The sequence below is a fragment of the Bubalus bubalis genome, chromosome 14 (genome assembly GCF_019923935.1).
Source record: "Bubalus bubalis isolate 160015118507 breed Murrah chromosome 14, NDDB_SH_1, whole genome shotgun sequence".
NCBI lineage: Eukaryota > Metazoa > Chordata > Mammalia > Artiodactyla > Bovidae > Bubalus > Bubalus bubalis.
The window spans coordinates 30180828-30462801 of record NC_059170.1 but is presented as its reverse complement, the minus strand read 5'-3'; the positions used below and the strand labels follow the sequence as shown (position 1 = coordinate 30462801).

The window sequence follows — 281974 nt, the reverse complement described above, 5'->3', positions numbered from 1 at the left end:
AATTCTCTTATGTGAACACAATTCTTATCCCCATTTCACAGATGGGGAAACTGAGGCTCAGAGAGTTTAAGGGGCTTGTGCAAGAACACACAGCCTGTGAGTTGCAGAGTTAGGCTTTGGATCCAGGAGTTATCATCCCCCAACCTCTGTTCCTCATCTCTGCACATTCTGCCTTCTACTTTGCTGTGAGCTTGGAGGCCCCAGAGTGCCCTCTCAGGGTCTCCATCACACCAAGGGGCTTGCTGACTTCTAGGCCCTGGTGCTGAGCACCAGGCCTGCTGATGTGTCGTAGGAATGAAAGTATCTGGTAATGAAATAAAGAATCAGCAGATAAGTCTGACTTTCCAGTTGTGATGGGACAATACTGATCAGTGGCTGAGAGGCATACTTTCAACTCAGGCTCTGCCCCTCGCTAGCTGTGTGATCTTGGGTGGATCTCAGCCTCCATTTCCTCTTCTGGAAACAGGTTGAGGTCAGGATTAATGGGTAAAAGGGAATGAGGGAGGGAAAGAGGAATAAACCGCAAAGGCCCCTCATGATCTCACCCACTGCCCCCTCTCTGATCTCACCTACCACCTCACCCCCAGCTCACTCTAGTCCAGCCATATTCATCTTCTCTAAATTTGAGGAATCCACCCAGCAGGTGCCCACCTCAGGGCTTTTGCACTTGCTGCTCCCTGTGCCTAGAACCTACTCTTTCCAGCCAGCCACCAGCCTCACTCTGCCTCTGCTCAGGTGTCCCCTCCTGAGAGAAGCCTGTCCTAACCACTCTTTTTAAAAGTCTCCTATTGTTTCTTATTTTTCCTGGTAGCATGTAAATATGACACCCTCTTCGGTTGCTGGAGATTTGCCTACCTGACTCGAGTTCCACCCAGACTCTGTGTTTGCTCTCTAGCACCTGGAGCTGTGCTGCACAGAGTGGCTGCCCACAGAGTGAAGGGAGCCAGGCAGGGAGCAGCTCTGTCCACAAGGTGCTGCCGGCTCCACCGGGTGGCACAGGTTCCTCTGCCCCTGCCCCTGCTTGGCCTGGGTGTCCCCAAGAAACAGATGTCTTCCTTGAACCTGGGTTTCCTTCCTTGGCTGGGAGGCCAGGACTCCAGTTGGCCTCATTCCTGTTCCCAGGAGGAAGTATTTGTCCCCAGGCAGGAACAGGCCTGGCTCTCAGGGGAAGCCAAAGCAACCCATACCACTCTCTGCTCCCAGCTTCTGAGGAGTTGGCACTGTGGCTTCAGGTGGCAGGTGGCCATACTGGTGCCATGCTACTGGAGCAAGGAGGGTGGTGGGCTGGAGGACCCCCAGAGCTCATTTCCAGAGCTCCTCAGCCTCTTACCTCATGGGAGCCTCACAGTCACGCTGTACAAAGACTGGGCTTGGATGTCAGCCTCACCTGGCTGGAATTTGTTCCACTTACGTCTACCCATTTGTACAAATGAACAAACTGAGACTTCAGGAGAGGCAGAGACTGCTGGGCCGGTGGATGTAAGATGGTGAACCCTGATCTTCTGATACCAAATCCTTTACTCCTCATCTTTATCCCCAGTCCACTCTCTTCCCTGACCAGGAGGAAAGTAGTAACAGTCCCCGTGGAATGCATAAGAGGACTGAGGGGCAAAGAGAGAAATGGGGTGGCCCAAAGTCTCCCCCTAGATGCCTGGCTGGCCAAACTGGATGATATTGGTCTGTGTTGTTCTCCTAGTGTTTCTGCTCCCCAGTTTCAAGCAAATATTGGGATTTAGTAAACAGGAGTTGTAGGGATTTTGCAGAAGGGTACCCAGAGTAAGGCCTTGGTTTTTGTAAAGTCTGAAACTGAAGAAATTGCCAGAGAAGAGTGGGAGAGGCTGGAGGGAGACAGATGTACTGGACGTGGCTGCTGGCAGGTCCCAGACAGGAAAGGATGCTGCCCTACGCCCAGCAGGATGGCAGGGGCAGGGCAAGACCTCAGGGCAGGCTTCCTGGTGGCCCCAGGAAGGCTGACCAAGGCCTCCGGTCTCCTCACAGATCCTGCAGCCCCACAGAACAGCTGAGCCAGTGGGGCCATTGGGGTGGGATCTATTCAGTATCTCTCTTTGCCCCTCAGTCCTCTTATGCATTCCACGGGGACTGTTACTACTTTCCTCCTGGTCAGGGAAGAGAATGGACTGGGGATAAAGATGAGGAGTAAAGGATTTGGTATCAGAAGATCAGGGTTCACCATCTTACATCCACCAGCCCAGCAGTCTCTGCCTCTCCTGAAGTCTCAGTTTGTTCATTTGTACAAATGGGTAGACGTAATATCTATTGAATAGATATTCAATATCTATTGAATGAATGCACGGCCTGCATGCATTCAATAGATATTTATGGAGCACCTACTATGGCTGGGGTATGTTAGGTGCTGGAGGCATACACATTCTAGTGCAAGAGGTGGAAAAATGAATGTGTGAGTTTTGAAATACACTGCTTGTCATGTGAACAGTGATAGCTGCCGAGACACTGCTTGTCATGTGAACAGTGATAGCTGCCGAGAAAAAGGAAGCAGGGTGAGGGACACAGACTGATGGTGGGAGGGGGTGCTGCTCTCTGTGCAGGATGGCAGTGAAGGTCTTGCTCAGATAATGGAGTTTCCTGGTGGATATTAGAGGGAAAGCCACACAATGAAAGGAGCAGCCAGTGCAAAGGCCCTGGGGTGGCAAGGTCAAGGATATGGGCAGCCAGGACACTATAGCAGAGGAAGTGGTGGGGAGGCAAGCTTGGACAGGAAGTAGGGCTCACAGTCTCACAGGCAAGGCAAAGCCCTCGGTTTTTACTTGGAACTAGAGGGAAAGCAGTGTAGACAGATTCCTGGAAGCCACCCCTCTAATACTCTGGAACTAAGCAAACTCTTGAGAGAAGGAAGCCCCTAGAGCGACCAAGGGTAAACTTGTTTCTCCTCATTCCAGTGGACGGAATCACAGACCAGGGGAGTTTAATGTCACCAAGGCTTCCCAGATTTTAACCCAGTTAAATGTAGATTCTGACTCAGTAGGTCCCAACGGGACTTGCGATCCTGTATTTCTCACTAGCTCCCGAGTGAAGCTGTAGTTGTTTGTCCACAGACCACACTATGAGTAGCAGGTGCCCAGCCGTGCCCGTGGCCTGAGAATCCTACCTGTTGTTCAGTTTTAAGCCTAAATCATTACGTTGCCCTTTGAACCTGTGGGCCCATTGTCCACAAGAACCAATGGGTCTTTCCCTTCTGTGCAAGCCCCACCCCTTGCCTGCATGATGTGGGAGGAGTGGACTCCGGAGCCAGCATGCTGGGGTCCACATTCAAGCCTTGCCAGCTGCAGGTCACGTGCCTTCAAGAAAGGGACTTTGCCTCTCATGTTCAGTTTCTCATCTGTAAAAAGGAAAAAATACTGCCCCCTTTTAGAGGGCTATTTTGAAGATTTAAAGAAATAATATGTATAAAAAGTCTGGCACACAGGAGGTACTCAATAAATGTTACATCACCCCCTCCATTTCTGCCTGTCCTTTAAGGTGCATAATCAGAAGTATTTTCACCTTATTAGTTCAAGTTTTTCTATTTTCGTGTCTGTTCTATGAAGCACATATTAGTCTAAAAGTATATAGCACATTTATAAAATAAACAAATGTACATTAGGGTGCATATTTAAAATGTTTTTACTGATGGGAATATGATTAAAACATTTTAAAACATGACTGATTTTTAAGCCTGGTGAAATTGGGAGAGAATATTAGATCTGGAAGGAATTTCAAAGGCCTTCATTTCCCCCATCATTCCCTCTCTCATTTGATGTGCAAATCTCTCTGTTACATTAGATTGCCTCCGGCAGTGGGGAGCTCACTACCGTTCTGGGCAATCCCATTGCAGTTCTGAGAACAGTTTCTTAAACTCAGTGCCTACTTGTGTTTCAGCCACTCTGAGCTCCCACAGTCTAACTGAACTGCTCCCTCCCACTTCACGCATCATAGCTCTGCAGTCTCCCAAGGGCCCTAAGCCAGGCTGTGTGCATAGGATGCCTTCGATAATGTCCCATGAATGAGAGCGAGACGGGAGGGATGAGAAGGGGATGGGAAGGGTGACTTTCCTGTCATTCCTCATTTGGAGAGTTCACTAACAACTCGGTACTGTGTCCTCCTGGTCGTGTATCCACCTATATAGTATGCTTCTATCTGTTTGCACTTGTTTTCACATGCTTGTCTGTACACAGGTGTTCGTGTGAGTGCCCCTGTGTTTTGCTACTGTGGCCATGTCCCTATGGATGTGTGTGTGTGTGCGCATGTGTGTGTTGTACTGCAAATATCCCTGTGTGCCGTACCTGTCTTTCGCTGAAGCTTTGCATGTCTGTGTATTCAGGAATGTGTCACTTGTAGGGTTGTGTGCCTTCCTTTGGTTTGTTTGCGTGTGTGTGCTGCACGTGTATGTGCTGTCTGCAGATGTCCACGTGTGGTGTGCATGTCTCTGTCTCTGTGTGTCTGTGTATCTGGGGCCTTTCTTGGTGTGTTTTGCTCTTTGGTGTGTGTCTGCGCAAGTGTGTCTCTCCTCCCCAGCTCAGCCGTTTTCAGGGAGCTGAGTGACTCCCTGTAGCCTGGTCGACTTCAGGCCGCCTGACTGGCAGGCAGCAAGGGTTTCACACCCCTCCTCTCCTGCTAGGCTGCGCTAATCACTGGGTTATATGCAGATGGCAAATGTGTGGCTGCCAGGCTTGGAGGAGGGACTGTGGTGGGGGTATGCAGATGAGCAGACACCGAGGAGGAGTGAGAAGACAATTTAAAGGCAGAAAGGGGGAAAACAAGCCTCCTTGGCTTCAGTGTTAGTTTGAGGTTCTCTCCAGATGCATAATTTTTATTAAGAGGCTATGATGGCTGATTTTTTCCTTTCCCTAATCAAGCTAGCAGCTTAGAATCACAGGATCCTAGAATCCTAGAATTTTCCATCTGCAGAATTCTAGAACCTCAGCCTTATGCAACTCTAGACTCTCAGAAGTGTATTCAAGAACTCTAATCCTCTTGGATTAGCATCTTCAAAGGTCATTCTTCTCTCGCCTTTCTTTGTACAGAATCATGGCCAGGGAATGACTTTGAAGGTTCATCTCGTCCACCTAGACCTCCACTTCACCCTGATCAGGGCAGGGCAGTGGAGAGAGAGGCCCAGTCAACTGGGACATTCTTGGGGATGTTGAACTGGAATCTTCCTTTGGCAAGGAGTTGTCTCCTGAATGGTCTGGGCTCATATTACCCCTTCACCTTCTGCAGGGACTGAGACAAAGGCGCCTATGTTCTCAGGCTATGTTTTCAGCCCTTCAGGGACTGGTGTAACAGGCTGCAGGTGTGAGGAGAGCCAAGGGGCAGGGCTCCTCTGAAGGCTGGGCAGTGGAAACTGGAGTGGTCACCAACAAGGCAGCTACTTCCCACCCCAGGATATCCACTGAGGTGTCTCCTTCCACTCCACTCTTCTCAAGACGACAGCTTCAAAGGTCAGATTATGCCCTATCCCAGTGATCCTGGGAGCCACGGATGGTCCCAAGGGAGCTCACTTCACTTACTTTGAACTCCAGGACTCAAATTCTTTGGCATGGTGGCTTTTCAGGCCCCAAGTACTAACCATCTCATCTCTCCCTCCCACATGCAACCAGCTGCGCTGAACTCCCTACTCGCCTTGAATCTATGTTACATCTTCATGCCTCCAAATCTTTGCATAGGCTTGTTCCCCTCTGCCTCTTCTTCATGGCGCACACTCATTTATCCGTGGAATGCAAGCTCCCACTCAATTGTAAGTGCCATGAAGGAAAGAGTTTGACTTATTTAATACTTGATTTCCCAGAATCTACAACAATGTTTGGCACACAGTAGGTATTCAACAAATGCTTGAAAGCATCCTACACCATTTGGAAAAATAGTTCTCTGTTCTTCAACCCTTACCACCTGAGGCTGTGGGTCTTTGCTTACATTGTCTCCTTACTAGACCCCTTGAAGCTGAGATCATGTCTGGTTAACCTTTACCTGCAGCATCCAATTCAGAGCCTGACACCCAGCAGGTGCCCAGAAAACACAGGGCAGTTGCCAGCAGCCAAGCTTGGTGACTTGCAATCCCCTGTTGGTCCAAACTGTGAGCGCGGGTCCAAGCCATTGGCAACATCTGCTTCAAAGTCTTATTTGCAATTATACGTTCCTAGGCACTTGCCACTTAATATTTAATAACTAGGCGGCTGGCCTTCTCTGGCAGCTACTTAAGCCCCTGATTGCCTCTTGTCTGAACTTGGCCCTGAGTGAGGCAGGGACTGCTCTGGGGTTAAGTGTAAAGCCCGTATCCTGAGTTTGGAGCCAACATAAGGCAGTAGCCTCAGAGACAGGAGAAAGGACTGCCCACTGGGTTGAAGCTCCTGAATGACCTTACCAGGCAAGGCAGGTTGAGCACTGACTCCAGCTGGCTCCACCTCCCTTCCCTGCCATGTAGGGCTGTGCCTGCTCATGTCCTCGTGAGCTGGGGAGGAGGGGAGAGGAAAAATGTCAATGGGACCTTATCTGACTCATATTCTAGCTGGGCAAGAACGAAGAAAGGGGGATTCTGCCTGGGCTGCGTCCCAGCAGGAAAGGTGGGTCTATCCTGTGTAGCTCCACCCCCACAGTCCAGGGCCAGTCCACGTGGGGGCTGGTGGCGCCACGGAGTGGGTGTTAGCAGCTGTGCTGGCCTCTCCTGGCATAGGGCTGGGGAGTCCTTCCAAGTGGGCTGTGGAAGAGGATGAGGCAATGGTAATGACCCGACTTTTGGGTTTGCCCAAGCAGCTGCCTAGTCCTGGGAAATCCTGCAGGCTGTGAGGCCAGCTCCCTCCACAGGCAGACCTCTGCAAGGTTGCTGGGGCGAGAGAGAGGAGTAGTCATGGGAAGGTTCGGGAGGAGGGAGCAGCAAGTGCAAAGTCTCTGAGACTGGGCTGCTAGAACCACTGTGGTCCAGAGAAGAGTCAGGAAACAGACTTCAGAGCCAGTGTCTCAGCGGATGCTGGGGGAAGGTGCTGCTGGGAATTCATGCCTGGGCGTCATTGACTTTCCAGATTCCAGAGGGGATTTCCAGGGTCAGGAGACTTGCTTTCCAGGGCTTTCTCTGCCTCTGTCAAGCCCAGTGACCCGGGGAAGCCCCTGCCTGGTGTTCACACATGCACTGCACTTACTACTTAGCATGAGTGCCTGACCCCTGCCAGCGAGGGGAGTCTTCCTTTTCTTAGAGGTTATCTGACCCAGCCCAGGAAACCAAGCAGAGACTCCACCTGCAGAGTTGGCAGAGCCGGTTTGGGTGGCAGGCTAGGCTTGGTGCAGAACGTTTGGCTCATGATGGGCAGTATTTACTGAGCACTTACTGTGTATAAGGTGCCATGCTAAATAAACCCTTTACCCACATCCATAATCTCATTTCATCCCTGTCATCCCTGTCCCCTCTTTGCCTCACCCCCTTGTCCATTTACAAGTCCTGTTGACCTTTAAAACCCAGTTCTGGTCCATTTGCCTCTTTCCACCTCCCCAGGATGACTCTTACTGCCCGCCATCTGCTCACACCCAGACACTGCACCATCCTCCTCTCAGCTATTCTGTTCCTGAAGCTTTGGTCCCTGCAATCCATCTCCAACTAGCCTCCAGGAGGCCTTTGAATAATCTAAATAGGATTATGTCTCTTCCCTGCTTTTGAACCTCCAGGGCCTGCCATGGTGCTTAAAATCAAACCCAAGTCCTACAACTGACCCTGCTCAATGTACCTTGTCCCTCCATCCTCTCCATCATGAGGTGGGACCACTCACTGCCCACCGTGCTACAGCCACACTGGCCTGTTCCTATCCTTGAACATATTGGTCCAGTCCAGCCTAGGGCTCTGTACTTGCTCTTCCCTTTCCCTGAGACCTGCCCCTGACGGCTGGTGCAGTGGTACCAAGGATGTGCTTCTCGACTTTGCCTCCAGCGGGATCTCCAGCCTTGAAGCAGTCTTGAGGGTCTAGGATGAAGCCCAGCTCTGCCCGTACCTTTCTGTCCAAAGGCCACCTGCTGCAGCTTTTGTTGAGGCTGCTCAGCCCCCTGGAAGCCCCCAGTCTGATTGCTGATCAGCGATCTCAGCTCCTGCCCACCCTGTGTATTTCCAACACTCCCTTCTCTCTGCCACAGTCGTTGCTACACAAGTTAATGGAATAACAAGACACTTTACCCATTATCTGATGCAAATACCTTTTGTTGCCAGTGCCAGCTCCCCGCAGCTCATCTCTCTTTGCTACCTAGTCCACGGGCCTCCCGCTCCAGTCTCCAGCTGAGACCAGGTTGGGGGAATCCCCCCAGCAGAAGTCCCTACAGTGCTTGGGTTCAGAAAGACAGGCACCAACCCTTCTTCTAGCTACCATACGATGAGCCCACTCCATGCTGGTCTTTTGCATTTTCAACTTTCAGATGATTGTGTGCAATTCCGACCTGCATTGTGCAGACGTGGGAGACAGAAGTCTGTGTTGCCCTCAAACAGGTGTCCAGTTAAAGTCTGTCTGGACACACACTCCACAGTTTGATTCCACCTCCCATTCATTTCTGGGAAGGGCTTCATCTGTGTGATCTCTTTAGACCCTGTTTCTCTATTTGGTGCTTCATCTGTGTATAGATGAAGATGAGGAGGCAACTTGCTCACTGATGCTAAGTGAGACTCTGCCCTTGCTGGGGAGCCCAGGAGGGTAGACATATGAGTGTGGGGGTGCAGTGGGGGTAGGAGAGCCCCCAGAGTTTGCTCCCTTGGAAACTTCCATCCCATGACCCCACACCACCAGAATCAGCTGTTCTATTTCATGTTTAGTGCCTCAAGCATGTGCAAGACACCTGGAACTTCACCAGAGAGAAGACGACAGATCTCCTCCAAATGACGGTGTGAGTCTCAGAGGACAGACAGCAGGACAAGTGATATCTCCCCCTCCTATCCATCTCCCCCACCCTTCTCCAGTCAAGAATGTAGGGAGAGAAAGGGTGTGAGACTATGCAGGGAGAGGTCTAGTCTGGGTGGGACACCCCGTGTGGGTGAAGTCTCCCCCTACTTCACTTCATCTCTCAGTATGTGACCTCACCCATTATCAGCCTTGAAGCTCTGCCCACCCTGACAACTCCCACTCAAGTATCCCCACCTTCTTCCTGAATGCCCCTCCTGGTGCCCCTCAGACTCAAAGTGCCTGTAAAGGACCTCACCATCTCCCCTTCCTGCTTTTCTCCTGTGTCTTTGAACTCCCAGTTTCCAGAACATTCACACACACTTTGTTTGACCTCCTTTCCTCTCCATAGCCACCCCCCACTTGGTCTGTCTCAGAGGTGTTTCTCCAGTCAGTCCATCTGCCCCATTCTCACTGTGGCTGCTCCAGCTCAGCCCCACCTGCTCCCTGAGCCAAGGGTCTTCCTGCCTGCAGACTCTTCGACCTCAGTCCAGCCTCTCCATGCCATAGGCCAGGCTTTCTGAATGTGTGCTCATCCTCCACCCTTCAGGAACACTTGAGGTGTCCTTGGGGTGCAGTCCAACTCCATAATCAGGACTTGAAGGCCTAAGTCATCAAGTGCTGCCCAGGACCATGTGTCTGTCATGGTACTTCTCTGAATATGCCTCCCTGTCTTTGTGTAAGAGCACCTTTCTGCCTGGCAAACTCCTGCTCATCGGTCAGATCTTCAAAGGAGGCTTTTCCAACAAGCTCCCCGTCTTGGGTTGGAGTCCCATTCGTGTGCTTCCCCAGCCCATGTATCCCCCTCCATTAGTGAACATCCCCTTGACTTCAGCAACTTGTTCCTGCTTCTTCCTTTTCCAGCAGACCTGGACTTCAGGACAAGGCTGGGGTTGGGGGTGGGGTGGCAGTTGACGATAAAAGCCTGACTTAAGCTTAGCAGTAAGAGGACAGGCTCTGGAGCCCCCTCCTGCATGGATCTGGGTTCAGATCCTATCTCTGCCACTTTCTAGCAGTGCAACATTGTAAAACAGAACTTACATTCCCTGGGCCTCACCTTTTTCATCTGTAAAATGGGTAAAATAATCATATTACCTCCTCAGTGGGGTTGTTTTGAGAGTGAAATGAACATAAAGCACTTAGAAAATTACCTGGCACATAGTAAATGCTCAATAAATAGTAACTCTTATTATGACCTCTACATTCCACATAAACTACATTTTTAAAGGTCTATTCATCTAAGAAATAAGAGGCTAGTTCTGTCTAGGTCAGAATTATTTCTAAGTCACTGGTTCCCAAACTCAGATGAGCATCAGAATTAATTGTGTAAGAAAGACAGATTAGTCAGCCCAGCAGGTTTGGGGTAGGCCTGGGAATAAGCTTCTTAGCAAGTTCCCTGCATTCTGTTCTGATATAGGTGGTCTGAGGCCAAACACAAACCCACTGCTCCACAGGGGCATAAAGGAGAGCTTTGCCATGGAAACACTCCCGTAACCAGCCTCTCTTCACCCCACTCCACTGCACCAGCAGGGAAGTTTGGGAAGTGGAAGAGAAGTCAAAGCCCTCCTCTGAGACAGGAGGCCTGGGTTCTAATCCTGGCTTCCTTCTTCTGGGCCAGTGGCCTCTGCTGTCTGTGCCCCAGTCTCTTCTCTGGAAGATGCTGGATCTCACCTGCCTGTTGAGATGGTTGGAGGCTTCTCTCCATCCAGAGGCCCCCTGAGAGAGACACAGTGAGGGCTCAGCAAGCCAGGGCGGGTGCTAACTTCGCCCGGCTGCCGTTTGTCTTCTGAGGCCTGCTCTCCGAGTGTTTTATTTTCTGGTGATGGATTCCAGCTCATGTACAGGACCAGCACCTGCATACAAATGCCAAGAGGCCAGCGGGCCCCGGAATCTGTCCTCGCCTGCTCTCTGCGGCACCAGGCTGTGAGTTCCCAGCAGGCCCGGAAGTCCCAGGATCTCCCGCAAGGCTGGGACCACCATGCCCCTTCTGTGGCCGGAAGCAGCCAGGAGGCCGGCCCCTTTCAGAGCAAGTGTCCCTGTGAGAGAGTGGCCACTGGGAGGTCTTCAGGGGACTTGGGAGCTGCTGGGACAATCAGTTGCTGTTTGGGGAGTGAGGCTGGCAGGTCCTTGCCCCTCGGCACTGAGCCCTGGCCAATCCCCTGCCAAGCCTGGGCCTGGTTTTCCACTGCCTGCTGGTTCCAGGGCACTCAGGGAGGGGGCCCCGGGGGATGCACTGCTCCTGTCCCCAGAGCCTTAGCTGTGGTTGAGGAGGCCTGAGCAGGTTTGCAGAGCAGCGGACATGCTCTGCCTGGGCCTTACTGTCTGCCAGGCTAAAGTTGGAGCGCTGGGCTCTCAGGGTTTGTGCAGGCCATGGGGATGCCTGAGGCTGTGTAACTTGGATGGCACTGGTCAAGCGTTTTGGTTGGGGAAACAGCAGTGAACAAGACAGTGTCTCCGCCTCTGTGCAGCCTATTTTCTTGTGCAGGGAGATGTAAAAGCTGGAGACAGCCTAAGGGAGAAAAATAAAGTGGCATGGGGGGACACAGGTAATGGCGCAGGGGCTATTTTTACTGGAAGGATGAGCGAGTGTCTCTGAAAAGATGACACTTAAGCAGAGACCCAGTGGGTGCCGTGGAGTGAGCGAGACGTGGATATCTAGAGGAAGAGTGTTCAGGTGAAGGGAATACCATGTGCAAAGCTTCTGAGCAAGGAGAGGGCCTGGCATGTCTGACAAGAGCCTGGAGGTTAGAGCAGCTGGAGTGGAGGGATAGAGAGAGAGAGGGAGGGTGATGGAGCCAGAGGACTGAGGCTCCTTACAACCATCCTGCAGGCAGCCCCGCCATCATCATCTCCATCTTACAGATGGGGTAATTGAGCTCAGGGAAGTTAGGCAACGTGCCTGGGGCCACAAAGCTGGTAAACAGAGGCAGCTGATCAAATACTCACTTGTCCTGATGCCGGAGCCTCTTATCACCGTGTTACACAAATACTTGATTGTGAAGTACAGGTAGCGCCTTGTAATCAGTTATCTGGGCCTCACTGGGGGGTGGTTGTTTTCTCTTTCACATTCAGCAGGGCTGTGTGCTGGGCATCTAGGAGCAGGCCCATCTCTGAGGAGCCTTCTGGAGATCTAGGGTCTGACAGGCCTGGGTTGTTATCCTTGCTCTGCACTCACTAGTCACTGGGTTTTTCTGGGTCTCAACTTTTCTGTAAACTGAGGCTATTCTCTCTATCTCAGAGGCCTAGCAAGAGACAGATGAGCTCAGGACATGCTGGGTGATTAGAAAACATGTACCCACCTCCCCCACTCCATCCAGGCCCCTTAAGCTGTGGTCCTCACACCTCAGAGCAGCCTTCCCTGGGTGCATGTTCAGGAGGTAGCATCTCTCCCCGGGGATGCTGGTCTGCAGGCCTGGGGGACTGAAACAGGCTTCCCAGAGGTGTGGATGCAAGGGGCTGGAGGACCACGCCTGGGGTAAAACCTTCTACAAATGGGAGACGTCCGTGGCCCCTCCTGGTCCCCTCTCAGAGCTCTGCCTGCTTTTCCTTTGTGGCATCCATCACACTTGTAATTACTTGCTTAGCATCTGTCTGCTTCTCTGAGCTGCACGCTTTCTCTACTGGCCTTGTTCGTGGCTGGGTCCCCAGCACCGAGCAGCCTGCCTGGGGCGTAATAAATGTTTGCTGGGAAAACAAACAAACAGACGCCTGGCTGGCTGAGTGAATGCATGCATGCTCTTTGGAGCAGCTGGACTCGGTGTCCCCCCGAGGTCTGGGATTTGACACAGGCTCTTGAGTCACATGCTTCTTGTGTGATCTTGGGCAAGTCACAGTGTCCTCTGGAAGACTAGGTAGGTCAGTGAGGAAGGGTGGCATGCAGAGGATCCCAGAGAGTTCTGGAGGAATGTGTGCTAAGGCAAGGAGGCTTGTTCAGGGGATGGCCAGACATCCGTGGGACTGGGGCTGGCCCTGCACTGGGTTGTGTATGAGGAAGTTAAGGCATAGACAGGGGAAGCCCTGGCCTCATGCCTCTCAGTGGGGGAAGGGCAGACAGTTCCCACCTCTCTGTGAACCAAGTTCAGGGTGTGATGCCGTGGAGCAGGGGGACAGGGCAACCTCTCAGGCTGGTGCTTGGGGCCTCAGGCTGATGCTCTCAGGCTTAGGGCTGGAGGCCTGAGGAGCCCGGGGTGCTGGGGAGGAAGGAGAAGGGGCCACACACCCTTAGATAGGGGCTGGGCACTGTGGCAGCAGCGGCAAGCACTGTGGCTGCAAATGGAGTCACTTCTTCCCTTCCTCTCAACTGGGGTCACAGGATGTTTGGGCAGCTTAGCTCGGTGGCTGGTTTGTGTGCGTGTGTGTTCGTGGGTGACTCAGAGTGGACCTGCGCCTCTGTGAGACGAAATTCTATCATGGAAATCGTTTGGGTAGCCCTCGGGTGGCACAAGGTCGCACAGCAAGCTGGCACTAGAATATTTCGAGCTCACAGTAATGAAAGAAAACGGCAATTTGACGTGTCTTTAGGCTTGAAAGCCGCAGCGGCGTTCAGTCATTGCGGCCGTTATCACCCATCGCTAATGGGGGCTGCTGCTCCCCAGGCTGGTGCAGGAGAAAGGGCTCAGAGAGGTTAAGTGACTTGCCCAGCATCATAGGGCGGGTAATGGGGAGGGCAGAGTCCAAGGTGCAGTTTGGCCTCTCCCCCTCCCCCAAGGCCGGGCTGCTCCCGGAATGGATCTGCTCTGAGCGGTTCCTAAGCACTGGTTTCCATAGCAGCAGGGCCATTCCTGCACAATGGCTCCCCCCATCTTCCCTGGGCTTTGCTGCCGCCTCTGTGGGGGCTGCAGGGGCGGGAGATGCTCTGTTTTGGGGACAGCCAGAGTGCCAGGCAAGGAGGAACTGACAGGCCATTTGGATGGTCTTGGGGCCTTCAGCCCCTACAGAACGGTCACTCTTTTTTTATTTTTCCACTTTGGCTCTGGAGTCGGGTTCACTTTCAGGCAGAGGGTGGGGAGAGAGGAGAGAGAAAGGTATATGTAAACACCAGAAACAGAGGATGGGAAAGACGAGACAAAAGAAATCCTACAAAAGCTATGACAGAAGAAAATGAAGGTGCATGCCTTCTCTTCCAGACAAATCACTTCATCTTTACAGCCTTGGGAGGTGGGTTCTGTTGACTACCATTTTACAGATGAAGCTGTAGAAACTGGGGGCAGCTGCTGTGCTGCTCACAGTGTAGCCCAGGAGCCACCCTATCTCATGCGGAAGGTGGCAGCAGAAGGTGCTGTTTAATATGAGGGTTCCCTGGCTCACCCTGGACTTATGGAGTCAGAATCTCTGAAATGGGGCAGGAACCTGCATTTAGTGAATGCCCCAGGAGAATTTTCTAGAGAGCAAAGTTTGAGGTGTCCCCTGTCAGGATGGCTGCTCTGCCCTCTGCTTAAATTTATGCAGCAGCCCATAGAGAGCCAGGATTTAGGACCCAGAAGGGAGTGAGAAAGAGAGGAGAGTGACAAAGAGAAGCTTTTCAAAGCAAGACAGATATGCCTCATAGGAAGAGAAGGCAGAGAGCAAGAGAGGAATAAGGCAAGAGGAGACACGTGGCAGGGAGTCTGCAGACTAAGCGAAGGGGGCGATCCAGTGGGACCGAGATCTAACCATGGACTGTCCATTACTCTAAACACAGCCCTTGCTCGACCCTCACAACAGTCCAATGAGACAGGTCTTCCCATTGTAGACGAATAAACTGAGGCCTGAGAACAGAGGGCAGAGCCAGGCTTTGCACCCTGGTGCCTGGCTTTGGAAGAGGTCATGGCTCTAACTGTTAGACCGGGTTGCTCCCAGCAGAAAGCTTCTGTGGTGGGGGAGGAACCAGATGGAGGGTCAGGTTTCTGCTCCTAGGGGCAGCGGAGTCCGCCGTCCCAAGGCCACTGCGATGCAGGGAGCCGCAGGCTGGTGGCCTGCGTGCTTTCAGTTCCCCCCCAGGTGGACAGAGTAGGGGTCAGCCATGGGCCCAAAATCAGCTCCAGCAATGACTACCTGTGTGGCCCTGGAGATGCTAGTAAGACTGAGCTCAAAGTGCTATGCGAGGCCTCATGTGAGATGTGCCCAGAGCAGACCTTCTGCCAATATGTGCTCAGTAACTGTCCCCTGCAGTCAGTAAGTTAGCTGCTAGGAATTATCTAGGAGCCTGGGGTCCATACAGAAAGTCCTCACTAACAGGGTATTTCTTGGGGCTTTTGCCCTAAACTGGTTCAATGGAGGGAGAGAGGATCCCAGTGAGTCTTGCTCTTCTCTGATCCCAGAGAAAACCTACCAAACCCAGAATCCTTGATAGAGCAGGAACAAGGACTCGCTCACACCCCCACCTGTTGCTGCAGCCCCCCAACTCCAGTGAGCCTCACCAGGTCTTATCTGGAGCCCCACCTGTGACTCCTGAGAGCTCACACCATCTTCTCTGCCTGGATGCTGCCCTGGCTCTGGCGGATCACCGGGTCCACTGGGCCCCTGCCAGAGATCCTCTGGGTACCTTGGTGAAGTGCACAACTGAGGCACATGAGCCCTGGAGGTGCCCCACTCACTCCACTGGGAGGAGCGAGTCCTCCCATTTTACAGAGGAGGAAGTGGAAGCTCAGAGTTTTGCCCCAAGCCAAACACCCACCTCTAGCTGTGCCCTTGTTTCCTCCAAGGAGCATTTACTGAGTTCTTGCTGTATACCAGGCATTGGTGATACACGTGGTCATTACCTGCATTTCTCTCACAGGTTGGAATCAAGCTGAGGAGGAAGGAGGGCCTTCCCATGAGGTGTGACACGCAGCTGACACTCACCAAACGTGCCAGGCCCACCCCCAAGGATGTGTCACATATGGACCCATTACCCGCCTCCACAGGTGGTGAGCATAATTTGACTGGTGAGGAGCAGCCTGCCTTGGTCTAGCACCTGTTCTGAAATGTGGACAGTCCTGAGTTGAGTGGGAGGCAAGTGGGAAGGTTAGGAAATGAACCCTGGTGGGTGGTGGGCAGTGTGAGTTCCATGTCTTACTCTTATGGCAGCACAGACCAGCTAAAGCTCTGATGTTCACTAACTCTATGGCTTCCCTGTGCTTCATGTCATGCGCGTGAACCTTTGGGATTCCTCCAAGATGAGGATGAATCTGTTATATTACCTCCGTTTTCTAGATGAACAGCACTGGGGCATAGGAATTTTAAGTAGGGAGGATTTGAACCTTGTGTTTCAATGCCCAGACCTGTCCCTGATCCTTCTTGTTGTTTATCTGGGAAGGGAGGGATGAAGGCAGGTTAGGGCTCTGGGCTGGGTTCCCAGAGGAGGTGGGTATGGCCTACTCCAGAAGACAAACAAAAATCAAGATGGAGAAGTAGGAGAGGGGAGTGTGGCCAGAGTCCCAGGCCAAGGGCGTGGGGAGCGAGCACGGGCTTGCTGATGGGGCTCAAGAGGGCTGGAGGGCAGAGTGGGCAGAGCATCTGGTCCGGTGGACAGGGCTTGGGGTTCTTCTGTGGAGGGGAGATGGTGGCTGCAATCTCATCTGGTCACATGGGTTCAGCTCTGTTAGCAGATGACAGTGAGGTCACGCCCACCTCTGCTCAGGATGCCCAGTGGCTCCCAGGGCAGGTGGAGAAGAGCCATAGTCCCTGTGGTGGCTGCAAGGCCCTGTCCCACTGACCCCTGCCTCTGACCTTGCCTCCTGCAAACCTCATCCCTGAGACACGGACGTGGCCTCCTTGCCTTGCCAAATTCCTTTCCGCAAGGCCATCCCTGGACATCCTATTTAAAATGGCACTGCCCCTTCACCTCACTCTCTGTTCCCCTTCTTGGCTTAATTATTACTTTTTCACAACAATTATCACCATCTGATATGCTACGTAATTTTGTGCATTTGTTTAGCGTCTGGTGGCCCCTGTGATGATGTCAGTTTCATCAGGACTGGGCTCTTGTCTGTTTTGTTTACTGCTCTATCCCTGGAGCCTGGAACAATGCCCGGCACATAGTGAGTGCTCAACAAGCACAATTGTCGAATCAATACGAATGGCAACAATGATCTCACATTATCCTCATCACCCCTCCAAAGTCATTTTCCCTATTTTGCTGATGAGGAAATTGAGGCTTAGAGAAAGCAGGTCACAGAGCAAGTAGAGGAATGCGGTGGGTGTCCAGCTGCCCCCCAGGAAAGGAGGATTTACTGCCTGGCTTTTGGTAGTAAGGAGGTATAGCCATAAAGATCCAAACATGTAATCGCAGAGATTCACAGTGAAGCATAGGGCAATCACAGGGTTAATAAAATCAGAGCTTTTAATTGGTTTGCGCTGTCATAAGAATAAAGACATGAAATTCACACCGCCCACCACCACCACCACCAGAGGAAGCCCCAGTGGTTATAAGGTGTCATGCACCTGCCATGTATCAGCTCATTTAATTTTCCCAACAACCTTCTAGTGTGTTTACTATTACTGTCATCTCACTTCTTAGATGAGAAAACTGAGACTCATATAATCTAAATAGTCCAAAATCTCACAGCTAATAAGTAGCCAGAGGTGGGATTGGAACCCAGGAGTTCTGGTCCAGAGTTTGTTAATGCACCATTAATGCTACATTCTGCTGCTTGGACGCCCGCCTTCATCCCCGCCCTGTCGTGCAGTTTGGGTGTTATTCCAGGAGTCTTCTTCTAGATCCCCAGAGCCTGTCTCTGGTAAGGAGGACTGAGTACAAGGAGTTAACCTTTCCTGAGATGAGATTTCAAGCTGTGAAAGGGAAGCTTTACCCCAGAATCGTATCAGGCATCCCACACCCACCTCTACACCAAGGCAAGGGTGAGAAGTCTGCTCGCACAGCAAAAGCCTTTGGAATATGATTTTCTGAAGTGTCACCTCACCCTATCAAAGTGCAAACCCTCTGGGACTGGGGCTCCCTCAGAGAAGCAGGGGGTCCCCTCTCCTGCCCTGCTGTGTGTACAGAGTCTGGGGCCAGCCAGGGACCAAAGAGCACTGACTCTGGAGTGTGTGGGGTGGGATGAGTCCCAGCCTTCCCTCTGAAGCCTTCGCCAGAACACATGTGTCTTTATTTAGCTCGTTTCTGCTCTGGGGCTGTTTGCTGAGGACCTACTGAGTGTTGTATAGCATTGCCATCAGAACCTCACTTGAGCCTCACATCAATTTTGGGCAGCTGGTCATTTTGCAAAGCCAATCAATCAATATCTATCAAGCCTGGCACTAAACTAGGTCCTTGGGACCCAGAATAGAGGAAGAGGGCAGAGGAGGACCTGGCTCTTGGGGAGCTTATGGTTCAGGTGGAGAGGACAGATGAGGAAGGAGGCAATTGTGGGTCGAATAAAGAGAAACACAGGGGCTACTCAAGCACAGAAATAGGAGCTGAATATACATTTGTAGTTGAAAAGCTTTGAGTCTCTCGAAGCATCATAGCTCTCAGATACGATCTCCAAGTGCCACCAAGTGCCACCATGCCGTATTGATCAGGACAGGGAAGCTGCCGTAACAGCAGCCACCAGATCTTAGTGACTTAACACTATAGTGCTTATCCTCACTCGTGTCAGTCCAACATGGGTCAAGCCTTCACAGTTACTCAGGGGTCCAGGCCCTTCCCTCTGGTGCCTCTATCCTCCTCTGAGGTCTAGGATTCTTTTCTGAGTCATCCCAGCAGAGGAGAGGAAAGGGCAGAGTGTGGAGGGCCATGCAGGAGGGCAGGCCTGTAAGGGACTTATGACCAACTCACCCGCTGTATTTGGAGATCGAGGTAGAGAGATCTAGGAGTGAAGGAGGTGTGGTGTCAGCATCTAGACATTCCTCTATAGTTTTCAATGTTGGAGAGACCATTTTCCTAAACCATGAGGATGGTTAGGAAGGGAGTGAGGGTTTGGAGGGTGGTCACAAGCTTCTAATCAATAGATGTCCACCCCATGATGCTAATCAAGATTCTTTAGGAGTCAATTGATATTAATAAAAGCCCAATTTGAACTCACACATACACACACAAAAGAATGTTTTGGCTCTGGTTGAGAAAGGTGTTTTCAGGAATGGCTGGACAGAGAGACTCAACACATTCATCTCTTCGGCTTGGCCTTACCCTACAAGTAGGCTCTCAGAGTGTGGTAGGGAGGATGGCCACTCACAGCGGGGCCCAGGCCCATGTGCCCCAATGTCAGTAGCCTGGCAGAAGAGAGGGTTCCTTTCCTCACATGTTGTATATTCATATGTATGTCTGTATATCAAGCCCAGAAAATCACGTAGGTCCTGCCTGGGACCTGGGACCACCCTTGTTTGGTTGATCTTGATGGAAGCCCACATGGTACAGGGGAGGTCTCATTTTCTCAAAAGGGACCCAGACAGATAATACCAACAAGTCCACTAAATAGGACCTTACTAGAACTTTCCAAGAGCACTGAGCCTATCACAGTGTCCTAGATGCAAAAAGTGGACAGGATATTTGAGAAAAATCAGTAACTAATTAATATCCTTATTAGAAAGCAATTTCTAGGAGCCAGGTGATTTTGCGGTGTCGACATGACTTTTATTTTTCCCTCGCTTAAGTTCGGGATCAATAGAAGGAGACACATTAGGCGAGAGATAAGCAGATGTGAACTGGGCCTGCAGGCAGATGGAGGTGTCAGCGCCCACCCTCAGCACTGGACACCTTGCCTCACCTGTCACAGGTAGACAGACAAGCACAGACCTCTGTCCTCAGACCCTGAGGGCAGGAGGATGGGGAGTTGAACTCCCGCTCTCCACTCACTGATACAGGCTTGTGGCTCTCGTGGTGGCCCCCAGCCCATTCCCATCAGTGCACCAAAGTGGAGGGAAGGCCAGGCCCTGGGACCCTGGGAAGTACCACCAAGTGCCCCCTAATGGGGGGAGCTCCTACTTCCCTTAGAAGCAGATGAAATTTGTGAGGGACAGGGAGTCAGAGAAAGAAGCATATTTGTTTTCGTTTCTTTTCAGAAAATGACTATTCAGATAATACAACCCACTGTGAAATTTTAAAAGACAAAAACCAGAAAAGAATTGTAAAAATGCAAGCCACTTTCAATTCCACCATCTAGTGTTAACTGTCGTTACTAGCGTATATCCCTCGGGCCTTTGTGAGTGTGTGTGTTTAAACAAAATTAGACTCATGCTTTATGCATAATTTCCTATCCTGCTTTCTTTAACATTCTATATAAAGCATTTCAGCACGTCCATGAGGCCGTAGGCAGCATGAGAGTGGGGTAGGAACTGTGTCTCTTGGATAAACGCCGTGCCCCCAGGGCCTCGCATGTGTACCATGCTCAAAAAATACTGTCGAAAAAAACAATAATAACAGGTAATATTTATTAGGGGACTTCTAGGCATCACAGCACATCACCTAATTGCATCCTCATGACAAGCCTATGCAGCAGGTGCTTCTGGGAACCACATCTTATTACAGACAAGGAAAATGAAGCCAGGAGAGGAGATGTCCCTCCCCCGAGGTCACACATCCCTGATAGGTCTCTGCAGAAACACATCCTTGAACACGCAAAATGCCAAACTCTCACTCGATACATTTTCTTGCCACATTCCACATTTAATCAGGGACTGAGGGGACATCTCTGCTTGGCTGAGACAGGACTCTCTGTTTGGAAATGTTTGGCCCATGCTTTAAGGGTCCTGAGGGTTGCATCAGGCCTGCTTCCCAAAACTGGTCAGTTTCCCCATGACCAGCCCGAGTCAGCCCCATCCACCATGGCCCTGGGTCCATCCTTCCTTGGGCATATTGCCTTATCCCTGTACCTGGCTGTATGTGCCCCTGCGCCTGCCCACCCTTCCAGACACTGGGCTTGTTCACCGTGCACACTCACTGGGGCAGAAGCTGGGGAGGCCTCACCCTTAGCCCCTGGGCCTTTCTTCCTGTTTTACGGCACACTGGCCTTTGTCCAGCTGCTAGCACTGGAATCTGCAGGCACTTTCTCTGGCCCCGGAGCCTTCTCTCCTCTCCAACCTGCATGGCAGGTCAGAAGCGCCAGGGAATTAATGTCTCCTGGGAGCAGCCCTCAACCAATTAATGTAGTAATGGGCATTTAAATACTCTAGCTCCTTCGCCCTCAGGGGGCATGACTCTGAGGCGCCCTGGGCACTGGCTCCCTGAACTCCCCGGCAGGGCTCAGCCCCAGCTGGCCAGGTGGAAACTGGCTTAGCAATAACCACTCATTGGCTTCCTTCCCTCCTCTGTCTCACTGCCCCAGCCCCCATCAGCGCTTCCTGGGATCTCCTCCCACGTCAACTCAAATCCTTGGCTCAGGGTCTGCTTCTCCTGGAGCCCAAACTAAGACATCTACCCTCCTCTTCTTCCCTGTAGCACCACCCATTCTGGCCATTTGCATTCCCCAAGGTCTGTCTCTATCCTCTCCAATCCATTTTCCATGTGTGCGTGCGTGCTAAATCGCTTGTCCTGCCCGACTCTTTGTGACCCCATGAACTATAACCTGCCAGGCTCCTCTGTCCATGGGATTCTCCAGGCAAGAATACTGGAGTGGGTTGCCGTGCCCTTCTTTAGGGGATCTTCCTGACCCAGGAATTGAACCTGAGTCTTCTGCATTGGCAGGCAGGTTCTTTACTGCTAGCACCACCTGGGAAGTCCATACTTGTCCCCAAAGACACCTTTTAAAGATATGTTTTGTCCGTCCCACTACTTCGCTGATTTCCCCTTGCTTCTAAGCAAAGTCCTCAGCACAACATCCCAGCCTCTCTGTGTTCCTGCTCCATCAGTCCCTCCCGCATCCCTTCCAGGCACCACGCTCACCTTGTGCCTGGGCTCGGTGCATCTGTCTCTCGCGTCTTTGCCTTTGCACTGGTGGTTCCATCTTCCTGGCATGCCCTTTTCTATTTTTGTCACTCAGAAAACTTCTGCTCATCCAGCAAGACATATCTCAGCTGTCACCTCCTCTCTGAAGCCTTCTAGACCATCCTAGCTATCGATAACTCTCCCTTCTTTTGTGCTCCTTTGTACACTATTCACCTCTTTTAACCAAGACTTGTCTTAGCTTTTTATAATCATCTGCTTAAATGTCTGTCTCCCCTTGGAAGTGGGCTCAGTCCCTCCTCAGCTGTCTCTCCTCTATGTCCAGCATTGTCCCTGAAACAAATTAGGTTTCCTGTGGATACAGGTATCCCTTGCTAACCAAACTCTTGCTCCTATTTACTCAAAATTTATTAACCAAATGGATGAAAAATAGCATTCTGGTCCTTGAGATCCTGATTTTTTGTCCAGCATCCTGCCCCTTGAACTGAGGAGTGTAATGGGTGTGGGTGGCTAGAGATACCTGTATGTGAATAAATTAATGACTTAATGATTGAGAGAGTTCAAAGTTGAGAGCATTCATCAACTCTGGGCACAGACCTGCGTGAAGTTGGTAGAGAGGAGGGAAGGAGGGAACACAGAGATGCCGAGCCAGAGCCAAGAAAGTTGTTTTGCTTTGGAATATATTATTTTTGCAGGTTGCTATAGTTACCGCTGTGAAATTAAAAATTAAAACCTTGTGAAAGAGAGAGGGTTGACTGAGATGAGGCAGTTCCTTGACAGGCAGAGTTATTTATCTTTTCCCCATGTAACATCTGGTTGTGTGCTTGCAAATTTATTTTTAATTCAGAGCTCCAAAAAAGATTTCGCGGTGGTGCAAGGTGCCCGGATGAACGGCTCGGAGGGGAAGGTGAAGTGAATGGTATCCCGGGGCAACTGGTGACCCTCCGCCTGTCCCCTGGCCCTTGTTCCTGCCTCTGACACAACATCTAGGAACTGAGGGGTGGCTCGAAGGCGTTCCAGACCCCCTGCCAATCAAAAGGCAGCTGTAACCATGGTTCCCAGATGCAGAGCCAGGATGAGGGCTCATCTCTCTTGGTTCCCCGCGGTTCTCTGAGCAGGAGGACAAGCACCACTGGGGGTGAGGCAGGCTGAGTTTATCTTTATCCTGTCTGTCTCTGAAATTCTGTGACCCCCTATGTCTCCTGAGATCTTACCAGAACCCCTAATTTAACAGCCAGAAAGAAAACGAGAGGTTTTGTGGAAGCAACACTGGCTGGAGTTAGGACATATGAAACCTGGGTCCAACCAGCCGTTGCTGGCTGTGTGACCTTGGGAAACTCCTTCCCTCTCTGGTTCCCGTTCTCCCAATTCATCAGGGAGGGTTTGGAGTCTGGGATCCTCAGGTCCCCATTCCAAGACTCACTAATCAGTGAGTCTAAAGGGTTGCCAGGCATCACTGGCGCCTAGTTTTGTGCTTCTGCCTGACCATGCACTGCGGCAGCATGGAGACCCAGGGCAGCTGCCAATAGGCTCCCTGTCCTTGCCAACCTTCTGTCTGCCTTAGACCTTGACACCTCCTGTTCCCTCTGCCTGGAGCTCTCTTTCCCCGGGAGTGCACAGGCCGCCTTCTCCACCCCACCCAGGTCTACCCTCAGATATTACCTTCTCATCCAGACCTTCACTCACCATCAAGCCGAAAGGACCCGTCCACTCCCCTCTCTTCTGCGCCTTGGGATGTAGTGTGCTTTCTGTCTGTGTGCCGTCTGTCTTCCCTTAGAGGATGTAAACTCCAGGAGAGCAGCGACTCCATCTGTCTTGATCATGGCAGGGTCTGGCACACTGTAGGACTTAATCAACGTTTGTCAAATGAATGAATGAATGAATGAGTGAGTGAAGAAAACATTTTTTGTTCCCTGCTAAATGTCAGGTTAGGTTAGGACAAGTTAGACTAGGTTAGGACTTACGGGAAATGAATGGAGCAAAAAACTCACAGGCTAGGAGAAATGAATGTCAGAGGCAACTGTGAAAGATGAAATAAATTCCTTCAAAATGGGTGGTGTGTGTGTTGTGGGGTGTGTGTGGATGTATGTGTGCTTGTGGCATAAGGGGGATTCTTTTCTGTTGTGGTAAAAATGACAATACAGGATAAATTAGAGAAAATAATTGTAGACATTAAATCTGTATTTTCTATAATAGTAAAAGTAGTCACAAAGACCATGCATTGAGTCCTTATTATGTATGGGACATAATGCTTTAGACATATGAACTGTGACCTTTACAAAAGGCCCACTCTGAGGTCAGGGACTGTCACCCTCACTGCTGTATCCCCAGTGCCTGGCACATATTGTGTCTGCTAAGTTGCTTCAGTTGTGTCCGGTTCTTTGCAACCCTATGGCCTGTAGCCTGCCAGGCTCCTCTGTCCATGGGGATTCTCCAGGCATGAGTACTGGAGTGGGGTGCCATGGCTTCCTCCAGGGGATCTTCCCAACCCAGGGATCAAACCCACGTCTCTTATGTCTCCTGCATCAGCAGGTGGACTCTTTACCACTAGCGCCACCTGGGAAGTCCCTGGGACATATTAGGGGTCCAATACTTGCTTATGACATGAGTGACTTTCCATTTTATATTCAAGGTGCCTGTGATCATGATGGTGTGATCACTGACCTAGAGCCAGACATCCTGGAATGTGAAGTCAAGTGGGCCTTAGAAAGCTTCACTACAAACAAAGCTAGTGGAGGTGATGGAATTCCAGTTGAGCTATTTCAAATCCTGAAAGATGATGCTGTGAAAGTGCTGCCCGCAATATGCCAGCAAATTTGGAAAACTCAGCAGAGGCCACAGGACTGGAAAAGGTCAGTTTTCATTCCAATCCCAAAGAAGGGCAATGCCAAAGAATGCTCAAACTATCACACAATTGCACTCATCTCACACACTAGTAAAGTAATGCTCAAAATTCTCCAAGCCAGGCTTCAGCAATACATGAACCGTGAACTTTCTGATGTTCAATCTGGTTTTAGAAAAGGCAGAGGAACCAGAGATCAAATTGCCAATATCCGCTGGATCATGGAAAAAGCAAGAGAGTTCCAGAAAAACATCTATTTCTGCTTTATTGACTATGCCAAAGCCTTTGACTGTGTGGATTACAATAAACTGTGGAAAATTCTGAAAGAGATGGGAATACCAGACCACCTGACCTGCCTCTTGAGAAACCTGTATGCAGACTAGAAAGCAACAGTTAGAACTGGACGTGGAACAACAGACTTGTTCCAAATAGGAAAAGGAGTACGTCAAGGCTGTATATTGTCACCCTGCTTATTTAACTTATATGCAGAGTACATCATGAGAAATGCTGGACTGGAAGAAACACAAGCTGGAATCAAGATTTCCATGAGAAATATCAATAACCTCAGCTATACAGATGACACCACCCTTATGGCAGAAAATAAAGAGGAACTAAAAAGCCTCTTGATGAAAGTGAAAGAGGAGAGTGAAAAAGTTGGCTTAAAGCTCAACATTCAGAAAAGGAAGATCATGGCATCCGGTCCCATCACTTCATGGGAAATAGACAGGGAAACAGTGGAAACAGTGTCAGACTTTATTGTTTTGGGCTCCAAAATCACTGCAGATGGTGACTGCAGCCATGAAATTAAAAGGCGCTTACTCCTTGGAAGGAAAGTTATGACCAACCTAGATAGCATATTGAAAAGCAGAGACATTACTTTGCCAAAAAAGGTCTGTCTAGTCAAGGCCATGGTTTTTCCTGTGGTCATGTATGGATGTGAGAGTTGGACTGTGAAGAAAGCTGAGCGCTGAAGAATTGATGCTTTTGACCTGTGGTGTTGGAGAAGACTCTTGAGAGTCCCTTGGATTGCAAGGAGATCCAACCAGTCCATTCTGAAGATCAGCCCTGGGATTTCTTTGGAAGGTATGATGATAAAGCTGAAGCTCCAGTACTTTGGCCACCTCATGCAAAGAGTTGACTCATTGGAAAAGACTCTGATGCTGGGAGGGATTGGGGGCAGGAGGAGAAGGGGATGACAGAGGATGAGATGGCTGGATGGCATCACTGACTCGATAGACGTGAGTCTGAGTGAACTCCGGGAGTTGGTGATGGACAGGGAGGACTGGCGTGCTGCGATTCATGGGGTCGCAAAGAGTCGGACACGACTGAATGACTGAACTGAACTGAACTGATCAGAAAGGATGAGTGACTCATCCAAGGACACACAGCTAGCAAGTAACAGAGCCAACATTTAAGCCAACATTATTTGGCTCTGTCCATGCTGAAAAAGGAGATCTCCCTGCCTGATGCTTCTTTGAGTCACTGTATCCCACCCATTCCCCTGAAGAAATGACATTCCCACCCTGTCCCCTCACCAACCCTCTCAACTTGCCTGACAGTCTGCTTAGTCAAAGTCTGAAGGACCTTGCCCTGGAAGGAATGGAAATCAGGCCATCAAAACTGCAGCCCACCCCGGGCCCTGGTGTCTTTGAAGCGCCCTGGTTTTTTGTCACCCTGCACCGTGCCTGACGGGGCTGCTGTGGGAGGACCAGGGAACATTCTGTGGGCAGACAGATTCCAAACTTCCTGACAGGCCTGGACTCATTACCCAGCTGCCCCACGTGCGAGCTCTGAAAAGTGTGGCTGAAGCGCCGAGCCTGCGCATTCAGCAGGGATGAATGGGATGAATAATTAAAGCACCATCAGGCACCAACAGCTTGGCCAGGGGGTTGCTATGTAGCTGGCAACACTGCATCCCAGCCTGACTTCATTTCGGGTCAGCACAGGGACCTGTTTGTTCTGGTGGACAGAGGGCACAGCTTGGGGAGGGCAGTTGCAGCCAGACAGAGCTGGGCTCAAATCCTGCTGCCTCTCAGACATGCTGGGTGCTCTTTGGGAAGTCTCTTCTTAGTTCCCATTTGGTGCCTTTGTTTCATCTGTAAAATGGTCCCTATTTTGCAGGGTTGTTGAGGGGATGAAGTTAGATAATGTAAACTGTAAAGTGCCTTGTGGAGGTGAGGGTGGCATTCAGGAGAACCTGCCATTCACTTGCTTACTGTCTGCCTCTGACGTCAGATCTGATGGTGGGGACTTAACTGGTATGTTCACCCTGGAGCATCAGGAACTCAGCCTGCCTTCCATACATATTTGTTTAACAGTGGAATGCATGTGAGTGCAGGTGGTCACTGTGGGCCGAGTCAAATGTGCTGCTTGGAAATTCAATTTGCTGGGTATTTGGGACCCTGTAATTTTCAGGCAGGACCCCCAGTCTGTTCCTCATAATTCCCAACTAGGTTTACATTAGTGGCCTGGTGGCTGGTGACAATGTGGCCTGAGAGGCGGTTGCTCAGTTTTCTGAGCCCAGCATTTGGTGAAACAGGGAGGAAGAGTATCGCCTGGAGGCAGTGTGAACCCAAGGCGAGAGTGTGGTCTGGGGTCATCCATCTCATTTCCATCATTAGGAAAGGTAGAAATATACTCAGCCACATATAACAGAAACCCTACTATTAGGTATAACCCAATGGGTGCTTGTTGCCCTCTATGGCAAGAAGTCCATGGAAGGTCACTGGGACCAGCGTGGCTCTCGCTGCTGTCGGCCAGGTTCTGCCATCTTTAATGTGTAGCCCTTTGTCCTCATTTCCGGTATCTCATGGTTCCAGGATGACTGCCACGACTCAGACATTGCCTCTTTGTGCCATGTAGGATGAAGGCGAAGTGATAAGTTCAAAGGAAAGGACTTTCTAATTGTGGAGGAATGCTGTCTCTGGGCTTTTCCTAAAGCAATTGGCCAGATCATTGTCACATGCTGCTGCTGGCCAAAAAGGAAGCAGGGAAAACTAGTTTTCTGGGTTTCTATTTTTCTTTCTTTTTTGTTTTTTTTGTAGCCAGTGTGAGAGGAGCTGTTGTCTGTGTGGAAAGGAGCTGGCCATGCCCATAAATGATTTCAACAGCTCTAGAATGGTTCCCCAAACCCTGAAGTTCCCTGTACACATGTGCACCAATGCTTGAACTTCTAGAAAGATCCTCTCCCACGAACACAGTGTTGATCAAGATGTGGGTTGTGTAATTACTGCTCCACTGAGTACCAACTGTGTGGTTTCAGGCAGATTCTGTTATCTTGATGTACCTCATGGGGATCATGGTCCTTCCCCATGGGTTTGTTTCATCAGGACTTAGAATTGCACCTGCCCTATATAGTAGGCATTCAAAAAAATGTGGCCCTTAAATTGTTGTTGTTATTATTATGACTATGGTTCCTAGGATAAGGCTTGGATGCCAGTGAAAACAATGAGGACCCAATGTCTGTGGGGTGGTCCTAGCTCTGCCTCCACTTGCTGTGTAACTTTGGGTAAGCCGCTGCCCCTCTCTGGGCTGGAGTCCCCTCTGTATAAAGAGGGTCTGGAACCTGAGGGTTGCTGCAGGCTTCCCCTGATGGGACTCAGACACCACACGTCAGGCCACCTGTGATCGTCCCTTCCTTGAGACTGGGTCTTGTTGTGAAGAGCTGCAGGGTCCCGGGAGGGGAAATCTTGGTGAGTGTAGGGGCTCTGCGAGGTGTGCTGACCCCAGGTCCCTCCCCACCAGCTCAGTGTCTGGCACTGGTGGAGGCCCCCCTGCCTCTGGGAGGCCTGAACTGCCCCACCCTCGGCTCCTCACCCTCCCTCTCTCAGGCTCCTGCCACCCTTCCTTCCTTCTCCAAAACTTACTTCCTCTTGCTGACATCCCAGCCAGCACTGACCGTCAGCCAGCCAGCTTCCTACAGTGGGAGGCCCCACACTGGGGAGAGCATGCTGAAGAGGCTCCCCAGCGTCCCTCTGTGACCTGGTGTTTGCTTTTGCTGACAAGGGGGCTGGAAAGCCCCTGTGCCTTCCCGTGGTAATACATACTTGTATGTAATACATACCTGTGACCTCAGCAAGTTCCCATTCCTCTCTGAGACTCTGTTACCTCATCTGTGAATTATGGCAGTTGAATGCAATGGTTTTTGAGAGGCAGGGAACTTTTCTGAGCCTATGGGGTGGAGGACCTGCTGTGGCACAGGTTGTGGTTGTCGCCTGTCCCCTTGGCCCTGCAGACCCTTGATGTAGGGCTGATACTATTGTGGGAAGGCGGGGCGTGGTTTCAACAGGGCTCCTGTGCCACCAGCCCCCATCTCCTCAGGCAGGCAGCTTTCTTTGATCTATTTCTTGTGTTGGCATCCACTGAAGTTTTGACTGGAAGAGCGCTCCAAAGTTAAAATTAAAAGTTTGAAAGTAAGAGCTGACGCTTTATAGGTTTACCATGTGTTAGCCTCTCTGCTAGATGCTTCAGACACGTTAATTTGTGTAATCTTACAGCAATGCAGTGAAGCAGGGCCTATTTACTAGTTCCGTTTTAAAGCTAAGGATATTGAGCAAAGAGAAGTTTGGTAACTTGCCCAAGGTCACACAGCAAAGAAAGTAGGATCTGAACCCAGGCAGCTTGCTCTTCACTACTGTTTTCTCCCAGAATGCTATTGATTTAGCTCATCCTCTCTGTGTCCCATCTGATATGGGAATCCCTGCTGCAGCTTCTCCCAAATTCATTGCCTGTTCTCAGCTTGTACACTCGCAGGGATGGGGAACTCGTTCCTTCTCTGGGGATCTGTAGTCAACTGTACCAGTTTGAAATCTCATCCCCAAACTCATGGGCTCCTTAATAAGTCCTAGGGGCTCAAAATGGTTTCCTGGGAAACAGAGCAGCTTGCTCAGCCCCAGGGACCTGGTGTGGTCTGGACCATAGATGGAGGGATTTAGAGGGGCCAACAAACCTGTGGCTTTGGGGTGATGGGAGAGGAGGACATTAGGGTTGTGGGTCAGAGCTTCTGAGCTCTGGAATATTTTCCCATTCTCAGCCTTAACCTCATCTTCTCTGAAATGGCACTTATAATACCACTTTATTCATAGAGCTGGCATGAGGATTAAATAAGATAATCCACGTTAAGTGCCTGATACACAGGTAGCATCAAAACAATGTTAGTGCTTGGTGTCATCATCAGTATCACCACCGCATACGAAGTCTATCTTCTCACTCCAGAGTTTAGTAATGATTTGGTTAGTGGCTTAATTGTACAATTCATGAGGTCAGAAACTTCATTCTTGGGTCTAAGCCCAAGAATTCTCTTTGGCATAGAGAAGAAATTGAGTACCAGAGAAGACTGGTCTTGCTTAAAGCTTGAGCCTAGTCAGTGGCTGGAGAGAATAGAGTTCTGCAGTGCACAGTGAGAGGTTATTGGCCAGTCTCACCTGACGCTCTTGGTAACATGGGGTCAAAGGTCAGAAGCAGACCCCATGAGAGGGTATAGCTGGTTAGGGTTAGGTCATATTGTTTCTGGGAGGATCAGGGAATTATCTCCAGGAACATAGCATAGATGGCATGGCCAGGTGTTCAAATCCAAACACCTAGATGTGTTGTCTGACTAAGGGTTTCTATACTGTATCTGGTGTGAGACACAGTTTGGGTGAGTATAGCCTGGACTGGGCAAAGACAGACTTTCTGAAATATTTTTAGGGGATGAGGGACAAAAGAGCAGGGTGCCTGAGTGGTCTGGTGGAGAAAGCAAGGGCTCAGGAAGCACAGGTGGTCTTGGATCCCAGGCTCTCCACGAACTTGGTGGTGAGCCATGAGCATCACTTTTATCAGAGAGAAGATGGAGATGGGGTTATTGAAAGGATTAAGTCTGACATTGGCAGCTGAGTAGCTAGAAAAGTTGCCTACCCAGAATTTGTCCAATTTGATTAAAAATTGGGAGATTTGACACATCTAAATTCAGTTTGCCTCTCTCTCTCAGAAAGATCTCGGCACCTTGATCTTGGCTGTCTCAAGAGGCCAAGCTGGGCATCTCTGCCCCCTAGAACTGGGTGGAGGAGCATATGCTCTCAGTTCATCCAACCACCCCAGGCCTGCAGGTGAGTCAGAGGTCAGATGGTCCATCCTCCTGCCCCAGCAAGCCTGCCCCAAACCCTAGAAGCAGCTCCCTGCTCCCGGAAGAGAGATCCTGGGAGAGGAAAGTTCCCCACCCCTGGAGGTGTTTGCTCAGGGCTGCTACAGGATGAATGTTTCCTTTCATAACGTGGCTAATCATTTTCCCCTCCAGGCAGGAGTGGAGTTTCTCCCAAGCTCCTCACAGATGCAGTGCCCTGTGGGCTCTTAATCAATGTTACATGGCAATTAATAATAGATCCTCCTGCTCCAACTCGGAGCACTCCTGGCCCCCTGTTCCTTCTGACAAGCTGGCATCTTCTCAACCAGATGAGGCCGAAATCAAAGGCCTGAAATTAGAGCCGAAAACTTTTCCTCCAGTTGTGTGTGGGAAGGAATCAGGAGAGCTTGAAGCCCTGCCAGATCCAGGGCTGGGTGAGGTTTTCGTTTTAGCCTCACAATGACTCCACTGGATGATGAGCCCTGCTTTAGGGATAGGGCAATTTGTTGCAGGCTCTTACTCATTTATCCCTGTGGTTCTCACACTCCAGTGTACACTGGTGTGATTCAGGAGTCTGCAGTGGAACCCTGCAGCAAATTTGGAAAATTCAGCAGTGGCCACAGGACTGGAAAAGGTCAGTTTTCATTCCAATCCCAAAGAAAGGCAATGCCAAAGAATGTTTAAACTACCACACAATTGCACTCATCTCACACGCTAGCAAAGTAATGCTCAAAATTCTCCAAGCCAGGCTTCAACAGTATGTGAATGGAGAACTTCCAGATGTTCAGGTTGGATTTAGAAAAAGCAGAGGAACCAGAGATCAAATTGCCAACATCTGTTGGATCATCGAAAAAGCAAGAGAATTCCAGAAAAACATCTACTTCTGCTTTATTGACTATGCCAAAGCCTTTGGCTATGTGGATCACAACAAACTGTGGAAAATTCTGAAAGAGATGGGCATACCAGTCCACCTTCCCTGCCTCCTGAGAAATCTGTATGCAGGTCAAGAAGCAAGCAACACTTAGAACTGGACATGGAACAACAGACTGGTTCCAAATTGGGAAAGGAGTATGTTAAGGCTGTATATTGCTTATTTAAATTCTTTGCAGAGTACATCATGCGAAAAGCCAGGCTGGAAGAAGCACAAGCTGGAATCAAGATTGCTGGGAGAGATATGCAGATGACACCACCCTTATGGCAGAAAGTGAAGAGGAACTAAAGGAGCCTCTTGATGAAAGTGAAAGAGGAGAGTGAAAACCTGGCTTAAAACTCAACATTCAGAAAACAAAGATCATGGCATCTGGTCCCATCACTTCATGGCAAATAGATGGGGAAACGATGGAAACAGTGACAGACTTCATTTTCTTGGGCTCCAAAATCTCTGTACATGGTGACTGCAGTCATGAAATTAAAAGATGCTTTCTCCTTGGAAGAAAAGCTATGACCAACCTAGACAGCATATTAGAGAGCAGAGACATTACTTTGCTGACAAAGGTCTGTCTAGTCAAAGCTATGGTTTTTCCAGTAGTCATGTATGGATGTGAGAGTTGGACCATAAAGAAAGCTGAGAGCTGAAGAATTGATGGTTTTGAACTGTGGTGTTGGAGAAGACTCTTCAGAGTCCCTTGGACTGCAAGGAGATCAAAGCTGTCAATCCTAAAGGAAATCAGTCCTGAATATTCATTAAAAGAACTGATGCTGAAGCTGAAACTCCAATACTTTGGCCACCTGATGAGAAGAACTGACTCATTGAAAAAGACCCTGATGCTGGGAAAGATTGAAGGCAGGAGAGGGGACAACAGAGGATGAGATGGTTGGATGGCATCACCGACTCAATGGACATGAGTTTGAGCAAGCTCTGGGAGTTGGTGATGGACAGGGAAACCTGGTGTTCTGCAGTCCATGGGGTGGCAAAGAGTCGGACATGACTGAACAACTGAACTGTGTGGGACCCGAGAACTAATGTTTCCAACAGGTTCCCACTCTAGTACTCTTGCCTAGAGAATTCCATGGACAGAGGAGCTTAGTGGTTACAGTCCATAGAGTCACTCAGAGTTGGACATGACTGAAGTTACTAAGCAGCAGCAATAGCATCCAGGGCAAATTACTGCATGCCAGGCATGAGGAATACAGTGATGAATAACACAACAGTAGCACCTCTCACTGGGTGGCGTCCACCTGGAGCACCATGTGGTGCATAGAGAAGCATGTTCTAGAATAAGACAGGCTTGATTCAAGACCTGGCTCTGCTGGTTACTCTCTCTGATTCTGGGCAGTTTTCCTGACCTTTTGGAGCCTCAGTCTCTGCAGCTGTCTAATGGGAATAATTATATTTCCTGCCTTGGATCATTGATGTGGGGATTCAATGAGGAAAGGAATGTAGAAATATGTGCTTAGAAATGGTAGTTACAATAATAATGTACCATTAATAACAAGGTTATTATTATTGTTTGGGTCATTGTCTGAAGTTGTGCAGCTTGCTCATAGGGCAACTGAGATTTGTTCATTCATTCATTATTTGTTCATTAATTTATTGGACACATACGCCTTGAACATCACATATGTACCAGGTGTTAGAAACACAGAGGTGAACCCAAAAGCTGAACTTACTCTCATGAAGCACACCTTCCTGCCATAACAAATATATAAGTCAGAGAGGTGTAAGTGCTATGAGGAGACTCCAAGCAGGGCAGGGTGTAGGTTTTGTGGGTGGCAGAGACAGGTAGGTGATGCTCTTTTAGGTAGAGTAGTCAGTGGAGGCCCCTCTAATAAGGTGATCTAGGAGTGGAAGGAGAAGGCAATGGCACCCTACTCCAGTACTCTTGCCTGGAAAATCCCATGGACGGAGGAGCCTGGTGGGCTGCAGTCCATGGGGTCGCTAAGAGTTGGATGTGACTGAGCAACTTCACTTTCACTTTCCACTTGCATGCATTGGAGAAGGAAATGGCACCCCATTCCAGTATTCTTGCCTGGAGAATCTCAGGGACGGGGGAGCCCGGTAGGCTGCCGTCTATGGGGTCTCACAGAATCGGACACAACTGAAGCGTGGCAGCAGCAACAGGAGTGGAAAGCTGACTGAGGAGGTGTACCAAGGGAGGGTGTTCCAGGCAGAGGGCGCAGAGAGCACCAAGGTCAGGTGAGGAGCAAGGTCAGGGCATGCATGGCACCTGCAAGTCTAATGGCATCGCATCCAGGGGTTCTGGACCTTTGTAGTCCTTGGGCCCCCAGCAGCCTGCATCTCTCTTCTCCCTTCCTCTCTTCCCCATTAAGGACTGACCCCCTCGGAGCTGTCTTTTTCCCCCAGGGCTGCCTAGCCTGGTCACAGACACCACAGCTTTGGAGTTGGCTGATCCCTCTGTGACCTCCATTTGATACACCTGCAAAGTAGAGGTGCTCCTCTTACCTAAACCACAGGTGTGGTGAGGGTCAGAAGGGTTCCAGGCTGTGACAATGCTAAGCAAGCTGGGCCTTTAGTAGGTGCTCAGTGAATGATTGTTATCACCATTCCCTCCTCTCTGTCTTCTCTTCCTGCTCAGCTCAGTGAGACCCAAGATTCCAGGTGGAAACTCAGACCCGGAATTCTGTTAGCCAGGGAGTGTGTCTCATTTGCATAGCTTTGCATAAGGCCTGGAATGGTGTGTACCTCTTCTTGCCTCTAGTTCCTGTGAACTCACGTCACCATTTAAAAATAGGGTGTTGATCTTCCCCTTTTCCCACCACTCCCTTTGCCTATTGAAAAAATTTCAGGCTATTAATCAGATCTGCCAGGTTTGGAAGCTGTTTTTATTTTGGCCCAGTGCAGTAGGGTGTCACCCATTCTAGAAAGTGCTTGATTATCTGCGTTACTGGAGGGGGGATGACAACAGCGATCTCACACAGAAGAGGGTCCTGGAAGCTCTGAAAAGAAAAGTCAATTTTATTCTTTCTGCTTACAAAAGTAGAACATATAGGCAAAATGGGAAAATATAGAACAGCAGGAAAAATTCCCCTAAAACATATCCATAATACTCCAACCAGGCACAATCACAGTTAACACATCAGTGTATTTTTTCCTGGTTTATTTTTGCCAATGCAATTTTTATATAATTGAGATCATACCATATACATATAAAATGTTGAAGCTGGCTTTCTCAATAACAAATATCATATTCCCCTATTCTCTTGCAAACTTTGTAAGCTTCATTTTCATGTCCATGTAATATTCCATTCTTAATCATTCCTAGTTTAGGACCTTTAAATTTATCTAGTTTTTTTTTCCTGCTATTGTATATGTGGCTGTGATGGCAAGTTCTTAGCTTTTTCTGCTTTTATTCTGGGTTATTTTCTCAAGGGAGATTCTAGAAGTAAGATGACTGGGATGGAAAGGGGAGATAAGTTTGAGGCTATGGATAGATTTTGCTGAACACCAACTGGGTATCTGGGTTCAAGAATGTGCTTTTGTGTCGGCATAACTGAAACCCTCTGAAATAAGCCCTAAAGCAACATTGGGATACCCTGTAATGGCAGTTTATAAGATAGTGGCCCCCTTCTACAGCCTACTGTTTCGTGGCTCCTGACACTCAACTCTCTGCTAGAGTGGAAGGCTGCTTTCTCACAAATATCCCTCGAGAAAAATGTGTTTAAGAAAGTATCTGGGATTCAGTGAAACTTGAGCTATGTCTCCAAGGCTATGTCTTTATGCTCTCACAAGTCCTAGTTTGCAAAAAGTGACTTGGCTTTGTGTCAGTTAGGAATGCCTTTGGCTTAAACAAATATGAATTTCTATTTTTTTACTTAAGATAGCAGTCCAGGGTATGTGCAACTGCGCAATGATGCTGTGTAGGCCTCAGGCACAATCTTTCTGTTCTGCTATCTCTGGTATAGTGGCATTTGTTTTTGCAATTCTTGCTTCATGGTCCCATGCCACACCTCCAAGTATCAAATCCTCATTCTCGATTTGAAAAAAAAGGAATGGTAATGGGGCAAAAGGACATGCCAGCCGGGTTTGTTCTTCACATCAAAAAGGCAAAAGCTTTCCTAGCAGCCCCATCTAGCAGATTTTTGCCTGCATCTCATGAGCCAGAACTAAGTCATACAGCCATTCCAGAATCAATTGCTGGTGAAGAAGAATAAGGTTGTGTCCTTTGGAACAATCAGAATTCACTCTCAGGGCTCAAGTACGGATCTACCATCCTTGAGATCAGTGGATTGCGAGGCTCCATAGGAAAAAGCAAATTTTTCTTTTCAGGAAAAAATGGGGTGTGGGTGGGTGGGATGAATATTAACAGGGAGGGGACATTGCCATGGGCTTTGTGGAAGATATTATGATTGCATCCTTAGGGAGGCCTCTCACTGGCTGATTCCCATTCCTCTTGCCTGGTAATTGGCTCAGGGATGAACACTGGGCCAAATTAGGATAAAGACATCCAATCCATAGTGAGGAGAAGGGAAGGCTCCTCCCCTGTGTTGTGGGGTACTCAGATGTGATACCCAGAATTGCTGCAGCCATTTTGTTGCTATGAGAGAAGCCAAACTGAAGATGAAGCTGACAAATGCACAGGGGAGGGAAGAGCGATCCAAAGGGATCTTGGAAATTCCCTTTCAAAGGGAAATCCTTTGGAAGGGAATTCCCAAGAAATGGTGCTGAAATCTTGATTTAATTATACCTGAGGCCCTCATTACTTCTAGACTTTCCAGTCACCAAAGCCAACATACTCCCCTTGTTAAAACAAACTCAGCTGAGGTTTCTGATGCAACTCAAAGAATTGTAACCAATAGAGATGCAAACAGGAACTAAAAAAAAAAAAGTTGTGTGGTTAAATAAGTTTGAAGAACAAGATTAAGCAAGTTTGACATCTTTTTTTTTTTTTTTTTGCTTGAGTTAGATTCTTTTGCATATATGAAAGTGAAGTCGCTCAGTTGTGTCCGACTCTTTGCGACCCCATGGACTGTAGCCTACCAGGCTCCTCCCTCCATGGGATTCTCCAGGCATGAGTACTGGAGTGGGTTGCCATTTCCTTCTCCGGGGGATCTTCCCGACCCAGGGATCAAACCCGGGTCTCCTGCTTTCCAGGCAGACGTTTTAACCTCTGAGCCACCAGGGAAGCCTTACATGTATGCTAATATGTAATATGACGCTGCACAAAAGGGAAGATCTCGCATAGCATTTCCAAGACATTTTGTCCCCAGAATGCTTTTATCATCAGACATGAGTCATCCCTGGGACCTGTTGAGGCTAACCCCTACGGTATAGACCTTGGCTTCCAACAAGAGATGGAAATTAACAGTTATTGTAGACAGAGTTAGGAAGAGAATCGAGAAAGGGTAAAGGTTTCGGTTCCCCAAAATTGCCCCGCGTGGTCTGTAAGTTTCCTCTGAGGGAGCCCAACATCAAACAGATTAGACACAAATGTTAACTGGAATTTGGAAGAAAGAAAATTCCAGGAAGCTCAGTGTAATGCAAAGAGTGTCAGCTCTGCAGGAGAGGTGGAGGTAGAAGTGATTGGAGTTCTAGTCCTGGATGGAGCAGCTTGTCTTTCTGGGTGGCTATGGGTGGATGCTTTCTCTCTGGACTTTACTTGTCTCAACTGGAATGTATGGAGAAGGTCAATTTGCCTGTGATGTTCCTCTCAGACATCCCAGGGCGTGGTTAGGGCTGGTGTAGGATGAGCCTTTGTAGACACCTTCTCAGTACCAGGCCTCAGTGGTGTCCTAGAGAGAGGGTGGGTGGGGGGATGGGGCGGGGATGAATAAGACACTTAACCCTACCCTCCAGGAAGCAATTGTCTAAAGGTGCTGGTGTGTGCATGTGTGAATGTGTGTGTGTATGTGGTGCATATAATTAACAACTGGAGATGAAATAAAAGGTTTTAACCTATCTGTTCACCTCCTTCTAGCACTGTTAATCCTAGAATGCTGTGATCCTGAGGCCATACTCATGCTCTGTGGGGAAGAGAGGCCTGATGGTTCAGTGGTGTCTGCTGTGGACGGTGGGCAGGGGTGTGCCTGCCTATTTGTCTAGTCCTTGTAACATGGTGTGAATGAGATAAGGAGGAGTGATCAAAGGTGCTGTGGGAGCCAGAGGAGAACCTGGCCTGGGGGTAGTCGAAGCAGACCTTCTGGAAAAGAGGGCATTAATGAACCAATGGGAGTTTGCTGAGCATAGAGAAGTGGAAAGAGAATTCCATGCTGTTGACCAAAGGCCTCTCTCCTGCCTTTAGTGGGGTGGGTGGAAGAGGGTGGGATAAATGCAGAGGTGCCAGGAAGAGGCCCTGGACAGCCAGGCAGCCAGGTGGGGGCAGGGGCTGGACTGAGCAGTGCTGTGGAGAAGGAGGGGGAGGGGCCCAGGAATTGAGCATATCGGGGTATCTTGAAGTGGTGGTCCCCTTCCTCTTTCCATGAGGGTTTAGGGGGCTAAAGGGGCCTCCTGGCACTGTGGGGCCAGCTTCTTCAGATGAATCTGTGGTTGACCTTTGCCTATTCTGAGCAAACAACTCAGCCCTGAAGCTGTGGAGCTGAGGCTGTGAGGAGTAGACCTGAGCCAGCCTCCAGCCTGGGGCTGCCTGGAAGGCTAGGAGCCCCACTGCGGGATTGCTCTTGACTACTGGCCACCCAGCAAGATCAATGAGGTTCTCCTGCAGAAGGGACCAGGTGGATTCCTTTGCTCCTGCCTGTCTGAGGGCGGGTCAGGGGATGCCCAGAGAAGGCTTGTGAGGGGCCCTAATAACAGCAACAATAACAATTATGACTCTCCTGACATCGGCCCAGCACCCCACATCTAAAGCCTGCCATTGTCTCTTTTGCCATAACCTTCATTCCTGGTGTTATAATCTCACCTGGATAGTTCCTAGAGACCTCCCACTGGCCTCCCTGCTTCCACCTGGCCCTCTCCAATCTGTTCCACATAGAAGGATCCTGGCACTCTTCCAATCAAAATCCTCCAACAGGTCCCATCTTACTCAGAGTTGAAGTAAAAATCCCAACACTCTCATCTGCTCCCCTACAGGTAGCCCCCCCTGCCCACTTCCTCTCTTACCTTATTTCTCATCATTCCCAATTATGCACTCTGGCCACCCCAGCCTTCTGGTTTTTCCACTAAATTACTATAAGCATTCATGCCCCAGGACCTTTGTGCCAGCCATTCGTTCTGCCTGGAATGCTATTTCAGATAATCACATGATTCCCTCCATTATCTCTTTTAGACCTCTGCTCAAATGTTGTCTTCTTATTAAGGCTTCCCTGACCACCCTATCTAAAATTGCATCTCCCTCTACAATTTCTGAACCTTCCCGTGTTTTTATCCACAGGGCATATACCATGTAACAGACTATATGCTTTACTTATTTATTAATCTGACTGTCTCCTTAGGTGTGAGTTCCATCACTGCAGGGACCTTTGTGCTCTTGATCACTATTGAGATCCCAGGCAGAAAATACTGTCTGATGCATATTAGGAGCTCAGTAGATAGCATCATCAACTCAATGGACATGAATTCTAGCAAAGTGTTGGAGATAGTGGAGGACAGAGAAGCCTGGTGGGCTACAGTCCATGGGATTACAATGAGTCAGACATGACTTAGCAACTGAACAACAGCAACGTATTTGTTAAATGACTGAAGAAATGATAACACTGAGCATCGTGTGTCTGCCTCTGAACTGCACTATCTTAAACAAATCTAGGAAAACCGCACTATGAATTTTTATTTTCAGTTTGGAGAATTTCTCTTGACCCATTATCCATTTTTCTTTCCTGGGCATAGTCTGCTGACAATCTCATCAAAAGGATTCTTCATCTCTGATATCATAGTTTTGTTTTCTAGCATAATTCTAGCTTGCTAGAAAAGAAAACTCCTTTTTAAAAAGTGTATTCTCTTCCTAAATTCCCCATCTGTTTATATGTATTGTTTACCTTTTCCACTAGATCCTTTAAGCAGCTTATTATAGTTATTTTAAAGTTCTTGCCTAATAGTAAATGATCATTTATTGAGTGTATTCATTGTGTCAGGCATTGGGTTAATGCCCTTTATCTCTTCAACAGGTTGGTTGAGATGAGAAACTTAAAGCTAACTAACAGGTAGGTGACTTGTTCCAAGGTCCCCTGGCCAGCAAGCAAGAGCCCCAGGATTCCAGCCCCAGACTGACAGCAGGACTTTTGTTCTAACCAACTCTGTTGTTATTCCACCTTCAGCCATGAGCTCTCCCAGAGGCCTGGATTCAGCTCACCAATTTATCCACAAAGAAGGATCCAGGTGGCCTGTCCCCTTGGCACTTCACTGTGGCCAGGTCTCTGAATAGTGGAGCCAGCTCAGATTCAAGCCCCTCTGCTCAGCCTTCCAGACCCCTACCATCTGGCCCCATCTACCTTCCCCTCCCCTCCCAGGGCTTGGCAGCAGGGTGCCAAGCTGGTCCCCTCCTCTGCCAGAATCACTATCCACCTTTTTCTCAGCCACTTCTTTCCACCCCAGACCTTATTCTTTTGTTTTTAGTTCATTGACTTACTCATTTAATATATGCTTATTTAATCAATTTAATTCAGTATATGTAACTCAGTAAAAAGCCTGTGTGCTCAGTCATGTCCAACTTTTTGCAACCCTATGGACTGTATAAAACCAGGCTCCTCTGTCCATGGGATTCTCCAGGCAAGAATACTGGAGTGGATTGCCACTGTCTCCTCCAGGGGATCTTCCTGACCCAGGGATCGAACTCGTGTCTCCTGTGTCTCCTGCATTGACGGGTGGATTCTTCACCACTGAGCCACCTGGGAAGCCCAACTCAGTAAAAGAAATGTGATAAAAGATTGCAGCTTCTGAAGCCAGACAGCTTGGTTTGTGTAACTTTAATAGCAATTCATCTCTTTGTGCCTAGACTTCCCCATCTGTAAAGTGGGAATAATGGAGCCCTATCTCAATACACTAATGTGAGGAGAATTAGGCCATGTGTGAGTATAGGGCCTGACACTCAGCCAGCTCTAAGTGTCAGCTGTCACTAAGAGTGAATCCTGTGATGTGGGGACACAGAGGTGGCTCAGACATGACTCTGTCCTCCGAGATGCCCCGATCCCGAGGGGCATCAGGTATATAAGCCCAGGCCCTGTGGTCAGGTCTAGAGTTGGCTCCAGCACAGGCCCAGGGCAACCCAGAAGAGGAGCCCCTCCTTTGCTCGCCCATCTAGTGGCTTGGCCGCTCAGAGGAAGAGAGCCACTGGGCTGTGAAAAGTCCAGCTGGCTAGGCCATGGCGGGAGCCCCCTCCTGCCAGTCCTTCCCCCGGCCCCCACATTCACTCTCGTTGGCCAGAGAGAAGAGTCTGCACTGTGAACACAGGGAGGAGACTGAGGCTGTGCCACAGACAGACACACAGACAGGGCCTGCACTGGGAGGCACCTGTGCAGACAGAGCCCTGGCGTAATAACAGCTCACACATTGCTCTCAGCATCCGCCAGGTGCTGTTCCAAGTATTCCACGTGTATTAATTTATTTGATCCTCACAGCCACCTTATGGGGTATGTCTTATTAATGTCTCCATTTTACTGACAGGGAAAGTGAAGTGAAGAGGGGTTAGGTGATTTGCCAAGGTTGTACCTTGGCAAAGTGGTAAGTGGCAGAATATAGATTCCAGCCCAGGGAGCCATGTTCCAGAGACAGAACCACTGCAGCACAGATACGTGCCCCCTGATGGACCTGGAGCCCTTCCAGGATGCACGAACACAGCCACGCAAGGATGCCCACTGCATCACACTCACCCGGACACAGAGGGCTAAGCACACTGCCATGTAACTCGAGACCCGTGCTCAGCCAGAGCACGTGGGCTCAGGCAGACACATACTTGGAGGTAGGCACATGAATGCCGTGTGCACACGTGCCCACCTCAGCACACACAGAAATGGAAATGACAATCACACAATTCTGTAGAAACTGGCCCGACTCTCTGCTGACCCCTCACAGGCTCCTCTCAACCCTCCATGGGAGCAGCAGCACCAGGAGGAGGGGCTTTACCAGTGTGATTCCCCAGCACACCCAGTGCAGCGCCTGGCACCTAAGACCTGCTCAACCTGTGAGGTTTCACGCCCTAGGGCTTGTGTCAGGCCTTCGGCAGTTCAGAGCCCTAACTTTGCAGTCAGACAAGCTGCCCTCCTCCTTGTGAGGCAAGGGACTCCATGTTTCTGAGCCTCCCTCCCCAGGAGCCTGCCCCAGCCCCGGTGCCTCCTGGCGAGCGCTCCAGCACACAGGGAACTGGGGTGCTTCTGCTTCTGGGCCTTTGCCCTCACGGATCCACATGGTTCCCTCCTTGGCCCCTTCAGGTCTTTGCTCCAATGTCACCTTTCCAGCGAGGACTTGCCTGATCTCTTTCCTTCAACTGCAACCCCTCTTCCACTGCCTTCCCTGCTCTCCTACTCTCAGCTGTCACCACTTTGCCTAATCCATAGCATCCTTGTCCCATAGACACACTTTACTTATGTGTTATTGCTTGCCCCACTAAAGCTCCATGAAGATGGGGCTGTGTCTTCACTCTGGTGTCTCTGAGCCCAGAATGGTGCCTGGTGTGTGGCAGGAGCACAAGGACCCTCTGGGGGTAGAGAATGAGAGTCAATGTGAGATGAGGTAATAGTAGCAGCCTGAGGGCTTGCTAGGAGGTGAGGTGAGAATATCACACATGGATACTTACTACATGGGACAGAGATCGCTATCTCAGAGCTCTTTAAAAATTATTACAGAGGTACCATGTGACCAAGAAAGGCAATGCCAAAGAATGCTCAAACTACCGCACAATTGCACTCATCTCACGCGCTACTAAAGTAATGCTCAAAATTCTCCAAGCCAGGCTTCAGCAATACGTGAACCATGAACTTCCAGATGTTCAAGCTGGTTTTAGAAAAGGCAGAGGAACCAGAGATCAAATTGCCAACATCTGCTGGATCATTGAAAAAGCAGGACAGTTCCAGAAAAACATCTATTTCTGCTTTATTGACTATGCCAAAGCCTTTGACTGTGTGGATTACAATAAACTGTGGAAAATTCTGAAAGAGATGGGAATACCAGACCACCTGACCTGCCTCTTGAGAAACCTATATGCAGGTCAGGAAGCAACAGTTAGAACTGGACATGGAACAACAGACTTGTTCCAAATAGGAAAAGGAGTACGTCAAGGCTGTATATTGTCACCCTGCTTATTTAACTTCTATGCAGAGTACATCATGAGAAATGCTGGGCTGGAAGAAGCACAAGCTGGAATCAAGATTGCTGGGAGAAATATCAATAACCAAAATGAAGAGAAACTAAAAAGCCTCTTGATGAAAGTGAAAGAGGAGAGTGAAAAAGTTGGCTTAAAGCTCAACATTCAGAAAACTAAGATCATGACATCTGGTCCCATCACTTCATGGGAATTAGATGGGGAAACAGTGGAAACAGTGTCAGACTTTATTTTTTTGGGCTCCAAAATCACTGCAGATGGTGATTGCAGCCATGAAATTAAAAGGCGCTTACTCCTTGGAAGGAAAGTTATGACCAACCTAGATAGCATATTGAAAAGCAGAGACATTACTTTGCCAACAAAGGTCCGTCTAGTCAAGGCCATGGTTTTTCCAGTGGTCATGTATGGATGTGAGAGTTGGACTGTGAAGAAAGCTGAGCGCCAAAGAATTGATGCTTTTGAACTGCAGTGTTGGAGAAGACTCTTGCAAGTCCCTTGGACTGCAAGGAGATCCAACCAGTCCATTCTAAAAGAGATCAGTCCTAGGTGTTCTTTGGAAGGACTGATGCTAAAGCTGAAACTCCAATACTTTGGCCACCTCATGCAAAGGGTTGACTCATTGGAAAAGACCCTGATGCTGGAAGGGATTGGGGGCAGGAGGAGAAGGGGACGACAGATGATGAGATGGCTGGATGGCATCACCAACTCAATGGACATGAGTTTGGGTGAACTCTGGGAGTTGGTGATGGACAGGGAGGCCTGGCGTGCTGCGATTCATGGGGTTGCAAAGAGTTGGACATGACTGAGCAACTGAACTGAATTGAACCATGTGACCACATGCTCCACTGTAAGTCTCAGGCAATACCTGGGTGCATTGAGTAAACCGTGAAAAGTTCTTTGCCGAGCACGGCCCACAGCCCCTTCTGCCCACTCTCCTTCTTGATTCACTGCTGTAGGCCTGTGGGCATCCTGCCAGGCCTTTCCTGCATGTTTACACCTGCACTGACATAGAAAAGTGTAAACAAATATTGTACATCTATGGGATCATCCTCCATTCATGCAACAACTGTTTATTGAGCACCTACTACTATGTGTCAAGTATTGTTCTAGGGCTACTCACGTGAGATTCCTGCCCTCTGGCCTTGACATTCTAAACAAGTAGAGAGCAGATAAGCACAAAGTGTGATTTCATGTGGTGATCGACACTGTAAAGAGACATAAATTCAGATAAAGGGATAAAGAATGAAAGGAGTGGGACTGGGGGGCTGTTAGTTCAGGTGGTTGGGGGGGGTACTTCTAAGGGGGTGACATATGACATGGGATCTGGAGGGTGAGGTGGGACAGGCCTTGTAGATTTCTGGGGCAGAGCCTTCCTGGCAGAAGGGACAGTGGGTGCCAAGGCCCTAAGGCTGGAAATTAGTGGGTTGGAAAAAGAACAAGTTCAGTCGGGCCAGAGTGGATGAACCAGGGGAGGAGTAGGAGGCTGGGCAGAGAGGTTGGGGATGCAGATCATGGGGTGGGGGGTGCTGTGGGATGTGTGATGGGAACCACGGAAAGATATTGAGCAGAGGCTTGATCTGGGAGGGGGGGCAGTGGTGGTGGCCGCGGTGTGTGTGTGTGTGATGTACATGCAACTTTTTTATAGTGGTAAAATATGTATAACAAAAAATTTCCCATTTTAAGTGTTCAGTTCAGTGGCATTAAGTGCATTCATGAGTTGTGCAGCCATCACAGCCATCCATGTCCACTTTTCATCTTGAAAACCTGAAACTAGGTGCCTATTAACAATAACTCTGCATATTCCCCACCCCCTGCCCTGGCAACCAATGTTCTACTTTCTGTCACTAGGGACCTGACTACTCTAGATACCTTATGTAAGTGGAATCAAAGAGTGTTTGTCTTTTTGTGACTGGCTTTATTCACTCAGCATAATGCCTTTAAGGTTCATCCACATTGTAGCAAGTGTCAGAACTTCCTTCCTTTTTAAGGCTAAATAGTATTCCATTGTATGTATAGACCACATATTGTTTACCTGTTTATCCGTCAATGGACACTTGGGTGGCTTCCATCTCTTGGCTGTCGTGAACAATTCTGCTGTGAACAGGGTGTACAAGTATCTGTTCAAGTCCCTGCTTTCAGTTCTTTTGGATTTATACCCAGAAGTGAAATTGCTGGATCCTATGTGTTTTACAGAACAGAATCCCTGGACCGCTGGGGGAGAGGCCCCATGGAAGGGAAGAAGCAGGGGGTTTCGGAAGCAGCAGGCACAGGTCTCTTCTCCTCACTCACCACAGATCCCTCTGGGTGGCACGCAGAGGCTCCCTGACTCTCTAACGATTCAGGCTCTTTCACTTCCATCCTTTAATTCACCTCGCTCCAGCTCTGGGAGGCAGGTGAACGAGGCTCATGGTCCCCTCTGGACAGACAGGATGAGGCTCAGGGAGGGAGGACTTCTCAGCCAGCTGCCTTGAAGTGGGGCCCGCATGGGGCTGACTTGAGGGGTGGACCATGGCACCGTGAGTCCCCCTCGAGCCTCCCTGCTCCCCTCAAGCAGGGCTGGGCAGCCGAGAACTCGAAACCAGAAAGGTGTTTGTGTCAAGCCTCTAACAAGCCTGAAATCCAGCCCAGGGCATCTAGGCCCTAGAGAGCCCTGGGAGCAGTGCCCAGATTAACCTCCTGCTGCACAGGAAATCCATTCCACTCACCTGCAGCTTAGGGGTTCACCCCGGGAACCCCCTGCTGCACTGTCAAGGCTGGGGTATCTCTGGGCAGGGTTAGGAGCCCCAAGACCAATTACTAAAGGTCATGACCCCCTTTCTGCACTTTCTGAGGCCCCATCAGACCCCCAGCCCCAGTGCATCTTAAGATACCTGCTCAGTTTCCTGAATGTGGATGACCAGCATCCTTTGATGTCCTGGGACAGATCCTATCTGTACATGTTCCTACTCCATCTTGATATCCCAGGAGGTAGGGTCAGGCCAGCAGCAAATGTGCAGGGGCAGTGACTTGTTCTAGGCTCCACCCAAAGTCATCCTGATTCTGAAGTTGTGGCTGCCACCACCTCTCTCTTTGTCTCTTGAGGGCAGCAGGAGCTCTGACAGAGCCACTAGGAGAAATTTGTTCTGACCTGGTCAGGAATCTGTCCTGGATGAGCGTACCCTCTGACTAATTTCCTTTCATGGGAACGTCTTTTCCCTCATCCCCCTACTTTTTTACTTTTTGGCTGATGAAGGTTTAGGGGTGAATGGTGGAGATTCTGCTTCCTTGCCCCAGACTGACCTGGAGCTCTCACCCTCCCCATTGTAGGCATCCAGGTCCCGTGATCTGTCCCAGACACTCAGCCCCGCCCTCTCTTTCTTCTCTCTCTCCTTCCTCTCCTCCCTGCAGTGATCTGCCTGCATCCCACATCGGACTTCACCACAGTCCACAGTCACGTGGACCTCCTGCTTTCCTCAGACCCACTGGGATGATCCTGCCTCAGGGTCTTTGCATTTGCTGACCCTTCTGACTGGAATTCTCTGCTCCCACCAACCCCCAATTTCACTCCTGTAACTTGATCGTTCCTCAAATGTCACCTTTTCAGTGAAACTTTTCCCAAAATTCAGGTTTAAAACTACAAACTGTCTCATCCCTCCCTGGCCTCCCCACGCTCTCCCTTCTCTGCTTTGTTTTTCTTCACAGCGCTCAGCACCACCATCACCCACTGATGTAGTCTGTTAAAATTATTTACTGATTAACCATTCTCTTCCCTCTAGACCCTACACTCCAAGAGGGCAGGCATTTCTGTTTTGTTTGCTGCTGTGTCTCCAGTGCCTGCAACAATGTAGAAACCCAATAAAAACGCACTGAATGTGTGAATTCATGGACCACCTCTCCTGCCATTGCCATTACTGGTCCAGCCTGTGGTCATCCCTCTCCTGGATGCTGCCACAGCCTCGCCTTATTCTCCCCACATCCAGTCTTGCCTCATCCAGGCTGTCTCCTCCCAGCAGCCCAAGTAGCCCATTAAAATGCAGTTCTGACCAGGTCATTGCCTGATGGAAACCCTTCAGTGGGTCCCGCCTCGTACATAATGAAACTCACAGTCCATAACTCAGCCTTCAAGGCCCTGCCTGACCTGGCCCCCAGTTTCCCTCAGACTCATTGCCTGCCCCACTCCCTCTGCTGCATTTGCCCTGGCGTCTTTGGTGTTCTTGGACCCATGGAGCCCTGCCTTTGGACCTCAGGGACTTTGTACTTGATGTTTCTGCTGACTGAACTTGTCTTCTCTACACTGTTGCATGACCAGCTCCATCACATCCATCTCAGACTAATATTGTCTCCTCAGAGAAGCCTTCCCTGACTACTCTAACTCATTTCTATCCCAAGTCACTCCTATTTTTATTGTCCCCATGGCAAGTCTCACAATTTTAAATTGTTTTGCTTGTGCATTTGTTTATTCTCTTCCTGACTCACCTGTGAATTTCCTAAGCTGGTCCTTGTTAGCTCTCTTGCAGCTCAGAGGAGATACCTGGCACATAGCAGAAGCTCCGTCCATACTGTGGATGAATGAAGGTGTCTAAGCACTTGTAGGCATTCCACCCATTACTCCTCCCCTATCCTCCTAAGCTGGGGCTTATGGTACCCATTTGACAATTTACCAGACTGAGTCTTGGAGAGGTTGGTCAGTGTGCCTGGCTCACATAGCTGTCGAGGTGTGTATGTCTATATATCCCTTGTGTGTCTGTGTGTATCTGCGTGTGTCTCTGGGTGTCTGTGTGTCTGGGTGCCAGAGTATCCCTCTGGATTTCTGCATATGCGTGTCTTTCCCTGTGACTGCTGTGTGCGTATCTCTGTTTCTTTGTGTGTGTCTGAGTCTGTGTGTGTCCACATATACCATTGTAAGAACATTTGTGTTGTCTTTGTATCTGAGTCCCTGAGCATGTGTATCCACCCCGCTAGCTCTGTTAGCTTTCCATGACCCTACTCGGTGCCCCTTCTCATTTCCTAGCCAGCTCCAACCCCTCCAGGGCTCCAACAGCCCCACAATCTCCCAGGTGTGGAGTCCCTGAGCTTTGTGGCACATGGGAACTGGTGCAGAGCAGAGGGGCAGGCAGGCACCATGCATCCTTGGGGTCCCATAGCCCCCAACCCTTGGAAGCCCCCCCATCCCTTCTCAGGATTGGTTTCTGACTTAAAATTGCCAATCTCAGATTGCGCTGCCAGGAGCCTGCACCAGGCTGGTTCCCATGGCAACGTGGAAGCCGCCAGGCCGGGCTCATAAAACAGGTCATAAAGCCGAGGGATGGGAGGAGGGGGGTGAGTCGCAGGGCTGAAGGAGGGGCTCACTGCCCAAGTGGGTGCTGGGGCCTCTTTCCTTGGAGACCATGGAGCACTGCATCCATTGCACCCTGCCCCCACAGAGCCAGTGAAGGTGGGAGAGGGCAGCACATGCTGAGCCGGCTCAGCCCAGGGGCTTCCCTGGTGTGGGCCACACAGAGGGCTCCATCAGCCCAGACTTCAGGTGTGTTTCTTCAGAAGGACATGGGGAGGAAGCTGCAAGGACTATGGAGACCAGCTCCTGCAACACCTCCTACTCCCATGGCTCAGATGGAGTCGTGGAAGCCCAGAGAGGACTAGTGACTTGTTCAAAGTCATGTAGCAAGATGGCAGCTGCTAGGATTCAAATCCAGGCCCCTTTTCCTGAAGTCAGCTATACTCCTGGTAAACCTTCCCACTGCCCAGATACCTCAGGCCATTGGGTACTGGTAGAAGAAAGCAGAAGAATAGTGATTTCTATGTATTTGAGTGCTTAATTGGTACCAGGTGTAATGCTGCACCCTTCACATGGCCCTTTTGTAGTTCTTGCAGCAGCCCTATAACTTAGACATCATTAACATAATTTTAGAGGTGAGAAAATTGAGCATCAGAGAGGTGATGTGCTTTGCCCAGGTTACAGGGCTAGACAGTGGGAGAACTGAGATGTGAACCCAGGCCTGTTGATTCCAGAGTAGTACTCAAGAGCCCTAGTCCTTAATTCTGGGGTCTTTCTGAAGTGTAACTCTTGGGAGTGCTCATGGGGCAGCCTCACACTGGGTCCAGTCAGGGCCCTGGATCAAGTCATTGACAGTAGGAGCAGGAGGGGAAATAGCAGTTACTTGTTTGTTGTTGTTGTTTAAAAAATTCATTTACTTTTTCATTCATTCACTTGACAAATATTTATTAAGGGCCTATTCTGTGCGGGCAGTATTCCAGGCACTGAGGATACAGCAGTGAACAAAACAGGCAGTCCCTGGCCTCATGGACCTCCCTCTGAGTGGGGAGAGACAGTAAATAGAGAAACAGTAAAGATGTGTGTCAGGTGCTGATAAGTGCTATGGAGAGAAACAGAGCAGGGGATGGGGACAGTGCATGATGGCAGGGTCAGAGAAGGCTTCTCTAAGGTGGTGACATTTGAATGGTGATCCAAAGAAGGTGAGGGCGTGAGCCATATGGGGATATCCAGAAAAGGGTCTGTGACAGAGGAAATAGCTGGAGCCGAGGTCCTGAGGTGGGACCGTGTCTGGCATGTTGGAGGAGCAGAGGGCAGGTCCCTGTGGCTGGAGCAGAGCAAGAGAGGGGAGTGTGTTGGTGGGGAGGTCAGTAGGTGTCAGACCTAGCAGGGTCCTAAAGGATTTTCTTCGGAGTGAGTTGGAATCATTGGAGGTTCTGAGCGGAGGAGTGGAATAATCTGATTTCGTATTTAAGAGGATGCTTCTGGCGGCTGGGGTGAGGAGGTGCTGCAGGGAGCGAGGGCAGGAAGGTGGATTGAAAAGTTATTGCGGTAGGTGAGTGTCAGATGATGGAGGCTGGGGCGGCTAGAGGGGAGGAGGCGGTGACCAGCGGGCACCTTTGGTTACATTTTAAAGGTTCAGCCGCAGGCTTGGGGTAGGAGAACCCTGATCCAGGATGACTGCAGGCTTTTTGGCTTAAGCCAGAATGGAGTTGTCACGTACGGAGGTGGGAAAGCTGCAGGGAGAGCGGCTTCGTGCCTGGGCTTTGCACATCTCAATTCATTTAAGCCTCACTTTCTACCAGCGGCTCTCACACTTGAGCGAGCACCGGAGTCACCTGAGAGGCTTGTTAAAACCCAGAATGCTGGGCCCCACAGCTAGAGTTTCCCTTCAGTGAAGGTGGGGCGGGGCCTGGACTTTGATTTCTAATCAGTTCCCTGGTGATGCTGAGCCTGCTGGTCCCAGGAGCTCACCTTGAGACCCACATGGTGACGTGATTGTTACAGCTGAGAGAATGCAGGCTCGGAGAGGGGTAGTGACCGGCCCAGTCCACACAGCTGAAAGGCGTCTAGTGATGAAGCCGGCGATCGAGACAAGATCTCTTGGGTTTTTGGCCAGCTTCTGCTCCCTGATAGGGAGAGAAGGGAGCCCCTAGGAGTCTAAGCCCAAGACTGCCCCTATCCCTCCATCCATACACATATATTCAAGGCTGGGTTCTAAGGAAAGGACCCAGGGCCCATCTGGTCTCAAGGGTGTTTCTGTAGATAATATAATAAAGCCAGGGAGCAAGGCTGGGGTGCCTTGTATGTTTCTCTAGTTTCTCCACCCCCAGTCTTGACCCTGCCTGGCTTGCTGAGCCTTGTGCAGAAAGTCTGGTGAGTTTTGCTGTAACACATGGCATCTCATTTCTTTATTTTACACCCATTCACTGTGTTCAGAGGCTGCGGTTGTCAGGGGTGTTGTCTGCGATCTATTTCTGGTTCTCCTCGTATGGGAACTTGGTGGGATTGTGCTCTCTGCCTCCCTTGAAGTTAAACATGGCCGTGGGACTTGATTTAGTGAAAGATCTGTGCACAGAAGTGAGGCACGCTTCTTCCTGGTGGAACCTCAGAGTTGGGAAGTGTTTGCTTCCTCTACATGCCGCCAGGGAGACTGGTGGGCTTTGGATGGGAGGGCGGCCAGCTTGAGTGTCTGACTAGGATGATAGATATGGAGCAGAGGCCCCACCAACTGCAGATGGACATGTAACATGAGTAAGAAACAAACCTTTTTTTTTTTTTTTAAGCCAGAGGTTGGCAAACTTTCTTGGCCAGAAAGTGAATATTTTAGGCTTGTTGCAGCCGCTCAACTCTTCTGTTGTAGCAAGGAAGCAGCTGTGCACAAGACGTCGATGAGTGCTCATGGCTATGTTCCGAAGAGACTCAATTTACCAAAGAAAGTGGCCAGCTCTCAGGCCATAAACTTTCCACGCCTGAAGCCTTGAGAATTGCAGGTTGTTTGTTTCTGTGTCGTGAGCCAGCCATACTGACTATGCATTAGTGGCCATGCTTGTACAGGCAACAGAGCCTGCTGTGCCCATGCGAGGGCAGGGCAGTAACTACAGAAGGCACACTTGATTTTGGCCAGAGATTTTGTGGTTTCCCTCCTAGGTCCTCTTCCCACCCTGCTCCCTGCTCTTTGTCCTGGGAGGTTACTCTTCAGGGATCATGTCAATGACTTCCCTTGTCCTCTGGCCTTCAGCTGGACCTGGCCCATAGGGAGCAGTGGCAGGCCGTGGGAGGGAGGAGACAAGGTTGGGGTGTCCATTCCCCAGCTCTCTCCCTGCAGGGTCATCTCAGATGGGCTATGTCCCCCAACTGAAAGCACAACTGCTCTCAGGGAGCTTTCTGTCTCTGGATGACAGTAGCTTCTCTCTCCTCTCACCCTTTAGGCTGATAATCCATTTGCATCAGTTCTGGGGTACTGCTTTATCCTTTGGGGCTTCCTATTCCCTGCCCATTCCCTTGTAAATCATCTCTTTATGAAACTGGGATCAAACGACTTACCTGACCAGTGCCGTCTGCTCTTGCCAGGACCTGCCATGACCCTGACTGGGACCTCTTTGAGGTACACATGTCTGGGTTCCAATTCTGATCTGGTTGCTACCTTGGGTGAATCACTTCATCTTTTTGACCCCCTGGGTTTTATCTTCTGCACAATTGAGTAAAAATAACCTCCAGAAGTGGAGGAGGGGTTTCATAAACCTGTGATGTCTGTACAGTGTCAGGAGGCATCATAATTAGCTTTAGGAAAGAAAGGAGGGAGGGAGGAAGGAATCTCACAACATCTTGAAGAGAAAAGAACCATTAGTATATTTGCCATCTGGGAACCGAGGCTAAGGCTAGATGGGATGGTGTGTTCAGGGGCTCTGAAAGGGTCTGAACCCTGAACAGACATCGGTGTAGCCATGTCTGGTTTAGTCCCTTCTGGACATACTGCTGGAAAAGAGTCCCTAAAAGCAGAGGATGAGGCCTCAGCCAGAGCTGGCTCAAATGTGGGCTTTGCCACTCCTTGCGGTGTGACCGTGGGCAAGTGATACCCCTTCTCTGTGTCTCATCTAAAAACGGGGATAAGTGTACCTTCAACATGTGAAGATTGGAACAGAAGCTCTAGGAAAGCAGGCATCCTGATTCTTTTTGACAACTGTATGCTGGTGTCTGACATATGCTGATGCCCAGTGTTTATTGGGTGAATGAATGTATTTATGTAGAGCACTTAGTACAGCACCTCCCTTTATAAGTGCCAGTGAATGGTGGCTTCAAGTAAACAATCATTATTAGTACCTGAGTTTTGTCTTCACCTGTTCAACAAGAGGCAGGCATCTTGCAGTTAACTGCCCGGACCCTGGAGCCTCCCTGCCTGGGCTCAAGTCCTGGTTCTACCAGTTTTCAGACTGTGGCCTTTGGCACCTCATCTAAACTTCCTCATATAGCAGATGGGATTTAGAGTAATGCCTGCCTCATAGAATTGCCAAGGGCTGCAGGAAGTTTAACATGTACCTGGCACAGAGTTAGTGCTAATGAGCAGTAAGCATCACTTTTCCTGCTCATGCCAGGGTTGGGGTGGGCAGGCTCTTTGAGCACCTCGGGCTTGCTGGCATTACTCCAGGGCCAGGGATAACCCTGGGCAACTCGTCAGGTGACAGTGGCCTATCACTATCCTCCAGGAGCCTCAGCTCTCCTATCTGCAAAGTGAAAGGTAGAAGTTGAAGCCAGGGACCTCTGAGGTCCCCAGTTGCTCTCACCTGTACACGGGCCACTCCTCTGGCCAGGGCCATGCTAACTATGTCCCTTCATGCCCAGGAGATGGGGTTTCCGGATGTGAACAGCCCCCGGGCCGGGCGGGGGTCAGAGCTCTCCCCAACTCCACCAGGGCCAGTGGCAAGAGTGATGACTTCACAACCTCTACTGCCAGTGGTTTTGTGTCCTTTTTTATCATTTTAAAGCTGTGAGGTGGGAGGAGGAAGGCCTCCTGGGAGTGGGGGTGGGGGGGTCCTTGCTTTTTCCAGGACCCTCCTCCTCTGTGCCCATTGCCCTGGCCCCAGTGGTAGAACCCAACCGCTGGTGCAGGGGGAGGCAGCAGCCCCTTGGCACCCGAAGCTGAGATGTGTTCCTCACAAGTGCCATGAGGCTTCTTTTTTTAGCCACCACGAGCTGACTAATGTCTGAGAGTATCAGTCCCTCCCCGTCCGGTGGTGGCACAGGTGCCCCAGAGAGCAGGGTGTAAGCAGCTTGTAACTCTTAGGGGGCTTTGTGAAGCTCTTGTCCCCATTCAGGGCTCACTTTCCCCATGAAGATTGGACTCTATGAGTGAAGAAGTCCCTTTCTGCTCTGAGCAGTGAAGTTTCTCTAGAAACGCCAAGCCCCTTCTGATTGAGTGGGACCCAAGCACCCTAGCAGCCTTTCCTCCGTGGTGGGGTGAGCCCTCCCAGAGTTCATTTCCCCTGAGCAGCAAGGGCTCGCAGCAGCTGTCTCCTTGGTATATTTTTGGATTCTCCTTACTGTTGCAAGAGTAGTTCCAACTTCCCCTTCCTGAAGACAGCAGTGTCTGGTCCAAATGGGCCCTGCTTCGGTCTGCTTCTCATCATATTTTCCACTTTGCATAATTGAAAACTTGTCCAGGGTGTGTTCTTGACATTGGCCAAGTACCCTCCCCGAAGTTCCACTAGCCAGTGAACTTAGCACGCTGAGGGTGCAGCACGCTGTGCTAAGTTGTTCTGATGGGTTGGCATGGGATTTGGAGACTCTGGTGCTAGGCCAAGTCTGGTTTCTGTGGGAGCCGTGAAAACGCACCACTCAGGTCTGCTGCTGCAGGGAGCGGGTTTGACCAACAGCTGCAGCTGCTGCCCCTTGGGACATGCCTCTTTGTTTCTGTTGAGCCCTACTTCCTGTGGGCTGCTCTCAGCCACTGACAGAGCAAGGCAGGAGTACTGAAGCAGGACACCCTGCAGAGATGCAGAGCCTCTCTGATTATGCCTTTGCTCAAGGATGCCCCACCAACATAGTGGAACCTTTCTTGGAGTTGTGCTGTAGTCTAAGATTCTTGACTATGCAACCTGCCTTCTCTCCATTCCCCCTTCCCAAGTGTCAGACCTGCATCATTCCAGTCTGAAGACTCTCCCCATCTTGTCTATCTCAAAGTCTCTAGCCTATCTCATCCAGTCTTGACATCTCATACGCAGACCCCGCTCACACAGTCATCTGCTGGTTGAAGGTACTCACAGCAAGTGATAAGAACAATTTATCTAATCCCTACTGCCGCCTCATGGAGGAAGAAGCTCAGAGAAGGAAGTAACTTACTATAACCCGCAATAAGAAAATAGCTGTAGAGTCTCCAAAATTTTTTGTTCATATCTGCCTCACCCTCTATACTATGGGAGCCAGCGAGTACAGGCACTAAGTCACTTTTTGTTTACGGTTGTGACCTTCTCATCAGAGCCTCACAGAATCCTTGGCAATCAAATATTTGCTGAAAGTGCAAACGAATAAAAGAGCAGCCAAAGAGCTGTGAACAGCGGTCAAGGGGCTTATCAACATTGCAAAAACGATGTACTTTCGGCTGTAAAATGAAGGAGTTTTTGTTTGAAAGTCCGCAGCCCCAGCTAAATATGAGGTGTGACTTTGAGTTTCTATATTTATTAAAACATATTTAGCTTCCCTTTCTTTTTCACTCCTGTTCTCTCCATACTTATGAAGCAACAACAAAGAAATTAGTCAAATTTAGTTTCAAATTCCTTGTTCTGCCACCTACCACCTTCTGGGCCTCAGTTCCCTTATCAATAAAATGGGGGTAGAAATGTCTACTTCACCAAAAGAGGGGATGGGGTGGTCACACAGCAGGTTGTGTTCTCCTGCCGGCCCACAGAGGTTGGGCTCAGTCCCAGTACCAAGCCTGGGCCGGGTGGAAAGCTACGGTGGCCGCAGTGGTTGGAGCATCAGTCCTCAGAGGAAGCCTGGTGCTGGCAGCCTGCTTCTTCCCCCAGCTGTGTAGTGGCATCCTGCCAGCCTTTCCAGGCCTGCAGGCAAGTCTCAGGCCCCTGGCTGTCCCAGTTTCTGCTGACAGCAGAGGCACCAAGCGTGAGTCACTGCATCAACACCAGGTTTCCGCAGCTGCCCTTGGGCCAACGAGGCCTGACTGGATTAGTAACTGGATCACAGTCCCCGCCTCTGAGAGCGTCAGGGGCTCAGGAACCCCTAGGCCGGCTGTCCCTGCTGCAAGAGACCTTGGCCTCTGTTTTTCCAGCCTCCTTGGACCTTACTTCCTAGATGGGGAAACTGAGGCTTGGGAGAAGGCTTGGCCCGGGTCACACTGGAATTCAGTGGCAGAATAGGAAGTAGAACCTACATTTCCCAGCCCCCACTCTAAAAGTATGCCTCCGTTTTCTCCACTCTCCCCTCACTGCCGTCATCCTCGTGAGCCCAGCCACGATAGTTGTCCCCTGATGGCCGCAGCAGGCTCTATCCGATCAGTTCTTACACAGCACAGGGGTGGTGGGGGAGAACATAAAAATAAGGATTAGCTCATGTTACCCTCTGGCAAACCCATCTCACCCAGAATAAAAATCCAAGGGTGTAACTAGGAACCTCCCAGTCTCGTGGTCTGTCCTGCCCCTGGATTCTTCCTTACCACTCTCCTCCCAGGCAGGTGATTCCAATCATGCTGGCCTTCTCTGTGCATCTGGAAGATAACAGGTCAGTCCACCTCAGAGCCTCCATGTGTGCTGTTCCCTCTGACTTGTCCCCCAGCCTCCCCATGGCTGGTTCTTTCCATCATCCAACCACAGGCAAACGTACCCTCCTCAGGGAGCCTGGGCCAAAGCGGCTCTTCCCCCGTGCTAGCCACTCTCTAGCCACCCTGTCTTATTCCTCACAGCTCATAGCTCCAGCTCAATGATTCTGTTATCACATTAATGCATTTGCTTACTTGTCGGTCCAGTAGCCCCCCCAGAGTGGGTGCCTCCTGAAGACAGGGGTCTCATCCTCCACTATGGTTCCAGGGCCTGAAAGAGTCTCTGGCACAGAGTAGAGGCTCAACAAGTTTCTTGAATGAAAGAATGACTGAGTGAATGAAAAGACTGAACAATAGAATTGGTAGATGTGGAGGGAGAGGACTGATTTCAGGGGAAAACTACCAAAGAAAAAGTCTACTTATATTTCTTCACTCACTTAATCCCCTTCTATCTGAGTAGTACCCTCCTCCTTCCTTCTGGGTTCCTAGTCATCCCCCTTCTACTGCTTCTTCTCTCTTACTACTGACTCACCTTTATTCTCAGGAAAAATAATTCACATTCAGATGTGATAACAGAGCAGTCTCATTGAAATGAAGTTTTTATTTTCTTTTTTTAGCTACTTTCAAAGGTTGAAGCCAAATAAATGAATTGCTAATAGTGGAATCACTGCACTAGTGAGATTGGGGGACTGTCCTGACAGCACATTCAGTGTGCAGCTCTCCCCCTGTCTCACACCCCTCTGGGTGTCCACCCTCAATTCAGGTTGGATTATATGGCCTTCTGGATTGCGCTGGTCTCTATCACCTCACTCCCCTCCCTCATCCACCACTTTCCCAAGATAAATCAACCAGGTCAGTCAACACGTTTTGATGAAAAAGAAACAAGTTAGTCTTTTGACTCGACAAAGTGGGCCTTTCTCGAGGCAGAGGGGCTGGGGCAGTCGGGAGCATGTGGAATAAGCACTGCCGGGCCAAGACAAGGCCTCTTTTGTACCCCAAGACAAAGATAGAGTGTCCCGGCAAGATGGGGCCAGCGCCTTTCCAACACCAGCTCCGGTAGTTCGGATTGGCTGGCAGTCAGACAAGCCCACCCCGTGACTGGGCAGCCCCGGCTCCTAGCCACCAGCCACCCCCTACCCCCCACTCCTTCTTTTGGCAAACAATTGGATGGGAGTGAAACAAATCATGAAACCAGACTGTCTGCTCTGTCCTGACCACCTGGTACTCATGGAGTTGGAAATTCTCAAATCTTAGAGACCTGGTACTTGTGAGGTCAAAAGACTCTGAGGCTTCCATGGCCTTTGGAGATGAACAGATATTTTGGGTTTTGGTTCCAGGTTGGATGGCCTTGGATAAGTCTCACACTTTTCAGAGTTTTGGTTTCCCCATCTGCGAAATGGCACGACGGTTCACCTACAGCTGTTGAATAGATTCAGTGAGGTGGCATTTCTGAAAAACAAGGCCCATGCCTGGCACAGAGAGGGTTCTCAGTCATTATGATGCAGTCCTTTACATTGAGATAACATCTGTTATCTCAATACATGCTCAGAATACCACCACCACTCTTTCAGACTAGGAGGCTATGGGGATAATCATCCCCATTGACTGAAGAAGACACTGAGGCTTGGAGAAGCAGAACTCCTAGGGAAGCTTTCTGGAAGGGCACCCACAAGGTCATGAGTTGCACAGGCCAACAGATCCTGAGAGGGTAAAAGAATCTCCAAGGCAGAAATGTTGAGACACTCAGAGACGAATGCTCAGGGCCTTTGCACATGCTGTGCCTTCTGTAGGGAATGCACTTCCCTTTCCTTTTTGGGTGGAATAGGGACAGGTTAATGCTGCCATACCTTTTGAGACTCAACTTAGTCTAGGGAAGGAGAATATTCACTTTTCCCTGGGAAACTTTTTGGTACTATTTAAATTTATTTTCTTCTGTGGAAAAGATTTAAAACGGAAGTATTTTGTTGAATGTGTTTATTTACTTAACAGATACTTACTGAGCACCTACTATTCATCAGATACTGTTGATAAGGATGAGGTCCTTGCCACCAGGAGCTGACATTCTAACTTGGGCTCTCAGGCTTGGCTGCCCATTGAAATCATCTGGGGAGCTTTAAAAAAATCCTTGATGCCTGGGCCTCACGCCAGTGATCTGGTTTCAACTGGTCTGCAGTGGGTGATCAGGGTTTTAAAGAGCTCCCAGGTGACTCCAGTGTACATTGATGTTTAAAGAACCACAGGTTTGGTCGAGGAGATGAATGAAGAAATCACCAGAAATACATCAGGCAGGGATAGGTACTGAAGGAGAAATCTTCAAGGAAGAGGGCCCAGCAAGAGGGGCTCGCTGTTTAGACTCTTGGTCATAGAGGGCTGTTCAGGGAGGTGACACTGGAGGAGGAGGGACCCAAAGAAAGTGAGGGAATGAAACATGGGAAATCTGAGGGTGGGGAGCAGCCAGGGTACAATTCTAGGTGAACAGTTGGATCCTTGGCCAGAAAAAGTTCTGAAACTCTTGCTCTCACCGATCCTTAAGCTCCAACATTCTGGTTTCCTCAGACTCAAAGAAGATACTGCTGTTCTGAGGTCTTGATTCTCCTCTTCCTTCCTGGCTATTCCTTCCAGGCACATCCTCCTATTGTAGCCCTAGTAACCCAAGTAGAAAAATAAGGAAAACCTGATCCAAATAGTGGGATTGTCTTCACCTCTCCCTGCTGCTGCTGCTGCTAAGTCACTTCAGTCATGTCCCACTCTGTGTGACCCCATAGATGGCAGCCCACCAGGCTCCCCTGTCCCTGGGATTCTCCAGGCAAGAACACTGGAGTGGGTTGCCATTTCCTTCTCCAATGCATGAAAGTGAAAAGTGAAAGTGAAGTCGCTCAGTCGTGTCCAACCCTCAGTGACCCCATGGACTGCAGCCTTCCAGGCTCCTCTATCCATGGGATTTTCCAGGCAGGCATGCTGGAGTGGGGTGCCATTGCCTTCACTTCTCCCAGGGTGCTCCAATTGAGATCTCCAAATGAGTCTCTTTCTCCTTCTCCCTCACTGAGTCCTCACTCTATCCCAGCCCATAGAAACATGGGGCTCAGAGGAGTGAGGGGAGAGGTGGCTACCAGAGGTCAAGGAGTCCCACATTGTGCCTTGGGGAAGGTGGGCCCTCTATGAGGGGGCCATCTGGGTCCATTTGACCTGGATTCTGGGGTCCCCAGAGCTAAGGGGTGCTCTGGCTTCACAGATCAGAAGCAGACTGGGCATGGCCAGATGTGCAATAAGTAGCCTGGTCTGTTTCAAAGTCATGAGCATGTCAGCCTAACTGAGCTTTCTGTGTCACCTTGTCCAGTGAAATTCAGAGGCTTAGGCTTTCAGAGTCCTCAGTATTAATTACTTAGAAAGTTACTTTAGAGTGTTGCCTTAGAATTGTATTCAAATAATACAGAAATATCATATCCTTAGGTTAGAATATTGTCCTATAATATCATAGCAGGACATTCGGAGAAGGCAATGGCACCCCACTCCAGCACTCTTGCCTGGAAAATCCTGTGGATGGAGGAGCCTGGTAGACTGCGGTCCATGGGGTCGCTAAAAGTCAGACACGACTGAGCGACTTCACTCTCACTTCTCACTTTCATGCATTGGAGAAGGAAATGGCAACCCACTCCAGTGCTCTTTCCTGGAGAATCCCAGGGACAGGGGAGCCTGGTGGGCTGCCATCTATGGGGTCACACGGAGTCAGACACGACTGAAGTGACTTAGCAGCAGCAGCAGGACATTACGTAATGTTGTGTGTTATAACAGTATGTGCTTCAGAGTGTTAGATTAGAATGTGGGTTAGAACTGTGCTAAAATGTTGAAGTAGAATATTAAGCTGTGTCAGAATGTAGTATTTGAATGTTATGTTATTGTAGTATATTAGAGTGTTACACAAAATATTGTTGAAATGTTCTGTTAGTGTGTTTTCTAAGGATGGCAAGTGGCATCTTTAGCCAAAAGCCAGCACAGGGAATTTCAGGGTGCTTGGATAGGGTGCAGAGCAAGAGGGGGCCTGGCCATTTCAGGAGGGCTGGACTTGGGTTCAGCTTTGCCGCTGACTCTTTCCCCAACTCTCCCTTTCTCTGGACCTCGGTTTCCCCACTTTGGAGACAGGGGCTGTTGAACAGTGTTTTGTATAGCGTCTCTCACACTGACTGTCTATGGGGCTCCAAGTGCTGGAATTTTGCCTTTTGCCTCCTCCCGGACAGGAAGTGAAAATTCTCTCTAACAATGAGGTTGATCTTATCAGGGGATAAATGACTTTCTGGGAGTAAACAGCTTCCTCATTGACAGGAAAAGTAAGAGGATCGAGCAACTGCAGCCAGAACATGGGACCTCCAGCCAATTGCCTCCCTAAAGGTAAAACAATCCCCCCCCCAAACTGGGGAAGAACCAGGGTCCCCTGCCTTCTCCCAGGAACACTCTCTATCCCACCTTCAACACCGCTTGGTCCTCTCCTGACTGTAGTCCTGGAATTCCCACCACTGATGAAAGGAAGGAATTGCTGAGTTCTGAGATACCCCCATCCCCACCCCCAGGCCTCGGCCAGACACCCAGCATCTCATGTCTGTCCCTTTCTTCATGTGGGTCAGGCCCCTTCAGAAGTAGGTTTTGAACAGAGTTTGAGCAAAAATACCCTGGGATTCCTCAGCCCCAGCCCTCAATGCTCCTTACTCCTGAGAAGAAAAAAATGAGTGATGCCAAGGTGACCTGGGAGAAGCCACATGCTCACACATACTGTTCTGTACATTTTCAGGGTTTTTATCCACTGCCACCCACCCACAGACCTCAGGGGTCTATGATCTAAGACATTAAAAGCATGTCTGGCCAGCCAGCTAATGACCATGAGTGTGCTTGTGCAAGCGACTTCTCTTCTGTGTCCTCAGCAGCAAAATGGGGTGGAGGTTTTGATCTTGTTGGGCATGGTGGGCATGAACTTGATATAATACCTGCAAAGCATTTAGCTCAGCACCTATCAAGTGGCAGGTGCACTGAGCTAGTTGAGGTTGAGGATGTCCAGATCTGGGAGACCCCACATCCACACTATGCCTCCAATCTGGAGTCTGGGCCCCAACTTCTCTGCATGCTTCTGTTTGGAGAGTACTTGGTCATCCAAGGTCATCCTGAGATGAAAGGAGATATCCATAGGAGAACGGGAGCCAGGAATCTTTGTGGTTGGAAGAAGCTTAGCAAGTTGACAATGAGTGTGATGGGTTTTGCTGAAACAAATTCTTGATATGTGCAAGGATCTAATAAAGCAGACCAGACCTTGAAACCTAGAGTCAAAAACCGGGCAAGTTTCTAGCCCCCTATTTCTTCACTGGCTGACCTCTTCCTATTTTAGCTATTCAGTTATATTATCTGTAAAATGGGACTTAAAAAGGCTCTTTCACAAGGCCATTGTGAGAGTCAAATAAGAAGCTTGTGTGGTATGAGGATGGAGAGCAAATAGTGTCATGCAGAAATGGAGCAGGCAGGGAGGAGTGAAAGTGAAGGACTTAAGGAAGTGCAAGCTATGGCCAGTGCCTTGGGCAGTCCCCTGGGCAACTTTATAGAAGTAGCATGGGGTGGGCAGTCAGCTGAATTGAGTCTGAGTGCCAGCTCTGCCATTAGCTTCCTGTGTGAACTTTAGCTGGTCCCCTGACATCTCTAAGCCTCAGTATCCTCATAGGTAACAGCCAATCAGACTGGATGCCCTCCAATGATTCACCCTCCCTTGGTTCCTCACATTTCCTATTATGCAGCTTGGCTGAGGATCCTCAAATTACCCACAATTCTTAAACACCTTCATTCTCATCTTCATGATTTGCCCAAGGATGGCAAAGAAAAGATCTCAAACTTTTGGAGAGGGTAGTTGGGACAGTTGAGGACAACCAGTGGCCAGTGCTCCCTGACTGAAGCTTGGTGGCAGTCCCCAGATTCTGTCTGCCTGCTTCCCTGTAGTCACTTGCTGGAAATAGTGGGAAGTGAGCTAGACACAGTACCTAACACTGGAGCAAAGCAGTGAGTAATACAGATCCAGTTCTTGCTCTCATGGAACTAACATTCAGGAAGTAGGATGGATAATACATTAGAGCACTGATATTTGGTACATATATGTTTATTATTGCTATTAATTTTTTGTTCAATTGACACTGACTAATATATAATGTCCTTCTTTGTCTCTTATATGTTTGGCTTAAAGTCTATTTTGTCTGATATTAGTATAGACAAATGGCAACCCACTCCAGTGTTCTTGCCTGTAGAATCACAGGGACGGGGGAGCCTGATGGGCTGCCGTCTATGGGGTCACACAGAGTTGGACACGACTGAGGTGACTTAGCAGCAGTAGCAGAAGTAGTATAGACACAAGAGAATGCACTGGGGATATAAAACACCCTCTTCCAACAACACAAGAGATAACTCTACACATGGACATCACCAGATGGTCAATACCGAAATCAAATTGATTATATTCTTTGCAGCTGAAGATGGAGACGCTTTCTACAGTCAGCAAAAACAAGACTGGGAGCTGACTGTGGCTCAGATCATGAACTCCTTATTGTCAAATTCAGACTTAAATTGAAGAAAGTAAGGAAAACCACTAGACCATTTAGGTATGACCTAAATCAAATCCCTCATGATTAAACAGTGGCAGTGACAAATAGATTCAAGGGATTAGATCTGATAGAGTGCCTAAGAACTATGGACAGAGGCTTGTGCCATTACACAGGAGGTGGTGATCAAAATTATCTCCAAGAAAAAGAAATGCAAAAAGGCAAAATGGTTGCCTGTGTAGGCCTTAAAAATAGCTGGGAAATGAAGGGAAGAGAAAGGCAAAGGAGAAAAGGAAAGATATATCCATCTAAATGCAGAGTTCCAAAGAATAGCAAGGAGAGATAAGAAAGCCTTTCTAAGGGATCAATGCAAAGAAATAGAGGAAAACAATAGAATGGAAAAGACTGGAGATCTCTTCAAGAAAATTAGAGATACCAATGGGAACATTTCATGCAAAGATGGGCACAATAAAGGACAGAAACTGTATGGACCTAACAGAAGCAGAAGATATTAAGAAGAGGTGGCAAGAATACACAGAAGAACCATACAAAAAAGATATTAGTGACCCAGATAACCATGATGGTGTGATCACTCACCTAGAGCCAGGCATCCTGGAATGCAAACTCAAGTAGGTCTTAGGAAGCATCACTCCAAACAAAGCTAGTGGAGGTGATGGAATTCTAGCTGGGCTATTTCAAATCCTAAAAGATGATGCTATAAAGCACTGCACTCAATATGCCAGCAAATTTGGAAAACTCAACAGTGACCATAGGACTGGAAAAGGCCAGTTTTCATTCCAATCCCAGAGAAAGGCAATGCCAAAGAATGTTAGAACTACTACACAATTGCAGTCATCTCACATGCTAGTAAAGTGATGCTCAAAATTCTCCAAGCTAGGCATCAACGGTACATGAACCATGAAATTCCAGATGTTCAAGCTGGATTTAGAAAAGGCAGAGGAACCAGAGATCAAATTGCCGACATCTGTTGGATCATAGAACAAGCAAGAGAATTCCAGAAAAAGCATCTGCTTTACTGACTACGCCAAAGCCTTTGACTGTGTGGATCACAACAAACTGTGGAAAATTCTTCAAGAGATGGGAATACCAGATCACCTGATCTGCCTCCTGTAAAACCTGTATGCAGGTCAAGAAGCAACAATTAGAACCAGACATGGAACAACAGACTGGTTTCAAATAGGAAAGAGTATGACAAGGCTGTATCCTGTCAGCCTGCTTATTTAACTTATATGCAGAGTACATCATGCGAAATGCCAGGCTGGATGCAGCACTAGCTGGAATCAAGATTGCTGGGAGAAATATCAATAACCTCAGATATGCAGATGACACCACCCTTATGGCAGAAGGCAAAGAGGAACTAAAGAGCCTCTTGATGAAACTGAAAGAGGAGAGTGAAAAAGCTGACTTAAAACTCAACATGCAAAAAACAAAGATCATGGCATCTGGTCTCATCACTTCATGGCAAGTAGACGGGGAAACAATGGAAACAGTGGCAGATTTTATTTTCTTAGGCTTCAAAATCACCGTGGATGGTGATTTCAGCCATGATATGAAAAGACACTCCTTGGAAGAAAAGCCATGGCAAACCTAGACAGCATATTAAAAAGCAGAGACATTACTTTTCCAAAAAAGATCCATATATTCAAAGCTATGGCTTTTCCTTTAGTCATGTATGGATGTTAGAGTTGGACCATGAAGAAAGCTGAGCACGGAAGAATTCATGCTTTTGAACTGTGGTGCCAGAGAAGACTTTTGAGAGTCCCTTGGACTGCAAGGAGACCCAACCAGTCCATCCTAAAGGAAATCAGTCCTGGGTATTGATTGGAAGGACTGACGTTGAAGCTGAAACTCCAGTACTTTGGCCACCTGATGCAAAGAGCTGACTCATTTGAAAAGACCCTGATGTTGGGAAAGATTGAGGGCAGGAGGAGAAGGGGACGACAGAAGATGAGATGGTTGGATGGCATCACCGACTCAATGGAAATGAGTTTGAACTAGCTCCAGGAGATAGTGAAAGACAGGGAAGACTGGGGTGCTGCAGTCCATGGGGTTGCAAAGAGCTGGACAAGACTGAGCAACTGAACAACAACAACATGAGGATTACATATACCATCCAAAAGTTATAAAAATTTAATTTGAATGGATACCAACTTAATTTCAATTGCATACAAAAATTCCAATCTTTTATTGTTCTGTTCATTCTCCCATTTTAGTTACTGATGTCACAAATTATATCTTTAAACACTGAGTACCTACTAACATAGAATTATAATTAATTTTTATTCTTTTGCCTTTTAAATCTTATAAAAAATAAAAGGTAGAGTTGCAAACCAAAATTACAATAATATTTGCTTTTACATTTGCCCAAGTACTTACTTTTATCAGATATTCTTATTTCTTCATACAGCTTTGAGTTACTATCTGCTGCTGCTGCTGCTAAGTTGCTTCAGTCATGTCTGACTCTGTGAGACCCAACAGATTGCAGCCCACCAGGCTCCACCGTCACTGGGACTCTCCAGGCAAGAACACTGGAGTGGGTTGCCATTTCCTTCTCCAATGCATGAAAGTGAAAAGTGAAAGTGAAGTCGCTTAGTCATGTCCGACTCTTAGCGACCCCATGGGCTGCAGCCTACCAGGCTCCTCCATCCATGGGATTTTCCAGGCAAGAGTACTGGAGTGGGGTGCCATTGCCTTCTCCGGAGTTACTATCTAATATCTTTTTATTTTAACCTGAAGGATTCCCTTAGAATTTCTCATAGGTTAGGTCTAGTGGTAATGAATTACCTCAGTTTTTGTTTATCTTGATGTGTTTTAATTCTTCCCTCATTTTTTGGAAGGATATAGTTTTTCTATATCCTTTTTTCTTTGGTTGAAATCTTTTTTTTTCGACACAAATATATTCTCCCACTTCCTTCTAGTCTTCAAGGTTTCTGCTGCGAAGTAGGCTAATAATCACATTAAAACTCCATTGTCCATAATGAGTCACCTCTCTCTTGCTGTTTTTCAAGTTTTTTCTTTGGCTTGGGCATTTTACAATTTGATTATAATGCAGCTCAGAGTGGGTTGGTTAGAGTGCAACCAATTTCCTACTTGGAAATTATTCAGCTTCTTGGATTTGTAGATACATGTACTTCATCAAGTTTGGGAATTTTAAGCCATTTTCTTCTTCAAATAGTTTCTCTGCCTCTTTTTATCCTCTTCTTTGGGGACTCCCATGATACATATATAGGTCCTTTGTTGCTGTCCTACAAGTCCCCTAGATTTTATTCACTTTTCTTCTTTCTTTTTTTTTCGCCCTGCTCTCCAGGCTCAAACATTTCAGTTGTTCTTTCTTCAGGTTTACCGCATCTTTCTTTGGCCTGTTCAGTATTGCCCATCATAGGCAGCAGACTAGAAGACTAGGAAGCTCCAAACTCTCATCCCTCCCATGAAAGCATCAAGAACAAACTCAAAAACTAGAAACTGCACTGACCTAATATAGGAGCCCTGGAAAACAGTACAAGATTTATAGCAACCAAGTGAATATCCAATCAAGATGTCTGAGGCAAGTGATTATGGGTGGACACTTACAACAAAACATCTATGGACCCAGGCGTCTTGGTTCTATCTTCTCCCTGACGCTTTCACGCGTGGTGCCTGCTGCTTCTCCCTACCTGAGATCCAAATTAGATGAAACAAGGACCAGTTCTTCAGGGAGTTCTCATCAGGTCAGAACGTTGCAAACAAGATCTGCCTTGCAACTTCTGGTTTGAGCGAGGGAACTAGGAACTGGGCTGCTGTCTCCCCCAGACCAAGATCACTGTTACGCCTGGGAGAGGATGGAATAAGAGCTAATAAAATCACCACAAAACATTTCCTACTGTTTTGAAGGTGGATTTTTCTTGATTGTGTGTTCATTTAGTTGCTATAAATTTCTGATTGTTTTTCAGAGCTCCTATATTAGTTCGGCCCAGTTTCTGGGTCTTTATTTTTGTTTTTGGTGCTTCCGTGGGAGGAATGAGAGTTTGGAGTATCCTCATCTGCCATTTTGCTGCCTCTGATGGACAATATGTTAGAAACACTGAAATATTTAACTGCATGATAAGAGAAAGGAGCAGCATCACTGGTGTGAACATATATACAGCAGAAGCTACTATAAATGATTGGGATCAGGCTTTGGGGAAAAGATGATTTTTGAACTGAGGGAGAAGAAAGAAGAGACTAGGAAAAGAACTGAGGAAAGAGAAAAAGAACAAAGTTCCCAAGATGGGAAAGAAGCTGGTTTATCCTGAGCCCGTTGAAAGGTTGATTCTGAAGCTCAGGGAGTCTGGGGGCCAAAGCACACAGGACCTGAGAGCCAGGAGGAACAGTCTGGGCTTTATTCTATCTAACATGGAGGGTTTCAAGAATTAAAGAGGCCTCGTGATTTTTGTTTAAGGTCACTGCGTAGGTAAGGCCTAGGATGGAAGCAGGGAGACCACTGAGGAGGGTGATAAAGATGCCCTGGCCAGAGGTGGAGCCAGAGTCTGATAATTAGGGGCCAGCCTTTGGCAGGAGTCACAGTGAGGCTGAGTTTTGTGGAAAAGGGCTGGCAGCATCCCTGAGGGCTTTCAGAGGTAGACCAGGGAATAATCTCGGCCAAGTCTGGTACTGGGGCAAGAGGGGAAATGGACCACTTTTGCTCCTGTGGATGTCTTTTGAAGTTCGATGCTCTGCCTCTCCCATCTGTGCCTTTCTCATTGGGGAGGTGGGGGGAAAGAAGACAAGCTGTGCTCCTGGGGTTTGCAGAATCAGTACCTAAAAGGTCCATGCTTTTGACAGGAACTGGCTTATTGAAGAGATGGGGAAGCTGGGCCCAAGGGAGGGGCTGTGGCTGTGGGCTCACAGCCTGTGGGCCCCCTTCAGTGGGAATGAGTCAGGGACCTCATCACTCAGTTCCTGCTAATACTGAGGTGTCAGCATTTTCAGTGTGTCTGAGGTTAAACGCAAGGATTCCAAAGTTGATCTGGCCTGGCCAGAATCCTGAACCTCTGACTCACAGTGTGATGTTGTGCCAGCTGCTGGGCCTCAGTTTCGTCCCCTGTACCACTGAGGTGATAACAGTTCCCACAATACTGATTTATGGTGAACTACATGAGATAATGTGGACAAAGCCCATAGCAGGGGCCTGGCTTATAGTAGGTGCTCAATATTTGATCTTTGCAATGATATTGCTAATTACTTTGATAACTGTAATTATTAGCCAAGTATCCTGCCAACAATTTCAGGCACTCATCAGAACCATAGAATCCAGCTTGGTCTGGTTTGGGAGCATGTCAGAAGGACAGATTCCTTCTTCTTGTTCCCTCTGTCTTAGCCACAGAGCTTGCCTGCTCACAGGCCCTGCCACCTATTTCATGTTCAAAGTGAAATGTCAAAGAGAGGGAAAGAGGACCTGAAGAAAGAAGAACAATGAGCCATTACATCCGTTCCTCATAGATGGTGGGTGGCATTTGAGATGGGCCTTGAGTTTGGGTTGGAGATACACAAGCCAAGATGGTAGGCTGGCATTCCAAGAGAAGCGAGGAGCCTCTGCCAAGGTTTGGATATACAAAGTGTTTCTCATTGCTTTTGGGTAGACAGAGAAAAGACTGGCTCATTTTAGCCATATGAAGAGTTTGTGATAAGAGGGTGAGTATAAAGAAATAAAGTTGTTAGATTGTGGCTATTTGTGGATGCCAGGGTAGAGGAATTTGGTGTCCACCATGCAAGCGACAGATGTGATTGTTTCTGAAGAAGGGAAGATCATTCTTAGAGCTGGGCTCTGGAGAGCTCCATACACAGACCAGAGGCCCTGATCCCTGTTCAGAGCCTTTACAGTGGTCTAGGCCAGGGATGCTGAGGTCCATCTTTAGGAGTGTGGATGGAGGGATTTTCCAGGGGAGGTGTATAGTCAACAAGGCTTGACAACTAATTAGAAGTGACAGAGGAGAGGGAGGACCCAAGACAGACTCACATGGCTGGATGGTTGAGATGAAGGCCAAGGACAGAAGAGGTCTAGGGAGGAAGATGGTGATGGCAGCTCTGGATGCTTCTTGCTTGAGGAGCCTGTGAGCCCTTCACAGGGCCAGTTGGCTCTGCAGCTCTGGACTTAGAGGTCTCAGGATTGGAGATGGGTATTTGGTGATGGTTATGCCTGAGTTTGTCTGATCTGTTGAGGGACGTGGGCAGTGGGGAGGGTCTGGCAGGGCTGTTGGCTGTGCTGCCCCTTGGCCCATGTGTGGCCTCAGAGTCTGTTTCTTCTCTCTGCCACCTTCCCTTCCTTCTCATCTTACACTTCCTTTCCGGCCCTCACTCAGCTGCGTCATTTTAGGGAACTTGGAAACCAGGCCTCATGTCTTTAACTTACAAAATTATATACTCCAATGAGCCGGAAAGGGGCTTTCTGGAATAATTCTATTGAAAATATGTGGGTTTTCGCCTTGAAATGATCTTCCTGAAATTATCCCCTTTCTCTCTTTATAAATATTAAAAAGAAGGAATCAGAGCTTAGTGCTTTAAATCCCTATTCAGGGATTTCTCGTCTGCCTCCCAGGAAAGCAACCAGTCATTGCTGAGGAAGAAAAGGAAGAGGCTGGCTTGGGTCCATCTAATGCGAGCACCCCAACCCCAGCTTTTGGAGTGTCCCTGACCCATCCCTCCTTGTGTCCCTACAGCTAAGCTGGGTTGTGTCGGAATGTGGGGGTGTGAGGGGGAAGGAGCAGGCTGGGAGGGGTGGGGGGAGAGGGAAGGTGAGTAAGGCTGCGGAGACAGAAGTAAGAGAGATGGAGAGCTGGAGTGAGAATGAGAGAGACAGAGACAGAGAGAGACATCAGGAAGAGAGAGAAGAGAGCTGGAGTGAGAGAGAAAAGTGGCTTTAGAGAGAAAGAGACATAAAAAGCAGAGACGGGGGGCTGGGTAAGAGAAGTAGTAACACAGAACCAGAGCCCGAGGATTAAAGGAGACACAGAATACAGAGAGAGAACAGCACAAGATGCCGAGAGAGAAAGAGAAGATACGGGGATGGGGGACTGGGAGCATGTGACAGGGAGCCAGAGGCAGACAAAGATGCAGAGAAAGGCCCACAGAAGGGAGGCAACACAGGCTGACAAGCAGGGTAGGGAAGAGCCATGGGACAGAGACACCGTGAGACAGTGACAGAGGAGGGATGACAAGGAGGCTGGAAGGGCTGGTGCCACGCCCAGGCTGGGGGCTGGCTCAGGCTGGGAATGAATGTGTGACTTCTGTGCAGGGTGGCATCAGATGGAGGGAAACTCCTCATTCCTAGCCTGACCCCTCGGGGCCTTCCTCAGTTTCGTGACTTGGGTGAAACACTGTTGATTTTAATACGCAAGGGAGGGGTTGGGGAACAGGAAGCTGGCTTAGGAGATGGTGGGTCCGAGTGTCAGGTCTGCCAAACCATTGCTGTGTCACCTTAGGCACTTTTTCCAGTTTTTGGAGCCTTGGTTTTCTCATCTGAAAAGCGGGGATAATGGAGCCTATATCAGGACTGTTTGCCACCCACATGGGGCACCACCTGTAAGGGGCTTGTCACAGAACCTGGTGGTATGTGCCCACCTTACAAGAATGTCTGGGACTCAACTACAATTCTTCTGTGATCTCAGAACTAACCAGTGCGCATGCTGAAGACCTAGAGGGCAGAACTTGTACCCTACAGGCCCCTCGAAAAAAGAAGTCTGTGGGAGGAAGAGAACAGGAAACTTCATGGTTGGGAGAGTTCCTGAGAAGGCTTTCCAAGGCAGTCATGATGGGTACAAGAGGTAAAGGGGGAGATAGGAACATTTAACTAGTCTCCATCCTCCTGAAATGGGCCCTGGTGAGGAGAGAAGTGCCCTGGCCCATGGCTCCCTCTGTGACCATGAGCCCTCCAGGGCTTCTGCCTGCCTGTCTGACCAAGAGGGTATCAGCCTTCAGGCTGTGTAGGGCTTTGAGGCCCTAACATTCAGGGGTTCTCCAGGTCTATGATTGTAGCAGCCTGATCTGGAGTGGGGGTGGGGGTGTCCACAGGGCAAGGATGTCCCCTGTGCCTTCCCGCCACCCCCAGAGCTGCAGCAGGAACAGAGCCCTCTGCCTTCTAAAGGATCTGTCACAAAGCACGGTGGTGGGTTACTGGTTACCACATAAGCCAAGCCCTTGATCTGCCGTGTTTGAGGAAACCCTTTGTTCCTTTCAAGTCTCTATTCTCTCAGCCAGGGTTGGCGCAGAGACCGAAGCACTGTTTTCTCTTTCTTCCTTTTCTTTTTGGATTTTTAAAAATAACTGGCTTGTGCATTCAGGCAGTGTTCCAGAATTAGGTTCCCAGGCTTGGGTTCAGGGCCAGGGACTTCAGCTGCCCCTTACTCCTGGGAGCACCTGGGAGGAGTGAACCCTGGAAGACTGGGGGGATGGGGAGGGCATTAAAACCATGCCCTCGAGATAGACTCAAGCTGAGGCAGCAGCCCTGTGAGGTGAGGCTAGAGTACAGACAGAATGATGGGGGGGTTCCAATCCTGGCTGCAGTAGCCACAAGCTGGCTGACTCTAGTGTACTTCCATTCTCTTCTGGACCTCAGTTTTGTTAAGTTAGAGGTCAGAGCAGAGATGGCACCTCTCTCCATTGCTGGGTCCATGCCAGACATTTCTAATCAATCTCCCCCTCCCCCAACCCTCAAGCTTGGATGAGACCTGAGAATTCTTTTCAACACAGTGCCCTGTGTATTTACCACCAATTGAATCTGAGCAGTGCAAAATGAGACCTACTTCCCATTCTGGGACATCTCACGCGGCCAACATGAAGTGGGTACTCAAAAAATATTTATTAGATGAACAGAAAAAAAATTTTTTTTAGTCCCTACTACATCTCATGCGAAGAGTTGACTCATTGGAAAAGACCCTGATGCTGGGAGGGATTGGGGACAGGAGGAGAAGGGGACGACAGAGGATGAGATGGCTGGATGGCATCACCAACTCGATGGACGTGAGTTTGAGTGAACTCCGGGAGTTGGTGATGGACAGGGAGGCCTGGTGTGCTGAGATCCATGGGGTCGCAAAGAGTCAGACACAACTGAGCAACTGAACTGAACTGAACATGCCAGATAGTGTTGTAAGTACTTCTAAGCAGTGAACAAAACAGAGTTCCTGACCTCAATTCAACGTGTGGGGGAGACAGGCAATAAGCAAATAAACAGAGAAATAAATATCAAACATCAGGTAGTAATCAGTGCTGCGAAGAAAAATGAACCAGAATAAAACAATGGAGAGTGACAGAGGATGGGTGTGGTGGCGGGGTTTAGGGGTGCATATTGTAGATAAGATCATTAAAGAAGGTCTTCTGAGGAGTTGATAGCACAGTAGAGAACGCAACAGAGTGAGAAATCTCTTAAGATTCCATCACTCTAAGACTATGAGTGGATTTGACACTAAGATTCTAATTTTTGTTGTATAAGATTCTAGAATCCCAGGAACTTAGGAACCTGTAACTAAAATTGCAGATTTTTACTGCTTTTACATTCTCTGACAATAATTCTAGAATTTTGTGACTCTGAAATGCTAGGATTCACTGAAACATCTTTTTTGCTTGAATAGACCAGGATTCATTGCCTACCCTCTCCTGCTACCCTTAGGAAACGAAGCTGAAAATAGAAACATCAAAACAACAAGCCATTCCAGCTCTAAGTGCCATAGTAAACAAATGGTCCAATGTTGCTCCGATGGTTTAATTGCAGCAGCGCCAGACAAGCTCATTCATGAAGCATCTTCAGTTGATGAAGAGGAGGAGTGAGGCTTTGGGGGAAGGGGTGGCTTGTGGCTATCTCTGAGGAGGGATCTGAACTGCCATCCCAGGTGAGGGTGATGCTCTGGGAAGCTGGCTGGGTTTTAGCAGTCAAAGCCCACTTTGGCTGGATCAGACACCCTTTGCTTTGGGGATCAAGATGGTGGATATTTCCTAGGAGATTAAGAAAGGCCGCTCTGAGGAGGTGGCATTAGAGCTGGATCTGAAGGACTAGACAATGCCAGGTTGACAGACTGCCAGGGGAAGTGAATTACAGGTGGAGGGAATAGCAGATGCAAAGGTTCTGAGGTGAGAGGGAGCTTGGCTGGTTCCCAAAGCTGTTGGAACACATAAAAACAAGGAGATAAGATTAGAAGGGTAGGAAGGGTCTGGATCCTATATGGGTTTGTAGGCCAGGACTAGGAATGTGGAAGCTCCTGAAAGGTTTTAAACAGAGGAGTGACATAATGTTAATTCTGTAATTAAAATATTCCTAAGCACTCTGAGTAGAATGAACTACTGTGGGGAAAAGTAGATACTAGAAGATCAGTAAGAAACTGGTGTTCGTCCCACTGAGAAATAATGGTGGCTTAGACTTAAATGGTGGCAGTAAATCCAGCTGTTCATCTCTCCCTTCTTCCTTCTCTCTTCCTTCCATCCTTCCCTCTATCCATCCATTTGTTAACCAAACACATATTAAGTGTCCGTGGGGAGTTAGGCATAATGCTGGAATCACAAAGATGAATTCAACATGGTTCCTAACCACGAGGAGCTCATAGACCGGCAGGGTGAATGACGTTGCCGTACAAGGGTATGAATGCTCCAGGTAAGAAATTCACCAAGTATGGCGCAAGCTCACGGGAGGAAATGTGTTCAGCCTGGGAAGCCGGAAAAGGCCTCATGCAGGAGGAGTTGATGTTTGACTTGGACCTTTTGGAAGACACAGGGGAAGTGGGCAGCCAGGAGAGTGTCCCTGGCAGGGGGGCAGCATGAGTAAAGGCAAGGGGGTAGCCTGAGAGAGCATGGTGTGTATTGAAATGTGGAGATGTCCAGGTTGGTGGAATCAACAGGTGTGTGGCGGCACACTCTGGGAGAGGTGGAAGGCACGCTTGTGATGGGCCTGCCCCTTGCTGCTCAGTTCTGCCTGCCCCAACCAGAGCTGAGTAATTTAATTAAGTGCCAACTCTCAAATAAGATGCAGCTGTTAAGCAGATGTCGCCTTTCACCCCAGATGGAGGTGCATCTTGGCGACAGGCACAGCATTTCTAGGGCATCTAATTTGTGAAGCTGCAGAGAGGAAGGAAATTCAAGACACTGCCATTATTATCTAACGACCATCACTCGCTTGGCCCCCACCCCCAGTACCACTGCCACCTGTCAGACATTCCTGTTGGTTTCAGACTAGAGACAGGGAGGTAGGCTTGCAGGTGGACTAGGAACTTGACTTGCTGGTTCTCGCTCAGTAAAGGAGAAGAAAAGTAAATGAAAAAGCTGTCAATCCACAGAGAATCCCCAAGAACTTTTATGATAGTGGAAAGTGACCTATTGCCCCAGTTTTCATGAAAGGGGCACAGACAATAACCGCTATCTACTGAACTGCTACTTAGAGTCACACGCTGTGTGCAGTTCTTCATGCACCTGGTCCCTGGTTCTCTAGGCCCCCCCATCTCCATGCACCCTTGTACCCCACGCACGGTGCTGCCTCAAGGCCTCTGCCCTTGCTTCCTCCCCTGGGAATGCTCTTCCTCCCCTGGGAATGCTCTTCCTCCCCTGGGAATGCTCTGTCCATGTGGCTCATTCCCTCCTGTTTTTCAATGTCACCTCCTCACAGAGGCCTTCCCTGACCCCCCTACTTACAATAGCAGCCTCTCCATCATTCTCTATCCCCTTACCTTGCTTTATTTTCCTTCATCACCCGATACGTGTATGTTTACTCGGTGTCTGTTTCTCTCCTCTAGAGCTTAAACTCCTAAGCACAAAGATTTCTGTCTCTTTTATTCATTGTGGTCCCTCCAGCACTCAAAAGAATGCTTGACGCAAGGCAGAACTCTAAATATTTGTTCAGTGGGTGGATGAATGATCAATGGATCTCATTGAACTTCAGGGAGATAAAATCACTTTCCCAGGAGTAACATAGCTTCGAGGGGCAAGCTTGGATTTGAATTTGGGTCTGTCTATTCCAAAACTCTTTCCTTAAGGGTCTCTCCTCTACTCTTTCTCCATAGCACTTAAAACCACTTACTTGTTAACGATCTGTTCTTGTGTTTGGTATCTGTCTCCCCACTAGCATGGCAACTCCACTGTAATAACAGAGTTCACCTGTTTTATTCACAACTGACTCCTCTCACACACATACTTCTTTAATCCTGGAAGCAAGCCATTTTACAGATGGGAAAATTGAGACTCAGACAGAGGAACAGTTTGCCTTGCCCAGGGTCCTCCACCTAGTGAGTGGAGAGCAGGTTTTCATTTGTCATATGAAAGGGTCCCCCATTTAACACTTGCTGGTTCAGTCCACCCAAGGGACTGCCCAGCCTGGCCAGAAGCTCCACTCGCAGCCTGCACTTTCCCCTCAAGGTCAGCAGTGTCAGGGCCAACGTCAAGCTAACCCTTAATTCATAACTCCCCAGTTTTGTCCATTCAAGTAAAAACTTTGATGTTATTTTAACTCAAATCCCCCATTGACTTCAATGGAAGCTTTGAATCCATGAGGAAGTTCTGACAGCGATTTTGGAGGTAGCACAAGCACCCAGTGGAAATCACATTAGCATACTCATTATCTCAGGATTCTTTGAATGTGTTTTTCAGCTGTTCCCTTAAAGTGACTGGCAACAATGGATCCTTTCTATTCGCAAATTCCCGGGCCTGTATTGGGGCTGTGGTGGGCTCCTAGGTGCTTCTCTGCGCTTTCCAAATGGTGACAATCATGTGAACCCCTGAGGTATAAGGTAAGGTAAAGAATGCCGTCCAGGCAGACACTCTGCGGTGAAAGAAGCACGTGGTCTGGATTTGGAAGAAACAACTCCTCAAGTCACTTAGGGCGGGTGTGGTGGGACCCCCAGGAGTGAGAGTGGGGGCTCAGGTATCAAAAACTGTTGCTAATGGGCCGGATGGCTCTGGGTTGTCAAGATGGCTGCTCAACTCCGGAAAGTGCCAGAACCAGCTGGGGAGCATCTGCCAACCCTCAGCATCCAGAACCTCCACAGAAGACCATTTAGCTCTGAATCTTGGGACTTGGGGGGGACAAATGGGCCTCAAAGGCTTTTGAGTGTTCCCGGATGACTCCAGTACACGAACAGGCAGCTAGTGAGTGGGGCTGAACTGCTCTCTCGGTCAAACCAGAGGGGAGGGGAAGCCGGAAATTATGCCGTGGGTGATGGTGGCAGAGAGGGGCAATAGGAAGTCCTCTGAGGATGTGTGGGGAAGAAGGCACATCAGAGAAAACATCCCCCTTTTTTTTCTTTTTAAGAAAAATTTCAAGTACAGAAAAGTAGAGAGACTAGTACAATGACCCCCTTATCTGTTACCAGTCTCATCAATTACCAACGTGATGCCCCCCGTTGCGGGGGGAGGCTGAGGTGTATGTGGGAGGCAAAGCACCCCAGCTTCCCTGGGAGCTTCCTGGAAAGCCAGCGCTGTTCACCAGTGGTTCTGTGACAGTGGATCCCTGGTGGGAATGCAAAGTGCCAGCACCAAGCTCTCAGGCTAGGACAAGTTTTGGCAGGAGAGCCAACAACTGGGACACAAAGACTTCTGTAGTAAGGAAAAAAAGTTATACTTAAGAAATTCCCAACTATTTGAAATAATTCCTCCTTGACTAGTTCCTTGGTCCTCGTGTTTTGGGACAGGGCTGTAAGCATCCCCTTTTAGTGGGACCTCTCTGGCTGCTGAGTACAGACACCTGCAGAAGGCGAGCACAGAGCAGAAGGTGCTGCAGTCTCCCCAGACCCACTGACAGTTTAGCCACTTGCAAATCATTCAGCTGCCAGTGCTCCAGGGACTGAGTTAGTTCAGGGCCCCCTTCTTGTCTTCACTTATGTGCCTTCACATAAGAGTCTCTGTGTCTTCACACTGTCTTTGTAATATCTGATCCTATGGGGTCTTTCGGTTTTTATGCATTTCTGCAACTCTGAGATCCGGATTCAAACACAGTACCAATACTAGACCAATTGGTACTGATCGGTTTAGCTAACTGCGCTCAGCCCTGCTGGGTGGAGATTTTGCACCAGGCCAAACCAGTGGCTGCCGGCTGGCCTATATTTTGGCAGCCTTTGGCTCAGGTGACACCTCCTGCTCCAATCAGGGGCTGTGGTGGCTATGGAGGCACTATTGGGTATGAATATAAAGTCCACATGGAATAGTGCATGGATTAAGGTGGACTCTGGGGCAGACTGCCTGTGCTCAGGTTCAAACCCAGCCTTTGCCACTTATTGTGACCTTGGGTTGGGTATTCAACCTTACACTGGTGAAGAGTATGTAAGCTGATCAATGAAACACATAGTACAGTATTTAATTAGAGCTCAAAAAGTGTTCATCGCCGTTGCTCCTACTATCAGGGGACAGTTTATCTGCACTAAGTTAGATGCTTTAAAGGCAAGTTCTCATTCAGTTCTTTAAAAACCTGCAGTTGAGATAGGCTGTCTTTTCTATCCCATCACATAGGTGTGAATATAGAGGGACAGGGAAGTTACCTTCTGGTTCTAGGGTCCCTCAGCTAGTAAGGATGGAGCTGGGATTCAAACACAGGTTTGTCTGGATCCAAAACCATTGCTCTGATTCACTGTGCCCCTGACAGGGCACCTATGTATAAACGCCCACCATTGGCCACTTCTGCAAGGCTTAGGCAGGAGCCCTCCCACGCCCCAGAAGGTTCAGCACTGCCCCTGACCCCACCCCACCTCAGCTGGCCCTGCCCTCCAAGGATGTAATCTGCTAAAGTGGAGACTGCATCCTGTCTGGCTCTGGTCTACAAAAGCCGTTCCTATCCCTCGTCCTACGTGGTCCTCAACAAGTGCCAACAAGTTAGTAGACTGGGAATTATCCCTCCCATTTGAGAGATGCAGAAACTGAGGGTCACCAAAAAGACAGAATCAGAATTTGAACCCAGGTCTGTCCCTTTCCCCTTCTCCGTCCCCTTTGCAGGGCAAAGATGAATCCAAGGGGATCGGGAGCCACTGTAGATTCTCGAACAGGGTAAATTAAAGGCAAGAAGAACTTGGGGTCAGAACGGAGAACCTCAGAGCTGGAAGGTACCTCATGTAATTGGGCTCAGAGAAGCCAGAGGGTTGCTGGATTTGTGCCCTGATCACTGCTTAACAATTAAACAGTTGTGTAAACTTTCCTACTCATGACCTGGGGTTCTTTCAGGGTGTAGAGGAAATGGAGTGAAATGAATTCCAGGTGCCAGTTTAATTCCATGAAGTTCAGTATGCCTGCCAAACACGGGGATTTGATGCAGGTTCCCTGACTGAAGGACTGCAGGGAGGAAGGGGTATCCGCAGGCTCTTGGCTCAGGTTTTCCTCTTCTGACACTCACACACAAAGCAGGGCCTTGCTTATCCTCCAGGGTGATTATCGCTCAGCAGTCCCTGGGCTTCATATATGTAGGCTTTTCAGCACACCCATGGAATCAAACAGACAAGGATTTGAATTCTTATCTTGCACCTACTCACTGTGTGACCTGGGGCAAGTCGCTTAACCTCTCTGGGATTCCATTTCCTCATGTATCAATACAGTCCTCTCCTATTTGGTTACCATGAGGATCGAGTAAGATATGTTCATGCAGTGCTTGCTGTAGTGCCTGGTGTGTGGTGAAAGCTGTTATTGTTATTTTAGGCATTAAAATCCCATGGCCCCCACACAAAAAACTTCAGACACTTGCTGTTGGCATGCGGATGATTAAGAGATTTACCTTTTAGAAACATAAAAGAATGATTAAAAAGGAAGGGTTATTTTGGTGACAGGGTGGAGGATGCATTAGGAGGAACAAGACTGAAAATGAAATATGTCCATTAGGAATGTGTTTGGCTGTTGGTAGCAAAAAAATCCAACAACGAAACAGATTTCCAGTCTTTTCTCAATCTTCACTCTCCCTCTCTTCCTTAGTCAATAGAATTCCTAATTTTATCTGGGCACGTGGCAGCCTGGCATGAAGATTACAGTTCCTAGCTTCTTTTTCATATTTTAGGTATGGCCATGAATTTCTCTTGCCAATGGGAAATGTTTTATGTGATTTCTAGAGAATGTCTTAAAAGAGAGAGTATACACATTACTCCTGTCTTCCTCCTTGCTGGCTGGAATTTGAGATGTGAGGACTGGATCTTAAGCAGCTATTTTGTAAATTAAAGATGGTTGATAATTCTTTGACCCTCTTTCCTTCGAGAGGAAGAGTCAATTTGAGACAATTTTTCACTTCACTAAATCTAGGCTGTCCTGTGACTTCTTGGACCAAAAGACTAGAGTGGAAATGATGTTCTGCAAATTCTAGGTGTTGCCCTTAAGAGAACTGACAGCTTCTGCCATGGCTTTTTGGATCCAGAAGCTGCTATTGGCAAGGTCAAACCACTCTGCTGGAGAGATCACCTGGAAAGGCCCTAGGACTACATAGAAAAAGAGAGGGACCCAGCTGAGCTTAACACTGTAGTCATCCCAGGAAAGCACCAGCATCCCAGTAAAATCTTCAGCTGATGAAAAGTGACTAGTTGATGCTTACAGATGAGAAGGATCACCCAATTATTGTTGTTCAGTTGCTGAGTCACTTCTCACTTTGCAACCTCAGGGACTGCAGCACGCCAGGTTTCCCTGTCCGTCACTGTCTCCTGCAGTTTTCTCAGGCTCATGTCCGTTGAGTTGGTGATGATATCTAAGCATCTCATCCTCTGTTGCCCTCTTCTCATTTCCCTTCAGTCTTTCTCAGCATCAGGGTCTCTTCCAATGAGTCAGCTCTTTACATCACGTAGCCAAAGGATTAGAGCTTCAGCTTCAGCATCAGTCCTCCAATGAATATTTAGGGTTGATTTCCTTTAGGATTGACTGGTCTGATCTCCTTGCAGTCCAAGGGATTCTCAAGAGTCTTTACCAACACCACAGTTCAAGAACATCAATTGTTTGGTGCTCAGCCTTCTTTACGGTCCAACTCACATCTGTACATGACTACTGGAAAAATCATAGCTTTGACTATATGAACCTTTGTTGGCAAAGTGATATCTTTGTTTTTTAATATGCTGTCTAGGTTTGTCATAACTTTCCTTCCAGGGAGCAAGTATCTTTTTATTTCATGGCTGCAGTCACTGCCCCCAGTGATTTTGGAGCCCAAGAAAATAAAATCTGTTACTGCTTCCACTTTTTCCCCTTCTATTTGCTATGAAATGATGGGACTGGATGCCATGATCTTTGTTTTTTGAATGTTGAGTTTTAAGCCAGCTTTTTCACTCTCCGCTTTCACCCTCATCAAGAGACTCTTTAGTTCCTCTTCACTTTCTGCCATTATAGGGAAATCATCTGCATATCTGAGGTTGTTGATATTTCTCACCCAATAGAGCACTGCCCAAATTTTTGACCCACAAAGCTGTAGAAAAATAATAGAATGGTTACTGTTTGGGAGTTGTTTATTATAAAACCAGAAATAACCAGAACAGAGGATGAGATGGAAGCCGTTTGCTGAGGATGGTGCACCAATTACATTAGCCCTGGTCTGGCGACCTCCCGATTGCTTGTTACACAAGAAAAGTCAACTCTGTTTGTTAAAGCCTTGATGATACCTTGGGTTATTGCTCAAGGTCTCAGTTTCCCCAAAACTGTTCAATTGGACTTTAGCTCCTGCCTTTACCTCCCAAGTGCCTGAAAGGATAAAGCAATAATCAAGAGGAGGGGGTCCTTTTTCATGTATATAAACAGTACTTCTATCCAACAAGATCAATAGGTGTTCATGATGGGTGTGAACTCATCATGAACCAATTACAAAGGATTTTGGAATCAGACATACTAGGGCTTGAGGCTCAACTCTTCTCTTTTCTAATGTGATGGATTGGGGCAGTCACTAAATCTCTCCAAGCCTAGTTTCCTCATCAATAAAACACAGATGATGCTATTTCCCTTGTAGAGTCTGTGTGAGGATTAAATGAGATTAATCCATCTACTTGATAAATAGTGAATTTCTCTTATATTCTAGGCCAGACCCACTCCTGATATTGGTGGGGCCTGGGGCCCACTCACTCCAAAAATTTAAATATTTAAATATTATATATTAAGCTAATACATTGTTTTGAAAATGTTCTATCCTTCTCCTCAAGAAATATAACTTCATAACTACCTGGAAGGCTAGGTTCAATTTGGAAACTTTGGACTCCTCAGACTGAGATGTTGAGTGGTGGTGGGCATAGCTGGGCCCTAGCCCCTAGCTCCCCAGATGCCTTCTCCCTTCTCTCTTCTCATTCCTGGCTCCATGCCACTCTGTGCAGACCCACATGCACTCCAGGCTGCCTGTCCAAGCTCCCTTCACCCATGCTCCTTCCTGTTGGTTGATTGACCTATTGGTTACATCCTGGGCCTAGTGTTTTGCTTGCAGACAACAAATCAGAAGAGGCCTGCAGAGGCCCTGGAATCAGCTTGGACCCTTGGGAAGGGAGCTTAAGAATCCTGGGACCCCAGAGTGTATCTAGAAAGGGAGTAGAGTCTTGGGCGGGCATGTCCCCTTGGCCCTGTGGGGACATATGCAGCTGGAGGAGCCAGAGAGAGGCTCATTAAAGTATGAGAACCAGGGACAAGGGCAGGGTCCCCTGCCTGGATCTGAGGCCTGCTAGTAGCTGTGCAACAGTGTATGAAACAGATACTGCCCCTGCCCTGGTCCTTCCATTTGGGCCTCAGTCTCACCTCTACTTGTAAAATGAGGGTTTAGCTGATCTGACATCTCCAAGTTTGTGTTGGAGACCAAGGGCTAGGGAATTGGTGAATGCCAACACGAATCTCCTAGACACCAGGAGATCAGATGCAAGAAGTGTGTGTTTAAGACCTGAGTGATCAACCTCCTCCTCCAGCCCGAGCCTGGCAGAGCAGGAGGGGCCTCCACTGGCTAGTCCAACCCATTATCCACACAAAACTTTAGCAGCCATAATAGCAATGTGACTTCCTGTCAAACCTGGAATAAAATCCCGGCTCTTTGCCAAGACCTGCAAAGTTTCTTCCACTTGGCCTCTGGCTACCTGCAGTCTGCTCACCCACCACTCTTGCCCTTCCTCACTGAGCTGTAGCCCCCTTGACCTTCCTTATATTTATGAAATGTAAAGAGTCCACTCCTCCCACCCCCAGGCCTTGGCCCTGGCTGTTCCCTCTGCCTGGACCACCCAGCTCTTTGCACAGCTGTATCCACTCCTTCAGGCCTCAGCTTAGTTGCCCTGGGATATAGAGAGGTTCACTGACACCTTTCCAAGAATAGCTCTCCTTTAGCCCAGTGCTCTCTTTATAATTTTGCATCTTCCTTAGCATGACCAGAAGTGGCAGATGGAGTGATTAAAAGGTCACCCTTGAAGCAGGACTGAGTCTCCACCATCTACTGGACTCTTGAGTACATTTTTCAGCCTATTTTGCTATGAATATATTATTCAACCTCTCATTTTCCTTGAATAGTTGATTCAACCTCCATTTTCCCATCCGTGAAAGGGGGTAATAATCTGTCTCTTAGGTCTGTTGTGAGATTGGAGGAGCAAATACACATATTTATAGCATTTAGAACAGAAGTCTGGCACTCGCACTTTATTTGTTTTTGCCATTTTATTAGCACTTGTTATTTGAAATTATCTTGTCTGTTTATTTCTTTACTTATTGCCTCGCTTCTCTTTCTGAAAGGCAAACGCCTCCTTGTGCCTGGATAAAAGGATTCCAGCAAGGAGCAGGCACTTTGCCCAGCCCTTCTGAACATCCCCCGGTGCAGATGGGGAAGCTGAGGCCGGGATAGAGCGTCGGGAGCGAGGGCCTGCGAGGGAGAGCCCACCAAGCTGCTGGGCTCTCTCGGCGGCCCCTCTTGCAGGCTGGCACTGAGACGCCCCCAGCGCGGCGCGGCGCGGAGTTCGGCGGCGCCGGCGCTTTGGTTTCCAGCGCTTAGGTCTTTCAAGGCCCCACAGAAGGGAATGCGGGAAAGCCGCCTACAGCCCGCATCAGCTGCGGGCCCATCCTCTTGCTCCTGGTGCACGAACGCAGGCATTTGCATGAGATCTAGCGCTCTGTTTGCTGAGACGGCCTGTTTGCGCTCCCGCGCCCAGAGGACACCCCTCCTCAGACCTCGCGGGACAGGCTCCTGTCAACTCGTTTGTACTCTGCGGAGGCGTGGGAACCCTGGGGCACACGAACTGCCCCTGGGGTATTTACCCCAGGGTCTCCCTTCTGGTCTTGGCCTCCGCTGGCTCCTTCTTGCGAAGGAGCACAAGCGTGAACAAGGCCTAACCACAGGAGAACACAGTCTACCCGAAGGATGCGCTCAGTGAATATGGGCTCGGATGTCCCTCCCCACGCTGTTTCTCACCCAGCTCTTTGCAAATCCCACCCAGCCGCTGCTCTCCGAGGCAAGTCATTAAGAGCAGGGGCTCGGGAACCAGGGAAACCTGGCTTCAAATCTTACTCCGGCCCACACTGCCATCTGTGTAGTCAGAAGCAAGTTATTTTGTCTTTTGAGGCCACAACTTCCTCATCTGTAAAATGGGGATGGAATAGTCTGGAGGGTGCTTAGTTCAGTCACTGTCATAAATTAAGTGCTTAACTCATTCTTACCGTCACCACTTCCAGTTTACAGGAAGTCAGTGGCAAACCCTCCAGATCTCCTTAGAGTCAGTTTTTAGCAACCTAAAGGTCCAGATCCCCGCAGGGTTTTACAGAGCCAGTAAAGATGCGCTCTTCCCTCGTGCTCCCTCCCCACCCCCAAACCCCAGAAGATGAACAGGCTTTCTGTGAACTGAAGAGTAATGGCTGGCTGGTCCGGTGCCTGGGGTGAGGTTCTCGGACGCTTTTTGCCTAGTTGAAACTCATTATTATTGTTATAATTCTTTAATTTAATACAGAAAGCCTCCTTTGGAGACAGCGCGCTATTCAGAGCAGCCCATGATCCCGCCACGGTTCCCTGCCAGGAAGGAAGCCTCAGGCTGCCCTCTAGTGGCAGGAAGGGTTGTGCAGACCCAGTGAAACGCAAACAAGGGACCCAGAGAAGCAAGCTTCACTTAGCACGTGGTGGAGGCTCTCTGGAAGACGGAGGGAGAAAATACAGCCTGGTTCTCTCTCTGCTGTTTGTAGTCCTGCTGGATCTCTCAGAAATCTTGGGAAAAGAGAATAAAAGACTGAATTTGAAAGGCACGGGAGTTTTTTTCATTCTGCTTTTATTTATTTTTGAATAGAAAACACATTTACATGATTCCAAAGATAAATAAAGACTGTAGAGTGAAAAGGAATTCTTACCTTCCACTCTTGTTCCCCTGCCGTCCAGTTCCTCTTCCTAAAGGGAGCTGTTGTCATGTTTCTTGTGTAACTTCCAGCAGAAAGTCTATGCAAATACAAATATTTTACAGGATCAGTAGCTACTTTCATATATTCTTTTGTATGTTGCTGTTTCATGTAAAAATGTATCATGGGATTTGTTCTGTATTGATTCATGTAGAACTGCCTGATTCTTTTGAACAGCTGCATAATATTCCATTGTCTGATCTTATTATTTGATCAGTCTTCTATTGACAAGCCTTTAAATTGTTCCCAATCTTTAGTAATCATGTTACAACAATAATCTTGTATAAACACTGTTGTGCATGAGTGAATCACTCAGCTATTGATGCATAACAAACAGCTTTAAACAAAAAGCTTTTGTTATTGGTCATATGGATCACTGGTGGCTAGGTCAGGCTGGGCTAATTTTGTGTTGGCTCTTCTGTCTGGATCAGAGGGTGGGTCTTGCTGGGGGCTGGCTAATCTAGGAAGAATGAGCCTAGTCACATGTCTGGTAGTTGGCTGGTTATCAGCTGGGGTAAAAGGGCGCCTGGGACATGTCTCTCATCATTCAGCAGCATGTAAGTCCTCTGGAAACTCCGTGACTGGCATTACGTTCCATCATATGCTATTGGTCCAAGCAAGTCACAGGCCAGATTTAAGAAGTGGGGAAATTAAAAACACTTCTCCAAGGGAGGAGCAGCAAAGTCACATTGTAAAGAGTATGATGCAGGGACATGAACTATTGCGGTTATTAAAAATTATTTTTTAATTTTAAATTAGTATTTTTATTTTATAATGGTTAGATTTACAGAGAGTTGTAAAGATAGTAGAGAGTTCCTATATACTCCTACACACAGCTTCCCCTATTGTTAACATCTTGTATTACTGTGATACATTTGTCACAGCTAATACTGATACCAATATTGACACATTATTATTAGCTCAACTCCATGCTTTATTCAGATCTCATTAGTTTTTCCTTAGTACTTTTTTCTGTTCCAGGATCCCATCCAGAATGTCATATTACAATTAATCATCATGCCGTCTTAGGTTCCTCTTGGCTACGACTGTTTCTCAAATTTTCTTTGTTTTTGATGAGTTTTATGGTTTTGAGAAGCGCTGGTCAGGCTCTCTGTAGATTATCCCTCAGTTTAGGTGTTAGGTATTTTCCCCATGATTAGAATGGAGCTATGAGGTGTCAAGAAGAGGACCTCAGAGGTGGAGCATCATTCTAAGCACAGTATATCAAGAGAACATGCCATCAGCATCGCTAATCATTAATGATGTTAATTTTAGTCACCTGTCTGAGATAGCGTTTGCCAGCTTTCTCCACTGGGACATCACTCTTTTTCCCTTTCCATGTTATTCTCTGTGAGAAGTCACTACGCACAGCCCACACTTAAGAGAGGGAGAGCTATTTTCTATCTCTTTGAGGGGGCAGAATCTACATAAGTCATTTGGAATTCTTCTGCTATTTGTTTATTCCATTGTATATTATATCCGTGTAGTTTCTCCAAGGAATCCAGTTCCTTTTATTAAGAATGGTATTAGAAGCTAAGATCTGAGTGCTGAGCATTCTTGTTGCTACCTGTGGCCACTCTCAGTGGACAGAGCAGGTGGTGGGAGCCTGTACGTGCCCATAACTATAGTTATTTCTACATCTATCCATTAGCATTGTGTTAAGCTAAACATTCATGCTAATGTTCATGAGTTCATGCTAATGTCTCCAACATGAATTCATTCATACAGTTCATTCTATTCTTCCCTCCTTGCTTATCTGTAAGCTCCCCATCCCCACTTCAGCAGTAAGAAACCTGGCTCTCACCATCTGCCATCTATTTATTTCATTGTTCAATTCTAGTGCACATGAACAGGAGTTTAAGAATTGCCAACCCACGCTCTCATGAAGTGTAACTTTACCAATAAAAGTACAATGCTGTGGACAGTTCTTTTGGTCTTTAGTGTTCTTGTTTTCAGTTATTCCTAGAGTTATTTATGTCGGTACGTCTGTTCCCCACACCCTTCAGTGAGTCATGCATTTGTAATGTAGTTAGATTCTTTTATAAAATTTGCATACATTCAGATTCACTCTTTGTGCTGTGAACTCCTATGAGTTTTGACAAATAGATGGTCATGTACCTATCACTACAATGTCATGCAGAATAGTTTCACAGCTCTAAAATATCCACGTACTTCACCTGGTCAATCATCTCCCACTCTCCAGTCCCTGGAAGCCACTGATCTGTTTTTCATCTCTATAGTTTTGCCCTTTTCTTAACCATATAAATGGAATCAAACATTAGGTAATGTTTTGAGTCTGACTTCTTTCACTTAGCAACATGCATTTAAGATTCATCCATACTGCTGTGTGGATTAACAGCTTGTTCCTTTTCTTTTTAATTGAAGTATTGTTGATTTACAATGTTGTGTTAATTTCTGCTTTACATGAAAGTACAGCAAAGAGATTCATTTATACATATATTTTTTTTAAATATTCTTTTCCATTATGCTTTACCTCAGGATATTGAATATAGTTCCCAGTGCTATACAGTAGGACTTTGCTGTTTATCCATTCTATAAGTAACAGTTTGCATCTACTAACCTCCAATTCCCAGTCTATCCCTCCCCCAACTCTCTTCCCCCTTGGCCACCACAGGTCTATTCTCTGTCTAATAGCTTGTTCCTTTAGATTGCTAAGGAGGGTTCCAAAGTGTGGATGTACCACTGTTTATCCATCCACTTATTAAAGAACTTCTTAGTTGCTTCCAGCTTTTTTAGGAATATAAATTTGCTATATAAATATTTGTATGAAGGCTTTTGTGTGGACATAACATTTCTAATCAGTTGGGTAAATATTTAGGAGTGCAATTGCTGCATCATATGGTACATATGTGATTAGATTTACAAGAAATTGCCAAACTGTCTTCTGAAGTGCTTGTACCATTTTTCATTCCCACCAGTGTGGGTAAGGGTCCCTGCTCTTCTGCATGTTCCTCAGCACATCAGCACAAAAATGATACTGCCAGATTTTTTTTTGGAATGTGATCATTTTAGTAGGTATGTAATAGTTGTTTCAATTTACCTTTTATTTTAGCTGGCATTTCCTTAATGACAAGTGATGCTAAGAATCTTTTTATACATTTATTTGCCACTTGTATATCTTCCTTGGTGAGGTATTTGTTCATATCTGTTTCCCATTTTTAAGTCAGGTTGCTGTTTTCTTATTGTTGAGTTCTAGAAGTTCTTTGCATTTTGTGGACATGATTCTTTTATCAGATATGTGATTAGCCAATATTTACTCTCAGTCTGTGGCCTGTCTTTTCATCTTCTTCACTTTGTCTTTTATAGAAAAAAAAGTTAATAAAGTCCATCTTGTCAATTTTTTTCTTTTGTGGATTGCATTTTTGGTATTGTGTCTAAAAACTTATCATCAAACTCAAAGTAAATCAGATTTTCTCCTATCTTTTCTTTCAGAGTTTTGTTGTTTTGTGCTCTACATTTAGATCTATGATCTATTTTGAGTTCATTTTAGTTTTCATGTAAGGTATAAGATATATGTTGGGAATCTTTTTCTTTTTTGCATATGGACATCTAATTGTTCCAGCAGGAGTTTTAAAGAACCATATTTTCTCCAAATAAGTTCAATCTTTTAAAATGTGTTGACTTCTTTTGTGGTCTAATACATGGTATCTTGGGCTTCCCCAGTGGCTCAGATGGTAAGGAATCCACCTGTAATGCATGAGACTGGGTTTGATCCCTGGGTCAAGAAGATACCCTGGAGAAGGGAATGGTTACCCACTTCAATATTCTTGTCTGGAGAATCCTCAGGATGGAGGAGCCTGGCAGGCTACAGTCCATGGGGCTGCAAAGAGTCTGACGCAACCAAGCAACTAAGCACATATGATATATTGGAAAAGGTCTTTCCATTAGAATCTTTAACATATTAGTTGTAGTTGTTTTAAATTCCTTGCCTGATAATTTCAACGTGGGTTAATCTGAGTCTGCTTCTAGTGATTGTTTTGTCTCTTCAACCTATAATTTTTTCTTGCCTTTTGGCATATGTGATAGGCTAAATAATGGATCTTGAGGTGCAAAGATTATTCTGGATTATCCAGGTGGACTTTAAGTGCAACCACATGTATCCTTTTCAGACAGGCAGAGGAAAATCTGATACAGAGAGAGAAGAAGAGGAGAGGGTGATGTGACCATGCAGAAAGTGATTAGAGCCATTCAGCCACAAGCCAAGGAATCCTGGAAACTGCTGGAAGCTGAGAAAGGCAAAGAAGGAAGCTCAGTCCTGTGACATTTTTATTTCAGCCCTGTAATGCTGATTTTGAGTCTCTGGCTTCCAGAAGAGTAAGAGAATACATTTCTGTTGTTTTAAGCCACCAAGCTTGTGGTAATTTGTTATAGCAATCCTGTCTTGTACATTTTTGTTGACAGTTGCACATATTGTCAGATCAGATCAGATCAGTCGCTCAGTCGTGTCTGACTCTTTGCGACCCCATGAATCGCAGCACGCCAGGCCTCCCTGTCCATCACCAACTCCAGGAGTTCACTCAGACTCACGTCCATCAAGTCAGTGATGCCATCCAGCCATCTCATCCTCTGTCGTCTCCTTCTCCTCCTGCCCCCAATCCCTCCCAGCATCAGAGTCTTTTCCAATGAGTCAACTCTTCGCATGAGGTGGCCAAAGAACTGGAGTTTCAGCTTCAGCATCATTCCTTCCAAAGAAATCCCAGGGCTGATGTCCTTCAGAATGGACTGGTTGGATCTCCTTGCAGTCCAAAGGACTCTCAAGAGTCTTCTCCAACACCACAGTTCAAAAGCATCAATTCTTCGGTGCTCAGCCTTCTTCACAGTCCAACTCTCACATCTATACATGACCACAGGAAAAACCATGGCCTTGACTAGATGAACCTTTGTTGGCAAAGTAATGTCTCTGCTTTTGAATATGCTATCTAGGTTGGTCATAACTTTCCTTCCACGGAGTAAGCGTCTTTTAATTTCATGGCTGCAGTCACCATCTGCAGTGATTTTGGAGCCCAGAAAAATAAAGTCTGACACTGTTTCCACTGTTTCCCCATCTATTTCCCATGAAGTGGTGGGACCGGATGCCATGATCTTCGTTTTCTGAATGTTGAGCTTTAAGCCAACTTTTTCACTCTCCACTTTCACTTTCATCAAGAGGCTTTGAGTTCCTCTTCACTTTCTGCCATAAGGGTGGTGTCATCTGCATATCTGAAGTTATTGATATTTCTCCAGGCAATCTTGATTCCAGATTGTGCTTCTTCCAGTCCAGCGTTTCTCATGATGTACTCTGCATATAAGTTAAATAAACAGGGTGACAATATACAGCCTTGACGAACTCCTTTTCCTATTTGGAACCAGTCTGTTGTTCCATGTCCAGTTCTAACTGTTGCTTCCTGACCTGCATACAAATTTCTCAAGAGGCAGATCTGTAGAGGATAATAAATACAGACCTTTAGTGTGAGGATTGATGTTAATTATTGCTAGGACTTGGGCCACATTTAATGCTGATTGTAGCTCTATGTACCTGGGGCTTCACGGTCCTCTGTGTCCTTGTTTTCTCCTCCCTTTTGGCTCTGGAGCATCTCTTTGAATGTCTCCTCAGAGAATCTGTGTTTTGCAGCTCTTTGTAGCACTCTTTAAGCTGTAATCCGCTGTGCTTATTTATACTGGGGCCTTACTGGTGTGGTGGTAGTAGAGCAGGGTGGAGGGAAGGCATTCCCTAATCTTCCAAGTAAGCCTCAGTCTTTTTGTGGGCTTACATCTCATCTCAGGGGTGCAGTCTTTATAAGTGTTGCTGTTCCTCTTCTAGAGGTAAAGCTCCTGCCATCCTGCTGCTTCTGGTCCCTTCCCCACCCAGGTGCAACATCCCAGCCTACCGCCTATGTTGTGTATACACACATACATTTTCTCCCTTAGGTGAAACAGGAAGGCTGGAGAGGGCTAAAGCGCTGCAGAGTTCCTTTTGCCTGAGCAGGGGTGAAATCTCAGAATTGTTCTCTGGCATAATCCTCTACTCTGGAGATTAGGGAGAAGGATCCAGAAGGGCATCACCATGACTGCTCTTTGCATTCTCCTACCAGAGTTACTTGGGAAATTCTCTCGGATCCTTTCCATTAGAGCCTGGAGATGTTCCTGGAGGAAAAATCTACAAAAATACTAGGTCTTCCCCACTCCCATGACTGGAGTCTTCAGAAGCTTCTCACTCTTATGTTAGCCCTCACTCAGCCTTCAGCAGTTCATCACAATTACTCCTTAAGTGTTCCACCAACTTGTAATGTGGCTTGGGTAAGCCAGTCTTGGGTGCCATATCTCATTGAGTACACTTGACTCCCCATATTTTTGGGTGGTGTTTGCTCTGCAGGCTCATGTCTGTGATGGATTCAAGAAAAGCCATTGATTTTCAGCCTCTCTCTTTCTTGTTGTAAAGACAGAAGTAATGACTCTCAAGTTCTTTACATGTTGGCATTGAAACCAGAAGTCCTTATTGTGACCATTTTTTTATATTAATCTACCACAGCAAGTGAAATATATTAAGGGTCACAAAATTCAGAGGACTATAATCTTGGAATCATAAAGACTTTGGCATAGACTCAGAGTTTTGCAACTAGGGAAGCATAAATTCTAAGAATAAAAATTCCCCAGATTGAAAATCTCCACGGGCTCTCAACTGCTTACAGGATGACATGACATAAAACACTTTTCGTTACCTGGCCCTTTCCACACCTCCAGCCCCATTTCTCACCCCTATCACACCTCCCATCCAGATCTTATTCCTCCTCCCACTCCCCGCAGAAAACAAACTCTGGGTCCAGCCATGTGGTAAACTAATTGAGATTCCCTGGTACACTTTGAGCATTGCCTGAAACATGGCAGCACTTCAACAATCATTTGTTAATCTAATTAATGAATAAAATTATAAAGGTCTTAGCACATGTGTAGCATATGGGAGTGTTAACAGTAGCCAGTTCCTACCATGCACCTGGTTTGTGCCTGATACTCTTCTAAGCACTTCACATGTATTGATTTATTTTCATAAACTTATGTGGTATTAGTCCCGTTTTAAGGATGAAGGAACTGGGTTATGAAGGGGTTAGCAACTTGACCAGGGTAACCCAGAGGGTAAGTGCAGGGCTAGGTTTCAAACTCTAGGAAATTTCATCAATGGGTTGTAATCAACACAAAGCTCCTGTTGTGCTAATGCTTAGACGCATCATGTCTGTTCACGCTAAGTCGCTCTGTCGTGTCCAACTTTTTGCGACCCTATGGACTGTACCCCGTCGGGCTCCTCTGTCCATGAGATTCTCCAGGCAAGAATACTGGAGTGGGTTGCCATGCCCTCCTCCTGGGGATTTTCCCAACCCAGGGATCGAACCTGCATCTCCTACACTGCAGGCGGCTTCTTTACCACTGAGCCAGTGGGAAGCCCAGATGCATCAGGTACATGATAACCTTGATTTAGAAGAAATGAGGCCAGAGAGGTTAAGTGACTTGCCTAGTGTCACACAGCTAGCAAACACTGTAATGAAAATTCAAACTCAGTGTGCCTGCTCTAAATCCCACACTCTTCCCTGTTCTCAGCATGGTTTCTGGGCTGTCTCTTGAGAAAATGAATGCACTTTTTCTCACCTCATTAAGCTATCAAACTCCTATTCTTCCTTCAAAACATAACTTGAGTGTCTCCTGTGCTATGGCACTTGTCCTGGCCTCTCCCTCATGCCACCCCAGCTGCTCCAGTCCCTTCCTCCCTGAGCCTTCACACCCCCACTCCTGCCCTCTCCACTACCGACCAGTGGTTAAAAATACAGCTCTGCACACAAGGGGTCTTGAGTTCAAATTATGGCTCTGTTGGGGGACCTTGATGAGCTTTTCATATAACCATCTGACCTTGACTTTTTCCTTATCTGCAAAATGGTGCTGAGAAAAGCACCTCCCTCATAGGACTGGGTGAAATATGTATGTACCAACCTTAGCTAAGTGCTTGCCGAGACACTTACCATGCTGCATTATAAGTATCTGTTTAAATGTCTCCATCACTTGACTTGAGGGCAGAAGCTGATTATAATCTATCTCTTTCTCCCTAGCACCCAGCATGGCGTAGAAGAGGTATTAAATAAATGTGAAGTAAATGGATGAAAAAGAAATAAATGAATCTTAGAATCCTAGTCTCATAATTTCATCCATAAAATCTAAAAACCTTTCCTTACATAACTACAAAGTAGAAAGGATCTTAGAGATCAACTTCCTGAGGCTTTCAATCTTTTTGACGACCACCCACAGTTAGTAATACTGCCATCCAGAGCTCATGTGTGTGCGCGCGCACACACACACACTCTAAATTTTAAGAAAGAATACTTTCCCTAACTATGTAGGATAAACCCCGATATTTATTTCTTCTCCCTTCCCATCCACTCCCCATCATCTTCTTCCTTCTTCTCTTCCATTAAAAAATGCTGGATTATGTTCACAACATTAATTTCATGACCTATGAATTCTTTATGGTTGATGGTTTGAAAATCCTTCAACTTTGGTTTCAACAGTACATGAACTGAGAACTTCCAGATGTACAAGCTGGATTTAGAAAAAGCAGAGGAACCAGAGATCAAATTGCCAACATCCATTGGATCATAGCAAAAGCAAGAAAATTCCAGAAAAACATGTACTTCTTCTTCATTGACTACACTAAAGCTTCTGACTGTGTGGATCACAACAATATGTGGAAAATTCTTCAAGAGATGTGAATACCAGACCACCTTACCTGCCTCCTGAGAAACCTGTACGCAAGTCAAGAAGCAACAGGTAGAACCAGACATGGAAGAACAGACTGGTTCCAAATTGGGAAAGGAGTACATCAAGGCTATATATTGCCACCCTGCTTATTTAACTTACATGCAAAATACATCATGGGAAATGCCAGGCTGGATGAAGCACAAGCTGGAATCAAGATTGCTGGGAGAAGTATCAATAAAAGATATGCAGATGACACCATCCTTATGGCAGAAAGTGAAGAAAAACTAAAGGACCTCTTGTTGAAGGTGAAAGAGGAGAGTGAAAGCTGGCTTAAAACTCAACATTCAGATAACTAAGATCATGGCATCTGGTCCCATCACTTCATGGCAAATAGATGGGGAAATGATGGAAACAGTGAGAGACCTTATCTTCTTGGGCTCCAAAATCACTGCAGATGGTGACTGCAGCCATGAAATTAAAAGACGCTTGCTCCTTGGGAGAAAAGCTGTGATCAACCTAGACAGCATATTAAAAAGCAGAGGCATTACTTTGCCTACAAATATCCCTATAGTCCAAGCTATGGTTTTTCCAGTAGTCATGTGCAGATGTGAGAGGTGGGCCATAAAGAAGGCAAAGGGCCAAAGAATTGATGCTTTTGAACTGTGGTGTTGGTGAAGACTCCTGAGATTCCCTTGGAAAGCAAGGAGATCAAACTAGTCAATCCTAGAGGAAATCAACCCTGAATATTCATTGGAAGGGCTGATGCTGAAGCTGAAGCTCCAATACTTTGGCCACCTGATGGGAAGACCTGGCTCATTTGAAAAGACCCTGATGCTGGGAAAGATTGAAGGCAGGAGGAGAAGGGGACAACAGAGGACGAGATGGTTGGGTGGCATCACAGACTCAATGGACTTGAGTTTGCACAAGCTCTGGGAAATGGTGATGGACAGGGAAACCTGGCTGCAGTCCACGTGGTCACAAAGAGTCGATTGAACAACTGAACAACATTGTTTGAAAAACATTTCTCCAATCGAGCTGCTCAACCGGAATCTTCATCCCTGACGTGAGTTCTATACTTAAACCTCTGGGAAGGGAAGTGGCCACCTGAAGTTGAGGCTTCATTGCTGAACAGCATTATTGTTAGAAAGTCCTTCTTTTTCTCAAGTGAAATGAGCCCCAATCACTTCCTCTTTGGTTCCCTTCCGCTTGCTGGTATCAAGCAGTCACCTCACATCACTGGGTTTCACTTACTTCCCCTGCTCCCACACATGTGCCCTGACTAAGTGCATGAAGCCTAAAAGTCTATCATCAAAGCCACTTTTGGGGGTTAAGGCCTTGGTCTTCACCTATCATCTCCCATTATTGTGTTTGTTTGCTTTCATAGGGCTGGGGGTCACTAGAGTCAATCCATCTGAGTGGCTGAATTCTTCAGTTCCTGGAACAGAGAAGTTGTTGGGATTTGTGGGATGTCAATGAGCCTGGAGAGGTGGTGGGAAGATGGCGGTAGTGATGTCAGGGACTGGATGATACAGAGGGGCCCGGGGGGGCCCTCAGTTGGTCCTGATACACAGCAACTTGAGACGCCTGCTACCCTCTGCATCATGCCTGAAACCTCTGGGATGTGTGCCTCTCCTCACCCCAGGAGGCCAAGGGCATGTGGCTGCACAGGCCACATAATCAGCAGAGCCCTGTGCAAACTGAGAATGCAGGGCCCCATGTTCCGAAAGTATTAAGTGTTTCAAGACGGCAACAGCAGAGCAGTAAATCAAGTATGAGCCCTGTGAGCACAGGCCCTGGGCAATTGCAGAGTTTGGACACCCACCATTACCAGCCCTGGCCCTTTGCCTGGGAGGCAGTCTCAGCAGATGCGGTATGAATGAGGCCTGGGCCTGGGCTGGGACTTCAGAGTGCAGGAAGTGAAACCAGGCCCATGGTTTCACGGAACCTGAAACCTATTCAAGGAACAAGGTCCTTAGAGATCACTTGGCCCAAACCCATCCATGCCCAGCTATAGAATCTGAGAGCGCAGAGAGCTGGCCCAAGGTCACCCTGGGAATTGGTGGCAGAGCCAGATCACAACCTCAGCCCTGCGACCCTCTCCCACTTTCCTCTCAGTCCTTTCTGAAGTTGCTCTCATCCTATGCAATGTTGGTGACTATTTATTTACAACTTGCCAGTTTCTATCCCCCGTCCCCACATCCTTCTTTCTCCCCCAGGCTCCAGACTCCTGTGTCTGACTGTCCCCAACTGCAGTGGCCTCTTGCTTCCTGTCCCCCTCTTGCCTCCTCCCTGACCCTCTCCTCTCCATCCTCACCATGGCCACCAGAGTGTGCTTTTAATTTACAAATTGGATCCTCCCACACCTCTGCTCTCAGCCCACCAGTGTGCTGCACACGGATTGCAATCCCACCTCTTTACCGTGACTTACAAGGTCAGGCCCTGTGGTTTCTCTCATGATTGCCTGCCCCTCCCTCTGCCAGTGACCTTATTGTTGATCAGAAGCACCACTCACGCCTGCCATGCAGCATGCATCCTTCTATTCCCCCAGGTCCCCTCAAGGCCCCTCCTCCCTATGACCAGGTCTCAGCATACATGCCCCTTCCCCTGGATCCTAGTCTTCCTCTGCACTGTCCCAAACACACGCCCTCACTCTCTCTCCCCACCACCGTCTTTACTTTGCTTCATAGTGCTGAGGGCTCCCCTGATAGCTCAGTTTGTAAAGAATCCGCCTGCAATGGGGGAAACCTGGGTTCCATCCCTGGGTTGGGAAGATCCCCTAGAGAAGGAAAAGGCTATGCTGTCCAGCATTCTGGCCTGGAGAATTCCATGGACTGTAGAGTCCATGGAGTCGCAAAGAGTTGGACATGACTTAGCAACTTTCACTCACATAGTGCTAACTTTCCTGACATCACACTGCACATTGTCTCCTTTGTTTTCAGCCTTCCTTCTAGAATGTAGCTTCCTTGAAGGTGGAGACCTGACCTGCTCAGTTGCTTGGTGCCTTGCAGGGCACTTGGCACAGTTGGCACTCTGCTGAGTTATGGGAATGAACAAACTGCTAAGGGAATGAATTGATTCAGCCAACACGTGTTCTCATAGGCCATTCTGTATCAGGTGCTGTGCTGGACACTGAACACTCAGACAGGGCATCAGTGGACAAGAAAGTGTCCCTGCTCTCAAGGAGTCAGGTGACTGTCTTCAGGAGAGACAGAGCAGTGTCCGGAGAGGTGGCAGTGTGACATGAGTGGCTGTTTACACTCTGAGCCCCTCCTACCTGTGTTGAGAGCGAAAGATTGTGGGTCCTTGAAGCAAGAGGTTGGATTTTATGAACCACACATTCCCCTTTTGGAGGAGCTAGGGCATCTCTGTCTCTGGTCCCCCAGCCCATTAGGCCAGGACTGGGACCCACACTCACAACGAGACCCCTAGGAGGACCCCCTAGGTAGTGGAGCTTGCAGCCTGGGGGACAGCCATGTCCTGGGCACTGGAATCAGGAAGAAGACTGACTTGGCTCCACTCAGAGGAAACTGAGCCTCCCCCAGTGGGCATGTGGTCCAGCCAGGGTGAGCCCTGTGGGTACCTTGGCACTCCTCAGACCATCTCCCAGAGGACTCCAACCTCCCCACTTCTCTTTAAGCCTCACAAAGCAGGAGACCCATGCTACCCAGACCCTGAAGCCCAGCCCTGGTGTCCCCAGTCTCCTCCTGCCATGCAGATGGCGTGACTAAAGCTGAAGGGCAGATGCAGGGGCCCTTGAAAGCAAAGTCACTTCCTCCAGGAAGCCGTCTCTGCTTTCTCTGTGGTGGTGCTTCTGCCTTTTCCTTATCCCCATGGTTCACATTCCCTCTTTGTTTATTTATTCAAACATCCACTCATCCCTCCATCCATCCTTTGATGCAACCAACATTCATTGAGCACCTACTATGCTCTTGTCACTTACAGTAGTGAACAAGAACAAGGCCCCTGCCCTTGCAGAGCTTACTGTCTAATGGGGAAATTATGTAACTGGTTGCCAATTAAAAATTGAATCAGAGCTGATAAATGCTATGCCAGAGAAGTACCTCAGCTTCATGGTAGGAGGGCTTTCCAGAGGAAAGAACATTTCACCCAAGACTATGCTGTCCAATGTGGCAACTGAGCCCAGCCAATGCCAGGAGAAACTGAAGTTTTAATTGTATTTACTGTTAATTATTTTAAGTGTAAAAACAGTATAATACATACGGCTTTTGTTAATCACAACTTTATTGTTTAGGAAGGACTTGGGTGTGTGTGTGTGTGTGTGTGTGTGTGTGTGTTAGTTGCTCAATGGTGTTTGACTCCGCGATCCTATGGACTATAGACTGCCAGACTCTTTTATCCATGGAATTCTCCAGGCAAGAATTCTGGAGTGGGTTGTCATTCCCTTTACCAGGGAATCCTCCCAACCCAGGAATTGAACCCAGGTCTCCTGAATTGCAGACAGATTCTTTACTGTCTCAGCTACTAGGGAAGCTTAGACTACTGTAACTAACAAAAATTTCAAAGACTAAAGGAAAAAACAAGGTAATAATACCACAGTATTTTTATATTATTACATGTTGAAATGGTACAATTATAGATGTTGAGTTAAATTAAATGTATTTGTTAAAATTAATTTCACCAGTTTCTTTTTACTTTTTGAATGTGAAGACTAGAAAGTCTAAAGCTCCCTACCTGGATCACACAGTGTGTCTGGGGACAGAACTGAGCTGAGAGCAGAAAGGCATGTGGAGGTGTAAAGAGCAGAACAAGCGTGAAGAGTGTGGAGATGAGGGGATCATATTTCTTAGGATGGAAATTCACATTTAGCTTCTATTACATGACCAGCATTTTAGACCTTATATGCATTAGACTCAGTGCCAGGTAGACTGAGTGCCTCCTGCTATAGATGAGGAAACGGAGGCCCAGGTTTGACTGAGGTCCAGGGGCTGGTGTGACCACTCCACCGAACTGTCTGAACTGTGCATGCGTGTCACCCTGAACTGGTTTTGTTTAAGTCTGAGTGCTGCTCTCACATCGGCTCGGTCACATTTCTTCTGCCTGTCTCCCTCTGTCTCTTTGGCAGAGCCTGCTGTTTTTGGGCACTTGCTCTGTAATTGTTGAATGAATGGGTGATGAGGGATGAATAACTTCATGATGCTTTTAAGAAAAAATTATTGTGTCAGACCCTGTAGAAAGCCCAGTTCAAACTAGGCTGCTTCCAAATGCCAGCCCTCCAACCAGTGTACTCTCAATACCACACTCACCATGGATGGTGCTGCCCCCTAGTCCCTGCCGAGCCATCTGGAAGGGGTGCAGTGAAGAGTTCTTTTCTTCCTCCTCCTAGCTCCGAATGGGGTCCCAGGTGGCTCCTTTCGTGGGTCCTGTGTGCATGCATAAGACAGTCAGCGCCCAGGCCAGAGATAGCACACGCCTCCCACTGGAAACCTCAGGCTTCCCTGAGGCTTTGGGGTTTGGAAGGGGATATGGGCCACAGTGACCACTTCTCTCACTGTGGCTTAAACCACTGCTCCAGGCCTGGGGGTGGGTGGGTGGTCAGGAACTGTGAGGCCCACCCCAGGCTGTCAGGAGACCAGGCAGTGGCTCATCCAGGGCTCGGAGCCACATCCAGCACTTGGAGCCAGCACATTCTAGGGACGCTGGGTACCTCCTGCCATGACTGCTACCCCTGGGCATGTGGTGAGTGCCCTCCTGCTCACGCTCCTGCTGGGACTCACAGGTGAGCCTGAGCACTGTCCACAGAGACCCTCAGAGTGGGCGGGGATTACCCAACCCAGCCACTCTGCTGCAGGGGAGGTGTAGCTGAGCTGTTTGCCTGCCTGCCAGGGTGCTCTTCCTATCTTTTCCTTAGTGTGGACCTTGTGGGTAATGGCGGTGAGGGGAGCTTTGCAGGGGGCAGGAGGAGAAAGATGTAAAGGGAGGTGAAGGGCCTGGGGTCAGGTCAGGGGATGAAAGAGAAGCCCCGCACTACCCAATATCCCTGATGTCAACTCTGGTCTGAGTGGCTATCGGATCTAGCTTAGAGAGGGTGTGGGGGTGCAAAGATGGACGGACAGAGAGCCCCCGAATGATGGAGCCTCTGGTATCATGAAGAGAGTGCTGGACCCGCAGTCAGATGGACATGCTTATATCCCTCCTTAGTCATTCAGAGGCATTGTGACCTTGTGCAATTCACTAGACCTCTCTGAATCTCAGTTTCTTCTTCTGGAAAGTGGGGGTGATAATACCAGCCTCCCACAGCTGGGATGCAGTTGAAAATGAGCACACAGCCCTGGAAATGTTTTATAATCCACAGGGTGCAGTGTGCAGGAGGGAAGATGATTATCAGTAGGATCTACTCAAAGGAGAGCACGATGCAGAGCTGAGTGCCAAGGGGACAGGCTCCCACAGCCTCCTGAGCTGCCCTCCACCCCCTGTGCTGTCACTGCTGGTTTATTTGCCCTGCCCTCCAACACATACCTGCCCATTTGTTCCTCCAGGGCAGGAGTCCTGTCTGACACATCTCTGTGTCCCCTCAGCATCCAAGTCACATCCTCACTCAAAGTAGAGGCTCGGGGAATGTAGCAAAGACTCCAAGAGGTCCCTGTGCTCAGATCTCTGTAGGCTGTCCTGATGGGGAAGGAAGAGTCTAGTCCTGCAGTTGTCAGGATGACTCCAGGAGATAGATCCTGGGTGAGGAGCAGGAGTACTCTGCCATCCTCCTAGCTTGTGAGGATGGATGAAGCTGCCTCCAGTGGAGAGAGTCCCCCTGTCCCTGGAGGTGAACAAGCAGAAGATGGAGGCTTAGGGGGTGTTAACAGGAAGGATCTGAGGAGGAGAGCCAGCCATGCCTTGCAGTGATTCTTGGCTTCTCGGTTATGTCCAAAGTGGAAATCTTGATTCCTCACCAAACCTCTCAGTTTCAACTTAAAATGTCACCTCCTCCAGGAATCCTTTTCTGACCGCCTTTCCAGAAGAAGTCCTCCAGGCATTTTCTATGTCAGCATTCTTTGGGTTTCCCTGAAATCACTTAAGTGAGAAATAGATTTAAGTGACTAGATCTGATAGACAGAGTGCCTGATGAACTATGGACAGAGGTTCGTGACATGGTACAGGAGACAGGGATCAAGACCATCCTCAAGAAAAAGAAATGCAAAAAAGCAAAATGGTTGTCTGAGGAAGCCTTACAAATAGCTGTGAAAAGAAGAGAGGTGAAAGGCAAAGGAGAAAAAGAAAGATATACCCATTTGAATGCAGAGTTCTAAAGAATAGCAAGGAGTCATAAGAAAGCCTTCCTCAATGATCAATGCAAAGAAATAGAGGAAAACAATAGAGTGGGAAAGACTAGAGATCTCTTCAAGAAAATTAGAGATACCAAGGGAGCATTTCATGCTAATATAGGTACAATAAAGTACAGAAATGGTATGGACCTAACAGAAGCAGAAGATATTAAGAAGAGGTGGCAAGAATACACAGAAGAACTGTACAAAAAAGATATTCACGACCCAGATAATCACGAAGGTGTGATCACTCACACTCACCTAGAGCCGGACATCCTGGAATGTGAAGTCCATTCACATGGTGGGCTTTAGGAAGCATCATTACGAACAAAGCTAGTGGAGGTGATGAAATTTCAGTGGAGCTATTTCAAATCCTAAAAGATGATGCTGTGAAAGTGCTGCACTCAATATGCCAGCAAATTTGGAAAACTCAGCAGTGGCCAAAGGACTGGAAAAGGTAAGTTTTCATTCCAATCCCACAGAAGGGCAATGCCAAAGAATGCTCAAACTACCACACAATTGCACTCATCTCACACACTAGTAAAGTAATTCTCAAAATTCTCCAAACCAGGCTTCAGCAGTACATGAACCGTGAACTTCCAGATGTTCAAGCTGGTTTTAGAAAAGGCAGAGGAACCAGAGATCAAATTGCCAACATCTGCTGGATCACTGAAAAAGCAAGAGAGTTCCAGAAAAACATCTATTTCTGCTTTATTGACTATGCCAAACCTTTGACTGTGTGGATCACAAGAAACTGTGGAAAATCCCGAAAGAGATGGGAATACCAGACCACCTGACCTGCCTCTTGAGAAACCTGTATGCAGGTCAGGAAGCAACAGTTACTACTGGACATGGAACAACAGACTGGTTCCAAATAGGAAAAGGAGTACGTCAAGGCTGTATATAGTCACCCTGCTTTTTTAACTTCTATGCAGAGTACATCATGAGAAACGCTGGGCTGGAAGAAGCACAAGCTGGAATCAAGATTGCTGGAAGAATTATCAATAACCTCAGATATGCAGATGTCATCACCCTTATGGCAAAAAGTAAAGAAGAACTAAAGAACCTCTTGATGAAAGTGAAAGAGGAGAGTGAAAAAGTTGGCTTAAAGCTCAACATCCAGAAAACTAAGATCATGGCATCTGGTCCCATCACTTGATGGCAAATAAATGGGGAAACAGTGGAAACAGTGTCAAACTTTATTTTTTGGGCTCCAAAATTACTGCAGATGGTGACTGCAGCCATGAAATTAAGACGCTTACTCCTTGGAAGGAAAGCTATGACCAACCTAGACAGCATATTAAAAAGCAGAGACATTACTTTGCCAATAAAGGTCCATCTAGTCAAGGCTATGGTTTTTCCTGTGGTCATGTATGGATGTGCGAGTTGGACTATAAAGAAAGCTGAGCACCGAAGAATTAATGCTTTTGAACTGTGGTGTTGGAGAAGACTCTTGAGAGTCCCTTGGACTGCAAGGAGTTCCAACCAGTCCATCCTAAAGGAGATCAGTCTCGGGTGTTTATTAGAGGGACTGATGTTGGAGCAGAAACTCCAATACTTTGGCCACCTGATGCGGAGAGCTGACTCATTGGAAAAGACCCTGATGCTGGGAAAGAATGAAGGCAGGAGGAGAAGGGGACAACAGAGGATGAGATGGTTGGATGGCATCACTGACACAATGGACATGGGTTTGGGTGGACTCCGGTAGTTGGTGATGGACAGGGAAGCCTGGCGTGCTGCAGTTCATGGGGTCGCAAAGACTTAGACATGACTGAGCGACTGAACTGAACTGAAATCACTGAGGCCCGGTTGTAATTCTATATTTGTTTGTTTACTTTTTAGCATCTGTTGGTTCCCTGAGCTGGAACCAGACAGGATACATCGTTAGTCCCCACGGCCACACACACCACAGCGGCAGTGGGATGTGCTGGCTCTCTGCATGCAGTCACGGCCATCTCTTTCCTAGGTGGGCAGCCCTCCATCTCTCTGGTGGGCCCAACTCGCAGGACAACCCCTGAGAATTCAGTGCCTTTCAACTGCACCGCTGGTCCCTTCAGCTCCTCAGACTTCAATGTTACCTGGATGAAGGACAGAGATGAGCATCCAGCCTCGGCTCAGCGCCTAGTGACCGACAACAAAGGCAATTACTCCGTCACCAGTAAGGTGTGGGTGACCCTGTCCGGCCAAGATATCTTGTCGGTGATGACCTGCGAAGTCACGCACCGGGCCCTGGCCGAGCCCCTGCGGAGGAGCATGAACCTCTCCTGGGTGCTCCAAGGTGCGAGGGCGGGAGGCTGGGTAGGGGCATGGCTTTCCTGGCAGCACTGGGTCTCTCAGTGTTTTACGCAAAGCCCCATTTCACAGTTGGGAAATTGGATTTCTGCCTCACAATGTCTGATCCCAGGGTCAGTTCAGTTCAGTTCAGTTCAGTCACTCAGTCATGTCCGACTCTTTGCGACCCCATGAATTGCAGCACGCCAGGCTTCCCTGTCCATCACCAACTCCCGGAGTTCACTCAAACTCATGTCCATTGAGCCGGTGATGCCATCCAGCCATCTCATCCTCTGTCGTCCCCTTGTCCTCCAGCCCCCAATCCCTCCCAGCATCAGAGTCTTTTCCAATGAGTCAACTCTTCACATGAGGTAGCATTATTAAAGACACAGGTTTCAGGGGCCAGCTGTCTGGGTTTAGTCCTGTGTGTACCACTTCATGATCTGTGTGCTCCTCTGGAAGTTACTGAGCCTCCTTGTGCCTCAGTTTCCCCTTAGAATGAGAATAAATTGTCATCTACCTTGTAGGTTTCATGTGAGGATTAAATGAACAATTTCTTGTGAAGCACCTAGAACACTGCTTGTCACAAGGAAAATTGTTTATATATATTTGATTTTATTATTACTGTCTGGACTAAGCTTCCATCCCAAATATCTTTTTTCTATTAATACCATTACTATTTTTTAACTTTAAATATGTATTATTTATTCAACACGAATTAATTCATCCATGAATATCTACTGTGTGGCAGGCACTGTTCTGGGTGGTCTGGATACAGAAATGAATAAAATTAAGTCCTGGTTCTCATGAAAATCATAGTTTATAATTCTTAAAATATTGCATGATATGAAATGTTTCAAATGCACAGGGAGTAACATAGCAAACGCCCACGTACTATTAGCCATATTTAGTGAATGTTAGCACTTAGCTCTATTTGCCTTACATTGAGCATACAAGAAAAATTTCTTTTTTAAAAAAAAAGGTAAGGGATTTAAGAATGAGAGTTCTAGGGTTGGTTCCTGGGAGAGAAAGACATAAGAGGGCAGGGGGCAGGGATAATTTCAGAAGGTGTTCCTTTCTGTTTCTGTGTTTAGTTGTCCCCACCCTGAAGATCACCACCAAGCCCTCTGCGATGCAAATCCGTGTGCATCAGAGAGTGAATCTCACGTGTCATGTGAGCCACTTCTATCCTTCCCACCTGCACCTCACCTGGATGGAGAATAGGCACAAGGTGCAGACCGTGGAGTCCCCCCAGGTCACCAGAAACCCAGATGGGACCTACTCTCTGCAGCACACCTGGCAAGTAGAGGCTACGTTGGATGGGAGAGAGTTTGCCTGCTGGGTGGTCCAGGATGAGCAGCCCCCAGTCCAGGCCAACATCACCCTGCGGGCTCAGGCATCCAGACGGGGGAAAGGTGGGTGCAGCCTCTTGCCAGCCCCTCTGAGCAGCCAGGCTGGGAAAGTCAGGTACGAAAACACTTGCCGTCTGCCTGGAATGCAGACAGCAGTAGGTCAGGGACTCAAGGCAGCAAGGGATGAAGGTGAAGGAAGAGAAGATGCCCTGGGATTGTGATAAAACTCTCGAGAATTCATCCCCAAACTCCACTCCTCCTTCCTCTATTAGTCTCTCAGTCATGCCCGACTCTTTGTGACCCTATGGACTATAGTCTACCAGGCTCCTCTGTCCATAGGATTTCCCAGGCAAGAAAACTGAAGTGGGTTGCCATTTCCTTCTCCAGGGGATCTTCCTGACCCAGGGAGTGAACCCCGGGTCTCCTGCATTGCAGGCAGATTCTTTATCATCTGAGCCACCAGGGAAGCCCTCCAACCCCTACATCCTTTTTAAGAAGGAGGAGTGGGACTTCCTTCTTCAATTCCATGCACTCTTCAGGTTGAATGTTCTCTGTTTTAACGCTTAGGTACAGGAAACAGTAGATACTAAGGACAGCTAGAAATCAAAATCCCTTCCAGAAAGGTGATAATCAAGACTGGTTCATCTGACAGTTTCTAGGAGTTGATTTTAAAGAGCGGCCAGAATTCTTGACAGGATTACCTGGGAAGTTGGAGGGTGCAGGGGCAGGATTCTCATGCTCTCTTTTTTTGCTATCTCTTTTGCTCATTTGTTTGCTCTCTATCACTTCTGTTTCAGGCTATTTTTTCTCTCTTCTTCCCTCCTCTGTCCCTCATTTTTCTTCTCCTTCCCTTTTCCCTTTCTCTCCCTTGTTGTTGTTTTAGTTGCTAAGTCATGTCTGACACTTTTTTGACCACGTGGACTATAGCCTTGCAGGCTCCTCTGTCCATGGGATTTCCCAGGCAGGAATACCGGAGTGGGTTGTCATCTCCTTCTCCAAAGAATCTTCCCCACCAGGGATTGAACCCACATCTCCTGCATTGGTAGGTGAATTCTTTATTACTGGGGCACAAGGGAAGCCCCTTTCTCTCTGTGTATGCTTGCTAAGTCACTTCAGTTGTGTCTGACTCTTTGCGACCCTGTAGACTTTGCCCACCAGGCTCCTCAGTCCATGGGAATTCTCCAAGCAAGAATACTGGAGTTGGTTGCCATGTCCTTCTCCAGGGGATCTTCCCAACCCAAGAACTGAATCCATATCTCTAATGTCTACCTGCACTGGCAGGCGGGCTCTTTAACACTAGGTCCACTTGTGACTCTTCTCTTCTAAATCTAAATCTATCTTCTCCTCTGTACCTTTTGTGTGCTAGATGACATTCTCCACTAGAGGGAGCTGCCCACCAGCCCTTCAAACTCTGGGGCCAGATCTGCTTTCCCAGGTCCTGGTGAATCAGCTTGGGAGAATGAGTGACTGGGCCAGAGGGGCTGTGTTGGGGACGAGAGGAGAGACAGGAATATTGGAAATGGCCAGACCTGGACCGGCCAAGGGTGAACCAGAATCCACCGACTGCTCTCCAGAACAACAGGAAGTGGGATAAGATAACTCCCTACAGGCAGTGTGAGCTACTTGGTCTCTAGCACCAGCAAAAGGGCAGACAGGTTGCTGGGCTGCAAAACCACACATCTTCACAACAGGAGCACTGACCCTGCATTCGATCTCTCCCTGAAAGAACTGGCCTTTTCTGCTAACTCCAAGAATTCTCAGGGGCAGCGCACCTATTACCTTTCGACTTCTCCATGGCCTTTTTTTTCTTGTCTAGAGGAAATAAGAAAAATGTCCACCCAGCGGGATATACAGATCTATGTGAAAAACTCTAAACTGCTCCTTTCTGACCAGAAGCAAGTTACATTATTTTGTTTTTTACTCATGCTGAGGTTTTTCCCTCTGTCTTATTTTTCTCCTTCACCAGCACACATGTATCTGACTCACTACTGCAAGGTTAGCACCCTGAGAACATCACTTTGATTCTACCACCCCTCTGTGCAGCTGTTTGATGTGCCCTCTGGTCTGCAGTGGGGAAAGGGCAGCTTCCTGTTCTGGCATCAGGCCCTCTTCTGTTTGGTCTTCAGGTGCTTTTGCTGCACCACCTCCTCAGCCTGACCCCTAAACCCCTTCTTCAGCTCCCACCCCTTACACACTCCCAGTCCGTGCATCTGGTCATGTTCACTGACTCCTGTAGAGCACTTACTGTGTGCCAGTAAGTGCCTCTCACATATGTTGTCTGACATAATACAGTTGGGACAGGCAGGAGAGGAGCAGGTCTCAGGGGTCTCAAATAGTAGAACTTGGATTCAAAGGCAGGGCTGTCTGCTCACCAGTTCAATGTGTCAGAAAATTTTTTCCCCTCCATCCTGCCTAGGCATACAAATATTAGTGTATCTCAAGTCTTTTGTAAATTTCCCTCTTAAATACTCTGTATCATATTTATTTCCTTCTGAACTGTCATATCTGCCCACATCATTCCATTCTCACAGTTGGCCCTGAAACTATGGGACCTCTTCCAAGTTCTGACCAGGGTTCTGTCCATTTAGGCCTCTCCTCCGTGCTGAGACTCTCTCAGCCCTGAAGCAGACACAGGCTCTTATTTTCGGAGTGGCCAGATTTCGGAGTCAAATGGATCGGTATCATCTGGCAGGGTTGCCACGGGCATTCTGCGACCTCAGGCAAAGCACTGCCCTTCCTGAGCTCTGTTTCCTCCTCTGAGAGAGAACAGTTATGCCCTCCAGGTGGGAACCAGCTAGGGCTCCTTCCTTTGACCCATGCTTGGCATCTAGATATTGGGGTGCACAGAGAGTGCTCTATGATGATCGTGATGGCAGTCTCTCTGATACCCAGACCATGCTGCGTTGAAAGCAGGAAAATGCTGAAGTTCACTATTATTATGGGGAAGCTATGGAGAAACAGAGGCACTTCAGTGTAACAGAAAGAGCCCTTGATTTGGAGTCTGTGACGGGAATGTGAGTTCTGTTTGCTGTGAGGCCCTTGGGTGAGTTACTAACCTTCTCAGCCTTTTTCCCTTTAACATTAGGAATACAATTAAAAATAATTCTTTAGGTGACTGTCGTGAGTATTTGATGATAATAATTATTATCTGGGGCTTCCCTGGTGTCTCAAATGGTAAAAAAATCTGCCTGCAATGTGGGAGACCCAGGTTCGATCCCTGGGTTGGGAAGATACCCTGGAGAAGGAAATGGCAACCCACTCCAGTATTCTTGCCTGGAAAATCCCATGGACAGAGGAGCCTGGCGAGCTCCACAGGGTCGCAAAGAGTCGGACATGACTGAGCAGCTAACACTCACATTCACACAATTGTGTTTATAGAGTGATTATAAATGATAATTATTTATAATTATCTCATATGCTTTACTAGTTATTGTATATTATTTTTAAACTAACACTGGGCATTAAGAATCATCCCCATGTCACAGATGAGGAAACTGAGTTAAGTAGTCATGCAGTGGAAGGACTGGGAATGCAAACTTGGGCTGAGTGTGACCCCAAAGCCTATTCTCCTACCCCTTCTCTGTGCTGTTGTTGTTATTGTTGTTCAGTCACCAAGTTGTGTCCAACTCTTGCAACCCCATGAACTGCAGCCACCAGGCCTCCCTGTCCCTCACCATTCCCCGGAATTTGCCCAAGTTCATGTCCATTAAATTTTCCGTGCTGCCTGCCTTCATATGACCTATCCTGAGAAAAGTGATACACCCTTCCCTGTCCCAGGACTGAGAGAAGAGCTGAGTCTGGCCACTGAGCACAGACCCTGAGTCCTTACTTTCTGGCTAAGAACCCTGGCTCTACTGGCCAGTTTTGGAACTTAGACAAGGTACTTAGGCTCTGGACCTCAGTGTCTTCATCAGCAAAATGAGAATAGGAGCAGCTCCCTCCTCCTAGGTTTGCAGTGAGAACTAGGGTTAGGTCTCAGAGTCAGCAAGCAGAGTTGTGAGGTATGGGTGGGAGTCAGATCTCTTTGCAAACTGCTGTTGTCCCTGTAACTTCATTTTGTCTGGCCTCTGATATCAGCTTCATAGTTGAACTCCTGTCAGAATGCAACCTACAAACACTGTGGAAGACGAGACGGTGAGGCTTGTCAGTGGAGATGCTGAGGGTTTGTTTGTACTGGGTTTGGGCTCCTCTGTATCTTCTCACAGGCTGGGTCTCCTCTACAGGCATGAGCAGCTACTCTTCTGCCCTGCAAGGCCCCTTTCAGCGCTCTGAGCCAGGCACAAACATCCAACTGACCTTCACGTCCTCTGGATTCTCCACGGATCAGGTTACTGTGACCTGGCTTAAAAATTCCCACCAGCTGTTAAAGTCCCAGACCAGCGTCCACCCTCGTGGAGACACCTACAATGTGACCAGCAGTGTGGTCATCCTTCTGCAGGCTGACGATGTGCATTCCCTTGTCCACTGCCAAGTCAAGCACATGTCCATACTGGTTTCCCAGAAAACCATCAGACTGGAGCAGTACCTCCGTGGTAAGGATGTTCTCTTTGTCCAGATGGCTTAGTGCCAAGTCGGGCTGGAAGTTTTCTGAGTCTTGGTTTCCTTGACTGATACATGGGACATCCCCTCACTTTGTTGTGGCAAGAATTCAGCATAATGAAACGGGTAAAGTAATTAACACATCTCTTGCTCGTATCAATCACAGAGAAGTGGCAATTGTTATTATTCACATCTACTATTCATATCACCTCTCAGAACTCAGTTTATTCAGCTGTAAAATGGAGACAAAATATCTTCTGGGAATTGAATTTTATTATATTAATTAATATATATTAATTTTATTTATATATAAATTTATAATTTTTATATGAAGAGAATTTAAAGGCCTTTGTGAACTTCTAAATTTTAGGTAGAATGATGACTGTTTTTATCTTTACTCATATGTAGGGAAGTGCCTAATTTTCTTTGTTTTTTTAGACCATTCACATTTTTTGATATAAATTTATGTATTTTAATTGAAGGCTAATTACTTTACACTATTGTATTGGTTTTGCCATACATCAACATGAATCTGTGACGGGTATACACATGTTCCCCATCCTGAACCCCCCTCCCACGTCCCTCCCCATACCACCCCTCTGGGTCATCCCAGTGCACCAGCCCCAAACAACCAGTATCATGTGTTGAACCTGGACTGGCGATTCATTTCATATATGATATTATACATGTTTCAATGCCATTCGCCCTAATCATCTCACCCTTGCCCTCTCCCACAGAGTCCAAAAGACTGTTCTATACATCTGTGTCTCTTTGGCTGTCTTGCATACAGGATTATCATTACCATCTTTCTAAATTCCATATATAGGCATTAGTATACTGTGTTGGTATTTTTCTTTCTGGCTTACTGCACTCTGTATAATAGGCTCCAGTTTCATCCACCTCATTAGAACTGATTCAAATGTATTCTTTTTAATGGCTGAGTAATACTCCATTGTGTATATGTACCACTGCTTTCTTATCCATTCATCTGCTGATGGACCTCTAGGTTGCTTCCATGTCTTGGCTATTATAAACAGTGCTGCGATAAACATTGGGGTACACGTGTCTCTTTCAATTCTGGTTTCCTCAGTGTGTATGCCTAGCAGTGGGATTGCTAGGTCATATGGCAGTTCTATTCCAGTTTTTTAAGGAATCTCCACACTGTTCTCCATAGTGGCTGTACTAGTTTGCATTCCCACCAACAGTGTAAGTGGGTTCCCTTTTCCACACACCCTCTCCAGCATTTATTGCTTGTAGACTTTTGGATAGCATCCATTCTGACTGGCATGAAATGGTACCTCATTGTGGTTTTGATTTACATTTCTCTGATAATGAATAATGTTGAGCATCTTTTCATGTGTTTGTTAGCCATCTGTAAGTCTTCTTTGGAGAAGTGTCTGTTTAGTTCTTTGGCCCATTTTTTGATTGGGTCATTTATTTTTCTGGAATTGAGCTGCAGGAGTTGCTTGTATATTTTTGAGATTAATTCTTTGTCAGTTGCTTCATTTGCTATTATTTTCTCCCATTCTGAAGGCTGTCTTTTCACCTTGCTTATAGTTTCCTTTGTTGTGCAGAAGCTTTTAACTTTAATTAGGTCCCATTTGTTTATCTTTGCTTTTATTTCCAATATTCTGGGAGGTGGGTCATAGAGGATCCTGCTGTGATTTATGTCGGGGAGTGTTTTGCCTATGTTCTCCTCTAGGAGTTTTATAGTTTTTGGTCTTATGCTTAGATCTTTAATCCATTTTATTTTTGTGTATGGTGTTAGAAAGTGTTCTAGTTTCATTCTTTTACAAGTGGTTGGCCAGTTTCTCCAGCACCATTTGTTAAAGAGATTGTCTTTTCTCCATTGTATATTCTTGCCTCCTTTGTCAAAGATAAGGTGTCCATAGGTGCGTGGACTTATCTCTGGGCTTTCAATTTGTTCCATTGATCTATATTTCTGTCTTTGTGCCAGTACCATACTGTCTTGATGACTGTGGCTTTGTAGTAGAGCCTGAAGTCAGGCAGGTTGATTCCTCCAGTTCCATTCTTCTTTCTCAAGATTGCTTTGGCTATTCAAGGTTTTTTTATATTTCCATACAAATTGTGAAATTATTTGTTCTATCTCTGTGAAAAATACCATTGGTAGCTTGATAGGGATTGCTTTGGGTTGTATACTCATTTTCACTATATTGATTCTTCTGATCCATGAACACAGTATATTTCTCCATCTATTAGTGTCCTCTGATTTCTTTCACCAGTGTTTTACAGTTTTCTATATATAGGTCTTTTGTTTCTTTAGATAGACATATTCCTAAGTATTTTATTCTTTTCATTGCAATGGTGAATGAAATTGTTTCCTTAATTTCTCTTTCTGTTTTCTCATTATTAGTGTATAGGAATGCAAGGGATTTCTGTGTGTTGATTTTATATCCTGCAACTTTACTATATTCATTGATTAGCTCTAGTAATTTTCTGGTGGAGTCTTTAGGGTTTTCTATGTAGAGGATGATGTCATCTGCAAACAGTGAAAGTTTTACTTCTTCTTTTCCAATTTGGATACCTTTTATTTCTTTTTCTGCTATGATTGCTGTGGCCAAAACTTCCAATTTTCATCTGTATTTTTTAGAGAAGGTTAATTTTGATTTTCTTGGCCTGGATCAAGCCTCACTGCTGCTGCTGCTGCTGCTGCTGTTGCTAAGTCACTTCAGTCGTGTCCGACTCTGTGCGACCCCATATACAGCAGCCCACAAGGCTCCCCGTCCCTGGGATTCTCCAGGCAAGAACACTGGAGTGGGTTGCCATTTCCTTCTCCAATGCATGAAAGTGAAAAGTTAAAGTGAAGTCGCTCAGTCGTGTCCGACTCTTAGTGACCCCATGGACTGCAGCCTCCCTCCATGGGATTTTCCAGAAAAGAATACTGGAGTGGGTTGCCATTGCCTTCTCTGTGATCAGGCCTTGACTGGTCTGCAAATAACATGATTTGAAATTCTTCATATCATGCCTAATAGGAGCTTAGTGATCATCTCATTATTTGCAACAATTCTAAAGCCCAGAGGAGGTAAGTGAGATGTCTAAGTTTGCATGCACAACAGTAAAATTAATTTCTTAAATATTTATAGGACTTTAAAGTTTACAAAATATTTTCCTCATTTTATGCTATTCTTGTGGAATAAAATACATCATTTTACATGGATAAAATATTGATATTAATGACATTGTCAATATACACACTTGTGTGGATTGACTTATTTAATGTGTACAACCACCCTGTACTGCTTATCCCATTCATGGTTTTATAGAAGGAAACTGAGTTTGTAACAAGTAAAGGTTGCCTGAGGATATGAAGCTGCTGAGTGAGAGAACTTGGATGTGAATTCAGGCTTTTCGGACTCCACTATTCACCAGCTGTGGGACCTCCTGCTGGTTGTTTAAGTTCTCTGAGTGTTGGGATCGCTGACTGTAAAATAGGAAAATGATACTGCAGGGACTCCCCCTTATCTGAAAATTTTTATATAATTCCCTGGAGTTAGAACAATTGTATAGAGAAGCAAATAGATAATAAGAATATTCACCATAAATTGATTATTTATAAATTATATTAATCAAACTAACAAAAATTAAACACAGAAAAAAATATTAAAAGCGGCAAGGAAAAAGCAACAAGAAGCATACAGGAGAATCCCCATAAAGTTAACAGCTGATCTTTCTGCAGAAACTCTGCAGGCCAGAAGGAAGTGGCAGGATATATTTAAAGTAATGACAGAGAAAAACCTACAGCCAAGATTACTCTACACAGCAAGGGTCTCATTCAGCTTCAGTGGAGAAATCAAAAGCTTTTCAGACAAGCAAAAGTTAAGAGAGTGCAGCACCACCAAACCAGATTTACAACAAATGCTAAAGGAACTTCTCTAGCCAGGAACACAAGAGAAGAAAAAGACCTATAAAAACAAACCTAAAACAATTAAGAAAATGCTAATAGGAACATATATATTAATAATTACTTTAAATGTAAATGGATTAAATGCTCCAACTAAAAGACACAGACTGACTGAATGGATAAAAAAGAAGATCCATATATATGCTGTATGCAAGAGACCCACTTCAGACCTTGGGACACACGCAGACTGAAAGTGAGGAGATAGAAATATAGATTAACCTCCTCTTTAAATCCTCACTGCTCATCACTGCCTGCATCAGGTTGGGCTTGCAACTACAGAAATAATTTTGTGTTGTTGTCTGGATTTCCTTGGAGGCAAAGCCTGAAATGAGGTGTTAGGTACAGGTGGTTAGGAGATGATTCAGTGAGACTGGGATAAGAGATGGAGTGAGTGACACAAGGAAGAAGGGACACCCCAGAAAAGGTGAGTTATTGACCTGGGGGCCCCTGTGGATGACTGAGGCTCACTGCCACTGGGATCCCTCTGAGAAACTCTATAGACTATTCCTCAGGAGTGTCCATAGAGGAGGGAGGCTGGAATGTGCCTTCAGGGGCTGCTGGATGGCATTTCATGGTTGTGGAGAAATTCAGATGCAGAGCATTGAGGAAGAGCTTCAGGAATCTGAAATAGAATGTGGCACCACCCAGCACCACTGGGCTGAGGTCAGGTGGCTACAAGAGGTGGTGTGGAGCCCAGAAACCCTCTGCTTTAGGAGGAGGGTCTTTCCTTGACTGAAGTATGGCAAGCATCAGACCACACCATGCAATTAGAACCCTAATTCACTGTTGCTAAGTGAAATCAGAGATTTGGCAAAGTGTATTTCAAGTAATTGATGTAAATGATGTGTTAGAACTGCTGGGGTCTCAGGTGAATTTTCTGGCCTTAAAAGATGAAAGAAGAAGGAAAATTTCTATGATCCTAATGATTCTGTGGGCACTTTGAAAGATAACATTTTGATTTAAAAATGCGTGCCCCTTAAAATTGACAGAATAGTCAAATGATTTCAAATAATTTTTAAAAATTAACTTTTAGGCCGTGAGTGTGAAATTTGAAATGTAGGGTTTGATGGTATTGGCATACGTTTTTTAGGAAAACATTACGCCAACTTCCTTACACTCCCAACACTTGTTTCTTCTAAAAGTTGGTGCATAGTTGTCATTATATGCTGCTGTGCTCAGTCGCTTCCATTGTGTCCAACTCTTTGTGACTCCACGGACTGCAACTTGCCGGGCTCCTCTGTCCATAGAATTCTCCAGGCAAGAATACTGGAGTGGGTTGCCATGCCCTCCTCCAGGGGATCTTCCCAACCCAGGGACTGAACCTCTGTCTCCTGCATTGCAGGCAGATTCTTTATCATTGAGCCACTGGGGAAGCCCAGTTGTCATTATATTCTATGTTTAATTAAAAGGTAAATTAAATAAAATTACTTGTATAATTGAAATGTTGTTCATGTTCAAGTTTGAATCAATTCCTTTTTGACAATTTCATTGAAATGGAGGCCTGAGTTGTGTAGGGTCCTTCTATTGGCTTTTTGTTGTCTTCTCTGATACCAAGTAGCACTTTGTGTTTATACCATTTGGTTGTGAAGAATAAACAGCATATGCACAGTGACTCAAGCTCTGTTCTCAGCACATGGGAGCAAATATCATCAGCTGGGTTTTGGTCTCTGTCCTCCTGACATTGTCCTGAATATCTTGCAGCCCAGAGAACTCACTGGTGGCTAGAATGGTCTATCTGAGACCCTCCATGCTCTTATTGGTCCTTGTCAGACCCATGACACTTGCTTGGTGGTACCTTGTTCTGGCCTGTCCTCCACAGGCACTGCCTAGTTACCAAGCCATCACAATCCCTTCTCTGGATTTTGTTCTTTGCTTGGTAGGAATCCCTGCCCATGGGCTGAAGGGGAAAGATTGACAAGAGATAGGGACATTCTAGGGATAGTGACAGGGACATTCTGGGGATGGTATCTTGCTTGGCTGTCCCACCTATGAGCAACATCATAGATGCAAGCATATAGGTCGAGGTGAATAGAGTATAAAAGAAATAATATTGGGGGAACAAACATACTCTTAGTTCTTTCAAATTGTACTACATGAGGAGTCATTTTCTCTACCCTAGACCAAGAGCCAAAGTCTGTATAACTAGACCCCTCAAGCTTAGACAATTTCGAATAAGAGTATGGGAAACAAAGAGGTGACAGGCACAAGGTCTTGCATTTGGCAATGGTGTCAGTGCAGGGACCAGAATCTGATTCTCACATCCCTTACTTTAATTTAGTGCTGTGTATTCCTATGAATTCTACTGAAACCCTTAATGTCTTTTTTAGCATTTTAAAATTTCTCCAATTTTCTTTAGTATGCATACATTTTCTTCACAGCTGAAAAGTCTGGTTGAAAAAATTCTAGAAGTTGTTAGGTCATAATTCCCAGGAGCCTGCAATCATAAATGATTATAGCCTTATAGTTTGGGTGTCAGCATAGCGAATGTTAGAACATACTGTCTCTAGTGGAACCCCTGCTTTGCCACTTGTGACCTTGGGTAAATACTTAACTTCTCCAAAAGTAAGCTCCTTTCTGTGTCAAATATTAGTGTCCTGCAGTCATGAAGATTAGAGGCTAGGAATCTTCATCAAGTCATAGAGTAAGTCAACTGATTCATAGGTTCTTAAATGAAATTCAGGTTCACCTTTTCCTATTGAATGTCCACAGTGGAAAAGAAAGGAAAGATTAAGATGGATTCATCATTCCATGCTTCCGTCCAAGCATGCATTCACTCATGCACTTACTTATGCATGCATTTGTTAACCAATACCTAACTCCTCTATGGTAGGCCCTGGGCAGAGGACCTCTATCTTTAGGGAGCTTGCCAGTTCCCATGGTGAACTTCCTATAGTAATTGTCTGCTTTCTTTGGGCTGTGACAGTCCCCCCTACAGTGACTGTGTCCCAGTCTTCACACTCCTTGGACATGGTGACAGTTATCTGCCATGTGCAGAGATTCCATCCACAGAATGTGCATCTCAGCTGGTTGGAGAACTGCCATACACTCAAGGGAGCTGTGCAACCCTCATCCAAGCAGAATAGTGATGGTACCTACACCTTGGAAAGCTTGCATTTGGTGAATGCCTCAGTGTGGGAGTCTGAACGTGTACTTACGTGTAAAGTGCAGCATGAGACCCAGCCTCCCATCCAGGCCAGCCTCATACTGTCCACAGCAGTGCAGGACACATACAAATTCCTTGGGAGCGCAGGTAAGCTTACCCCTACACCTGTGAGCAACTGGGTGACCTCTGTCTCCACGTGGAATGAGGTATTAACTCACAGAATCCTGTTTGATATCTCCTCTGCCCCTTGTCACTTAGGTCCAGAGATGCCTGCCTTTATCTTGATGGCTTTCCTCCTGGGCTTCAAAGTGGTGCTGGTGATCAGCTTCATAGCCACCTATTTCCACAGGTGGTGGAACCTGTAACAGGTGAGGTGGTGGCAGTTTTATTCTTTAGGGAAGGAGATCAGAGCCACCTTCCTGGGGTGGCAAGAGGAGTCAGGGCAAGCTCAAACATCTTATGGCAATCCAGCTTCAAGGGAGAGATGGGAACAGACTTATTTTCTCCAAATGTGTCTTGGAATTTCAGAAGCTTCCAACTCTCATTATTTTGTGCCTGGGAATTTGAAGTTTTTACAATTAAGTTAGTTGGGACCCGGCAGGTCAGAGTCCAAGGTATGTAGGACTCTGGAGGTGAGGATCCACAGTCAAAAAAGTTTTGAGACCCAAACTCCAAAGAGCCCTTCCATAGACTGTTGTATATTCAATTATCACATGGTGTACCCTTAGAATGAATAAGGAAAGTATTACTAAAATCAACTTATGGAACCTATCTTGGGGACTTGGATGTGCTATGTAATAATACAGATGGATGTGGGATGGGAGAGACTTCAGAACTCAGAAAGAGGTATTTGGGGCTTCATTTCTGGTCAGCACCATGAACCCAGGCCAAACAAAGTGCCTCCCATACAGTATGTGCTCAAAAACACTTGTGGAAACAATGAATGAGTGTTTTTCCCTACAGGTCCTGCATACTCTGTGATACACTGCCTCCCTCCCTGTGCAAGGGGCTCAAGTGGAAAGAAGCTATAAAGACTGGGGATGACTCAAGATTTCCCACCCTTCACTCTGCTTTCCCCACCTCCAACATGAACACACTCCCTTCCACACACCTTCCTATGTGCCTTCTCTCTGACCTTTGGAACTGAGTCAAGGATGGACATTGGTCATGTTGATCCAGAATGTCTGGACCCTGATGCACTGAGCTTCAAATTGGCCCTGCCTCCACCCCAAAGAGAATCAAGTAGATCAAGAAAACAGGTTTCCATTGTGCCCCTGCTCATGAACACTTAATTTTCAGAGCACTTTTTACTTTTATCCAGAGCTTTTGCAAGTGTGATTTCATTTTAACACACAAGTATTTTAAATCACTAAGTTGAATAAGATTTTTCCATTCTGAAATTTATAAGATAAAAATATCCACGTAACTACCTACCATGCTATGTTTGCAGACTGTTAACATTTGGCTATTGCGATCTGTTGTTCCTTTGAAAATTACTGTACTAGATTTGGTATTCATAATCTCAATCATGATTTTATACTTCTACAACATATGTATAAATCCTTAAGCAATATATAACATTACTTGCATGTTTTAACTTTTATATAAATGTTATTATACTGTATAGAGCCTGATGGAAATTTTATTTTTTATACTCAACAAGTTTTTTTTCTTTATTCATAAATTCATAAATGAATTTATATGTTCATTTATGTAGCTTAATTTTATTAATTACCACTGCTGTATAAGTTCTACTGTGACAGTATGCCACAATGTATTGATTTTCCTTGTGATGGATATTAAATATTTATGTAATGTCTTGCTAGTAGAATTTTGCACAAAAATTTTTGTCTTTGTTTCTTGGGCACATATGGGAGAGTTCCTCTTAGTCTGGTGTGTCCATAAAGTGGACTGTTGGTATCATTTGAAGCTTTTTGTTATACATTAAAAAAAAGATTTTCAAATCTTGATCAAGTTTTGCTCTATTTATGCCTTTGATCTCATTTTGTGTGTGTGTGCCTTTGATCTCATTTTGTGTGTGTGTGTGTGTGTGTGTGTGTATTACAGGTGGGGATATTATTGGGATCTTATATATATATATATTTTTGATCTGCACTGCCCCTTTTCCATATATCAAGTTCCCGTAAATTTCTGGTTCTTTTACTGATTTTATTTTGTTCCATTGTGCTACTTGTCTATTTCTCTGACCAAACTACCTTATCTTAGAATAGCTTCATAAGCTTTAATGCCTTGGCTGGGCACATCTTCCCTCCTTCCCTTTCCTTTCTTTCTTTCTTTCTTTGGCTGCACTGGGTCTTAGCTGTGGTACGTGGGGTCTTCACTGCGGCATGTAGGCTTTCTCTGCTTGTGAGGCATGGGCTCCAGAGTGGGCAGGCTCAGTAGTTGTGGCATCTGACCTTAGTTGCCCTCTGGCATATGGGATCTTAGTTCTCTGACCAGGGATTGAACCTACATCCCCTATATTGCAAGCAGGTTCTTAACCAGTGGACCACCAGGGAAGTCCCTTCCCACCTTTTCTTGTTATTCAAAACTGTCATGGCTATTTTTGGCCCAAACACATTTTCTTTTACTTTATTTTCTGCTTTTTAGAGATTGAAGTATACTTGATTTAAAATATTATGTTAGTTTTAAGTGTACAACATATGATTCAAGATTTTTGTAGCTTATACTCCATTTAAAATTACAAAAATGGCTATATTTTCTCATGCCGTGCAATATATCCTTCTTACTTTTTAATCGTTTACATAGTAGTTCGCAACTCTTCATCCCCTTTCCCCTCCCCACTTGTAATTACTATTTGTTCTCTATATCTGTGAGTCTGTTTCTGTTATGTCATATACATTCATTTGTTTTATTTTTTAGACTCCATGTATGAGTATTTGTCCTTCTCTGTCTGACTTACTTCACTAAGCACAATACCCTGCAGGTCCACTCACATTGTTGCAAATGGCAGAATTTCAATTTTTTTTTAAATGGCTCAGTAATATTCCATTCCAGGAATATTCCACATATATGTATAGTGCATATATTCTATTCCATACATATATATACATATATATATGTATATATATATATATGTGCATATATACCACATCTTTCTTATCCATTCATCTGTTGATAAGTTACTTCCATATATCAGATTTTATAAACAATGCTGCTATGAACATTGGGGGTGCATGTATCTTTCCCAATTAGTATTTTTTTTTCCATTTAGATAGAATGGAAGTGTTGGGTTATATTGTAGTTCTATTTTTATTTTTTTGAGGAATCTTCATACTGGTTTTCATAATGGCTGCATCAATTTACAATCCTACCAAGAGTGTATTATGATTCCCTTTTCTCCACATCCTCACCAGCATTTGTTATTTGTAGAATTTTTGGTGATGGATATTTTGACAGGTATAAGTAGGCATTTGCAGTTTTAATTTGCATTTCTCTCTGGTGATTAGCAAAGTTGAGCATCTTTTCATGTACCTGTTGGCCATCTGTATGTCTTCTTTGGAAAAATGTCTGCTCGGATTTTCTGTCCATCTTTTAATTAGGTTGTTTGTTTTTTTATATTGAGCTGTATGATCTCATATTTTGGATACTGTGCATATGTTCGTCACTCAGTCATGTCCTACTTTTTGCAACCCATGGACTGTAGCCTGCCAGGCTCCTCTATCGATGGGATTCTCCAGACCAGAACACTGGAATGGGTAGCCTTTCCCTTCTCCAGGGGATCTTTCCAACCTAGGAATCGAACCCAGGTCTCTGGCATTGCAGGTGGATTCTTTACCAGCTGAGCCACCAGGGAAGCCCATATTTTGGATATTAACTACGTATTAAATACAGATTAAAAACTCCTATTGGTCTTATTATTTGCAAATATTTTGCTCCATTTTAGGTTATCCTTTTGTTTTGTCAATAATTTCCTTTGCTGTGAAAAAGCTTTTAATTTTATTTAGGACTCAATTTTTTTTAATTTTTGCTTTTGTTTCTTTTCCTTAAGGATACAGATCCATAAGATATTGCTTCAATTTATGTCAAAGAGAGTACTATATTCTCCTCTAGGAATTTTATTATTTCAGATTTTACATTTAGTTCTTTAATCCATTTTGAGTTTATTTGTGTATGTGGTATGAAGGAATGTTCTAATTTCATTCTTTCATATGTAGCTATCCAATTTTCCCAGTACCATCTATTGAAGAGACTGTCTTTTCTCTACTGTGTATTCTTGCATTCTTTGTCATAGATTACTTGACCACAGTGCGTAGTTTTATCTCTAGTCTCTCTATTCCATTTCATTGATCTATGCATTTGTTTTATGCCATTACCACGCTGCTTTGCTTATTGTCAATTTGTAATATAGTCTGAAGAGGAAAAGCATGATACCTCCAGCTTTGTTCTTTTTTCTCAAGATTGCTTTGGAAATTCAGGATCTATTTGGTTCCATATAAATTTTAGGACAATTTTTCTATGTCTGTGAAAAATGTCATAGATATTTTGATAAGGATTGCATTAAATCTGTAGATTGTATTGGGTAGTATGGACATTTTAACAATATTAATTCTTATAATATAAGAACATGGGATATCTTTCCATTTCTTTGCATCATCTTCAATTTCCTTCCTCAGTGTTTTATAGATTTCAGAGTGAAGATCTTTCATCTCCTTGTATAAGTTTATTCCTAGGTATTACATTCTTTTTGATGATATTTTAAATGAGATTGTTTTCTTCTTTTCTCTTTCTGATAGTTCATTGTTGGTGTCTAGAAAAGCAAAAATATTTCTGCATGTTAATCTTGTATCCTGAAACTTTACTGGTACCTTTTTTAGTTCTAATAGTTTCTTTGTGGAGTCTTTAGGGTTTTGTCTATATAGTATTATGTCATTTGAAAATAATGACAATTTTTCTTTCTTTCCTTCTCATTTTAATGCCTTTTATTTCTTTTTCTTCTCCAATTGCTGTGGCTAGGACTTCCAATATTATGTTAAATAGAACTGGTAAGAATGGGAATCCTTGTCTTGTTCCTGAATTTAGTGGGAAGACTTTCAGCTTTTCACCATTGAGTATGATGTTAGCTGTGGGTTTGTCATAAATGGCGTTTATTTTGTTGAGATGTATTACCTCTATGCCAACTTTGATAAGAGCTTTTATCATAAATGGATGTTAAATTTTGTCAAAGGCTTTTTCTCTTCTGTTGAGATGATCATGGGATTTTTATCCTTTTTTTTATGTGGTATATTGCATTGATAGACTTGTGAATATTAAGCTATCCTCATATCCCTGGCATAAATACCACTTGATCATGGTATATGATCTTTCTAATATATTGTTGAATCATTTGCTAATATTTTGTTGAATATTTTTGTCTCTATATTTATCATGGATGTGGGACTGTAATTTTCTTTTATGTACTGTGTTTGTTGCGTTTTGCTGTCAAGGGTATTGTGCCACATAGAATGAATTTAAAAGTATTCCATCCTCTTTAATCTTTGGAATAGTTTGAGAAGGATAGCATTAGCTCTTCTTTATATTTTTGATGGAAATCCCACGTGAAGCCATCTGGTCTTGGACTTTAGGTATGCTGTGAGTTTTAAAATTACAAAGCCAATTTCACTACCCATGATCAGTGCTCAGATTATCTATTTCTTCCTGATTCAGTCTTGGAAGGTTGTATGCCTCTAGAAATTTGTCACTTTCTTCTAGATTGTCTAATTTGTTGGCATATAACTGTTCATAATATTACCATGATGCCGGGGTCCAGCCCGAGCAGGATCCAGGGGTACCCTCGGGAAGGATGGCGTTGGTGATAGAGATGACACGGGTCTTATAATGGATTGGGACCTGGTGGTCTGGGGTCAAAATGAAAATAAAAATAAAGAGAAAGAATAAGGGAGAGAGAAAGAAGCTGATGTTCCTTGGTTTACACAGAAAGCCAATAAAGCCCCTGGCATGGGACTTGCTCTGTTCACGGAGGCCACAGGCGCCCTCTCGGTGGGGTGAAGATGCAGGGCGCCTTCTCCCCTGGGTGAAGACACAGGGCGCCTTCCCAATTGGGTCTTAGAAGCCTGGGCAAAAAAGTGAACTCACAGAGCATCTGTGCTCCAAGGAGTCAGTCTGAAAAAAGAAGAGAGAGAGAAAGAAAGAGAAAGAAAGACATAGAGACCAGAGCTCTGGTGAAGTGGGATCCTCAGCTCTATTTTCAAAAGGAACTTTTATACTCTGAGTTACACATTTCTCAAAGTAAAAGATACAGAGTCAGCTCAACATTCCATCAATTTTACCCTTATCGAAACCAGGACATTTTCTGTACACCTTTTCATAAACAAAGGTCTTATGTTATGTCTGGCCCTGTGGCCTGTTAACATTTCATGACTCTTTTCTGATAAAGGTTGATCAGCCAGAAAACTTGTTTTCCCTTAAAGTGTTTTTTCTTTATTTCTCCCAGCCTCAGAAAGTACTAAATAAAGTTACATTCTCATGGAGCAAAGGTGCAGTGGGTCACAACAAAGAAAGAACTTATTAGCTCAAAGGTCTGATGTGGTTAATACCAAGGCTATTACTTGTTTTTCTTACATTCCAACTACATTAACTAATGCACTCCAAGGTGCACAATAGATAAGGGATATGGGAACTTGGCAGCAAGCATTGGCCTAATAATGAAGCCCTTTACCAGTACTATTCTAATAATTTTTCTTCCCTCAAAGGGCTCTATGCTCATTAGGACTTTTAGAATGCTTAGGCTTCCCGTGCCTTTCATGGTTGGGGAGTTGTGAGCAATTATGTACGTTAGTTGCAAGAGTATGGATAAACCTGCCAAGCAAGCTAAAATAGCAACGGAGGGGTTAAAGTAAAAATGCTCCTTTAAAGCCCAGGAGACTCATTAACTAGAGCCCTAAGTTGATTTTCTTCAGAGAAAGGTGGTCAGGGATAGCCCCCTGTAAATGTCAGAAGAGTTGGTGAAAGGTATAATGTAATAAACAACAGACAGATTTTGGTATTGGGGTAGATGCTCGAGCAGGTCCAGGGAATCCCTCGAGTCCTGATCCACCTTAGCCTGTCAGGTCTTCTCCGCATGACCTTTGTCATGGGTGGGATCTCCCGTGGTTGTCCCCAGCACCATGATATTTTGTATCTCTGTGATATCAGTTATTATTTCTCTTTCATCATTTCTTTCTTTTTTCTGCTCCTTTAAGTTTTTTTCCTTTTGTTTTTATTACAAATAGTATTAAAATAAAAGATTTACATGAATTTATCAGGCTTTAGGTGTTTTGAAAATCTTTTTCATCATTTCTTATTTTGTTTATTTCGGTTGTTATCTTTTATACTTTTAAGCCTGGCTCAAGGTTTATCAATTTCGTTAGTCTTTTCAAAAAATCAACTGTAGTTTTCATTTATCTTTTCTATTGTTTTCTGTCTCTATTTTCTTTATATTCTCTCTGATCTTTATTACTTTTTTCATCCTGCTGAATTTTGCCTTTGTTCTCCTTTTTCTAATTCCTTTAAATGGTAGGTGAGGTTGTTTATTTGAGGTTTTTCTTGTTTCTTGATGTAGGCCTGTATCACTATAAACTTCCCTCTTCAAACTATTTTAGCTACAATCCATAGATTTTGAAAAATTGCATTTTTGTTTTCATTTGTCTCATGAAATTTTTCAATTTCCTCTTTGATTTCTTTATTGACCCATTGACTTTTTTCATTGCATAATATATTTTTTTCAAAATTTTTATTTATTTAATTTTAATTGGAGAATAATTACTTTACAAAATTGTGATGGTTTTTGCTATATATCAACATGAATCAGCCATAGGTATACATGCGTCCCCCCAATCTGAGCCACCCTCCCACCTCCTCCCCACCTTATCCCTTTAGGTTGTGCCAGAGCACCGGCTTTGAGTGCCCTGCTTCATGCATTGAACTTGCATTGGTCATCTATTTTACATATGGTAATACACATGTTTCAATGCTATTCTCTCAAATCATCCCACCCTCGCCTTCTCTCACTAAGTCCAAAAGTCTATTCTTTACATCTGTGTCTCCTTTGCTGCCCTGCATGTAGGATCGTTGGCACCATCTTTCTAAATTCCATATATATGCATTAATATACAGTGTTTGTCTTTTTCTTTCTGACTACTTCACTCTGTATAATAGACTCCAGATTCATCCACCTCATTAGAACTGACTCAAATGCATCCCTTTTATAGCAGAGTAGTATTCCAGTGTGTATAGGTACCACAACTTCCTATCCATTCATCTGCCAATGGACATTTAGGTTACTTATGTCCATGTCCCAGCTATTGTAAATAGTGCTGCAATGAACATTGGGGTACATGTGTCTCTTTCTTTTTTTATTTTTCCAGCTTTACTGAAATATAATTGGCATATAACACTGTATAAATTTAAGATATACAATATGTTGATTTGACACATTTATATTTTTCAAAATTATTACCATTTTAGTGTTAGCTGACATCTCCATCATGTCGCATAATTACCATTTCTTTTTCTGGTCAGAACATTTGATCTATCCTCTATCCTCTTAGCAACTTCCCTGATAGCTTCCCTGATAGCTCAGTTGGTAAAGAATCTGCCTGCAATGCAGGGGACCCTATTTGATTCCTGTTTCAAGAAGATCCCCTGGAGAAGGGAAAAGCTAGCTACTCCAGTATTCTGGCCTGGAGAATTCCATGGACTATAGTCCATGGAGTCACAAAGAGTCGGACACGACTGAGTGACTTTCACTTCACTTCTTAGCAACTTTCAGGTACAAGGTACAATACCATCAACTATAATCACCTTGCTGTGAAATAGATCCCAAGAATTCTGGTTTCCTCAGGGTATACACCCAGCAGTGGGATTTTGCTGGGTCATATGGCAGTTCTATTTCCAGGGTGTTTTGTGTGTGTGTGTGTGTGTGAACCAAAAAATGATTTTTTTAAAAAAAATTTCAAGAGAAAAGCACCAGATTATTGTTTTCTTCTCGGGATGGAAAGAGGAGTGGATCAGAAAGCTCACTGCGTGCTTTTTAAAGTGCTTTCTCACTGAACATTGAGGCTGCAAGTCTGAAAAAAAAAAAAAGTCATTGAAACATGTGCGATTGACTATTCTTTGCCTGACACTTAGTGGTAACTTGGAAGAACTGCAGTTTTGACCTGTGGGAGGGAGCTCCATGGGAAACCACAGGGAAGAGAAAAGGCTTTGGGTTTGTTCTCTGCATTCACAGGAACCTGAATGGATCACCAAGAACTGACCCTGGAAACCTGGAAGGTGGGCTGTGGACACAGAGCCTACCAATAATCTGATTCCCTGTCATGCTTCAAGAGAGACCCAAAAGTAGGAGACAGAAAAATGTGTTTTCATATTTGCTCTTTTAATATCATGTCACTTTCCTCAGCTCATGATTTTGTGAAGAAAATAATGAAAATCAACATAGAGCTTTGCAATGAAAAGAGATATTCAGGGCAAGAACTTAAAGAACAAACAACAGGGACTTTCCTGGTGGTCTAGTGGTTATGACTTCCCCTTCCAGAGCAAGGGGATGCAAATTTGGTCCCTGGTTGGAGAGCTAAGATCCCCCATGCCTCGGGAGCCTGAAAACCAAAACATAAAACAGAAAAAATATTGTAACAAATTTAATAAAGATTTTTTAAATGGTCCACATAAAAAAGATCTTTAAAAAAGAAACTAGTTAGGAATATAAGTGGGTATCAACTTTCTGGAATCCTGTTTGGCAAGCTGTATAAAATTGTTTTTTGAAGTATTGCCTCCTTTCTTGTCATGGACTGAATGTTTGTGTCCTCTCCCCACCCCTCATGCTTTAGCCCTTCATCAGATTTACAGGTTGAAGCCTCATCCCCAGTGTAATGATATTTGGGGATGGAGTTATTATATTCCTAGTTTTTTAAAGAACCTCCACATTGTTCTCCATAGTGGCAGTACCAGTTTGCATTCCCACCAACAGTGTAAGAGGGTTTACTTTTCTCCACACACTGTCTAGCATTTATTGTTTGTAGACTTTTTGATGTTGGCCAGTCTGACTGGTGTGAGATGATACCTCATTATGGTTTTTATTTGCATTTCTCTAATAATGAGCAAGGTTGAGCATCTTTTCATGTGTTTATTAGCCATCTGTATATCTTCTTTGATGAAATATCTGTTTAGGTCTTTTGCCCACTTTTTGTTGTGTTGTTCATTTTTCTGGTATTTAACTGCATGAATATTTTGGAGGTTAATTCTTTGTCAGTTGTTTCATTTGCTGTTATTTTCTCTCATTCTGAGGGCATTCGTTTAACCTTGCTTATAGTTTCCTTCATTGTGCAAAAGCTTTTAAGTTTAATTAGATCCCATTTGTTTATTTTTGTTTTTATTTCCATTACTCTGGGAGGTGGATCACAGAGGATCTTGTTGTGATTTATGTTGGAGGGTGTTTTATGTTTTCCTTTGAAGTGAAGTGAAGTGAAGTCGCTCAGTCGTGTCTGACTCTTTGCGACCCCGTGGACCGTAGCCTACCAGGATTCTCCATCCATGGGATTCTCCAGGCAAGAATACTGGAGTGGGTTACCATTCCCTTCTCCAGGGGATCTTCCCGACCCAGGGATTGAACCCAGGTCTCCTAAATTGGAGGCAGACACTTCAACCTCTGAGCCACCAGGGAGGCCCATGTTTTTCTTTAAGAGTTGGAAATCAGAGAAATTAAGGAAATAATCCCATTCATCATTGCAACAAAAACAATAAAATACTTAGGAACAAATTTACATGAAGAAACAAAAGACCTGTATATACAGAACTGTAAAACATGATGAAAGGATTTTCCAGGCAAGAATACTGGAGTGGGGTGCCACTGCCTTCTCCAGGGGAACTTCCCGACCCAGGGATCGAACCCAGGTCTGCCGCATTGTAGGCAGACGCTTTACCGTCTGAGCCACAAGGGAAGCCCGAAAGAAATCAAAGATGGCACAAATAGATGGAGAAATATACCATTTTCTTGGATTGGAAGAATCAATATAGTGAAAATGAGTATACTACTCAAAACAATCTATAGATTCAGTGCTGCTGCTGCTGCTGCTGCTAAGTCGCTTCAGTCGTGTCTGACTCTGTGCGACCCCATAGATGGCAGCCCACCAGGCTCCCCCGTCCCTGGGAATCTCCAGGCAAGAACACTGGAGTGGGTTGCCACTTCCTTCTCCAGTGTATGAAAGTGAAAAGTGAAAGTGAAGTTGCTCATTCGTGTCTGACTCTTAGCAACCCCATGGACCACAGCCTACCAGGCTCCTCTGTCCATGGGATTTTCCAGGCAAGAGTACAATCCCTATCAAACTACCAAATATATTTTTCGCAGAAACTAAAACAAATAATTTCACAATATGTATGGAAACACAAAAGACCCTGAATAGCCAAAGCAATCCTGAGAAAGAAGAATGGAACTGGAGGAATCAACCTGCCTGACTTCAGACTATACTACAAAACTACAGTCATCAAGACAGTATGATATTGTCACAAAGACAGAAATATAGATCAGTGGAGCAAAATAGAAAGCCCAGAGATAAATCCACCCACCTATGGACATCTTATCTTTGACAAAGGCAGCAAAAATATAAAATGGAGAAAAGACAGTCTCTTCAACAAGTGGTGCTGGGAAAACTGGTCAACTAGGTGTAAAAGAATGAAAACTATAATACTTTCTAACACCATTCACAAAAATAAACTCATAATGGGTTTAAGAGGGTTAAATGTAAGACCAGAAAGTCTTGTTCATGGTATCTTTAAATATTACTAATACTGCTTTCAGTAGTTTTGTCTAATGATTGTAATTGACGTATATCATAAATGTTATTCCAGCAAGCTACAAAACTCTTACCATTGCTAAGAGTTCTTGTTGTTCAGTTGCTGAGTCATGTCGAACAATTTGTGACTCCATGGGCTGCAGCACATCAGGATTCTCTGTTCTTCACTGTCTCCCACAGTTGGCTCAAACTCATATCCATTGAGTCATTGACGCCATCCAACCATCTCATCCTCTGTTGCCCACTTTTCCTCCTGCCCTCTGTCTTTCCCAGTGTTGGCTCTTTGCATCAGATGGCCAAAGGACTGGAGCTTCAGCTTTAGCATCAGTCCTTCCAATGAATATTCAGGGTTGATTTCCTTTAGGATTGACTGATTTGATCTCCTTGCAGTCAAAGGAATTCTCGAAAGTCTTCTCTAGCATCACAGTTCAAAAGCATCGATTCTTCAGTGCTCAGTCTTCTTTATGGTCCAACTCTCATATTCATATGTAACCACAGGAAAAACCATAGCTTTGACTAGAAAGACTTTTGTCAGTAAAGTGATGTCTCTGAACTTTTAATACACTGTCTAGGTTTGTCATAGCTTTTCTTCCAAGGAGCAAGCATCTTTAAGTTTCATGGCTGTGGTCACTGTCTGCTGTGATTTTGGAGCCCCTAAAAATAAAGTCTGTTACTACTTCCATTTTTTCCCCATCTATTTGCCATGAAGTGATGTGATGGGATGCCATTATCTTGGTTTTCTGAATGCTGAGTTTTAAGCCAGGTTTTTCACTTTCCTCTTTCACCTTCATCAAGATGCTCTTTAGTTTCTTTCTTTCTGCCCTTAGGGTGCTATCTTCTGCATATCTGAAGTTGTTGATATTTCTCCCAGCAATCTTGATTCCAGCTTGTGATTCATACAGCCTGACGAACAGCAAAGGCATGAAAAAAAAAAAAAAATAGTGTAACTCTGTTAACATTAACCCAATCATCCAGCTTAGTTTTATCTTTCATAATGATTCATATGCAAATTTTTTATGTGTCAAACATTTCTAAGTTCTCCATATGAGAACTAGAGCCTCCCTAAGTGAAAGAAAGAAAGTGAAGTCGTTCAGTCATGCCCGACTCTTTGAGACCCCATGGATAGTAGCCTGCACCAAGTTCCTTTGTCCATGGGATTTTCAAGGCAAGAGTACTGGAGTGGGTTTCCATTTCCTTCTCCAGGGAATCTTCCCAACCCAGGGATCAAACCCAGGTCTCTCACATTATAGACAGATGCTTTACCATCTGAGCCACCAGGGAAGAGCCTCCCTAACCTCCTGCCAGTTTCCACCTCTGAGAGAAAACCACTTTCAATTCTTTTAACTGATTATTAGATTTTAGTGCCAAATATCATATAGCATGGGTTTCTCAGGTGGTGCTAGTGGTAAGGAATCTGCCTGCTAATGCAGGTGACATAAGAGATATGGGTTCGATCCCTGGGTTGTGAAGATCCCCTGGAGGAGGGCACGGCAACCCACTCCAGTATTCTTGCCTAGAGAATCCCCATGGACAGAGGAGCCAGTCTCAGTCCATAGGGTCGCAGAGAGTTTAACACCACTGAAGTGACTGAGGATGCACACACATGTCATATGGCATGCTTCTATAGCAACTTTTTGTTTTCTCACACTTAGGCATTATTTGGAGATCAGCCCTGGGTGTTCTTTGGAAGGAATGATGCTAAAGCTGAAACTCCAGTACTTTGGCCACCTCATGCGAAGAGTTGACTCATTGGAAAAGACTCTAATGCTGAGAGGGATTGGGGGCAGGAGGAGAAGGGGACGACAGAGGATGAAATGGCTGGATGGCATCACCGACTCGATGGACGTGAGTCTGAGTGAACTTGGGGAGATGGTGATGGACAGGGAGGCCTGGCATGCTGCGATTCATGGGGTCACAAAGAGTCAAACACGACTGAGCAACTGAACTGAACTTAACTGAAGCATTATTTATGGACATGACTCTATGGAAGATGAGTATGTAATGTTTTGTTACTCCTGACTTCATGCCACACAGATGCATCTGATTCCTCATCACAAATCTGTATGAAAGTCAAGAAGCAACAGTTAGAACTGGACATGGAACAACAGACTGGTTCCAAATTGGGAAATGAGTACGTCAAGGCTGTATATTGTCACCCTGCTTATTTAACTTATATGCAGAGTACACCATGCAAATGCCAGGCTGGATGAAGCCCAAGCTGGAATCAAGATTGTCAGGAGAAATGTCAAAAACCTCAGATATGCAGATGACATCACCCTTATGGAAGAAAGAAGACCCAAAGAGCCTCTTGATGAAAGTGAAAGAGGAGAGTGAAAAAGTTGGCTTAAAACTCAACATTCATAAAACTAAGATCATGGCATCTGGTCCCATCACTTCATGGCAAATAGATGGGGAAACAATGGAAACAGTGGCTGACTTTATTTTTTGGGGCTCCAAAATCACTGCAGATGGTGATTGCAGCCATGAAATTAAAAGACACTTGCTCCTCGGAAGAAAAGCTATGACCAACCTAGACAGAATATTAAAAAGCAGAGACATGTCTTTGCCAGAAAAGGTCCATCTAGTCAAAGCTATGGTTTTTTCCAGTAGTCATGTATATATGTGAGAGATGGACTACAAAGAAAGCTGAGCCCTGAAGAACTGATGCTTTTGAACTGTGGTGTTGGCGAAGACTCTTGAGAGTCCCTTGGACTGCATGGAGATCCAACCAGTCCATATTAAAGGAAATCAGTACTGAATATTCATTGGAAGGACTAATGCTGAAGCTGAAACTTCAATACTTTGGCCACCTGATGCAAAGAACTGACTCATTGGAAAAGACCCTGATGCTGGGAAAGATTGAAGGTGGGAGGAAAAGGGGAATGACAGAGGACAAGATGGTTGGATGGCATCACGAACTCGATGGACAAGCTCCAGGAGTTGATGATGGACAGGGAGGCCTGGCGTGCTGCAGTCTCTGGGGTCGCAGAGAGTTGGACATGACTGAGCGACTGAACTGAACTGAACTGAGTATAATTTTGAATAACAGTAGTGTCTATGCTATGTTATTATGACTGAGGTTGCTATTTATAGCTGACTTGGTAACATTCCTGGTTTTGGCTTGTGTTGATCCTCTCATCTGTGTGTTTGTATAACCAGCACCATGATCAGCATCACATGACCACACAGTCTCTCACATGATAGCCCTTTACAATGACATATGTCCCCACCAAACCAAACCTCTGGCAAATGCCATTGTATTTTCTTTCCATATAATTTCAAGTATGCTATATCAGTGGAATTCATATTTTGAGATTGGCTTTATGTACTCAACCTAATACCTTCAAGAAACTTACAATTGTTGCACACACACATATATAAAGCTCATCCTTTGGGCTGTTGAATAGTATTTCCTATTATGGATGCAGTTTGTTAAACTGTACACATATTGGTAGATATTTTTTTTTCCAAGTTTTTGCTTTATAGAAAAATCCTCTATAACATTCATGCACAGGTTTTGTGTGGAGGTAGTTTTCATTTTTCTGAATACATGTCTGGGAGCATAATTTCTGGGTCATATAATGAACTTCCTTTTGTGAAAGAAGTAAGAAGTTATTCCTTTTTTGGAGGCAGGTCATACAAGTTCTGAGGTCCACATTGTGCTGTGAAATTGGCTAAGTTTTACAAATTACATCTTTAAAGGATTGGAGTAGGAAATAATTACAGGAGCAGATCTGCTTCCATTCCACAGGGTTGAGAGGCCCTGGAGAAACTTCTTTTGGATGAGGCAGGTGTAGAATCAGACTATAAGCCAGCTACATCCTAGGGTCCTGGAGTTGGTACTTTGGGACAAGCCCACAGCCACAGATTCTTCCTGGGGTCTGTGAGTTTGCCTAGGGCTCCCAAACTGGGGTTCACCATGAGTGAGGTCAGGGACCCAATGGAGAGAACAGTGGCCCCAAGTTCTAGCCAAATGAGGAGCAAGTTTATTTCTATTAGGCTTGTTCAATCTCTCTGAAAACATAAGATAGGTAACTCCTCACTCTCCATGAGCCTTCTTTGTCTGAATTCTATTTCACCATCAGAAGCAGAAACTGTCTAGGAAGCAGAAACTGTCTAGAATGCAGAAGCAGATTACAATTTCACAAACATTTCACATCATCATAGGCACTTCCTCTTACATCATGGGAGGTGGGGCTTCTCTCCTCTCTACCAAGCATAGATGTTCTGGTTTTCCCTAGGACACATTTGGACACAGCAGGCTCCTCAGGCCTCTATGATGCCCATCCCTGCCTTCTGGGTCCACCCTCCTCCTCTTTGCCTGCTGCTGACTCTGCTGCTGGGACTCACAGGTAAGTATTCCTTTGGGTAGAATCTCCTTTTTCCTGCCCTCTGGACCTTACACTGCCCCAGTACTTTTAGGGTCTCCATGTAAACATGAGTGCTCAATCCATGCTACAGAAGTCCAAGGGGGTAGACATTATCTGAGAGCATAAAATCAGGGATCTGAGTGTTTTCTCTGTGGATCCATCACCTGCAGCCTATTACCAGAGGCTTCCAAACAGATACTTCAAACACCAACCACGACAGATTTGTGCATAGTATCTAATTCTCACAATGTTCCAGTGTGATGACTATTAACAGTGAACTGCAGATGGGGAAATTGAGGCAGAGAGTAACTTGACCAATGTCACAATGTCATCTAAGGCAGTAGAGCACAGGATTAAAATCCAGGATGTTCAGCTGCAGAATTGATTCTTTGAGCCATGTTGTGCTGCTCAGCTTCTCAGAGGAGCCTAATTGCAGAAAAATCAGAAAACAGAGAAGTAAATAATAGGTAAGTCATCACACACCATGCTACTCATTTAAAAATCTTGCAGTGTGTACTCCCAAACTTTTGTCAGTGATGTGTTAAATGGTTCCTATCTGCTAATTTTTTTTTGAAACTGGGCTTTAAACATCTGTTATAATTCTGTTTGATCCTCAAAACAGCCTGTACACTATCATGCTAGGCTACACTTTAATACATGTTTGTGGATGCATGTATTTATATATGTATATGTTTATGTATGTGAATGAGTGGGTATGAGGAAGTGTTCTCAGAAATGAGATCTCAAAAAGACTTCCTTATTTTTCCCATGAATCATTTTTCACTCTACATGAAATGACATAGACAGATAATTAGTTTCTGCTGTCTTTCAGCAACAACTCTCCTTTTAACTTCTCTATATGTTTATCCCTTGGAAAAGTGAAAGTGTTAGTTGCTCAGTTGGGTCTGACTCTCTGCGACACTATGGATTGTAGCCCACCAGGCTCCTCTGTCCATGGAATTCTCCAGGCAAGAATACTGGAATGGGTAGCCATGCCCTTCTCCAGGGCATCTTCCCAACCCAGGGATCGAACCCAGGTCTCCTTCATTCCAGGCAGGTTCTTTATCGTCTGAGCCACCAGGGCTTACCCTTCCTCAAATTCTTAAGAAAACTTGGTTCTTGGTAAATGGGTAGAATTTTGTGCGTACCCATCTTGGAGTCCCCTCTTTCGTGCTGGATAGGGGTGAGGAAGAAAGGAGGGGATTAAAGACACCAAGACTCTTGCCTATATGATCTATATACTCATATCCATATCTGTAATTATATTTATATCCATATTTATAAGAATCTATATCATCTAATGCTGGTTGAAGCCTGCAACCTCAGGAAATCTATTGAGTAATAACTATTCATTTTCTTGCACATTTGTCTTGTGCCAGACACTATTGGAAATGCTCACAGTTGTTTACTCATGTGATATCATACCCAAACTAGAGCCTCTGGTCACCCCTACCTTACAGAGAAGAAAACAGAGCAAGGAGAAGTTCAAGGTCACTCAGTGGTAAATGGTAGAGGTATGGTTTAAATTCAAGCAATCTGATACTAGAGCTCATGAGTTTAACCTTTGGTCTTCTTGATGCTGTGGCCCTGCTTCTATCTCACGATCATGAGATTTCAGCCACTTCTGTCAATAAGTTTGCAGAGCAGGGAGTGTGGGGAAGAGGGTTTGTGGTTTTCTTCTTCTGGGCTCTTCTGCTTCTTGCATACATACAAGTCACTTTTGTTTTCCCCAAGTCATATATTCATTCTGGCATTTGGTTGACAATACACTACTGAGGACATAGAAGCAACTAGAACATTTGAGGTTATGATATACATGCAAAAAAGAAGACGTAAAAATGGCTAGCACCTGGACAGTAGCTAGTAGAGATAAGAGGGAAAAAATTCAGGTTCTGGGTGCACACTGAAGAGGATTTTCTGATGCATAGGATGTGTGGTGGGAGGAAAGACTATGGCTTTGAGATTTGTGCATCTAGAAGAAGTATGGTGGCTCAGCTGAGATACAGAGGGTGGCAGGGGTTGGGAGGAGATTCAGTTTGGTTTCAGATGTTAACTGTGAGATATCTATTTCTATCCAAAGAACATGACAAGTGGATAGTTGGACAAGCAAGTTTAGAGGAAAGACCTGGGCCAAAGATGTAAATTAAAAAATTATTGATTTATGATTGTAGAGATTTTTTTTTCCTATTCCTTGATTCTCTGATCCCTCTTCTCTACTCCCTCCATTTCTCTCTCCAACTTTTTTTCATGTTTCTTCCCATTTTTGTCTTAGCAGTTCACCTTCCCCAACCTCAGTCTTCTTTTTCAGACTTTAAAAACTAAACCATTTGATGATGTTGGCACATCACAGGACCTTCCCTGTAATAGGATGCACTCTTGTTAGGAGGCATGCTGCTGCTGCTGCTAAGTCACTTCAGTCGTGTCCAACTCTGTGTGACCCCATAGACGGCAGCCCACCAGGCTCCCCCACCAGTCCCTGGGATTCTCCAGGCAAGAACATTGGAGTGGGTTGCCATTTCCTTCTCCAATGCATGAAAGTGAAAAGTGAAAGTGAAGTCGCTCAGTCATGTCTGACTCTTGGCGACCCCATGGACTGCCGCCCTCCAGGCTCCTCCGACCATGGAATTTTCCAGGCAAGAGTACTGGAGTGGGGTGAGTGGGTCATTGCCTTCTCCGATTAGGAGGCATAATTGGTTACAAATAGTGCTTAAGCAAAAGTCACTCAGTTGTGTCCGACTCTTTGCAACCCCATGGACTATACAGTCTATGGAGTTCTCCAGGCCAGAACACTGGAGTGGGTAGCCTTTCCCTTCTTCAGGGAATCTTCCCAACCCAGGTCTCCTGAATTGCAGGCAGATTCTTTACCAGTTGAGCTATGAGGGAAGCCCCAAATAGTGCTTAGTGGGTGGATTTATCAGTTCACACTCTGCTCAGGTGAACCACGCATGTTCTCCCTAAAGAGTAGGGAAGAAATAGAAAAAAAAAAAAAAAAAAAAACAAAACAGGATTTGTTTGTGGCATCAAAACAACTTGTTCTTTTGATTTACATCCCAGCAATTAGGCTTATGCATGTTTAATAGGATATTTCAGATAAGAAAGAATGTGTTTGTATTTCTCCGTATCTCCTGAAACTAGATAGTCAGTGAGGCAATGAAATTAACCTGGAAAATTTGTTCAGTTCAGTTCAGTTCAGTCGCTCAGTCATGACCGACTCTTTGCGACCCCATGAATTGCAGCACGCCAGGCCTCCCTGTCCATCACCAACTCCCGGAGTTCACTCAGACTCACGTCCATTGAGTCAGCAATGCCATCCAGCCATCTCATCCTCTGTCGTCCCCTTCTCCTCCGGTCCCCAATCCCTCCCAGTATCAGAGTCTTTTCCAATGAGTCAACTCTTCACATAAGGTGGCCAAAGTACTGGAGTTTCAGCTTAAGCATCATTCCCTCCAAAGAAATCCCAGGGCTGATCTCCTTCAGAATGGACTGGTTGGATCTCCTTGCAGTCCAAGGGACTCTCAAGAATCTTCTCCAACACCACAGTTCAAAAGCATCAATTCTTTGGCATGACCCTTATTTTCAGTTTTTTTGTTTGTTTGTTTGTTTCATACATGATATTATACATGTTTCAATGTCATTCTCCCAAATCTTCCCACCCTCTCCCTCTCCAACAGAGTCCATAGGACTGTTCTATACATCAGTGTCTCTTTTGCTGTCTCGTAGCTATCCTAGAGGATATGTAGGGCTAGCCCACTGTGGTTTTAATTTGCATTTCCCAATTAGTAGTGATGTTGAGCACTGTTTTATATGCTTGTTGACTGTCTATATATATTCTTTGAAGAAATGCCTGTTCAATTTTTTTTATCATTTTTAAGTTGAGTTGTTTGTTATTTTGTTGCTAAATAGTAGGATTTCCCTTTACAGTTGCTTTCTGTGCATCTCACATGTATTTATATTATGTGTTTATGTTTTCATTTGTCTCCAGGCATTCTCTAATTCCCCTGGTGATTTCATCTTTTACCTACTGATTTTTTAAGAGAATGTTGTTTGATTTTTATGTATTGGTGAATATCTTATTTCTGTTTCTGTTATTGATCTAGTTTGAGTTTTCAAACTGTTTGACTGGTGAGCTGCTTGAATAACCCTCATTCAGATTCCATTAATTTACCTCTTCATTCATTCTGCGTGACAGTGACACATTCATAGATTTTTGTTATGGCAACTGGTTTCTGTAACTGTCAGGACAGATATGTGTGATAGATAGAAAATAATCCCCCAACATAGGAGGAGCAATCAAAATTGTGAAGTAGGAGAAGCTCACCTTCTCCCACAAATAATTCAAAAATACATTTACAAACAGAACAATATTTACTGAGCACTGGCAGAACTTAGACTTTTGAAATGGCAGGAAAATCTCCATGCAACCGGATAGGACAAAAGAAAAAAAGAAGAAAGTAAGACAGGAATCAGGAGGGGACCTGCACACCTTGGGGGGAACTGTGAAAGAGACAGGTTCCTGCACTCTAGGAAGTCTCCTCACCAGTAGGGATATAAGCTGGGACAGAGGGGGAGCTTCAGAGTCTCAGAGGAGAATACAACACCTAGTTTGCAATAGCTAGACCAGACAGAGACTTGCACAGATGGTCAGTGCCATTGATCAGCACTCCCCAGCCTGAGAAAATAATGGGCCCATTGGGTGGGAGCTGGGTGATTGTAGCTCAGGATTCAGAGATCAGACCCTGGCAAAGGATTGTGTGGAAATAGCCTGAAGGTGCAGGAGCCTGACATGACCTCACCTGAGAGTGTATTGTTTGGGGGGTGTGCAAGGGGAGGGGTAGGACCCACCATTTTCTCTGCTCTCAGGTGGCAAGATGCTGCCTACACAGCTCCAGGAGGTATCACCAGTCACTCCTGCCAACCCCTTGTTTAGAAGCAGTTGCACTCAGGAGGGCACTGTTGTGCCCTGGGGCTACAGGAATGGTCGAGAGCTATGTCCACTCCTATAATGAGCTCCAAAGGCGTGTGTGAGTGACCACCACTACCACGAACCCAAGAACAAGGCACCAGCCACCACATCTACACACTCCCATCAAGGCAATAATGGTGAACATATGCTGAGGGAAGAGGTGGCAGGCATCTACGCTAAAAATGGCCTCTGCACCAAAAATATTAAACCCACACAAACTACACAGCGATGCTCCCACAATAAATAGTCCTTCAAGACCACAGTAGATATCTTTTCTACTAAACTTGTAGAATAAGAAAAGTATAGGTAAAATGAAGAAGCAAAGGAATCAATTCCAGTTAAAAGACCAAGAGAATTCCCCTGAAAGAACAAACAATGACAGACATTTTTAAACTAATAGACACTGATTTGAAAATGGAAATAATGAAAATACTAAAAGAATTAAGCAGGCTATCAACAGAAATGCAAAATATTGTAAAAAGGAACTAGAAAAATCATTTTCTGAGATGAAAAGTGAACTAAAGGCAATGAATAGCAGAAAAAATAATGCAGAAGAACAAAAAAGTGATCTGGAAGATAGAATAATGAAAATCACTGAGTCAGAAAAGTATACAGACATTCAAGCAAAAGGAAACCAAAGCAATAAAAAAAATATGAGACTTGTGGGATAACAAAAAGCTTGAAAACCTACACGTAATAGGGATTCCAGAAAGGAAAGAGAGAGAAAGGGGAGTCAGAAATTTGAAGAAATTATGGCTAGAAACTTCCCAAATCTAAAGAAGGAAACTGGTATTCAGGAACAGGAAGCTCAAAGGGTCCCAAATACCATAAACCCAAACAGATCTATACCAAGGCATATTAAAATAAAAATGGCAAAAGTTAGAGAATTCTAAAAGGTAGCAAGAGATAAACAAAGAGTTAACTACAAGGGAACCCTCAAAAGGCTATCAGCAGATTTCTCTACAGAAAGATTGCAGGCCAGAGAGGGTGGCAAGACATTGATTCAAAGTCCTAAAAGGGAAAAATCTGCAACCTAGGATCTTCTACCCACCAAGATATTTATTTAGAGTGGAAGGAGTGATAAAGAATTTTTCAGACAAGCAAAGCTAAAAGAAAACATCAATACTAAACCTATTCTAAAAGAAACATTGAAAAGTCTTCACTACCTAGAAAAGGAGTACAAACATATAGGAAAGAGAAAATCACAATTGAAAAACAGATTACCTAAATAAGCTAATACACATATTTTAAAATAAAAATTCTGTGGAAGTGATGATAAACACAGTGAACAGCAAAAGGATTAATATGAAGATGTAAAAGGGGACATCAGAATCATATTGATGAAATGTAGGGAAGGAGAGTAGGAAAATATACCTTTAAAAAATTTTCTAGAAAGTGTTTGAACCTATATGACTATCAGTCTAAGGCAAGTAGATATATGATGGGGTTAACATACTTGAGAAACATGATAAACACATATCAAAAACATACAATAGATTCACAAAAACCAAAAACATGTGTATAATATAAAAGAAAATCATCAAACCACAAAAGGGAAAAGAAAGAGACAATATAGAAATATAAAATCGATGGGAAAACAAGGCATAAATTAATAATAAATACATATTTATCAATAATTAATTTAAATATCTATGGAATGAATGCTCCAATCAAAAGACACAGAGTGGCATATTGGATTTTAAAAAGTAAAAGCCTACAGTATGCTGCCTTCAGGAGATTCACTTTAGGGCAAAGGATACACATCAATTGAGAGTAAGGGGATGGAAAAAGATAGTTCATGCAAACAGAAATGGCAAGAAAGCCGAGGTCACAATATTCATATCAGACAAAATAGACTTTTTTTTTCTTTTTTTTCAAAATAGACTTTAAAACAAAGGCCATAAAGATAAATAACAAGGCCACTATACATTGATAAAAGAATCAATATAAGAATAGGTTTTAATACTTATCAAAATATATGCACCTAATATACCAATCCTAAAGAAAGGCAATGCCAAAGAATGCTCAAACTACCGCACTCATCTCACAAGCTAGTAAAGTAATGCTCAAAATTCTTCAAGCCAGGCTTCAGCAATACATGAACCGTGAACTTCCAGATGTTCAAGCTGGTTTTAGAAAAGGCAGAGGAACCAGAAATCAATTTGCCAACATCCGCAGGCCATGTCAAGGCCATGGTTTTTCCTGTGGTCATGTATGGATGTGAGAGTTGGACTGTGAAGAAGGCTGAGCTCCGAAGAATTGATGCTTTTGAACTGTGGTGTTGGAGAAGACTCTTGAGAGTCCCTTGGACTGCAAGGAGATCCAACCAGTCCATTCTGAAGGAGATCAGCCCTGGGATTTCTTTGGAAGGAATGATGCTAAAGCTGAAACTCCAGTACTTTGGCCACCTCATGCGAAGTGTTGACTCTTTGGAAAAGACTCTGATGCTGGGAGGGATTGGGGGCAGGAGGAGAAGGGGAGGACAGAGGATGAGATGGCTGGATGGCATCACTGACCCAATGGACATGAGTCTAAGTGAACTCTGGGAGTTATGATGGACAGGGAGGCCTGGCGTGCTGCAATTCATGGGGTCGCAAAGAGTCAGACACGACTGAGCGACTGAACTGAACTGAACTGAATATAGGAGCACTGAAATACACAAAACACATAGTAACAGAAATAAAGGGAGAAGTTGATAGGAATAAAATAATCATAGGCTACATTAGCTCCCCACTGACATCAATGGATGGATATAGACAGAAAATCAATAAGGCAGCAGAGATCCTAAATGATATAATAGAACAGTTAGACTTCACTGATATTTTCAGGAGATTATAAAACTTTTTTTAAAAAAAACAGAAAACATTTGTTTCAAGTGTATATGAAACATTCTCTTGGACTGAGCACATATTGGGACACGAAACAGGTCTCAACAAATTTAAGAGTATAGAAATCTTTTCTGAGTACAGCAGCATGAAACTAGGAATGAGCCACAGAAAAAGAAGTGAGAAATTACATGGAGAACAAACTACATGCTAGTGACAAACCAACTGGGTAAGTGATTAAATCAAAGAGGAAATCAAAAAACACCTTGAGACAAATGACAATAAGAACACAACCACACAAAATCTGTGGGATGTAGCAAAAGCCATCCTGAGAGGGAAGTTCACAGCAATACAGGGTTTCATCAAAAGAAAAAAAAGAAAAATCTCAAATAAACAAACTGATCTACCACTTGAAAGAATTGGTAAAAGAAGAACAAACAAAACCTAAAGTCAGTTTGTCCCCAAAAAGAAGAATAAACAAAGCCTAAAGGGAGGAGATAATAAAGATCAGAGAGGAAATAAATAAAACAGAGATTTTTTTTAAAAAGTAGTAAAAAAAAATCAATAAAACCTAGAACTGGCTCTTTGAAAGGGTAAACAAGATGATAAACCTCTGGCCAGAATCACCAAGAAGAAAAGAGAGAGCCCAAATAAACAAAATAAGAAATGAAAATGGAGACATAATATCCAATACCTTAGAAATGCAAAAACCCATAAGAGAATACTATGAACAATTATATGCCAAAACATTTAACAACCTAAAAGAAACAGACAAGTTTCTAGAAACATATACCTACCAAAAATGAATCAAGAAGAAGTTGACAATTTGAACAGACGTGTTACTAGAGGTGACGTAGAATATGTAATTAAGAAAAAAAAAATTCCTTATAAACAAAAGTCTGGAACCAGATGGCTTCACAGGCAAATTCTACCAAACATATGTAGAAGAACTTACATTAATTCTTCTCAAACTCTTCCAAAATATTAAAAAGGAAAGAGCACTCCTAGGGCATTCTATGAAGCCACCATGACTCTGATACCAAAACCAGACACAGATATCACCAAAAAGAAAATTACAGCCTAGTTTTTTGATGAAAATAGATGTAAAAATTCTCAACAAAATATTATCAAGCCAAATCTAACACATAAACAAGATCATACACCACAACCAAGTTGGATTCATGTCAAGTTCACAAGTGTGGTTCAACATATGCAAATCAATCAATGTGATATACTTCATAAACAAAATAATAGACAAAACCACATAATCACTTCAATAGATGCAGAAAAAGCATTTCACAAAATTCAACATCTGTTCATGATAAAAACTAACCAAAGTAGATATACAGGGAACATATCTCAATATAATAAAAGCTATTTATGACAAACCCACAGCTAATATAATATTCAATGATGAAAAGCTGAAAGGTTTTACACTAAAATCAAGAACAAGACAAGGATACTTACTCTTACCTCTTCTATTCAGCATACTTTTGGAAGTCCCAGCCACAGAAATCAAAGCAAGAAATGAAAGATATCCAAATTGGAAAAGAAGAGGTGAAATGTCAATACATGTGGATGGCATGATACTGTATACAGAAAATCTTAAAGATTCCACACAAAACATACTAGAACTGATCAACAAATTCTGCAATTTAGCAGGATAGAAGATTAATACAGAGAAATTCATTGCATTTCCTTATACTAACAACAAAATATCAGAAACGGAATGTTAAAAAAAAAAAAAAAGACAATACCTTTTAAAAATTACAACCCCTAAAATAAAATACTTAGAAATAAATCTGAGTAAGAAAGTGAGGATGAACCCTCCCAGATTGAAAGGTGTTCAATACTCTACTGGGAAAGAGTAGAGGGCAATTACTAATAGCTCCAGAAAGAATGAAGTAACTGGGTCAAAGTGGAAACGATGCTCAGTTGTGGATATGTCTGGTGGTGAAGGGCTTTCCCAGTGGCTCAGTGGTAAAGAATCTGGCTGCAATGCAGGAACCACAGGAGACATGTTTTTGATCCCTGAGTCGGGAAGATCCCCTGGAGGAGGGCATGGCAACCCACTCCAGTGTTCTTGCCTGGAAAATCCCATGGACAGAGGAGCCTGGCAGGCTACAGTCCATAGGATCGCAAAGAATCAGACATGACTGAAGTGACTAAGCAGCAGCAGCTGGTGGTGAAAGTAAAGTTTGATGCTGTAAAGAATACTATTGCATAGAAACCTGGAATGTTAGGTCCATGAATCAAGGTAAACTGGATATGGTCAAGCAGGAGATGGCAAGAGTGAACATCAACATCTTAGGAATCAGTGAACTAAAATGGATGGGAATTGGCAAATTTAATTCAGATGACCATTATATCTCTCACTTAGAAGAAATGGAGTATCTCTCATAGTCAACAAGAGTCTGAAATGCCGTTCAGTTCAGCTCAGTTCAGTCGCTCAGTCGTGTCCAACTCTTTGCGACCCCATGAATTGCAGCACGCCAGGCCTCCCTGTCCATAACCACCTCCCGGAGTCCACCCAAACCCATGTCCATCAACCATGTCGGTAATGCCATCCAACCATCTCATCCTCTGTCATCCCCTTCTCCTCCTGCCCTCAATCTTTCCCAGCATCAGGGTCTTTTCAAAAGAGTCAGCTCTCTGCATCAGGTGGCCAAAGTAGTGGAGTTTCAGCTTCAACATCAGTCCTTCCAATGAACAATCAGGACTGATCTCCTTTAGGATTGGCTGGTTGGATCTCCTTGCAGTCCAAGGGACTCTCCTGAGTCTTCTCCAACACCACAGTTCAAAAACATCAATTCTTTGGTGCTCAGCTTTCTTTATAGTCCAACTCTCACATCCATACATGACCACTGGAAAAACCATAGCCTTGACTAGACGGACCTTTGTTGGCAAAGTAAATGTTTCTGCTTTTGAATATGCTGTCTAGGTTGGTCATAATTTCCTTCCAAGGAGTAAGCATCTTTTAATTTCATTGCTGCAATCACCATCTGTAGCAATCTTGGAGCCCAGAAAAATAAAGTCAGCCACTGTTTCCACTGTTTCCCCATCTATTTCCCATGAAGTGATGGGACCGGATGCCATGATTTTAGTTTTCTGAATGTTGTGCTTTAAGCCAACTTTTTCACTCTCCTCTTTCACTTTCATCAAGAGGCTCTTTAGTTCTTCTTCACTTTCTGCCATAAGGGTGGTGTCATCTGCATATCTGAGGTTATTGATATTTCTTCCGGCAATCTTGATTCCGGCTTGTGCTTCTTCCAGCCCAGCATTTCTCATGATGTACTCTGCATAGAAGTTAAATAATCAGGGTGACAATATACAGCCTTGACTTCGGTGCAATCTCAAAAATCACAGAATTATCTCAAGTTCCTTTCCAAGGCAAACCATTTAACATCACAGTATCCAGGTCTATGCCCCAGCCACTGATGCTGTAGAAGCTGAAGTTGACTGGTTCTCTAAAGATCTACAGCACCTTCTATAACCAACACCAAAAAAAAAAACAAAAAAAAAACTCTTTTTCTTATAGGGGATTGGAATGCAAAAGTAGGAAATCAAGAGATATTCAGAGTAACAGGCAAGTTTGACCTTAGAGTACAAAATGAATCAGGGCAAATGCTAACAGAGTTTTGTCAAGAGAACACACTGGTCATAGCAAACAACCTATTCCAACAACACAAGAGACGACTCTACACATGGACACCACCAGATAGTCAAGATCGAAATCAGATTGGTTATATTCTTTGCAGCCAAAGATGGAGAAGTTCTATACAATCAGCAAAAACAAGACCTGGAGCTAACTGAGGCTCAGATCATGAGCTCCTTATTGCAAAATTCAGGCTTAAATTGAAGAAAGTGGGGGAAATCACTGGACCATTCAGGTATGATATAATCAAATCCCTTATGATTAAACAATGGAAGTGACAAACAGATTCAAAGCATTAGATCTGGTAAACAGAATGCCTTAAGAATATGTATGGAGGTTTGTAACATTGTACAGGAGGTGGTGACCAAAACTATCCCCAAGAAAAAGAAGTGCAAGAAGGCAAAGTGGTTGTCTGAGGAGGCTTTACAAATAGCTGAGGTAAGAAGAGACGTGAAAGGTGAGGGAGAAATGCAAAGATATACCCAACTGAATGCAGAGTTCCAGAGAATAGCAAGGAGAGATAAGAAGGCCTTCTTCAATGAACATTGCAAAGAAATAGAGGAAAGCAATAGAATGGGAAAGGCTAGAGATCTGTTCAAGAAAATTGGAGATATTAAGGAAACATTTCATGCAAGTTTGGGCATGATAAAGGACAGAAATGGTAAAGACTTAACAGGGCAGAAGAGATTAAGAGGTGGCAAGAAAATAACAGAGGAACTGTACAAAAAAAGCTCTTAATGACCTGGATAACCATGATAGTATGGTCACTCACCTAGAGCCAGACATCTTGGAGTCTGAAGTCAAGTGGGCCTTAGGAGGCATTACTACCAACAAAGCTAGAAGAGGTGACAGAATTCCACCTGAGCTATTTAAAATCCTAAAGGATGATGCTGTGAAAGTGCTATGTTCATTATGCTAGCAAATTTGGAAAACTCAGTAGTGGCCACGGGACTGGAAAAGATCAGTTTTCATTCCAATCCCAGAGAAAGGCAATGCCAAAGAATGTTCAAAGTACCATATAATATGCTCATTTCACATGCTAGCAAGGTAATGCTCCAAATCCTTCAAGCTAGGCTTCAGCAGTACCTGAACTGAGAACTTCCAGATGTACAAGCTGGGTTTTAAAGAGGCAGAGGAACCAGAGAGAAAATTGCCAACATTAGTTGGATCATGGCTCACCTGCGCCTGCACCTAGAGCTCCGCTTCTCTCCCAGCCGGGCGGTCGCCGACTCCACGGCTGACGCTCGCAAGATTGTTATGGCCTACCCGGGATACGGAGGAGGGTTTGGAAATTTTGGCAATCCATTGGGACAGCCAGGATACCCTGGACACCCAGCTTATCCAGGCAGTATTTCAACAGGAGACCCTATGTGGAAATGCTTCCTTGCTATTGCTGGCCAGGATGGTGAAGTGGATGCTGAAGAACTTCAGAAGTGTTTAACACAGTCTGGAATTAGTGGAACTTATTCTCCCTTCGGTTTGGAAACCTGCAGAATTATGATTGCCATGTTGGATAGAGATTACTCAGGAAAAATGGGATTTAATGAATTCAAAGAACTTTGGGCAGCTCTTAACTCCTGGAAGCAAAACTTCATAACTGTTGATAAAGACGGAAGTGGCTCAGTAGAGCATCAGAACTGAATCAAGCCATTGCTGCTATGGGTTACAGGTTGAGTCCTCAAACAGTAACTACCATTGTCAAACGTTACAGCAAGAATGGCCGAATCTTCTCTCATGATTATGTTGCTTGCTGTGTGAAGCTTCGGGCATTGACAGATTTCTTTAGAAGAGACCACTTGCAAAAAGGGGTTGTGAGTTGCATATATGACGATTTTTTGCAGGGCACAGTGGCAGTTTGAATGTCTAGAATTTGAAAGCTGAAGAAATACTGTGAGTTTCTCTGCTTAGAAGAAATGAACTGGACTCCTTAAAATTAAAGCTTCTAAGGCTTTTCCGTATTCCATATATTGAATCTCTTCTCTGAGTTTTTACTTTAGCTCACAGTGTAAAGCAATAAAAGAGATGTTTTTGTATTTGGAATATTATTGCTTTTAGTAAAGTTATAACTTTAGAGATATCTGCATAATCAACATAGGTGTATAATTAAGTGATATAAATACCTCTTAGCTTTAATTTTGTTTCTTAATTACAAGATAGATTATATATTTTAAAAAGATAGATTGTATAAGAAGCTAAATGATGCAATGCCAGGGTCCAGCCCCGGCTGATCCAGGGTATTCGAAGCGGGGACGGCGTCGGCGACCTATTTAATTATTTATTCATCAAAGATATAAAGAGTAATAGAATGAGGATAGCTCAGTAGGAAAATTCAGTGGAGAAAAGAGGCTGAGTAGCTTGGTTTACGCGGGAGACCAATAAAACTTCAAGACAAGAAGTTTGCACCACTTACGTAGGCCGCAGGCGTCCTTCCATTCTCCCGAAGGAGAGGAGACACTGAGGCCTCCCTGGTCGGATCTTAGAAGCCCAGGCATAATTAGCAAGCATGGTGGGTTCCGCGCTCCAGATGGAGACTCAGCCAGAATTTGAAAGAGAGAGTGACATGGGGAGACCAAGTTTCAGTGAACAAGGCCCACACTTTATTTTCCAAAGTAGTTTTTATACCTTAAGTTGTGCATAGAGGATAATGGGGGAAGGGGTGGAGTCATGCAAGGACAGCAGTTCCTGGTCCTAATCGAAGCCAGGCTTTCAGACTTATCATATGCAAAAGTTCAGGTGAATTACATCATCTTCTGGCCAGGAGGCCTGTTAACATTTTAAGAAACTTATCTTTCTCTAAAGGTGATTATTCCAAAGTCAGGCACCAGCCTCCAAAAAAGCATTGGACAAAGCTGCATTTTACATTTCTATGCACCCATTATATCAATCAATACACTGCCAAGGACACAGTAGGTACGGAGTATGGAGACTTAGCAGCAAACATTGGCCCAACAAGTGAAAAACCCTTCACCAATACAATTTCTAATCAATCTTTTAACTACTCAAAGGAATCTGTGTTTAGACAGTTTAGAACATCTCCTGCCTCTCACAGTTGGGAGGCTCTGAACAATCACATGTGGCTGGAAAAACCTATTCAGGCAGGCTAGAGGATTTCCAAAGGAGTTTGTAGGTTAAACACTGTCACACCCAGGAATTATTAACTGGAGCTGTAAGCTAACTCTTTTTTTCAGAGAGAGGTAGTGGGGGACAGCCCCCCGTAAAGTCAGAGGTGTAGGTGAGAGCACAAAGCAGAAAGTAGGCAGACTCTGGTTTTGGGGGTAGATGCTCGAGAATTTCCAGGGGGACTCCTGAGGCTCGATCCCGCCTTTGCGTATGCCGAGCCTCCTTCCTCATGACCTTTGTCATGGGAGGAGTTCCTCACGCTGGCTCCTGGCAGTGATAGACTTCCAGTTGAGCTATTCCAGATCCTGAAAGATGATGCTGTGGAAAGTGCTGCACTCAATATGCAATATGCACTCAATATGCAATATGCCGGCTCCCGGCAATGCAAGCCTAGATAAAACTAATTTATACTTACCTGAAGGTTACAAATTATATTTTGAAAAATCTGTTTGTAGTTGTTGGTATTTGAAGGTGAGCCAGAAAGGGAAGCCTAGATTTTGTGCAATCTTTATAGTAGAGGTTTTTTTATTTGCTCACATAATCAGAAAACAGAAACTTGTGACTCTTTGCCTGTGAAGAAGAAAATTGTAGTTCCTAAAACTTTATCCTGAATCACATTAGGTGGACCATAAATTAATCTATGGTGAAATAAAACTACAGGAGGCATTGTTTTTCCTTTTTTAATTTTTTTGCAGTATATGTTTTTCTTCAGTGTGTTTTTATTGTCTTCTGTGGAACAAAATTCTTAATGAACATAACTTCTTTCTCTGTATAGATAACCTAAAATGGCATCTTTGTTTAAATTTAGGTTTTCTGCAAATGACATATTTTTAATGAAATCTCAATATTTAAGTTTGTTATTTTAAACTACATTGTTTATACATATTGCTATTAGCTGTTTATAAAATTTTTAAAAAATCAAGTAATCTACCACTTTGTTTAAATGTTTAGAAATTACACTTTTGACTTTCTTGACAGCATTAGTCTGTGATTTTGACATTAGTAAACCCGTAAGTCTTTCTCGGTAAGTGTGATGTGGGTCCTGAGCATGGTAAACAGCATTTCATTTTTTACTATGAAAATTGAAAGTGTAGTCACCAGGTTCTTAGCATTTTAAGATTACTGATATAAGTTGTTGTAGTTAATCAGTCCCTTGGCAAACATGCCTCAGTCTTTCTAAATGAAGAGTTAGTAAACCACATACTTTTATTACACTTTAACTAAATATCTTCTAGCTTAAAGGTGAATACAAATTAACATAATTTTAATATGGCTTGTGATTGAATTAATAATATAGTTTTTCATATAAGTTTCATAAAAATGGAGGATGAATGGTAGTATCTTAAAAAAAACTTTTATAAAGATACAGAATTGTAAATCAACTTTCATTTTAAAAAAACTTAGAAAGGAAGCAATATATACTCTTGTTGATATTGATAATTTTATATAATTAGCTGTCAAATTCATTTGGTTAGATTTATAAAAATGTGTGAATGAATAAATCATGTAATTTTGTCAAAAAAAAAAAAAGAATGACTTCCTCAGGGATCAATGCAAAGAAATAGAGGAAAACAACAGAATGGGAAAGACTAGAGGCCTCTTCAAGAAAATTAAAGATACCAAGGGAATATTTCATGCAAAGATGGGTTCGATAAAAGACAGAAATAGTATGGACTTAACAGAAGCAGAAGATATTAAGAAGAGGTGGCACGAATACACTGAAGAACTGTACAAAAAAGATCTTCACGACCCAGATAATCACGATGGTGTGATCACTTACCTAGAGCCAGACATCCTGGAATGTGAAGTCAAGTGGGCCTTAGAAAGCATCACTACGAACAAAGCTAGTGGAGGTGATGGAATTCCAGTTGAGCTATTTCAAATCCTGAAAGATGATGCTGTGAAAGTGCTGCACTCAATATGCCAGCAAATTTGGAAAACTCAGCAGTGGCCACAGGACTGGAAAAGGTCAGTTTTCATTCCAATCCCAAAGAAAGGCAATGCCAAAGAATGCTCAAACGACTGCACAATTGCACTCATCTCACACGCTAGTAAAGTAATGCTCAAAATTCTCCAAGCTAGGCTTCAGCAATACGTGAACTGTGAACTTCCAGATGTTCAAGCTGGTTTTCAAAAAGGCAGAGGAACCAGAGATCAAACTGCCAACATCCTCTGGATCATGGAAAAAGCTAGAGAGTTCCAGAAAAACATCTATTTCTGCTTTATTGACTATGCCAAAGCCTTTGACTGTGTTGATCACAATAAACTGTGGAAAATTCTTCAAGAGATGGGAATACCAGACCACCTGACCTGCCTCTTGAGAAATTTGTATGCAGGTCAGGAAGCAACAGTTAGAACTGGACATGGAACAACAGACTGGCTCCAAATTGGAAAAAGAGTATGTCAAGGCTGTATATTGTCACCCTGTTTATTAAACTTCTATGCAGAGTACATCATGAGAAATGCTGTGCTGGAAGAAGCACAAGCTGGAATCAAGATTGCTGGGAGAAATATCAATAACCTCAGATATGCAGATGACACCATCCTTAATGGCAGAGTGTGAAGAGGAACTAAAAAGCCTCTTAATGAAAGTGAAAGAGGAGAGTGAAAAAGTTGGCTTAAAGCTCAACATTCAGAAAACTAAGATCATGGCATCTGGTCCCATCACTTTATGGCAAATAGATGGGGAAACAGTGGAAACAGTGTCAGACTTTATTTTGAGGGGCACCAAAATCACTGCAGATGGTGACTGCAGCCATGAAATTAAAAGACACTTACTCCTTGGAAGGAAAGTTATGACCAACCTAGATAGCATATTCAACAGCAGAGACATTACTTTGCCAACAAAGACCCATCTAGTCAAGGCCATGGTTTTTCCTGTGGTCATGTATGGATGTGAGAGTTGGACTGTGAAGAAAGCTGAGGGCTGAAGAATTGATGCTCTTGAACTGTGGTGTTGGAGAAGACTCAGGAGAGTCCTTTGGACTGCAAGGAGATCCAACCAGTCCATTCTGAAGGAGATCAGCCCTGGGATTTCTTTGGAAGGAATGATGCTGAAGCTGAAACTCCAGTACTTTGGCCACCTTATGCGAAGAGTTGACTCTTTGGAAAAGACTCTGATGCTGGGAGCGATTGGGGGCAGGAGGAGAAGGGGACGACAGAGGATGAGATGGCTGGATGGCACCACTGACTCGATGGAGGTGAGTCTGAGTGAACTCCGGGAGTTGGTGATGGACAGGGAGGCCTGGCGTGCTGCGATTCATGGGGTCACAGAGTGGGACATGACTGAGCGCCTGAACTGAACTGAACTGATGGGGAGAATAACCTAGATTATCATTGTGGACCAATATACCCTTATAAAAAGGAGGCAGGAAAGCCAAAGTTAGAGAAGCACAAGTGACATTGGAAGCAAGACTGGAGTCATAAGAAGATGGAAACCATGAGAAAAGGAGTGTAGACAGTCTCAAGAATTTGGAGAGGCAATGATCACCACCTCCAGGAGAAATATTTCCCAGCTGACTCCTTGATTTTAGTCCAATAATATAATTTTTGGTACTTTGACATCCAGCATTATAATGAGACTGTCATTTTAAACCACTAAATATTTGATAATTTCTCTCAGAGCCTTAGGTAACTAATATAACATGACCATGTCATTGGAAAAAAATTCCAAGCACTTGGATCAATGTTTTACTTTCTTCTTAAACTTCATGTTCACTGTGTGTTGGGAGCTCTGCATATCACTCTCACTCAAGTATCCAGGTCGTTGGAGCTAAGTCCGACATGAGAATGTGTATTTCTGGGGAAGGGGGACATTGGTTCATAAAGGTTTTTACAGTTAAATGAAAACTGTGCCAAATACATTCATCACTTCTCCTTACAACTCAGTGATCTAAGAGGTCATGTGGTCTCACCTAATGCAAAGGATAGAAATGCATCACCCCCTGAGGACACACAGTGAACAGCCAGAAGTATTTGGTGGAGCACAACACTTCCAGAGAGGGCTTAATGCCCAAATCCAGTCTCTGCCACATCACTGACCTCTCTGTGCCTCGGTTCCTCCCTTGTATAAGGATCTCATGTAACAGGCTCATTGTGCAGGGTACATGCAATGTACATGCAACATACATGCAAAAGGCTGAGTTCAAGGCTGGATCATGGAATACAAAGTCAATGAAGGCTGCCACATCACTGACCTCCATGACTCAGGTCATGTGATACATGTTCCATTAATGTGGGCTCTGATGTGCCAAAGACAGAGGACCTCCATAAACCATAAACAAAATGAAAAGACAATCTACAGAAAGAGAGAAAATATTTTTAAATGATGCAGCTGACAAGGGCTTTATTTCCAAAATATACAACAGCTCATACAACTCAAAAATAACAAAAAGCAAACAACCCAATTGAAAAATGGACAGAAGACCTAAGTAGACGTTTTTCCAAAGAAGAAATACAAATGACTGAGGCACATGAAAAGATGCTCAACATTACTAATTATTAGAGAAATGCAAATTAAAACTCCAATGAGGCACCACTTCACACTGGTCAGAATGGCCATCATTAAAATTTGTACGACTCATATTGATGTATAGCAAAACCATCACAATATTGTAAAGCAATTATCCTCCATTTAAAATAAATATGTATTTTTTAAGTTGTACAAATAACAAACGCTAGCGAGGATTGGAGAAAAGGGGAGCCTGCCTATACTATTGGTGTGAATGTAAACTGATGTGACCGCTATGGAAAATATTATGGAAGTTCCTCATAAAACTAAAATTATCATATGATCCAGAAATCCAACCCCAGGGCATATATCTTTTTCTCCAAAAAGATACATACATCCTTATGTTCATAGCAGTACTATTCACAATGGCTAAGACAAGGAAACAAAGTACCTGTCCATCAATAGATGAATGAATGAAAAGATGTGGAACATATATACAATGGAATACTGCTGCTGCTGCTGAAGTCGCTTTAGTCATGTCCGACTCTGTGCAACCCCACAGACGGCAGCCCACCAGGCTCCTCCATCCCTGGGATTCTCCAGGCAAGAATACTGGAGTGGGTTGCCATTTCCTTCTCCACACAACGGAATACTACTCAGCTGTAAAAAATGAAGAAATAATGCTATTTGCTACAGCATAGATAAACTAGTGATTATCATACTAAGTGAAGTAAGTCAGAACAGGAAAGATAAATACCATATGATATCACTTGTATGTGGAATCCAAAAAATGACTCAGGGAATTGCCTGATGGTCAATGGTTAGGATTTCATAATTCCATTGCAGGGGCCTGGGATTGATTCCTGGTAGGGGACCAAAGTGGAGAAGGCAATGGCACCCCACTCCAGCACTCTTGCCTGGAAAATCCCATGGATGGAGGAGCCTGGTGGGCTGCAGTCCATGGGGTTGCTAAGAGTCGGACACGACTGAGCGACTTCACTTTCACTTTTTCACTTTCATGCATTGGAGAAGGAAATGGCAACCCACTCCAGTGTTCTTGTCTGGAGAATCCCAGGGGCAGGAGAGCCTGGTGGGCTGATGTCTATGGGGTCACACAGAGTCGGACACGACTGAAGTGACTTAGCAGCAGCAGGGGACCAAAGAACCTCAAGGTACACGGTGTGGCCTAAAAAAAGAAAAAGAGAGAGAGAGACAAATGTACCTACCTATGAAACAGAAACAGACTCAAGGACATAGAGAACAGAGTTGCAGTTGTCAAGGTAAATGGGGTAGGGGTTAGGTAAGCTATTTGATGGACGTGAGTCTGAGTGAACTCAGGGAGTTGGTGATGGACAGGGAGGCCTGCCGTGCTGCGATTCATGGGGTAGCAAAGAGTCGGACACGACTGAGCGACTGAACTGAACTGAACTAAAGCTATTATATATAGAAAGGATAAAGAACAAGGTCCTACTGTACAGCACACAGAACTACATTCAGTATCCTGGGATAAACAATAACAGAAAAGAATATATTTCAAATGTATATGTATAACTGAGTCACATTTTGTGCTGCAAAATTAATGCAGCATTGTAAACCAATACACTTCGATTAAAGCAAGTTATAGATCAAGTAAACAAAATGTAGCCCCCCAAAGAGATCCATGTCCTAACACTCACTAGTGAATGTTTTACTTTACATGGAAAAAACAATTTGCAAAAGTAATTAAGGCTCTTGCTATGGGAGAATATCCTTGCTTATAAATGGGAGCCCAATATAATCTTATAAGAAGAGGCAGGAAATCCAAAGTTAGAATACAGGTGACAATGGAAGCACAACTGGAGTCATAAGAAGATAGAAACCTTGAGAAGAATGTAGACAGTGTCAAAATTTTGCAGAGGCGATGATAAGAGCCTCTAGAGAAATGTAGCCCAGTTGACTCCTTGATTTTAGTCCAGTAACACTGCTTTTGGTCCTTTCACATCCAGAATTATAAGATAATAAAACTATCATTAAGTCACTAAATTTTTGTTAATTTATTAGAGCTTCCTTAGGTAACTAATATAACATATGTCATTGTGACAAGTTATAATATAACTGTGTCATTGTGCCTTTGGAAAAAATCCCAGGAGTTGAAACAATGTTTTACTTTCTTCATAAACTAAATGTTCGTTGTGAATATCTGAATATCACTGTCACTCAAGTATACAGGTTGTTGGAGCAAATTGCATCATGAGTATGTGGATCCCTGGGGAGGAGTGAAGTTGGTCTATAAAGGTATTTGCAGCTTAATGAATAACATACAAAATACATGCATCACTTCTCCTCATAACTCAGTGATCTAAGAGGTCATGTTCAGTTCAGTTCAGTTGCTCAGTCGTGTCCGACTCTTTGCGACCCCATGAACTGCAGCACACCAGGCCTCCCTGTCTATCACCAACTCCCGGAGTCTACCCAAACCCAAGTCCATTGTGTCAGTGATGCCATCCAATCATCTCATCCTCTGTTGTCCCCTTCTCCTCCTGCCCTCAATCTTCCCAGCATCAGGGTCTTTTCAAATGAGTCAGCTCTCCACGTCAGGTGGCCAAAGTATTGGAGTTTCAGCTTCAACATCAGTCCCTCCAATGAACACCCAGGACTGATCTCCTTTAGGATGGACTGGTTGGATCTCCTTGCAGTCCAAGGGACTCTCAAGAGTCTTCTCCAACACCACAGTTCAGAAGCATCAATTCTTCAGCACTCAGCTTTCTTTATAGTCCAACTCTCGCATCCATACATGACTACTGGAAAAACCGTAGCCTTGACTAGACAGACCTTTGTTGGCAAAGTAATGTCTCTGCTTTTAAATATGCTCTCTAGGTTGGTCATAACTTTCCTTCCAAGGAGCAAGTGTCTTTTAATTTCATGGCTGTGATCACCATCCACAGTGATTTTGGAGCCCAAATAAGAGGTCATGTGGTCCCACCTAATGCAAAGGACAGAAGTGCAGCACTCCCTGAGGACACAGTGAACACCCAGGAATATGGGGTCGATTATGACACTTCCAGAGAGGGCTCAAGTACTCAGGCCCAGTCTCTGCCACATCACTGACCTCCATGACTCAGGTCCTCTCTTGTATTAGTGTCTTACATTACAGGCTCGTTGTGCAAGCTGCATGCAATGCACATGCAGTGTGCTGAGTTTAAGGCCCATTCATGGTGCATTCAGACAATGAAAGCTGTTCTTGATCGTTGATAAACATGTAAGAAAACGTACAGGATCACATGAGGATGAATAAATAACTGCTTTGTGTCTTCCTCCAGGAGCAGCAGGTGACAGGGAGCCGCAGGTGATTCAGCCTGAGAGGTCAGTGTCAGTTGCAGCAGGAGAGACGGCCACTCTGAACTGCACCGTGACCTCCCTGAGCCCTGTGGGGCCCATCAAGTGGTTCAGGGGAACTGGACCAGGTCGGGAGTTCATCTACAGTCAAAAAGAGGCCCCCTTCCCCAGAGTAACAAGTGTTGCAGATGTCACAAAGAGAAACAACATGGACTTTTCCATCCGCATCACTAACATCACCCCAGCAGACACTGGTGTCTACTACTGTGTGAAGTTCCGGAAAGGAGAACGTGGTGAAGTGGAGTTTAAGTCTGGACCAGGCACTCATCTCACTGTGAGTGGTGAGTACAGCCTTTGTCCCCTGTATTCCAATAACATGTCAACAAGAATGCCTGCTACCCTTTGAATCGAAAAACACAATCATGTACAGCAGTGGGTGCTTATGTCATGATCTGGGTCATGATCAGATTTCATTCCCTTCTACAGATCAGGGGAGTTGAGGCCTATTTGTTCAAGGCCCCACGGCTGGTAAAAGTGAGAAAATTCTGAGTCCCCAGTCTGCCTGGCTCCACAACCCTTGTCTTTTTCACTCCATTCAGCCCTTTGGTTCCAGGGATAAAAGAGATGAATGTCTGAGTCCCTTGCTCCATCAACTGTCCAGACCTCATTCCTGCCTCCATAGAATGCTCACCTCAATGTGGCTGAGTTTTCTCTTTATTCACACATACTGAACACCTACTGTGAGCCAGGGCCTGGTCCAGATGCTGTGGAAGCAGAAGTGAACAAAGCAGAAAAGGGCTCTTATTCCATGAAGCTTATGTTCTCTTTCCTCTGAAAGAAGAGAGATTCATCTAGGGCAAGGAGTGAAAATGTTATCTATTTCCTCTTCAGAAGCATCACACTGAGAAGAACTTCCTATAGCACAGGCTCAGTGCTGACTCTGATGGCCCTGCTTGGAGGAGATGCCTAGAGGTTGGGTGTTTCCTGGGAATCTGTTAAGAAGACTCTCCTGTGATTCAGGAATTGACTCACACAGTCACTGAAGGCTCCCAGCAGAGCTGGGTCATCTCAGAATGTCCCTCCCCAGGGAAGAGGTTCATGTGGGTGACTTAGGAGCAGCCCCACTGAGGTAGCAACAGTGATCATTTAGAGTGTTCTGACCAAAACTCTGGATCCTCTTTCTAATTCCTGAATCCTGGGCTGTCAGCAGGGGAAGGACCTTTAGACACCATCCTCCCAACCTCCCACGTACACATGGGGGCCTGAGAGCAAGAGGTATAGGGGCCCTGACCACAGTCACATGGTCAGTGAGGGGATCCTTCCAGAACCCAATCTATTTCAAAGCCAGTCTTCTTCCTGCACTGGCACTGGAACTCAATTCATGGAAGAACCTGGCACATAGGATTTGAAGAATAAAAATTCCTTGAATTAATCATGGAATAAGCTCTTTTCATGGTTTTCCCAAAGTTTCTGAAGGCCCCTCACATTCAGACCCTGAGCCTGATGTGACTGGAAACCACTCCTTACTTTCAGCCGCATGACTCCAAATCCCTCATTCCATATGAGCACCTAGAGCTGCCCTGTTTTCCAACAGCTACCTAACTCTCAGCATCATTCATCTACAGTTTCCTGTTGATGGACACTAAGTTGTTCCTAACCTTGGGCTACTGAAACAGTGCTGAGGTCGATAATCTTTCTGTCTGTCACTCTCCTCAAAGGGGAGGTAACCACTGGAAGTGGCTTTGCTAGGTTGCAGCTGTCGACTGAAAAAAAATGTACAATGTGAGAGTTCTGGGTTAGTTTTATTTGGAGCAAAATGAGGACTATAGCCTGGGAGACAGCATTTCAGATAGCTCTGAGAGATTGCTCCAAAAAGTTGGGGGGCGGGGCCAATATATATGTGCTTTTGGTGAAGGGAGTACATGCAATCAAGCACACGTCTTTTGCGGAAGGTTTATGCTAGTCACAAGGAACAGATGTCACCATGAAAGATTTTGATGCTTTTCTAGATATGAGGAGATGCAAGAACTGGGCTCCTAAAATCATCTCTAGAAAATGTCTAAGTATCTGAAGGCCTGACAGGTTTCTCCAGATCACAGAGTGCCTCCTTTCTGATCTTCTTTCAGGAGGTGTTGAAGGTCAGCAGCTACAGTGGCTGATAGTTTAACCCTTGTGCAGATAGAAAGCAAGTGTCCATTGTAGGTGACTGAGGATATGTGTATGATACTTTGAGTGGATATTGCTAAATTTCCCTCTTAGTCAAGGTAGCAACTGAGCCTCCTCAACCTTCAGACATCAGCAGGGAAGGTGGTTTTTTCCTGATTTGCAGCTATTACTTAACTTCCTAGATGGTGGGTCCCTTGCTCAACCTCGGTCACAAGTAGTAAGTGGTTCCACCACCACTCAGATCTGCGGCTTCCCGGAAGGTGGATCATCCTCTTCTCCAGGCTGCCTGCCCAGATGATTCCCTGGATGAGAAAGGAGGGAGGCGAGGGGGCCAGAGAGCATCAGCTTGTCAGATACTGAACCTTTCTCGTGACATTTACTCCTTATAACCAGTGTTCAGAAAGAAGGGTGTCGGATGAGGACACTGATGCTCAGAGAGGGGACTTGTTTAGTGAGCATGTAAGGGAGCCAGGATTGAACCCCAGACACTTTGACTCACAGCCCTGCTCTCTGCACAGTGTGGGGGAAATCTCCAGCTCTGTCCTCTGAAATCCTTGTATTGTTCTGTTCTTCAGCAGTGGCACTAAAGAGAAGTCCACTGTGGGAGGTAAGTTTAGCTTTACAACCTGGACCAGACAGATACTGCAGTGTCTCTTGATGGGATGGGCGGAACCTCTTCTAAATGGCAGCACTCAGCACACTTAGCAGCATCAGGAGATTTCCTCCGTTGTTGTGATGTTGCCCCTTCGCTAGGCTCCTATGGAGCAGGTCTGGGAAGGTTAGTGTGGACAGAGCCCAGAGGGTCCACTGCAATCCCAACAGCACCAGGCACGCCCATTCCTGGCTCTGCAGCCTGAGGATGAGGAGGGGGAGGTGTTCCCTAGAGGGTGGTGGGATCCCCATGTGAGCAAGAGTTCCTACTCTAGACTCAGGTGTCAGGAGCTTGTGTCTTCCCTTGTGGCTTCAGAGTCTCTATGCCTGGGCCCTCAGAGGCCACGCCTCCCTGTAGTCACCTGAAGTCAAGAATCTGAGAGAAAAGGGGAAAGTGGTGGTTGTTGTGGGGGGTTCTGAAGGTGGGTGCTTGTTCTGCTGATGGAAATGAAAGCTTGGAGCTGACAGGAAATTTGGGGACGTAGTGAAGGGAAGGGTGAAGATGTAGTCCCTTCATTTCTTTCAGCCTCACTTTTCTCTTCTGTAAAATAGTGATCATCACTGTCTCCTTTCAGGAGAGTTGGAAGTATTTGAGGTGCTCTGTCTAAATCACCAGCACGGGGTAGAGACACCCAAACTGGGGTATTATTTCAAGGCTGTGACCCAATTCCCTGTGTCCCCATTCCTCACCTGTAATGTTTGCAGAATGTACTGAGGGCACATGACCTGGTGACAGGGCAGCCCCTCAGGGAGCAATGGTGCTGACCTTCCAGGCCGTGTGGTCCTCACAGAGCCTCTAGTCCTCAGTTCCCCATCTGTGAAATGGTGGTAATCACACTACCTCTCAGGAGTCTGTGATGCCTGGAGAGGGCTAAGAAGCCCTGGATGGAGTGGGTTAGGGTGTCCCTGAGCTCAGTGCACAGTAGTGGGGAGCCTGAGCCGAGCCCCTGCCTGGGCTCCTATTCCAACTCTGGGACCTCTGACGAGTCCCTCCCAAGTTGGTGCTCAATGTCCTCATCCTTCAGTGATGGCCCCGCCCTCACAGAACAGCTGCAGGGACTGAGTAAGGGACGCATGTCAAGAGCTTAGAGCAGAGCCGGGCATGTGATACATGTTCCATTAATGTGGGCTCTGATGTGCCAAAGACAGAGGACCTCCATAAACCATAAACAAAATGAAAAGACAATCTACAGAAAGAGAGAAAATATTTTTAAATGATGCAGCTGACAAGGGCTTTATTTCCAAAATATACAACAGCTCATACAACTCAAAAATAACAAAAAGCAAACAACCCAATTGAAAAATGGACAGAAGACCTAAGTAGACGTTTTTCCAAAGAAGAAATACAAATGACTGAGGCACATGAAAAGATGCTCAACATTACTAATTATTAGAGAAATGCAAATTAAAACTCCAATGAGGCACCACTTCACACTGGTCAGAATGGCCATCATTAAAATTTGTACGACTCATATTGATGTATAGCAAAACCATCACAATATTGTAAAGCAATTATCCTCCATTTAAAATAAATATGTATTTTTTAAGTTGTACAAATAACAAACGCTAGCGAGGATTGGAGAAAAGGGGAGCCTGCCTATACTATTGGTGTGAATGTAAACTGATGTGACCGCTATGGAAAATATTATGGAAGTTCCTCATAAAACTAAAATTATCATATGATCCAGAAATCCAACCCCAGGGCATATATCTTTTTCTCCAAAAGATACATACATCCTTATGTTCATAGCAGTACTATTCACAATGGCTAAGACAAGGAAACAAAGTACCTGTCCATCAATAGATGAATGAATGAAAAGATGTGGAACATATATACAATGGAATACTGCTGCTGCTGCTGAAGTCGCTTTAGTCATGTCCGACTCTGTGCAACCCCACAGACGGCAGCCCACCAGGCTCCTCCATCCCTGGGATTCTCCAGGCAAGAATACTGGAGTGGGTTGCCATTTCCTTCTCCACACAACGGAATACTACTCAGCTGTAAAAAATGAAGAAATAATGCTATTTGCTACAGCATAGATAAACTAGTGATTATCATACTAAGTGAAGTAAGTCAGAACAGGAAAGATAAATACCATATGATATCACTTGTATGTGGAATCCAAAAAATGACTCAGGGAATTGCCTGATGGTCAATGGTTAGGATTTCATAATTCCATTGCAGGGGCCTGGGATTGATTCCTGGTAGGGGACCAAAGTGGAGAAGGCAATGGCACCCCACTCCAGCACTCTTGCCTGGAAAATCCCATGGATGGAGGAGCCTGGTGGGCTGCAGTCCATGGGGTTGCTAAGAGTCGGACACGACTGAGCGACTTCACTTTCACTTTTTCACTTTCATGCATTGGAGAAGGAAATGGCAACCCACTCCAGTGTTCTTGTCTGGAGAATCCAGGGGCAGGAGAGCCTGGTGGGCTGATGTCTATGGGGTCACACAGAGTCGGACACGACTGAAGTGACTTAGCAGCAGCAGGGGACCAAAGAACCTCAAGGTACACGGTGTGGCCTAAAAAAAGAAAAAGAGAGAGAGAGACAAATGTACCTACCTATGAAACAGAAACAGACTCAAGGACATAGAGAACAGAGTTGCAGTTGTCAAGGTAAATGGGGTAGGGGTTAGGTAAGCTATTTGATGGACGTGAGTCTGAGTGAACTCAGGGAGTTGGTGATGGACAGGGAGGCCTGCCGTGCTGCGATTCATGGGGTAGCAAAGAGTCGGACACGACTGAGCGACTGAACTGAACTGAACTAAAGCTATTATATATAGAAAGGATAAAGAACAAGGTCCTACTGTACAGCACACAGAACTACATTCAGTATCCTGGGATAAACAATAACAGAAAAGAATATATTTCAAATGTATATGTATAACTGAGTCACATTTTGTGCTGCAAAATTAATGCAGCATTGTAAACCAATACACTTCGATTAAAGCAAGTTATAGATCAAGTAAACAAAATGTAGCCCCCCAAAGAGATCCATGTCCTAACACTCACTAGTGAATGTTTTACTTTACATGGAAAAAAACAATTTGCAAAAGTAATTAAGGCTCTTGCTATGGGAGAATATCCTTGCTTATAAATGGGAGCCCAATATAATCTTATAAGAAGAGGCAGGAAATCCAAAGTTAGAATACAGGTGACAATGGAAGCACAACTGGAGTCATAAGAAGATAGAAACCTTGAGAAGAATGTAGACAGTGTCAAAATTTTGCAGAGGCGATGATAAGAGCCTCTAGAGAAATGTAGCCCAGTTGACTCCTTGATTTTAGTCCAGTAACACTGCTTTTGGTCCTTTCACATCCAGAATTATAAGATAATAAAACTATCATTAAGTCACTAAATTTTTGTTAATTTATTAGAGCTTCCTTAGGTAACTAATATAACATATGTCATTGTGACAAGTTATAATATAACTGTGTCATTGTGCCTTTGGAAAAAATCCCAGGAGTTGAAACAATGTTTACTTTCTTCATAAACTAAATGTTCGTTGTGAATATCTGAATATCACTGTCACTCAAGTATACAGGTTGTTGGAGCAAATTGCATCATGAGTATGTGGATCCCTGGGGAGGAGTGAAGTTGGTCTATAAAGGTATTTGCAGCTTAATGAATAACATACAAAATACATGCATCACTTCTCCTCATAACTCAGTGATCTAAGAGGTCATGTTCAGTTCAGTTCAGTTGCTCAGTCGTGTCCGACTCTTTGCGACCCCATGAACTGCAGCACACCAGGCCTCCCTGTCTATCACCAACTCCCGGAGTCTACCCAAACCCAAGTCCATTGTGTCAGTGATGCCATCCAATCATCTCATCCTCTGTTGTCCCCTTCTCCTCCTGCCCTCAATCTTCCCAGCATCAGGGTCTTTTCAAATGAGTCAGCTCTCCACGTCAGGTGGCCAAAGTATTGGAGTTTCAGCTTCAACATCAGTCCCTCCAATGAACACCCAGGACTGATCTCCTTTAGGATGGACTGGTTGGATCTCCTTGCAGTCCAAGGGACTCTCAAGAGTCTTCTCCAACACCACAGTTCAGAAGCATCAATTCTTCAGCACTCAGCTTTCTTTATAGTCCAACTCTCGCATCCATACATGACTACTGGAAAAACCGTAGCCTTGACTAGACAGACCTTTGTTGGCAAAGTAATGTCTCTGCTTTTAAATATGCTCTCTAGGTTGGTCATAACTTTCCTTCCAAGGAGCAAGTGTCTTTTAATTTCATGGCTGTGATCACCATCCACAGTGATTTTGGAGCCCAAATAAGAGGTCATGTGGTCCACCTAATGCAAAGGACAGAAGTGCAGCACTCCCTGAGGACACAGTGAACACCCAGGAATATGGGGTCGATTATGACACTTCCAGAGAGGGCTCAAGTACTCAGGCCCAGTCTCTGCCACATCACTGACCTCCATGACTCAGGTCCTCTCTTGTATTAGTGTCTTACATTACAGGCTCGTTGTGCAAGCTGCATGCAATGCACATGCAGTGTGCTGAGTTTAAGGCCCATTCATGGTGCATTCAGACAATGAAAGCTGTTCTTGATCGTTGATAAACATGTAAGAAAACGTACAGGATCACATGAGGATGAATAAATAACTGCTTTGTGTCTTCCTCCAGGAGCAGCAGGTGACAGGGAGCCGCAGGTGATTCAGCCTGAGAGGTCAGTGTCAGTTGCAGCAGGAGAGACGGCCACTCTGAACTGCACCGTGACCTCCCTGAGCCCTGTGGGGCCCATCAAGTGGTTCAGGGGAACTGGACCAGGTCGGGAGTTCATCTACAGTCAAAAGAGGCCCCCTTCCCCAGAGTAACAAGTGTTGCAGATGTCACAAAGAGAAACAACATGGACTTTTCCATCCGCATCACTAACATCACCCCAGCAGACACTGGTGTCTACTACTGTGTGAAGTTCCGGAAAGGAGAACGTGGTGAAGTGGAGTTTAAGTCTGGACCAGGCACTCATCTCACTGTGAGTGGTGAGTACAGCCTTTGTCCCCTGTATTCCAATAACATGTCAACAAGAATGCCTGCTACCCTTTGAATCGAAAAACACAATCATGTACAGCAGTGGGTGCTTATGTCATGATCTGGGTCATGATCAGATTTCATTCCCTTCTACAGATCAGGGGAGTTGAGGCCTATTTGTTCAAGGCCCCACGGCTGGTAAAAGTGAGAAAATTCTGAGTCCCCAGTCTGCCTGGCTCCACAACCCTTGTCTTTTTCACTCCATTCAGCCCTTTGGTTCCAGGGATAAAAGAGATGAATGTCTGAGTCCCTTGCTCCATCAACTGTCCAGACCTCATTCCTGCCTCCATAGAATGCTCACCTCAATGTGGCTGAGTTTTCTCTTTATTCACACATACTGAACACCTACTGTGAGCCAGGGCCTGGTCCAGATGCTGTGGAAGCAGAAGTGAACAAAGCAGAAAAGGGCTCTTATTCCATGAAGCTTATGTTCTCTTTCCTCTGAAAGAAGAGAGATTCATCTAGGGCAAGGAGTGAAAATGTTATCTATTTCCTCTTCAGAAGCATCACACTGAGAAGAACTTCCTATAGCACAGGCTCAGTGCTGACTCTGATGGCCCTGCTTGGAGGAGATGCCTAGAGGTTGGGTGTTTCCTGGGAATCTGTTAAGAAGACTCTCCTGTGATTCAGGAATTGACTCACACAGTCACTGAAGGCTCCCAGCAGAGCTGGGTCATCTCAGAATGTCCCTCCCCAGGGAAGAGGTTCATGTGGGTGACTTAGGAGCAGCCCCACTGAGGTAGCAACAGTGATCATTTAGAGTGTTCTGACCAAAACTCTGGATCCTCTTTCTAATTCCTGAATCCTGGGCTGTCAGCAGGGGAAGGACCTTTAGACACCATCCTCCCAACCTCCCACGTACACATGGGGGCCTGAGAGCAAGAGGTATAGGGGCCCTGACCACAGTCACATGGTCAGTGAGGGGATCCTTCCAGAACCCAATCTATTTCAAAGCCAGTCTTCTTCCTGCACTGGCACTGGAACTCAATTCATGGAAGAACCTGGCACATAGGATTTGAAGAATAAAAATTCCTTGAATTAATCATGGAATAAGCTCTTTTCATGGTTTTCCCAAAGTTTCTGAAGGCCCCTCACATTCAGACCCTGAGCCTGATGTGACTGGAAACCACTCCTTACTTTCAGCCGCATGACTCCAAATCCCTCATTCCATATGAGCACCTAGAGCTGCCTGTTTCCAACAGCTACCTAACTCTCAGCATCATTCATCTACAGTTTCCTGTTGATGGACACTAAGTTGTTCCTAACCTTGGGCTACTGAAACAGTGCTGAGGTCGATAATCTTTCTGTCTGTCACTCTCCTCAAAGGGGAGGTAACCACTGGAAGTGGCTTTGCTAGGTTGCAGCTGTCGACTGAAAAAAAATGTACAATGTGAGAGTTCTGGGTTTAGTTTTATTTGGAGCAAAATGAGGACTATAGCCTGGGAGACAGCATTTCAGATAGCTCTGAGAGATTGCTCCAAAAAGTTGGGGGGCGGGGCCAATATATATGTGCTTTTGGTGAAGGGAGTACATGCAATCAAGCACACGTCTTTTGCGGAAGGTTTATGCTAGTCACAAGGAACAGATGTCACCATGAAAGATTTTGATGCTTTTCTAGATATGAGGAGATGCAAGAACTGGGCTCCTAAAATCATCTCTAGAAAATGTCTAAGTATCTGAAGGCCTGACAGGTTTCTCCAGATCACAGAGTGCCTCCTTTCTGATCTTCTTTCAGGAGGTGTTGAAGGTCAGCAGCTACAGTGGCTGATAGTTTAACCCTTGTGCAGATAGAAAGCAAGTGTCCATTGTAGGTGACTGAGGATATGTGTATGATACTTTGAGTGGATATTGCTAAATTTCCCTCTTAGTCAAGGTAGCAACTGAGCCTCCTCAACCTTCAGACATCAGCAGGGAAGGTGGTTTTTTCCTGATTTGCAGCTATTACTTAACTTCCTAGATGGTGGGTCCCTTGCTCAACCTCGGTCACAAGTAGTAAGTGGTTCCACCACCACTCAGATCTGCGGCTTCCCGGAAGGTGGATCATCCTCTTCTCCAGGCTGCCTGCCCAGATGATTCCCTGGATGAGAAAGGAGGGAGGCGAGGGGGCCAGAGAGCATCAGCTTGTCAGATACTGAACCTTTCTCGTGACATTTACTCCTTATAACCAGTGTTCAGAAAGAAGGGTGTCGGATGAGGACACTGATGCTCAGAGAGGGGACTTGTTTAGTGAGCATGTAAGGGAGCCAGGATTGAACCCCAGACACTTTGACTCACAGCCCTGCTCTCTGCACAGTGTGGGGGAAATCTCCAGCTCTGTCCTCTGAAATCCTTGTATTGTTCTGTTCTTCAGCAGTGGCACTAAAGAGAAGTCCACTGTGGGAGGTAAGTTTAGCTTTACAACCTGGACCAGACAGATACTGCAGTGTCTCTTGATGGGATGGGCGGAACCTCTTCTAAATGGCAGCACTCAGCACACTTAGCAGCATCAGGAGATTTCCTCCGTTGTTGTGATGTTGCCCCTTCGCTAGGCTCCTATGGAGCAGGTCTGGGAAGGTTAGTGTGGACAGAGCCCAGAGGGTCCACTGCAATCCCAACAGCACCAGGCACGCCCATTCCTGGCTCTGCAGCCTGAGGATGAGGAGGGGGAGGTGTTCCCTAGAGGGTGGTGGGATCCCCATGTGAGCAAGAGTTCCTACTCTAGACTCAGGTGTCAGGAGCTTGTGTCTTCCCTTGTGGCTTCAGAGTCTCTATGCCTGGGCCCTCAGAGGCCACGCCTCCCTGTAGTCACCTGAAGTCAAGAATCTGAGAGAAAAGGGGAAAGTGGTGGTTGTTGTGGGGGGTTCTGAAGGTGGGTGCTTGTTCTGCTGATGGAAATGAAAGCTTGGAGCTGACAGGAAATTTGGGGACGTAGTGAAGGGAAGGGTGAAGATGTAGTCCCTTCATTTCTTTCAGCCTCACTTTTCTCTTCTGTAAAATAGTGATCATCACTGTCTCCTTTCAGGAGAGTTGGAAGTATTTGAGGTGCTCTGTCTAAATCACCAGCACGGGGTAGAGACACCCAAACTGGGGTATTATTTCAAGGCTGTGACCCAATTCCCTGTGTCCCCATTCCTCACCTGTAATGTTTGCAGAATGTACTGAGGGCACATGACCTGGTGACAGGGCAGCCCCTCAGGGAGCAATGGTGCTGACCTTCCAGGCCGTGTGGTCCTCACAGAGCCTCTAGTCCTCAGTTCCCCATCTGTGAAATGGTGGTAATCACACTACCTCTCAGGAGTCTGTGATGCCTGGAGAGGGCTAAGAAGCCCTGGATGGAGTGGGTTAGGGTGTCCCTGAGCTCAGTGCACAGTAGTGGGGAGCCTGAGCCGAGCCCCTGCCTGGGCTCCTATTCCAACTCTGGGACCTCTGACGAGTCCCTCCCAAGTTGGTGCTCAATGTCCTCATCCTTCAGTGATGGCCCCGCCCTCACAGAACAGCTGCAGGGACTGAGTAAGGGACGCATGTCAAGAGCTTAGAGCAGAGCCGGGCATGTGATACATGTTCCATTAATGTGGGCTCTGATGTGCCAAAGACAGAGGACCTCCATAAACCATAAACAAAATGAAAAGACAATCTACAGAAAGAGAGAAAATATTTTTAAATGATGCAGCTGACAAGGGCTTTATTTCCAAAATATACAACAGCTCATACAACTCAAAATAACAAAAAGCAAACAACCCAATTGAAAAATGGACAGAAGACCTAAGTAGACGTTTTTCCAAAGAAGAAATACAAATGACTGAGGCACATGAAAAGATGCTCAACATTACTAATTATTAGAGAAATGCAAATTAAAACTCCAATGAGGCACCACTTCACACTGGTCAGAATGGCCATCATTAAAATTTGTACGACTCATATTGATGTATAGCAAAACCATCACAATATTGTAAAGCAATTATCCTCCATTTAAAATAAATATGTATTTTTTAAGTTGTACAAATAACAAACGCTAGCGAGGATTGGAGAAAAGGGGAGCCTGCCTATACTATTGGTGTGAATGTAAACTGATGTGACCGCTATGGAAAATATTATGGAAGTTCCTCATAAAACTAAAATTATCATATGATCCAGAAATCCAACCCCAGGGCATATATCTTTTTCTCCAAAAAGATACATACATCCTTATGTTCATAGCAGTACTATTCACAATGGCTAAGACAAGGAAACAAAGTACCTGTCCATCAATAGATGAATGAATGAAAAGATGTGGAACATATATACAATGGAATACTGCTGCTGCTGCTGAAGTCGCTTTAGTCATGTCCGACTCTGTGCAACCCCACAGACGGCAGCCCACCAGGCTCCTCCATCCCTGGGATTCTCCAGGCAAGAATACTGGAGTGGGTTGCCATTTCCTTCTCCACACAACGGAATACTACTCAGCTGTAAAAAATGAAGAAATAATGCTATTTGCTACAGCATAGATAAACTAGTGATTATCATACTAAGTGAAGTAAGTCAGAACAGGAAAGATAAATACCATATGATATCACTTGTATGTGGAATCCAAAAATGACTCAGGGAATTGCCTGATGGTCAATGGTTAGGATTTCATAATTCCATTGCAGGGGCCTGGGATTGATTCCTGGTAGGGGACCAAAGTGGAGAAGGCAATGGCACCCCACTCCAGCACTCTTGCCTGGAAAATCCCATGGATGGAGGAGCCTGGTGGGCTGCAGTCCATGGGGTTGCTAAGAGTCGGACACGACTGAGCGACTTCACTTTCACTTTTTCACTTTCATGCATTGGAGAAGGAAATGGCAACCCACTCCAGTGTTCTTGTCTGGAGAATCCCAGGGGCAGGAGAGCCTGGTGGGCTGATGTCTATGGGGTCACACAGAGTCGGACACGACTGAAGTGACTTAGCAGCAGCAGGGGACCAAAGAACCTCAAGGTACACGGTGTGGCCTAAAAAAGAAAAAGAGAGAGAGAGACAAATGTACCTACCTATGAAACAGAAACAGACTCAAGGACATAGAGAACAGAGTTGCAGTTGTCAAGGTAAATGGGGTAGGGGTTAGGTAAGCTATTTGATGGACGTGAGTCTGAGTGAACTCAGGGAGTTGGTGATGGACAGGGAGGCCTGCCGTGCTGCGATTCATGGGGTAGCAAAGAGTCGGACACGACTGAGCGACTGAACTGAACTGAACTAAAGCTATTATATATAGAAAGGATAAAGAACAAGGTCCTACTGTACAGCACACAGAACTACATTCAGTATCCTGGGATAAACAATAACAGAAAAGAATATATTTCAAATGTATATGTATAACTGAGTCACATTTTGTGCTGCAAAATTAATGCAGCATTGTAAACCAATACACTTCGATTAAAGCAAGTTATAGATCAAGTAAACAAAATGTAGCCCCCCAAAGAGATCCATGTCCTAACACTCACTAGTGAATGTTTTACTTTACATGGAAAAAAACAATTTGCAAAAGTAATTAAGGCTCTTGCTATGGGAGAATATCCTTGCTTATAAATGGGAGCCCAATATAATCTTATAAGAAGAGGCAGGAAATCCAAAGTTAGAATACAGGTGACAATGGAAGCACAACTGGAGTCATAAGAAGATAGAAACCTTGAGAAGAATGTAGACAGTGTCAAAATTTTGCAGAGGCGATGATAAGAGCCTCTAGAGAAATGTAGCCCAGTTGACTCCTTGATTTTAGTCCAGTAACACTGCTTTTGGTCCTTTCACATCCAGAATTATAAGATAATAAAACTATCATTAAGTCACTAAATTTTTGTTAATTTATTAGAGCTTCCTTAGGTAACTAATATAACATATGTCATTGTGACAAGTTATAATATAACTGTGTCATTGTGCCTTTGGAAAAAATCCCAGGAGTTGAAACAATGTTTTACTTTCTTCATAAACTAAATGTTCGTTGTGAATATCTGAATATCACTGTCACTCAAGTATACAGGTTGTTGGAGCAAATTGCATCATGAGTATGTGGATCCCTGGGGAGGAGTGAAGTTGGTCTATAAAGGTATTTGCAGCTTAATGAATAACATACAAAATACATGCATCACTTCTCCTCATAACTCAGTGATCTAAGAGGTCATGTTCAGTTCAGTTCAGTTGCTCAGTCGTGTCCGACTCTTTGCGACCCCATGAACTGCAGCACACCAGGCCTCCCTGTCTATCACCAACTCCCGGAGTCTACCCAAACCCAAGTCCATTGTGTCAGTGATGCCATCCAATCATCTCATCCTCTGTTGTCCCCTTCTCCTCCTGCCCTCAATCTTCCCAGCATCAGGGTCTTTTCAAATGAGTCAGCTCTCCACGTCAGGTGGCCAAAGTATTGGAGTTTCAGCTTCAACATCAGTCCCTCCAATGAACACCCAGGACTGATCTCCTTTAGGATGGACTGGTTGGATCTCCTTGCAGTCCAAGGGACTCTCAAGAGTCTTCTCCAACACCACAGTTCAGAAGCATCAATTCTTCAGCACTCAGCTTTCTTTATAGTCCAACTCTCGCATCCATACATGACTACTGGAAAAACCGTAGCCTTGACTAGACAGACCTTTGTTGGCAAAGTAATGTCTCTGCTTTTAAATATGCTCTCTAGGTTGGTCATAACTTTCCTTCCAAGGAGCAAGTGTCTTTTAATTTCATGGCTGTGATCACCATCCACAGTGATTTTGGAGCCCAAATAAGAGGTCATGTGGTCCCACCTAATGCAAAGGACAGAAGTGCAGCACTCCCTGAGGACACAGTGAACACCCAGGAATATGGGGTCGATTATGACACTTCCAGAGAGGGCTCAAGTACTCAGGCCCAGTCTCTGCCACATCACTGACCTCCATGACTCAGGTCCTCTCTTGTATTAGTGTCTTACATTACAGGCTCGTTGTGCAAGCTGCATGCAATGCACATGCAGTGTGCTGAGTTTAAGGCCCATTCATGGTGCATTCAGACAATGAAAGCTGTTCTTGATCGTTGATAAACATGTAAGAAAACGTACAGGATCACATGAGGATGAATAAATAACTGCTTTGTGTCTTCCTCCAGGAGCAGCAGGTGACAGGGAGCCGCAGGTGATTCAGCCTGAGAGGTCAGTGTCAGTTGCAGCAGGAGAGACGGCCACTCTGAACTGCACCGTGACCTCCCTGAGCCCTGTGGGGCCCATCAAGTGGTTCAGGGGAACTGGACCAGGTCGGGAGTTCATCTACAGTCAAAAAGAGGCCCCCTTCCCCAGAGTAACAAGTGTTGCAGATGTCACAAAGAGAAACAACATGGACTTTTCCATCCGCATCACTAACATCACCCCAGCAGACACTGGTGTCTACTACTGTGTGAAGTTCCGGAAAGGAGAACGTGGTGAAGTGGAGTTTAAGTCTGGACCAGGCACTCATCTCACTGTGAGTGGTGAGTACAGCCTTTGTCCCCTGTATTCCAATAACATGTCAACAAGAATGCCTGCTACCCTTTGAATCGAAAAACACAATCATGTACAGCAGTGGGTGCTTATGTCATGATCTGGGTCATGATCAGATTTCATTCCCTTCTACAGATCAGGGGAGTTGAGGCCTATTTGTTCAAGGCCCCACGGCTGGTAAAAGTGAGAAAATTCTGAGTCCCCAGTCTGCCTGGCTCCACAACCCTTGTCTTTTTCACTCCATTCAGCCCTTTGGTTCCAGGGATAAAAGAGATGAATGTCTGAGTCCCTTGCTCCATCAACTGTCCAGACCTCATTCCTGCCTCCATAGAATGCTCACCTCAATGTGGCTGAGTTTTCTCTTTATTCACACATACTGAACACCTACTGTGAGCCAGGGCCTGGTCCAGATGCTGTGGAAGCAGAAGTGAACAAAGCAGAAAAGGGCTCTTATTCCATGAAGCTTATGTTCTCTTTCCTCTGAAAGAAGAGAGATTCATCTAGGGCAAGGAGTGAAAATGTTATCTATTTCCTCTTCAGAAGCATCACACTGAGAAGAACTTCCTATAGCACAGGCTCAGTGCTGACTCTGATGGCCCTGCTTGGAGGAGATGCCTAGAGGTTGGGTGTTTCCTGGGAATCTGTTAAGAAGACTCTCCTGTGATTCAGGAATTGACTCACACAGTCACTGAAGGCTCCCAGCAGAGCTGGGTCATCTCAGAATGTCCCTCCCCAGGGAAGAGGTTCATGTGGGTGACTTAGGAGCAGCCCCACTGAGGTAGCAACAGTGATCATTTAGAGTGTTCTGACCAAAACTCTGGATCCTCTTTCTAATTCCTGAATCCTGGGCTGTCAGCAGGGGAAGGACCTTTAGACACCATCCTCCCAACCTCCCACGTACACATGGGGGCCTGAGAGCAAGAGGTATAGGGGCCCTGACCACAGTCACATGGTCAGTGAGGGGATCCTTCCAGAACCCAATCTATTTCAAAGCCAGTCTTCTTCCTGCACTGGCACTGGAACTCAATTCATGGAAGAACCTGGCACATAGGATTTGAAGAATAAAAATTCCTTGAATTAATCATGGAATAAGCTCTTTTCATGGTTTTCCCAAAGTTTCTGAAGGCCCCTCACATTCAGACCCTGAGCCTGATGTGACTGGAAACCACTCCTTACTTTCAGCCGCATGACTCCAAATCCCTCATTCCATATGAGCACCTAGAGCTGCCCTGTTTTCCAACAGCTACCTAACTCTCAGCATCATTCATCTACAGTTTCCTGTTGATGGACACTAAGTTGTTCCTAACCTTGGGCTACTGAAACAGTGCTGAGGTCGATAATCTTTCTGTCTGTCACTCTCCTCAAAGGGGAGGTAACCACTGGAAGTGGCTTTGCTAGGTTGCAGCTGTCGACTGAAAAAAAATGTACAATGTGAGAGTTCTGGGTTTAGTTTTATTTGGAGCAAAATGAGGACTATAGCCTGGGAGACAGCATTTCAGATAGCTCTGAGAGATTGCTCCAAAAAGTTGGGGGGCGGGGCCAATATATATGTGCTTTTGGTGAAGGGAGTACATGCAATCAAGCACACGTCTTTTGCGGAAGGTTTATGCTAGTCACAAGGAACAGATGTCACCATGAAAGATTTTGATGCTTTTCTAGATATGAGGAGATGCAAGAACTGGGCTCCTAAAATCATCTCTAGAAAATGTCTAAGTATCTGAAGGCCTGACAGGTTTCTCCAGATCACAGAGTGCCTCCTTTCTGATCTTCTTTCAGGAGGTGTTGAAGGTCAGCAGCTACAGTGGCTGATAGTTTAACCCTTGTGCAGATAGAAAGCAAGTGTCCATTGTAGGTGACTGAGGATATGTGTATGATACTTTGAGTGGATATTGCTAAATTTCCCTCTTAGTCAAGGTAGCAACTGAGCCTCCTCAACCTTCAGACATCAGCAGGGAAGGTGGTTTTTTTCCTGATTTGCAGCTATTACTTAACTTCCTAGATGGTGGGTCCCTTGCTCAACCTCGGTCACAAGTAGTAAGTGGTTCCACCACCACTCAGATCTGCGGCTTCCCGGAAGGTGGATCATCCTCTTCTCCAGGCTGCCTGCCCAGATGATTCCCTGGATGAGAAAGGAGGGAGGCGAGGGGGCCAGAGAGCATCAGCTTGTCAGATACTGAACCTTTCTCGTGACATTTACTCCTTATAACCAGTGTTCAGAAAGAAGGGTGTCGGATGAGGACACTGATGCTCAGAGAGGGGACTTGTTTAGTGAGCATGTAAGGGAGCCAGGATTGAACCCCAGACACTTTGACTCACAGCCCTGCTCTCTGCACAGTGTGGGGGAAATCTCCAGCTCTGTCCTCTGAAATCCTTGTATTGTTCTGTTCTTCAGCAGTGGCACTAAAGAGAAGTCCACTGTGGGAGGTAAGTTTAGCTTTACAACCTGGACCAGACAGATACTGCAGTGTCTCTTGATGGGATGGGCGGAACCTCTTCTAAATGGCAGCACTCAGCACACTTAGCAGCATCAGGAGATTTCCTCCGTTGTTGTGATGTTGCCCCTTCGCTAGGCTCCTATGGAGCAGGTCTGGGAAGGTTAGTGTGGACAGAGCCCAGAGGGTCCACTGCAATCCCAACAGCACCAGGCACGCCCATTCCTGGCTCTGCAGCCTGAGGATGAGGAGGGGGAGGTGTTCCCTAGAGGGTGGTGGGATCCCCATGTGAGCAAGAGTTCCTACTCTAGACTCAGGTGTCAGGAGCTTGTGTCTTCCCTTGTGGCTTCAGAGTCTCTATGCCTGGGCCCTCAGAGGCCACGCCTCCCTGTAGTCACCTGAAGTCAAGAATCTGAGAGAAAAGGGGAAAGTGGTGGTTGTTGTGGGGGGTTCTGAAGGTGGGTGCTTGTTCTGCTGATGGAAATGAAAGCTTGGAGCTGACAGGAAATTTGGGGACGTAGTGAAGGGAAGGGTGAAGATGTAGTCCCTTCATTTCTTTCAGCCTCACTTTTCTCTTCTGTAAAATAGTGATCATCACTGTCTCCTTTCAGGAGAGTTGGAAGTATTTGAGGTGCTCTGTCTAAATCACCAGCACGGGGTAGAGACACCCAAACTGGGGTATTATTTCAAGGCTGTGACCCAATTCCCTGTGTCCCCATTCCTCACCTGTAATGTTTGCAGAATGTACTGAGGGCACATGACCTGGTGACAGGGCAGCCCCTCAGGGAGCAATGGTGCTGACCTTCCAGGCCGTGTGGTCCTCACAGAGCCTCTAGTCCTCAGTTCCCCATCTGTGAAATGGTGGTAATCACACTACCTCTCAGGAGTCTGTGATGCCTGGAGAGGGCTAAGAAGCCCTGGATGGAGTGGGTTAGGGTGTCCCTGAGCTCAGTGCACAGTAGTGGGGAGCCTGAGCCGAGCCCCTGCCTGGGCTCCTATTCCAACTCTGGGACCTCTGACGAGTCCCTCCCAAGTTGGTGCTCAATGTCCTCATCCTTCAGTGATGGCCCCGCCCTCACAGAACAGCTGCAGGGACTGAGTAAGGGACGCATGTCAAGAGCTTAGAGCAGAGCCGGGCATGTGATACATGTTCCATTAATGTGGGCTCTGATGTGCCAAAGACAGAGGACCTCCATAAACCATAAACAAAATGAAAAGACAATCTACAGAAAGAGAGAAAATATTTTTAAATGATGCAGCTGACAAGGGCTTTATTTCCAAAATATACAACAGCTCATACAACTCAAAAATAACAAAAAGCAAACAACCCAATTGAAAAATGGACAGAAGACCTAAGTAGACGTTTTTCCAAAGAAGAAATACAAATGACTGAGGCACATGAAAAGATGCTCAACATTACTAATTATTAGAGAAATGCAAATTAAAACTCCAATGAGGCACCACTTCACACTGGTCAGAATGGCCATCATTAAAATTTGTACGACTCATATTGATGTATAGCAAAACCATCACAATATTGTAAAGCAATTATCCTCCATTTAAAATAAATATGTATTTTTTAAGTTGTACAAATAACAAACGCTAGCGAGGATTGGAGAAAAGGGGAGCCTGCCTATACTATTGGTGTGAATGTAAACTGATGTGACCGCTATGGAAAATATTATGGAAGTTCCTCATAAAACTAAAATTATCATATGATCCAGAAATCCAACCCCAGGGCATATATCTTTTTCTCCAAAAAGATACATACATCCTTATGTTCATAGCAGTACTATTCACAATGGCTAAGACAAGGAAACAAAGTACCTGTCCATCAATAGATGAATGAATGAAAAGATGTGGAACATATATACAATGGAATACTGCTGCTGCTGCTGAAGTCGCTTTAGTCATGTCCGACTCTGTGCAACCCCACAGACGGCAGCCCACCAGGCTCCTCCATCCCTGGGATTCTCCAGGCAAGAATACTGGAGTGGGTTGCCATTTCCTTCTCCACACAACGGAATACTACTCAGCTGTAAAAAATGAAGAAATAATGCTATTTGCTACAGCATAGATAAACTAGTGATTATCATACTAAGTGAAGTCAGAACAGGAAAGATAAATACCATATGATATCACTTGTATGTGGAATCCAAAAAATGACTCAGGGAATTGCCTGATGGTCAATGGTTAGGATTTCATAATTCCATTGCAGGGGCCTGGGATTGATTCCTGGTAGGGGACCAAAGTGGAGAAGGCAATGGCACCCCACTCCAGCACTCTTGCCTGGAAAATCCCATGGATGGAGGAGCCTGGTGGGCTGCAGTCCATGGGGTTGCTAAGAGTCGGACACGACTGAGCGACTTCACTTTCACTTTTTCACTTTCATGCATTGGAGAAGGAAATGGCAACCCACTCCAGTGTTCTTGTCTGGAGAATCCCAGGGGCAGGAGAGCCTGGTGGGCTGATGTCTATGGGGTCACACAGAGTCGGACACGACTGAAGTGACTTAGCAGCAGCAGGGGACCAAAGAACCTCAAGGTACACGGTGTGGCCTAAAAAAAGAAAAAGAGAGAGAGAGACAAATGTACCTACCTATGAAACAGAAACAGACTCAAGGACATAGAGAACAGAGTTGCAGTTGTCAAGGTAAATGGGGTAGGGGTTAGGTAAGCTATTTGATGGACGTGAGTCTGAGTGAACTCAGGGAGTTGGTGATGGACAGGGAGGCCTGCCGTGCTGCGATTCATGGGGTAGCAAAGAGTCGGACACGACTGAGCGACTGAACTGAACTGAACTAAAGCTATTATATATAGAAAGGATAAAGAACAAGGTCCTACTGTACAGCACACAGAACTACATTCAGTATCCTGGGATAAACAATAACAGAAAAGAATATATTTCAAATGTATATGTATAACTGAGTCACATTTTGTGCTGCAAAATTAATGCAGCATTGTAAACCAATACACTTCGATTAAAGCAAGTTATAGATCAAGTAAACAAAATGTAGCCCCCCAAAGAGATCCATGTCCTAACACTCACTAGTGAATGTTTTACTTTACATGGAAAAAAACAATTTGCAAAAGTAATTAAGGCTCTTGCTATGGGAGAATATCCTTGCTTATAAATGGGAGCCCAATATAATCTTATAAGAAGAGGCAGGAAATCCAAAGTTAGAATACAGGTGACAATGGAAGCACAACTGGAGTCATAAGAAGATAGAAACCTTGAGAAGAATGTAGACAGTGTCAAAATTTTGCAGAGGCGATGATAAGAGCCTCTAGAGAAATGTAGCCCAGTTGACTCCTTGATTTTAGTCCAGTAACACTGCTTTTGGTCCTTTCACATCCAGAATTATAAGATAATAAAACTATCATTAAGTCACTAAATTTTTGTTAATTTATTAGAGCTTCCTTAGGTAACTAATATAACATATGTCATTGTGACAAGTTATAATATAACTGTGTCATTGTGCCTTTGGAAAAAATCCCAGGAGTTGAAACAATGTTTTACTTTCTTCATAAACTAAATGTTCGTTGTGAATATCTGAATATCACTGTCACTCAAGTATACAGGTTGTTGGAGCAAATTGCATCATGAGTATGTGGATCCCTGGGGAGGAGTGAAGTTGGTCTATAAAGGTATTTGCAGCTTAATGAATAACATACAAAATACATGCATCACTTCTCCTCATAACTCAGTGATCTAAGAGGTCATGTTCAGTTCAGTTCAGTTGCTCAGTCGTGTCCGACTCTTTGCGACCCCATGAACTGCAGCACACCAGGCCTCCCTGTCTATCACCAACTCCCGGAGTCTACCCAAACCCAAGTCCATTGTGTCAGTGATGCCATCCAATCATCTCATCCTCTGTTGTCCCCTTCTCCTCCTGCCCTCAATCTTCCCAGCATCAGGGTCTTTTCAAATGAGTCAGCTCTCCACGTCAGGTGGCCAAAGTATTGGAGTTTCAGCTTCAACATCAGTCCCTCCAATGAACACCCAGGACTGATCTCCTTTAGGATGGACTGGTTGGATCTCCTTGCAGTCCAAGGGACTCTCAAGAGTCTTCTCCAACACCACAGTTCAGAAGCATCAATTCTTCAGCACTCAGCTTTCTTTATAGTCCAACTCTCGCATCCATACATGACTACTGGAAAAACCGTAGCCTTGACTAGACAGACCTTTGTTGGCAAAGTAATGTCTCTGCTTTTAAATATGCTCTCTAGGTTGGTCATAACTTTCCTTCCAAGGAGCAAGTGTCTTTTAATTTCATGGCTGTGATCACCATCCACAGTGATTTTGGAGCCCAAATAAGAGGTCATGTGGTCCCACCTAATGCAAAGGACAGAAGTGCAGCACTCCCTGAGGACACAGTGAACACCCAGGAATATGGGGTCGATTATGACACTTCCAGAGAGGGCTCAAGTACTCAGGCCCAGTCTCTGCCACATCACTGACCTCCATGACTCAGGTCCTCTCTTGTATTAGTGTCTTACATTACAGGCTCGTTGTGCAAGCTGCATGCAATGCACATGCAGTGTGCTGAGTTTAAGGCCCATTCATGGTGCATTCAGACAATGAAAGCTGTTCTTGATCGTTGATAAACATGTAAGAAAACGTACAGGATCACATGAGGATGAATAAATAACTGCTTTGTGTCTTCCTCCAGGAGCAGCAGGTGACAGGGAGCCGCAGGTGATTCAGCCTGAGAGGTCAGTGTCAGTTGCAGCAGGAGAGACGGCCACTCTGAACTGCACCGTGACCTCCCTGAGCCCTGTGGGGCCCATCAAGTGGTTCAGGGGAACTGGACCAGGTCGGGAGTTCATCTACAGTCAAAAAGAGGCCCCCTTCCCCAGAGTAACAAGTGTTGCAGATGTCACAAAGAGAAACAACATGGACTTTTCCATCCGCATCACTAACATCACCCCAGCAGACACTGGTGTCTACTACTGTGTGAAGTTCCGGAAAGGAGAACGTGGTGAAGTGGAGTTTAAGTCTGGACCAGGCACTCATCTCACTGTGAGTGGTGAGTACAGCCTTTGTCCCCTGTATTCCAATAACATGTCAACAAGAATGCCTGCTACCCTTTGAATCGAAAAACACAATCATGTACAGCAGTGGGTGCTTATGTCATGATCTGGGTCATGATCAGATTTCATTCCCTTCTACAGATCAGGGGAGTTGAGGCCTATTTGTTCAAGGCCCCACGGCTGGTAAAAGTGAGAAAATTCTGAGTCCCCAGTCTGCCTGGCTCCACAACCCTTGTCTTTTTCACTCCATTCAGCCCTTTGGTTCCAGGGATAAAAGAGATGAATGTCTGAGTCCCTTGCTCCATCAACTGTCCAGACCTCATTCCTGCCTCCATAGAATGCTCACCTCAATGTGGCTGAGTTTTCTCTTTATTCACACATACTGAACACCTACTGTGAGCCAGGGCCTGGTCCAGATGCTGTGGAAGCAGAAGTGAACAAAGCAGAAAAGGGCTCTTATTCCATGAAGCTTATGTTCTCTTTCCTCTGAAAGAAGAGAGATTCATCTAGGGCAAGGAGTGAAAATGTTATCTATTTCCTCTTCAGAAGCATCACACTGAGAAGAACTTCCTATAGCACAGGCTCAGTGCTGACTCTGATGGCCCTGCTTGGAGGAGATGCCTAGAGGTTGGGTGTTTCCTGGGAATCTGTTAAGAAGACTCTCCTGTGATTCAGGAATTGACTCACACAGTCACTGAAGGCTCCCAGCAGAGCTGGGTCATCTCAGAATGTCCCTCCCCAGGGAAGAGGTTCATGTGGGTGACTTAGGAGCAGCCCCACTGAGGTAGCAACAGTGATCATTTAGAGTGTTCTGACCAAAACTCTGGATCCTCTTTCTAATTCCTGAATCCTGGGCTGTCAGCAGGGGAAGGACCTTTAGACACCATCCTCCCAACCTCCCACGTACACATGGGGGCCTGAGAGCAAGAGGTATAGGGGCCCTGACCACAGTCACATGGTCAGTGAGGGGATCCTTCCAGAACCCAATCTATTTCAAAGCCAGTCTTCTTCCTGCACTGGCACTGGAACTCAATTCATGGAAGAACCTGGCACATAGGATTTGAAGAATAAAAATTCCTTGAATTAATCATGGAATAAGCTCTTTTCATGGTTTTCCCAAAGTTTCTGAAGGCCCCTCACATTCAGACCCTGAGCCTGATGTGACTGGAAACCACTCCTTACTTTCAGCCGCATGACTCCAAATCCCTCATTCCATATGAGCACCTAGAGCTGCCCTGTTTTCCAACAGCTACCTAACTCTCAGCATCATTCATCTACAGTTTCCTGTTGATGGACACTAAGTTGTTCCTAACCTTGGGCTACTGAAACAGTGCTGAGGTCGATAATCTTTCTGTCTGTCACTCTCCTCAAAGGGGAGGTAACCACTGGAAGTGGCTTTGCTAGGTTGCAGCTGTCGACTGAAAAAAAATGTACAATGTGAGAGTTCTGGGTTTAGTTTTATTTGGAGCAAAATGAGGACTATAGCCTGGGAGACAGCATTTCAGATAGCTCTGAGAGATTGCTCCAAAAAGTTGGGGGGCGGGGCCAATATATATGTGCTTTTGGTGAAGGGAGTACATGCAATCAAGCACACGTCTTTTGCGGAAGGTTTATGCTAGTCACAAGGAACAGATGTCACCATGAAAGATTTTGATGCTTTTCTAGATATGAGGAGATGCAAGAACTGGGCTCCTAAAATCATCTCTAGAAAATGTCTAAGTATCTGAAGGCCTGACAGGTTTCTCCAGATCACAGAGTGCCTCCTTTCTGATCTTCTTTCAGGAGGTGTTGAAGGTCAGCAGCTACAGTGGCTGATAGTTTAACCCTTGTGCAGATAGAAAGCAAGTGTCCATTGTAGGTGACTGAGGATATGTGTATGATACTTTGAGTGGATATTGCTAAATTTCCCTCTTAGTCAAGGTAGCAACTGAGCCTCCTCAACCTTCAGACATCAGCAGGGAAGGTGGTTTTTTCCTGATTTGCAGCTATTACTTAACTTCCTAGATGGTGGGTCCCTTGCTCAACCTCGGTCACAAGTAGTAAGTGGTTCCACCACCACTCAGATCTGCGGCTTCCCGGAAGGTGGATCATCCTCTTCTCCAGGCTGCCTGCCCAGATGATTCCCTGGATGAGAAAGGAGGGAGGCGAGGGGGCCAGAGAGCATCAGCTTGTCAGATACTGAACCTTTCTCGTGACATTTACTCCTTATAACCAGTGTTCAGAAAGAAGGGTGTCGGATGAGGACACTGATGCTCAGAGAGGGGACTTGTTTAGTGAGCATGTAAGGGAGCCAGGATTGAACCCCAGACACTTTGGACTCACAGCCCTGCTCTCTGCACAGTGTGGGGGAAATCTCCAGCTCTGTCCTCTGAAATCCTTGTATTGTTCTGTTCTTCAGCAGTGGCACTAAAGAGAAGTCCACTGTGGGAGGTAAGTTTAGCTTTACAACCTGGACCAGACAGATACTGCAGTGTCTCTTGATGGGATGGGCGGAACCTCTTCTAAATGGCAGCACTCAGCACACTTAGCAGCATCAGGAGATTTCCTCCGTTGTTGTGATGTTGCCCCTTCGCTAGGCTCCTATGGAGCAGGTCTGGGAAGGTTAGTGTGGACAGAGCCCAGAGGGTCCACTGCAATCCCAACAGCACCAGGCACGCCCATTCCTGGCTCTGCAGCCTGAGGATGAGGAGGGGGAGGTGTTCCCTAGAGGGTGGTGGGATCCCCATGTGAGCAAGAGTTCCTACTCTAGACTCAGGTGTCAGGAGCTTGTGTCTTCCCTTGTGGCTTCAGAGTCTCTATGCCTGGGCCCTCAGAGGCCACGCCTCCCTGTAGTCACCTGAAGTCAAGAATCTGAGAGAAAAGGGGAAAGTGGTGGTTGTTGTGGGGGGTTCTGAAGGTGGGTGCTTGTTCTGCTGATGGAAATGAAAGCTTGGAGCTGACAGGAAATTTGGGGACGTAGTGAAGGGAAGGGTGAAGATGTAGTCCCTTCATTTCTTTCAGCCTCACTTTTCTCTTCTGTAAAATAGTGATCATCACTGTCTCCTTTCAGGAGAGTTGGAAGTATTTGAGGTGCTCTGTCTAAATCACCAGCACGGGGTAGAGACACCCAAACTGGGGTATTATTTCAAGGCTGTGACCCAATTCCCTGTGTCCCCATTCCTCACCTGTAATGTTTGCAGAATGTACTGAGGGCACATGACCTGGTGACAGGGCAGCCCCTCAGGGAGCAATGGTGCTGACCTTCCAGGCCGTGTGGTCCTCACAGAGCCTCTAGTCCTCAGTTCCCCATCTGTGAAATGGTGGTAATCACACTACCTCTCAGGAGTCTGTGATGCCTGGAGAGGGCTAAGAAGCCCTGGATGGAGTGGGTTAGGGTGTCCCTGAGCTCAGTGCACAGTAGTGGGGAGCCTGAGCCGAGCCCCTGCCTGGGCTCCTATTCCAACTCTGGGACCTCTGACGAGTCCCTCCCAAGTTGGTGCTCAATGTCCTATCCTTCAGTGATGGCCCCGCCCTCACAGAACAGCTGCAGGGACTGAGTAAGGGACGCATGTCAAGAGCTTAGAGCAGAGCCGGGCATGTGATACATGTTCCATTAATGTGGGCTCTGATGTGCCAAAGACAGAGGACCTCCATAAACCATAAACAAAATGAAAAGACAATCTACAGAAAGAGAGAAAATATTTTTAAATGATGCAGCTGACAAGGGCTTTATTTCCAAAATATACAACAGCTCATACAACTCAAAAATAACAAAAAGCAAACAACCCAATTGAAAAATGGACAGAAGACCTAAGTAGACGTTTTTCCAAAGAAGAAATACAAATGACTGAGGCACATGAAAAGATGCTCAACATTACTAATTATTAGAGAAATGCAAATTAAAACTCCAATGAGGCACCACTTCACACTGGTCAGAATGGCCATCATTAAAATTTGTACGACTCATATTGATGTATAGCAAAACCATCACAATATTGTAAAGCAATTATCCTCCATTTAAAATAAATATGTATTTTTTAAGTTGTACAAATAACAAACGCTAGCGAGGATTGGAGAAAAGGGGAGCCTGCCTATACTATTGGTGTGAATGTAAACTGATGTGACCGCTATGGAAAATATTATGGAAGTTCCTCATAAAACTAAAATTATCATATGATCCAGAAATCCAACCCCAGGGCATATATCTTTTTCTCCAAAAAGATACATACATCCTTATGTTCATAGCAGTACTATTCACAATGGCTAAGACAAGGAAACAAAGTACCTGTCCATCAATAGATGAATGAATGAAAAGATGTGGAACGTATATACAATGGAATACTGCTGCTGCTGCTGCTGCTGCTGCTGAAGTCGCTTCAGTCATGTCCGACTCTGTGCAACCCCACAGACGGCAGCCCACCAGGCTCCTCCATCCCTGGGATTCTCCAGGCAAGAATACTGGAGTGGATTGCCATTTCCTTCTCCACACAACGGAATACTACTCAGCTGTAAAAAATGAAGAAATAATGCTATTTGCTACAGCATAGATAAACTAGTGATTATCATACTAAGTGAAGTAAGTCAGAACAGGAAGGATAAATACCATATGATATCACTTGTATGTGGAATCCAAAAAATGACTCAGGGAATTGCCTGATGGTCAATGGTTAGGATTTCATAATTCCATTGCAGGGGCCTGGGATTAATTCCTGGTAGGGGACCAAAGTGGAGAAGGCAATGGCACCCCACTCCAGCACTCTTGCCTGGAAAATCCCATGGATGGAGGAGCCTGGTGGGCTGCAGTCCATGGGGTTGCTAAGAGTTGGACACGACTGAGCGACTTCACTTTCACTTTTTCACTTTCATGCATTGGAGAAGGAAATGGCAACCCACTCCAGTGTTCTTGTCTGGAGAATCCCAGGGGCAGGAGAGCCTGGTGGGCTGATGTCTATGGGGTCACACAGAGTCGGACACGACTGAAGTGACTTAACAGCAGCAGGGGACCAAAGAACCTCAAGGTACACGGTGTGGCCTAAAAAAAGAAAAAGAGAGAGAGAGACAAATGTACCTACCTATGAAACAAAAACAGACTCAAGGACATAGAGAACAGAGTTGCAGTTGTCAAGGTAAATGGGGTAGGGGTTAGGTAAGCTATTTGATGGACGTGAGTCTGAGTGAACTCAGGGAGTTGGTGATGGACAGGGAGGCCTGCCGTGCTGCGATTCATGGGGTAGCAAAGAGTCGGACACGACTGAGCGACTGAACTGAACTGAACTAAAGCTATTATATATAGAAAGGATAAAGAACAAGGTCCTACTGTACAGCACACAGAACTACATTCAGTATCCTGGGATAAACAATAACAGAAAAGATATATTTCAAATGTATATGTATAACTGAGTCACATTTTGTGCTGCAAAATTAATACAGCATTGTAAACCAATACACTTCGATTAAAGCAAGTTATAGATCAAGTAAACAAAATGTAGCCCCCCAAAGAGATCCATGTCCTAACACTCACTAGTGAATGTTTTACTTTACATGGAAAAAACAATTTGCAAAAGTGATTAAGGCTCTTGCTATGGGAGAATATCCTTGCTTATAAATGGGAGCCCAATATAATCTTATAAGAAGAGGCAGGAAATCCAAAGTTAAAATACAGGTGACAATGGAAGCACAACTGGAGTCATAAGAAGATAGAAACCTTGAGAAGAATGTAGACAGTGTCAAAATTTGCAGAGGCGATGATAAGAGCCTCTAGAGAAATGTAGCCCAGTTGACTCCTTGATTTTAGTCCAGTAACACTGCTTTTGGTCCTTTCACATCCAGAATTATAAGATAATAAAACTATCATTAAGTCACTAAATTTTTGTTAATTTATTAGAGCTTCCTTAGGTAACTAATATAACATATGTCATTGTGACAAGTTATAATATAACTGTGTCATTGTGCCTTTGGAAAAAATCCCAGGAGTTGAAACAATGTTTTACTTTCTTCATAAACTAAATGTTCGTTGTGAATATCTGAATATCACTGTCACTCAAGTATACAGGTTGTTGGAGCAAATTGCATCATGAGTATGTGGATCCCTGGGGAGGAGTGAAGTTGGTCTATAAAGGTATTTGCAGCTTAATGAATAACATACAAAATACATGCATCACTTCTCCTCATAACTCAGTGATCTAAGAGGTCATGTTCAGTTCAGTTCAGTTGCTCAGTCGTGTCCGACTCTTTGCGACCACATGAACTGCAGCACACCAGGCCTCCCTGTCCATCACCAACTCCCAGAGTCTACCCAAACCCATGTCCATTGTGTCAGTGATGCCATCCAATCATCTCATCCTCTGTTGTCCCCTTCTCCTCCTGCCCTCAATCTTCCCAGCATCAGGGTCTTTTCAAATGAGTCAGCTCTCCACGTCAGGTGGCCAAAGTATTGGAGTTTCAGCTTCAACATCAGTCCCTCCAATGAACACCCAGGACTGATCTCCTTTAGGATGGACTGGTTGGATCTCCTTGCAGTCCAAGGGACTCTCAAGAGTCTTCTCCAACACCACAGTTCAGAAGCATCAATTCTTCAGCACTCAGCTTTCTTTATAGTCCAACTCTCGCATCCATACATGACTACTGGAAAAACCGTAGCCTTGACTAGACAGACCTTTGTTGGCAAAGTAATGTCTCTGCTTTTAAATATGCTCTCTAGGTTGGTCATAACTTTCCTTCCAAGGAGCAAGTGTCTTTTAATTTCATGGCTGTGATCACCATCCACAGTGATTTTGGAGCCCAAATAAGAGGTCATGTGGTCCCACCTAATGCAAAGGACAGAAGTGCAGCACTCTCTGAGGACACAGTGAACACCCAGGAATATGGGGTCGATTATGACACTTCCAGAGAGGGCTCAAGTACTCAGGCCCAGTCTCTGCCACATCACTGACCTCCATGACTCAGGTCCTCTCTTGTATTAGTGTCTTACATTACAGGCTCGTTGTGCAAGCTGCATGCAATGCACATGCAGTGTGCTGAGTTTAAGGCCCATTCATGGTGCATTCAGACAATGAAAGCTGTTCTTGATCGTTGATAAACATGTAAGAAAACGTACAGGATCACATGAGGATGAATAAATAACTGCTTTGTGTCTTCCTCCAGGAGCAGCAGGTGACAGGGAGCTGCAGGTGATTCAGCCTGAGAGGTCAGTGTCAGTTGCAGCAGGAGAGACGGCCACTCTGCACTGCACCGTGACCTCCTTGAGCCCTGTGGGGCCCATCAAGTGGTTCAGGGGAACTGGACCAGGTCGGGAGTTCATCTACAGTCAAAAAGAGGCCCCCTTCCCCAGAGTAACACATGTTTCAGATGTCACAAAGAGAAACAACATGGACTTTTCCATCCGCATCACTAACATCACCCCAGCAGACACTGGTGTCTACTACTGTGTGAAGTTCCGGAAAGAAGTACGTGGTGACGTGGAGTTTAAGTCTGGACCAGGCACTCATCTCACTGTGAGCGGTGAGTATGGTATGGGTGTCCTTCATCCCCTGGTCTCTGACAAGTCAACAAGAATGCCCTTCACTCTTTGAGCAAAAAAAGGAATCCGGTGCAACAGTGATCTGGACATGATCTGATTTTACTCCCTTCTACAAATCAGAGTATTTGAGGCCATGACGGTTGTGCTATGTGCTCCAGGCCCCACAGCTGGTAAATGTGGGAAAAGTCTGGATCCCCCATCTACCTGGTTCCACAGTCCTTGACTTTTCCATCATATTCAGTCCTTTGATTCCAGGGATAAGGGAAATGAAAGTCTGAGTGACTTGCTCCTTGACAGGCCAGGCCTCACTTCTTATCTCTGGAGAGTGCACCCTCAGTGTGGCTGTCTTCTCTTTATTCAGCACTTTTATCTAGTCTGTTTCCCTTTTTCTATTTCATATTCAGTGCTCCCATTTCATTTAGTTTATGTTTTCCAGTTTGTCCATCTCTTCTTTTTGTTGATGTTCATTTCTCAAACCTTTATCAAGTGTAGTAGAAAAGCTTTTGTATACATATATATATATTATGTATAACATACATATTTTAGAAAACTTATGAATTTTTACCTAACTAAAAAATTTATGATATTTTGATTCTACTTGTTTGACTTAGATTAATAGAATGCTAGATATCTAGTTTAAAAATATAGATATATAATAAGCAACAAAAGTTCACTATATAGAACAGGGAACTATAGTCAATATCTTGTAATAATTTATAATGGAAAATAATTTCAAAAATAACGTATGTATATATGTATAACTGAATCACACACACAAAATAATTCTACTTTTTGAGATTTAGTAATGTTTATCTTTTTGCCAGTTTTTTTAAATGTCCTGTGGACATCTAACAACAACGTATGAGACACAAAATTTTAAATATATTGTGTCAGATCAGATTAGATCAGTCACTCAGTCGTGTCCGACTCTTTGCAACTCCATGAATCGCAGCACGCCAGGCCTCCCTGTCCATCACCAACTCCCAGAGTTCACTCAGACTCACGTCCATCAAGTCAGTGATGCCATCCAGCCATCTCATCCTCTGTCATCCCCTTCTCCTCCTGTCCTCAATCCCTCCCAGCATCAGAGTCTTTTTCAATGTCAACTCTTCACATGAGGTGGCCAAAGTACTGGAGTTTCAGCTTTAGCATCATTCCTTCCAAAGAAATCCCATCACAGACTCGATGGACATGAGTTTGAGTGAACGCCGGGAGATGGTGATGGACAGGAAGGCGTGGCGTGCTGCGATTCATGGGATCGCAAAGAGTCGGACATGACTGAGCGACTGAACTGAACTGAATAACCAAAGGAAACATTGCTGCTGCTGCCACTGCTGCTAAGTCGATTCAGTCGTGTCCGACTCTGTTCGACCCCATAGACAGCATGAAAACTCTGTTGCTGAAAGAAAACAACTTTTTAGCCTGACATCCAAGTAATCTCAAATTATCTGCAAATTATCTTTTCTAATTTACCTGCTATCTTCTTTTCCTCTTATTTTAGAGGCCTAGAGTATGGCAGCTTTGACAAAGGGTTCATTCTGCTCAATCTGTATTCCAGATCTTCCAAATACTTATTAAGTCACTTCAAGGTAGTTTTTAAAAACCCTTCCAAGTTTTAATTTGCACACCTTTTATTAAAAATGGGAGTTATGTACCTAAAAAAAAAAAAGAAAGAAAAGAAATCCCAGGGCTGATCTCCTTCAGAATGGACTGGTTGGATCTCCTTGCAGTCCAAGGGACTCTCAAGAGTCTTCTCCAACACCACAGTTCAAAAGCATCAATTCTTCGGCTCTCAGCCTTCTTCACAGTCCAACTCTCACATCTATACATGACCACAGGAAAAACCATAGCCTTGACTAGACGAACCTTTGTTGGCAAAGTAATGTCTCTGCTTTTGAATATGCTATCTAGGTTGGTCATAACTTTCCTTCCAAGGAGTAAGCGTCTTTTAATTTCATGGCTGCAGTCACCATCTGCAGTGATTTTGGAGTCCAGGAAAATAAAGTCTGACACTGTTTCCACTGTTTCCCCATCTATTTCCCATGAAGTGATGGGACCGGATGCCATGATCTTCGTTTTCTGAATGTTGAGCTTTAAGCCAACTTTTTCACTCTCCTCTTTCACTTTCATCAAGAGGCTTTTGAGTTCCTCTTCACTTTCTGCCATAAGGGTGGTGTCATCTGCATATCTGAGGTTATTGATATTTCTCCAGGCAATCTTGATTCCAGATTGTGTTTCTTCCAGTCCAGCGTTTCTCATGATGTACTCTGCATATAAGTTAAATAAACAGGGTGACAATATACAGCCTTGACGTACTCCTTTTCCTATTTGTAACAAGTCTGTTGTTCCATGTCCAGTTCAAACTGTTACTTCCTGACCTGCATACAAATTTCTCAAGAGGCAAATCAGGTGGTCTGGTATTCCCATCTCTTTCAGAATTTCCCACAGTTTATTGTGATCCACACAGTCAAAAGCTTTGGCATAGTCAATAAAGCAGAAATAGATGTTTTTCTGGAACTCTCTTGCTTTTTCCATGATCCAGAGGATATTGGCAATTTGATCTCTGGTTCCTCTGCCTTTTCTAAAACCAGCTTGAACATCAGGAAGTTCACGGTTCACATATTGCTGAAGCCTGGCTTGGAGAATTTTGAGCATTACTTTACTAGCGTGTGAGATGAGTGCAATTGTGCAGTAGTTTGAGCATTCTTTGGCATTGCCTTTCTTTGGGATTGGAATGAAAACTGACCTTTTCCAGTCCTGTGGCCACTGCTGAGTTTTCCAAATTTGCTGGCATATTGACTGCAGCACTTTCACAGCACCGTCTTTCAGGATTTGGAACAGCTCAACTGAAATTCTATCACCTCCACTAGCTTTGTTTGTAGTGATGCTTTCTAAGGCCCACTTGATATATATTGTGTAGGATATGATTAATATAAACTAATTAAATATAATTCAATTATATTTAAATTATTAATAACATCAAGATATTCCTATTCTTATTTTTTCTGCATTTGATAAAATATTCTCAGATAAATGCTAATATGTCTCACTATGTTTATATATTTTTTTCTTTTCCATTAAAAAAAAAAAGGAACTCAATCTGACTCCAGGCAAGGCTCCTTCCTTCACTGGCATTGGAACTAGTTTTCTGGAAGGGCCTGGCACATAGAAGTTGCAGAATAAAAATTCCTTGGGCTTCCCTCAGAGCTTAGTCGATAAAGAAGCTGCCTGCAATGCAGGAGACCCAGATTCAATTCCTGGGTCGGGAAGATCCCCTGGAGAAGGAAATGGCAACCCACTCCAGTATTCTTGCCTGGAGAAACTATGGACAGAGAAGTCCACCAGGCTGTAGTCCATCGAGTCACAAGAGTCGGACATGACTTAGTGAGTAAACCACCACCACCCAAAATCTCCTTGAATTAACCATGGAACAGGCTCCTTTCATTGCTTTCCCAAAGGTCCAGAAGGTCCCTCACATTCAGAGCCTGAGCCTGAGGTGACTGGAAAACTCTCCCTACTTTCACCCGCATGATCCCAAATCCCTCATTCCACATCAGCACCTAGAGCTGCCCTGGTTTTCGACAGCTACTTAACACTCAGCATATGGAGACAGCATCATTCATCTCCCAATCTCCTGTTGATGGAGACTAAGTTGTTCCCAACCTTGGGCTACTGAAACAGTGCTAAGGTAGATATGCTTTCCAAGTGTCACTCTGCTCAGAGGGGAAATACCCACTGGAAGTGGCATTGCTAGTTCAGACAGCATGCGGATTTTAATTTGTGTGATGATATTACCTGATTTTCCTCCTAGTCTTGGTAGCAAATAATGTCCCCAAATGTCTAGACGTCAGCAGGGAAGGTGTTTTTTCCTGATTTCTCAGATATTATTAATCTTCCCAGATGGTGTGTCCCCTGCTCAGTCTCAATACAGCTAGCAGGTGGCTCCACCATCTCTCAGATCTGCTGGCTCCCAGGGCTGTTCCTCCTCTTCCTCAGGCCGTCTGCGAGATGATTCTCTGGATAAGAAAGGAGGGAGGGGAGGGGAGCTGCCGCCTGTCAGATGGTGAATCCTCCTTAGGCATTTACTCATTATAAACAGTGTTCAGAAGGAAAGGTTGTCTGTTTACCACTTTTACAGATGAGGACCCTCAGGCTCAGAGAGGGGATCTGATTTGTGAACAGGTAGAGGAGCCAAGATCAAATCCCAGGCACTCACAGTCACACAGCCCTGTTCTCGGCACACCCCACTGTGCTTATCAAAGTGTTGAGCAGACTCCATCCCTGTCCTCTTAAAATCTTATTTCATTCTTTTCTTTAGAGATAAGCATTTTAAAAGGCCCTGTAAGGGAGGTAAGTCCAGTTTTACAACCCAGATGAGACAGATCATTCAGTGTCACATGATGTGCTGAAAAGTTCCGCAATGACACAGAAATAAGTTTGGGGAATTAGCTTTTTTCAACACACTTAAAAGCATCAGGAGATTTTCTCCCCATTGTTGTGATGATGCCTCTTCACCAGGGCCCTGTGGAGCAGGTCCGGGAAGGGTGGTGTGGACAGAGCCCAGAGGGGCCACTGCGACCCCAGCAGCGCCGGGCACGCCCATTCCTGGTTCTGTGGACTGAGGATGAGGAGGGGGAGGTGTCCCCTAGAGGATGGTGGGGCCCCGTGTGAGCGAGAGTTCCTGCTCTAGACTCAGGCGTCGGGAGCCCACGTCTTCCCTTGTTGTTCCAGGGTCCCCAGGGCTGGGCCCTCAGAGGCTACTCCTCCCTGTAGTGGTTGGAGTCAAGAATCTGAGGCAAAAGAGGGGTTGGTGGTCAGTGTGGATGCTCCTGAAGGTGGGCACTTGCTCTGCTGATGGACCTGAAAGCTTAGACTTGACATGAAACACCAGGACACAGTCAGGGGGTGAGAGGAGACAGACCCTTCATTTCTCTCAGCCTCAGTTTCCTCAGCTGCATGATGGTGGTCATCATGTCTTTCAGGAAGGATTTGAGGAGCTCTGTCCAAATCACCAGCACAGTTCCCTGTACTGGGCACCCCCCTTCCTCACCTGTAGAAAGAGGATGATCACACAACCTTTGCAGGGTGTCCTGAGGGCAGGATGACCTGGTGAAAGGAGAGCCCCTCAAGGAGCGATGGTGCTGGCCTCCCAGGCTGTGGGGTCCTGGGCATGTCTCAGTTCTCTCTTGTCCTCAGTTTCCCCATCTACGAAATGATGGTGATCACACAACTTTCAGGGGTCTGTGATTGACTGGAGAGGGCCTAGGAAGCTCTGGATTGGGGCAGGGGTGACGGTTAGGGTGTTCCTGAGCTCAGTGCAGTGTCTGAGAGCCTGGGCCAAACCCCTGCCTGGGAACCCATCCCAACTCTGCCCCATCCCAGCGCTGGGACCTCTGCCGAATCTCTCCCCACTCTGGACCTAAGTGTCCTCATCCCTCAGTGACAGCCCCGTCCTCACAGAGCAGCTGAAAGGACTGAATGAGGGACACATGTCAAGAGCTTAGAGCAGACCCTGGCATGTGATACATGTTCCACTAACATGAGCCTTGATGTGTTGGAGCCAGAAGACCTCAGACAGGGTCACTTGCCCTCCAGGACTGAGTACAACTGAGTTACTGTGAAACTGGGTGCTTTTTAACCTCAGCTGCTCATTGGAATCACCTGGGAGATGGTGACAAGATCCCAGGACCCTGGCTGTACCCTAGAAATTCTGATGTAAGTGCACAGACATGGCATGGACAGCTGAGTGTCTTAACTCCTGTGGAGGATGCTGGTGCCCAGCTAGGGCAGAGAAGCCTGAGCTGTGTTTTCTCTGAGGTCACCAAGAGGGAAGGCTGTGGTTTTTCCCTGATAGAGGTCTGTCCCCTGTTGTGCCTGGGTTATAAAAACATCTCTTCCAGGTGTGAGTGCTTTAGAATAACCTGTGATGGTCACAGATCTTAGAAGGCCCAAGAAACTCAGCCTGAATGGAGTAGCAAGGACACTCACACCCCAACAGAGCTCACCTGGGTTGAGAGGGCCTTCCTACTCACTCAGACCATCCTGTTTAGACCAGAGCTTCATCACTGGGGAAACCTTCCCATCTTTAAACACCTGTGTGTCTAAACAGGCATTGGAATCCCTGTAAATACTCCCTTCTCAGCCTGGAGCCCTCTGGCCTCAACAACCACAGTGACACTGATGAAATCTGTCTTCTCTCCTTTCAGAGTGTTTCCAGCTTCTATAAAGAGCTAATCTGCAGGAAAATGCCTGTGGTCTCTTGTGTGTTTTGAAAGCTAATTCCCCAAACTTATTTCTGATGGGATTATTTTTATAATTGGGGACAGATTCATAATTTGGTGTTTCTACTATTTTTTTCTTAATGTCGATTTTTGCACGGCAGCTGTTTGGAGCAGAATATGACTCTCCTTGGTGCTTCAGTTGTGCTTTTGTTTTGGCTTCTTACTGCCTAAAAAATAAATACGTAGTTTCAGAACTAGAATGACCAGATCTTATAATAACAAGGGCACCTCTGGTGGCTTAGATGGTAAAGAATGTGCCTGAAATGCCGGAGACCTGGGTTGAATCTCTGGGTCAGGAAGATCCCCTGAAGAAGGAAATGGCGATCCAGTCCAGTATTCTTGCCTGGAGAATCTCATAGACAGAGGAGCCTGGAGTGCTACAGTCCATGGGGTTGCAAAGAGTCGGACACAATTGAGCGACTAACACTTTCACTTTTCTTTTATGATAAGATCATGGATGTTATTGATTAAGCACCTACTATATGCCAAGCTCTGTGTTTTATATACATCCTCATCTTACCAGGTGGTGCTTGTATCCACTTTGTCCAGAAACAGTGAGGCTCAAGAGTAAAGAACTGCAACACTAAAATCAATCAGTCCTGGGTGCAGTGAGGTGAACTCTGACCTTAATTGCCGTGTGTCCTTGGACAGCTTCACTCTCCCTGAATTTTGTCCTATATATGGGGCTACACTCAGGCCTTCCTCTCAGAGCTGTGGGGGGGATTAGAGAGCTGAGGGTGATCAAGAGATCAGGCCATCTTTAGGCTCTGAGGAAACTCTGGATAAGTAGTAACTGATCACAGTACCTCGTCCCTTTAGGGATGTCCAGGATGCTGGAGTTTATACAATTTGACATATTAAGGCAGCTAATACGAGGAACATATAGCTATGTATGTCCTCAAGTGTTTGATGAGTTTTAGGAAGCAAGCTAAATATTTAGAAATGCAAATATCTGTAATGTTTGCTGTCTACAGACTTTTACAGGAGGTATTGGGTAATAATGAACAATTGAGAGACGTCCTGCAGGACTCCTCTACAGGGACCTTCACATTTGACTTGCTGATTTGTGTGAATCTGGGTTTCTTGTAGGCCTATGTCTGTGTCTCTATGGATTTAATAACAGTTAAGAAGCTAAGCCGGAGAAGGCAATGGCACCCCACTCCAGTACTCTTGCCTGGAAAATCCCATGGACGGAGGAGCCTGGAAGGCTGCAGTCCATGGGGTCGCTGAGGGTCGGACACTACTGAGTGACTTCACTTTCACTTTTCACTTTCATGCATTGGAGAAGAAGATGGCAACCCACTCCAGTGTTCTTGCCTGGAGAATCCCAGGGATGGCGGAGCCTGGGGGCTGCCGTCTATGGGGTCGCACAGAGTCGAACACAACTGAAGCGACTTAGCGAAGAAGCTAAGCACCTGTGGTTTCTCAGCACTCAGTGATCTTTCTTTTCAACCCAAAACTAACCCAAAAGAGAAACCCGACTCAAAAAGATACCCGTTTGCACCCTTCCTTTGAAATTCAGGGATTGATATATTAGTCCTATTGGCATTTTTGTGGGAAGAATAACTACCTGAAAGACAGTTCTGAACATAAACAGAGTCCGGGTTAAAGATAGACATGTATTTGTTTAGTTTTGTGAAGCATCTTGTTTTACTCCCAGCAAAAACACTTCCAGCACCTGATTTAACTCTCACTGAAGCCTGGGCAGGATAATGCCAGCTGCCCTCTTTCATAGACAAGGAGCTAGAAGGTGCCACAACCACCCCTCTCATCCGCTGGCCACCCTGCTTCAGCTTCTGTGTGGTCGCTGTGATCCTGCTTCCCTGCATTCCCTTCTGTAAATGCATTTTCTGAAGTTAGTTAGGTTTTCCAGGTGAGCCCAGTCAGGAATAGTTAATAAAAAGAGTGAGCCCCAAAAGTACTTTTGTGCCTGTGCCCAAATTGGTGGGAAATCACCTGGCAGAGGAAAGAAGGTGGACTCTGAACTCAGGTCTGGAATTCCAGTCAGCCCTGCCCCTGATTCAAAGTCAGCCCTGGGAACCTGTAGGTCTCCCCGTAACATGACTATGGTAACACTGCCCTCTCAGAATTATTTGAAGAATTTAAAAATAATATATTTGCAAATTCTTAACATTGTCACAAGTTTTTTGTTAGTGATGAAAATCACAATCATGTTCATTGTTAAGCCCTCCCCGCCCATGGTATCTGGCCCTACGGTGAGGGCTACGCCTGAGCAGACAGTGAGCTTCACCTGCAAATCTCACGGTTTCTCCCCCAGAAACATCTCCCTATATGGTTCAAAAATGGCAACAGACCAGTATGGATCCAGAGGGAGACAGCATTTCCTACAGCATCTCCAGCACAACCAAGGTGCTGCTGGCCACGGGAGATGTTCACTCCCAGGTCATCTGCGAGGTGGCCCGCGTCACCCTGCAGGGGGGCCCTCCTCTCCATGGGACTGCCAACTTGTCAGAGACCATCTGAGGTAGATGCCCCTCATGTCAACTCAAGCCCTCACCTGCCCCCAAGGCCCTAACTAGCTCCTCCCGCCTGCTTTTTGCTCCATGCCTTGAATTACCTGGAATCTACTTCCTAACATTCCTGCCCAACACCAGGCTTCTAGTTGAGCTATTCACTCACTTCTATGGACACCTGTGCCAAACACGATGCTAAATAGTTTTCTTTGCTTTATCAATGTCTTCTCCAATTACTGAGCACCTACTATAAGCCATGGAGAAGGAAATGGCAACCTGCTCCAGTGTTCTTGCCTGGAGAGTCCTATAGACAGAGAAGTCTCGAGGGCTGCAGTCCATGGGGTCACAAGGAGTTGGACACGACTGAGTGACTAGGCAACACTATAAGCCGGGCCCTTATGTGTCTAGGGGTTTCATTTATTTTGCTGCAGTTATTATGTGCCTACTGTATGATAGGGACTGATCTTGCTGATTGCAAACATTATAACCCTAATAGGAGCTATCAGTTTTTGAGCACCTACTGTGTGCCCTGCACTGTGCTTAGTGATTTCATTCCTATGCGGAGAGACCCTTTGAGCACTTGCTGCCCGCCTGGCTCCGACCTGGGTGCGGTGACCTGCCCCATATTGTCAGAGCTTCTTCTCTGCGCTCTTTCAGTTTTACCCACCTTGGAGCTTACACAACAGCCCATGGGGAACCAGGTGAATATCAGCACCTGCCAGGTGAACAAGTTCTACCCCAGAGACTTGCAGCTGACCTGGTTGGAGAATGGAATCATATTCTGAACAGAAGTGACCTTGACCCTCATAGAAAATAAGAATGGAACCTTTAACTGGACGAGCTGGCTCCTGGTGAACTCCTCTGCCCACAGGGAGGCTGTGGTGCTCACCACAGTATGACGGGCAGCCAGCGGTCACCAAAAATCATACCCTGGAGGTCTCTGCTCATCAGAAGGACCAGGGCACCCACAAACTCCCTGGTGAGGACTCCACTCCAACTGACCCAATTCTTTATTTGTTTTTATATAATGAAGGGAGTAGTACTTCATGCTTTTTATCGAACAATCTAGAAGTCAATAGATATAAACTAGAACTTTAAAGTGAGTTCCCTCCTGACCACTGGTAAGAGTATGGTATATTCTTTATAGATCCTTTGACATAAGTATCCATGACATTAAGAAAGAGAGGAAGGAGGAATATCATCCTGTTCAGTGTCCTGCCTCTTTCTTTCTACAAATAACTGTTTCTGTGTTCACCATTTCACGTCTGCCCACTTGCCACCTCCTTATACTTTCTAACCTCTGCCTGGTCTCTCTTCAGCCTAGACTTTTCCATCCATATCAGGAACATCACACCAGTAAATGTCTGTACTTACTACTCTGTGAAATTCTGGAAGGGGAGCCGTGAGGACATGAAGTTAGAGTTGCACCAGGCACCCAGGTGACCATGAGTGGTCACTGCATGGGCTCCTTTGTCCTTTGATTTGTGACAGTGGACCAGAAATGATCGCAATCGCTCACTGCACATCAACTAAATGCAACTGTCAGTTCATCTCCTTTTCTGCTTCAGCCACCCAGAGGACTTTGAGTTTACAGAGGGGACTCAGGGAGCAGTGGGCATGGGGGTCGGTCTTGTGTTGTTGAAGATGTGTTGCCTTTAGTCCAGGTCATTGGGCTAAAGTAATCAAGGTGAATGGGTTACCGAGGACAGGAACCCCAAGCCTGCACAAGAGATACATGCTAATTACAGACGTGTTCTCCCACAGCTTGGACTTGTTCCAATGACAGTACCCCCCCCTTTATATAAATAAAACATCTTGTAAACTGTCATATAACATCAAGAGAGGGCCAAGTCAGGTTTCCAGGAATCTTTCTCCAGAAGATCTTTCAAAGGCCCACATTTCTTCCAACATGCCTATGGTATTATCCTCACCTACTGGGTCGATGCTGGGTCACTGAGCGTCCATGTCCCTGCCTGCTGGAAGAATTAAGAGAGGAAAGGGACAACAAACAACTTCCTTTAAACTAGTGATATAGAGAAGTTGCATAATTGTGTCCACAACTTACGTGTGTCAATGGTGTCTGCAATTGTGTGGTCTTATCGTTAGGGACATTATTTTCTATAAAACTAATACCAGTGCACACTTAATATAATCAATACTAATCCCCAATATAATTTAAAGTGGAATATAAATTCAGACTTTTCAAAATATCTTTTATAATTATTTTTTGTTCACCAAAATTGTTTTTAATTCATCTGTAAGTTTTTGACAAAATTTTCCCGTGACACCATGTGGGTCATGAGAATCTTTTTTTTTTTTTAATTTGAAGCAAAATTTCCAATGTTTAAGACTATTCAGAACATTCATTTCATATTGTGTGAGCTGTGGTAGGCTGTGCTTTTTGAGTTATTTCTTCCATTGTCTCTGAGTTTTCAAATTGCTGTCTGTACAGTTGTTCGTAAAATTCTCTTATTATCCACTGATATCTGCAGAGTCTGTACTAATGTCTTCCATTTCCATTCCTGTTATTGGAAATGTGTCATTCCTCCTTTTTTATTTATTTATTAGAAGCATTTCATTTTAATGGTGTTTTGAAAGAACACACTCTTTATTTCAGTTATTTTCTCTATTGTTTTGTTTTAAGTTTCATTGATTTTTCTTTTATGTTTTTTATTTCATTTATTTTTCTTATTTCTGTATTATTTCCTCTCTTCCTTTTGCTTTAGGTTATCTTGCTCCTCATTTTCTAATTTCTTGAAGCAGAAGTTTAGATTATTGGTTTAGACTTTCTTTTTGTCTAGTGCCACATCTGGGTCTTTTTTTGTGCTAGGGAATTAGGAGAGCAGACCTGGGTGGCTGATTGCTGCATTCTTCCTCCAGTCCTCGGGTCTCCAGCCTGTTCACCTCTTCTTCCACCAGAGTTCTCCTATGCTTATCCTCTGTGTTATTTCTAGGGTTCAAGTTGTACTTAACAGGGAGTGTAGGAGAGAAGAGTTCATGCAATTTTGTCTACAATGGCTTGGAGATGCTTTCTAATCTTCCATCTCCTGCTTGGACTCAACCAGGGTTGGTACTTCTGGGCTCTCCCATCAAGGTTGCTAGTGTAGTAAGGCTGGAAGTGTTTTTTGAAACATTTAGGTTGGCAGGCTGAAGAGAAGCATAAAATGCTGATGTGACCCTTCCACCCAGACCCAAAGCCTACCCTGAGCATCTGAGGGCTCCAGCCATTGCATTCCTGGGTCCAGGGGTCTGGGGTGAGGATGCATATCTTATTGTTTGTTCTTACGGTACTGAGATGTCTTACAATATTTCTAGCCTCTCTTCTCTCAGTACAGCATAATATAACATTTAAAGGAGTTTTTGGTTAGTTGGTTTTCATAGAGAGAGAAAGGTTGTGAGTCCTCTCATTCTTTGGTTCTCTTTCATCTTTCAGGAACATAAATCCTGAAATCCCTCCCACTACGTTTTTCCTTTTTCCCATTTTCCTTTCACCATTCAATAGCCAAACAGTACTTGTTCCTTCTTTCCACCTAGAAGCTGGGGCTTCCCAGGTATCTCAGTGGGTAAAGCATCTGCCTGCCATGTAGGAGTCATAGGTGTCATAGTTAGATTCCCGGGTCAGGAAGAGCCCCTGGAAGAGGGCACGGCAACCCACTCCAGTATTCTTGCCTGGAGAATCTCATGGTCAGAGGAGGCTGGCAGGGGTCACATGTGTCCATGGGAGCACAAAGAGTCGGACATGACTGAAGCAACTGAGCATGCACGCATGAACATGCAGAAGTTAAGCATTTTAAATTGTGCCTGTCCATTTATTCACATCTCTCCTTGAATTAGGTTCCTATAGTCACTGTAAGTAGTTACCATGTTCAGTGATTTAATACAAGTGTATTAATACATATATACACACACACACACACACACACAAATATGCTTAATATAGTTGTAGAGGTCAGACATCTACGATGGTGGCTGGGCTGTGTTCCCTCCAAAGGCTCTAGAGAATCCATTTTCTTGCCCTTTCCAGCTCCCAGAGGTGCCTACATTCCTTGGCAAAGGGCCCCACATCACGCTGACCTTTGCTTCTGACATCGCACCTCCTTCTCTGACTCTCCTGCCTCCATCTTTTACTTGTAAGGATCTTTGTGATCACATGGGCTCTACTCAGAAAATCCAAGATAATGTGCCATCTTAAGATCTTTAACTTGATCACTACTGATCACCTCTTTTGACGCATATGGTAATCTACACACAGATATGGGGGATTGTGTGCCAACCATATTAAATCAAGAATAGGTTGAAACCCTTTCCTGTGATCTATGCACTGTTCTGCAGGACACTTTTTTTAATATTTTCAAAGTTTAGGCAAATTTAATATTCATGATGTTATTTTCAAATATCTAGATTCCTAACCTTATCAGACTTGACTATTTCTCCTGAAATTTTCCTAATAGCTGACAGGATGGGATTGCAGCCTAGTGAGAGACTGTGCACTAGGACTTGCTGAATTTTCTCTTGTCTTACAGTAATTTTCACTTCTGGAGTTTTCTCTTCAAGTTATAGGACCCTTGCAGCCTGAGAAAAGAGAGTATGAGATGAGGGATTCCTGTGTCCTAATGTCTGCCTCAAGCTTGAGGCCAGGCGGCAGGTCAAAGCCACAGAGTGTTGGTGGGCCCAGGCGGTCTCAGATGGAGTAAGTGGAGGCCCTGGGAATGGTTCCTCTGTGACCCTTCTAATCAATCCCCTTGTCGCCTGATTTCCAGGCCCAGAACAGTCTTCGCCTCTCCTGGCAGTTTTCCTCCTAGGCCCCAAGACTCTGCTATTGGTCGGTATCTCCATCATCCTAATCTGCAAGAAGTTTTGAGCATAAATGTAAGTTGGGGTGGGATGGAGGGCAGGACAAGTTCTATCCTAGAGCTTAGGGAGGCTACTCATAGACCACACAAGGTCAGGGTCCATGTGGAGTTAAGAGAAGGTGAAGTAGCTCCCTCAATCCCCTCAGGACACCCTGCTTCCCTCTCAGCGTTACCTGGTTCTCAGGAGGTGTGTGAGGTCCTAGAGGAGATGGGCTGGATCAGGGGTTTTCAAAGGGGGTCCACCAAGTCTTAGGGGTTCTGTAGAGGAAGTGGGCAGAGGGTGCTGAATGAGGAAGACCTGAGTGGGTGGTTCGCTTAAAATCTGGGACTTCCTGGGGCAAAAGAAATCCATATTTTAGGGCAATGTTGAGAAGTTTGGATCAGCTGTTCCAAGGGGTGTCTTGCTCTGATCCTCTGTGTAACAGTAGAAAGGCTTAGGAAGGAGCGCCAGGGGCACAGGATCTGGGGAGGAGGGAAGGAGGCTGAGTGGATAAAGTTCTCTCTCAGGAGCTGCCCATCCTCTCAGGACAGTTATCCTAGGAGGAGAACACCCGGGTACATCGGAGGGATTCATGAAATGTTTCTTGAGTGATGAGCACATAACTATGATATTTTCCCACAACTCCATCCTTCCCGCCTGACTGGTGCCACCCTCTGTCTCTGCTGTCTCCTTCCCTCCCTGAAGGGCCCAGCCTTGGAGAAGAACCCAGCTAGAAGCTCCCACAACTTTGCTCCAAATGCCTCCCTTCCATGGAGACCTGCCTGCTCACATGTTCCTGAAGCCCTCAGAGCTGTGTCTTCATACTTGGTCCTGAGTGGGGATCATGGGAAGTAGTTCTGGGGACTGACTCATGACATATCCCTGGAATGTGAGAAATAAGTCAGATCAACACAGGTCAGGTTATCTCTCATCTGTAACCCTGGACTTGGCTCACACTAATGTTCTCTGCAGAGAAGTTATTCTGTCTTCTGTTTACCGGACTCCTCACCCTTTGAGTATAAATGATGCCCTATATTGGTTTTAAGAAAAATTATTATCCTTCCTTATTAGCTCAATAGCCTATTTTTCAAACCCAAAGAGTAGTGTTCCCTCCTCTCTCTGTGATGGAAAGAGTAGTCTTTCTATCATTTTGCATCCTTCCCAACCCTGTTGCTCATGTTAAATACACTATTTCCAGAAGCCTGGAGTCATCCTTGATTTCTCTTTCTTTTATATCACATATTCAGTTCTGTCTTTAAAGTGATTATGTCTAGTAGTGTGATGGTAAATCTTTAACAACTGACTGTTAAGAAAGAAAAAATAAGCCTGATTGGTAGTACATGTCAAATTCTTGATGTAAAATGTTTTCAATGTGGTCAATTTCAAGTTCACAACCATTTAGCAACTTAAATAATTCCTGAAAATGTAAATGTTGTCTCTCTTGAGCCAGTCCAAGCTTCTCACAGCTCACCACTGAACTCTCCATAATCTGCACACTCTCATCCCCATCACCACTCTTTGGTCCCAGACACCATCATCCCTTCCTGCACCACTGCTATAGAGGCTCTAACTGGCTTTCCTGTTTCAGGCACAGTGATTCTAGGACTGTCAGTCAAATCCTATCTCTACCCTCACCTTCTTCCTCCAACATGTCAGCTTGGCTCACTCTTTTCCTTCTTTGCAGTCTCTGCTCAAATTTACCAAGGCACCTTCCATATCAGATCAGATCAGTCACTCAGTCGTGTCCAACTCTTTGTGACCCCATGATTCGCAGCACGCCAGGCCTCCCTGTCCATCACCAACTCCCGGAGTTCACTCAGACTCACATCCATCGAGTCAGTGATGCCATCCAGCCGTCTCATCCTCTGTCGACCCCTTCTCTTCCTGCCCCCAATCCCTCCCAGCATCAGAGTCTTTTCCAATGAGTCAACTCTTCGCATGAGGTGGCCAAAGTACTGGAGTTTCAGCTTTAGCATCATTCCTTCCAAAGAAATCCCAGGGCTGATCTCCTTCAGAATGGACTGGTTGGATCTCCTTGCAGTCCAAGGGACTCTCAAGAGTCTTCTCCAACACCACAGTTCAAAAGCATCAATTCTTCGGCGCTCAGCCTTCTTCACAGTCCAACTCTCACATCCATACATGACCACAGGAAAAACCATGGCCTTGACTAGACGGACCTTTGTTGGCAAAGTAATGTCTCTGCTTTTGAATATGCTATCTAGGTTGGTCATAACTTTCCTTCCAAGGAGTAAGCATCTTTTAATTTCATGGCTGCAGTCACCATCTGTAGTGATTTTGGAGCCCAGAAAAATAAAGTCTGACACTGTTTCCACTGTTTCCCCATCTATTTCCCATGAAGTGATGGGACCGGATGCCATGATCTTCATTTTCTGAATGTTGAGCTTTAAGCCAACTTTTTCACTCTCCACTTTCACTTTCATCAAGAGGCTTTTGAGTTCCTCTTCCTTTCTGCCATAAGGGTGGTGTCATCTAACCACACTGTATAAAGTATCAGTTCCACTCTCACCATGGCATTCCATGAGCTCTTAACCTGGTTAGTTTGTTTCCTGAGCACTTATCACCATCTGACATAAAAGATAGGCAGCTCTCTCTTTGAATGGTAGAAAAGGACTATAAAAATTACTGTGTAAATGAAATCATGGAATCTGATCTCAGTAATGTTGGGATGAATAATGATTGTTTTGTGACTTTTAAAATTTGTTTTTAAAGCATTAGAAACTCTCTGATTGTCAGCAACTAACAATATATAGTTTGACAAAGTAGAAACATTGAGTATTAAATCAATTAATTTGCCTGCTTTCTTCTTCTTGTATAATTTACAATATAAGAGCATCTTTTTTCCAACTTGGTGAATTATGCTCCTTGGTAAGTTTGGATCAATTTCCAACATTTTGTGCTTGTACTCTCAAAGTTGTGAAATCTTTACAAAACTTCTTTTGATTTGAAATATTTGCTGCTGTCACATCCTCTGGGTCATTTTCACCCTTTTCTCACCACCAGTTTCCTCATTTATGTGGTAATTTGGCCTTCACTAAGTTCTTCTGACTGCATATCTAGAATCTTTCTTACAGTATTAAGTTACTACTCCCATGGTCAACTATTTTTTCTGTAATCCATTTGCATTCAATTTGAATATAACTTCTGGCATCATCACTTTTTATCTCTCCATTGTACTTTTATTTGTTGCCAATTCCCTTTCACAGTTATTCACCTTGTAAATGACATATGAGTTCATCACTGGGAGAATGGAGACAACACAACTACTTATTTTTCTGTCTATGCCAAAACAGAGTAAGAGTCACAGTGACCAATCCTGCAGACTTTTGAAGAATTAACAGGATTGGTTATTGATAATGATGAGCATCTGTTAGTACACAGTGATTTGTGGACTGAAGTGGAGTTAGCAGCAAAGTTGTACTTCATGCAATTGTTCACAGTAAATTTCCTCTGATAACTGAAATCTGAACCATGTGTTGAGGGTTGATGTTATTCAAACTAAACTAATGCACCACGCAACATGAACTCTGATGTATGTGTTGTCTCTTCCTCAAATAAGATGTCAGTTTTATGAGAATAGACTGAATCCTCAGTTGCCAGAACACTGACTGCCACATACCAGGCCATTAATGTTTAATAAATGAATGAATTCGTTTTTACTAAATGTTGGATTTCAAAATACAAATGATCTAATTCAGTCACCTGACTCTTTTTTTTTTAATTTTATTTTATTTCTAACTTTACAATATTGTATTGGTTTTGCCAAATATCGAAATGAATCTGCCACAGGTATACATGTGTTCCCCATCCTGAACCCTCCTCCCTCCTCCCTCCCCATACCATCCCTCTGGGTCCTCCCAGTGCACCAGCCGCAAGCATCCAGTATCGTGCATCGAACCTGGACTGGCAACTCATTCCATATATGATATTATACGTATTTCAATGCCATTCTCCCAAATCATCCCACCCTCTCCCTTTCCCACAGAGTCCAAAAGACTGTTCTATACATCAGCGTCTCTTTTGCTGTCTCGTACACAGGGTTATTGTTACCATCTTTCTAAATTCCATATATATGTGTTAGTATACTGTATTGGTGTTTTTCTTTCTGGCTTACTTCGCTCTGTATAATAGGCTCCAGTTTCATCCACCTCATTAGAACTGATTCAAATGTATTCTTTTTAATGGCTGAGTAATACTCCATTGTGTATATGTACCAAAGCTTTCTTATCCATTCATCTGCTAATGGACATCTAAGTTGCTTCCATGTCCTGGCTATTATAAACAGTGCTGCGATGAACATTGGGGTACACATGTCTCTTTCAATTCTGGTTTCCTCAGTGTGTATGCCCAGCAGTGGGATTGCTGGATCATAAGGCAGGTCTATTTCCAGTTTTTTAAGGAATCTCCACACTGTTCTCCATAGTGGCTGTACTAGTTTGCATTCCCACCAACAGTGTAAGTGGCTTCCCTTTTCTCCACACCCTCTCCAGCATTTATTGCTTGTAGACATTTGGATCGAAGCCATTCTGACTGGCGTGAAATGGTACCTCAGAGTGGTTTTGATTTGCATTTCTCTGATAATGAGTGATGTTGAGCATCTTTTCATGTGTTTTTTAGCCATCTGTATGTCTTCTTTGGAGAAATGTCTATTTAGTTCTTTGGCCCATTTTTTGATTGGGTCATTTTTCTGGAATTGAGCTGTAGGAGTTGCTTGTATATTTTTGAGATCAGTTGTTTGTCAGTTGCTTCATTTGCTATTATTTTCTCCCATTCTGAAGGCTGTCTTTTCACCTTGCTAATAGTTTCCTTTGTTGTGCAGAAGCTTTTAAATTTAATTAGGTCCCATTTGTTTATTTTTGCTTTTATTTCCAATATTCTGGGAAGTGGGTCATAGAGGATCCTGCTGTGATGTATGTCGGAGAGTGTAGTCACCTGACTCTTGTGTTCTAAAGTCCTTTCATTAAAGGCTAAACTCTCCTTTTTGTGTTTAGAAGTCCTACCAAAAATTCAGGATCCTTCAGAATATAAGGAAGTGAAAAGCCAAAAGAAAACAAAACCAAAATGCAAAAACTGACATTTACTAGAGTTTGTCAAAGGGGCTCAGGAAACAACTGAACGAGGCCCCAGTGGACAAAGCTGGAACAATTTGAGCAACAAATATATTAAGTATTGGATGTAATGTTTTTGTCACTTCAAAATTCATATTTAAAATGTTAATGCCCAATGTACCATGCTTCCGGTTGGTGCATTTGGAGCACAACTAGCTCACAAGGGAGCGTCTGTCATGAATGGGATTAGTACCTTCCAAAAGAGACCCACACGGCCTTCCTAGTTCTGTCTGTCATGTGAGGATACAATGAGAAATCTGCACTCCAAAAGAAGGATTTTGGATCAATCCAAAATTATGCTGCTACTATGATAGTGGAATTTGAGCCTCCAGAAATGTGAGCAATAAATTTCTGTTTTCTGTCACTCCATCTGTGATATTTTGTTATAGCAGCCAAAATAAGTTAGGATTACAACTTCAGATATCAAATAAATATCTGTGAGTCCATATTGATGTAAATAAATCTTTGAATATATTAATGAATGGAGCAGAATTTTTAAAAATCTTCTGTACAGCAAAGTCTTAAATAATTTATGTAGATACTTCACTCTAAAAAAGGGAAACCCAGTTTACCACTCCTGAGGTATGGGCTGCATGTGGTGACCCATTTTCAAAGAAGACAGAATGGAAGGAGGAAAATGGGTAACTTTACTGTGGGGAAATTTGACAAATACAAATTATCCAAGTCATTAAATGTTCTTCAACAATCAAAATCAATATCAATAGGCATAAATAATGTAGATCTGATGAAAATGGCACTTTTCCTCTGGGACTTTCTTCCCACAAAACCTATAACCATAGTTTAAGTATGAGAAAGGCATTAGAAAAGCTGTAGTAGAGGGACATCCTACAATAAATTTGAGAAGTATTTATCAGATCTGTCAAAAATCATCAAAAACAAGGAAAGTCAGGAAACATCATGGCTGAGAGGAACCCAAGGAGAAACATGACAAGTAAATGTGTGTGGTACACATCCTGTGTGATCCTACACAGAATTGTTGAAAAGACAAGGACTTTATGAAAAATGTAAGGAAGTCTGTTATGGCCCAAATGTTTGTGTCCCTCCAAAATTCGTTTGTTCAAATTTAATCCCTGATGTGATGGTGTTTGGAGGTGGGTCTTTGTGAAGGAGTTAAGTCTTGAGGGTGGAGCCCTTTCCTAGAATGTCATATATTTGGAATCATGCAACATGTAGATTTTTGCTTTCAGTTATTAAAAGCAATGTAATATTCCTCCACATCAGTTGAAGGATTGAGAGCTGATTTCATTTTAGTCAAGAATAATATTTGATTATCTGGATTCACCAATTTCTTTACCAACTCATCTAGGTGATTTTCAAGTTTTTGCAAGTATGAATAAAGCTGCTATGAACTTCAGGGAGAATATTTTCCAGGGCTCTTGCCTGATACCTCAAATATCCCTTGGATTGTAGGTGGCATGCTCCATCTGTCTCACAACATCTTCTTTCTGTGAATGCAGCTAAACTGTGCCTGAACTCCTGATTCACACACGTATGAAGTAATAGACTTGCGTCTTTAAGCTACTGTGTTTGTGGTAACATGTCATTAAGCAATAATGCATGCACTAAAACTGAAAAATCCATCAAGAGGAAGTCCTCCATAGTTTCATAGAACTCATCTGGCAAGCGCTCTGTGTATCTTCTGTGAACTTCATGCCAATGCTGCTTATGTACCACCCAATATCACATCCAAGAACAATTAACTACTAAGGAATAACATTTTGTTGGCTAGGGCTGAGCATTGATTAACATGAAACACTTTGATAGTTAAGAATTTTCAGTCTAAGAATCAGTTTTCACCCATTAGGAAAAATATCAATTTCATGGAGAAAAACAAATAATAACATTTATTTTGGTGAATTGGGATAAGTTGACTTTTGCACCATAGAAGAACTTGTGGAAAATGGGAGGTGGCTTTTTCTCCAGGTAACTCTCTGAATACTGTTTGTTTGTTAAGATCACATTGTACTTAGCCTGGGGCCTTGTCTCTGATTCCAAAACAGAAAAAAGAGTCTGACACAGACTCTATTTGACATTTCTTGTTTATTAGAAATGTATTTGTCCTCTTTGCAAGTATGTTTATTTAAGTGCCTGTTATGCTCCAGGCCATCCTTATATCCTAATGGAGAAGAGAGCTGCCATCTTCCTTTCTGTGCATTGGTTCCCTTCTTCTAACCCAGGTGGCAAGTACATTTATAATTTTTATACTTTGGTGCCAGTATATGTGGCTGAAAGAATGTGGAATGAAATCTCACCTTGATCTACACCAGAACTTCAAAACATCTTGAGCAAGACAAGGAACATGAGCAATGAGGTGACATTTCTTCCAAGAACTTCAGATAATGAGTTCCAGGTGAACCAGCCTGAGAGTTTAGTGTCAGTCAAGGCTGGAGATGCTGCAACCAGGGCTGCAACATGTCTTCTCAGCCCCTAGAAGGTCTTGTCTAGTGGTTCAGTTGGGACTGGGCCAGAATGATAACTAATTTATGATTTCAATGGAAGGCAATTCCCACAAGTATTCCAAGTGGAAAACACAATGACCAATCAATTAAATTGATTTCATCTGCATCGATGATGTGTCACATGGGATGTGACACCAAGACTGTGTGAGGTTAATGAAAGGGCATCCTGAGACATCCATATATCTTGTTCAGGTAACTAAGTGTTCACAAATGGTAGTGATAATCTGATAAACTACATCCCTTTGCTTGGTAAAAGTAAATTTTTTATGCAATATGCACTAAATCATTATCACACACTGGATATTTTGCTCCTTCATTCACAAACAACCCCAAAGGCTAGAATCCTGTTGATGGCCCTTCTGGTTATTCTTTCAAGAATCCTGTGTCCAATACTGTTTCAAGCCAGGTTGAGATGCTATGCCCTTCTGTGATGGCCAACTTAAGACATGGGACATTCCAATTAAAACCCAAACATAAGACATTGGGCATTCCCAATTAAAACCTGAATATGACATTGGACATTCCCAATTGAAAAAAAAAATAGACGTTGGAAAAAGGCAACTGAATGTGTGCACTGTAGGGTCCAAAAGGCTGGGAAACCGAGACCTGGATGGCTAACAAGTCATTCTAAAATGTGAAAGTGAAAGTCGCTCAGTAGTGTCCGACTCTTTGCGACCCCATGAGCTATATAGTCCATGGAATTCTCCATGCCAAAATACTGGAGTGGGTAGCCATTCCCTTCTCCAGGGGATCTTCCCAACCCAGGGAGCAAGCCTAGGTCTCCCACATTGCAGGCAGATTCATTACCAGCTTAGCCACCAGGAGAAGTCATTCTGAAGTTTTAGACAAATCTGGGCTCCAAAATATTTATTGCCTCTCCTATGACCTATTTCTTGACCCTGAATATCAGAAACAGATATTTGTAGCTACATTTTCACTTCTGGATTTAGGATGAAATCTCAACATGGGTGAAGTTTGCCCCTAGATTCCTAATATCAGCTGAGCCAAAGCAACAGAATCTGTAAGCAAGCAGAATCTCTTCCAGTCTGCAAATTCCACGCACCCATTTCCAACTGGAATGTAACTGGAGCCTGTGGCAGTTACCTGGAGGGCCACCACAATTCAGTGTGGGAGCTCATCCCCTGCACAGGAAGTCAATGAATGGGTATGTCCTCCTCCTATGGCCAGAATTCGCTCTGGGGAATCATGAGACTAGAAGGAGTGTGCCACTCAGTTCCAGATTTTGTTTACAAAATTCTTCCAGGAGAGGTTAAGTCAGTCTCTTGACCCTTGACCTTTCCCTGGTCTGCTCTGAGAATTGTACCCTAAGGTCTGTTGTTCTTTCATTCTATGGGCATAACCAGTGTTTCCTGCTCCTTGCCACCTTCTGATTTAATATTGTGAAATATATTGAGATGGGTGTGTTTCTCTGTTCTGAACACAAAGCCAGCAGAAGGAAGAATGTGAAAAATTAGAGCAGAGATAAACAAAAGCAATGAAAATCAAAAGAATGCAGTAAGAGAGGACGGGAGGAGGGGAAAGATACAAGAAACACAGAAAACAATCAACAAAAGGCCAATAGTAAGTCCTTCCCCATTAGTAGTTATTTTAAATGCAAATTGATTCAGTTCTTCAATACATCAATGTATAGACATAGAACCGGATCACCCAAACCTGCCTGCAATGTGGGAGACAGGGATCCCTGGGTCAGGAAGATCCCCTGGAGAAGGGAATGGCTACCCACTCCAGCATTCTTGCCTGGAGAATTCCAAGGACAGAGGAGCCTGGCAGGGCTACAATCCATGAGGTCGCAAAGAGTCGGACACAGCTAAGTGACTACTGCTTTCACTTCTTGCCCTGCTGCTGCTGCTAAGTCACTTCAGTCGTGTCCGACTCTGTGCGACCCCATAGACAGCAGCCCACCAGGCTCCCCCATCCCTGGGATTTTCCAGGCAAAAACACTGGAGTGGGTTGCCATTTCCTTCTCCAATGCATGAAAGTGAAAAGTGAAAGTAAAGTCGCTCAGTCGTGGGGTGCCATCAACTTCTCCGACTTCTTGCCCTATTAGTACTTATTTTAATTGTAAATTGATTCAGTTCCCCAATACATTAATACATAGACATAGATTGACTAAATGGGGGAAAAGCAACCAGGATACAAGCGCATGGTATCTGTGAGTCTAAATTTAGATCTATGAACATACATAGTCTGAAAGTGAAAGAAAAGAATTTTTGCTCCATAAAAATAGTAACAAAAATAAAGCAGGGGGTAGAACTATCCCAGTAGTAGATAAAATAGAATTGAGCTTAAAAACCTGATACAAGAGTCATTATGTACTGTCAATAGATCAATTCTACCAAGAAAATATTATTAATGGTTGTACATCAAATGTCAGTCCTCTACATATAAGAAGCAAACTTTGCCAGAATGGAAGGGAGAACTAAACAGAAATAAAACACTAGAAAGAGATTTTAATACCTCATTTTCCATAATAAATGAAAAACCAGAATGAATATTAATAAGGACAGAGGACTTGAATAACACTATAGAATAATTGGCTTCCCAAGTGATGCAGTGTTAAAGAATCCACCTGCCAGGGCAAGAGACACAAGAGATGTGGGTTCAATCCTTGGGTCAGGAAGATCCCCTTGAGTAGGAAATGGTAACACATTCCAGTATTTTTGCCTAGAGAATTCCATGGACAGAGGAGCCTGGTAGGCTACAGTCCATAGGATCACAAAGTGCTGGATATAACTGAGCACACACACACACTAGATTAATTGGACATCACAGGCATGTTCAGGACATTCCACCAAATAACAGCCGAATATACATTCTTCTCAAGTGCACATGGAATATCCTCCAGGATAGACCATGTGGTAAGCAACAAAATAAGTCTCAACAAATTTTAAAATATTGTAATTACAGAAAGCATCTTCTCTGATTACAATTGAATGAAATTACAAATCAATAGCAGAAGAAGAACATGAAAACAAAGATATTTGGAAATTAAACATACAACCAATATAAGAAAGAAGAAATCATCAGGAAACTTAGATAATACTTTGAGATAAATAAAAACAAAAACACAACTTACCCCCTTACCAAAAATTATGGATACAGAAAGCAAGGCTCTAATACTCCTACCTGTATTTAATTAACAATGTTTAGCTCTATTTGCCTTACTTTGAAACATCAAAGAAAAAAGGTTTTCTTTAATTTTTTTAAAAGGTAACGTTATTGAGAGTGAGAGAACTTGTGACCAGTTCCTGGGAAAAGAAGACACAGAGGGCAGGCAGCCAGGGGTAATTTCAGTGGATGTTTCTTTCTGTTTTTTTGTTTAACTGTCCCCACCCCAAAGATCAGTACCAAACCTTCTGGGATGCAAATCCAGGTGAACCAGAGAATCTCTGGTGCCATGTGCACTACTTCTTTTTTTCAGTGTGTCCAATAATCTTTGCTGGTATTACTAGATCCATAATTTATTTTTAAACTTTTATTGGAGTGTAGTTGATCTTCAATGCTGTATTAGTTTCAGGTGTACAGCAAAGTGGTTCAGTTATACATATACACGTATTCATTCCTTTCAGATTCTCTTCTAGTATAAATTATAACAAAATATTTAGTAGAGCTCCCTTTGCTATATAGTAAGTCCTTGTTGGTTATCTGTCTTATGTAGAGTAGTGTGTGTTAATCCTTAGCTCCTGATTTATCCTTTCCTCTAGGTTTCCCCTTTGGTTAGCGTAAGTTTGTTTTTGATACCGGTAATTAAAAGACGCTTACTCCTTGGAAGGAAAGTTATGACCAACCTAGATAGGATATTAAAAAGCAGAGAAAGGTCCGTCTAGTCAAGGCTATGGTTTTTTCAGTGGTCATGTATGGATGTGAGAGTTGGACTGTGAAGAAAGCTGAGCGCCGAAGAATTGATGCTTTTGAACTGTGGTGTTGGAGAAGACTCTTGAGAGTCCCTTGGACTGCTAGGAGATCCAACCAGTCCATCCTAAAAGAGATCAGTTCTGGGTGTTCTTTGGAAGGACTGATGCTAAAGCTGAAACTCCAATACTTTGGCCACCTCATGTGAAGAGTTGACTCATTGGAAAAGACCCTGATGCTGGGAGGGATTGGGGGCAGGAGGAGAAGGGGACGACAGAGGATGAGATGGCTGGATGGCATCACCGACTCGATGGACATGAGTTTGAGTGAACTCCGGGAGATGGTGATGGACAGGGAGGCCTGGCATGCTGTGATTCGTGGGGTCACAAAGAGTCAGACACGACTGAGTGACTGAACTGAACTGAACTGAAGTTCATTTGTTCTGAAGATAAGTTCATTTGTAATGAGGCTCCACATATGAATGATATCATATGATATTTGTCTTTCTCCATCTGACTTACTTCACTAGGTGTGATAACCTCTAGGTCCATCTATGTTGCTGCAAATGGCATTATTTTTTTTTTTTTTTTTTTTGTAGTTGACTAGTATTTCATCGCATGTATGTACCACATCTTATCCATTTCTCTGCTGATAGACATTTAGGTTGCTTCCATGTCCTGGCTATCATAAATAGTGCTTCAGTAAACTTTGGGGTGCTTGTATCTTTTTGAATTATGCTTCTCTCCAGATGTATCCCCAGGAGTGGGATTTCTGGATCATATGATACTTTTATTTTTAGTCATTTCAGGAACCTCTATACTCTTCTCCTTAGTGGCTGTACCCATGTGAGCCACTTCTATCCCACCCACCTGCACCTCGTTGGGTTGGAGGTGCAAGACCTTTAGAGTTTCCCCAAGTAACTAGAAATCCAAATGGACTTTCTCTCTGGAGCACACCTGGAAGGCAGAGTCCATGCTGTATGGGAGTGAGTTGCCTGCTGGGTGGTCCAGAATGAGCAGCTCCCAGTCCAGGCCAACATCACCCTTCAGGCTCAGGTGCCTAGACTGGGGGAAGGTGGGTACAGTCTCTCGCCAACCCCTCTGGGTAGCATGGCTGATGATATCAGGTGTGAAGACACCTGCCATCTGCCTGGGGTGCAGACAACAGTAGGTGAGGGACTCAGGGCAGCAGATGATGAGGTTAAGGAAGGGAGGACACTCTGGGCTGATGATCAAAGTCTCAGGCACTCATCCTCAAATTTCACTTCTCCATCCTCCATATCCTCCTCAAGTAGGAGTCGGACTTCTGTCCCCAATTCCATTCACTCTTCTGGTTGAAAATTCTCTGTGTTTCTCTGTCTCTCTTGACTGCAGTAAACAATAGACACTAAGGCCAGCTGTGCCCCCAGATTCCTCCCAGGAAGGCTTTAATCAATACTGGTTCTGCTGGAAGTTATTGGAAGTCAATTTTAAAGAGAGGCCAGGATTCTTGACTGGCTTAGCTGGGAAACAGGGAGACGCAGGTGTGAAATTCTCATTCTCAGGTGTGTGTGTCTCTCTTTTCCTCTCCTTTGTCACCTCAACTCCTCCTGCTCGTTCTTCATCTTTCCTCCCAACCGAATCCTCTTTCTCCTCCTCATTATTTCACCCTGTGCAGTCTCAGGTGACCTTCTCCACAAGGAAGAGCTGCCTGCTAGCAGCTCAGACCAGAGGAAGGATGACTTTGTAAGTCGGCTTGGGAGAGGGCTTCCTTGGTGGCTCAGCAGTAAAAAATCTGCCTGTAATGCAGGAGATGTGGGTTTGATCCTTGGGTCAGGAAATTCCCCTGGAGGAGGGTAGGGCAACCCACTCTAGTACTTTTACCTGGAGAATCCCATGGACTGAGGAGCCTGGGAGACTACAGTCCATAGCGTTGCAAAGAGTTGGACACGACTGAAGAGACTGAGCACGCACGCATGTGGCTTGGGAGAATGAATGACTGGGAATGAGGGCAGGGGATTGTGGGGAGTGGGAAAAGATGGAGAAAAGTTAGGTTCAGGATTAGGGTTAACCAGTTCCAGGCCAAGCAAAGATAAAGGAGAGTAGGGAAGGAAAACTCCTTATAGGCAATGAAAACTTCTCTGCCTGCAGCATGTATGACAGCCCAAGCAACCACTAGCAAAAAATGTGTAAGGGATGCTAGGCCGCAGATCCACACATCTTCACGATAGGGACACTGACCTTGCATTCCATCTCTCCCCGAATGCACTGGCCTTTCCTGCCTGCTCTAGAAATATGCAGGGGGAATGACTCCACTACCTCTCAACTCTCAATGACATATTTTTTAATCCAGCAGAAATAAGAAAAGTGTATGAACATATAATACATTTATAAAGTGAAATACAGAGATCTGGCTGAAAAAACTCCAAACTGTTAACTTCGGATTAGAAGCAAGGTACATTATTTCTTTCTTGACTCACCTTCAGTATTTCCTCTGTCTTATTTTTCTCCTTTGCCTGCATACATGGATCTGTCCCAGTCCTGCAAGGTTAATCCCCTAAGAACATCCCTTTGATTCTATCACCACCCTGCAGAGCTGTTTGATGTGCCCTCTGATCTGCAGTGGGGAAGGGAAACTTCCTTTTCTGGCATCAGGTCCCCTTCCGTTTGGTGTTCATGTGCCTTTGCAGCAACACCTCTGCAGCCTGACCCCTAAACCCCTTCTTCAGCTCCCGCCCCTTATACACCCCTACCTCTGTGCCTCTGGTCATGTTTTCTGACACCTGTAGAGCACTTACTGTGTACCAGCCACCCTCACATATGTTGTCTGACATGTGACAGCTGGGACAGGCAGCAGAGGGATCAGATCTCAGGGGTCTCAAACAGCAGAGCTGGGATTAGAAGGGAAAGCTGTCTAGTCACAATTTCAGAGTATTTTCTGTATTTTTCTTCCATCCTCTATGTGAATTCAAACCTTAATGTTATCTAAGTCTTATTTCAAATCTCCATTTCAATTTTCTATATGTGATATTGATTTCTTCCTGAATTGTCATGTCTACACACATTCAGTTCTCACTTTGGCACTGAGACTTCGGGCCTCTTGCAAATTCCTGACTGCCATTTACGCCTCTCTTACATCTGATGCTCTCACAGTCAAGAAACTGACACTGGGTCCTATATTTGCAGGTGGCCAGAATTTGGGGCAGAATGGATCTGTGTCACGTCTCAGGGCTGCCCCAGGCCATCTGTGACCTCAGAGAAGGCACAGTCGTTCCAAGCTCAGTTTCCTCAGCTGTGCAATAATGATACTATGTCCATTTCATGGGAATCAGCTAAGACTCCTTCCCTTGAACCCTGCTTGGCATCCAGACAATGGTGTACAGTGGGTACTCTGTGATGACTGTATATAGTCTTCATGCTGCCCAGCCCAGAGCTGGACTGAAAGCCGGAAAATACTGAAGTTCATTGATTATAATGGGAACAACTGTGGAGAAACAGAGGCAGCTGTGGTGTAACTGAAAGAGTCCTGGACTTGGAGTCAGAATTCCTGGGTTGGAATGCAAGTTCTGTTTGCTGTGAGGCCCTTGGGTGAGTCATTAACCCTCTCCTTTGTCAACTTCTCTCAGTCATGTCCAACTCTTTGCACCCCCAAGGGTTGTAGCCCACCAGGTTCGTCTATCCATGGAATTCTCCAGGCAAGAATACTGTTAATCTTCCTGACTCAGGATCAAACCAAGGTCTCATATTTTTTACCGTCTGATCCACCAGGGAAGCCTATTAACTTTAGAATATGACTAATAAAGATTTCTCAGGTAGTTGTAGTGGGTCTACCCTGACAATAGTTATAACTTATAGTGTGAATACTGTGTGCCATATATTATGATATGAGTTACTTTACTGAATTTCTTAAATAACCAAGAATTAAGAATCATCCCTATTTTACAGATGAAGAAACCAAGTCTTAGAGAGTTGACCTGTCCAGGCTCATGCACAGAAGGGGCTGGGAGTGCAAACTTGGGCTGAGTGTGACCACAAAGCTTGTGCCCCTACCTTGGTCCGGTGCTATCTGCCTTCATATGACCTGTCTTGGGAACACTCATACATCCTTCCCTGTCCAGGGACTGGGGGCAGAGCTGAGCCTGGTCACTGAGCACAGACTCTGGGAACTTATTTTCTGGTTAAGAATCCCAGCTCTACTGACCTGCTGAGGAGCTTGGAGAAGGTACCAAGGCTCTGGCCTCAGTGTCCTCATCTGTGAAATGGGGATAAAATCAGCTCCCTATTCCAGGATACAGTCAGAACTCAGTGGATTAGGTCTTAGTGTCTGTGAGTGGGGTTGTGAGGTGTGGGTGGGAGTCAGGCCTCTTTACAAACCCTGTAGTCCCTATAGCTTCACTGTCTGGCCTCTGATATCAGTTTCATAATTGAACCCCTGTGAGAATTTAATCTTCAAACACTATGGAAGAGGAGGCGATATGACTCCTCCATGGAGATGCTGAGGATTTGCTCACACTGGGTTTGGGCTCCTCCACATCCTCTCACAGGCAGGGTCTCTACTACAGGCAGGAGCAGCCAGTATTCGGCCCTGCAAGGCCCCCTTCAGCAATCTGAGAAGGGCATTATCATCCAACTGACCTTCATATTCCAGAGATTCCCCACAGGCCAGGTTACTATGACTTGGCTTTAAAAAGACCAGAGGCTACTAGAGATAAGTGTCCACCCTCGAGGAGAAACCTGGAATGTGACCAGCAGTGTTCTCATTCTGCAGGGTGATGATGGGCACACCCTTCTCTACCAGTCAAGCAGAGATCCACACTGGTTTCCCAGGAAACCATCAGTCTGGACCTTTTCAGGAGATGTAATGTAGAGTTAGGCTGTGCTGTCTCTGAACCTGTTTCCTCATCTGAAAAACGGGACATCCCTCACTTGGTTGTGGCAAGGATACCATTCTTTACAATGGTAAAGTACTCAGTGTATAAAGTATTTGCATTAACCACACAGAAGTGGTGATTATTAGTCATTCTTATTAACTATTCACATCACCCCTCAGAATTCAGTCTCCTTTCCCATTTTTAAAATGGAGATAAAACAATATACCAATTTAATATTAATATTTTGAAATTAATGTATATGAAGAGGATATAAAGATTATTGTGAACTTTAAATTTTAGGGACTATGATGTCTTAGGTCATTAGTCATGCCTGGGTAAAGACTTTATATTCATTCTGACTTTTGGTTGAATTTCTGGCCTATATTGGTGCTTAGTAGGTCTGTAATTCACTGAGGTCATAAGGTATCATGCCTAAAGAGCATCTTAGTGATCATCCCTCTGCTTATGACCCTAAAATCCTGAGAAAGTAAGTGAGGGGTCCAAGGTTGCACAGCACTAATATTAATTATGTACATATCAGACTTGAAAGTTTATAAAAAATTTTCCCCTTCATTTTGTGTGCTATTATCACTTCATTTTACCTGGATAAGAATCATATCTCAAGTCAGCCCAGCACTGGGTCAGCAAAATACATTTGAATAGGTTAACTTATTTAATGTGTATTACTGCCCTATTTTGTTTGTCCCATTCACTTCCAGAAGGAATTCGATTTCAAGAAGTGAGGGCTGCCTGAGATTGTAAAGTAGGTGGATGAGTGAACATTGACATGAATTCAGGCTTCAGACGGTGCTGTTTAGCAGTTATGGTACCTCTTGCTTGATACTTAAGTTCTCTCAGCTGTGGTATGTTTGATTGTAAGTTGAAGAATTATAGTTCAGGGGGTCCTCCTTATATGACTATTTATTAAATAAACACTATATGTTAGGACAATTGTATAGAGAGGCAAATATTGTCAAAAACACAGATTTTCACAAATGAATTGATCACCTATGAAGTTAGCCCCTGTTCGACAATGCCTGTATCTCAGGTTGGGTTTCCCATGACAGAAATAACTCATGGGTCTCTTTATTTGGGTTTCCTAAAAAGCAGAGCCTAAAACTAGGTCTTGCATGTAGGTGGTTGGAAGGTAATCTATTGGAACTGGGATAAGACATATGGAAAGTGAGAGAGGGAATGAGGGAAACCCCTAAATGGGTGAATTATTGAATTGGGTATCCCTGTGGACAACTGAGGCTAAATGCCACTGAGGACCCTCTAAGGAACTGTGTAGACTATTCCTTAAGATTGCCCCATGGAGAAGAGAGGCTTGAATGTGCCTGGACAGGCTTGTTTCACGGGTGTGGAGAAATCCCCAGGCAGAGCCTCATGGAGTTTTAGGAAACTGAGTTGGGACATGGCATCACCCGGCTCTGCTGCTCTGAGATCAGGTGGATTCAAGAGGTGGTAGGAAGCCCAGAAACCCTCTGCTTTAGGATTTGAATGATGGGTAGCAAATTTTAGACCATACTGTGTAATTAGAATCCCACACCTATCACAAAGCAAAATCAGAGATTTGGCAAAGTGTATTTCAAGAAGTTGATGCAAATGATACTGGGGAAATGCTGGGATCATAGGTTGTCTTCTGAGCATTTAAAGATGGAAAAAGAAGAAAAATTATCTGTGATACCAATGACCTCTGAGCACTAGAAAAGAGAACATTTTGATTAAAAGAGGCCTCTGTGAAATGTGATAGAGCACTCAAGTAATTTCAAAGACACAGCCCCAATGTTCACCGCAGCACTACTTAGAACAGCCAAGCCATGGAAGCAGTCTAGATGTCCATCAACAGATGAATGGACAAAGAAGTGTGGTACATATATACAATGGAATATTACTCAGCCATTAAAATGAAGGAATTTGAGTCAGTTCTTGTTGTTATTGTTCAGTCGCTAAGTCAAGGATGAGATGGCTGGATGACATCACCGACTCGACAGACATGAATTTGAGTGAACTCCAGGAATTGGTGATGGACAGGGAGGCCTGGCGTGCTGCGATTCATGGGGTCGCAGAGTTGGACATGACTGAGCGACTGAACTGAACTGAAGTCGTATCAGATTCTTTGCAACCCCATGGACTGCATGTTTTAAGTTTCATATGAATGCTATTAGACTGTATACAGCATTTATTTTTCATACTAAACAAAGTTTATGGTATTTGTTTATATCGATGTATGTTGCTCCATTTTATTAATTTCCACTGCTCTACAGTTTCTATTGTTAAAAATATGTCACAACGTATTGATTCTTCTTGTCATAGATATTGAAGTTTGTTTTGCTAGTACAATTTTACACAAATATTCTAATCTTTGCTTCCTTGGCACATATGGGAGAGTCCCTTTTCCTCTGGTGTGGTACATAAAGTGGACTGTTGGTATCATTGGTGCTTTTGTTATAAAAGAAGAAAAGGATTTCAATTCATGATCAAGGTTTGCTCTTTCCATTGATGGCTCACTGTATTGTGTGGGGGTGTGTGTGTGTGTGTGTCTGTCTATTATAGATGGGGATTGGGATCTTATCTTTTTCTTCCATAATGATACATTATCCAGCACTCACTGATCGACACTGCCACATTGCTATGTATCAGGTTTCCATAAATTTCTTATTCTTTCAGTAAGGTTTTTGTTCCACTGACCTGCTTGTCTATCTCTCTGACCAAGCTACCCTGTTGTAGTTAGAAATGCTTTATAATTAGTTTTGATACTTCTATTGGGCAAATCTTCCCATTTTTGCTTGTTGGAGAAGGGGAGAAAAGATAGGGGGTTCAGGAGGAAGTGAAGACATGTATGCCTAAGGCCAATTCATATTGATGTATGTCAAAACTCATCACAATATTGTAAAGTAATTATCCTTCAATTAAAATTTAAAAAACTGCTGTGGCTATTTTGGGCCCCAAGTTCATTTTATTTTACTTTATTTTCTGCTTTAAAAAAATTGAAGTATAGTTGATTTGCAGTATTATGTTAATTAGAGATTGAAGAGTTTTAAGGTTTTATTCCACTTAAAGTTATTACAAAATAATGATTATATTTCCTTACACTATACAAAATATCTGTGTTACTTATTTATACTATACATGGTAGTATGTACCTCTTAATTTCATAAACTTACCCTGCCCCTAACCCCTTCATTTTACTCACTGGTAATTACTAATTTGTTCTCTATATCTATGAGACTGTTTCTATTTTGTTATATATTTTCATATGTTTTCTGTTTTAGAGTGCAGATATAAGTGATAACTAGAGTACGTGTCCTACTCTGTCTCACAGATTTGACTAAGCATAATACCCTGCAGGTCAATTCACACTGTTGTTGCAAATGGCAGAAGTTCATTATTTTTAATTGCTGAGTAATATTCCATTGTATACATTTTCTTTATCCATTCCATATCTAAGCTGTTATAAATAATGCTGATGATCATTCATGTGCATTTTTTTTAAATAGGTTTTTGTTTTCTTTGGATAGAATCCAATTGCTGGGTCATATGATAGCTTCATTTTTCATTTTCTGAGGAACCTCCATACTGTTTTCCGTAGTGGCTACATAAATTTACAATCCCACCAACACTACCTTTTCTTCCCATCCTTACCAATATTTGTTATTTGTAAAATTTTGATGATAGCCATTTTGAGAGGTGTCAGGTGATATCTTGCTGTGGTTTTAGTTGCATTTCTCTGATGATTGCAGTATTGAGCATCTTTTCATGTGCCTGTTGACCATCTATATGTCTTCTTTGGAGAAATGTCTACTCAGGACTTCCTCTCATTTTTAATAAGGCTTTTTTGTTATTGAGTTTTATAATTTATTTTTATATATTAGGTATGACCCCTTATTGGTCACATAATTTGCAAAATATCTTTTTCCACTCAGTAGTTTGCCTTTTCATTTTGCTGTGCAAAGCTTTAATTTTAATTAGGTCACATTTGTTTACCTTTGCTTTTGTTTCTTTCTTCTTAGGAGAAAGATAAAAAGAAATATTTCTACAGATAATGTCAAAGAGGATTCTGCCTTTGTTCTCTTTTATAATTTTTATGGTTTCCTGTTTTACATTTAGTTCTTTAATCAAGTTACAGTTAATTTTTGTGTAAGGTAGGAAGAATTGTTCCAATTTTATTCTTTTAAATGTAGCTGTCCAGTTTTTTCCAGCCCCATTTATTGAAGAAACTGCCTTTTCACCAGTGTATACTCCTGCATTCCATGTCATAGATTAATTGACCATAAATGTGTTGGCTTATGTCTGGGCTGTCTATTGCTACACCAAGCTATATGCCTGTTTTATGCTACTAACATGCTATTTTGATTACTGTAACTTTGTAGTGTATTCTGACGGAAGAACATTTGGTACCTTCAGCTTTTTCCTTTTTAGCAAGATTATTTTGTGAACTCAGGGTCCTTTGTGGTTCCATATAGATTTTGCAATTTGTATGGAAACACAAAGGCACCGAATAGCCAAAGCAATCTTGAGGAAGAATAATGGAGCTGTAGAAATCAAGCTTCCTGACTTCAGACTATACTGCAAAGCTACAGTCATCAAGACAGTATGGTACTGGCACAAAAGCAGAAACATAGACTAATGGAACAAAATAGAAAGCCCAGAGATAAACCCATGCACCTATGGGCACCTTATCTTTGACAAAGGAGGAAAAGTATGCAGTGAAGAAAGGACAGCCTCTTCAATCAATGGTTCTGGGGAAATTGGACAGCTACCTGTAAAATAATGAAACTAAAACACTTCTAACACCATACATAAAAACAAGCTCAAAATGGATTGAAAACTTAGCTCTTAGATGAAAACATAGACAGTACACTCTTTGACAAAAATCACACCAAGATCCTCTGTGAACTATCTCCTAGAGTAACTGAAAGAAAAGCAAAATAAAAAAAAATGGGAACTAATTGAATTTAAAAGCTTTTGTACAGCAAAGGAATCAATAAACAAGATGAAAATATAACCCTTAGAATGGGAGAAAATACCTGCAAATGAAGAAATTGACAAAATATTAAACTCCAAAATATATAAGCAACTCATACAGCTCAATATCAGAAAAGCAAAAAACCCACTCAAAAAATGGGCAGAAGACCTAAACAGACATTTCTCCCAGAAAGACATACAGATGGCTAATAAACACGTGAAAAACGGCTCGACTTTGCTCATCATTAAGAGGTTTCTGCTCCTTGGAAGAAAAGCTATGACCAACCTAAACAGCATATTAAAAAGCAGAGACATTACTTTGCCAACAAAGGTCCATCTAGTCAAAGCCACGGTTTTTCCAGTAGTCATGTATGGATGTGAGAGTTGGACTATAAAGAAAGCTGAGCACAGAAGAATTGATGCTTTTGAACTGTGGTGTTGGAGAAGACTCTTGAGAGTCCCTTGGACTGCAAGGAGATCAAAACAGTCCGTCCTAAAGGAAATCAGTTCTGAATATTCACTGGAAGGACTGATGTTGAAGCTGAAACTCCAATACTTCAGCCATCTGATGTGAAGGACGGACTCATTGGAAAAGACCCTGATGCTGGGAAAGATTGAAGGCAGGAGGAGAAGGGGACGACAGAGGATGCCATGGTTTGATGGCATCACCAACTCTATGGATATGAGTTTGAGCAAGCTCCAGGAGTTGGTGATGGACAGAGAAGCCTGGCGCGCTGCAGTCCATGGGGTTGCAAAGAGTCAGACCTGACTGAGCACCTGGATTGAATGACTGAGAGGACTGAAGAGATCTTAAATGGGATTATTTTCTTGTTTTCCTTTTCTGACCATTCATTTTTGCTGTATAGAAACAGATTTCTGCATATTAATCTTGTATTCTGAAATCTTACTGAGTTCATTTTTAAGTTCTAATATTTTTTGTGGGGATTTTATGATTATTTATAAGTAATATGTCATCTGAAAATTGTGACAGTTTTATTTATTCCCTCTCAAACTTCCAATACTATATTAAACAGAATTGGTAAGAGCAGGCATCCTAATCTTTTTCCTGAACTTAGTGTGAAGGCTTTCTGCTTTTTACCATTGAGCATGATGTTAGCTGTTGGCTTGTCATAAATGGCTTTTATTTTGTTGAGATATATTCCTCTATACCAACTTTGATGAGAGTTTTTATTAGGAATGGATGTTGGATTTTGCCAAAGACCTTTTCTGTGACTGTTAGATGATTATGTGATTTTTTTCATCCCAGTTGTTAATGTGATATGTTGCATTGATTGATTTATGAATATTGAATGATGGGATAACTCTCACCTGACCATGATATGTGATTTTATTTTGTAAATTGTTGAATCAGTTTGCTGATATTTTGTTGAGTATTTTTAAATATATATTCATCAGGTATATTGGGCTCTAATGTTCTTTTTTTGTATTGTGTTTGTCTGATTTTAGTGTTGGGGTAATTGTGGCCTCATAGAATAACTTTGAAGTATTCTATCCTCTTCAATTTGTGGAATAGATTGAGATGGATAGTATTAAACCTTTTTTGTATTTTTGATAGAATTCCCCTGTGAAGCCATCAGGTCCTGGCCTTTAAGTATGCTGGGAATTGTTAAATTACAACAGCAATTTCACTACTCATGATCAGTGTTCAGATTATCTATTTCTTCTTGATTCAGTCTTGGAAGGATGTATATTTCCAGAAATTTGTCCATTTCTTCTACTTTGTAAAAATTGTTGGTATAGTTTTTCTAGTATTTTCATTTTTTTTTTGTATTTTTGTAATATCAGTTGCTATTTCTCTGTCATTTCTTACTTTGTTTATTTCAAGCCACTCTCTTTTCTTCTTTATGAGCCTGGCTAAAGGTTTATTAACTTTGTTTATCTTTTCAAATAACCAGCTCTCAAAAAACCAGGTTTCATTTATCTTTTCTAGTGCATTTTGTCTCTTTTTATCTATATCCATTCCGATCTTCATTATTTTCTTCTTTCTTCTGAGTTTTCATCTCATCTGTTCTCCCTATTCTAATTCATTTAGATGGTAGATTAGGTTGTTTATTTAAGATTTTCCTTGTTTCTTGAGGTAGGCCTGTATCACTACAAGCTTTCCTCTTCAAACTACTTTTGCTGCATCACATAGATTTTGAAAAGTGTCATTCTGGATTTTCATTTGTCTCGTGATATTTTCTGATTTCCTCTTTGATTTTTTTTCTTTGACCACTGGTTTTCTAGTATCATGTGTTTTAGTCTCCATGTGTTTGTTCTTTTGCCTTTTTCTCCCTGTAATTGATTTCTACTTTCATACCATTGTGGGCAGAAAAAGTAGTTGATCTAATTTCTATTCTCTTAAATGTATTGTGACTTGAATTTTGGCCTAACATGCGAACTATCTTGGAGAATGTTCCATGTATGCTTGAAAAGATGTATATTCTACTGCTTTATCAGATCAGATCAGATCAGTCACTCAGTCGTGTCCAACTCTTTGCGACCCCATGAATCGCAGCACGCCAGGCCTCCCTGTCCATCACCAACTCCCAGAGTTCACTCAGACTCACGTACATTGAGTCAGTGATGCCATCCAGCCATCTCATCCTCTGTCGTCCCCTTCTCCTCCTGCCCCCAATCCCTCCCAGCATCAGAGTCTTTTCCAATGAGTCAACTCTTCGCATGAGGTGGCCAAAGTACTGGAGTTTCAGCTTTAGCATCATTCACTGCTTTATAGTATATATCTATTAATTCCAACCAGTCTACTCTGTCATTTAAGACCACCTTATTGATTTACTCTTGGATAATTTATGCATTGATGTAAGGGGTCTTCAAGTCCCCTACTATTGCTGTATTATTGCCAACTTCTCCTTTAATGCCTGTTAATATTTGCTATATATTTAGATGCCTCTGTATTAGGTATATGTATATTAATGAGTTTAATAACCTCCTCTTATATTGATCACTTTACCATTATATAATGCCTCATTTGTCTTTTGTATAGCCTTGCTTTAAAGTCTATTTTTTCTGATATGTGTATTAGTATCCCTGTTTTCTTGGCATTTCCATTTGTATGACATCACTTTTTCATTCCTCAGTTTCAGTCTCCTAATGCATTTTCATGAAAAACTATTTTAGAATTATTGCTTGATTGCATTGAATTTATATATGAATTTGGAAATATTGAAAATTTTCCAATATTGCGTTCTCTCATTCATGGATATAATATGCCTCTGTTTATTTAGTTTTTCAAATGATTCTAAATTCACAATTTTACAGTTGTTTTTACCACGAATGGTCTTATTCATCTCTAGTTAAAGCTGTCTTCAATACTTTCTAGCTTATGGGAACTTTAAAAATTATTATTCATGCTTCCAGTAGTTTTGACTATAAGATTGTATTTGATGTAGATCATCAATGTTTTGTCCAGCAAGCTTAAAAGTTATTACCATTGCTGAACAGTAAGGGCATTCTTTTTATGTGTAACTCTATTGACATCAATCCAATCATCTTTATATTTATTAAAGTTTCATATGCAGGTAGTTTATGAGTCCAGTAGTTCTACAAGTTATACATATGAAAACTGGAGTCTCTCTAACCTCCTGCCATTCTCCACCTCTGAGACAAAACCACTTTCAACTCTTTAAACTGATGATTTTAGGTTTCACTGCCAAATGTCACATAGTATGCTTACTGATACTTCTTGATTTTTTTCACTCTTAGGCATTATTTATAGACATCCCAGTGTGGAGGATGAGGATGTAATGTTCTGTTACTCCTGACCTATGCTACATATGTACACGTTATTCCTTATTACTCTAATACAATTATAATTTTGGATAGCTTAGTAGTGTCCATGTTATTATTACTATGAGATTATTATTTATGGTTGAGTTTGTAACACTCTTAATTTTGGTTTATGTTGATCCTTTTTTGTGTATGTATAACCACCACTACGGGCAGGCTGCAGAACATTCCATAGCCACAGAGTCTCCCATGTGCTAGCATGACAAATTGACACACATCCCCACCAAACCAAACCTCTGCCAAATGCCATTCAGTTTTTTATATATATATATATATATATATAAATATATATATATTATTTATATATATATAAAATTTTGATAGTGTTGTGCAAGTGGAGTGATACTTTGAGACTGGCTTTGTTCAGTCAACATAATACTTTGGAGAGACAAAGCTGTACTCATATATAACTCATTTTTTTTGTACTGCTGAATAGTATTTCCTCATGTAGAAAGGTTGTTAAACTCTTCCCTTTTATTAGACATTTTGATTTTTCCACGGTTTGGCTCAAAAAAAAATGTTTTAAAACATTTGTGCACAGATTTTGTACGGACAGAGTTTTCACTCCTCTGAGATAAATGCCTGGAAGTATAATTTCTGGGTCATATAATCTACTTCTTCTCCTAAAAGAAGGAGAAAATGATTCCCTTTTTGGATGCTGGCCATACCAGTCTAGGTCCACATTGCACTTTGTAATTGGGCTAAATTTTACTAGAGACATCAATAAAGGTTTGGAATAGGAAATCATTTCAGGTGCTGATCTGGTTCCATCCCAAAATAGAGAAGGCCCTGGTGAACCCTCTTCCTTTTTCCAGCAAAGAGCATGTCTTTGCTGAGGCAAGTACAGAAGGAGACCACAAACCAGTCACATCCTAGGGTCCTGGGCTTGTGTCTTTAGGACATAGACCATAATCACAGATACTCTTGGGATATGTGAGTTTGCCTGGTGCTTTTGAAAGACGTGTCACCATGAATGGGGCAAGGAACCCAGAGGAGAAAGCAGAGACCCCAGGTAGGGAGGAAGCATTATTTCTGCTAGGCTTGTCCAATCTCTCTGAAAACACAAAATTCATAACTTGTACCTATGTTTTCTCCCCGAGTCCTATTTCATTGTCTAGAAACAGGAACTACAAGAATCCAGAAGCAGATTACTTTCTCACAGACATTTCACCCCATCATAGGCACTTCCTTTTATATCATGGTAGGTGGAGCTTTTCTCTTCTCCACAGAGCACAGAAATTCAAGTTCTCCCAACTGACACGTCTGGACAGAGCAGCTCCGCAGGCCTCCACAATGACATTCTCTGCCTGCTACTTCCGGCCTCCTCCTTCTTGCCTGTTGCTTACTCTACTCCTGGGACTCACAGGTGAGCATTGCTTAGAGTAGCATCCCCTCTCCCTGTCCCCTGGACTTTCCCCCTGTCCCTGTGCTTTTAGGGTCTCCATGTAAACATGGGTATGCTACCCGAGGCAGTCACAGAAGGCCAAAGGCTGGGCCTTATCTGAGCATGAAATCAGGGATCTGAGTTTTCTCTGTAGAGCCATCATATGCAGCTGGTTACCAGAGGCTTCCAAACAGAGGATGTTTCAAACTCTAACAGCTTTGTGCATATTTACTTAACTAAACATCCCTCACAACATCCCTGTGTGATAACTATTACTCCAGTTGTAAATGGAGAAACTGAGGCACAGAGTAACTTGTCCAATGTCACCTATCTAAAGCAGTGGAGCACAGGATTCAAATCCAGGCTGTCCAGCTCCAGAGTTGATTCTCTGAATAATATTGTGCTGCTCAGCTTCTCAGAAGAGCCCAATTGCAGAAATATCAGAAAATACCAAGAAGCAAACAATATATTAGTCATCACCCATCATGCCACTCAGAGAAGAGTTCAAATTTTTCAGTATATTTCATGGGTCCTATGCAATGACATTTTTACTGAGATTTTAACATGTGTTATAATTTCTTTCAATGCTCGAAATAGCTTGTACATTAGATTTCTAGGGTACTTTTTAATACATGTTTGTGGGTGAATGTGTTTATGTGTGTGCATGTGCATGTGTGTATGTGTGGGTATGAGGAAGTGTTTCCAGACACGTGGTATTTCAAGAAGACTTTTTCTGTTCTTCCCCTTAAAACATTTTTCAATCTACATGAATGGTTCCGTTTTTGAGGTCTTTAGCAACATCTCTCCTTTTCTACTTCTCTATAAATCTACCCCTTACCCTCAGTCAAATTCTTAAGAAAACTTTTCTCTTGGTTAAAGAGTAGAATGTCCTGCATTGTTATCTTAGTCTCTGCTTCCATGCTGGATAGACGTGAGGATGAAAGGAGGGATAAAAGACACAAGAATCTTGCCTATATCACCTATATATTCATATCCAGATCTATATCTATAATTATAACCATATCCATATCTATAACATATATATATATACAGACACATATACATATATATATATATATATATATATATATATATAATGCTATCTGAAGCTTCCATGCCTCAGGAAAGCTAATGAGTAATAACTATTCATTTTATTGACCACTCAGCATGTGCCAAGCAATGTTGGAAATGCCCACAGCATTTACTCATGTGATCATTATATCCAAGCTAGATCCTCTTGTGAACCCCTACCTTACAGATAAGGAAACTGAGCAAGGAGTGTTCAAGGTTACTCAGTTCAAGGTACCTGATAAAGGTGTGATTTGAACTCAAGCAACCTGGTAGTTGAGCTCATGAGTTTAACCATGGCTCTTCTTGATACTGTGCCCTTTTTCCATCCCATGATATTTCTGCAGCTTCTGCTAATGGGTGTGGAGAAGTATGGAGTATGGGAAAGAAGGTTTGTGGTTTTCTTCTCCTGGGCTCTTCTTCTTCCTGTATAAATGCAAATTTCTTTTGTTTTTCATAAACTGACCTACGTGGACAACTCAACTTCTGATATACTAATAATTTCCAGAGAAATGTCCACTTAAAATAGAATTCAGTGTCTCATGGAGATGTCACAGTGGGCAATTCAAACAACATATATTTTTTGGATACTTTCTATATTGCAGGAAGGGACTTCGGGTACTTTGGTGAATAAAAGAGACTAAGAAGTTGTCTTCATGGATATTTAGCTTAGTAGAAGAAATGACAATAAACAATAGACTTATACTTAATTAAATAACATAGTATGTTAGAAAGTGATAAGTGTTTTAAAAAAGAGTAGCTAGATAACAAATTGGGAAAATATGTTGGGTGCAATGTATTTCAAGCCTGGTAATCTTGGGTGGGCATCTCTGAGAAGGGGAATTGTGAGCAAAGTTGAAAAGAAAATTCTAAAGTGAGCCATGTGGTTATCTGGTGGAGGAGACTTCCTGACAGGGAGCAGCATGTACAAAAGTCCTGAGAGTAGAATCATCCTCCTGTGTTGAAGGATTTGGTTTTGCTGTGAGTGAAATGGTTGCCATTGCAGTTTTTTCTTTTAAGATTTCATTTAGTTTATTGGACACAAACTTTTCCAGGAGCATGCCCTATTTTATTTATTTGTTGTTTAGGGTAGTTTTATTTCAAGTTTTTAAAGGATCTCCATACTGGTCTCCATAGTGACCATGTAAATTTATGTTCCCAGACACAGATGTAAAGAACAGACTTTTGGATTCAATGGGAGAAGGTGAGGGTGGGATGATTTGAGAGAATAGAGTTGAAACATGTACATTGCCATACGTAAAATAGATGAACAGTGCAAATTCAATGCATGAAATAGGGGACCCAAAGCTGGTGCTCTGGGACAACCCAGAGGGATAGGATCTGGAGGGAGATGGGAGGGGGGTTCAGGATGGCGGGGACACATGTAAACCTGAGACCAATTCATGTTGATATAAGGCAAGCACCATCACCATATTGTAAAGTAATTATCCTCCAATTAAAATAAATGAATTATTTTAAAAATTTATATTTCCACTAAGAGTGCAACACCAAGAGTGTTCCCCTTTTCCCACATCCTCTCCAGCATTCGTTGTTCATAGATTTTTTGATGATGGCCAACTTGATTGGGATGAAGTAGTTTTGACTTGCATTTATTTAATAATAAGCAATGTTGGGCATTTGTTATGTGTTTCTGAACCATCTTGTATGTCTTTTTTGGAGAAATGTCTCCTTTTATGATATTGAGGTGCATGAGCTGCTTGTAGATTTTGTAGATCCTTCGTCAGTTGCTTCATTTGCACTTATTTTTTCCCCATTCTGAGGATTGTCTTTTCATCTTTTTTATGGTTACATTTGTTGTGCAAAACTTTTAAGTTTAATTAGGTCCCTTAGGTCCCATTTGTTTATTTTTTTGTTTCCATTACTCTAGGAAGTGGGTCATAGAGGATCTTGCTGTGATTGATGTCAAAGACTGTACTGCCTATGTTTTCCTCTATGAGTTTTATAGTTTCACATCTTACATTTATGTTTTAATCTGTTTTGAGTTTATCTTTGTATATGGTATTAGGAGGTGTTCTAATTTCATTCTTTTAAATGTAGCTGTCCAGTTTTTCCAGCACCACTTATTGAAGAGACTATCTTTTCTCCATTGAATATTCTTGCCTCCTGTGTCAAACATAAGGTGTATATAGGTGTGTGGATTTATCTTTGGACTTTCTATCTTGTTCCATTGGTCTATATTTCTGTTTTTGTGTCAGTACCATACTGTCTTGATGATGAGCTTTGTAATACAGTCTGAAGTCAGGAAGGTTGATTCCTCCAGCTCCATTATTCTTGCTCAAGATTACTTTGACTATTCAGGGTATTTGTATTTTTATATGAATTGTGAATTTTTTTCTAGTTCTATGAAAAAAATGCCAATGGTAATTTGATAGGGGTTTCATTGAATCTGAGATTGCTTTGGGTAGTATAGTCATTTTTACAATATTGGTTCTTCCAGTCCAAGAACAATATAAGCATCTATTTATAGTGTCTTTGATTTCTTTCAACAGTGTCTTGTAGTTTTCTGTATACAATTCTTATGTCTCCTTAGGTAGGTTTATTCCTAGGCATTTTATTCTTGTTTCAGCCCTCATAGTTTTGAAGAGGGAAGTGACATAATCTGACATGAGTTTTAATTTATTCTACTATTTGATTGAGAGCAGACTATACATAATATAGAAACAAGTACCTGCTGCTGCTGCTAAGTCGCTGCAGTCGTGTCCAACTGTATGCGACCCCATAGATGGCAGCCCACCAGGCTCCCCCGTCCCTGGGATTCTCCAGGCAAGAATACTGGAGTGGGTCGCCATTTCCTTCTCCAATGCATGAAAGTGAAAAGAGAAAGTGAAGTCGCTCAGTCGTGTCCAACTCCTAGTGACCCCATGGATTGCAGCCTACCAGGCTCCTCCGTCCATGGGATTTTTCCAGGCAAGAGTACTGAGAAACAAGCAGAGCATTTGAGACAATCACATTCATGCAAAAAAAATGTAAAAGTGACTTGCACCTGGGCAGGAGCTAGTAGAGATAAGAGAAAAAAGTCAGATTCCAGATGCGTGCTGATGAGGAGGCAACAGAATTTTCTGATGCATAGGATTTGAGGTAGAAGAAAAAGGCTCCAAGGTTTTGAGACTTCTGCATCTGTGTTTTGGTGAAAGTTTTCACTTTTGTCCCAGGTTCCAAGGATTTGTTAACAAAATAAGCTACTCATTGTATACAAATCCAGTAGTCATGTATGAATGTGAGAGTTGGACTATAAAGAAAGCTGAGTGCTGAAGAATCTATGCTTTTGAATTGTGGTGTTGGAGAAGACTCTTGAGAGTCCCTTGGACTGCAAGGAGATCCAACCAGTCCATCCTAAAGGAAATCACTTCTGAATATTCATTGGAAGGACTGATGCTGAAGCTGAAACTCCAATACTTTGGCCACCTGATGTGAAGAACTGACTCTGGAAAAGACTCTGATGCTGGGAAAGATTGAAGGCAGGAGGAGAAGGGGACGACAGAGGATGAGATGGTTGGATGGCATCACCAATGCAATGAACATGAGTTTTTAGCAAAATCCTGGAGTTGGTGATGGACAGGAAAGCCTGGTGTGCTGCAGTCCATTGGGTCACAGAGTCAGACACGACTAAGTGACTGAACTGAACTGAACTGATTAGAGAATTATCTAGCTTACTTTCAATATACTAACATTAAAAAGAGAGAGAGAAATAGCAACAGCAGAGGATACATCATCAAATTGGGTTTTGACCAACATCCAGACTCAAACAACATTGGGAAGTCCCCATGACACAGCACATCTGGAGTCCCAATTGGGAAAAGGTCCCAGGCAGCATGTCCATTCTGTAAGTGAGAGTTCAAAAATTGCAGTTCGGGATTCCCAGGTATAATCACAGAATGCAAACTGATATCATCATCAATCTGTGAGCAAACTGCAGCTCTGGTTTCATGTTAATGCTTTTTGTCATGTAAAACTTGGCATGTTGAGCCTGTGACTTGGTTAGCCAGGGCCCCTCCAGGGGCTCAACAATTTTAAGATTCTTATCCATGGTGCTATAAGATTTGCACTCACAGCAGGCAAGTCAGGGCACTCACAGTCAGGGCAATGTCCAGGCAGGTTAGAAGCAAGGCCACAGGCCTGCTCTGCTTTGTCTCTGAAGCTTAAACAAGACTATTTATTTAATTTCCTTAACAATCTGGAAGAAGAAGAGGGGCTCAGCTGAGATACAGAGATTGTGGGGGGAAATTCAGTCCAGTTTTAGATGTTTTAACTGTGAGATGGTTATATCTATACAAAGAACATGATGAGTATATAGTTGGACATTCAATTCAGAGTTCAGAGGAAAGGCCTGGAGCAGAGATATAAATAGAATAATTATTGATTCACAGATTGTAGCGTATTTTTTTTTTAATTCTTTGGCTCCTGACCCTTATTCTCTTCCCTCTCCTCCTCTCCTTCCATTCCTCCCTCCAATGTTCTTTCCTATTTCTTCCAATTTTTATCTTAACAGTTCAACTTCCCTAACCTCAATCTTGTCTAGACTTAAAAACCTAAACCATTTGATGATGTTGGCACATCACGGTATTTACCCTGTAATAGCATGCCCCCTCTTTAGGAGGCATGATTGGTTACAAATAGTGCCTAGGTCCGTATAGTCAAAGCTCCAGTAGTCATATATGGATGTGACAGTTGGACCATAATGAAAGTTGACCACGGAAGAACTGATGCTTTTAAACAGTGATATTGGAGAAGACTCTTGAAAGTCCCTTGGACAGCAAGGAGACAAACCAGTCAATCCTAAAGGAAATCAGTCCTGAATATTCATTGGAAGGACTGATGCGGAAGCTGAAACTCCAATACTTTGGCCACCTGATGCGAAGAACTGATTCACTGGAAAAGACCCTGATGCTGGGAAAGATTGAAGGCAGGAGGAGACAGGGATGACAGAGGATGAGATAGTTAGATGGCATCACTGAGTCAATGGACATGAATTTGAACAAGCTCCAGAAGTTTATGATGGACAGGGAAGCTTGGCATGCTGCAGTCAATGGAATCACAAAGAGTAGGACATGACTGAGTGACTGAATTGAACTGAAGTGAGTGGGTTAGCAGCTCATACTCCACAAAGATGAACCACATATTTTCTACCCAAGGAGTAGGCAAGAAACAGAAAAGAACACAGAATTTGTTTGTGGCACCAAAACAGCCTGCTCCTCTGATTTATACCCCTGTAATTAGACCCTTGCCTGTTTAATAGAACATTTCAGATAAGGAACATGTTTGTATTTCTCTGTATCTCCAGAAACAGGGTAGTTAAGGAGGCAGTGAAATCAATCTGGTAAACTTGCACCTGTAGTAAAATAATTGGCCCCATGGTGACTCGTGTCCCTTTAACTTGTAACTCAGTGTCCAAATGTAGTCAGCCGCCTGCAATTCTTTTCAAAACATGATTTTGGAATTTGCTGTTTCCTTGCTTGCTTGTCCCCATGGTTCTACCTTCCTATTCACTTGTAGTTTCCTCAAATGTATCAACATTTAGAATCACACATTTATCACTCCTTGGCCTTTTGGCTAAGATCAAGTGTAGAATCACACATTTTATTTTTCCTTGAACCATTTGGTTCAGTTCAAAAGCTTTATTTGGGGCAATCACCATGTTTCAGATCTCATTTGTTTTTTTTTGCAGTAAAATATAAAAAACATAAAATTTACCATTTTAACTACTTTGAGAAATATCAATAACCTCATATATGCAGATGACACCATCCTTATGGCAGAAAGGGAAGAGGAACTTTTTTAAAAGGCTCTTGATGAAAGTGAAAGAGGAGAGTGAAAAAGTTGGCTTAAAGCTCAACATTCAGAAAATGAAGATCATGGCATCTGGCCCCATCACTTTATGGGAAATAGATGGGGAAACAGTGGAAACAGTGTCAGACTTTATTTTTCTGGGCTCCAAAATCACTGCAGATGGTGATTGCAGCCATGAAATTAAAAGATGCTTTCTCCTTGGAAGGAAAGTTATGACCAACCTAGATAACATATTAAAAAGCAGACATTACTTTGCCAACAAATTCTGTCTAGTCAAGGCTATGTTTTTTCCAGTGGTCATGTATTTATGTGAGAGTTGGACTGTGAAGAAAGCTGAGTGCCAAAGAATTGATGCTTTTGAACTGTGGTGTTGGAGAAGATTCCTGAGAGTCCCTTGGACTGCAAGGAGATCCAACCAGTCCATTCTAAAGGAGATCAGTCCTGGGTGTTCTTTGGAAGGACTGATGCTAAAGCTGAAACTCCAGTACTTTGGCCACCTCATGCGAAGAGTTGACTCATTGGAAAAGACTCTGATGCTGGGAGGGATTGGGGGCAGGAGGAGAAGGAGACGACAGAGGATGAGATGGCTGGATGGCATCACCGACTCGATGGACGTGAGTCTGAGTGAACTCTGGGAGTTGGTGATGGACAGGGAGGCCTGGCGTGCTGCATTCATGGGGTCGCAAAGAGTCGGACACAACTGAGGGACTGAACTGAACTGAACTGAAGGATACAAAGTGGCACTAAGGACCTTCACAGTGTTGTGAAGCGTTACAGTACATATTGCCAGAACTTTTTCAACATCTGTAGCAGAATATCTTGGAGAAGGCAATGGCACCCCACTCCAGTACTCTTGCCTGGAAAATCCCGTGGACGGAGGAGCCTGGTAGGCTGCAGTCCATGGGGTCACTGGGAGTCGGACACGACTGAGCGACTTCACTTTGACTTCTCACTTTCATGCATTGGAGAAGGAAATGGCAACCCACTCCAGTGTTCTTGCCTGGAGAATCCCAGGGATGGGGGAGCCTGGTGGGCTGCCATCTATGGGGTCGCACAGAGTCGGACACGACTGAAGTGACTTAGCAACAGCAGCAGCAGCAGAAAATCTATTCATTAAACTGTAACTCCTCATTTCTTTTTCCCTGCAACCACTGGAAACATCTATTCTACTTTTTCTCTGTGAATTTGCCTATACTATGTACCATAACTGGAATCATCTATTTGTCCTTTTTTATCTGGCTTATTTCACTAAGCATATTTTTAAGGTTCATCCATGCCATGATGTAGGTGTCAAAATGTTTTGCTTTTTAGGGCTGAAATATTTTATATATATATATATATATATATATATATATATATATATATATATATCTCACATTTAATTTATCTATTCATCTATTGATGGAATTTTGGGCTATTTCCTTTATATTGAAGTATAGTTGCTGTAAAATAATTTGTAAATTACAGGTGTAAAATATAGTGATTCACAACTTTTAAAGGTTAAACTCCATTTATCGTTATTATAAAATATTGGTTGTATTCCTGGTGTAGTACAATATATCCTTGTAGCTTATTTCATATGTAATAATTTGCACCTCTTCACCCTTTAGCCTATATTTTCCTCTTCCTTTCTTTGTCCCCACTAGTTTGTCCTCTATATCTTTGAGTCTGTCTCTTTATTGTTATATTAACTAGTTTGCTGTATTTTTTATTTTCCATACATAAGTTGTATCATACACTATTTGTCTTTCTCTGTCTTACTTATTTCATTTGCCTTCCAATTCCATCTATTTTGCTGCAAATGGCAAAATTTCGTTTTTATGGCTGAGCAGTATTACATTATAAATGGAAACCTGTATGCATGTTCAGAAGCAGCAGTTAGAACAAGACATGGAACAACAGAATGGTTCAAAATTGGGAAAAGAGTATGTCAAGACTATATATCATCACATGGCTTATTGAACTTATATGCAAAGTGAAAAGTGAAAGTGAAAATCACTCAGTCGTGACCAAGTGACATCATGTGAATTGCCAGGTTGGATAAATCACAAGCTGGAATCAAGATTTCTGGAATCCAAACATGTCAATAACATCAGAAAGTTAAGATGAACTAAAGAACCTCTTGATAAAGGCGAAAGAGGAGAATGGAAAAATTGGCTTAAAATTCAACATTCAAAAAACTAAGATCATGGCATCTGGTCCCGTCAGTTCATGGCAAATAGATGGGGGAAGAAAATGGAAACACTGACAGACTTTATTTTCTTGGGCTCCAAAATCACCGTGGACTGTGACTGCAGCCATAAAATTAAAAGACACTTGCTCTTTGGAAGAAAAGCTATGACAAACCTCGACAGAGTGTTAAAAAGCAGAGATATCACTTTGCAGATAAAGATCCACATAGTCAAAGCTATGGTTTTTCCAGTAGTCATGTACAGATGTGAGAGTTGGACCATAAAGAAGGCTGAGCACTGAAGAATTGATACTTTTGAACTTTGGTTCTGGGGAAGACTCTTGAGTGTCCCTCGGACAGCAAGGAGATCAAAGCAGTCAATCCTAAAGGAAATCAACCCTGAATATTTACGGGAAGGACTGATGCTGAAGCTCCAATACTTTTGCCACCTGAAGTGAAGAGCTGACTCTCTGAAAAAGCCCCTGATGCTGGGAAAGATTGAGGGCATTAGGAGAAGAGAGTAACAGAGGACAAGATGGTTGGATAGCATCACCAACTCAATGGACGTGAGTGTGAGCAAACTCTGGGAGATAGTGGATGGGGTCCATGGGGTCACAAAGAGTCAGACATGACTGAGCAACTGAACAATAACAACAAATATATTCCACTTTACACACATACACACACACACATACATTATACATACCCTTCATGGATCACAGCCTTGTCATGGTAAAGGGGCTTGCGTAACTCAACAGTGTTATGAGCCAATCCTTGCAGGGCCACCCAAGACAGATGAGTCATAGTCAAGAGTTCTGACAGAACGTGGTTCACTGGAGGAGGCAAACCATTGCAGGATTCTTGCTGCAAGAACCCCATGAGCAGTATGAAAAAAAAATATGAAACCAGAAGATGAGTCCCACAGGTCAGAAGATGTCCAATTCACTTCATGGCAAATAGATGTGGAACCAGTGGCTGACTTTATTTTTCTAGGCTCCAAAATCACTGCGGATGGTGATTGCAACTCCTTGGATGGAAAGTTATGACCAACCTAGATAGCATATTCAAAAGCAGAGACATTACTTTGCCAACAAAGATCCATCTAGTCAAGGCTATGGTTTTTCCAGTGGTCATGTATGGATGTGAGAGTTGGACTATAAAGAAAGTTGAGAGCCAAAGAATTGATACTTTTGAACTGTAGTGTTGGAGAAGACTCTTGAGAGCCCCTTGGACTGCAAGGAGATCCAACCAGTCCATCCTAAAGGAGATCAGTCCTGGGTGTTCATTGGTAGGACTGATGTTGAAGCTGAAACTCCAATACTTTGGCCACCTGATGCGAAGAGCTGACTCATTTGAAAAGACCCTGATGCTGGGAAAGATTGAGGGCAGGAGGAGAGGGGGACAACAGAGGATGAGATGGTTGGATGGCATCACCAACTCAATGGACATGGGTTTGGGTGGACTCCAGGAGTTAGTGATGGACAGGGAGGCCTGGCATGCTGTGGTTCACAGGGTCGCAAAGAATCGGACAAGACTGAGCGACTGAACTGAACTGATGCTATTGGGGAAGAGTGGAGGGCAATTACTAATAGCTCCAGAAAGAGTGAAGTGGCTTGTCAAAGCAGAAATGACGCTCAGTTGTGGATGCATCTGGTGGTGAAAATATATATTCCAATGCTGTAGAGAATAAGACTGTGTAGGAGTGGTCACAAGCTGCCTTCACCCCGTTGCATGCTCTGAGGGGTGCACACGAGCCACCACCACTGCTAAGAACCCCAGAACTGGGCACCAGCCACTACATCATCATACCCCCTATAAGGGGAATAACAACCAACACACACGGAGGAAAGCTGTGACATGGATACATACTAAAAATAGTCATTGCACCAAGAATGTTAAACCCACACAAGCTACACAGGGACACTCCCAAGAATAAACAGCCCTCCAAGAAAACAGTAGATAATTGCTTCTTTTAAACACACAGAATAAGAAAAACATAAGTAAAATGAAGAATCAGAGAAACCACTCCTGATTAAAAGACCAAGAGAATTCCCCCTGAAAAAACAAATAATTAAACAGACCTCTTTAGTCTAATAGATGCCGATTTCAAACAGCAGATGATGAAAATATTGAAGGAATTAAGAAAGGTTATCAATAGAATAGCCTTTCTGGTCATAGCAAGAACAAACTGGTCATAACAAACACCCTCTTCCAACACCACAAAAGAAGACTCTACGCATGGACATCACCAGATGGTCATTACCAAAATCAGATTGATTACATTCTCTGCAGCCAAAGATAGATAAGCTCTATACAGTCAGTTAAAACAAGACCTGGAGCTGACTGTGGCTCAGATTATGAACTCCTTATTTCCAAATTCAGACTTAAATTGAAGAAAGTAAGAAAAACCACTAGGCCATTCAGGAATGACCTAAATCAAATTCCTTACATTATACAGTGGAAGTGACAAACAGATTCAAGGGATTAGATCTGATAGACAGACTGCCTGAAGAACTATGGACAGATTCATGACATTGTACAGGAGGCAGTGATCAAGACCATCCCCAAGAAAAAGATACGCAAAAAGGCAAAATGGTTGTCTGAGGAGGCCTTACAAATAGCTGAGAAAAGAAGAGAGGCTAAAGGCAAAGGCAAACAGGAAAGATATACCCATTTGAATGCAGACTTCCAAAGAATAGCAAGGGGAAATAGGAAAGCCTTCCTCACTGATCAATGCAAAGAAATAGAGGAAAATGATAGAATGGGAAAAACTAGAGATCTCTTCAAGAAAATTAGAGATACCAAGGGAACATTTCATGCAAAGACAGGCACAATGAAGGACAGAAATGGAATGGAACTAACAGAAGCACAAAATATTAAGAAGAGGTGGCAAGAACACACAGAAGAACTATACAAAAAAAGATCTTCATGACCCAGATAACTGTGATGGTGTGATCACTCACCTAGAGCCAGACATCCTGGAGTGCGAAGTCAAGTGGGACTTAGGAAGCATCACTATGAGCAAAGCTAGTGGAGGTGATGGAATTCCAGTTGAGCTATTTCAAATACTAAAAAACAATGGTGTTATAGTGCTGCACTCAACATGCCAGCAAATTTGGAAAACTTAGCAGTGACCATAGGACTGGAAAAGGTCAGTTTTCATTCCAATCCCAAAGAAAGGCAATGCCAAAGAATGTTCAAACTACCATACAACTGCACTCATCTCACACACTAGCAAAGTAATGCTCAAAATTCTCCAAGCTAGCCTTCAACAGTATGTGAACTGTGAACTTCAAGATGTTCAAGCTGGATTTAGAAAAGGCAGAGGAACCAGAGATCAAACTGCCAACATCCATTGGATCATTGAAAAAGCAAGACAGTTTCAGAAAAACATCTACTTTTGCTTCATTGACTACACAAAAGCCTTTGACTGTGTGAATCACAACAAACTGTGGAAAATTCTTCAAGAGATGGGAATACCAGACCACCTGACCTGCCTCCTGAGAAATCTTTATGCAGGTCAAGAAGCAACAGTTGGAACTGGACATGGAACAACAGACTGGTTCCAAATAGGGAAAGGAGTATGTCAAGGCTGTATATTGTCACCCTGCTTATTTAACTTATATGCAGAGTACATCATACGAAATGCCGGGCTGGATAAGGCACAAGCTGGAATCAAGATTGCCAGGAGAAATATCAATAACCTCAGATACGCAGATGACACCACCCTTAAGACAGAAAGCAAAGAAGAACTAAAGAGCCTCTTGATGAAAGTGAAAGAAGAGAGTGAAAAGTTGGCTTAAAACTCAACATTCAGAAAATGAAGATCATGGCATCTGGTCCCATCACTTCATGGCAAATAGATGGGGAAACAATGGAAACAGTGAGTGACTTTATTTTCTTGGTCTCCAAAATCACTGCAGATGGTGACTGAAGCCATGAAAGTAAAAGATACTTGTTCCTTGGAAGAAAAGCTATGACCAACCTAGACAGCATATTAAAAAGCAGAGACATTACTTTGTCAACAAAGGTCAGTCTAGTCAAGGCTATGGTTTTTCCAGTAGCCATGTAAGAGTTGGACTATAAAGAAAGCTGAGCACCAAAGAATTGATGCTTTTAAACTGTGGTGTTGAAGAAGACTCTTGAGAGTCCCTTGGACTGCAAGATCAAACCAGTCAATCCTAAAGGAAGTCAGTTCTGAATATTCATTGGAAAGACTGATGCTGAAGCTGAAACTCCAATACTTTGGCCACCTGATGCAAAGAACTGACTCATTGGAAAAGACCCTAATTCTGGGAAGGATTGAGGGCAGGAAGAGAAGGGGACAACAGAGGATGCAATGGTTGGATGGCATCACCAACTCAATGGACATGAGTTTGAGCAAGCTCCAGGAGTTTGTGATGGACAGGGAAGCCTGGCGTGCTGCAGTCCATGAGGTTGCAAAGAGTTGGACATGACTGAGCAACTGAATTAACTAAATACCAATAGAATATAGACTGCTCTAAAAAAAGAAAGAAAGAAACCTTTAACTATAGAGAACACCAAGAGAAATTAGAAAACTAATTTGCCAAGACAAAACGGAACTAAAAGCAATGAATAGTAAGATGAATGATGCAGAAGAACAAACAGGTGATCTGGAAGATAAAATATTAGAGATTACCCAATCAGGACAGCAGAGAGAAAGTCAAAAGGAAAAGAATGAAAACAATATAAGACCCCCATGGGATAATATAAAGCTCATCAATCTATGCAAAATAAGGATTCCAGAAGGGAAAGAAAGAGAAAAGTGGATTAAAAATGTACTTGAAGTAATTATGGCTGAAAACTTCTGAAACCTAAAAAGGAAGCATATATTCAGGTACAGGAAGTATAGAGGGTCCCAAACAATGTAAACCCAAACAGAGCTACACCAAACCATATTATAATGAAAATGGTAAAAATTATAAAAAGAGGTTTCTTAATGTAGCAAGAGAAAAAGAGTTAATTACAAGAGAACCCTGTAAGACTATCAGCTGATTTCTCTACAAAAACATTGCAGGCCAGAGGGTGTGGCAAAATATATTCAAAGTCCTGAAAAATAAAAACCTGCAACTTAGGATCCTCTCTCTATCAAGATTATCATTTAGAATAGGAGAGATGAAGAATTCCTCAGGCAAGCAGAACTGAGAAAAACAGCCATACTAAATCTATCTTAAAGGAAATACTGAAAGGTCTTCTCTAACTACAAGAGAAGTAAGAATATATGTGAAAGAGAAAAATCACAATTGGAAAGCAAATCATCTAAATAAGCTAGTACACATATATTTTTTTCATTTTAAATATCTATGAAAATGATAATAGCCAAAATGAACATGAAAAATGTAAAAGAGGACATCAGAATCATAAAATGTGGGAAAGTAGAGTAAGAAAATGTACTTTTTTTCTTCATTTCCTAGAATGCGTTTGAGCCAATATGACTACCAGTCTGAGGCAAAATACCCGATTCCCTGGTGGCTCAGAAGGTAGAGTCTGCCTGCAATTCAGGAGACCTGTGTTCGATCCCTGGATTGGGAAGATCCTCTGGAGAAGGAAATGGCAGTCCACTCCAGTATTCTTGTCTGGAAAATCCCATGGACGGAGGAGCCTGTCAGGCTACAGTCCATGGCTTGCAAAGAGTTGGATATGACTGAACGACTTCTCTTTCTTTCTCTCTCTCTCTCTTTCTTTCTTCCTTCCTTCCTTCCTTTCTTCCTTAGACAAATAGTTATAGGCGAGATTGACATACTTGTAAAACAGGGTAACCACAAATTTAAAACACACAATAGATTCACACAAAACAAAAAGAAGAGAACATAAGTATAATACAAAAGAAAATCATAAAACCACAAAAGAAAAAAAGTAAAAGAAAAAGAAAGGGAGAAAGAAGAAATATAAAATCAATGGGAAAGAAAAACTTAAAATGGCAATAAATATATACTCATCTATCAATAATTACCTTATATGTCAATGGACTAAATGGTCCAATCAAAAGACATAGAGTGACAGATTAGATTAAAAAAAATAAGAGCCTACAAAATGCTGCATACAAGAGAACCAATTTAGGGCAAAGGGCTCACATAAATTGAAAGTGAGTGGATGGAAAAAAATATTTCATGTAAATAGAAATGAGAAGAAAGTGGGGGTCACAATACACATATCAGACAAACTGGATTTTAACAAAGGCCACAAAGGAAAAAATGACACTATAAAATGATAAAAGAATCAATATAAGAAGAGAATTTTATCAATATATATGCACCTAAATATAGGAGCACCCAAATACATAAAACAAATACTATCAGATATAAGGGAAGAAATTGATGTGAATAGTAAGAGACTTTCCACCCCAGTCACATCAATGGGCAGATTTTCTAGACAGAAAAGCAGTAAGGCAACAGAGATCCTAAATTATATAAAAGAACAGTTAGACTTAATTGACATTTTCAGGACATTATATCCCCCCAAAAGCAGAACACACATTCTTTTTAAGTATTCATGGAGCATTTTCTCAAATTGACCACATATTGGGGCACAAAACAAGATCTAACAAATTTAAGAGTATAGAAACTATCTCAAGTAACTTTTCTGACTACATGGCATGAATGTAGAAATCAACCACAGAAAAAGAAATGAGAAAAAACAATTACATGGAGAGCAAATGACAATCTACAAAAAAACCAATGGATCAATGATGAAATCAAAGAGAAAATTTAAAAATACCTTAGTTCAGTTCAGTCACTCTTTGCAACCCCATGAATTGCAGCACACCAGGCCTCCCTGTCCATCACCAATTCCTGGAGTCTACCCAAACCCATGTACATCACCCATGTCAGTGATGCCATCCAACCATCTCATCCTCTGTCATCCCCTTCTCCTCCTGCCCTCAATCTTTCCCAGCATCAGGGTCTTTTCAAAAGAGTCAGCTCTTCGCATCAGGTGGCCAAAGTATTGGAGTTTCAGCTTCAACATCAGTCCTACCAATGAACACCCCAGACTGATCTCCTTTAGGATGGACTGGTTGGATCTCCTTGCAGTCCAAGGGACTCTCAAGAGTCTTCTCCAACACCACAGTTCAAAAGCATCAATTCTTCAGTGCTCAGCTTTCTTCACAGTCCAACTCTCACATCCATACATGACCACTGGAAAAATCATAGCCTTGACTAGATGGATCTTTGTTGGCAAAGTAATGTCTCTACTTTTTAATATGCTATCTAGGTTGGTCATAACTTTCCTTCCAAGGAGTAGGTGTCTTTTAATTTCGTGGCTACAATCACCATCTGCAGTGATTTTAGAGCCCAGAAAAATGAAGTCAGCCACTGTTTCCACTTTTTCCCCATCTATTTCCCATGAAGTGATGGGACCAGATGCCATGATCTTCGTTTTCTGAATGTTGAGTTTTAAGACAATTTTTTCACTCTCTTCTTTCACTTTCATCAAGAGGCTCTTCAGTTCTTCTTCACTGTCTGCCATAGAGTGGTGTCATCTGCATATCTGAGGTTGGAATTTCTCCCAGCAATCTTGATTCCAGTCTGTGCTTCTTCCAGCCCAGCGTTCTCATGATGTACTCTGCGTATTAGTTAAATAAGCAGGGTGACAATATACAGCCTTGATGTACTCCTTTTCCTATTTGGAACCAGCCTGTTGTTCCATGTCCAGTTCTAACTGTTGCTTCCTGACCTGCATATAGGTTTCTCAAGAGTCAGGTCAGGTGGTCGGTATGCCCATCTCTTTCAGGATTTTCCACACTTTATTGTGATCCACACAGTCAAAGGTTTTGGCATAGTCAATAAAGCAGAAATAGATGTTTTTCTGGAGCTCTCTTGCTTTTTCCATGATCCAGCGGATGTTGGCAATTTGATCTCTGGTTCCTCTGCCTTTCCTAAAACCAGCTTGAACGTCTGGAATTTCATGGTTCATGTATTGCTGAAGCCTGGCTTGGAGAATTTTGAATATTACTAGCGTGTGAGATGTGTGCAATTGTGCGGTAGTTTGAGCATTCTTTGGCATTGCCTTTCTTTGGGATTGGAATGAAAACTGACCTTTTCCAGTCCTGTGGCCACTGCTGAGTTTTCCAAATTTGCTGGCATATTGAGTGCAGCACTTTCACAGCATCATCTGTTAGGATTTGGAATAGCTCAACTGGAATTCCATCACCTCCACTAGCTTTGTTCGTAGGGATGCTTTCTAAGGCCCACTTGACTTCACATTCCAGGATGTCTGGCTCTAGGTCAGTGATCACACCATTGTGATTATCTGGGTCATGAAGATCTTTTTTGTACAGTTCTTCTGTATATTCTTGCCACCTCTTCTTAAAATCTTCTGCTTCTGTTAGAAATACCTTAAGACAAATGATAATGAAAACACAACCACACAAAATCTATGGGATGTTGCAAAAACACTTCTTAAGAGAGAAGTACCATAGGCCTTCATTAAAAAAAAAAAAGCAAGAAAAATCTCAAGTTAGAAATCTAACCTACTTAACCTAATAGAATTAGAAAAAAAGGAACAAACAAAATCTAAAGTCAGCAGAAGGAAAAGAATAATAAAGGTCAGAGAGGACATAAATAGAATAGAAATTAAAGAAACTATGGAAAAAATCTATGAAACCAAGAGCCAATTCCTTGAAAGAGTAAAGAAGATTGACAGACCTCTGGCCAGACTCACCAAGAAGAAAAAGGAGAACCCAAATAAACAAAATAAGCAATGGAAAAGGAAACATAACAACTGATACTGCAGTATCAGTTATATATATATATACAAACACACACACATATATATATCTTATGTATATATATATGTAGAACATAAGAGAAACCTATGAATTCATAATCCTATGAATTATATGCCAACAAATTTGACAACCAAGAAGATATGGACATACAGTCCACCAAAGTTAAACCAAGAAGAAATAGATAATTTGAATGGACCAATCACTAGAAGTGAAATAGAATCTGTAATTTAAAAACTCCTGGGGATTTCCCTGGTGCTCCAGTGGTTAAGAATCCTTCTTGCAATGCAAGGGACACTGGTTCCATCCCTAGTCCAGGAAGATCCCACTTCTAAGAGCAACTAAGCCTGCATATCACAACTACTAAGTCAGGACTCTAGAACTTGTGAGCTGTAATACTGAGGCCATGTATGTGGCCTCATGTATGTGGGCTCATGTATGTGGGCTATGGAAGCCCACATGTGTAGAACTTGTGCTCTGCAACGAGAAAAGCCACCACAATGAGAAGCCCACATACTACAAGGAGGAGTAGCCTACTTGCCACAACTAGAGAAAGCCAGCATGCAGCAACAAAGACCCACTGCAGCCAAAAAAATTAAATAAAAATAAATATATATTTTTTAATCTAAGAAAAAAAAACTCCTTACAAATAAGAGTATAGGACCAGATGGCTTCTCAGGTAAAGCCCACCAAGCATACAAAGATGAACTTTTACTAATAATTCTCAAACTCTTCCAAAATATTAAGAGGAGGGAACACTTCCAAAGACATTCTATGAAGCCAACATCACTCTGATACCAAAACCAAGACACCATCAAAAAAGAAAATTATAAGCCAATATTTTTGATAGATATAGATGGAAAAATTCTCAACAAAATATTAGAAAACCAAATCCAACAACACATAAAAGAGATCATATACTACAATCAAATGAGATTCATCCCAAGTTCACAAGAATGATTCTACATATGCAAATAAATCAATGTGATATACCACATCATAAAAGAAAACACAAAAGCCACATGATCAGGTGGATGTAGAGATCAAACGGAGACAGCGAGCTGAGGCTGACTGTGAAAAGCTGGAAAGACAGATTCAGCTGATTCGAGAGATGCTCATGTGTGGCACATCTGACAGCATTCGACTAAGTGAAGAGCAAAAATTAGCTCTGGCTTTTCTCAACAGAGGCCAACCAGCCAGTGGCAATGCTGGGAACAAAAGACTGTCAACCATTGATGAATCTGGTTCCATTTTATCCGATATCAGCTTTGACAAGACCGATGAATCCCTGGATTGGGATTCCTCTTTGGGTAAAGACTTTTACCAAAGAGGTGCAAAAAAAGCATTTGACAGAATTCAACACCTAAACAGGATGAACTAAGCAAGAAGTATAACCCTCCCAGACGTCAGAAACTATGATACAAAGCTACAGTAATCAAAACAGTATGGTATTGGCACAAAAACAGACATATGGATAAATGGAGCAGAATAGAGAGCCCAGAAATAAACCTATGAAGCTACATTCAATTAAACTTTGACAAAGGAGGCAATATACAATGGGAAAAAGACAGTCTCTTCAGAAAATGGCATTGAGAAAGTTGGACAGTTGCATGTAAGTCAATAAAATTAGAACACACCCTCTCACTATGCACAAAAATAAACCCAAATGTCTTAAAGACTTAAGTATTATACATGGCATCAAAAAAGTCCTAGAACAGATCACAGGCAAAGCATTCATTGACATAAATTGTAGCAATGTTTTCTTACGTCAGTCTCCCAAGGCAGTACAAGTGAAAACAAAAATAAAGAAGTGGGATCTAATCAAACTATAAACTTTTGTACAGCAAAAGAAATCATAAACAAAACAAAGAGACAACATATGGAATGGGATAAAATATTTGCAAATGATGTGACTGACAAGGGCTTAACTTCCAAAATGTATAAACAATTCATGTAACTCAACAACAAAATAGCAAAACACCTAATTGAAAAAAGGGCAGAAAATCTAAGTATACATTTCTCCAAAGAGATAAAGATGGCCAATAGGTATATGAAAAGACACTCACTAATTATTAGAGAAAAGCAAATCAAAACTACAATGAGGTTCCATGTCACACTAGTCAGAATGGTCATCATTAAAAGCTCTACAAATAATAAATACTGGAGTGGATGTGGAGAAAAGGGATCCTCCTACACTGGTGGTGGAAATGGAAGTTGGTACAGTCACTATGGAAAATAGTATGAAGTTTCTTCAGTAAAATAAAAATAGAATTGCCATATTATCCAGTGATCCCACTCCTAGGCATATATCCAGACAAAACTCTAATCCACAAAGATACATGCATCCGTATGCTCAAGGCAGCACTATTCACAATATCTAAGATACAGCAACAACATTGAAGTCCATCAACAGCTGAATGGATAAAGAAGTGTGGTACGTGTATACAATGAAATACTACTCAAACCCACACTAAAAATGAAATAATGCCATTTGAAGCAACATGGACCAATTGGAGATTATTGTGGGCTTCCCTGGTGGTTCAGATGATGAAGAATCTGCCTGCAATGCAGGAGACCCAGGTTCAATCCCTGGATCAGCAAGGTCCCTTGAAAAAGGGAATGGAGATTATCATACTAAATGAACTAAATTAGAAAGAGAGAGACAACTACCTTATAACTTCTATATGGAATCTGAAAGATGACACGGGGAATTCCCTGGGGGTCCAGTGGCAAGGACTCTTGAGTTTTCACTGTAGACGGCCTACGTTTGACCCCTGTCGGGGAACAAGTATCCCAAAGCCATGCCAGAAAAAGAAAATGACACAAATGAGAACCTGTCTGTGAAACAGCAACTGACTTGCTGGAGTAGAAAACAGACTTGTTGCCAGGGGGAGAGCATAGGGGGATGGTAAGGTATTGTGTATGGTATGGATAAACAACAAGGTCCTTCTCTATAGCATGGAGAGCTGTATTCAGTAACCTGTGATACACCAAAATGGAAAAGAATATATTAAAAAAAAGAATGTATATATGTGTATAACTGAGTCATTTTCTGTACAGCAGAAATCAACCCAACATTGTAAATCAACAATTGTTGTTTAGTTACTAAGTCACATCTGACTCTTTTGCAACCCCATGGACTGTATAGCCTGCCAGGCTCCTACGTCCATCGGGTTTCCCAGATAAGAATACTGGAGTGGGTTGCCATTTCCTTCTCCAGGGTATCTTCCCCAACCAGGGATCAATTCTGCATCTTCTGCTTGGCCAGCAGATTCTTTGCCACTGATCCATCAAGGAAGCTAACCCTAACCCACATCAGTTTTAAAAAGTTATAAATCAAGTAAACAAATAATAAAGAATAGTGTTCCCCAAAGTGATCCATGTCCTAATACTCATCTATGACCATTTTATTTTATGTACCAAAAGAGAGTTTGTGAAAGTGAATTAAGTTAAGACTCTTGCTATGGGGAGAATATCCTAGATTATCAGTGTGAGCCTAATGTAATCTGGTAAGAAGGAGATAGGAAATCCAAAGTCTGAGAAGGACAAAGGACAGTGGAAGCGCTACTAGAGTCATAAGAGGATGGAAACCATGAAGAAAGGAGTGTAGACAATCTCAAGAATTCGGAGAGGCAGTGATCACAGCCTCCAGAAATGTAACCCAGCTGACTCCTTGATTTTAGTCCAGTAATACCATTTCTGGTCCTTTGACATCCAGAATTATCATTTTAAGACACTAAATTTTTGACAGTTTATTACAGTAGCCTAAGGTAACTAATTTAACATGACTATGTCATTGGAGGGCTTCCCTGGTGGCTCAGCTGGTAAAGAATCTGCCTGCAATATGGGAGGCCTGGGTTCAATCCCTGGGTTGGGAAGACCCCTGGAGAAGGGAACAGCTACCCACTCCAGTATTATGGCCTGGAGAATTCCATGGACTATTCCATGGGGTTGCAAAGAGTCAGACATGACTGAGCAACTTTCACTCACTCACTCATGTCATTGGGATAAAATCCCAGGGACTTCAAACAATGTTTTACTTTCTTCTTGAACTAAATGTGCATTCTGTATTGGGAGCTCTGCTCATCACTGTCACGTAACCAGGTTGTTGGAGCCAATCCCATCATGAGAATGTGGATCTCTGGGGAAGAAAGAAGTTGTTTCATAAAACTTTTCTCATTAAATAAATAGCCTACAAGGCACGTGTACCCCAATGTTCATCGCAGCACTGTTTATAGTAGCCAGGACATGGAAGCAACCTAGATGTCCATCAGCAGATGAATTGATAAGAAAGCTGTGGTACATATACACAATGGAGTATTACTCAGCCATTAAAAAGAATACATTTGAATCAGTTCTAATGAGGTGGATGAAACTGGAGCCTATTATACAGAGTGAAGTAAGCCAGAAAGAAAAACACCAATACAGTATACTAACGCATATATATGGAATTTAGAATGATGGTAATGACAACCCTGTATGCAAGATAGCAAAAGAGACACAGATGTATAGAACAGTCTTTTGGACTCTGTGGGAGAGGGAGGGGGGATGATTTGGGAGAATGGCAGTAAAACATGTATAATATCGTATAAGAAACGAATCGCCAGTCCAGGTTCGATGCAGGATACAGGAAGCTTGGGGCTGGTGCACTGGGATGACCCAGAGGGATGGTATGGGGAGGGAGATGGGAGGGGGCTTCAGGATAGGGAACATGTGTACACCCCTGGCGGATGCATGTTGATGTATGGCAAAACCAATACAATATTGTAAAGTAAAAAAAATAATAATAATAATAAATAAAAGAAAAATAAATAAATAAATAGCCTACAAAATACATCCATCACTTCTCACAACTCAGTGGTCTAAAAAAGACATGTGGTTCCAGTTAATGCAAAGGTTAGAAGTGTGACACTCCGTGAGGCCACAAAAAGAAGAGCCAGAAATATTTGGTGTAGCTTGACACATCCAAAGAGGGCTCAAGTACTCAATCCCATTCTCTGCCACATCATTTGACCCCTCTGTGCCTCGGTTCCTCTCTTATATTAGTATCTTACATTACAGGCTCATGGTATAGGTCACATGCAATGTACATGCAACGAGCTGAGTTCAAGGCTGGCTCATGGTGCACTAAGTCAATAAAACCTGTTGTTGATACATACTGAAGAAAACACATAGGATCACATGAGGAGAATAAATAACTGCTTTGTGTCTTCCTCCAGGAGCGGCAGGTGACGGGGAGCTGCAGGTGATTCAGCCTGAGAAGTCAGTGTCAGTTGCAGCAGGAGAGACGGCCACTCTGAACTGCACCGTGACCTCCCTGAGCCCTGTGGGGCCTACCAAGTGGTTCAGGGGAACTGGGCCAGATCGGGAGTTCATCTACAGTCAAAAAGAAGCCCCCTTCCCCAGAGTAACAACTGTTGCAGATGCCACAAAGAGAAACAACATGGACTTTTCCATCCGCATCAGTAACATCACCCCAGCAGACACTGGTGTCTACCACTGTGTGAGGTTCCGGAAAGGAGAACAGGGCGACGTGGAGTTTAAGTCTGGACCAGGCACTCATCTCACTGTGAGCGGTGAGTATGGCCTTTGTCCCCTGGACTATGATAAAATGTCAATAGGAATGCTCTCCACTCTTTGGGGGAAAAAAAATCAGGTGGAGCAGTGGGTGCTTATTCATGTTCTGGACATAGTATAATTTCACTCTCTTCTACAGATCAGGGAAGTTGAAGCCTATTGGGGTCGTGCTATTTGCTCAAGGCCCCGTGGCTGGTAAAGGTCGGGAAAGGCAGGAGGCCAATCTGCCTGGCTCCACAGCCCACAGTCTTCTCCATCTTGTCCAGGCTTTGGTTCCAGGGATGAGGGAACTGAGAGTCTGAGCGACTTGCCCTGCCACAGGCCAAGTATCACCTCGCACTTCCAGAGAGTGCTCCCCTCAGTGTCGCAGAGTCTTCTCCTCATTCAGCAGTTACTGAGCGCCTACTGTGTGACAGACCTTGCTCTGGATGCGGTGGAATAAGCAGTGAACAAAACAGACAGGGGCTCTTCTCCCATGAAGCTTATGTCCTCTTCCGTCCTAAAGAGGAGAAATCCATCCAAGGCAGGGAGGGGAAGTGTGTTTCCTTATTTTCTCTTCAGAATGCTATACTGAGAAGAATTCCGATGGCACAGGCTCAGTGTTTACTCTGATGGCCCTGCTTGGAGGAGAAGCCTAGAGGCTGGGTGTTTCCTGGGAATCTGCTGAGAAAACCCTCCTGTGATTCGGGGACTGACTCACACAGTCACTGAAGGCTCCCAGCAGAGCTGGGTCATCCCAGAATGTCCCTTCCCAGGGAATAGGTTCCCCTTGTGGGTGATTTAGGAGAAGTCCCATTGAGGTAGCAAAGGTGCTCATTTAGAGTATTCTGACAAAGATTCTGGATTCTCTTTCTAACTCCTGAATCCTGGACTGTCAGCAGAGGAAGTACCTTTAGATACTACCATCCTCCCAAGCCCACATGTATAGATCCCCATCTATACAAAGAGGTGACAGGGGCCCAAACCACAACCACATGGTCAGTGAGGGCAATCCATCAGGAGCCCAATCTGATTCAAGGTCAGTCTCCTTCCTGTGCCAGCATTTGAACTCATTTCATGGAAGAACCTGGCACATAGAAGTTGCAGAATAAAAGCTCCTTGAATTAATCATGGAATAGGCATTGTTTCCCAAAGGTTCAGAAAGCCCCTCACATTCAGACCCTGAACCTGAGGTGACTGGAAAACTCTCCCTACTTCCAGCCACATGATCTTGAATCTCTCATTCCATATCAGCACCTAGAGCTGCCCTGTGTTTCAATAGTCACTTAATACTCAGCATATGGAGACAGCATCATTTACCGTACTTGTTGATGGACACTAAGTTGTTCCTAACCTTGGGCTACTGAAACAGCGCTGAAGAGATATCCTTTTCATGTGTCACTCTCTTCAGAGGAGAAATACCCACTGGAAGTGGCATTGCTAGATCAGAGTATGTGGGTTTTAATTTGTGTGATGATATTGCCTAATTTCCCTCCTAGTCATGGTAGCAAATGAATCTCCCCAAACCTCCAGACATCAGCAGGGCAGGTGGCTTTATCCTGATTTTGAAGATATTACTAAACTTCCCAGATGGTGGGTCCCCTGCTCAGTCTCAATACAGCTAGTAAGTGGCTCCCCCACCTCTCAGATCTGCTGGCTCCCAGGGCTGCTCATCCTCTTCCCCAGGCCGCCAGCCCAGATGATTCCCTGGGTAAGAAAGGAGGGAGGGGAGGGGAGCCGCAGCCCGTCAGGTGCCGAATCTTCTTCATGGTGTTTACTTCTTATAACCAGTGTCTGGGGGAGAGGCTCATCTGTTTTCCCTTTACAGATGAGGACACTGAGGCTCAGAGAGGGGACCTGGCTGGTGGGCAGGTAGGGGGGCCCGGGTTGAACCCCAAGCACCTGACTCACAGCTCTGATATCTGCACCCCCTGCTGTGCCTGTCAAAGTGTGGAGAAAACTCTCCTGTTAACTCTTGTATTTTTCTCTTCTTCAGCATAAGCATTTTTTAAAAGTCTCATGTGGGAAGCATGGCTAGCTTTACAAACCAGATTAGATAAATGCTGCAGTGTCTCATGATATGCTGAAATATTCCTAAAAGTCAGGGTCAGCACACTTAGCAGCATCAGGAATCTTTTATTCTGCCCTCTGTTGTGATGTTGCCCCTTCACCAGGCCCCTGTGGAGCAGGTCCGGGAAGGTGAGTGTGGACAGAGTCCAGAGGGGTCACTGCAAACCCAGCAGCACCGGACATGCCCACTCCTGGCTCTGCAGACTGAGGATGAGGAGGGGGAGGTGTTCCCTCAAGGGTAATGAGGGCCCCGCGTGAGCAAGAGTTACTGTTCTAGACTCAGGCGTCAGGAGCCCATGTCTTTCCTTGTTGCTACAGGGCCCCCAGCCCTTGGCCCTCAGAGGTCTCTCCTCCCTGTAGTCGCTGGAAGTCAGGAATCTGAGGGAAAAGGGGAGGGTGGTGGTCAGTGTGGAGGCTCCTGAAGGTGGGCACTTGCTCTGCTGGTGGACATGAAACCTCAGAGGTGGCAGGAGATACTCCTGGGACACAGTGGAGTGGTACTGAGGAAACAGTCCCTTCATTCCTCTCAGCCTCGGTTTTCTCATCTGTAAAATGGTGATCCTCATGGTCTCCTTTTAGGAGAGTTGGAAGGATTTGAGGTGCTCTGTCTAAATCATCACAGCATAGAGAATTCCACAACTGAGGTCTTATTTCAAGGCTGAGACCCAGTTCCCTGTGCTGGGCACCCCCTCCCTCACCTGTAGAAAGGATGATCACACAACCTTTGCAGGGTGTCCTGAGGGCAGAATGACCTGGTGAAAGGAGAGCCCCTCAGGGAGCGATGGTGCTGGCATCCCAACTGTGCAGTCCTGGGCACGTCTCACAGTTCCCTCTAGTCCTCAGTTTCCCCATCTGCGAAATGGTGGTGATCATATTACCTTTCAGGGGTCTATGATGACTGGAGAGGGTCTAGGAAGCCCGGAATGGTGTGGGTTAGAGTTGGTCATGACTGGAGTGACTAAACACGCACACACACAGATGTTATGATAACAATCATAGGTGCTATTGATTAAGCACGTATTATACACAGGCTCTGTGGTTTACAAACATCCTCACTTATCTTACCAGGTGGAGCTATTGTCCACGTTGTATGGAATCAGCCACTGAGGCTCAAAGATAAAGAACTAAGCCTTTAAAATCAATCAGTCCTGCTGAGATGAGTGCTCAACATTCCTTGATGAGTGTCCTTGGTCAGCTGCTTCCTCCCTGAGCCTTGTCCCCGTCAGTGGAGCCGCTCTCAGCCCTCCCCCTCAGTACTGATGCAAGGGTTAAATAGCTGAGGGTCCTAGAGAAATCAGCCCATCTTTATGCTCTGAAGAAACTTTCAATAAGTTTCACAGCATCTTCTCCCATTGGAGGCATCCAGGATGCTGGTGTTTTTATGACTCAACATATTCAAGTAATATCTCCTCACTGTGTCCTCAAATGTTTGATGCAATTTAGGAAGAAAGTTAAATGCTTAAAAGTGAAAATATCTGTAACATTTGCTGTCTGTGAACTTTTACAGGAGATGTTGGGGGATAATGAACAATTTGGAGACACCCTCCAGCACCCTACACAGGAAGAAATCACCCTCACTTTTATTGGCTGATTTGTGTACTTTTTCAGGACACGGGAGATGCTTCTGCCTGCTTCTGAGGCCTGTGTCTATGTTTCTTCTGATTTAGGAACGATTAGGAAATTAACCACCTTTGGCTGCTCAGCACTCAATGATCTTTTGTTTTCAACCCAAAACTAACCCAAGAGAAAAACCCATATTCAGAAAAACATCTCATTGCCTTCTTACTTTGAAACTCTTGGAATCAGCACATTATTCCTCCTGGAATATAAATGGAAAGGATGAAAATTATGGAGTAAATTCACAGACACATGAAGGGACAGCTCTGAATACAAAGTTTGGGTTCAAGATAGACCTGTGTCTAGTTTTGTAAACTATCTTGTGTTATACTCACAGAAGAAATGCCTGATTTAAACCTCACTGCAGTCCCAGAAAGGGAAATGCCTGCTGTCCCCTTTCACAGATGGGGAGCTAGGAGATGCCACGGCCACACCTCCCATTAACTGGGCAGTCTGGTTCAGCTTCCAGGTGGTCCTGCTATCCCCGCCCCTGCCCCATTTCCCCTGCATTTACTTCTATAAACACTTCTCTGAAGGTAGTTAAGTTTTCCAGGGGAGCCTCGATGGGAACAGTTACTTTGAGAATGAGTCCAATCAGCGCTTTTGTTCCCCGGGCCCAGATTGGTGGGAAATCACCTGGCAGTTGTGAGAAGGTGGACTCTGAACTCCGACCTGGGATTCCATGTAACACTTGCCCACACACAGAGCTCATCCTGGGAATCTCAGTGTCTCCTCGCTGAGATGAGGACGATGACACTGCCCTCCCAGAACTAGCTGAAGAATTAAAATATAATATATATATAAGTTCTTACCATTGTTGCATACTTACCATTAGTGATGATAATTACAATCATGTTCATTGTTTGTAAATGTTCCTTTTGTAGCCAAGCCCTCTCCTCCCATGGTATCCGGCCCTGCAGTGAGGGCCACACCTGAGCAGACAGTGAGCTTCACCTGCACATCCCACGGCTTCTCCCCCAGAAACATCTCCCTGAAATGGTTCAAAAATGGCAATGAGCTCTCAGCCTCCCAGACCAGTGTGGATCCAGAGGAAGATGGCGTTTCCTACAGCATCACCAGCACAACTGAGTTGCTATTGACCCCAGGGGATGTTCACTCCCAGGTCAGCTGCGAGGTAGCCCATGTCACCCTGCAGGGGAGCCCTCCTCTCCGTGGGACTGCCAATTTGTCTGAGACCATCCGAGGTAGGTGCCCCTCATACTAGTCCAAGATCACACCTGCCCCCAAGACCCCAGAGCCTCCTCCTCCTGCCTGATTTTTGCTCCAAGCCTTGAATTGCCTGGAATTTACTTCCTTACAGCCCTGCCTGATCACCAGGCTCCTAGATGAGCTGGCCACTCACTGCCGGTTTAATGGCAGCTGCCAGATGTATACCTGCAATGTGCCAAGCACTGTGCTAAGTAGTTTCCTTTTCTTTACCAACAGTATCTCCAATTACTGAGCACCTCCTATAAATCAGGCCCCTAAGTGCTTGATGATTTTATTTATTTTTCTGCAATTATTATATTAGAACTGCATGTCGGGGGCTGAGCTTGTTGATTTCACCCACTATAACCGCAATAGGAGCTACCCGTTCTTGAGCACTTACTGTGCGCCCTGCACTGTGTTTACTGATTTCGTTCATGAACAAGGAGCCCTCAGTGTTGAGTACCTGCTGCCTGCCATGTTCTGTCGTGGATGACTCCCTTGCTGTGCTGGGAGCTGATATCCAGCCCCTCCCCTGTGACTTGTCTGTTTTATAAGGTCAGACCTTCTGCCTGATCTGTTTCAGTACCACCCACCTTGGAGGTTACCCAACAACCCATAGCGGGAAATCAGGTGAACATCATCACCTGCCTGGTGAACAAGTTCTACCCCCAGCAACTACAGCTGACCTGGCTGGAGAACGGAAATATATCCCGAACAGAAGCTGCCTCAACCCTCGTAGAGAACAAAGATGGGACCTTTAACTACATGAGCTGGCTCCTGGTGAGCTCATCGGCCCACAGGGAGGCTGTGGTGCTCACCTGCCAGGTGGAGCATGATGGGCAGCCAGCAGTCACCAAAAACTCCATGGAGACCTCTGCTCCCCAGAAGGACCAGGATACAGGTGGAACCACTGATGAAGCCTCCACTCCAATGGCATGGCTTTTAAACATTATCTTTCTTAAATGTTCAGAGTAGTAATAATAGAATAATCTAGATGTCTATAGATATATAAAGTAGAATTTTGAAGTGAGCGCCCATCTCCCAAATCCCATACTCAAAAAGCCACCACTGCTGAGGTCTTGTTACATTCTTCATAGGTCTTTTGATGTAAATATGCAAGAAGAAAGTAGGAAAGGAGAGGGATCATTCTATTCAGAGTGTCATGCCTGTTACTTTCTTCAACTATTAGTAATTGTATTCATAATTCCTGTCCGCCCACCTCCTACCTGTTTGCTCTTTCTAACCTCTGCCTAGTCTCTCTGTCATCCCTGATGGCTCCATCTGCATCAGTATTGTCACCTCATCATCTTCTGCCAATACTACTCTGCCAAATTCTGGAAGAGGAACCCTGAGGACATGAAGTTAGAATTGCACCAGGCACCCAGGTGACTGGGCACTGAAAAGGGCTCCTTTGTCTCCTGATTTGTGACAGTAGACCAGCAACGATCACAGTTGCTCACTGCACATTTACCAAATGCAGCTATCAGTTCAGCTGTGAGCTCCTTTCCTGCTTCAGCCACCCAGAGGGCTTTGAGTTTACAGAAGAGACCCAGGAAGCAGTGATGGGGGGTTGTTGAAGATTTGTTGTCTTTAATCCAGGTGAGTGGGCTAAAGTAATCAAGATGAATGAGTTCCTGAGAACAAGAACCACTAACCTGTACAGCAGACTTATGTTAAGTAGAGACAAGTTCCCCTTCAACAAGGCATTGTCCTAATGACATGTGGGGTTCCTTTTTCTATATGTAAAACTTGTCTTATATGCTCAATATAACTTGTGGAGAGAGTCAAGTCAGGTTTCCAAGAGTCTTTGCTCCAGAAGAACTTTAAAAGCCCATGTCCCTTCCAGCATTCTCTGTGGTGTTGCCCTCATCTGCAGGGTCCTTGATGGGTCACCCAGTGTCCATGTCCCTGCATCATGCATCATGTCATGCATGCGTGGTCACTCAGTCATGTCCAACTCTGCAATCCCACCGACTCTAGGCCCCAAGGCTCCTCTGTCCATGAGATTGTCCCAGCAAGAATACTGGCCTGGGTTCCCATTTCCTCCTCCAGGGGATCTTCCCAACCCAGGGATCAAAACCATGTCTCCTGCATTGCAGGCAGATTCTTTACCACTGAGCCACCAGGAAAGCCTCATGTCCCTGCCTGCTGGAAGAATAAAAAGAGCACTGGGAGAACAAACAACTTCCCTTAAACAAGAGATGTAGAAAAGCTGTAAAATTGTGTCCCTCATAACTTAGTCTTGTGTGCACATACAGTTGTCAGTGGAGCCCATGATTGTGTGGTCATATGGTTAAGGACACTGATTTTCTACAAAATGAATACCTTTACACACTTAATATGATCAATAATAATACCCTGCTGCTGCTGCTGCTGCTGCTAAGTCGCTTCAGTCGTGTCCGACTCTGTGTGACCCCATAGACAGCAGCCCACCAGGCTCCCCCGTCCATGGGATTTTCCAGGCCAGAGTGCTGGAGTGGGGTGCCATTGCCTTCTCCGAATAATCCCCTGCTGCTGCTGCTGCTAAGTCGCTTCAGTCGTGTCCAACTCTGTGTGACCCCATAGACGGCAGCCCACCAGGCTCCCCCGTCCCTGGGATTCTCCAGGCAAGAACACTGGAGGCGTTGCCATTTCCTTCTCCAATGCATGAAAGCGAAAAGTGAAAGTGAAGTCGCTCAGTCGTGCCCGAGTCTTAGCGACCCCATGGACTGCAGCCCACCAGGCTCCTCCATCCATGGGGTTTTCCAGGCAAGAGTACTGGAGTGGGGTGCCATTGCCTTCTCCGGAATAATCCCCTAGTATGATTTAAAGTGCAGTATACTTTCAAATTTTCTAAGTATATCTTTTATCATTGTTTTTTGTTCACCCAATATGCCTTTTAATTCATCGGTAAATGCATGGTCAAATTTTCCTGTGACACCATCTGGGCCTTGAGAATCTTTATTTCTTTTTTTAATTTGAAAATGTATCAGAATTGTTAAGGGCTATTTAAAGTATTCATTTCATATTATGTGAACTGTGATAGCTTTTGCTTTTTGAAGTATTTGGTCCATGATGTCTATGCTGTCGAGTTTCAGCTTATGGTTGTTCATAGTATTCCCTTATTATACTTTTGATATCTGCAGTCTGTAGTGATGTCCTCTGTTTCATTTCTGATAGTGGAAATGTGTCATTCTTCCTTTTTTCTTTCTCTGTTATACGGGAAGTTTTTCAATTTTATTGGTCTTCAAAAAATTTTTTCTTTATTGGTCAATAAAGAAAAAAACTTTTATTTCAGTTATTTTCTTTATTGTTTCTCTGTTTTCAATTTCACTGATTTTTCTTCTTTATGATTTCCTTCCCTGCTTGCTCTGGGTTTACTTTGGTCCTTCTTTTCTTGTTTCTTGAGTAAGGAACTAGGATTATTGGTTTAGACATTTTTTTCTGGTGCCACACCTGGGTCTCCTCTTTTGCTGGGGAGTTAGGAGAGTGGGCCTAGGTGCCTGACCACTAGATTGACCCAGTACCTGGGTCTCTAGCCAGTCTGTCTCATCTTCCACCTCAGAGTTCTGCTATGCTTTTCCCTTGTGTTATTTCTAGGGTTCAAGTTGTACTGAACTGGGTAAGCAGGAGAGAAGAATCCACTCCTCCTTGCCCGGAGCACCTTGGAAATACTTCCGTCTCGTGCTGGGGCTCAGGCCAGGGCTGGCATTTCTCGGTCCTGCAGTGTGCCTAACCCAGCATGCCTGCTGGGTCTCAAGTCTGGAAATGTTTCCAGGGACATCCAGGTTGTGAGGCTTGAGCAAAGTGTAAGATGCCCATGTGATCCTGCTGCTGCTCAAGTTGGTCTCCTGTGAGCATGCACATCTTATTGCTCATTTCCTTGAAATTGGGGTGTTTTTAGAATATTTCTAGCCTGATGGACCTCTCTTCTGTCAGTACATAATAATCCAATAGGTTAATGGAGTTTTGGGTTGGTTGGTTGGTTGGTTTTGATAGAGGCAGAAAAGTTCTGAGTCCTCTAATTTCTTGGTTCCATTTTGTCTTTCAAGAACCTAAATACTTCCCTCTACTTTTTTCTTTTTCCTTTCACCACTCAATTGCCAAATGACACTTTTCACTCCTTTTCATCTCTTCTCCCCAGATGTTATATATTTTAACTCATTCCTGTCCCCTTTTTTTTTTTTAATTGACTTCCCTGGTGGCTCAGATGGTAAAGCGTCTGCCTACAATGCGGGAGACCCAGGTTCGATCCCTGGGTTGGGAAGATCCTCTGGAGAAGGAAATGGCAACCCACTCCAGTACTTTTGCCTGGAAAATCTCCAGTACCCTTGTCTGGAAAATGGACAGAGGAGCGTGGTAGGCTACAGTCCATGGGGTCGCAAAGAGTCAGACACGACTGAGTGACTTCACTTTCTTTCTTTCTTGCCCATTTATTCACATCTCTCCTTGAATTAAGTTCCAATAGTCACTGTAAGTAACTACCGTGTTTAGTGATTTAATGTGCATTGTGTGTGTATTAAGCCACTTCAATTGTGTCTGATTCTTTGCAACCCTATGGACTGTAGCCCACCAGACTCCTCTGTCCATGGGATTCTCCAGGCAAGAATACTAGAGTGGATTGCCATGCCCTCCTCCAGGGGATCTTCCTGACCAAGGAGACCTTTTACATCTCCTGCATTGACAGGCAGGTTCTTTACCATTAGTGCCACCTGGGAAGCCCTCATACAGTTGGAGCAGGCAGAAATCTACAATAGGCCGGCTATTACAGACCAGAGTTCTCCTACAGAGAACGCCTTCTGAAGTTCCTTCTGAAGGCTGTAGGGGAGAGTCCATTTCCTTGCCATTTTCAGCTCCCAGAGGTGCCCACACTCCTTGGCAAAGGGCCCCACATCACTCTGACCTCTGCTTCTGACATCACATCTCCTTTTCCAATTGTCCTGCCTCCATCTTTTACTTATAAGAATCTTTGTGATCACATGGGCTCTACTTGGAAAATCCAAGATAATGTGCCATCTCAAGATTCTTGAGTTGATCACTACTGATCATCCCTTGTGATATATGTAATAATATATGCACATATTCTGGAGATTCTGTGTCAACCCTTTTAACGAACATGAAGTCGCTCAGTCATGTCCGACTCTTTGCAACCCCATGGACTGTAGCCTACCAGGCTCCTCTGTCCATGGGATTTTCCAGGCAATAGTACTGGAGTGGATTGCCATTTCCTTCTCCAAGGGATCTTCCCAACCCAGGGATCAAACCCAGGTCTCCCGCAATATAGACAGACGCTTTACCGTCTGAGCCACCAGGGAAGTCTGTCAACCCTTTTAAATCAAGCATAAATTGAATCCCCTTCCTATGATCTGTGCACTGCTCTGCAGGACACTTTTCTAGTATTTTCAAATTTAGGCAAATTTAATATCACTTGTGGTATGTTGAAGTAACTCTGGGTTCCTGTTGTATCTGTCTTGTCTCTTTCTCCTGCAGTTTTCCAGGTGGCTGGCTGAGGATGGGATTGCAACCTAGTGAGATATTGTGCCCTAGGATCTGTTGAATTTTCTCTTGTCTCACAGTTATTTTTACTTCTGGCATTTTCTCTATAAGAAAGAGGACACTTACAGTCTGGTAGACAGTGAGTGAGAATGAATGAATGACCTTTGTACTCTGAGTTGTGCCTCAAGCTGAGCCCAGAACAGGACACAGTCAAAGCCTCAGAGTGGGGATGGGCCTACATGGCCTCAGATAGAGTAAGTGAATACCCCTGAGAATGGCTCCTGTGTGATCCCTCTAATCATTCCTCTTGTCCCCTGATTGCCAGGCCCAGAGATTCTCCTAGCAGTTCTCCTCCTCGGCCCCAAGCTGCTGCTGATGGTCAGTGTGTCTGTCATCTTTGTCCACAGGAAGCATTGAGCCTGACTGTAAGTTGGGGTGGGAGGGATGGCAGGACAAGATCTGTCCTCGAAGACACAAGGTCATCAAGGGGGCCACCTGCAGGTCACACAGGGTCAGAGCCCACATGGAGTTAAGAGGTGACACACCTCTCTCAATACCCTCAGGAGTATCCTGTTTCCCTCTAAGAGATTCCCAACTCCCAGTGGGTGCGTGAAGTCCTGGGGGATGTGGGCTGGACTTGGGGTTTTCGTCGTCTTAGCAGTTCTATGGAGGAAGTAGCGAGAAGGTACTATATTGAGGGGAAGCTGAGTGGAGCACATTTCTGCATCACTTGAACTCTAAGGCATTTGGGGGCAAAAGGAATCCACATTTTAGAGTAAAGTTGAGAAGTCCTTGGTCAGCTGTTCTGAGGGGTGTCTTGCTCTGATTCTGTGTGTGATGGAGTGGAAGGGCTGAAGAGGGGGGTACCAGCACCTGAGGAAGAGGGGAGGAGTCCAAGGGGGCAGAGTCCTATCTCAGGGGCTACCCATCCTCTTAGGACAGGCATCCAGGAGGAGAACACCTGGGCATGTGGGAAGCATGCAGGAAGATGTTTTGATTGATGAGCAGATAATTAAGGATCAACATGTTTTCTACCTCCCTCCTTCCTCCCTGCTAGGTGCCACCACCGCCTCTACAGCTTCCTTCCCTCCTTGAGGGGCCCAGCCTAAGAGAATGACCAGCTGGTATGTTCCATATGCCTCCCCTCCACGGAGACCTGCATACCTGCTCCTGAGCTCCTTCCCACAGTCCTCGGTGTTCCTTGAGCTGGGTCTTTATACGTGGTCTTGAGCAGGGATCATGGAAAGTAGCTCTGGGCACTGACTCAGGACATCTCCTAGAAATGTGAGAAACAGATCTACGCAGACAGGTAGATCTCTCATCCATCACCTCTGACTTGCATGACTACACATTAATGGACCCTATACTGAGGAGTTATTGTGTTCTGGATTCCTGCTTTCACCTAACTCCTCATCCTCTGAGGTTCTCTATTTCCTCTTCAGTACAAATATTCCTCATCTTTGTTTTAAGAGAAATTACTCTCCTTGTCCATTGTCTAAATGGCCTACTAGTCAAATCTGGAAAGTAGTCTCCCCTCTTCTCTCTGTGATGGGAAGAGGAGTTTTTCTATTATTGTGCATCCTTCTCAACCCTGTTGCTCATAAAACGTACCATGTCCAGAAACCTGGAGTCATCATTCATTTATCGTTATTTCATAGACGATATTCAAAATGGTTATGTCCAATGGTAAGATGGTGAATCTTTAATTACTGACTTTTAAAAGAAAAAAAAAAAGCTTGATTGATAGTATTTTGGTGTAAATACTCCCAATGTGGTTAATTTCAAGTTAGAAGAATTAACAACTAGCTTGCAAAATTCCTCAAAATGTAAATATCAGCTCTCATCAGTCCAAGCCTCTAGCACACCACAGAGCTCTTTGCAGTGGGTAAGAATCTGCCCATTCTCATGCCCATCTCTACTCTCTGATCCCAGACATCATTATCTCTTCCTGCACCATTGCTATGTTCTCTAACTGGTTTTCCCGTTTCAGGCACAGTGATTCTCTGGAAATGTCAGCCAAATCCTGTTGCTCCTCTGTCTCTTCCCTCACATACCTGCATGGTTCATTCTCTCTTCCTACAAGCCTCTGCTCAAATGTCACTTTATCAAAGGCACCTTTCATACACCACCCCATATAAAATATCAATTCCATCTCACCCTGGCATTCCATGCCTCTTCACCTGATTGATTTTTTCATGAGAACTTTTTACTGTCTGATGTAGGAAGTGCTAACTGTGCATCATAGAGAAGGACCATTAAAATGACTATGTACGCTGAATCATGGACAGTGATCTCAGTAATCAATGGGAAAAATAATGATTATTCTATGATCTTTACAATTTACTTTCAAAACCTTAAAAACTACCTTACTGTCATCTTTAAATATATGGAGAAATTTTTTTAAAGTAAATCCAATAATATATAGTTTGACAAATTAGAAACACTGAGAATTATTTAAACATAAGTTTTACATATTTAACATGTTTAACATATTTAAACATAAATAAGAAACAACTTATTTCTTTATAAAAACTTATCCAAAGTGTTTCAACAGTGCTTGACTTCTTCTTTTTGTATAATTTACAATGATTTAAGTCAATGTATGGCAAAACCAATACAATATTGTAAAGTGAAATAAATAAATAAATTTTTTAAAAAAAGAGTATCTTTTTTATGACTTGATGAATTATCAAGCTCCTTGTTATGTTTGGATCAGTTTCAGACATGATATGCCTTGTACTCTCAGCGTTGTGAAATCTTTACAAGACTTTGTTTAACTTGCTGATCTCACTTCCTCTGGGATATTTTCACTCTTGGTCCCTCACCACCAGTTTCCTCATTTACGTGGTAAGCTGGCCTTCGCTAAGTTCTTCTCACTGCGTATATCTGAAATTTTTCTAACAGTATAAAGTTACTACTCCCATGGTCAGCTATTTCTTCTGTAATCCATTAATTTTCAGTTTGAACATAAGTTTCAGCATCATTTTTCATCTCTGCATTGCACTTTTCATTTTTGCTGCCAATTCCTTTTTATGATTTTTTTTTTGTAAATGTCATATAGATTTATCATTAGGCAAGGGGAGACAACACAAGTACATATTTTGATGTTTCTGCCTAAACTAACAGAGTAACAGTGGCCAATAACTAGACGTTTGAAGAAAGGACATGATGGATATGGATTACAATGAGCATCTGTTAGCACATAGTGATTTGTGGTCTGCAGGACAGTTAGCAGCAAAGTTGTACTTTATACAATTGCTCACAGCAAATTTCCTGTGGTAAATGACATCTGAACTGTGTGTTGGGGATTGGTGCTATTCAACTAAACTGAAATTCATGCACCATGCAAAATGTAATGTTTCTTCCTCAAACAGAACGTCAGTTCTAATGAAAAGTGACTCTGAATCCTCAGTTGCCAAAATAGTGACTGCAACATACTAGGCTGTTAGTATTTAATTTAATAAATGATTGCATTAGTTGTTACTAGATACTGATTTCAAAATAAAAATTACCTAAGTCAGTCACTTGGATTTTGTGTTTTAAAGTCCTTTCATCAAAGGCTAATCTCGCTTCTTGTGTTCAGAAATCCTATCAATTCAATATTCTTCAGAAAGCAAGAAATTTAAAAACCAAAAGAATACAGAAAAAGCAAAACTATCATTGATTGGAGTTTGTCAAAGGGGCTCAGAACCAACGAAAAGAGGTGTTAATGGTCAACGATGGAACAATTTGAGCAACAAATATATAAAGCATTGGAGATACATATGTATGTGTGTATGTATATATGTATATATATATACATATTCTGAATGTTTTTGTCCCCTCAAAACTCACATTTTAGAATACTATTGCCCAAGGTGATCCTGTTACAAACTGGCACATTTGGAATGTGATTACTTTATGAGGGCTCTCCATTCATGCATGGGATTAGTACCCTTGTAAAAAGACATCCAGTATCTTAGCATCTTCTGCCATGTGAAGATACAATGAGAAATCTGACATCCAAGAAGACCCTCACCCAATCATGCTGCCACCCTGATCATGTACTTCAAGCCTCCATAACTATGAGCAATAAATTTCTGCTGTGAGCTGTTCAGTCTGAGATGTTTCATTCTGTGCACATGTGCTCAGTCGTGTCTAACTCTTTTCGACCCCATGATTTACAGCCCAGAAAGCTCCTCTGTCCATGGAATTTTACAGACAAGAATACTGGAGTAGGTGGCCATTACCTCATCCAGGGAATCTTCCTGAACCAGGGATCAAACCTGAGTCCTTTGCATCTCCTGCATTGGTATGTGGATTCTTTACCACTGAATCACCTGGGAAGCCTTGTGACATTTTGTGATAACAGCCCAAATAGACTAAGACAGATTATAGCCCAAGTTATAAAAGAAATATGTATGAGCCGATATTGGTATAAATAAATAATTTAATATATTAATAAATGGAGGAAACTTTTATTAATTAATTTTAATTGTAAGATTAAATTGTAAACTTAGTTACAATGTTGTGATTTTTTTGCCATCCATCAACATGAATGGGCCACGGGTATACATGTGTCCCCCTCATCCTGAACCCCCCCACGTCCCTCTCCAAAAGTTTTCTGTGCAGGAAAGTCCCAAGAAATTTATGTACAAATAGATACTTCAGTCTAAAGAAGGGAAAATCAAATTCACCACTCCTAAAGTATGGGCTACACTTGGTAACTCCCTTCCAAAGAAGACAGAAAGAAAAGAGGAAAAAAGGTAACTTCAAGGTAGGGAATCTAACAAAAGTAAGTTAGCCAGGTCATCAAGAGTTCATCACCAATCAAAAATCAGTATCAATAGGCATAAATCATATAGATTTAATTTTAAAAAATGGTGCTTTTCCTCTGGGATCTTCTTCCCTGAAGCCCTTAACCCTAGTTTAATTATGAGCAATGCATCGGACAAATTGTACTAATACTAGAGAGATTTCTGATAATACATCTGAACAATATTCATTCAAAAACAAGGAAAGTCAGAGGTGTCACAACTGAGAATAACCTAAGGAGACATGACAAGTAAATGTGGACAGTATCCAGCATGGGATGTTGGAAAGGACAAGAACTTATGGAAAACTTAAGGAAGTCAGGTATAGGCTGAATGTTTGTGTCCCTTCAAAGTTCACATATTCAGATATGATCCCTGAGATGATGGTGTTCAGCGGTGTGTCTTTGGGAAGGAATTAGGTCATGAGGGTAGAGCCTTTTCCCAGAATGTCACATTGTTGGAATCATGAAGCATGTAGATTTTTGCTTTCAGTTATTAATAGCATTTAAGATTCCTCCCCATTATGTCAAGGCTTGAGAGCTCATTTTATTTTAGTTCTGGATAATATTTGTTTATCTGGGTTTATCAGTTTCTTTATCAATTCACCTACTGAAGGTCATCAGGGTTGTTTTCAAGTCTTTGCAAGTATAAATAAAGCTGCTATGAACTTCAGGGAGAGTCTTTTCCAGGTCTCTTCCCAGTTGGTACCTCAAATATTCCTTGGATTGTAGACGGCATTCCCCTGTGTCTTCACACTGAAACCATGTACAAGCCCCTGTGTCCTTGTCTCTTGAAGTAAAATGTTGACTCGAGAGTTAATGACTGGGAAATGTGAAGATGTAGAACCAAAGAATAGTTGATGAGCTGGGGGACTGGTAAAAATGTAGACTAGGATTCTGCCACATAACAGAGTCACTGAACTCCCAGTTCCTGGAAAGACGTAGATAAAGGCCTGATACACATTCCTAGTTGTTTTTACAGGAAGCAGACCCCCATCCAGATGCAAACTGTTGGCCACAAGAACATAGACCCTCGACTGATTGAAACCAGAAGGTTGATGCTGCTTGAAACATCACCGTGATGCCAACCAATCTAAGAAATGTCCATGAGCTGATCACGCTCTGCTCCATGAACACTATAAAACTCTTCACTAACCTCTCCAGGGTGGGTGCCTGGCAAAGCGATAAAATCTACTCTCTTCTAATTCACCCCAAACTCTGTCTCTGTGTCTCTATTTGGCACCAGTGAACAGAGGCCAAGTTTTGGCAACAACACCATCTTCTTTCTGTGAATGACCACTAAGATAAGTTGTGCCTGACTCCTGATTCACATAAACTATGAAATAATGGACTTGTGTCTTTTAAGCCACTAAATTTGTGGTAATAGGTTATTCAGCAATAGAAAACAAATGCAATAAATTTGAGAAATCTGTCTAAAAAAGCCCTCCATAGTTTTGTAGAACTCATCTCAAATACATTCTGTGTGTATCTTCCATGAACTCAATGACAATGATGGTTGTGTGATACCTAAGAACACATAGCAAGGGTATTAAATACTGAAGAATAAGATTCTGTTGGGCAAGGTAGAGCACTGATTACTATAAAACATTGTGATAGTTAAGATATTTTCACATTATAATTCTCATCCATTAGGAAAGATGTCAGTTTCATTGAGAAAGCAAGTCTTAACATTTATTTTCGTGAAAGTGAACTTTCAGAAAATGAGAGATGGCTCTTTCTCCAGGTAACTCTTGTAACATTGTATGCTGGTTACCAACACATTCTTAGATTGAGGCCTTGTCTCTGATCCCAGAACATAAAGAAACATCTAACATAAATTCTATTTGACATTTCTTGTTTAATTAAAATGTATTTGTCCTCATTGTAAGTGTGTTAAATTGTGTCTGCTATGCTCCGGGCCATCCTCATATCCTGAATCAGAAGGAAGATGCTAGCCTCCTTCCTGTGCATTGACTCATGTGGCAACCACATTTATAAGTTGGTATCAGTACATGTGGCTAAAAGGATGTGTAATGAGATCTCACCATGATCTTAAGAGAACGTCAGAATATCTTGGGGCCAAGACAAGGAACATGAGCAATGAAGTCGCATTCCCTACAGGAACTTCCGGTAAAGAGTTCTGGGTTAACTAACCTGAGAGTTGTGTTGGTCAAGGCTGGAGATGCTCTAACCAGGACTACAATGTGTCTTCTTTGTCCCCAGAAAGTCCTTTCTAGCGGTTCAATTGCAACTGGGCAAGAATGATAACTAATCTATGGTTTCAATAGAAGACATTTCCCACAAGTATTCCAAGTAGAAAACACAATAAGGAACAAAACAGGTTGATTCCTTCTTCATCAATGATGTGTCACAGGAACTATGCAACCCAGTATTGTGTGAAGCAGGGCCTCCCTGGTAGCCCAGATGGTAAAGAATCTGCCTGCAATGCAGAAGACCCAGGTTCAATTCCTGGGTTGGGAAGATCCACTGGAGAAGGGATAGGCTACCCACTCCAGTATTCTTGCCTGGAGAATTCCACAGACTGTATAGTCCATAGAGTCACAAAGAGTCAGACACAACTGAGCAACTTTCACTTTTACTTTCTATTGTGTGAAATTAATGAAAGGACAACCTGACATGCCATATATCTGGTTCAGGCACTTATGTGTCCATGAATGGCGCTAATAATCTGATAAACTCCATACCCTTCCTTGGTAAAAGTAAAATTTTTAAAAATCCTCAATATGCTGTAAATCATTGTCACATACTGGGTACTGTTCCCCTTCATTCACAAACAACCCTGTAGATTGGCATCCTGCCAATGGCCCTTCTGGTTATTCATACTAGGGTCCTTTGTCCAATATTGAATCAAGCCCTTCTGTGGTGGCCAAATACGGTATATCCCAAATGTAAGACATTGGACATTCCAAAGTAAAAATATTTGAGGTAGGAGCAAAGCAACTTCCAAAAAGTTGGAAAACTGAGACCTGGAAGGCTGATTAGTCATTCTGAACTTTTGGAACAAATCTGGGCTCCAAAAGGTATGTTGTGTCTCTTATGACCCATTTCCTGACCCTGAAGATCAGAAACAGATACTTGTAGCTGCATTTTAGCTTCTGGACTCAGGATGAAATCTCAGCATGGGTGAAATTGGCCCCCAGATTCCCAATATCAACTGAGCCAAAACAAGAGAATCCTTAAGCAAGCAGAATGTCTTCCCATCTTCACAATTTCATGCAACAATTTCCAACTGGAATATGACTGGGGCCTGTGGCTGGTACCTGAGGCATCACCACTGTTTAGTCGGGGACTTCATTCATTCCCCACATAGGAAGTCAGCGAATGAGTGTGTCCTCCTACTAAGGCCAGGAGTAGCTCTGGGGAATCATCCAGGAGACTGAAAGGAGAGGTCTCGAGTGTCACCAACTTACAGGTCATGTTTATAAAAGCTCTCCAGGAGGGGTTAATTCACTCTCCTGTCCCCTCACCTTTCCTTGGTCTGCCCTGAGAATTCTACTCCAAGCTCTGCTCTTCTTTTACTCTCTGGGAATGAGTGTTTTCTCCACCTTGCCATCCTCTGAATTAATATTGTGAAATACATCTAGATGACTGTGTTCTTCTTGAACACAAAGCCAGCAGAAGGAAGAAAATGAGATTAGAGAAGATTAGAGCAGAGATAAAAACAGTGCAAAATCAAAAGAAGGCATTAAGAGAAGAAAGGAGGGAAAGATATGATATACACAAAGCAATGAACAAAATGGCAATAGTAAGCCCTTCTCCAATAGTAATTACTTTAAATGTAAATGGATTCAACTCAATGAATAGACATAGATTGACTAAATAAGAAAAAGCAACCAGGACCCAAGTACACTCTATCTATAAGAGACTCATTTTAGATCTATGAACATACTTAAGCTGAGACTGAAAGAAAGGAAAATCATGTTCATTAAAATGGTAACCAAATGATAGCAGGGGTCACTATACTGAGAGTAGATAAAATAGAATTTAAGTAAAAACCTGATACTAGAAACAAAAAGGATTAGTGATCAAAAGATCACTATGTATCAATTCAACCGGGAAAATATAACTGATATTTGTACATCAAATATCAGAGTTGTAAGTATAAGAAGCAAGCATTAAAATGACGGAAGGGAGAACTGGACTGAAATAAAATACTGGAAAAAAGACTTTCTCAGGAGGCTCAGGAATCCAGGCTGGAAAAAGGTGGATGAAGCCTCTTGCCAGCCCCTCTGGGCAGCCTGGCAGGAAGGTCATATGTGAAAACACCTGCTATTTGCCTTGGGTGCAGACACTCGTAGGCTAAGGACTCAAGTTGTAGGCTAAGGATGAAGGTGAAGAAAGGATACCTTGGATTGGTGATAAAACTCTCACATACCCACCCCCAAATTCCATTTCTCCACCCTCTGCTGCTGCTACTGCTGCTAAGTCGCTTCACTCATGTCCGACTCTGTGCAACCCCATAGACGGCAGCCCACCAGGCTCCCCCGTCCCTGGGATTCTCCAGGCAAGAACACTGGAGTGGGTTGCCATTTCCTTCTCCAATGCATGAAAGTGAAAAGTGAAAATGAAGTTGCTCAGTCGTGTCTGACTCTTAGCGACCCCATGGACTGCAGCCCACCAGGCTCCTCCGTCCATGGGATTTTCCAGGCAAGAGTGCTGGAGTGGGGTGCCATTGCCTTCTCCACTCCACCCACTACATCCTCCTAAAGAAGAAGGAGTCAAACTCCTGTCCCCAACTCCATGTACTCTTCAGGTTGAATGTTCTCTGTATTAATACTAGACTGGAGGAAACAGTAGACATTATGCACAACTGTGCACCCAAGTCCCTTCCAGGAAAGCTTTAATCAACACTGGCTCAGCTGGAAGTTATTCAGAGTCAACTTTAAAGATGGGCCAGAATTCTTTCCTGACTGGCTTAGCTGGGAAACAGGGAATTCTCCCTACTATTGGTTTTGATCATTCTTTCTCCTCTGCTCCCTCACCCCACCCCCGACTCTTCACAGACTCTTGTTCTTTCTCCCTCTTTCCTCTCCATCCTAATCTTTTCCCCCCCTCCTTATCTCACCCTGCGTAGCTTCAGAGGTCTTTTTCCACAAGAGGGAGCTGCCGGCAAGCAGTTCAGCCCAGAGGGAGGGGGGTTTTTTTTGTGCTCCAACATTGATAAATAAGTCACCTTGGCAAATGAACGACTGGGCGGAAGGGCAGGAATGTGGAGAGGGAAGAGGTGGAAAAAATTTCAGGTCAAGTCTAGCATTAGCCAGTTCTGGGCCAAGCAAGAATGAACCAGTGTCGGGAAAGCTCCGTGTAAGCAATGGAAACTTCTGTGACTGCAACCTGTATTACAGCCCAAGTACCCACCTGAAAAAATGTAGAAGGGATGCTGGGCTGGAAAACCACACATATTTACCACAAGGGCACTGACCCTGCCTTCATTCTTTCTCAAAGAACTGGCCTTTTCTGCCTGCTCCAAGAATTCTCAGACAGAATGAATGACCCCACTACCTTTCAACTTCTGTGTGCCTTTTTTCGTATCCAGCAGAAAATAAGAAAAACGTTCACCCAGTAGGATTCCAGATCAGTGTGAAAAACTCCAAACTGGTCCTTTCTGGTCAGAATCAAGTTTCAATATTTCTTTCTTCTTCACTCTGAGTATTTCCTCTTTGCCTTGTTTTTCTTCTTTGCTGCATGTGTGTATCTGTCCAGCTGCTATAAGGTTAGCCCCCTGAGAGCATGACTTTGATTCTGCCACCTCCCTGTGCAGCTGTTTGAGTGCGCTGTGGTCTGCAGTGGGGAAGGGAAACTTCCTTTTCTGGCATCAGGCCCCCTTCTGTTTGGACTTAATGTGCCTTTGCAGTAACACGTCCTCAGGTTAACCCTAAGCCCCTTCTTCAGCTCCCACCCCTTACACACTCCCACGTCTAGGCCTCTGGTCATGTTCGCTGACCCCTGTAGAGCTCTTATTGTGTACCAGCTGTCCCCATGTATGTTGTCTGATGTATGAGATGAGACAGGCAGCAGAGGGATCAGAGAGACCAGGTCTGAAGTGTCTCAAATGACAGAGCTGGGATTAGAGGCAGGGTTGTCTGTTTAGACATTTCAGTGTACTTTCTATACTTTTTTTTCTTCCATTCTCCGTAAGAATACATATCTTAAAGTTGTAGAAGTCTTATTTCAAATCTCCATTTCAGTTCTCTATATTTAATATCCTGAATTGTCATGTCTGTACACATTCAGTTCTCACAGTTGGCACCGAGACTTCAGGTCTCCTGAAAGTTTCCGACTGGGAATTTGATGCATTTATGCCTCTCCTCTCTGTTGAGACCCTCACAACTGACAAGCAGACACTGCCTCTTATGTTTGGAGGTGGCCAGTATTGGAGTGGAATGGATCAGTGTCACCTCTCACGGCTGCCCTGAGCCATCTGTGACGCCAGAAAAAGAACTGTACTCCTGAGCTGACTTTCCTCAACTGTGCAATAACAATGTTATGTCCACCTCAGGGGGATCAGCTGGGGACCCCTTCCCTTGACCCCGGCTTGGCATCCAGAGAGTGGGGCCCATGGTGGGTGCTCTTAGATGACTCTATATAGTTTCCATGTTGCCCAGTCCAAAATTGAAGTGAAAGTAGGAAAATACTGAAGGTCATTGATTATAATGGTGACAACTATGGAGAAACAGAGGCAGCTGTGATGTAACAGAGTCAAAATTCCTGAGCTGGAACGTGAGTTCTGTTTGCTGTGAGGCCTTTGGGTGAGTCATCCCTCTCCTCTGTCAACTTTAGAAATATGATTAAAAAGGTTTCTCAGATGGTTGTAGTGGATATATGATGATGATAGCTATAACTTGTAGAGTGAGTACTATATTTTAGGTGGGTTACTTTACTGAATTTCCTAAATAACTCTGAAAATTAATGATCATTCCCATTTTACAGATGAGGAAACTAAGGCTTCGAGAGTTGAGTTATCCAGGCTCATGCAGTGGAGGGTCTGAAAGTGCAAACTTTGGCTGAGTGTGACCCCAAGGCCTATGCTCCTACCCCTTCTCTGTACTGCCTGCCTTCATCTGACCTGTCCTTGAGCAGTGATATGCCCTTCCCTGTCCAAGGACTGAAGACAGAGCTGATCCTGGTCAGTGAACACAGATCCTAGGTCCTTAACTCCTGGCTAAGAACCCTGACTCTACTGACCAGCTGTGGAGCTTGAACAAGGTGCTTAGGCTCTGGACTCAGGATCCTCATCTGTGAAATGAGAATAGGAGCAGCTCCCTCCTAGGGTTCAATGAGAACTCGATGGCTTAGGTTTCATAGTTAGTAAGCAGGGTCATGAGGTGTGGGTGGGAGTCAGTCCTCCTTACAAACTCCCATGGACCCTGTAACTTCATTGTCTTCCTTCTGAAATCAGCTTCATAATCAAGCTCACTTTGGAATGTAATCTTCAAACTCTATGGAAGAGGAGACAATGTGGCTTACGGATGGAGATGCTTACGATTTGTTCACATTGGATTTGGGCTCCTCTGCATCATCTCATAGGTGGTGTCTCCCCTATAGACAGGAGCAGCTACTCTTAAGCCTTTCAAGGCCCTCTTCAGTGATCTGAGCCAGGTGCAAACATCCAACTGACCTTCATGTCCCATAGATTCCTCACAGACCACATTACTGTGACCAGGATTAAAAAAGACCAAGGGTGTTAAAAATCAGCATCCACCCTACTAGAGACACCTACAGTGTAACCAGAAGTGTTGTTCTGGAGGCTGATGGTATGCACTCCCTTGTCCTTTGCCATGTCAAGCACAGGTCCAGATTGCTTTCCCAAGAAACCATTAACCTAGATTTTTTTAGAACGGGTAGTGCAGAGTTAGGCTGTAATGTCTCTGGACCTCAGTTTCCTCATCTGAAAAATGGGACATCCCTTACTTGGTTGTGGCAAGGATACATAACCACACAGATTGCAACTTGTTATTACTCATTGCAATTGCAATTATTCATTCTCTTTAACTATTTACCTTATCTCTTTGAATTCAGTTTCCTTCCTCATTTGTAAAATGGAGACAAAACATTGCACCAATTTAGTATTATCATTAATATTTTAAAATTAATGTGTATGAAGAGGGGATAAAGGTCCTTGTAAACTTTAAATTTTGAGGACTAAGATGTCTTTAGATAATTAATCATACCTGGTTAAAGACCTTATTTTTATTCTGGCTTTCTGTTGAATTTGGCCTGTGTCAGTGATTAGCAGGTATGTAAATTCATTGTGGTTATAAATATCAAGACTAAAGAGAATCTTATTGATCATCCCTTTGTTTACGATGGAAAGTCCTGAGAAAGCAATTGAGTAGTCCAAAGTTGCACAGCAGTAAAATTCAGTTCAGTTACATTACTTTGCCAACAAAGGTTCGTCTAGTCAAGGCTATGGTTTTTCCTGTGGTCATGTATGGATGTGAGAGTTGGACTGTGAAGAAGGCTGAGCACCGAAGAATTGATGCTTTTGAACTGTGGTGCTGGAGAAGACTCTTGAGAGTCCCTTGGACTGCAAGGAGATCCAACCAGTCCATTCTGAAGATCAGCCCTGGGATTTCTTTGGAAGGAATGATGCTAAAGCTGAAACTCCAGTACTTTGGCCACCTCATGCGAAGAGCTGACTCATTGGAAAAGACCCTGATGCTGGGAGGGATTGGGGGCAGGAGGAGAAGGGGATGACAGAGGATGAGATGGCTGGATGGCATCACTGGCTCGATGGACATGAGTCTGAGTGAACTCTGGGAGTTGGTGATGGACAGGGAGGCCTGACGTGCTGCGATTCATGGGGTCGCAAAAAGTCGGACACAACTGAGTAACTGAACTGATCTGGAGTTTCAGCTTCAGCCTCATTCCTTCCAAAGAAATCCCAGGGCTGATCTTCAGAATGGACTGGTTGGATCTCCTTGCAGTCCAAGGGACTCTCAAGAGTCTTCTCCAACACCACAGTTCTAAAGCATCAGTTCTTTGGCACTCAGCCTTCTTCACAGTCCAACTCTCACATCCATACATGATTACCTACATATATCAGACTTTTAGGCTTCACTGATGGCTCACACAGTAAAGAATCTGCCTGCAATGTGGGAGACCTGGATTTGATCCCTGAGTTGAGAGGATCCCCTAGAGAAGGAAATGGCAACCCACTGCTGCATTCTTGCTTGAATAATTCCATGGACAGAGGATTCTGGCAGGCTGCAGTGCATGGGGTTGCAAAGAGACATGACTGAGCAACTAACACTGTCAGACTTTCACTTTCACATATCAGACTTTAAAGTTTATAAAATATTTTCCCTTTTTTTGTGTGTGTTATTATCACATCATTATGCCTGGTTAAAAATAATGGTACCCTTATCACAAAAGAGGACAGCACAGTGTCAGCAAAGCACATTGGAATGGATTGACTTATTCAGTGCGTGTAACTGCCCTAGCCTATTATGGAAGGAATTTTATTGCAAGAAGTGAAGGCTGCCTGAGATTGTAAAGTGAGTGAGTGAGAGACCACTGACATGAATTCAGGCTTCAGATATGGGACCAGCTAGGAGACCTTCTGCTTCTTACTTAAGTTCTCTCAGCCTTGGTATATTTGATTGTTAAGTTTAAGAACTATAATTTAGAAGAAGGCAATGGCAACCCACTCCAGTATTCTTGCCTGAGAATCCCATGGACAGAGGAGCCTGGTGGGCTGCAGTCCATGGGGTCGCTAAGAGTCGGACACGATTAAGCGACTTCACTTTCACTTTTCACTTTCATGCATTAGAGAAGGAAATGGCAACCCACTCCAGTGTTCTTCCCTGGAGAATCCCAGAGATGGGGGAGCCTGGTGGACTGCTGTCTATGGGGTCGCAGAGTCAGACATGACTGAAGCGACTTACCAGCAGCAGCAGTAGTGGATGACTGAGACTAAATGCTGCTGAGAACCCTCTGAGAAACTCTGTAGACTGTTCCTTAAGATCGTCCATGGAGGGGGGAGGCTGGGATGTGTCCACAAGGGCTGGGTGGCATTTCATGGACGTGGAGAAATCCCAAGGCAGAGCATCAGGGAAGTCAAATAAATTTTTAAATTATCTTTTGCACTGTGAATTGAAATTTGAAGTGAAAGGTTTGATGGTATTTGGCATAAGTTTTTAGGAAATATATTATGCCAATGTCCTTACACTCCCAATTGTTCTTTCTAAGAGTTGATGCATGTTGTCATAATATTCTATGCTTAATTAAAATGTAAATTAAATAAAACTTTTTAATAATTGAAGTGCTTTTCAAGTTTAAATTGGAAGCAATTCTGCTTTGAGAGTTTCATTGAAACTGGAGCCTCATAGTGTGTAGGGCCCCTCTATAGACTATTTGATGTCTTTTCTGACACCAAGTAGCTCTTTGTGTTTTTATCACTTGGTTGTGAAGACTATTTAAGAAAACATATGCACAGTGACTCAAACGTTGCTCTCGGTGCATGGGAACAGTTATTATCATCGGCTGTGTCTTGGTCTCTGTCCCCCAACACTCTCCTGGATATCTTACAGCCCAGAGAACTCACTGGTGGCTGGAATGGTCTATCTCAGATCCTCCATCCTTTTATTGATCCTTTTCACTTCCTGGAACCCATGGCACTTGTTTGGTGATACCTTAACCTGGCCTGTTCTCTATAGGTACCATCTAGTTACTAGGGCTTCACAATCCCTTCTCAGGGTGCTGCTCTTCGCTTGGTAGGAATCCCTGCCTGTGTGCTGAAGAGGAAAGATTGAGCACAGATAGTTACCTTCTGGGGATGGTGTCTTGCTTCGTGGTCCTACCCATGAGCAGCATCATTGATGTAACCATATAGATCAAGGTGACTTGAGAATAAAGAAACTATATTTGGAGAAAAAATACTGTTAGTTTTTTCAAAATGCAGTACATAAAAGGAGTTACTTCTTCTACCTTAGACCAAGAGCTGAAGTCTGTCTTAACTAGAACCAAAAGAGCTGATCTGACCTTGGACGATTTTGTAGTAAGAGACTTGGAACAGAGGGGAGGTGATCTGCACAAGGTCTTGTATTTGGCTGTTCTGTCAGTACAGGGACCAGAATCTGGTTCTTCCATCCCCTAGTTAACTGTGTGAACTGCCCCATGCTGTGTGTTCCTATGAATTGTCTGAAACTCTTAAATTTTTTTTGTATTTTAAAATTTCCCCCCAAATTTTGAGGATGCATATATTCTACTTCATAGCTGCAAAATATGGTTGAAAAAATTCTAGAAGTTGCTAGGTCGTAATTCCAGAAACCTGCAATCAAATATTCTTGTAGTCTTAAATTTTGCCTGTCAGAATAGCAAATGATAATACATATGGTCTTCAGATAACCCCTGCTTTGCCAATTGTGAATTTAGATAAATACTTAACTTGGATAACCCCTGCTTTGCCACTTGTGACCTTAGGTAAATACTTCTCCAAACCTAAGTTCCTTTGTATGTCTAACGTTAGTATCCTGCAATCATGAAGATTAAAGTCTAGGAGTCTTCATCAAGTCCTAGAGTGAGTCAACTGATTCATAAGTTCTAAATAGAATTTGAAATATTGCAACTAACCATTGAACACCATCAACAGGAGAATGCTGGATCCCACCAAAAAAGGGTACCCCATGTCCAAGGGCAAAGGAGAAGCCCCAGCAAGACAGGGAGGAGTGAAATCAAGTTTGAATCAAACCTGATACCTGCCAGAGACACTTGGAGAGCTCAAACAAAACCTTATGTGCACCAGGACCCAGGGACCCCAGAAGAGACTGAGCCAGACCTGTCTCTGAGTGTTTTAGCATCTCCTGAGGAGGCACCAGTTAGCAGTGGCCTACTACAGGGACAGGGGCTCTGGCTGGAGTGGACCTGGCTGCAGCAGACCAAAAAAGATATCCTTTCATCATAGGAGACTGAAATGCAAAAGGTAGTTGAGATACCTGGAGTAACAGGCAAGTTTGTCCTTAGAGTACAAAATGAAGCAGGGCAAAAGCTAACAGAGTTTTACCAAGAGAATACACTGGTCATAGCAAACACCCACTTCCAACAACACAAGATATGACTCTACACGTAGACATTACCAGATGGTCAATACCAAAATCAGATTGATTATATTCTTTGCAGCCAAAGATGGAGAAGCTCTATACAGTCAATAAAAATAAGACCAGGAGCTGACTGCGGCTCAGAGCATTAACTCCTTATTGCAAAATTCAGACTTAAATTGAAGAAAGTAGGGAAAACTACTAGACCATTCAGGTATGAACTAAATCAAATCCCTTACAATTATCTGGTGGAAGTAACAAATAGATTCAAGAGATGAGATTTGATAGATAGAGTGTCTGAAGAACTATGGACAGAGGTTCATAACATTGTACAGGAGGCAGTGATCAAAACTTCCCAAAAAAAAGAAATGCAAAAAGGCAAAATGGTTGCCTGAGAAAGCCTTACAAATAGCTGAGAAAAGAAGAGAAGTGAAAGGCAAAAGAGAAAGGGAAATATGTACCCAACTGAATGCAGAGTTCTTGAGAATAATAGCAAGGAGAGATAAGAAAGCTTTCTTAGAGAGGAGGAGCTAAGATGGCGGAGGAATCGGATGGGGAGAACACTTTCTCCCCCACAAATTCATCAAAAGAGCATTTAAACGTCGAGTAAATTCCACAAAACAACTTCTGAATGCCGGCAGAGGACATCAGGCACCCAGAAAAGCAACCCATTGTCTTCGAAAGGAGGTAGGAAAAAATATAAAAGACAAAAAAAGAGACAAAAGAGGGAGGGACGGAGCTCCATCCCGGGAAGGGAGTCTTAAAAAGAGAGAAGTTTCCAAACACCAGGAAACATTCTCACTGCCGAATCTGTGCCAAGACTTGGAAGCACAGAGGGCAACATAACAGGGAGGAAAAATAAATAAACAGTTAAAACCCGCAGATTACGAGCCCTACCATAACTCCCCCAGCGGAGAAGCAGCACAGACGCCTGCACAAGCCATTAGCAAGCGGGGGCTGGGCAGGGAGGTGCGGCGCGGGCTGTGTCCCTTAGAGTAAGAATCGGGCCCGAATGTCCTGAGCACTATCTGAGCGAAATAATTTGGGCTAGCAAACCAGACTGTGGGATATCTACCACGCGAAAAGCCAGCCCCAACCTAAGACACCGCCAGGCCCGCGCACGGAACAAAGGACTGAACAGAGATAGCCGGCTGCAGACCTTCCCCCTCCGGTGACAGACAGCCAGAGCCGGAAGGGGGCAATCGCAGCCCCAGAGAGACACTATCTATAAAACTGTAAGCAGGCTTCTTTGCTAACTAAAACTTCTTGGGGGTCTGGACGGTCAACATCCACCTGAGAAGGTGTGCCGGTTGTACACCTAGATAACCGAGTGGTGGGGAGGCGATAAGTCGCAGCAACCACGCTCGCCAAACACCTCATCACCTGAGCTGCTCGGACCTGGGAAGGGCACAAAACGCAGGCCCAACCGAGTCTGCGCCTCTGAGAACTACCCAAGTGCCTGAACCTGAGCGGCTTAGACCTGGGAGGTGCAAGCAGCCTAGGGCCGGCCACGGATGGTTCCTGGCGGAGCAACCTAGAGCCTGAGCAGTGTGGGCAGGGAGGCTACATGCGCCATGAGCGCGGGCAGACCCAGTGTGGCTGAGGCACTGCGAGCACACACCAGTGTTATTTGTTTGCAGCGTCCCTCCCTCCCCACAGCGCGACTGAACAAGTGAGCCTAAAAAAAAAAAAAAGTGTCCACCACCGTCCACTTTGTGTCACGGCGGAAATCAGACACTGAAGAGACCAGCAAACAGAAGAAGCTATAACAGAGGGAAACGCCTTGGAAGCTACAGGCAATAGATTAAAACCCTGTGGTTAGTACCGACTACATAGGAAGGGGCCTATAGATCTTGAGAAATATAAATCGGACAAAGTAACTAGCTGAAAATGAACTGACCCCACAATACACACAACAAAACCAGAGAAAGTCCTAGATACATTTTTACTATTTTTAGGATCATTCTTTCTTTCTTTTTTTTTTTAATTTTTTTAAAATTTTTAAGTCCTCTATTACTCCTTTAATTTTCACTTTTATAACCTACTATTACTTTGCAAAAAAACAAAAGACCTTATTTTTTTTTCAAAAAAAGCAAACCTCATATATATATGTTTTATAATTTTGTGACCTTGTTTTTTTTTTTTCCTTTAACATTGTATTTTTGAAATTCCAAACTCTAGATTTTTTATTTTAGCTTTTTGGTATTTGTTATCAATTTTGTACATTTTTTTTAATAATTTTTGTGACTTTTTTCCCCTCTCTTTCTTTCTCTTCTTTTATTTAACATTGTATATCTGAAATTCCAAACTCTACTCTAGATTTTTAATTTATGCTTTTTGGTATTTGTTATCAATTTTGTACCTATATTTTCTTTATAATTTTTGCGACTTTGTTTTTGTTTTTTTCTCTCTCTCTCTTTTTCTTCTTATTTTCTTTAGCATTGTATTTTTGAAATTCTAAACTCTACTCTAGATTTTTAACTTTTGCTTTTTGGTATTTGTTATCAATTTTTTACCTATATTTTCTTTATAATTTTTGTGATTTTGTTTTTTTTTTTCTTTTTCTCTCTTTTCCTTCTTCTTTTCTTTAACATTGTACTTTTGAAATTCTAAACTCTACTCTAGATTTTTAATTTTTGCTTTTATGTATTTGTTACCAATTTTATACCTTTAAGAACCCAATCTTCAGTACCCATTTTTTACTAGGGAGTGAGATTACTGGCTTGACTGCTCTCTCCCCCTTTGGACTCTCCTTTTCCTCTACCAGGTCGCCTGTGTCTCCTACCAAACCCCTCTCTACTCTACCCAACTCTGTGAATTTCTGTGTGTTCCGGACGGTGGAGAACACTTAGGGAACTGATTACTGGCTGGATCTGTCTCCCTCCTTTTCATTCCCCCCTTTTATCCTTCTGGCCACCTCTGTCTCCTGCCTCCTTCTTCTCTTCTCTGTATAACTCCGTGAACATCTCTGAGCAGTCCAGTTGTGGAGTGCACATAAGGAAGTGACTACTGGCTAGCCCACTCTCTCCTCTATTGATTGCACCTCATCTCATCCGGGTCACCTCTAACTCCCTCCTCCCTCTTCTCTTCTCCATGTAATTCTGTGAACCTCTCTGGGTGACCCTCACAGCGGAGAAACTTTTCATCTTTAACCTAGATGTTTTATCAATGGTGCTGTATAGAAGGAGAAGTTTTGAAAATACTGTTAAAAAAAAAAAAAAAAGACCAATAACTGGAAGCAGGAGGCTTAAGCCCAAACCCTGACTCCAGGGAACTCCTGACTCCAGGGAACATTAATTGACAGGAGCTCATCAAACGCCTCCATACCAACACTGAAACCAAGCACCACACAAGGGCCAACAAGTTCCAGGGCAAGACATACCAAGCAAATTCTCCAGCAACAAAGGAACACAGCCCTGAGCTTCAAGATACAGGCTGCCCAAAGTCACCCCAAAACCATAGACATCTCATAACTCATTACTGGACACTTCATTGCACTCCAGTAAGAAGAAATACAGCTCCACCCACCAGAACACTGATACAAGCTTCCCTAACCAAGAAACCTTGACAAGCCACCTGTACAAACCCACAATAAAGAGAACTCCACAAACTGCCAGAATACAGAAAGGACACACCAAACTCAGCAATTTAAACAAGATGAAGAGACAGAGGAATACCCAGCAGGTAAAGGAACAGTATAAATGCCCACCAAACCAAACAAAAGAGGAAGAGATAGGGAATCTACCTGATAAAGAATTCCGAATAATGATAGTGAAATTGATCCAAAATCTTGAAATCAAAATGGAATCACAGATAAATAGCCTGGAGACAAGGATTGAGAAGATGCAAGAAAGGTTTAACAAGGACCTAGAAGAAATAAAAAAGAGTCAATATATAATGAATAATGCAATAAATGAGATCAAAAACACTCTGGAGGCAACAAATGGTAGAATAACAGAGGCAGAAGATAGGATTAGTGAATTAGAAGATAGAATGGTAGAAATAAATGAATCAGAGAGGAAAAAAGAAAAACGAATTAAAATAAATGAGGACAATCTCAGAGACCTCCAGGACAATATTAAATGCTACAACATTCAAATCATAGGGGTCCCAGAAGAAGAAGACAAAAAGAAAGACCATGAGAAAATACTTGAGGAGATAATAGTTGAAAACTTCCCTAAAATGGGGAAGGAAATAATAACCCAAGTCCAAGAAACCCAGAGAGTCCCAAACAGGATAAACCCAAAGCGAACACCCCAAGACACATATTAATCAAATTAACAAAGATCAACCACAAAGAACAAATATTAAAAGCAGCAAGGGAAAAACAGCAAATAACACACAAGGGAATTCCCATAAGGATAACAGCTAATGTTTCAATAGAAACTCTTCAAGCCAGGAGGGAATGGCAAGACATACTTAAAGTGATGAAAGAAAATAACCTACAGCCCAGATTATTGTACCCAGCAAGGATCTCATTCAAATATGAAGGAGAAATCAAAAGCTTTACACACAAGCAAAAGCTGAGAGAATTCAGCACCACCAAACCAGCTCTCCAACAAATACTAAAGGATATTCTCTAGACAGGAAACACAAAAAGGGTGTATAAATTTGAACCCAAAACAATAAAGTAAATGGCAACTGGATATACTTATCAATAATTACCTTAAACGTAAACAGGTTGAATGCCCCAACCAAAAGACAAAGACTGGCTGAATGGATACAAAAACAAGACCCCTACATATGCTGCCTACAAGAGACCCACCTCAAAACAGGGGACACTTACAGACCAAAAGTGAAGGGCTGGAAAAAGATTTTCCATGCAAATAGGGATCAAAAGAAAGCAGGAGTGGCAATACTCATATCAGATAAAATAGACTTTAAAACAAAGGCTGTGAAAAGAGACAAAGACGGTCACTACATAATGATCAAAGGATCAATCCAAGAAGAAGATATAACAATTATAAATATATATGCACCCAACACGGGAGCACCGCAGTATGTAAGACAAATGCTAACAAGTATGAAAGGAGAAATTAACAATAACACAATAATAGTGGGAGACTTTAATACCCCACTCACATCTATGGATAGATCAACTAAACAGAAAATTAACAAGGAAACACAAACTTTAAATGACACAATAGACCAGTTAGACCTAATTGATATCTATAGGACATTTCATCCCAAAACAATGAATTTCACCTTTTTCTCAAGTACACATGGAACCTTCTCCAGGATAGATCACATCCTGGGCCATAAATCTAGTCTTGGTAAATTCAAAAAAATTGAAATCATTCCAAGCATTTTTTCTGACCACAATGCAGTAAGATTAGATCTCAATTACAGGAGAAAAACTATTAAAAATTCCAACATATGGAGGCTGAACAACACGCTGCTGAATAACCAACAAATCACAGAAGAAATCAAAAAAGAAATCAAAATTTGCATAGAAACGAATGAAAATGAAAACACAACAACCCAAAACCTGTGGGACACGGTAAAAGCAGTCCTAAGGGGAAAGTTCATAGCAATACAGGCACACCTCAAGAAACAAGAAAAAAGTCAAATAAATAACCTAACTCTACACCTAAAGCAACTAGAAAAGGAAGAAATGAAGAACCCCAGGGTTAGTAGAAGGAAAGAAATCTTAAAAATTAGAGCAGAAATAAATGCAAAAGAAACAAAAGAGACCATAGCAAAAATCAACAAAGCCAAAAGCTGGTTCTTTGAAAGGATAAATAAAATTGACAAACCATTAGCCAGACTCATCAAGAAACAAAGGGAGAAAAATCAAGTCAATAAAATTAGAAATGAAAATGGAGAGATCACAACAGACAACACAGAAATACAAAGGATCATAAGAGACTACTATCAGCAATTATATGCCAATAAAATGGACAACGTGGAAGAAATGGACAAATTCTTAGAAAAGTACAACTTTCCAAAACTCGACCAGGAAGAAATAGAAACTCTTAATAGACCCATCACAAGCACGGAAATTGAAACTGTAATCAAAAATCTTTGAGCAAACAAAAGCCCAGGTCCAGACGGCTTCACAGCTGAATTCTACCAAAAATTTAGAGAAGAGCTAACACCTATCCTGCTCAAACTCTTCCAGAAAATTGCAGAGGAAGGTAAACTTCCAAACTCATTCTATGAGGCCACCATCACCCTAATACCAAACCCTGACAAAGATGCCACAAAAAAAGAAAACTACAGGCCAATATCACTGATGAACATAGATGCAAAAATCCTTAAAAAAATTCTAGCAATCAGAATCCAACAACACATTAAAATGATCATACACCATGACCAAGTGGGCTTTATCCCAGGGATGCAAGGATTCTTCAATATCCGCAAATCAATCAACATAATACACCACATTAATGAATTGAAAAATAAAAACCATATGATTATCTCAATAGATGCAGAGAAAGCCTTTGACAAAATTCAACATCCATTTATGATAAAAACTCTCCAGAAAGCAGGAATAGAAGGAACATACCTCAACATAATAAAAGCTATATATGACAAACCCACAGCAAACATTATCCTCAATGGTGAAAAATTGAAAGCATTTCCTCTAAAGTCAGGAACAAGACAAGGGTGCCCACTTTCACCATTACTATTCAACATAGTTTTGGAAGTTTTGGCCACAGCAATCAGAGCAGAAAAAGAAATAAAAGGAATCCAAATTGGAAAAGAAGAAGTAAAGCTCTCACTGTTTGCAGATGACATGATCCTCTACATAGAAAACCCTAAAGACTCCACCAGAAAATTACTAGAACTGATCAATGATTATAGTAAAGTTGCAGGATATAAAATCAACACACAGAAATCCCTTGCATTCCTATACACTAATAATGAGAAAACAGAAAGAGAAATTAAGGAAACAATTCCATTCACCATTGCAACGAAAAGAATAAAATACTTAGGAATATATCTACCTAAAGAAACTAAAGACCTATATATAGAAAACTATAAAACACTGGTGAAAGAAATCAAAGAGGACACTAAGAGATGGAGAAATATACCATGTTCATGGATTGGAAGAATTAATGTAGTGAAAATGAGTATACTGCCCAAAGCAATTTATAGATTCAATGCAATCCCTATCAAGCTACCAACGGTATTCTTCACAGAGCTAGAACAAATAATTTCACAATTTGTATGGAAATACAAAAAACCTCGATTAGCCAAAGCGATCTTGAGAAAGAAGAATGGAACTGGAGGAATCAACCTGCCTGACTTCAGGCTCTACTACAAAGCCACAGTCATCAAGACAGTATGGTACTGGCACAAAGACAGAAATATAGACCAATGGAACAAAATAGAAAGCCCAGAGATAAATCCATGCACATATGGACACCTTATCTTTGACAAAGGAGGCAAGAATATACAATGGATTAAAGACAATCTCTTTAACAAGTGGTGCTGGGAAAACTGGTCAACCACTTGTAAAAGAATGAAACTAGAGCAGTTTCTAACACCATACACAAAAATAAACTCAAAATGGATTAAAGATCTAAACGTAAGACCAGAAACTATAAAACTCCTAGAGGAGAACATAGGCAAAACACTCTCCGACATACATCACAGCAGGATTCTCTATGACCCACCTCCCAGAATATTGGAAATAAAAGCAAAAATAAATAAATGGTACCTAATTAAACTTAAAAGCTTCTGCACAACAAAGGAAACTATAAGCAAGGTGAAAAGACA

General features: G+C 44.2%; 2 protein-coding genes, 1 non-coding gene and 1 pseudogene across 3 annotated transcripts; all 4 read left to right on the top strand.

Annotated features, from left to right (window-relative positions):
* The first annotated feature begins 107340 nt into the window (after positions 1–107340).
* LOC102400666 (signal-regulatory protein beta-1) lies at positions 107341–116518 on the top strand. Its single transcript, XM_006041265.4, has 4 exons — positions 107341–107834; positions 114687–115013; positions 115125–115234; positions 115830–116518. The coding sequence occupies exons 1-3, from the start codon at positions 107456–107458 to the stop codon at positions 115229–115231; spliced, it is 813 nt and encodes a 270-aa protein (XP_006041327.3). The 5' UTR covers positions 107341–107455; the 3' UTR covers positions 115232–115234; positions 115830–116518.
* Positions 116519–130868: 14350 nt separating this feature from the next.
* Positions 130869–260036, top strand: LOC102408791 (basement membrane-specific heparan sulfate proteoglycan core protein). The gene is given in 12 exon segments (XM_045162689.1): positions 130869–131007; positions 153338–153694; positions 160807–160974; positions 160977–161162; positions 168275–168631; positions 175746–176102; positions 183229–183585; positions 246691–247047; positions 251599–251919; positions 252507–252824; positions 257724–257823; positions 258456–260036. Coding segments are annotated over 11 exon segments (3000 nt in total). The 5' UTR covers positions 130869–130877; the 3' UTR covers positions 257816–257823; positions 258456–260036.
* LOC102400355 lies at positions 143624–144622 on the top strand (annotated as a pseudogene).
* On the top strand, positions 256098–256169 carry TRNAC-ACA. Its single transcript has one exon. It is a non-coding gene; the product is annotated as a tRNA-Cys (tRNA).
* Positions 260037–281974: the final 21938 nt, after the last annotated feature.

Bases quoted from the DNA above. Each gene is read 5' to 3' on its own strand.
- LOC102400666 (XM_006041265.4), top strand. From the start codon at position 107,456: ATGCTGAGGGTTTGTTTGTACTGGGTTTGGGCTCCTCTGTATCTTCTC. The intron at 107,835-114,686 runs GTAAGGATGTTC...GGGCTGTGACAG, and splicing joins ACTGGAGCAGTACCTCCGTG to TCCCCCCTACAGTGACTGTG. The intron at 115,014-115,124 runs GTAAGCTTACCC...CTTGTCACTTAG, and splicing joins CAAATTCCTTGGGAGCGCAG to GTCCAGAGATGCCTGCCTTT.